At 45.7% G+C, this 247,714-nt stretch overlaps 1 protein-coding gene across 1 annotated transcript; it reads left to right on the forward strand.

The window, feature by feature from the left end:
- The first annotated feature begins 7,072 nt into the window (after positions 1 to 7,072).
- On the forward strand, positions 7,073 to 125,678 carry PELI2 (pellino E3 ubiquitin protein ligase family member 2). Its single transcript, XM_075926281.2, has 6 exons — positions 7,073 to 7,280; positions 37,474 to 37,603; positions 105,431 to 105,532; positions 111,355 to 111,552; positions 112,348 to 112,536; positions 119,403 to 125,678. The coding sequence occupies exons 1-6, from the start codon at positions 7,204 to 7,206 to the stop codon at positions 119,967 to 119,969; spliced, it is 1,263 nt and encodes a 420-aa protein (XP_075782396.1). The 5' UTR covers positions 7,073 to 7,203; the 3' UTR covers positions 119,970 to 125,678.
- The last annotated feature ends 122,036 nt before the right edge of the window (positions 125,679 to 247,714 follow it).

A 247,714-nucleotide genomic window follows, 5' to 3' on the forward strand; every position in this document is an offset into this window, starting at 1 on the left:
AGCACGTGGGTGATACCGGCTCTTGGACGTGCGGCACAAGAGCAGCGCCGGCTCCGGGAGTGCAGCGCATGGGTGGCACCGGCACTGGGCACGCAGCGTATGGGTGGCCCCGTCCCCGGGTGCCTGGCAGCCCCAAAAGGTTGGGGACCACTGATGTAGGGGATCACAAGGTTGTAGGGACGGTTGTGGCATGGCTACTCTTACGTCTGTGCTGCTGCAGGTGGCGATGCTGCCTTCCGAGCTGGGCACTTGGAGAGCAGTGGCTACTTGCAGAGGGCCACCTCCAGCAGCAGCGCAGAAGCAAGGATGGCTTAGTACAGCATTGCCTCCCTTATTTCTGCACTGCTGCCGGCAAAGCTGGGCACTCAGTTGGCAGCCACCACTCTCCACCCACCCAGGTCTAAAGGTAGGGCAGAAATAGGGGGGCAATACTGTGACCCCCTTAAAATAACCTTGTGATCCCCCCCGGCAGCTTCTTTAGGTTTAGCCCCACCTCACCCTTCCGCTCACGTTTGAGAAATTGTGGTTTTCTCCATGAGATCAGTACAGCACAGGGTCTATTTGAAACCATGGGAATGTGGGCGGGCGAAGCCCAGTATAGGGTAAAAGTACACAAAAGGTCAGGTGTCACAGTGGGACACCAGATTTCACAGTCTGTGATGCATTTTTCATAGCCATGAACTTGGTAGGGATTCTCATCGGGGATTCTTGCTCAAATCAGCCAGAATTCCTCTTTGGGTCTCTGGATGCTGCCCGACCCCCCTGCACTCTTACAGTAGGTTGGAACAGTTTTGACCAGATCTGCTGTTTTGTGGGAGCCAAAGCATGTTCTGGAGATGTACCGGGGGGTGCCACCAAGTTGTTATCAGGAAGAATTTTTTGGATCCTGGAGCTCTCTGGTCACTTCTGACGAGCTGGAGACATGAATCAAAAGCCTTGGGTTTTCTCTTTGAACTTGGCCATTTCAACACAATTACGTTTTGCAATAACATTTGAATGTTTGTTGCAATGCAGGATGAAAACACCTTGAAAGTTACCATGAAACGCAACTGTTGTTCTCTGGACCCCTAACTCCCATTGTGCCTGCATGCTTATCATAAAATGAAGCTGAGAGAGGCCACGCCCATATTTGACCCAAGCAAATATCAAGAGGCTTCCTTCTTTCTATTAGCCATCTCTCTAGGGAAGTAATATCTTAAGGGAAGTATATTTCTCCTTGTTCTTCTACCCATCCTCTCATTCCTAGACAGCACTCCAGTATGATTACATGTTCTAATAGAGGCTGTAGAAGAAAAAATAAAATGCTCCCACGCATTTGGTTGACAAAAGAACTTTTAGTTCGAAAGACTATCCTGCTCCCACTGAAATGCAGGGGAGTTTTGCTTTGTCTTAGCGGCAGTGGGAGTGCACTGAATTCTTTTGGAGACGTTCTTGAGAGTTAAACTAATTTTGTTTAGATTATATACAAGCGGAGGAGTTAATACAAACTCCTGTTCACACTGAAGGTAAAGAGGGGAAATGTAGGAATGCCGGACGAGGAAGCAATTAGTGTTGGAATTTTTCACATTTGTTTTTGATTTGTATTTGTTTTTTCTGACAGTGACTTACTGCCCAGCTTTCCTTGCTGTTTGTGTCAAGCAATAAAGAAGATAAATATATCTGTAATAATTCAGCTCCCTGTCTTTAATTCTGTTTCCTCAAAGCCTCTAAGAAAACTCCAATTCTGTCGCATTTCAGAATTGGCTGGGTTTCATTTTACCTTATCGCCAGAAGCGACAGAAGAATATAATTGCCAGGGAAATTAATAGCCAAGTACAACTTCAGTGCAGGAAAACCAGATCTTTCAATAGGAGAACCAGAACTTAACTAACAGTTATTTCAATGGAATGTAAGCCATTCTGAGATTCGAGGCTGGAGGGAGCTATTTACGGGCTCATGTGAAACTCATTGTGGAATCAAGACCACACCAACCAGAACTATGGATGGTGACAGCGAGTTTCCTTCATATTCTTCGGATGTTCACAGTAGGGATGTAAGATGTCGGGTAACCGAGTAACTGCTGAAAATCTCAGCAGTTCCACGGTTACACACACGGCAGGCTCTGAAGTATAAAGCTTAAAATAAGCTTTTTACTGCAGGGCCTGCAGCAAAGCCTGCCCAAGAACAGAGCTGCCAGCCCCAGGGAAGATTCTTACCTGGGCCTCCTCTGTGAGTCCTGCTCCCAGGGAGCCAGCGTGTAATCTGTAGTGGGCCGGGGCTACCATGGACAGGTGGAACTGGAGCAGTCCCCGCCTGCGGTGGGCTCTATGGGGCTGGAGCAGCACTCTGTTCCCGCTCCTGGGGATAACTGGAATGGGTTCACGTTCCTGTTTAGGGTGATGATTACTGGTTAACCAGTTAACCTTTCACATCCTTAGTTCACAGCGGTGTAGCAGCCAAATATTGTGTACGTGAGACTTTCCAACTCAATAGCATTGATTTCTATTTAGCCTAGGTTGATTTTGTGCTTTTGTTAGGTAACAAAGGAAAAGAAAAGAGAAAAAAGCTGAAATCTAATTGGATTCGTCAGGCAAACTCCACGCTGTAATAGACACGGTCTGATACACACTGTCCAGCATACATATGCAGCTGGAAATACAAGTCTTTAGAAGTAACTGTAAAAATTATTGACTCATTTTTCTGTCTTGGTTTCCTTTTCTGGGAGTGCAGCTAATTGCCTATGAAATTAGCTGTGAGCTCGTTTTGTGTGCACACAGCCTGTGTTTGTTCATGTACATCAGATAGCTAGCTGTTCACCCACAACTTTAGTTGCATGGTCTTTGTGGGTGCAAAAGGAGTGAGTTAAAATCAAACGGAGCTCATCTGGAGGCTGTCTGAAAAATCTGACTCATTGGGCTTGAGAAAGGGACCAACTTTTTTGTTTCCCTAATCCTGCAGCTCACTGGGGCTATGTGTAGACTGCAGGCTTCTTTCGGAAGAAGCTTTTCCAGAAGAGATCTTCCAAAAAACTTCTTCCAAAAGAGTGCATCCACATTGCCAAAATGCATCAAAAAAGTGATCTGCTTTTTCGAAAGATGGACGCACTGAATGGATGCTCTCTCGCATGTAAGCTGTGATTGCTATGGATGGAATGGCCACCAGGGCATCTGTGCTTTTTCCTCTTTCCTCTTCTTCTGAAAGAACTCCCTCTTCCCCGTCCATCTACGCCTTTTTTCAAAAGAGCTCTTTCGCAAAAAGGCTTCTTCCTCGTAGAAAGAGGTTTGCCAATGTCGGAAAACCCTTCTGTTCTTTCGATTTTTCCCCTCGAAAGAATGTGATTGCAGTGTGGGTGTAAGTGAAGTTTTTTAGAAAATGCCGTTTTTCCGAAAAAACTCTGTCGTGTAGAAGTAGCCTGGGCCACTGAGCTCTAGCCAGAGAAGCTTCAGAGTTGGTCTAACTTCCACTGGTTGGTGGTGGCTCTTTAGGGGTTGATTACAGCAGCCGTAAGGGCATTGCAGGATTGCTGCAGTGCTTTAGCTAAGCCCTCTTCTGCCTTTAGTCCCTCCACTGTGGGAACCTCTGTGGACTGGTTAGAACAGTGTGGTGTTCCTTTTGTACCTCTGGAAATATGCAAAAGAATCATAGCAGGAGCCATGCTCCGGTTTCATTTATTTATAGATTTGGCTACCCTTTAACAATGATTTCCAAAGTTCCCCACCATCCAACCCTATTTAAATCTCCTCCCCACGATTTCATGATTGTCTTTGGAAAGGCCTCCCACAGACTACAGAATAGTTGCAATGCTTCTTTCCTGGAAAGGCAGCAGAAATGGACAGCATCCATCCCTATTGCCTGCAGTGGGACTCGTTAATAATCTGATCACCAGCTTTTATGCACAATATTATTTTTTTAAAAGAAAGTTCTTAAAGGTATTTAAAAAAACCCAAACCCAACTCCCTAAAGAGAAAAAAACTCAGATGCTCAGGATCATTGTAAAGCCTGCACACATAAAATGGAGCGTAAATGTCTGCCAAGTGGAAACATGGCCTTTTAAGCAAGTTTTTCTTTAAAGTCTCCTTTAATTTTTTTTTAAAGCCTAAAACAAGAGCTGCTTGAAGAACAAAAGCACAGGATGCTTTTTAAGCCTTTAGAAGATGAAACCAAGCTTCAGTGGCTGGAAATGTGGGCTTTAAAGTTGCTGATAAATAAAATCTTGAATGGTGTTTCCTTTACCCCCCACCAAACACAATTAAAAGACTCTTTGGGAAAATCTCATAGGTGCCAGTGCTAAAATTTAAAAAATGAAAGGCAATCCACGTTAGTTTATTTATTAATTTATCCACCCAGTAAGTGTCTAGCCAATTGTGTGATATCGAGTAAAGTGCAGTGAATATTGTCAAGTATGACCACGTCTCCCTGCCATACATAATATCATTATTGCTGTCCTTTATTTGCACACTTCTTGGGACAGAGGGAGAAGGGGCTGGTAAAGAGGGAAGTTTTAAAAGGAAGTTATTACTATTCATAAAACCAGATGGAAATGTTGATGGTTCTGGATGTTCCCCTCATAGAATGGGTTTGTCCTCGACAAGTAGTCGTTGGACGATTCCATTGCTGATCTTGAATGCTGCCACAAACATTTGCTTTTGGGATCTCCTCTAGGCAGTGTGTTTCCTGCTTGGCACTTTAATATGATGTGTCTCAAAGGTGGCTCATTTTAGGATTATCTGTCCCTCCACTTCTATCTTTGCTTACAATCAACATCTTGCTAGGGCACATAGAACATATTTTATTTATTTGCACAGGAGCAGAAAAAATATATTAGAGATGGGTTTGCATGTAATCAAGAGCTTCCACCTTTCAACAGTCCCAGGCCTTGCTTGCAGGGGTGGGAAGGACTGACATTCAGAATCTGAATGGATCAGATGGTTCACGCACCTCTCTGTTAGAAAACAGGAATAAATAGAAAATGGACAGAACTAGTTACACCCCTTAATACTAATGCTGGCTGTCTAGTTTCATTAAATGAGCATTCTCCTAGTCTCCAATACTTGGCTATAGCTTGAAGCTAGTGAGTGAGCTGGATGGCAGTGATGGTCACATGAATTTCCTGCTCGGGGCTGTGATGATGATAAACTGGAATCCCTTCTTTGAAAGAATAATCTAAAACTGCTTCTGGTTTGGTTGGCTATGCCAGTTGTCTTCCCACTCCAGATCACACTTGAGCCTGAAAAAGAGTTCCCTGTTCTATGTAGTTGTGCTTGCAATATAGATCTCTTGCACTGGATATGTGCACCATCTATCTACAACATGTAACGTGGAGGGGAATCACAAGGAATTCTGCCCAGACTGGTAAGTGTCAGTGATCTCTATATAATCCATTGCTAGTTGTGATGTGGTTACTGGGAACCTAGAACCCAAGTTCCAGTGTGAGATGAAGGAGACACTGATCTTGAATTCCTGCTGTGATGTGTGTGTATATATGTAAGAGAATGCTGGAGAGGGCACTGGTCTAAAACACCTGCTGTGGTGCGCAGTGAACAGAATGCTGAGCTTGACAGGTGGGAGGGATGCCAGTCAAACACCTTTGCTTTCGCACGGGTAGAGATTATAATGGTGCGGAGTGAAGGACCTGCCATGGTGTGTTGGTCTAGAACACAACTCCAGTTGTGTTCTAGACAGACTGCTGACTTAGAACCTACTGCCTAGACACAGCAGTGCCCTGATCTGTAGGTCTAGAATACGGATGTAAGCAACTAGTCGACTACCTGATAAGCATATGCTTATCGAGTAGTCAAGTAGTGACTCGACTAGTTGCTCCCCTGAACCTTGCTGCCTCTATCAGAGAGAGGCAGCAAAGGTGGGGAGCAGAAGCAGGTGGTGGTGGGGAGCCGGCTTCAAAGCTGGCTCCCTCCAGCACTGTCTTGTGGGGCCAAAAGAGGCAAAGGCATAGTGGAGGACCAGCGCAAGCTGGGAATCAGCTGATTTGCAGCTCACACCTGGTCTCAGGCACTGTGTCCTTGCTTTTCAAATGTATTAAGAACTGCCAGGAATCAGCTGTCCTGGCTCGCTTCTGGTCCCCTGCACTGCACATCTGCTTTTTAAATGTATTACAAGCCTGACAGCTCTTAATACATTTAAAAGTCACAGCCTCACACCGGCCCAGGAGCTAACTCTGCTGTGGCTCTGCAGATACCCCCTGGGCAACTAATTGAGTAGTCGATGGAAATTCCATCAACTGCTCGATTAGCTGATTATCCGCAATATAACAACTCTAGTTTAGAACACAGCGCCAGTGTAATCAGGCAGATGGCTGACCTAGAACCCACTGCCTAGACACAGCAGTGCCCTGGCGTGTTGTTCTAGAACACAGCCCCTGTGTAAGGCAGACAGACTTCTTACCTAGAACCTGCTGCACAGACACAGCAGTGCCCTGGCATGTTGGTCTAGAACGCACCCCAGCGTCAGGCAGACAGACTCTTGACCTAGAACCTGCTGCCTAGACACAGCAGTGCCCTGACACGTTGGTCTAGAACGCACCCCAGTGTAAGGCAGACAGACTCTTGACCTAGAACCTGCTGCCTAGACACAGCAGTGCCCTGACACGTTGGTCTAGAACGCACCCCAGTGTAAGGTGACTGGCGGCTGACCTAGAACCCAGCAACTAGGCACAGCTCTAGATCCCCACGAACTAAACCCCGGCTGCCTCTATCTGATAGGTTCTAGGTTCTCGCTCTACAGCCCCGTGAACCTAGAACCTCTGGGAGCGGTGCCGTGGGAGGGCGCAGAAGCTGAGCGGAGCCGCAGCCCCCGCAGTGGGGGAGCGTTGGCCAAAGCCAGCGGCCCCTTTAAGAGCCGCCCCGTCTCCTTACTCTATGTTTACATAACACAGCGGGCTGTACCACTGCGGTCCCCGGAGGGGGTGAAGAAGCAGGGAGGGGCGGCTCAACGGCGACTCCCTCCCCCCGCCTGCGGGCACCGCGGGAGGGCGGGGCGACGGGGAGCTTGGCCAGCCCGCGGTTGTGGGCGGGGCTCGCCCTGACTCTGCGCCTCCCCCCACCTCCCGCTGCCAATTGGTCTCGTCCCTCTCCCCCCCCTCCCGCTCGGCTTTAGTGGCTGTTGTCGGGCGCTCGCGGGCTCAGTGCGGGGCGCAGCGCGGAGCCCGCTCCGGACCCCCCCTCCCCCATGGGATTGTAGCGGCGGCGGGCGAGCCGCGGCGGCCCCATGTTCTCCCCCAGCCAGGAGGAGCACTGCGCCCCCAACAAGGAGCCCGTCAAGTACGGGGAGCTCGTGGTGCTGGGGTGAGTGGGGGGCGGGGCGGGGCAGGGCTGGGATCCTGAGGGGGCAGCTCGGAGCGTGCCTGAGAGCGCGGGGGGGGGGGCGGCCTGGGGGGGCTGGGGGGGAGTTAGTGCCTGAGTAGGGGGGCAGCAGTGCCTGGGGGGAGCGTGCGGGAGGGGGGGCAGTGCCTGGGGGGAGCGTGCGGGAGGGGGGGCAGTGCCTGGGGGGAGCGTGCGGGTGGGGGGCAGTGCCTGGGGGCAGCAGTGCCTGAGGGGAGCGTGCGGGAGGGGGGGCAGCAGTGCCTGGGGGCAGCAGTGCCTGGGGGGAGCGTGCGGGAGGGGGGGCAGCAGTGCCTGGGGGCAGCAGTGCCTGGGGGGAGCGTGCGGGAGGGGGGGCAGCAGTGCCTGGGGGCAGCAGTGCCTGGGGGGAGCGTGCGGGAGGGGGGGCAGCAGTGCCTGGGGGCAGCAGTGCCTGGGGGGAGCGTGCGGGAGGGGGGCAGTGCCTGGGGGGAGCGTGCGGGAGGGGGGGCAGCAGTGCCTGGGGGGAGCGTGCGGGAGGGGGGGCAGCAGTGCCTGGGGGCAGCAGTGCCTGGGGGGAGCGTGCGGGAGGGGGGGCAGCAGTGCCTGGGGGCAGCAGTGCCTGGGGGGAGCGTGCGGGAGGGGGGGCAGCAGTGCCTGGGGGCAGCAGTGCCTGGGGGGAGCGTGCGGGAGGGGGGCAGTAGTGCCTGGGGGGAGCGTGCGGGAGGGGGGGCAGCGCCTGGGGGCAGCAGTGCCTGGGGGGAGCATGCGGGAGGGGGGGCAGCGCCTGGGGGCAGCAGTGCCTGGGGGGAGCGTGCGGGAGGGGGGGCAGCGCCTGGGGGCAGCAGTGCCTGGGGGGAGTGTGCGGGAGGGGGGCAGTGGGGGCAGCAGCGCCTGGGGGGAGCGCGCGGGAGGGGGGGCAGCAGCGCCTGGGGGGAGGGATCTCTGAGTGGGGGGCAATGAGGTGCCTGTGCGGACGCTGGGGGGTTGCGATCGTGAGGGGGAATAACTGAGGGTCCCTGAGTGCGGGTGACTGAGGGAGGACCGGTGGGGGAGGGGATGGCGGGACTCTCCCCCCGGGGATGGCGCAGGGATCTTTTGTCTTCTGTTTGCCTGTGAAGGTGAAATTCGGGGGGGGGGGGGCAGGAGCCCTGGAGCAGGGAACTCCCAGGGCCACTTAGCTCTGAGCTGCTCATGGAGGCTCTGGGGTGGGGAGCATCCCTCTTCCCCCCAGCAGTGGTGGAGTTGGATGGGTGAGCGAGGGGAACACGGGCCCTGCTGCCCCACTCTCCTGCAGGATGTTCTTGGTGGGGGGCAGGGCTGGTTCTTGTGTTGCTCTGGGGTTGCCGCTGGGCTGGTGCGTTGCCCTCTTCCTGTGCCTGGTCTAAGGCACAACTTCCATTGGAGAGTGTGCCTGTAGGTGATCCATGCCCCCTTTGTAACTATAGCCCGTGCAGTTCCCCAATAGCTGGCAGTCTCTCTGTCTCCCATTAGCCTAATGCAGATCTGTGGGATGGATTTAAACTCCTGGTTCAGGCAAGGGCTTGCTATGCATGGTTAGGGATAATATCTGGGCTGGTTCCATGGACCCTATTTCTCAGTGGAGCTGGCCTCAGTGTGCTGAGCTTTGGGGCCTGCACTGCTGGGCAGGTTGCAGTATGCTTGTGTCCCTGTGGCACTGAAGCTGCTGTAGATGGGACCTAGCAAGGCTAGCTTTTCCCTTAGCAAACATTCAAAGTTCTTAAGCATGCAGCATGACGAATGCAAAGATATATAGATATAGATATGTATACACACACACAAACACACAGAAGTTTCTAAACACTGATTATGGAGTGTATGAAGAGATCCTGCTTACGTTTCTCTGTGCATTATATAGTTTGTAGGTGGCAATTGCCTGTAATCATTACACTTCAGTAATTAAAATCTTCCCTTCAACTGCTTACGTTTTCTAGTGGCATCTTTGTTTGTAGGATAGATGTTGTCCCTTTTGTCTAGATTGCAGGGGGCATGATGAAATTAGGGGAGGAGGGAGGAGAAAGAGGCACTTACATTCAGATTTGTAGTGGAAATGTTTATTTTTTTAGAGCCTGATATGGATCTTAAAGTAATCCGCTTGGTATTAATGTTCCTAGCCCTGCTGTTAGAGCTTGAAGCTTTTCTGCTGAACATCATAGTAGCTGCTGATGAACATAAGGCATGTAAGCCGTATTCACTGAATGCCCTAGAGAATGCTGTAAGATGCATAAGTTTACAGTTATCAGAATTAAATGCATGTTCAGCAAATGGGGAACGTTTTTAGCAAATAAATACAGAAAGCTTTAAAATGGACCATGAAGCAGAGTTCCTGAACAATTAAAGAATTACTATGTTAATAACTTCTTTCCCCCACTACAAATCTGTTAAATGCTTCCTAGAATGAAGTAGAAAGCCATAATCATTTTTAGACTAGCAATCTCTTATGAAAGGATGTTCTCTTTTGCAAAGCAATTAATTGGATTTTAAAATCCAACAGAAAGGAAAAGCCCTTTTAATCTTGCTCTGGTAAGCAGTCTGTATGTTCTATGGGGTGTGTTTAAGTAACACTAAATATGTGTCTGGAGACAGGAATAATATGTCGACATAGTTCCTATGTAGTGGAGTTCAGCTATGGCTGTAAATGCAATGACTAATCTTTGAAAAGTGATTAAAAGCTGTATTTCAGCAGTTTCAGTTGGAAAAATCCCTGTCAAGCTGTTAAGAGTAGGAGAACGTGTCTTGGTAATTGTGATTTGGTGAGGATTTGGTGAGAATGGAGGCTAACTTCAGCTGTGAAACAGTTTCTCTCATAGAACCATAGTGCAATGTTAAATCTTTAATTTAATTAGATTGTATAAATTGATGCTGTGCTGCAGATGCTTTGTGTGCAGCTGGAAGCACATTTCCCTTTCTGTTTTGCTATATTTAGCAATATTTGAAAGTGCATAAGTCTAAAACATTTGGCTCTGATCTTAATTTGGTGGATTCTGCTATGCTTTTTTTAAACAATATGATGACCTTAATGATATAAGCAAATATCTTTTTAGTGCCATGCATTTCTATTTAATATGAAATTTACAATAATGAGATTTTCAGTAAATGTAACATTGGTTTGAATAGGTTAGGATACATCCTATTTTCTGCTTTTCCAAGTATACTGAGGTGTTTTTGTACAAACTGAACATTCTTTTGTCCTTTTTACAAAATGTTAAGATTCTAACCTAGGAAGGGCCTCTCCACAGAAAAGAGTTTACTCATGCAGGTAGCTTTTCTAATCTAGTAGTGCCTCAGCTGTGTATTGGCACATTTAGCTTTGCCTTTGTTGACTATAGCAAACCATGTTAACAGATTAATATTTACATAGTAGACTTATAGTGTGAGGATAGGACAAAGCCAGAAAACAAAATTGTGTACATATTCCATTTTGGCAGAATTAAGGTTTATGGCCCTAAATTATGAATATATAATCCACTGCATACCCTTCCTCTTACCACACTGCACTCGACCTCAAGCTGAGTACACTTGATTGCCATAAATAGCATACAATTCTGCTTTCTTTTTTCCAGTATCAGTGTTGAATTTCTATTTGGATGGGAACTAGGGATGTAAAACTCCATTTAATTAGTTAAATGTTAATTTTAACTGGTTAACTGATTAAATGGGGACAGGTTGGGGGGCTTCTGACCTTAGGTGGGACTGCCCAGGGGGCTGTTCCTTGGGTTCCGGTTAACCGTTACCCGATAAGCATCACCTGTTAACGAGTAACCGGTTCAAACCCTTAACATCCCTGTTGGGAACTCTCAGAATAGAGAATGCACATCTGTTCAGCATTCTTAAAAAAGTAGGCAGAATAACCTTTGAATTTTCCTATTACTTTTGTACAAAACTGAAGAATTCCAGATAAGTTTTTGAATGAATGATCTCATTTTTGAAGAATTAGATTTACATTAACATCTCTAAATTGACAAAAAAAGTAAAGTGCAGGTTGAATCTCTCTAGTCCAGAACTCTTTGATCCTGAAACATCTGTTGTCCAGCATTATTTTACTTAGCTGGATGTCCACTTTTCATGGATGTGGCCAAGTTTCCTACAGTCTCATAAAGTTTGTTTACGGCCACCAGTCCTAGCTCTCAGTGTTCTGTGCTGTTGTTTAGCTTTAATTTACTCCTAAATGTCCTCTAACAGCCCAGTAAGTGGTGGAAGTGTTGGTAATTCTTCTAGACCTCGTGTGGTTTGGAAAATTTCCTCGTTCAGAACTGGTCAGGTCTTAAGGGTGCTGGACTAGAGAGGTTCAACCTGTGTCAGAAGTGTAGCTCTCCTTGTGGCATTTTTTTAATGAAGAGTATAGTAATAAAATGACCTCTTTAACAGATAGAATCTTAAAAATTCATTGTGTAATTGTTACAATGTTATTTAAAAATTTTAAATAGGAAACATTGATGTTGTGTGTTGGACAAGAACAGAAGTATGATCATACTGGGGTCAGATCCAATGGGACATCTATCCCAATATGTTTCTGGCAAATGCTTCAGAGGGAATGAAAAACAAAAAAGGGCAATTTCATGTGATCTAACAGTTGTCGTCCTGTTGCAGCTTCTATTTAGGGACATCCAGAGAATGGGGTGTGTGTCCCCGAACATTTTGGCTTGTGAACTTATCTAATGCTTTTTTGAATTCAGTTATATTTTTGGCCTTCATGACATCACATGGCAATGAGTTCCACAGGCTAGTTAACTTTCTTCATTTAGGAGTGTTCTAAGACTAGTTTAAATTGGATGTCTGTAAACTGTTGATGTGTAGTGAAGCTAACTTGCTTTGCAAACTACTTCAAATCGTGCTTATGTTAAGAAAAACTAATTTTCCCCTTCCCCCATCTCTGCTGTCTTTACATTTAATGGTATTATAAACAATGTTGTGCTCTGTGTATGAGTTAAACCTTACAATCAAAGAAAAATACTTCACTGGGAAAACTATGCTTAATGCCGAAAGGTGAACATGTGATCTGAAAGACTGTACTTAGCAATAGCTCTGATTCCTTGTTGGCCTGTTAACATGTTCATTAAAGCACTGATCAAGATACTTTGATCAAGTCACCCCTTAACCTTCTCTTTGGTAAACTAAATAGATTGAACTCCTGGAGTCAGACAGTCCCTGTGCTGTTAAGGAGAAGGAAAGGCTCAGGGAAGGAGACCAATAAACTGGAGCAGAGGGAAACCATCCCATAGTTGGGACCCCCCCCCCCCCCTTCCAGAAGATGTTGTGTTATCCTCTCGCATTAGGATACCTCTCTGGGGGTGGGAACTCCGGTCATTAAGAAAAGGCAGATGGTAGTACTCGGGGAATTCGGTCATTAGAAATATAGATAGCTGGGTTTGTGATGACCAGGCAAACTGTATGGTGCAAAGGTTGCAGATTTCTCAGGACATCTAGATAGACTTGTGTAGTGCTGGGGAGGTGCCAGTGGTCATGGTACATGTAAGTACCAATGACATAAATTAGAGTAGGGAAGGAGGTTCTAGAGGCCAAATTTAGACTGCTAGGAAAGAGAGAGAAATCCAGGACATTTTTGGTAGATCTGAAAAGCTTCAAGTACCTCCCGCAGGGCCAGGTAGTCAGGTAGAGCTTCAGAGTCTCCAGTGAGTAGGGAAACGATGGCGTAGGGAGGAGGAGTTTAGATTCATTAGGAACTGGAGAAACTTTTGGGAAAGGGGGAGCCTATACAGGAAGGATGGGCTTCACCTAAACGAAAATGGAACCAGACTGCTGGCACTTAACATTAAAAAGGTCATAAAGCAGTTTTTAAACTAAACATAAATTAACTCTATGCAAATATTTAACTTGTTAGAGCTGTTGTTTCAGGCATTGGCTTAAATGTGTTTTGATAGTGCTTCTCATTAGTGGTTGTTAAAGCACTTTATAAAGAGGTGAATTATCATTATCCCCATTTTACAGTTGTGGAAACTGAGGCAAAGAGAAGACATGACTTGCTCAAGGTCATCCTGTGGGAGACTGGCGGAACCATGAATAGTCAGCAGGTTTAAAACAAAAGGAAGTACTTCACACAATGCATAATCAATGTGTGGAACTTATTTCCAGGGGATTTTGTGAAAGCTAAAACTATAGCAGGGTTCAAAAAAAAGACTAGTACATTCATGATGGGAGGGAAAAATCCATAAATGCCTATCAGGCATGATGGTGAAGTATTCTGTATGCTGGGTCAGTGGTTCTCAACCATGTACCCCAGAGGGTATGCAGAGGTCTTCAAGGGATTACTGCAGCCTCATCTTGTGTTGTGATGCTTTTTTGCTTTATAGCTTGACTCTGTATACACTTTTCACCTCTGTACAACCGAATATGTGGCATAGATTCCTTGACTCAGTATTCGAGCAGCTCAGATTCTGCTATCCAGTCTTATTTAATATATCTCTCTAAGTTGCACATAAGAACCATTTTCTGAGAAATGTCCTGGTGGCCAAGGGCTTCAGCATGTTTTAAGGTACTGCTTCCTCTATTGGTGAAGAGAAGTGTGTACATGGTTTTTTAAAAAAGTCACAGCTGGAAGGGGATCAGTTCTGCAGTTCTGATTGTCTTTTATTTGTTACTACCAGTAGCATCACTGAGCTCTTTGTAGGTGGGCACTTCCTGGAAATATTTTATGTGGTGTCATGTTCCATTAACTATACAGGTTAAGAAGGCCTGGTCCTTGTCCTCGCAAGAACTTTCAGTCAAATTACACTCAAATATTGCTGTGGTGGACATGGTTTTAGAATCTGAGTAGAAATCTAGACATGAGGCAACAAAGTATGCAGTGAAACAGTAGGGAGTGGTTAAAGGAAGGATGACAGTTGCAGTAATAAGATTACATGGTTACTCAGCAAAAGTAGCATACAGCGTAGTAGAGCAAAAGTTTATTTTTGACTTGATATAAACAAAATATAATTTTAAATTGGCCCTTGTAGGTGTCATATGAATAGGACAGAATTTTGCTATATACCTTTTTTTCTTTCCCCCCTCTTAGAACCTATGTTTATGCCTAACAGCTGACCTTATTCATTGCCTTGCCACATCAATGTAAAATCACAGCTAGTGACACAGTCACCACAGACTGATTTACTTGTTACAAGAATATATGTGAAAATGAAGTTGGGTGCACTGCAAAAGTAAACTGTAATTCTCTCTCATTCCCTCCCCTCCTTCTCTGCCCCAGCAAGTACAGCCAGCAAGCCTGTCACACTCAGAAGAAAACAAGTCCGACACACTTCTTTTCTGAGTTCCTTGCCTTCCTATTTACTGCACTTTAGGTATGCTGACCATACGTCCCAATTTTTCTGGGACAGTCCCGAATTTAAATACTCTGTTCCGGTGCCCCATCAAGTAGTGAAATGTCTGCTGGGGATTTCTGAGACATTTCACTACTTGATAGGGACACTGGCTTGTGGGAAGAAGCAAGAAATGGTACTGTGCCATTGCTCCTCACATGGCACAACAGCCCCCTCCCCGCCAGCAGGGTGCATAGGTCAGCATGCTCGCTTCTGGTGGCATGTGGTCCCTCCTTCTCTCCCTCCCCATGCAGGACCACCTGTGCTGTATGCGGTCCTGGTCTGGCAGCACCACCTCTTCTTCCGGGACACCTTGGAGCCCCGGCAGGAACTGCATGGAGCCCAGCTGGGGCGCTGTGGGGTGGGGTGTGCTTGGGCTCGGCAGGTGCCAGGACTGGAGTGGAGGCTGCCTGTGGCGCTATCTTTAGTAATGCTGTCCAGGTCCCCATGGGCGGCCTTGGCTCCAGCTAAAATAAAGCGGCCGCCGCATGAGGTACATTCCAGTTGCTGCAGCCTCACAGGAATGGGTCTCGTGCGGCTGCTGCTTGACTCCAGCTGGAGCTGGGCCACCCGTGGGGACTGGGACCATGGTACTAAATATAGCACTGCGGGTGGCCTCTGCTCCAGTCCTGGCACACAGTCCCGCCCCAGCAATAGCTGGGGCCAGACTGTGGTGCTGAAAATAGCGCTGCAGCCTGGCTCCAGCCCCGCAAACTGCTTTCCATGTTGAAGGTGGAAGGTGAGGGAAGGGGTAGGGGGAGAACTAAAGGAAAGGTGGGGTGAGGAGAGAAAGGGGCTTGTGCTGAGGGCAGAGGGGGGCTGGCTGGAAAAGAACGTGGAAGGCACCAGAGGCAGGGTGGAGGAGACACACATGCCAGGGGGCCAAGAGGAGACCATGAGGAAAAGGGCAGGAGTGGAGACGGGAAGAAAGGTGTCAGTGCGAGAAGGGAGGGAGCAGGGTGATGCTGGGAGAGAATGGGGAGGGACAATGAGGGCAAGAGGAAGGAAGAGGAGAGGAGTGGGTGCCAGGAGAAGAGGGGTTGAAAGGTGATGTGGGCATGAGGAAGGCAGGGATGGAGCAAGTCATGTATGAGGGAATAGAGGGGCATGAGGAGACCTGGGGTAACAGGGTGGTGAGGAGGTGGGCACTAGGGAGAAAGAGGGCAAGGAGGGCAGGGAGGGAAGGAGGAGGCACCAGGAAGGTGCAGGTGCCAGGAGATTATGGGGTTGAAGCAGAGGGGCAGACGCCTCTAGGAGAGGGACGAGCACCAGAGGAGAGAGGCAGGGCAGGTGGGTATAGGGAGGTGTTAGGAGAGGGGATGCGGATGGGGTAGATGATAAAAGTGGGGCTAGAGGAGGAGTGGACATGGGGAAGAGAAGGGCTGGTACAGGGGAGGAGGGCAGGTCCCAGGAGGGCTGAGAGGAGTGAGAATGGCAAGAGCCAGGACAATAGAGGAGGGTGAGGGGTGGAAGGCAGCAGGCACCAGGGAGCAGATGGGGCGAGAGGAGGGGAGGAGACATGGCAGCAGAGCGAAAAGGAGAGAGGTTTATAAGATATTTATTAATAACTTGGGTGCCACAGTGGAACATACCCGAACAAGCCACGTGAACTCAATACTGGTGCACAAGACAAAATTCACTCCGCTCATGGGAGAAAAATCTTAGAGGGAACACTCCCCCCCCCCCCCCCCCCCCCCCCCCCCGAGTTAAAGCAATGTAGATTGGGTTGCATGGAGGGATCATATGGGGGTCAAAACCCATCCCTATTGGTAGGAGGACAGTGGGCAGAGTTCTCAGAGGGGACATACAACACCCTTTACTGCTGGTCATGTGTCCATCTTGACCCTGAGGGTACTATCTCCAGGGGTGGGACTTCTTGTGGCAGGGGGTGTGGCTAACATGTCCCTAATTTTTGCTCAGAAAATATTGTTACCCTAACTTTAGATAAAATGCCAAAATGTGTATTTTTTTCATTAAAATCAGTGGTGCACAGCCTTCTGTGTTCAACTGGACTTCATAAATGTGTGGATATGGAAATAATCCACTAGGCTCCGCTGGAAAATAAGCACAGGAGGCATACTGACTGAGTCCCAGTGGCTATTAAGTCTTGAACAAAGCACAAAACTTGACATTCCAGTGATCCTTTGTTCCCAATTCCAGTGGGCATAGGGAGTGTGTGGAAGTGATACTCAGCTAAGATGCTGGGGATGGTGCATTTTGGTACCCCCATGGGCAGGCTTGTGCAGAGTTCATTATTCTGGAAAGGCCTGATTTCCCATTTCTTGTCTGGAGATTGCCATGTGGTAGGCCTAGTGGAGAGAGCCAGATGCTTCTCTTGGAGGTCTTGTCTTGTAGGACACCTTACTGGTCGGGAGAAGGGAGCCAAATGTGTTCTCTGCTGTTGTAGAAAAAGCTCAGGTTTGTTGATCTGGCCATCCCTAGTGTGGCCTGTTACCAGAGGGCTGCAGCAGGGACACATTTATGTGGGAATCAGAGTAGTCTTCCAGTATGTAGTTGAGCACTGGCCATGCTTTCTTCCTAGCTCTCTTCATCAACCCGTAAACAAAACTAGATCAAAAGCTTTGCTAATTCTTAATTAGTAGCAGACCTCCCCAAATAGAAGACTGGTACATGACTGATATTTGCCTTACAGGTGAGGCAAGCAAATCCAGTTTTCATCTGTGCTGGCCTCTTCAGAATAAACACCCCTCCCTCAAGAGCCTTATTGATAATTGAGGGCCAGTTTTTGGCTGTTGTGTCTAAGGTATTATAGAAAGACTTGTTTAAATGTCTGTGACATGTTGTCTCTAGCTATGTGTCAGCTAGGATTTTAGTATGTTTTAAGCTAATTTTTTTCCTAGTGTGAACAAGACAAGTTATGAATTTAAAATGTTAGCTAAAAAGCTTTACCTTTATCAGCTAATGTGTTAAACCTGTAGTTTACCTTGTGTACACAAAGATTTTAACATTTTGTTAGTTAACACATTAGCTAAGAGAAGAGCTGGTTCTGAAGCTCTCTTCACCCTCCTTCTGGTTTCAGAGCCCAACCTCTCAGAGCCTTAGCTGTAATTTCAAAGGACTGTCTACTCAGCTTTATTAGAGCATTAACGTAAGCCCAGCTAACCCAAGTGTGTTGAGTCAGGTTTTTAGGTTGTTTCTTGATTATCTGGGTGTGGGTGAATCTGAGGTTCTGCTATTTCTGTCATGAAAGCCCACTTGTAGCGTTTACTAAATAATCCACAATTGCTAGCCTATGATGGAAATATGTATCGTTCCACTAAAACAATTTTTAAAAAATTGCCCACTGCAGACTCAGTATCAACTTTGGAAATCCATTTCACAATCAAAATGGTTGTAAATGTGCCCAAACAACACTGAGGGATTTGTGATGTTAAAAAAAAAAAAGCAGTTTGAGGTAAGCTGGCTCTTGATTAGGTATGAACTAATCATGTCACACTTTTGTAAACATGACTGTTTCTTGGTAGCAATGGCTACTTTTTTTTCTAGGGGAAAGCAATGAGGAAATCATCCTTTTTATCTCTACTTACAGAAGTGGTTTTTTCAGGTGCTGACTTCCCTTTTCACAGTTGTGACTGTTGTGACACTTGGGCACATCACAAGTCTTGACTGACTCTAGATTACATTAATATATCAGAATCCTTCCCATGCTAAATGAGTAGATGACCAGTTCACTCTTCATAAAGCATATTATACTGGAGGTGGCAAATGCATGACTTGAGGGCAACATGCGCTTCTATGCGGTTCTTGGCATTGCAGTACGAATGGTCTTCTGTTATGTGAAGCTATGGCAGTCATCTCTCAGTATAATCTGATTCAGTCTCCTGATATTACTGAGACAAGTATGAAGCTGAAATATGGTGCACTGCTTCGCCAAAGATAATGCGGGAGAATCAAATGAGAAGTTAAGCAGTGACTGGCGTATGGTATGCGTCAGAGAAGAAAGCCAAGAAATTGTGCGGTCTAGTACCTGTGATGTAATTTTTTTTCAATGTTTAATCACTGTTGTATTAAATCACTTTTCTAAAATTCCAGTTACTAAATTCAGAAAACTTTTTGCTATCATAGCTGTCTTCCCCTTCCCCCGCAAACAAAGATTCAAGTAGATTATGCCCCTTAGTTGGTAAACTTTATGACAATTTTGCAAGACTGTCTCTCATATTAAAACTGCAGTTGTGTGTTTAGGAAGTTTGCAATTTAATTTCCTGTCCGTTAGATTTATATTCCAGTTTATTTCAAAATCTACTAAGTTGGTGCATTCTATCAAGTAGGGGTACTTTCAGTTCTGGCTAATGAGCAGGTAGATTTTTAACAGATGAATTGCATCCCTTTAGGGTATATAAATGTCACCACAGATGACAAAGTGGTACTGTGAAGGCCATTAGTTCCTGTAAGAAAATAAACAAACCAAAGCACATTAATAAAGGTTGAAATCTCTTGTTGCATGTTATAAATAAACTAGAGACCAAATGTGCAGATTCTTCTCCATGCGTTTTGTTTAGTTTGGGCATAGAAGTTAATGGTCTGAAACTTTCATTTAAGCACAGCTGTACTTTTTCACATAGAGCTGTGTGACTTTATTTTGACTCACTAAATGAAGCATTGACTCATACTGAAGTCATAAATCTGCACTAATCTTCTTTCTCAATAGGAATTCTCCTTTCATAGATGAGATTGTATTATTGAAAAAGATGTTAGCAACAGGATAACTCTTTGCATGGCTTCTACCATGAATCCATCACTTTGGTATAGATGGATATTTTTGTTTTAACCTGATGCACAGATTGACCAGTGAAGTGCTGCTTTGCCTCAAACCATGTTGTCTTCCTTTCCAGTTTGTTCTGCTTCCAATAGGAAATAGCTGCAATATTCAGTGTTTCAGGGTACTATAAAAAGGGACTCCCCTACTCTTCTTCTCGAGAAAGAATGTGAAGGAATCTTTCATACAGGCTTTGGGAACTCTTGTGGAAATTTTGTTGTCTTTTCCCTGATAGTTCCCATTTCTAAAACTTTCTGAATAGGAAGGTGGAATGGTTTCTCTGGGCACCAGAAAGTGAGAGCTGTAATTCTAGCTTCTCTCCTACTTTATTTTAATTTGTGTATTTGAAATATAAGCAATTAGTTTTTAGTTTCTGGGAATATTCCCAGGTTCGTCTCTGATTTTGTTTTTTCCCCCTCTTCTGCTTTTAAGAAACTAAGCTTTTATCCTTAATCCTTCCTGGGTTAATGAGAACAGCAAATCTGAAACTTGAAAGGGACCATTAAACATCTCTAGCAAGCCAGATTTTGGAACTATGACCTAGCATTTAGAAAACATTAAAAATTTAAGAGAGAGAATTAACAGGTTTTTGATCTTCAGCTTCCACAGATACTGGCTGTGGATGCAGTGTTCTCTTCTGGCAGGCAACTCTAGAGTGTGTTTTTATCTAGTCTTGTTGGACAACTTAAACATTCTATACCCTTGGCCTGATTGGCTTTAATAGGGGAACTGAGACCTAGAACTCCCATTGATGTCAGCCAGCTCCAGCTGTTGCTGAAATTCTGAAATCTTCCCTCACCTGGACTACAGAGACTCCTCTGAACTGTCATTCATGTTAAAATTCGACACTCTCCGAGAAGGAATGAACAAACACTCAAACAATCTTACCCATTACCAAGATAGCTTCCCCAATTATCACCTCTAATACCATTAGCTCACAGACATCCCACTCTCCCCACCTCTAATATCATCAATTCACAGACACTTACCTTCCTTCCTCCCCCCCCCCCGCATCCCCCTCCTGTTCTGAAATGTGATTTGTCCTTTTCATATGTGTTCATTTTTTTTAATTGTATCCTTTGGTATATATGGTTGTGACTATTTTCTTCCACTATTTGATCTGAGGAAGTGGGTCTGGCCCACGAAAGCTCATCATCTAATAAACCATCTTGTTAGTCTTTAAAGTGCTACATTGTCCTGCATTTTGCTTCAGCTGCCCCAGACTAACACGGCTACATTTCTATCACTGGACTACAGAGTAATTAATGCTCTATGATTTAAGGAGGACTAAACATGTCTCTCAGAAGCACTTGAAAGATGTGATGCACTCCTGTTCCTTATTCTCAGGAGCTGAACATGCTATCTTTGCCACATTTTATCCCTTATTGCTTGTGGGAAGAAAAGAGACTTAAGTTCTGATTCTGCTTCCTCTTTAATAAGCCTGCACAAAACGCTGCAGTTAGACTGCTGATCCAGCCTTGCCTTATCTCCCTCTACAGTTGCATAATCAATCCTCCAGCTGCTTAGGCACTCAAGCATGTGTCTGCTCTCCTACCAGTTTTGTGAACTGGCAGCACATAGAACCAAGTGTAATGTTGTAACTGTCTTTCCATGCAAGACTCTCAAGGCATATACCAGAAAATCAGAAAATTTCATACATCACTCCTTCCTAAGAAAACACACGTGCTGTAAACCGTTTTAGAGGTGTAATGCAATCTGGTTTTTTATTATAAAAAAACAGGAGGGCAAAGCTTCAGTGGCTTCTGTGCACGAGGAGTCTCCTCCACAGAATTAAAATTGTGTAATGGGTCTCTGCCGGAGAGTATTGTTGTTTAGAATATAAAACTTTTGGGGAAGGAGGTGGATTACACAAGACATTACTGTACTAGCAATTATTTAAAACCATCATGGGCATAAGTGACTGTAAAATAGCACCCTGTTAAAAGCAAACCAGTCTGGTCCCTGATTATATTCAGGGAGTCATATCTCTTTATGGCAAACACAATTTCACTAGTCTTGTTGGCATTGTGGAGAGAAGGTAGCTGAATTCTAGTGCTAGCTAGATTCCCTAGGCATAATCTTTATTCAGCCCCAGTCCAGAAGGAAGCTGGGCTGCGTTCTTAGTCTTAGGCTGTGTCTAGACTGCAAGCCTCTTTCGAAAGAGAGCGTCTAGACTGCACGTTGAACTTTCGAAAAAGCGGCTTGCTTTTTCGAAAGAAAGCATCCAGTGAGTCTGGATGCTCTCTTTCGAAGAAGCCCTATTTACATTGAAGAACGCCTTCTTTCGAAAGAGGAACTTTCGAAAGAAGGTGTTCTTCCTTGTGAAATGAGGTTTACCGCAATCGAAAGAAAAGCCGCGTTCTTTCGATTTAATTTCGAAAGAACGCGGCTTGAGTCTGGACGCAGGGGAAGTTTTTTCGGAAAAAGGCTACTTTTCCCGAAAAACCCCCTGAGTCTGGACACAGCCTTAGGTAGAGTTTGCAGGGTTGGCAGTTGTGCATGGGAGTGCACACAAACAAAACCTCTCATAAATTGAATATGCCTGTTAATGAAAGTAGTTGAGACAACGAACATAGTACCCAATGATGGAATAATAAATCTGTATATGCAGAACTGTATTTTATGAAACTCAATTTTTCATGCATGGATCAAGTTCATAGAAAAAAAGCATGTTGTTACTAACTAATAATCAGTTGACAGATATTTACATATTATCTCATGTTTACTCTTAGATCATTTGTTGGTGGAAATAACTATTCATCCACTGGAAAACCTGATCTCCTTCATAGGGTTACAAGGAGCTGCAGGAGTCATTTAATTTACCCCTTTGCCAATATGCTGGCTTGTTGTGTCTAAACTATCCAAGACAGATGGCTATTCAGCCTCCTTTTGAAAACCTCCAGTGAAGAAGGTTCCACAGTCTCCTGAGGCAGTCTGTTATGTTGTCCTACGGTTCTTATAGTTAGGAAGTCTTTTTCTGAGATTTAATCTAAATCTCCTATGCTGTATATTGATCCCATTGCTTCTTGACCTGTCCTTTTTGGCAAAAGAGAACATTTTTTTTCTTTATGGCAGCCCATCAAGGATCTGAAGACTGTTGTCATATCCCCCCTGAATCTCTTTTCCAAATGAAATGTACCCAAGTCATTCTTCCTTTGCTCACATGGCTTGCAGTCCATCCCTTTGATTATCCTTGTTGCTTTTCTCTGCATCCTTTCTATACATTGGTGATTAAAATTGGACACAGTACTTCAGCTGAGGCCTATCCAGCACCGAGTACATGGTACTATCACTCCCATGACTTACATGCTATTATGCCTCTGTTAATGCAACCTGAAATTGCATTTTCTTTTTTTTTTCAGCAGCAGCATCACTTTGCTGACTCATGTTGAGGTTCTGCTCCATCGCAACTGTCAGATCCTTCTCAGTAGTGCTGCTCCCAACCCAATATTTCCCCCATTCTATATTTGAGCATTTGGGTTTTTCTTTCCTAAGTGTAGCACCTTACATATATATCTTTGTTGATTTTGTTGTTGTCTGTAATCCAGTGCTCCAGTTCATCAAGATTCCTCCGAATTTTAGCTCTAGCCTCAAAAGTATTGGCAGCCCCTCCCCAGCTTTGTGGTGTTTGTGTACTTGATCAGTATGCTCTCTATATCTACCTCTTGGTTATTAATAAAGATGTTAAAACAACACCTGACCTGAACGGGTTCCACAGGAATCCGTGCTTGAAACCTCTCTCCAATTTGACATCATTCCATTAATAGTTACTTTGTTTGCAGTTGATTAACCAATTATATAAGCAGCTTACTTATCAGAATGTCATGTGGGACTGTGTCAAAAGCCTTGCTGAGGGCCAAGTATATTACATCCACTGCATTTCCCCCATCCACCAAATTAATTTCCTTCTTTGACAGGATAATTAATCTGTTTGGCATCATTTGTGCTTGGTAAATCCATTCTCTCTGCTAGTGATTACCCCTTCATCTTCCAGGTATTCATAAACTGAATGTTTCATACATTGCTTTAATACAGTGATCTCCAACCTTTTTAACCACAAGATCACTTTCAATTTAAGTGCAATGAAGGATCTACCTCAAACGCAAACACCCTTGTCCCATTTCCTTCCTGCCCCTTCTTTGAGGCCCTGCTACTGCTCTACCCCTTCTCCAAGGCCTCACCCTGCCCACTCCATTCCCTTTTCTCCTCCATCCTCACTTACTTTCACCAGGCTGGGGTAGGGGTTGGGGTGCAGGCTCTGGTATTGGGCCAAAGGGTTCAGAGTGTGGGAGGGGCTTCAGGCTTAGCCCAGGGTGAGGGATTGAGGTCTAGGAGGCGTTTCAGGGTGCAAGAGCTGGGAAGGAGTTTGGGTGCAGGGGGACTCACGTCTGAGATAGGAGGTTGGATATAGGAGGAGGTTTCAGGGCTGAGATGGGTTGAGGAAGCAGGCTCTGGCTGGGCACCGTTTAACTGAGATGGCTTCCGCATGGTGGAGTAGTGGAGTTAAGGCAGGCTAACTCCTGCCATGATCCTGTACCACTCCTGAAAGCAGCTGGCATGTACAGTGATGGCTGCATGGCACTATGTGCCTCATCTACAGCCACTGAGCCCACAGCTTCTACTGACCACTGTTCCCCTTAGTGATCAATGGGAACTGCAGGCAAGCACAGCATGTGGAGCCCCCTGCTCTGCCTTTCTCAGGGGCTGCAGGAACATGGCAGCCACTTCCAGGAGCAGCAGTTACCATAGGGATAATTACTCCAGCTGCGACAGGTTAGGCATTTTAAAACTCACTACTCAAATAATTAAATTTAAGTGTAAGAGAGAAATGAAAATTATGAAATGCACAGACTAGTCAAAAACTAAAAATAACCCACTTTGCAAGCAGAAATGTAGTAACAACAGTCCCCTCTCCATGTTGTGTTGAGTCAGGAGATGAGGGAAGGACAGTGTGTGTTTGTGAGAATGTCAGAGAGACATACCGTGTGTGAGTGGCAGATTTGCATTGTCCAGCTCCCTCCCACCCTCTCTTTGTGTGGAGCTAGGGTACAGAAGTCGTGGTAGGAGGGATGCCGTGACATCAGTGCCCCTCCCCACTTTTTCCTCCCACAATCTGAACAACAAGCAGGAGGCTCCCAGGGGAGCAGCTCCAAGGCAGAGGGCAGGAGTAGTATGACAACTGGTAGAGGGGCGATTGAAGTGCTAGTGCTTAATAGCTTCCCGGCCAAACCAGTCAGGATCACCTGTCAGAGGCTCCAAGATCTACCGGTAGATCCTGATCTACTGGTTGGTGACCACTGCTTTAGTAGCTTTTCAGGAATCGAAGCCAGGCTGACTCGTCTGAAGCTTCACAGTTCCTTCCTCCCCCCTCCCGCTTTTTAACGATCCCATTATGTTAGCCCTTCTCCTGTCTGCTGGGACTCTCTTGTTGTTATGAATTTGTAAATATTCTTTCCAATGGCATTAAGACTTTTTTCCAGCTAATTGTTTCAGTACCCATAGGTGAATACAGCATATGGCCATGCTGATTTGAATTTACTGAAAAGGGTCAGAAAATCTCTAACCTGTTCATTACTTATCCCGATCTGTATATGTTCCCATAAGCAACATAGCTAGTTGTTGAGTCACATGTTTTGTGTGAGAAGACTGTAGTAAAGTGGGCACTGAGCAGCTCTGACTTCCTATGATCTTCCATTACTAGCTCACCTCCAGGGATCAGCGGACCCACGCTGTCTTGGATCTTTCTTGTTTGATGTACAGTATTTAAAGACCCTCTTCCTGTTGTCTTTAACATTTCCTGTCAGCTGTAACTCATTCTTTGCCTTGGCTTTCTTGATTGATTTTTGTTGTTGTTGTTGTTGTTGTCCCTACACATTTCTGCTGTTCCCATGTGTATTCCTTGGTGACATGCCCCTCCTTCCATTTCCTTTATGGTTCCTTTGGTTTTGAGAGAGCTAAAAAGCTCATTGTACAGCTACACTGGCTTACTGTGGCTCTTCTTATCTTTCCTCTGCATCACAATCAGGGTGGATAAAAATCGATGATTTAAAAAAACAGATTTTTTTATTTAGATTGGATTTTTATTTTTATTAAATTCTCGACTAAATTTCTCATTTAAAAATAACAATTAAATTTAATTACAAAAATGCTACACATATACAGTCTCAAATTAGGGATGTTAATTTTCAACTAATCGGCTAATCGAGTAGTCGATGGATTTTTCCATTAACTACTTGATTAATTGATAAGGGGGGGGAATGCTCACTATCCTGGAGGTGCCTCTGCCTTTTAAATGTAGGAAGAGCCCTGTGGGACTCTTCCTACATTTAAAAGGCTGAGGTGCAGCAGTCAGACCCAGCTCAAGCAGGGACTGCTTGAGTCCCTGCTCTGCCATTTCCCCCACTGTGCCTCTGCTTTTGCTGCCTTCCTGCGGGGATGGTGCTCAGGGGAACCAGCTTTTAAGATGGCTACCCCCAGCAGTGGCTGCTCCACCCCTTCTGCCTCTGATACATTGGCAGCAAGTGGGGGGGGTGGGGCGGGGAGGGGAAGTGACTTGTTGTGTAGTGTGGAGCACCCTTTTTGGTATTGGAGGATATTGCTTTTTTTTTTTTAAGTCAGTCATTAGCTCCTTAACTAAAGAGAAGGTGAATGTGGTGGCTTCTCTTTAATTGGACCAGCTTCTGTTGGTGACAGAGACCAAAAAACTGTGTGTGTCAAAAGCTGGTGTCTCTCACCAATAGAAGTTGATTCAATATCCTAGGTCCAACTGGGCTACAACTACTTTACATACAGTCACTAATTAAAACTATACAGGTTCAAAATCAGTTGCCCTGGGCAGACCCCATTTCTTCTCTTGGCTTTCCATTTTTAGAGGGATTTTGCTTTATCTTCAGTGTTTTGAATGATCAGTGATAGCAAAAGCTACATATTCTCATTTCCTCACCCTCCCCCCCCCCCCGAGTCCTTAGTTGTCTAAAATGTGGGTTAATTCATTTTTAGTTGAGAAAGACCCGCCAGATTCTCTTTTTTCTCTGTATCAGAGAAAAACAGAAAATACCGGTATTTCCTGTTTTTTTTTTTTTTTTTTTTTTTTTTTTAAAACTATACAGAAGTTGCAATTGCCAGACTGTCCAGGTGAAAACCACACACCTGGCAACCCTAACACCATGCAGGGAAGGGGAGAGGGATTTCCCCCCCCCCCTCCCCGGCCTTTCCCTCAGGCCTGCATGTCTCCTTAACTGTTAAGGAGGCATTGCAGCCAGTGTAGAGATAGGGAAGGCTACAAGACAATGCTCCTTGCTGCAGCCAGCCTATTGCAGGGAAGGAGTTCTGGGGCTTGCCCAGATGTGGCCCCATGTAGGGAAGGGGCTGGGGGTGATTTCTCTTCCTTCTCACTCCTGCAAGGTATTCTCTCCCTTCCCCCCCCTTCCCTCCAGAAGCCTGCATGCCTCCTTAACTGTTAAGGCTCCAGACTGCTAGAGGTCAGCAAGCCTATTCAAGGAAGGTGGGGGAAGGGGAGAAGCTGGCCCTGATGTGGCTTCCCCTTCCTTCCAAAACGTGCCCCATGCAGGGAAGGGGCTCAGGGGCTTCCCTCCCACTCTGGGAACGGATCCCCTCCCTTTCCTTTCCTCACATCCCACACATCTGTTCATGGCAAAAGGAGTTTTGCTGGAAGCCTCTGCAGCAGCCTGAGCCTGGAAAGGAGCTGTAGCCTCTTTCACTGCCACCTGGCTGAAATACCACAGGGCTCCAGCACCTGGAGCTTCTCCCTCCTGCCAGATCTCCTGTGCGTGTCTCTCCCATGTGTAGGAGAAGAACCGGAAGTATCTGGCTGGCCTTTAGGGAAAGCTGGGGGAAGTTTTTAAAGTGGCCCCAGGGACATCCACCCCCCCTCCTCCACCAGATGCAGCAGAGAAAAAATGTCCCCGCCAGCCTTCCATCCTAGAAAAATAGAAAATACTGGACTTTTTTGTATGTCCAGTGTTTTCCGTTTTTTTAACCGGACAGAAGACTGTCAGGGAGACAACTGGATACCTGGCAACCCTATGTCTAATTCTCAGATGAACAGCTGTTCTCCTGTAGCAAGAAGGGAGTGTATGAGAGAGAGATGGACAGAAAAAGGGGAGGGAGAAAGTTTCCAGACACATCACTCCAGCACAGAGACTGACTAGCTAGCTGTCGCAAGTAGAACAAGCTGGCTGCCGAAACAGGGTGCACGTTGTGGTGAATGTTTTAGTTTGTTGGTTGACAGGTTGGACTAAAGACACTGAATAAAACTAGCTTCGTATCACCCTTACAATTTTTCTTTTTGTGACAATCACCTTCTCTTCCCTACCAATGAAGCATTCTGTTCAAGCAATGTGTATAGTCTCTAATCCCACATTGTGAAATTGAAAAGAGATGAAGTACAAGAAATGACAAAGGTTTGACGGCTCTGGATGGTCTCAAAGAATGCATATGGTAGAGCTAGCTGCCGCGTTCTTATCTCCTCTAGCTACAGTGATATGCGGGCTTGATAACCTTGCATTGAATGCTTTCATATATGTGGTTTGGCACAGTCAGGTCACATGACTATGAATCCACTGAAGACGCTCCTGGTGTAGCACTCTGCATAAAGCAGCATCCTTTTTGCATTCTTTTGACTCTTGTTCTACAGTATTAAGAAAATTGCTTTCTCAAAGAATTGCAGTTTTTTTTGTATAAAATATGTCCACAAGAATCCTATGCAAGAGTATCTCTTCATTGCTGCCTCTTGAAGTAAATATTTTAATAGTCCCCTTTGTATGGCATTTGTGCGTCTTCATTGCTCTTGTAATATTATAGTGCAGAACCACATGAAATGGTTCCAGAATTGGTATTTTATCTTCTGCAAAAGATTCAGCAAAGTTTGCTTCTCTTCTTGGATTCACAAGAGCAAAAGTGACAAATCAGCATCCGCATAATTGAAGTCTTGATCCAGTAAGTCATGACAGTGCAATTGTTAACCAAAACAAAGAATGAAAGATGAATAGTGTGCCTTCAAAATATGGGGCTGAACTTCAGAATTTCTCTCCAGTCAACAGTGTTCTTCTAATTATTCAGAATAATTTTTGTGTGCCAATGCATGTGTGAATGTGCACCATCAGTACAAACAACCTAGTTCTGTGTGCTCTGCTATTCAGCTGGGTGGCATTTGAATTTCTCTTGAGTGAACACACAAATGCACAGCTTACAGGGAACACTGCCTGTCAGTACTTTTCATTTTGTAATGTTAAATGTAATGTCTATTATTATAACTAAGAATTTTTCAGTTTGCTTTTGTGCAGTTGATAAAACTTTGAATATTCAGTGTTACTTTTTTGATTGTGGTTTCCCTGCCTATATAGATTTTTTTTCACCTGTGTGTGTGTTGGGGGGAGAAACACCCACAAAACTAATGATGAGGTGAAGAGAAGCAATAAACAGTGGTAGAGTGACTTGGAGGTAGGGATGTAAAGGACTAGTTGACTATCTGATAAGCAAAAGACTTAAAAGGCTGGTCCGTAGCAGGGGGAACCCAGCATGAGCCAGGGCACCTGATTCCTGGCTCACACAGGCTTCCCCCCCACTGTGCACCAACCTTTTAAATTGATTAACCTCCTTGTTGCTCCCCACTTACTAATTCGAGGGAAAATCCATTGACTAGTCGATTAGTTGATTAAACTAAATTTGACATCCCTTCTTGGAATGATTTTAAACTGATTCTTTAATCTTTTAGTTTACAAGTTGACTGCCTCCTTTAATTTTCGAACTTGGTCTTCATAAATGTGGATTTAAGAGAACACATAATTATTGATGTGAATGGCAACTGGTTAACTGGTAAGCATCGCCCTTAATGGGTGATGCTTACCAGGTAATGGTTAACCATTACTTGGGAGCAGCTCACTGCCTACTGCAGGTAGAGGGCTGCCAACTTCCAGCTGGAGGGTTAGCGTAGAGGGCTGGCTACTAACTCCTAGCCTGCAAGCTGGTCGTTCTCTGCCCTGCGAAAGACTGCTCAGCATGTGGTTGGAAGCAGCCCCTGACTGCGGCAAGGGGTGGTGGTGCTGCGGTGATCCTGCACTTGCCCCTGTTTAATCAGTTAACTACTTAAACTTAATATTTAACTGGTTAACTGATTACATCGGATTTTACATCCCTACTCATAATTCATTTGTGTTTATGGAAGAATGTAGTCTTGCAGTAGGAATTGTTAGCTGTATTATCCCTAATTTTTTGGCACAGTTCTATTAAGAAAATACACGTTCAGTGTTTTGTGTGATAAACAGCGTAAATAACTACATATAGTTGGGAGAATACACTTGGAGTCTGACTTAGTCATTCTTCCTGTGCTGGTTTTTTGTTTTCTCTGGTGTTTTTCCCCCCTTGTCTGGCTTTCAGCTCAGTTCTGCTGATAATAAAGTTGATGAACATGTGGAGAGACAATGGGAAAGAAAAGAGATTACATATGGTTGAAGCTGGTCTAGTATGCAGTGAGCAGTACCAACTTCCAGAATTATAGTTGTAGACATGGCTGGATGGATATGTATTTATTAGATACACAGCAGAATTCTTAATTGTCTAACTCTGTTTGTCCTATCTTGGGTAACCATGCTAGTCTGTATCTACAGAAAGAAGTTCTGTGACACCTTAAAGACTAATAGATTTTTTTTACCCATGAAAGCTTATGACCAAACCCACTTCATAAGATTCATCTATTTGTTCTGCATCTCAGAAACTTTAAACAATAAGATATGTTGCATACCTGATCTTCCATTGTTCTGAGAGGGGAGATGCTATTGAAGAGTCCATACAGATTTTATTAGTAATATTTTAATAAATGTAGCCTAGAAACTGAGAATTAGTGAAGAGTGATCAACATTTTATCATAAAATCTCTCCCAGTTTTTAAATGCAATTCTTAAAGTGAGGACCTTGGATCTGCTGAAATAGCAGTGGAGCAAAGAATAGTGATTACTAGTTCTATAGAGAACATGGGGACTCCCATAATGACACACAGATATACAGTAAAACTCCGATGGTCTGGCATCTGATGGTCCGGCACTCCTGGTGGTCTGGCACCATCAGGAACCCAGAAGTGCTCCGGGCAGCTGGACCATTGGAAAACTGACCAGCGGCTGAATTGGGGAAGCCGGGGGCAGAGCAGCTGGAGTGCTGCCGGGTAGGTCCCGTAGTGCTGCCCCTCGGGGCTGCGGGACCAACCCGGCAGCACCCCAGCTGTCCCAGATTCAGCTGCTGGTCAGTTTCAGCAGCAGCTGACTTGGGTACACCTCGGGCAAAGCAGCTGGGCAACGCCCCAGCTGCTCTGTCCCAAGCATCCTGATTCAGCCGCTGCTGGTCAGTTTCAGCAGCGGCTGAATCAGGGATGCCTGGGGCAGAGCCAGACTATTGGAAGGGGGGGCTATGAGGGGTCTGGGGTGGGGTGGGGGGGATGCCACCCCAGACTCCTCATAGCCCCCTCTTCCAATAGTCTGGCATATCTGATAATCCGGCACCCCCTGGGTCCTAAAGGTGCCGGATTATCGGAAGTTTACTGTACTTTAAGAAACGGATCGTAAAATGTGCTAGAATGAATCCTTTCTCAGTGTGTTCATTTCCTTGAACTATTATTCTTTGCAGGTGGGTGGTGATGGGGATCTCATCTACCTTTCTCTTCTCTTGCCAGCATGAGTCATCTAACAGGATAGGTTCACCTTCGCTGATGAGCCTTGGTTTTTGGTTTCCAATAGTTTCTCTTCTCTTCTCTCTTGAAATCAAGGAGTGAGATGAGAGACCCAGCCCACCTCTCTCTCATCCCAGAGACATGAAGAGGTTGAATGGAAAGGAAAAGTCCTTCTCACCCACAATTCAAGAGCAGGCTGGGGTGTTAACAGAGAAGGAATATCTCATTTATAGACATAGGATCTCAAATTCTGGATCTCTGAAGAGGACAGAATGAAATGAGCTCAAAAGGACAGAGAAGTCTGAGTTTTCTTTTTCTAGGCATCACTAATTTGTTATTTCATTAAGTAATTTAGGTCCAGATTACTACTTGAGTTTCTCTAGTCTTGTACTACTATAACAGTTTGAATTGGGTACAGTCACAGTTGGATTAATTCAATCCTTGAGGAGGCCATTTAGAGATTTGGGGCAAAAATTCATCAGGGATGATATTTGGTTCTGCTGAGAAGGCAGGGCCCTGGATTCAATAATCTTTCAAGGTCCCTTTCAATTCTAGGAGATAGGCAATCTCCATTTATTTTAACAGTGTGATGCTGTTGCAAAAAAAGCAAATATGATTCTAGGTTGTATCAACAGGTGTGTTGTAAGCAAAACTCGTGAAGTCATTCTGCCGCTCTACTCTGCACTAGTTAGGCCTCAGCTGGAGTACTGTGTCCAGTTCTGGGCGCCACATTTCAAGAAAGATGTGGAGAAATTGGAAAGGGTACAGAGAAGAGCGACAAGAATGATTAAAGGTCTAGAGAACATGACCTATGAAGCCAGGCTTCATGAACTGGGCTTGTTTAGTTTGGAAAAAAGAAGATTAAGGGGGGACATGATAGCGGTTTTCAAATATCTAAAAGGGTGTCACAAGGAGGAAGGCGAAAATTTGTTCCTCTTGGTTTCTGAGGACAGGACAAGGAGTAATGGGCTTAAAGTGCAGCAGGGGAGGTTTAGATTGGACATTAGGAAAAAATTCCTAACTGTCAGGGTGGTCAAATATTGGAATAAATTGCCAAGGGAGGTGGTGGAATCTCCCTCTCTGGAGATATTTAAGAACAGGTTAGATAGACATCTGTCAGGGATGGTGTAGACGGAGCTTGATCCTGCCTTGAGGGCGGGGGGCTGGACTCGATGACCTCTCGAGGTCCCTTCCAGTCCTATTATTCTATGATTCTATGATTCTACATTCAATCATCAGCATTATGATTAAAAGTAGATTTATATGGGAATGAACAGATATGTTACTCTTAATATCAAAGAAACTCCTCCAATTATATTGTACTCTAGTAACTCATTTGGAATTTCTGTATAAATTCTACTTTTAAAAGATAAAGCCAAAATAAATCAATATACTAATTCTGAGTTATGTTGAGCTATTTGCACATCAATAGTGATAGAAATGTAGCCGTGTTAGTCTGGGGTAGCTGAAGCAAAATGCAGGACAATGTAGCACTTTAAAGACTAACAAGATGGTTTATTAGATGATGAGCTTTCGTGGGCCAGACCCACTTCCTCAGATCAAATAGTGGAAGAAAATAGTCACAACCATATATACCAAAGGATACAATTAAAAAAAATGAACACATATGAAAAGGACAAATCACATTTCAGAACAGGAGGGGGATGCGGGGGGGGAGGGGAGGAAGGAAGGTAAGTGTCTGTGAATTGATGATATTAGAGGTGGGGAGAGTGGGATGTTTGTGAGCCAATGGTATTAGAGGTGATAATTGGGGAAGCTATCTTGGTAATGGGTAAGATAGTTTGAGTGTTTGTTCATTCCTTCTCGGAGAGTGTCGAATTTTAACATGAATGACAGTTCAGAGGATTCCCTTTCAAGCGCAGATGTAAAAAGGTGGCTTTAAATCTCCAAGGTGATTTAACTACAGGAGGAGGAAGGAAAAGATTAGGGAAGACAGATTCATAAAGTGTTTGAAATCACTTTTCTAGAAAGAGTTGTAAATTTTCAAGCAAGGTGACTTCTTTGTGCTAACACTACATAATCTCCAGTTACTAAGGCTGGCTGCACAGTAAGGTTTAGCCTCAACAGCTTGCACAGTAGTAGATGAAGAGCAGACTTTTCAGGATTTAAAGTACCGGGGTTTTAACATTTTGTAAAGGCTCTTTGCTTAAAGGATCAATAATTAACTTTTAGTTTAGGCAAAACAACGTGTAATATAGAAAGGTGTAATTTTTATTCCATGCTTATCTTATTCCTAGGTTTGCTTTTGTGCTTAAGATGGGGGAAAATGGAGAGGGGGGGGAAGGAGCAATATCAAGATTGACTCTTATTTTACAGTGTAAAAATTACCATGTCTTCTGTAACTGGGTGTTTCTTTTATGCTAAAGCAATGAAATGGGCAATGTCTTAGTCCTGTGTGACCGTGGACAATTGACTTGATCTCTGTCTCTAGCTATTCCCATGTATAAAATAGGAATTCTTCTCTGAACCCTGTCCAATTTATAAAGTTTCTTATTCATATACTGCTGAGTATCCACCATGAAATGAACTGCAGGTCTGCCTGGGCATGTCTACACAGCAGGGCTTAAGCCAAAATAAGCTATGCAACTTGAGTTACGTCATTTGCGTACCTTAAGTCAAAATAGCTTATTTTGGCAATCTAAACAGCAGGAAGTCCAAGAGAGCACTCTTCCTCCAACTTCCCTTACTCCTCATAAAATGAGGATTACAGGAGTCAGAGTAAGAAATCCTTCAGCTCGACATTATTTTGACATTATATTGAAATAACTGCTTGTAGTCTAGACATGGACTATGTTATTTTGAAAATATCAGTTATTTCAAAATAACACTGCTGTATAGATGTGCATCCTGTGTCTAATCTTCATTTTATACTGTTGCTCATTACCATACTATCTATTCTAGACCATCTTGTGGATTCATGGGGTTTCTGGCCTTTTTTAAAGTTAGGCTTTTTAGAGTTTTGTTTTTTGGTTGCTAGTGGTTTATTAGGTAGACGGGAGATGCCAATGAATTAATTTCCTTTGTGTTAACTAAATTGTTACTTTGAATTAATTTACCACCTTGGAATCCCAGTCATGGTCCAGGACCCTGTTGTACAAGTGCAGTACAAACAAACAAAGATTGAATCTGCCCCCAAAGAATTCAATCAAGGTAACACAGGTCTGTCTCTTCTCTAAGAAGGATGTTACAGTGTGTATATGTAGTGGACTCCTGTTTCCCACATATGACAGTTGGTTGCCCTTGAATGGTTCAGAGTACATCTTAAACTTCTGAATGATTGGAAAATGCCTGCTTTGCTTCCCTGTAGCATCATAACTACTTGGAAAAGTGGAACAAAGATTTCATTCTCTGTTCTCAAGTATCCTACAAGTTGCTGTGAAAGATTCTGTGTCTCAGAAATCCTAATGGGATTTTATTTTAAGTTCAGGGGCTACTCTGCGCATCTTGGGAACTTGGCAATTTTAGGTGTCAAATTTTCTTTTAAAAATAGATTTAAACTGTAATTTTACTTTTAACTATAGTATTTCTGCTGTAATATCTCTTAAATGGATTCTTTCATTAGTGACTAATGTTGTACATTGCAAAGAGCATGTCCAACATCATGGGATAAACTTTCTCTTTAGGGTGAAAGGGAGCCGTGTGCTCTGTTTAGACTTGTAGGGCACATGTTTGAAGTGCTAGGAGAATTAACCTTTTAAAAACAAACCAACCCCTTCTCCCCAGTAAAAACAATATGCTAGTGGCTTTTGTTGCAGCCCTCTGTAGTTTACCCTAAAGTTTTGAATGGTATTCCACCAGGTCCAGCTCTTAAAAGTTGGAGGAACATTCAAATAGCTGGTGAACAGCATTTCATGATATTTGTCACCATATAATATGGATGTTATGAGATTTTTGTCACTGAAAGGCAGTTTTTGCCTACACAATACTCCAGTGTAGACAAGGCCTTAGTTCCAAAGGCTAGGTTTGCTGTATATCACTTCTGCTGCAGGCTTTTGGTGGAGTTGAGAAGCTTTAGACTTTGTAGGTTGGCTTTTCATGGAGGTTAATTATATGTTTATTTGCATCTTGTGCATGTAAGTGTTAATGTGCCTAAAGATATTTTATATAATATACACACCCTCACACTGTATATATAAACTGTTATTTACATGGTGTGAGGAAGATTCTCTGACATTAAGCACTGATATAAATTTTAGGGATGTTAAAAAGCAGGTAATTGGGTAACTGTGTAATTGCTGAAAAATTTTAGCGGTTACATGCACCCGCAGCATAAGTCCCAGGCTTATCAGTTAACTGTTTAAATGGCTTACTTTTATATTCCTAATAACATTCATGTACACTTAGTAACTGTGTTTGATATTCTAGATTGCCAGTGCTGGAGGCAAATGAAAGCGGCTGCACTAAAATTTAGAGCATCATAATATCGTATCTATTCCTGGTGAAACTCTCCACCCTTGGGTGTTAAATAGCAACTTTTCTTTCCAGCCCATGGGCTTCACTATAATGCCAAAGATTAAATAATGGATTTTTGTGAATCTTTGTGTATTTGTAAGACTCTACTGCATGTACCTTGTAAACTGCCATTAGGAAGCAATAGTTATAAAGTGTTGTCTTATGACCGTGAATTTGCTTTCCTTACATCTCTATATCTTGCCACTAATTTAATTTTTGTATATTAAAAAAGAAGACATGATTTGGATATTCATAAGAGCATGCTAGCTATACCTGGGAGAATCCAAATGAGAGAGACCAGAAGAAGTCCCTGCAGCTTCATGAATGGAAAATGCTAGCTAAAAATATCTATTAAAACCTCTCAATCATTCAGAGGTAGAAGTTATTTAACTAATGCAGAAAAATCAGGCAAAATAGGAAGCTCAGACAAAACAGTCTTTTCCAGCATAACCCTTTAGTATACTTAAAATACTGAGACAGTTTTTACATGGAAACTGCAGTGTTCCATAGCTTTCTCAGTTATCAAGTAGCCCTAGTAGGATCTGGAATTAAATATTCAGTTGTTTACATAGTAAAACTTTAATTAAAAATGCAAGAGAACATAAAATGAAGCTAATTATTCTTTGTGTGATCTCTTAAGGAATTGTTACATCTACAAATATAGCTATTTTCTGTTTGAAAGCTTGAATAGAGTGTTGTCTGGAGGCAAGCTAAGACCTACCTATTTTTTCACAAGTATTATTGTCTTGTGTAGATGACCTCTTATGAATCTAAATAAATGTGAAAGGACTATTCAGACTGCAGAAGTAAGCACTCAGGTTAGGAATTAAGTTTGCCAATGCAGTCTTTCATTTGGCTACCTTGTACATATGTATTATGACACATAATTGTGTGATCTTACTGTATTTTTCTACAGGCCCCCTTTATCAGTTAATGCACAGGATAGACAGGAACTGATTTATGGAAAGGCATCTCTGTTAATTGCACTAAGGAGAAAGCTAGGGGACATATATAAAGCTGATCCTATTCTGATCAGGGAGCTCACAAATACATTGCACTGTGCACAAGGGTTGCAATAAGAATATTCCTCACCAAAAGATGTGGGAAGGTTAGGAATCTCAAGGCTTGTGCACTCCTAAGAATCTGTTCCTTGGAGGATGCTATATTCTCACTGAGGTTGGATAACCTTCCTCTGAGTAACAAGTATTTTGGGACTGGTCTCTTTGGAGAGAGAGGAAGGATTTAGGGAATATCAATACATACCATATTCCTAAGGAAGCCTCATTAATGACTTTGTTTAAGGGTTTCATTTCACTGAAGAGCATGTGAGATTTTTAAATTTCCAAAAGAAATCAAACCTCATTAGATCTTTGGGTTTTAAGAAGTTCCTATGTGATTTAGGAACCTAAATTCTATCCTTTCAATAGGATGTACCTGTAAGGACTTAAGAACTTCTGAAAACCTTTTTCCCTTCCCTGAGTGATTTTTGGAGAAGAGGAAAAACAAATTTCTAAAACTTTTAATACTTTACAATGTGTAGAAAAGTTAGAATTGCACTCAAAGTACAGAAATATGGGTACAGTCATAAGGCCAGACTAGTGTTTCCAATATAGAGGTGCAAAAATGTTTCCATAGCTTGTAAAACTAGCCTTCTCAAAGTTGCTGCATTCAACTCTCAGGCTTTCTTAGGATGTAACAGAATCTGTTAAATGAAAATGTTAAGTTCTGAAGTGTTTGAACAGTTTGTTAAATCAGAACATGAAAGCTGTACTTATTGAGCTAGTAAGTAAACTTTCTTGCTCTCCAGGGTGTGCTGCCTCCTCCTTTGTAATCTTTATGGCACATGATCTGATAGCTTCATTTACAACTCTGCTTCTCTTCCCTTCTTCATGACAGAGAGTCTGGAATAAACATATCTTCTTGTTTGTTTTAGGTACAATGGTTCCCTCCCTAATGGAGACAGAGGACGTAGGAAAAGCAGGTTTGCTCTTTACAAGAGACCAAAGGCTAATGGAGTCAAACCCAGCACTGTTCATGTGATATCAACACCCCAAGCATCTAAGGTATGTGGCAGTTGGAGAATTCTGCTTCCTGATAATCTTGGCTGAAGATAAAACTTTCTTTTTTGGGTGGCGTGTTTGCTTTCCCCTCTTCTCTTTTGCTGCCATCTTTTCAGTTATGTTGTTGTTTAGACTTGAAACTAGCCTACCATCTCTGTCCAGTGGTACTCTTAAATGATAATTGAAACCTCAACCCTAATTTTGAGTTAAGTAGTTGTTTACACAACAGATCAATTCTTATCTGATTCTGTTGCTTCTATACAAATATTGTACTTTATCATCTGTGATAAATCTTTATTTTTGCTATATGCAGCACGAAGAAAGAGTGAGACTGTAACTATCTATGATGTATACAACAAATATATTCCTTGTCTTTGTAACCTGTAATATAATTAACATTAAAGCAGGGGTGTCCAAACTTTTTTCAAAGAGGGCCAGATTTGATGAAGTGAACATGCGTGAGGGCCGACCATTTTGCCTGACATGCTTTGAACCATTAAAATTAAATGCAAATTAACTATTTTATGCAAAGTTTATTGCAAACGGCATACTTTTCATTTCATCACATGGATGACAAATCTAAACAGGTGTTAAATCACTCTGCCTTTCATATCTGAAGGCCAGATGAAAAAAAAATCCAGGAAGCTGAAATATATGTCAGGAACATTGTAAAGTACATTACATATTATTGGTAATAAAGGTTGTCTGTCAACTTTTAAGTTCAAAAAACATGAACAGGAACATAACACCAAGTATACATGTTGTGTCCAAATATATTTATAACTGATTTAGACCAACTGACATTAACTGAGATTTTACAATGTATTCATCTCAATACATATGGATTCGTTGGGGGCCATAAAAGATAGATATTACCAAATTACCTGGGGGGCCATATTAAACCGGAACACGGGCCGCAATTGGCCCGCGGGCCGGACTTTGGACATGCCTGCATTAAAGTATAAAAAACAGTTTGACACCGTGTCACGGGGTGCGGCCCCAGTCCGCCGCCCCCACTGCTTTGCTTACAGCCAGGTAGTGCCCAATGCACCGCTTGCTCGCGTACCTCCTTGGCGGAGTGGGGGGTCCGGGCCCGCCCTCACTCCGGACCCCGACCCAGGGCCCTGACACCGAGAGCGTGCCTCTCGGTGGTAGCAGGGGGGTAGTACCCCAAACGCACCTGCTCCCGGGATACACGACCCGCCCTGGGTCCTCCTCCACTCCGCTAGGCCGCTCGGCCTATGTGGTCACCCTGACCGGCCCCTCCTCCTCCGGGGCTACTCCCTCCGTTGCCTCCCACTCGCCGTCCTCCCTTTGCTTTCCTGCTCCTTCCCCCTTGCCGGACGCACCCCGCGCCTTTTCTACTTCCCCGGCTCTTCCGGGTTCCCCCTCCCCCTCCGCCGTCGCGGCCGTGACGCCCTCGGCCGCGTTCCCGGGCGCGTCGTGATGACGCGTCCCGGCCTCCCCGGCCCCGCTCCCTCGATCGCCGGGCCCTGCCGCGGCCGCGTCTAGCTCCCCGGGGGTCCCCGTTATCGCCCGCGAGTGGCGGGGCGGTCCTGCCCCGTCACACACCTCTTCAGAAAGAGATTTGCCATTTTTTGATGTGAAAACTGTAATCCTCTCTAGTTCTCTAATATACATGGTGTATTCATTGCTCTGCATATGTATGCATGTGCATCCATTGAGTTGGTACTTTTTCCTTAAGTCTGTCCTATATTATTGGAGGGAGGCATGGGTAGCATGAACCTCCTGGTAAAACAGAATGAACTCTACTTGGTGGAAAGATTTTATATTAGTTAGGAGGGATATAACTTTTATAATGTCAGTAACATTTGCTTTTTAATAAGCCTCTTTTTTTGCACTAGTCCAAATGTGGTTAAGAAATCCGAAAACACTGGCAAGGTACATCTACACTGAACTGTGACTAGTTTTCATTTATTGAAGTAAAATAGAAATTATATACATTTTATTTAAAGTGGCAAATTTTGATGTTTAGACTAGAATCAAGGACAAAGCTGTGCTCCATTAATTTAGAACTTGGATTTAATTCAAATCATGTAAATATTATAGACATTCAGATGCTGCTTCTTATTTGTTCAGAGGTCAGCTATGACAATCATGTGATAGGTTTTGAAGGTGTAATTTTGGTTTAAGCACGTCGGAAGAAAATATGGAAGTTCCTCCATCTTTCTTAAACAAATTGAGGCTACAGGATAAAGTTAAAAAAATGAAAAAATAAGATCAAAGGTAAAGCAGTATATAAGAGCATATACAAAAAGACTCTAGCCTGAAATAAACGGGGTTGATGTATTGGTGTCCAGAAATAGGCTTCTTGTTCACACTTGGAATTCTATCTTTAAAACACAACAGAATTAAACGGAGAGCTGAAGACCGATCAGAGTTCTTGCTAATCAGTGGGCTGTTGTGTGGCTATACAAAATAAACTTTGTGCCAAAAGAGGAAAATGACAAGTTCAAATATAGTGGTGTGTTTTTGTTTGTTTGTTTGTTTTGCTAGTTGTAAGGGGATCATACCGCAAAATGCAGTTACTCTGTTTAAGGGATTCAATAAAATTCTTGACATCAGAATAATGAGGCATCAGAGGAGACTTCCAAGTTACATAGCCTGACTTAAACAATGGAGAGGCAGAACAGGAAGCAGTGTGTGATGAGGAACTGTGAAAAGAACATTGGTAGACCTAATTCCAGAGGACAGGACATCAGCCATTGTGCACAAACACACCTGAAGAGATGATTAATAGACATATGTGGAGGGAGAGCTTAATTGGGGACAAGTAAACAGCCTTACAGGGCTGAAGTGGACTTGCCTTAAGAAAAACAATCAACGTGGAAAAGATTTCTAGCATGTGGTTGAACATGTTGAAGATGAGCTATCCAATTATTTAAAATATATTCAGCATGTAAGCAGGCCTAACTATATTTGGTTCTTGTCAGTGATTTTTTTAGAGAGTTGCTATTAGTAGGAGAATCCAGTGACACCAAATAGTTTCTTGAAAACCTAATATTCTTTATCTATTGGAACATTGAAATTGGTGTCAAAGGTTAAAATAACAAAGCATGCTTTAAGTTTGGGGGGGGGGGTGGTAGTTTCCCAGCTTATCGCATGCACTCTTCCACTTCTGGGAACCTGGGTTCCATCTGCTTTTCTGCAGATCTTTTTTGGCTGTTTCTGTAACATTTATCTAAATTCTCTGTTTAAGGTGTTATGCCTGAAGGCTATGTCCTAACCTTCGAGGTGTTGGACAAATGAACCAACAGAACCTATGCTGTCAACTAAAGAAAGCGCTTATATATCTACAGGCCATTAAGACTGAGTTAACTCTTTGCAGCCCTGTTGCAGACAACATGATAGTAATCAAATAGAGATGTACATTAATTTTGTGAGCTTCAGAGGGGTAGCTGAGTTAGTTTGTACAGGATAAACTTAAAAAACAAGAAGAAGTCTGGTAGCACTTTAAAGACTAACAAAACATTTAGATGGTATCATGAGCTTTTGTGGACACAGCCCACTTCTTCAGATGACCGGAGAGTACTTTCTGTAGTTGATGGATTTCCAGTCTAATTTTATGTGTTAGAGTGGTAGCCATGTTAGTCTGTTTTTGCTAAAACAAGGAGTCCTGTGGCATTTTAAAGATTAACAAATGTAATTGGACATACAATTTGTCTTTAAGGTGCTACAGGAGTCCTCATTTAATTTTATGAATATTTATGCAGATCTCGCCCATATTCTTCCATCACGTATTCATGGACACTAGGAGCTGGGGATTTAAGAAAAATACCAAATCTTGGAAGATTTGCCATAAAAGTTGCAAACATTTGCAACACTTGAGATTGGGCTGAATTTAAGAAATAGCTGCAGTCATCTAGTCTGATGGCTCTCAACCTTCAGGGTGGCCTTCTGTTCAGCCAGGAAGCAAAATCTCCCTTACGATGGATGCAGCAGTTCCAGCTGCATGTGATCACTGCTGTCACCCAGCCAGCAACACAAGTGGTGGAAAAAAACAAAGGGTGTCCTTGTTTGAAGACTCATTCCTCTTCCTGCTCTATTTGCTGATTGGTCTTCATGAGACTAGAGAGAAGAGGGTGTGTAGAAATTGACAGTGCATCAGAGGATCCAATAGGGACAACTCTTACTGTCTCATGAAACTGAGATGAGCTCTTTTATTTTATTTTATTTTATTTAAGATCCAGATTGTCTTCTCAATATGCTTTAAAATTCACAAGCCAACTTATGTGGATTCTCATGGCTTGTAGTAATGCTAATGGTGCAAATTTAGGGACAGTGTTCTTATGAGAATTTAGAATTAAAAGTCCTGTCAGTAAACTTTCCCATTCTTGCAACGTTTTTGCATGCACCTATGGCTCTCACTGTTGCACTAGTACTACTATCACCTCTAAAAAGTGATAATCAAAATGGGTTTGATCTTGGCTTTTGTTTGGCACTCACTGAGGATATGTCTACACAGCAGGGCTTAACTCAAAATAAGCTACACAAATTGAGCTATGTCAATTGCATAGCTTATTTTGAAATAGAGCACTCTTCCTTCAACTTCCTTTATTCCTCGTGAAATGAAGGTTACAGGAGTCGGAGAAGTCCTCCAGCTTGACAGTATTTCAACATTATTTCAAAATAATGTTGCTGTGTAGACATATCCTGACACACTGGGAAAATCCTGTTTAAAATTACTAGGGGTTCTCTCTGGTTCTATAAGCTTCTGAAACTGTAGTGCCACATCAGAGTGAATGTGACTTGGGCATGTGCGACATGATTGGTTCTGTATTGCAAGCAAAGAGTGTATAGGGTCATGCTTGACATTAGCGACTGGGCAGATCACTGCAACATACCATTGTTGAACCTGATCATCACCCAAGGAGTGAGTTTCATTTTTGTCCTAAGTGCACAGTGCTTTGAATAGCTGGCCCTTTGGAAAGTTTTGTAAATTTGTAGTCCTTTGGTCAGAGGAGTTCCAAGATACAATCCCCACAAAGTGTGCTCCTTTGTTTTCAGATTCTTATAACTGCTGGCACAAAGGTAGAATGATGTTAAAGCTGCAGTCTTAATAAAACTTTTATAATGGAACTATCACTGGGCTAGAGATGTAAAATCCCATTTTACTGGTTAAGTTTAACCTATTAACCGGGATGCTGTGGGTGAGGGTCCTGGCCAGGCTGTAGCAGCCCCCCACCTGTGGCGTGGCATGGAGGACCCAGCTGGGCCAGCGTGGCCCCCTCTACAATGAGGTGGGGTGGGAGGACTGCTTGGCTGGGCCCACCATGCTGCAGGGCTGCTCCAGCCTGGCCAGCCACCAGATAACTGATTACTGGGTGATTAATCAGTTAACCTTTTACATTCCTGCTCTGAACTCAACAGTTCAGCTTTACCAAAGATCACTTCAGAAATATTTCAGATTATTGTATTATAAAATCTTTAGTACCTTTTTGTTTAGACTGTTCACGTCAGTGCAACCTGTTTCCTCAGGAAGTCCCTTGACACATACTGAAGAACGTATTTGTGTTGGCTTTATGGGAACAAGTTCTGTCCTAATGCCATCTGCAGTAGTTAAGATTTCACCTTCATGCTAGGCTTCAAGTAGCTTGCAGTCCAGTTACATCCTCAGTGTAACAGGCGGATGTGAAAACATAGTACCTGTATGGAAATCTCTATTGAGTGCATTAATAATGAAATTTTTGGAACCTGATGTCTTCCTGCTATTGATGTCGGATAGCAGGGTTTTCTAAATTTGAGAGCTGCAAATTTTAGAATTTGTATATCTGCAAGATATATTTATATTTATTTGTATTTATTTTGTTTAGCTTTTGTTTTAACAGATTCATGTGTTAATATGTATTTATAGCAATTTACTTGCTTCCATAATAGTTAAATGTTTCAGAAATTAGTAAGTGGCTTGTACAGTATGTTTGACATACTAACTATCCAAGCATACACCATCACATATCATCCTGCTGTATTTGGATTAATTAATTTTTCTTTTTTAGTGGCTATATAGCACAGAATTTAAGAGGAGTATTGCACAGGGGGCCATCATAATAGGATACTAGGGGATTGTTCCCCCTTCTTGCTAAGCTTGCCAACCCCCCCTCTCTCTGAGAGTAGGCAGCCTTGGCTCTCTCTTCCATCTGGCCACCGGGGAGGCCTAGGCCCAGGGGAGTGCGGGCTTGGTTCCTGTGGATACAGATGTGATGACATCATTCTGTCATCCTGCAGGAAAATGTTTTGTTTTATTTATTTGTGTGTGTGTGTGTGTGTGTGTGTGTGTGTGTGTGTGTGTGTGTGTGTGTATGAGAGAGTGATTTTAAGTTAACAAGTATTTTATTGTGTGTAAACATTTAAACTGTTTTCTTCTTTAGCAAAATTGTTTTGAGTTCAGACTGGCTAGTGAAGTAACTCATCAAAAGTCTACGACCATTGTGTCTGTTTGTACACACTGGTAAATTCTGGTCCACACTACTTAAATGGTCAGCAAAAACATGTCTGTGTGTGTCTCTAGTAGGGATGTTCAGTATCAGTTAATTGAATAGTCAATTAACCTCATGAATTCCTATCAGTTAGTCAACTATTCTGTAGTCCTGGGGGGGTGAGGCCGGCAGATATTGCACTCTGGTCTTACTCCCAAGGAATCCCCTGCCCTATATCAGAGGCAGCAGTGCAGGGTGCCAGGTGGGAACGGGTCCGCGAGGGGAGTTGGTTTAAAAAGCAGCTCCCCTTGTGGACCGGCTGCCTGTCACCCTGTGCTGCTGCCTCTGATATAGGGGGTGGTCTGAGCTCCTGGACCTGGTGCGAACTGGAACAGAGCTGGGTTGCCTGCCTGCTCGGCTCCTAATACACTTTAAATGCAGAGCTGCAGTCTGGGTAGGTCCTGGAACCCCTCGCAAGCCAGGACTGAGCCAATGTGCTGGCCAGCCTGCTAAAAAGTTTACTGGTGGGGTGGGAGTAGGGAAATGCTTGTTGTCTATAGCATTAACCTATAAGCTTTTGCTTATCAGTTAATTGGTTAATTGACTGCACTATTACATCCCTAGTCTCTAGCATCACACAAAGTTTTCATCATAATATTAAAGCCCAGACGTCAAATACAGTAACATCTGGGTATCACAGTAGTTAACCACCTGCCAAGCTCCCTATTCTGTATGCCTGAGGCATCTAGTCAGCTAATAGAATAGCTCTCATTCATATTACGTTTTACATGCACTACAAAAGGCATACGATATACCAGTTACTGTTTTTTACAAAGATAATAAAAGGCAAGTATGAGGTGAGAGGTTAAAACCTTTTACTGTTCTGAGTACATAGATTGAATTAGATACATTGAGTTGGACTATTCCTTTGCACTTTCTTTAAACCCTTATAAAAGAGCTTTTGTGTATTTATATCACTGTGTAAGGCAAGGCCTATGGGTGTGTGCCAGAGACCAGTGATGCAATGGATTGCAGCTGGTGATCCTTCTGATATGAAAAGGACCCAAAGTTGTTTTTTTTAAATCCTTTTGATGATGGGCTTTTTTGGCATCTAAGAACCTGAGACTAAATCAGGTATGCTAGCAATAGCTTCTGTGTGTCCCATTGTGAGTAGTTCCAAAAATTTAAGAGTAAATAATAAGCAGAGAAATCTTTTTTTGTTCCTGATAACTTATAAGTTGACACTAAAATTTTTGGTCTGCTCTAGCCTTTCACATAGCTCTTTGCATTTTTCATTTGTGAGCTGCTAATGGAAATTTTCACTGCACAGAATGCTAATGAGCCAGCCTTCTTCCTCCTCTTCATTTCCTGGATATGAATTTGTATTCCTGCTTTGTTTACCAACCAATATGGATATTTGAACTGCTGTTCTCCTTCCATTTGAGGGAAATACACAATTTATTCTTCCTCTTTTCTGCTGGTAACTTAAACCTCTTTTTGCTGAAAAAATCATTTTTGATCACTATGTTCATTTCACTAATGCCAGAGCTAAAGGCAACAGGTCTAATGGTTCCAAGTGCATGGGCTCTTTTAACATCAGATGATCTCTATGTAGACCGACTCATGGTGTCTCGTAAGCCCTAGTTTGGCTGTGCTAGCTGGATTTCTCTCCTCCTCTAGAATCATAGAACCATAGATCTGGAAGAGACCTCAGAAGGTCATCAAGTCCAGCCCCCTACTCTAGGCAGGACCAATCCCAACTAAATCAACCCGGCCAGGGCTTTGTCAAGCCAACTCCACAGGGGCACCAGATCTGCCTGCTCTCCTCTCTCCTGCGCTGCTGCCTCTGATAGAGAGGCAGCACTGCAGAGGGTGAGGGGGACAAGCTGGAGAATATGTGGGGAGCTGGCTTTCAAGCCAGCCCCACGCGTGTATTGGCTCCCACAGACCTGCCTGCGCTCTCCTTGCTGCCTCCTACAATGGCAGCAGGGGCGGGAGCAAGCAGGAGCTGGTGCTGGGGAGTGCTACTACATCTGACCGAGCAGCCTTGTCTGCAGCGAGCCTGGGCCAGCCGCAGACAGAGGCTGCTTCATTGCAGCAGCCCCTGTCTGAGGGGGGTCCAAACTCCCCACAAAGCAGCCTCTGTTTGTGGGGAGCTCAGCCCCCTGGCAGACAGGGGCTGCTGCCACCCCATGCTGTTGCCTCTGGATCAGAGCCAGCAGAACGGGGAGGCAGGTGGCCAGTATGCATGGAGAGCTGGTTTTTAAACTGGTTCTCCTTGTCCACTGGTGCCTGCCTGCCACCCTGCGCTGCTGCCTCTAATACAGAGAGCATGGAGTGTCAGGGGGCTCCTCTGGGGAGGAGCTGGGAGTGAACTGGCTGTCAGCCCCACCCTCAGGGACTATCGAATAGTCGTGCAAGCGCTAAGTTTTCTTGTGGTTACACGACTCTTCAAGTATACTATCATCCCTACTCCTTGAAGGTACGTAATCTGTTTTTCTGGGCATCTGTTTCATTTTTATTTATTTGTGGTAGGTAGGCAAGGCAACATTCTACTTCTCCTACAGACTGCAAAGGATCTTTGTTTCCTTGTTAATTACCTGCAGAGTCAGCCTCACTGCCTCTTGCCATAACAACAGCAGCATGTACCGTTACTGACTAAGTTGCTGCAGTCCTAATCAAGTTTTGTGCTGTTACTAGAAAAGCACAAAGTGCAAATGCATAAATATAATTGCTTTTGTGAGACTTTTTCAGTTCAGTAACTAGCAAAACTGCAGAAATATAGGATTCCCCATGTTGACTTACTCAGTGTGAACCTCTGTATCTGTGTAGATCAAGAAGAGATATTGTTAGCAGCCACTTTCCTCTACACATGTGAGAACAAAATGGAAAATATTGTTTATAGTGGTAGAAAAGCAAAGCTGATGTGCTTTTAAAAAGATTGCTATTCCAAATATTTATTTAGATCCAGGCTGTTTGGCTAGAGCTGTCTTCTGAAGTTACCCAGGCAGGCTTTAATTAGGCAGGAGTTCATGGTTGGCATCCCCCACAGTCACATGCATACTCATTGGGAATTGGATGTAAAGGTTTTGCAACAATTGATCTTTCAAATAGGGAGCCAGGTTGCGATCTCTTACATTTATCATTATACCTATTATTAGTGCTGGTCATCTGTTTGCTTGTCACTTTATGTAGCTGAATCTGTAAAAGATGGATTGTTATAAATGAATGTTTATCTACTACAGCTGAATTTTTAGGCTCTTCCTATAGAATCGTAGAACTATAGAGCTGGAAGAGACCTTAGAAGGCCATCAAGTCCAACCCCCTGCCCAAGGCAGGACCAATCCCAATTAAATCAACCCAGCCAGGGCTTTGTCAAGCCGAGACTTAAACACCTCTAGGGATGGAGACTCCACTACTTCCCTAGGTAACGCATTCCAGTGCTTCACCACTCTCCAAGTGAAATAGTTTTTCCTAATATCCAACCTGGACCTCTTCCTCCACAGCTTGAGACTAGTGCTCCTTGTTCTGCCATCCGTCACCACTGGGAACAGCCTTTCTCCATCCTCTTTGGAAGCTCCCTGCAGGAAGTTGAAGGCTGCTATCAAATCCCCCCTCACTCTTTGCTTCTGCAGACTAAACAGACCCAACTCCCTCGGCCTCTCCTCATAAGTCATATGTTCCAGCCCCCTAATCATTTTGGTTGCCCTCTGCTGGACCCTCTCCAATGCATCCACATCCTTTTTGTAGTGGGAGGCCCAGAACTGGACGCAGTACTCCAGATGTGGCCTCACCAGAGCCGAATAAAGGGGAATAATGACATCTCTGGATCTGCTGGCAATGCTCCTCTTAATGCATCCTAATATGCCATTAGCCTTCTTGGCTACAAGGCCACACTGTTGACTTGTATCCAGCTTCTCATCCACTGTAACCCCCAAGTCCTTTTCTGCAGAACTACTACTTAAGTGGTTGGTCCCCAGCCTATAACAGTGCTTGGGATTCTTCCATCCCAAGTGCAGGACTCTGCACTTGTCCTTGTTGAACCTCATCAGATTTCTTGTGGCCCAGTCCTCCAATTTGTCTAAGTCACTCTGGACCCTATCTCTGCCCTCAACCGTATTTACCTCTCCCCCTAGCTTAGTGTCATCCGCAAACTTGCTGAGGGTGCAATCCATCCCCTCATCCAGGTCATTAATAAAGATATTGAACAAAACCGGTACTAGAACTGAACCTTGGGGCACTCTGCTAGAAACCGACTGCCATCCTGACATTGAGCCGTTGATCACTACCTGCTGGGCCCGGCCTTCTAGCCAGCTTTCTATCCATCTTACCGTCCATTTATCCAATCCACATTCCCTTAACTTGCTGGCAAGAATATTGTGTGAGACCGTATCAAAAGCCTTGCTAAAGTCAAGGTATATATCATCCACTGCCTTTCCCATATCCAGAGAGTCAGTTACCTTGTCATAGAAGCTAATCGGATTGGTGAGGCACGACTTGCCCTTTGTGAATCCATGCTGACTATTCCTAATCACTTTCCTTTCTTCCAAGTGCCTCAAAATGGATTCCTTAAGGATCCCTTCCATGATTTTTTCCAGTAACCAAGGTAAGATGACCGGCCTATAGTTCCCTGGATCGTCCTCCTTCCCTTTTTTGAAGATGGGCACTCCCACCTGCTGCTCCCACTGGCTGTGATTCTGGCCAATGGGAGTAGTGGGAAGAGCCTCCAGGTGAGCGGCTTCCTGTGCTGCCATTCCCCCGGCCAGGGGGAGGAAGGGGCAGCAGCACATGGAGCCGCTTCCCTTCCCCACAAGCTGGATGCAGCCCATGAGGCTCATGTCCCCTCCCACCATTAATTTCATGGTGAATGTGTCCCTCGTATTATAAAGTCTCTGCTACAGTCTGCTTGTTTGAGTCCAAGGTATGTACTCAGTGCTGTGGAAATTCTGCACCTCCCTGCTCTGTTCCTCAGGCTATCGAATTGTTTGGTTTTGTTTAAAAAGACATTTTGAAGCTCTTTCTCCTTTGTGTGCCTAGAGATCTTCCAGCCCTGGAGGTCAGAGTAATAAGGAAGTATCTTGGTGGTCCAGATGGGAAGCGAGAAGGCCCAAAGTAGACCCAACCTCACACATGGGCAATTTCCCCTGTATTGTTCTAAATGAAGAATTTTGGTCTCAGAAGGCTAGATCTGTAAACATTCAGCATTTTACAAACACTTGCAAGTATTCTCTGTTTTGCTCTCGGGAGCTTTGTCATAATAACCAACTGTAAAGTTCCTTTGGTAGTTATAAATGAGACAGCAAGTTTTTTAAAACATCTAACAATTCTGTGCTCTGGTGTTATCAGCAGGAGAAATTTGATTTAAGATAAGCAATTCTAGCTACCAGAATAGCGTAGCTGCAGCCAACATAGCTTAAACTGAGTTTCTGTGGCAGCCCCCCTGCGGGAGGTCCACAGGAAAAACTCTCCTGTCAACTTCCCTTACTCCTCGCAACTCCATGGAGTACTGGGGTCGAGGGGGGCACCATCCATGTTTATCGAGTCGTTCCTTATTAAACTTCCCCCTCCATTGCATTTTCCCCCTGTAAATTCCACCCCCACCAACCACAGTATTTTGAACCAATAAAGGGCCTTTTCTCGTCAATCGAGTTTTATTATGCGCACAAACACACATAATAAAGAAAATAAGATAATGTGCACAAAATGGGTGATAATACTTTGGGGATGGGGAGAAACAAGGAAAGCTTGCTTAGTGATGTATTGCCATAATGGTCAAAGATCCTTCTGATCCTTATACCCTCCCCTGGTGCAAGAGATACTGAACTTCTCTACTCCCTGCTACCACATAGGAGATTTGGAAGAGGAGGATGTAGAACTTGAGGTTCTGCATAGGCTGCAGTGGTAGCAGGTCAGCATAGGTTTCAGTGGAACTCTAGCATCCAATTGCCTTTCTTGAACCTCAGCCAGATTTCTCAACATGTCTGCTCCTTCATAATCCTACGCATCCTTTCTTGTGTAGCGCACACTTGTTCCATGCATGCTCTCCTGTTCTTCCTGTCCATGCCCCTGTCCTTGGACAGTGTAATTTTCCATGTTTTGAGCTCTATCTTGTCATTCTCACCAGTGAGCATTAATTAATCTTTTGCACATTTTCATAAAAGTGGAATGTCTGTGGGGCAGAAACAGGATGGTTGTTCACCTGCTTTGTCTTCTGGTAATCTTGCCATAGCTCCTGTATGTCCATGTAGCCCTTCTTCCCTATGCTCTGTGTGATCTTGGCATAGACGTCAGTATTTTTTCTGCTGGGTCAGAGCTCTACTTCCACAGAGTCTTCTCACACAGAAAGGACCACCATCACCTCCTGTGTACTTCATGCTGAAGTACATTTGAGGCCTTGAGCCTCCATGATCAGTCGCATAAGTTTCCAGGACTGTAACGGGAGAAGTTGTTTCCTGTGTACCTGAGCGATGTGCAATGGAGTTGAAAGAGCTCTCCAGAACAGTCACAGTGGAGCACTATGGGACACCATCTAGAGGCCAGTTCATTCAAATTACACATTGCAGTGTCTACACTATCTCATGTTGACCGGTGGACACCCTCAGAGCTGAAGTATAGAAGTCATCTTGACCAACCACTCTAGGCTGGTGGAGCCCCACACATTATTAGGTTGACTTAACATGGCTTACGTTGACCTAAGCTTGTAGTGTAGATCAGGCCCCAGGTAGGCTGTGGCACAGCTGACAGTGGAATCCAGATGTCCCAAGCTATACTTGAGTGTTCTAACTATAAGGAGGGCCCTACCAAATTCAGGAACCATTTTGGTCAATTGCATGGTCACAGGATTTTAAAAAACGGTAAATTTAACAATTTTAGAAATGTAAATCTGGTATTTCACGGTGTTGTAATTGTAGGGGTCCTGACCCTAAGAGGAGTTGTGCGAGGGTCTCAAGATTATTGGGGGAGGGGTTGTAGCACTGCTAACCCTACTTGTATGCTGCTGTTGGTGGAGGTGCTGCCTTCAGAGCTGGATAGCTGGAGGGTAATGGCTTCTGAGTGGGAGTCCAGTTCTGAAAGCAGAGCTGATCACCAGTAGCAACTCAAAAGTAAGGATTGTATGGTATAATATTACCACCGTTATTTCTGCACAGCTGCCTGCAGAGCTGGGACCATAGGGTACGTCTAGACTACATGCCTCTGGCGACAGAGGCATGTAGATTAGGCTACCTGGCATAGGAAAATGAAGCAGCGATTTAAATAATCGCCGCTTCATTTAAATTTAAATGGCTGCCGTGCTGAGCTGATCAGCTGTTTGTTGGCTCAGCGTGGTAGTCTGGATGCTCCGTGGTCGACATCAAAGGCATTTGTCAACCTCCCAGGTATCCCTCCTGGGATGAGGTTTACCTGGGAGGTTGACAATGCCTTTGATGTCGACCGCGGAGCGTCCAGACTACGGCGCTGAGCCAACAAACAGCTGATCAGCTCAGCACGGCAGCCATTTAAATTTAAATGAAGCGGCGATTATTTAAATCACCGCTTCATTTTCCTATGCCGGGTAGCCTAATCTACATGCCTCTGTCGCCAGAGGCATGTAGTCTAGACGTACCCTTAGTGAGCAGTTGCCACTAGGGATGTAAAATCCCATTTAATTAGTTAACTGGTTAAAAGTTAAGTTTAATGGGTTAACTGATTAAATGAATGGTGGGACAGGGTCTGCTGCAGCCCAGTGACTTCTGACCCTGCTTGGTCTGGGAGCTGGCAGGTCTGTGCAGCAGTCTGGTGGTGCTGGAGCAACCCTCCGCCCATGGTGGGACATGGGCAGTGGGCTGCTCCTCGGGTACTGGTTACCTGGTAAGCATCACTGTGTTAACATTCCTTGTTGCCACTCTCTGGGTGCCCAACACTGAAAGCAGTGGGGCCGTACAGAAGAAAGAATGACTTTGGGATGGGATGGTTACCTTTACTTCTGCAGTGCTGCTGGCGAAGTGCTTCCTTCAGAGCAGGGCACCCAGCTAACGTTACAATCACCATTCACTGTTGTCCAGGTCTGAAAGCAGCACAGTAGTAAGGGTGACAGTACCTAAAATAACCATGTGACACCTCCTCCCCCCCCCACCCCCCCGACACCCTGCATCTCCCTTTTCGTTTCATGCTGGTCTTCCCCCATGAAATCTGTATAGTATAGGGTAGAAGCACACACAAGGCCGGATTTTACAGTCCATGATGCATTTTGCATTGCTGTGAATTTAGTAGGGCCCTAATCATAAGATCATCCTTCCAGATGCATACTGTGTCTCAGCAAGTGCTTGCTTGATTTGCATGTGAAGCGATAGAAATGAATGTCTTCAGATTACTTAACTTTTTTGTTAACATATCTCTTTGTAGTTATGTGGTAAATCTCTTGGGTTTGGGGCAAACTGAAATCTAAAAACACTTGTTGGTTTGTACGTTGAGAGAGGATTTGTAACTAAATACATGGATCAAAAGTTGCCATTGTAGAGCTTGACTACAGAGTTCTCTGTAGTTTAAATTAATGCAGTTGTAGCAGCTAGCTAGTCTGACCTGAGCCAAAATATACCAAAGAAAATGTTGCTGATGGAAACAAAAATGTTCCTGTTGCCACCTAGTAGTCCATTTCCTTTGATAGAAAACATTTTATAGCCGATTACCTTTGTTCCTGTTCACTGTAACTCTTAATTCACATTTCTTTGCAAATTTAGAGAAGCCTACCCTTTTAAATTTATTATATTAAAATAAGGAGGGAGAATCAGAACGCATTGTTAATTTATGCTACATTCCCTAGTTTATCTCTTTTTGAAGATCTTCCATTTATATCTATGGGTTTCCTGCTATTTTGCCTGTTATCAGTCTCATTAAAATTTTCCTCTCATTTTATGGCTCTGCACCCTAGACATTAACCTTTGATGTGGAATTTTTCATAAGCTTTGTAAAATCTAAGCTTGCATAATGGTGGCTGCTGTAACTGGCATTGATGTCATCTGAGGATTCCATCATTTTAAATAAGGATTTCCCCTTCCTGAGTTCACTTTTCCTATTCTGAATCAAAATGTGCTTAACAACCAATAACATTAGGCTCTCTGGTTTTCTGTTACTGCATGGCTTTTAATTTGAGAAGCTGTTGTGGAATTTGGTGTAAAATGCCCATAGACTCTATAGTAGTTTAGTACAAGTATAAATGCTAGGGATGTAAAGGGATAACCACCTACCCATAAGCATCCCCAATAAGGTTAACTGGTTAACCAGTGGTCCAACTGGGCTGAAGCAGCTTCCCACTCACGGTGCAGCACGGTAGCCCAAGCAGTCCTTGCCTGCAGTGTGGAGAGCCAGGTCTGGCCAGGCCAGAGCAAGCTCCATCCCATGGCCCAGTGGGCCCAGCTGGGTGCAAGCAGAGGGCTGCTCCAAGGTTAACTAGTTAAACCTAGTGATAATTAACAGTCCTAATAAATGCATATAGAGTGGCAGAAATTAATATCAAGTATTGTATCAGATCAGCATGAACGTGTCTATCATTTTAGATCAGTGATTTTCCACTTTTGTATCCAGGTGCACACGAATATATGTAACATTAGAAAGTAACAAATTGTGCACCTCCTGCTAAAAGCAAAAGTATACAGAACCTCTACCCCTGACAAAAAGTGCTCTGAGAGAAAACATGGTGTTCAGATGTAACACATGCACCTTTTTGCCTCCACAGAAATAGCTGCACCGTGTAGGGTTTTGACAGATCTCGTGACAATGTTCTGTCTCCAGAAGCAGGAGTCGTTTGGTGGGGAAGCGATAGCTCTCTTTGAACTAACACCTGATTAATAGACTAAATCTGGCAAGTAAGGTTGATGGCAAGGGAATTTGTTGCAGACCCCAAGATGAACATGACTATTTTCTGAAGCAGTCAGAAGTGGACTGACTACCTTTCAAAAAGTGCTGGTCTTCTCTAGGCTTCTGCCTTAAGCAGCATTTCAAAATGTCCTCCCTTGAGCATCCCTGTCTTAGAGCACAGATGCAGTAGTAGATGTGTTCCGGTTGGACTGGGGCAGCCTTTCATTCTGCCACTGCGTCTGGCCTGGGAAAGCTCAAGACCCTCCATCCTGGACCAGAAGATACTGTTACCCAGAAGGCAGAGGTAAACAATTGCTGTGGGCAATTAATCAAAGCCTAATGCGCCTTCCCCACAGAAGCCAGATTCGACCTGGTATCCGTATCTATCACCGGTGAACAAATTAGGTCTGACACGGAATTTTAGGGCCAAACCATATATTTTGAATGCGAACACGTATTAATGAACAGGAAAAACAGTAAACGTCCTGCCCTAACCCAGAAGAGAAAGGAGATAGGAAAGATCCCAGGTACAAAAGGATTATACTTTACAATTAAAACACAGAAGGCGGTGATGGACACCTGTGACCTTCTACCTCTTAGCTATTTGAAAGCCTCGAGGGAGGACGACAGGGAGATCCCTCGATGGTATGATGGTCCAGGTTCCAGAGCAGTCTGGATCCTCGCCCTTCATGTGAACTGACGCTTGAAGTTAGTAGACACCAGTCCTTGTCTGAATGTCCCTTATAAGCAGGACCCGTGATAATAATCCAAAATTCCAAAGTGTTGGATAAAAGGAGGAAGCTTCCCTCGCACCTCGAGGTAACCCCACTGGATCTGGATAGTCCCAGTCAGGTCACGCAGGAATGGATGAATGGGCTCCTCGGGGTAGACGCCACTGCACATAGACGGACGAAGGAGAACCAAGCAACCTGAGCTGTTCTCAGAGAAGGGTTTATAAAGAGGTGAAGGCGGGAAAATGGGTTAGCGAGAGGGGTGCAGAGTGAGTGGGCGGTGTGCATAGGAATAGAGGGTTGGGTGCATAACGGATGCGCACGCATGGTATTAGTGTGGGGTGCACAGGTCTGGTGCCGTGTGCAGAGGCCAAAGGGTGGAGTGCAAAGCCTTCCTCAGGATGGTTTTGGTGGGAAGAGACACTGCTGAGGTGAAAAGGGATCAGCAGACTCCATTTTAAATTACAAACTCCATTTTAAGAACACCAGCCTGGGCAACAATACCGAAGCTAGAGCTCCACATAGCACTGTCACAGGGCAGCCTCTCTGCCCCTCAGCTAAACCCTAGAGTGGATAGGGGGAAGTGATTTCTAACCTGTTCATGCCCTACTCTGTAGGGCAGGGCTTACACCCTCTTCACCTGCCCTCCCTGCTCTACTCCCAGGGAGCCTGGGGCTACTCTGTCCCTTAGGTATCTTCCCTTGCTGAGCTACCTCTCTGGCTGGGTTTGCTGAAGCCCCTGCAGTCAGGTTCTCTGGTCCCCGGTGCACCGTGCATCTTTAGCACTTAATTCCTTCCTGCCTGCTGTAGCCAGAGGACAGGAGACAGCAGGGTTATGTCAGTGGGAAGCAGCTGCCTGGAGAATTTAGCTGCCTTTCCACACTGCAGATAGGAAGGAACGCGCTGCTTCTAGCCATAGGTGAGTGGGGAGCAGGGGAAGGAGATGAGCTCTGCAAAGACAAGGCCCAGGTCACCCCTTGTAAGGATGTTAAATATTGGTTAATTGAATAGTTGATTAACCCCAGGAATTCTTATTGTTTAGTTGACTATTCTACACTCTCTGGGGCTGAGGCCGGCAGCCAGTGCACTCCGGCCCCGCTCCTGGGGAGCCTCCTGCCAATCCGCATTACTGCCTCTCTATCAGAGGCGGCTGTGCAGGGTGTCAGGTGAGAATTGGTCCCTAAGTGCCCAAAGTCTGCTGCTGGCAGTTCTAGTGTGAATCCTGGCAGAAGTGGGGGGAGAGGGGATATGTTACCCTGTGTGGTTGCCTCACATGTTGCCTTAAAGGCACAGTGCCACGCATCAGGAGAGGCAAGTCCATCCCGGGGAACCAAGCCATGGAGAGCGGTGGATTAGGAGGTTTGAGACAGTCGGTCGGTGTGTGTGTGTGTGTGTGTGTGTGTGTGTGTGTGTGTGTGTCCCTTTCGTATGTGAACCCTAGGGTCTTAAAGATGAATAAAAAGGGTCAAACTATGCAGTATTTCTTTTTAATGGGCTCAGTCAACTTGGTGTTTGTTTGAATGTTTGTACTCCATTTTTCTGATTGCCATTGAACTTGCTTGGATACGATTAATTTTACCAGGTGTCCTGTATTCAGCATAGGGAAATATGGTTTACTTATTCCTGCAGAATGAGGTTATGGGAGGATCAGCTTTTAAAGTTGTCCTGCACTAAAAGCATGTCTGAGTTTTACTTGGACTAGACCATTAATCTCCAGGTCTTATTTCTGACACCCCCTCACTATAGGCTGTGACACTTTCTTGATACCCCTTTGCTCCAGTGAGAGAATTTCCTGCTGCTAAATTGTGTTAGCTAGACCAGGAAATTTCTCGGAACTCGGTCATTCCCAAACCTCCCTTTCAGGGTAACCCTTGGTTCCCGAGCACTCTCCACACCATCTCCTTGCAGCATGCAGCCTGTGTCACTGGATGCCCACAGAAATACCAAGTCTGCTGTCTCTAATGAGTTGGAATACACACTGAACCTGTTGCCTCAGTGGAGACTGCACACATCACTTTAATGTAGCAGCACTGAGATAATTTATAATAAAACAAGAAGAATTTTATTAGTAAAGAACTGAGAATAAAGCGATGCCAGGCAGAGATAATAGAAACAGAAAATGTGGTTACATATATAACTATATTCATACTTTCTAGTGATTAAAATGAAAAATGTTGTGTACAGTAGTTTTCTTGCCTGCTGCCACTTCTTAGTGTCACCAGCCCTATATGGCTGGGGAGTTACTGTTAATGGAATGCAAAAAGCACAGACCTCTTTCGTCCCTTAGTATGGGTAACAAGATGCTCTTTTGTGTCTCCTTATATTTCCCAAGATTTATTGTCTTTGTCTCAAGTCAGGTTGACCTCCTCGTATGTCCTATAGTATCCTGACAATATGCTGTCTCCTCATCCTCTTGATAACTAGTGGTTACCTCAAATGCAAATGAGCTGCCCTGATATTGCCACACTCAAGTTGGTGAATAGATATGACTTTATCATCACATATGTATGTGTTCTGGAAATAAGTCTTTATATTCATGGTGTCCAACACACTAGCCGCATGTGGCTCTTTGGCTGATTGAGCGTGGCTAGTTTGTAGCCACTATACATGATAATGACTAGTGTCACAGGCTTTCGTTTGATGCTTTACATCACACGCTTTACAGATAGATACAGTGACAGCAATGTGGAGGCGGTTGTGAATGTCAGACCTGTTAAGAGGTACTGTATTGTGGACTTCTACCACTTAGCATTGAAGGGCTCTTAAGTCACATTAGCATGTGGCAGTTCTCCAAAAAAGTCATTTTTTGAATTTTGTGTGCCTACCCTACATAATATATATAATTTGAAAGCTTGTTTTATGTATGAATAGGTATAATATGGTGCTGTAAGCCTCTAGGTGAGGTGAAACAATGGTACCTTATTTTTGCACAATAAGAACAATATAAGACATGAGCCATACTGGATCATACCAAAGGTCCTCTAGCTCATATCCAGTCTTCCAACAATGGCCAACACTAGCTGCTTCAGAAGGAAAGAACAGATCAGGTAATTGTCACGTTCCATCCCCTGTCTGGCACTTCCAGCTTCTGGCAAACAGAAACCAGGGAGAGGTAGATATGTTGGACGTCAGGGATAGGGTTCAGAGTGACCTGGACAGATTAGAGGATTGGGCCAAAAGAAATATGATGAGGTTCAACAAGGACAAGTGCAGAGTCCTGCACTTGGGACGGAAGAATCCCAAGCAGTGTTACAGGCTGGGGACCGATTGGCTAAATAGCAGTTTGGCAGAAGAGGACCTGGGGATTACAGTGGATGAGAAGCTGGATGAGAGTCAACAGTGTGTCCTTGTAGCCAGGAAAGCTAATGGCATATTGAGGTGCATTAGGGCTACGTCTAGACTGCAAGCCTCTTTCGAAAGAGGCTTTTTCGAAAGATACTTTTGAAAAACCCTCTTTCGAAAAAGTGTGTCTAGACTGCAAGCAGTACTTTCGAAAAAGCAAGCCGCTTTTCGAAAGAGAGCATCCGGGCAGTCTGGATGCTCTCTTTCTAAAAAGCCCTGTTTGCATTCAAGAATGCCTTTTTTCGAAAGAGCACTTTCGAAAAAAGGTGTTCTTCCTCATGAAATGAGGTTTTCTGCCGTCGAAAGAAAAGCCGCGTTCTTTCGATTTAATTCCAAAAGAACGCGGCTGTAGTCTAGACGCAGGTGAAGTTTTTTCGATAGAGGCTACTTTTTTCAAAAAAGCCCTCGAGTCTGGACACAGCCTAGGAGGAGCATTTCCAGCAGATCTAGAGAAGTGATTATTCCCCTTTATTCGACGTTGGTGAGACCACATCTGGAGTATTGCGTCCAGTTCTGGGCCCCCCCACAATAGAAATGATGTGGATGCATTGAAGAGGGTCCAGCGGAGGGCAACCAAAATGATTTCGGGAGCTGGAACACATGACCTATGAGAGAGGCTGAGGGATTTGGGCTTATTGAGTCTGCAGAATAGAAGAGTGAGAGGATTTGATAGCAGCCTTCAACTTCCTGAAGGGGGGTTCCAAAGAGGATGAAGAGAGGCTGTTCTCAGCAGTGAGGGATAGCAGAACAAGGAGCAATGGTCTCAAGTTACAGTGGGGGAGGTCTAGGTTGGATATTAGGAAAAACTATTTCACTAGGAGGGTGGTGAAGTACTGGAATGGGTTCTGTAGGGAGGTGGTGGAATCTCTATCCCTAGAGTTTTTAAATCTCGGCTTGACAAAGCCCTGGCTGGGATGGTCTAGTTGGGATTAGTCCTGCTGTGGGCAGGGGGCTGGACATGATGACCTCCTGAGGTCTCTTCCAGCCCTATGATTCTGTGACCTATCTTCCATTAATTTATCTACTCCTTTTTTGCATGCTGTTATAGTCTTGGCTTCCACAACATCCTCTGGCAAAGAGTTCCAAAGGTTGATTGTACAGTATATTGTTTGAAAAAAATACTTCCTTTTGTTTGTTTTTAAATATACTATTTCACTTAGTGACCCCTAGTTCTTGTGTGTTATGAAGATTAACTCTTCTTTGTTTACTTTTTCCACATTAATTCTGATTTTATAGACCTTTTATAGTTATAGAACATTTTTATGCTTTTTTTTCTTAAGGCTTTTAAATACTCAAACAGCAAATTTATTTGCTTGAAATTTGGTCAAATTGAATGGTGTATTACTAACTACTACACTATTAACTTATTATGTTTCTGAATGATTGGCTTTATTAATAGAGTAAGCTAAACATGAATCTAATGCCAGCATCACAAATGGATTTTCTTGGTCTTCAGCCCTTGGCTTCAAAATGTTAGTATAATTTACACTTGGATTCAATTATTCATAGATTGTTTTTCTGCAGTAGCCTTTCTTTGTAATATAGATGATGAGAAAACAGATTGTTGTTGGACATTCTTGCAATATTGAGAGAGATCTGACTTGTTTCATGTTGTATGTCTTTAGGAAAAGGCTGCTTGGAAGAAATGTAGCTGTGTGTGTAAAATATAAAGACTTAACTGTAACATACTCATAAAAACAGAAATTGGAACTTTACATGAGTGCAGTTGTACAATAAACCAAATTCAGCAATTGATACTTTAAAAAGGAGTCTTAAAGCAGTGCCTCCAGACATCAACCAGATTTGGACCTCAATCAGGCACTGAACAAATATATAGTAAGAGAGAGTTTTGCCACCAAAGAATTGACAATTTAAATAGACAAAGGTGAGAGGGGAAAGAACCATCACGGGGTGAACTGAATCTGTCACAGAGTAGGTCAGTGGCAGGGTTGGAATAGAATGCAGAACTTCTGAATCAGTCCGGTCCCCTATTTTTACCTTACCCATTACAAAGATAGCTTCCCCAATTATCAACCCTAATATCATTATCTCATAGACACTAACCCCCCCCCCAACCCCCCGTCTCCACCCCTCGGTTCTAAAATCTGATTTGTTAATTTTATATGTGTTCACTTTTTTTATTGTATCCCTTTGGTATATATGGTTGTGCCAATTTTCTTCCACAATTTGATCTGAGGAAGTGGGTCTGGCCCTTGAAAGCTCATCACCTAATAAACCATCTTGTTAGTCTTTAAAGTGCTGCATAGTCCTGTCTTTTGTTTTTGTAAAATTATAGGTGAACTAGCAGTGCCATCTATATTTAAAGCAAAATCCTGCATTTTGCTTCAGCTACCCCAGACTAACACGGCTACATTTCTATCACTAACCTATATTTAAGCTACCAGATGTTTTTGTTGTTGTTTCAGTGTTTGTACTTAGGCCTGGGATATACTATAAAATTGATGTAAGCTGCCTTGTCAGCTTAGTTGAGTTTGTGCTTATACCTAAATTTGTCTGCCACTAATATATATACGTCCTTTTAACACCATCTTCTTAAGCGGCATTGAGCCGGGTTGATATACTGAGGTTGACGCAGTGTGAGTGTATACATTGTATTATCTTTGACCCTTACAAATCCTTCAGCATCTTCCCACAAAGCCTGATATGGATAGTTGTGGTCCCAGTTGTGAACTCCACTCCCCAGGGGCTTATAGAGCCCAGAATTCCTCCATACATTTTAAAACCCCACACCATTTTTTTTAATGCCTTTTCCTGATCATCTAGCTTAATGGACATATCTAGGAGCTTGCAATTGTGTTCAACTACCCAGCTGACTATGCTGATTACTCCCTCCAAACACTCTAGTCTGGAGTTGACAGGAGATACTGGATCTCCTGGGCCTGTGGAGAGAAGAGGTTTTGTGGGCACAACTATGAACTGGCCGTAGAAATGTGGACATATATGAGCGAATGTAACTTTGTATATTTTATCTGTAACTGCCGCCATTGTGGGCTTAAGGGCTCCCCCTTCATACACTTGAGCCAGATAAGCATGATCCTCGTGTTCAGCAAGATTCTCAAGCCTATGCTGTGTCACACCATGAGCAGAGGGCCTGGAAGATGAATATTACAAACTGTATGGAGAAGTTCGAACTGTATGAAAGCAGACAGGCTCAGGAGAAGGACCCAGAGGTTCAACAGTCACACACTCACCTCCCTTTGCAATCCATGTAAAATGCCATTATAGCAGTGGTTCCCAACCTTTTTAATACCGCCGACTGGCAAACCCATTTACAAACTTTTGGCAGATGGTAATATTTTATTTGTACATTTGCATATTCATTATGCAAATAATAAACATGTATATAAAATGGTCCCGGCTGCGGCAGCTGCCCGCCACACTGTGGCTGCCAGAACTGAAGCCAGCTGCTGTGCAGTGGTTTAGGGGTTCAGAGCTGCCACAAACAGTTGGCTTCAGCTGCAGCAGTCGCCCGCCTAGGCTTATGGGCTAGTCAGCTACTCACTTACATCCCTAATCTGAATGGAAAGAAAAGTTATCTGCGTTTTGTTTACATATGCAGTGTTGTCATAGCTGTGTTGGTCCCAGGATATTAGACCGTTAACCCATCAATCCTCATCCTCAAAGGAAACCTCCATAACACTTTCAAAAGACAAGTTTGGGATCTTAAGTTCATAACTTTGCTAAATTCTAAAAATCACAGACTGAATGTACATTGGATTTATGGCTTATTGCAAGAACTTATAAACACTAACATCGGGCCCCAACTTCTTTCCCTCCCCCTTTCTTTTATCCCTATGATTGGGGGAGAGAGTGTTAGTGAGCCACATCACCTTGACTGGCCTCTTGAAAGAAACGTTAACTATTTATGCTAAACTATCTGTTACAGCTTGTATTTTGCTGTGACGCTATCAAGTTTCCCAGACCTGAAGAAGAGCTCTGTGTAAACTCAAAAGCTCATCTCTCACAAAGTTAGTCCAGTAAAAGTATTATTTCACCCACCTTGCATTTCTGTTTGCACACGCAACTAACCAGTTTACATCAGCACATTGCATTGGTACATGCAAAACATTTGCTCATTCAGTGGAGATAACTGACATTTTTGTACCAATGTAGAGCTTAGTTCTTTACTATGACCAAATTCCTGATTCTTAAAGGGTTTTTTTTGTGTTCCAGCAAAAAGTATTAGACACAAAATATGAAACTGAAGTCAGTAGCTACTGTAGCAAGACCCAACAGCAAGGCAACATGTCATTGAACAAAAACAGACAAGTTTGGCACAATCTTGACATTTGCACTCAACAAGCTGGTGACAACCATGTGTCAGTTTATTTCCCCCACTAAGATATTCAACAAAGCACATTGACAGGCTGGTATGAGGCTATACCTTTTATGGGTCCCAACCAGCAAGAGGTTGAGACACAAGGCTGGTCATTCATCCAGTTTGGCCAATATACATTGCAGAAGGGCATGGCCAATGTGCCAAAGTATTAATGGACAGAAATCAGACATCAAGAAAGACAGTGTACAAAAACCAGCAGGAGAACACTAACTTTCTTGGACACTCAGTAATGGATTTAAAAGTATCCTTCTACAAAAAACCCAAAACAAACACCCTCCCCCCAAAAAAACCCCCACACCACTTCAAAACCAGATTACAAAGAGAAACATCAGAACAACAATTCATTTCCAAATTTAATACAAACAAATTAGAACTCAAGAAGGATTTAGATTGGTTATCTCACTACAAAGGTAACTTCCCTTCTTTGTATTCACACCTCCGCATCAGCTGCTGTGAGCAAACTATATATACTCTGATTGAATTGGCCTCCTTAACTCTAGTCCTACACTTCATAAGTAACTGCCTCCTTTTATTATATAGGTTGAATCTCTCTGGTGCGGCAACATCCATGACTCATCATGATTTTAGTTATCTATATGTCCACTTGTCATAGGTGTGGCCACGTTTCCCACGGTCCCATAAAGTTTGTTTACAGCCATGAGTCCTGGCTCTGTGTTCTGTTTACCCCTAAATGTCTTCCACTGCTTACTGGGCTCTCAGACGTGTTGGTAATGCTTCTAGACAATATTGACCTCCCATGGTTCGACACCAGACAGATCCCAAAGGTGCCAGACTAAAGAGATTCAACTTGTATGTGTGTGTATACATGCACACAGGTTGAAATTCTCTAAGCTTATGCTCTAATAAACCTGTTAGTTTCTAAGGTGCCACAGGACTCCTCATATTTAAAAAAGATGAGCCCTAAATCACTATTTAAGTTAACGTTCAGGAGAAAAGCTGTTACTGTGCTCTGTTTGCTTTCTTAAGTCATTTATAGTTAGCCTACAGAATGGAAACACTCAAGAGAAAACAAAACTTAAATAGTAAAGAGTCATTGATCGTTTCACAAGTAAAGATTCAGAAATAACTCTCTCCTTCCAATTATACACAGCTAGATGAAAAATCCCCAGACTGAGGTGGTCCTAAAAATGATTAGAATAAACAAGATCAAGAACTTTAGCATGGATGGGGTTCGAGGACATTTTACTAGAATTCCAGGATCTCAGGGCATATGTGGGTGAGAGTGGTATCAGAAGTCAGGGAGTGTCTGAATATCAAGAGGAGGCTCTTAAAGAGATTATTTATGCAAACAAAATCATGCCTGGGTCATTTAACACTGTGCTGGCTGATCGAACATCGCTTGCCAATGAAACCCTGTAAAGCCAGTAACTATCTTCTCAGTTGCTGTTTGCCTAAGGAAACTATTATATTTTCCACTGCACCTGGCCATCAGAAAAATCCAAACACTAATAGAATGAATCTGGATAGCATTCCAGCACTGGAAACATCATTGTACATCATTTACTGCAAAATTCTTATTGCCGCCACCTTTTGAACTTGTAACAACCTTAGGCAAGTCTAATTATGTGCATCCTAAACATTCAGAAAGCATGAAGCATAAGAAAAATACAACTCACTCAACTGTATAGTCATTTTGGCACTGTCATGAAACGCGAGTGTAGGCATAGCCCTAGTGTGTGTCTTTCACACGGAACCCGAGAAACTTTCTGTGGACCTAAAATATGACGATATGAAAATAGTAATCTTTTTAAGTCGAAGATAGTATTCCAGTCCTCTGGATCCAGGGAGACCAGGTGAAACTTCAGTTTCTTGAAATGACTGTTGAGGAAACTCAAGTCTACAGTGAGTCTGAGACCTTCTTTGGTTGCTTGAGAAGGGTCCCTGAAGAGTATGAAAGTGGGATGGGAGGGAAAGATAGATGGAAATAAATTGGAGAAAGTAACCTTCTTCCACTGTAGTCAATATCTAGTGGTCCTAGCTGATGGATCATGGTGGGCTGAAGCGAGAGAGATGGTCTGAAAACAAAAGGGTGGCATGATCCAGTAAAGGAACTGATATAATGCCTGGGGACCCCTAGACACAGGACTAGAGCTAAGAGCATCTGCACCATGACCACTGCAGTCCAAGATTGGAAGCCACCCTTTTCAACGGCTCCTGATGACCTGCGAAGTCATTATGATTGAAGGATGTGTGTGCCACAGACACTGCCTCACCAGCAAGAAGTCCACTTGTTCTCCACCAACCTCATCCTGCAGAGCTAAGTCCTGAGGCTCAGTATCAGGGATAAAGGATGTTTCAGGGTCAGACTCAACAGAGCCAGCATACAAGGCATAACTGAAGGTGCTGCACTCAAAGTGGAGGCACAGGAATGGCTAGAATCAGGTCACAATCCACTGTGCTTCCCATGCTTAGCTGTCTACAAAGTCAGAGACTGTCCCCTCTCAGCCAGCCAATTCTAATGTTTTTTTCTTCAGTACCAGGAAAAGAGAATGGTTCTGAGAGACTCTCGCAGCAGGAGGAGGACTCCACTGAGTCCTATCCTATATAATGCTGAGGTACTGGGTGCCAAGAGGGACTGGCTTGGTTCCAATGAGGGATCGTGTACCGCTTCCAACAGGAGGGACTTCTACCTGACCACGTGGTCTTTCATATAGGGCTTCAAGACCCAGCTGATCTCGTAGCCTCCCGTTATAAGAGTCTCTTATACGTACTTCTTACAACTGGTGTGCAGGTCACTCACAGACATGAACATGCTACAGGAGGCAAAGGGCTTGAAACCTGAGGATGGAGAATGCTCCCAAATTGGGAGTGCACACAATTCTGGAAATAGAACAAGAAGTGCCAACTAACTATATACAGCTAATATACAACAGTCCATGCTGAGAAAAATAACGTATTGGCTACGTCTACACTGGCCCCTTCTTTGGAAGAGGCATGCTAATTTCTAACTTTGGAATAGGGAAATCTGCGGGGGATTTAAATATTCCCCGCGGGATTTAAATAAACATGGCTGCCGCTTTTTTTCTGGCTTGGGGAAAAGCCGGAAAAGAGCGTCTAGACTGGCACAATCCTCTGGAATAAAGCCCTTTTCTGGAGGATCTCTTATTCCTACTTTCAAGAGAATAAGAGATCCTCTGGAAAAGGGCTTTATTCCGGAGGATCGCGCCAGTCTGGATGCTCTTTTCTGGCTTTTTCCCAAGCCGGAAAAAAGCGGCGGCCATGTTTATTTAAATCCCGCGGGGGATATTTAAATCCCCTGTGGATTTCCCTATTCCAAAGTTAGAAATTAGCATGCCTCTTCCGAAGAAGGGGCCAGTCTAGACGTAGCCATTGGGTATAGAGAAACAAGAGAAAAGAACGAAGACCACTGCATATGAATTTGCTGAAGCAAGATGAGTTGTTCCAGCAATAGTCACAGGCAGTAGTAGAAGGAACAGAGAGGATGTGCAGCTGGCCATGGTCCTTATAGCAACACTTGAATGCACATGAGCAGACTGAAGGGATGCTAGCACTGTTTAGTCACAAAATTGAATTTCAGTGAAAAAAAATTCCCAGTGGTTATAGCCACCTGATGTATCCTATATAATATCCGTCAAGCAAATGGGGAAGAGTTGACACCAGAGTGAATGTAGAAGAAGAGTATTTTCTAAATTTGAACAGCCAGACACAAGGGCTATTAGAGGAGCTCAGCATGGAGCTGTATGGCTGAGAGCCTTTGAAACAGCAATTTAATACTGAGTCACAGTAAATGCATTGAATACTGTACTTTACCTGACCCTGCTGTCTTGGGACCTATTCGGAATTGTGTGGTGCTTGTTGTACATCTATGAATATTGCACCATCCTTAAGTTTTGTGGTGCTTGTTCTCCCCACTGATCCTGTTAGTTGTGTGTCAATGCACAACAAGGAGTGAGTACTTTCAGTAATGCTAGGCATTCTGCAACAAATGTTTGGAATTAATAAATATGGATTATTTTCCAAAACAATAGAAATAAATTAAGTAACAAAAACAATTGCAGAGAAGAATCCATGCAAGTTAAAAGCAAATACATTAAAAGCTTAATACATTTATTGAAGAGAGTTTATGAAGGGAAAAAAACATGTACGGCAACTGTGACTCTCATATCAGTTGACTACTCACATTCTTCCCTCCCCGCCCCCCCTTGCTGCCTCTGTAAATCTGACAGATCTTAAACTTTATAATTAAAAAAATTAAACATATGAAATCAAACTGCATTTGCTGTCATGAAAAATGTGGCTATGGGCAATAAGTACTGCTGGAGCATGCTGCGCAAACACTATAAATGTAATAGTCTGAGCTTATCAAATAATTTCTCATTTGTTTGAACATGGAATTATTTTGTAACTGACATGTTGCTGACAAGATTTCAGAGAATTTTCTTGAGAATGGGGATAAATTGTTCTTTTTATCCTCTGAGGACAGGACAAAAAATGATGGGTTTAAGTTTGAGCAAGGGAAAGTTAGGTTAGATATTAGGAAAGATTTGCTAATTGCAAGGGTAGACAAGCATTGGAACAAATTACCTAGGGAATCTGTGGAATCTCCATTTTTGGAGGTGTTTTAGAATGTTAGATAAACACATGTTAGGGATGGTCTTGAACGGTGTGAAGAACCTTTTTCTGGTTGGGGGGGATTCCACACACCAGTGAGAAGCAAAGGGGGCAAAAACCCACCTGCACACCTCACTGATGTGGCTCCCAACAAAGGCAAAACCCCACAAAACAAAAAACCTCAAATAAAGAAACGATAATGAAACCACACACCTCACTGACCTGGCTCGGGGCTGCCGGTGCTCTCACTCCAGCACCTACGGCGGAGGGTGCTGAAGCTTGCTGTGAGCTTGATCCATGAAATCGGGGGGCTGTAAGGTTCCCTATCCCTGCTCTAGAGAATACTTAGTCCTACCTCAGTGCAAAACACTGGACTAGTGTCCGATCTTCCATTTCCATTATTCTATTCTTGTATAGTTTGTGAGAATTTTAACACGTGATGGTTGTAATTCACAAATTTGAAAGGTCTTCCAGTGCCTATCTGTGAACAACTAAAATGAAGAAAATTGGCAGTCTACACATACTTTGGAGATACATGTGCATTACTAACAAACTACAGGTTACATATAGGTGATTTCTGACCCTTACATTTCTGAATTGTTCTCCAGGTTGTGGGCCTTTGCCTTTTCTTCTGTTGAGAAGTGTAAAATGCATGCTGTGCCTTTATAGTGCATCTCTATCTTTATAGTTACTATTTCTCAAAGCTATTATTGTGTTTGTCATGGTTCTCGTAATACTAGCTTGCAGCCAGATACTCTGCCATTTGACACACAGATGACTGACTATCCCACTGCTGAGCCACACTGTCACCAATAAAATTAATCTGTTTATAGAGCTGGACAGAATTTAAACTATTATTCATGTTGGCTGCATGTTTCATTTGTACTGGAACGATGAAATGTCATTACTCCAGCCTAGCTAATCCTTTAGGGCAGGGCTGGGCAAGATGTGGCCTGGGGGCCGGATCTGGCCCCCCTAACACTTTGATCCAGCCTGCGGATGGCATCTGGCCACTTTCTATTTATATCCTGCTGCCCATGCCACTGAATTTCCAGGCAGTGGCTCAGGCAGCAGAATCCTATTTAAATGACTCCTGGCTCCCATCATGGTGCTACCCTGGCAGTGGCTGGAGCAGCGAGCCTTTTAAATAGCCGCAGCAACCCCAGGCAGCTGCCAGGCAACATGGTAGTGGCAGAGCTGGGTGCCCTTTGCTGTGGTTTTTAATTCAAAGCCCCCAGCCCCAGACAACTCTGGGAGGAGGCTAGTCCCCAGCCCCACCTCTTCTACCCCAGACCCCACCCCTTCCAGGGGAGAGGAGCTGGCTCATGACTAAATAGAAAAATTCATTGTGGCCCATCCCTCTTTAGGATATGCCTATGTGAAGGTTAAACACCAATGGTTGGCCTCTGTCAGCTGACTTGGGCTTAGGCTCGGGCAGTTTAATTGCAGTGTGGATGAGTGGGCTTGGACTGGAGGCTGGCCTCTCGAACCTTCCCTCAATTCCAGAACCTGAGCTTCAGTTTTAACATTTACACTGAAGTTACACAGCTCTGGAGCCTGAGTCCTATGATGCCAATCAGCTGACAAGGGCCAGCCATCTGTGTTTAATTGCAGTGTAGACATATCCTTAGAGCAGTGGTCTCCAACCTTTTTAAACACAAGATCACTTTAAGTCAGTCAGGGATCTACCTCAAACCCAAATACCCTTGCCTGCCTCCTTCTCTGCCCCTTTTCCATGGTCCTGGTGCACCATTTCTCTGAGGCCCTACCTCTGCTCACTCTGTGGAGATGGGGTACAGGGTTGAGAGGAGAGGGACACCCTGACATCAGCGCCCCTTCCTCTGCACCCTCCACCCTGCGCAGCAAGCAGGAGGCCCCTGGGATCAGTTCCAAGGCAGACAGCCGGAGCAGTCAGGCAGTGGGGGAAGAGGCAACTGATGTGCTGGCACTTCATAACCTCCTGGTCAAGCCAGTCAGGATCACAGTCCTCCAGGATCTACAGGTTGATCCCTACCTTAAGAGGGTAGTCTTTTTTCCTCCTGTGTTTAAAGAATAAAAGTAAGAAGTCACTCTATGAACATTCATAATGCAGCGTATACAAATGGAAATTCTCTTGCATTGAAATTGCAAAGCTGTACTTTTCTTCAACACAAATTACATCTGGCCCTAGTCCTGTGGTGCATTGCGTGTGAACCCACCACTGTGCCCACATAGCCCCACTGAAGTCAGTGTTGCTCCTCCCAAATATCTGTTTCCCTGCACAATAAAGTATGAACTCCTATAGTCTTTGATTAATTTGTTGTCATAAGATACTATATAGGACAAATAGAAAATAGTACAAATAACATGCTTTAGTAATGTCTATACTGTTCTTCATAGCTTCGTGCTATCTTTAGTACAACCATTAATAGTTAGTGTGGTAACATTTCCCCACAGGTGCTGCCCTACTAGTGGTAGTATCAATAGTAATCTGTCACAGGGTGGCTGGCCCCTTTTAAATGAGGCTGGTTCATCTTCCTAGTATTCAGAATCTGGCCCATTAGGAGGACAGCACCTCTGACTATAAAAGATCAGGGAGAAGCAAATGGAAGGAGGGGGAAGAAATTTTGTTGGGGAGGTTGAATGCAAGAGACCAACAGAGGACTTAACGTGCTCCTGTGCTGGAGATTTGGAGGCTGGGGGTAGGGAATAGTGGCAGAGCCTGCCTGCTGCCTTGTAGGAGATGGGAGATTAACATAGTTAGGGAACTGATAGATGATCCCCTGGTGAAGATAAGTCCCTGTCTGAGAAGTCAGGGGTGGTGGCACTGCTGGGAAGAGCAAGATTACACTGTGGCTAGAAGGACTGAAGGGTGGCTGTCTTGGTAACAGAACAGGAGAGGACTGAAGAGCTTTAAGAACGGCCAGATTGGGTTTAGGGATGTGAAGGACTAGTCGACAAATGCTTATCTGATAGTCGACAAGCAAATGCTTATCAGATGGTTGACAAGCTTGTCGACTAGTCACTCCCCCCACTTAGCTGCCTCTATCAAAGAGGCAATAAGGGAGGAGAAGGGGGGTACTTCAAAGCGGCAGCGCCGTGTGGAGCCTGGGTCCAGACCTTGGGCTCCACATGATGCTGCCACCTTGAAAAGCTGCCGTGGGAGCCCGGCTCCTCGTGGCACTTCAATGTGGCAGCGCCGTGTGGAGCCCGGGATCACTCCTCAGCTGATCCCAGACTCCATGTGACGCTGCCACTGTGAAATGCCCTGGGGAGCCTGACCCTGGGCTCCCACGGTGGCGGTGGCGGCAGCGCCGCTCGAAGCCTGGGGTCAGCTGGGGAGTCCCCAGCTAATCCCGGGCTCCACACGGCACTTTCGCCTTTAAAATGTAGCAACAGACCTAAGGCTGATTCTACAGTTCAAAGGTGGAGGCGCCCTGTTGAATAGTTGATGCAAAGTGGCGCACACCCAGCCAGCCCCTTTTATCTGGCTGCCAGCTGCTTAGCACCACAGCCTGCAGGATGCCACAGCAGCTGGGTTTGAGAGTGTGTCGTGCCTCATGCTGCAGCTGAGTGCCCCAGCCTGCTAACTTCTTGCTGGGGCACCACACCGGGACGCAGTGGCTCATTTGTACCTCTGGAGTACACTGAATAGGATTGGTCCTAGTACAGAGTCCTGTGTGTCCCGGTGTACGTTTCTCCATTCTGAAAATTGACCGTTTATTCCTGCCCTTTCTTTCCTATATTTTAATCTTTGGTGTGGTGCAGGAGTGTGATATTTACAATGTCAGTGGACTAAATGTGGAATTTTAAGGACTATATACTCTGGATGTGATAAATGGAGTATGTTTTAGAACTTTTGTTACAGATTATTTGCACTATGTTTTTGTAATAAACTGGCTTCAAGGAGGAGGGGAAGAGGTATTGAGGTAAGAGACCCTGTCATACAATTGTGAGGAGCCTGAGGCATGGGCCACGTGGGGAGTTTAGGTCAAACTTAGCCTCATTCGGTCAGATTTCTAAAAAGAGAGTCCTCACCACCAAGCCCGTTCTGTCCATTTTAATGGACCTCGAAGTCTGTTTCTGTATAGGGATAGTGGGATGGTAAACTTGGCATTAAAGCTTCCAGTCTCAAGGGGGTGCTTAGGGAGTGGGTGGGCCAGGGCTGGGGGGAGGGGAATAGTGAAAAGGAGCATTAATGTGAACTGTCTGCTGGCATGGTAACTGCAGTGTAATCTAACACTGCTCTTAACAAGTTTGGATGGCAAGGTAATTAAAATGCCAGTTGCACTAGTGCTTCACTATTCCAACCATTGATATCAGCTAGAAATTTTTTTTAAAAGATTAGGCTTGCAATTGGGAGACAATGCTCAACTGAGTAGAGATTTGTCAAGGAATTGCAGTACTGCCGTTACTCTAGTGGGTAGGAGAGTGAAGATCAAATGCTCCCAACTCACCATCTTGGGACTTTTAAAACATGTGATTTAGTATAGTGCACTCTTTTTATAAGAGTCACATCCGTTCCAGATGATTTGATTCTTGTAAGTGGTTGAATCTTACGAATGGAATTGCAAAGAATGGATGAAATCGACCATTATGTTTTAAACAGCTGGCTTTTTTATTCAATTGACAAACGTCTCATTTACTGTAACTAAATGTTGTAGTCTTTAAAGATATTCAACATGGAACAAAACCATGCTAGCATTCTAACTGAGCAACACTGTTACTGTTACCTAATCATTTAGCTGGCGCTTTTATTGAAGGCAATTAGTAATACTGCACTGCAGTGGTAACCAACCAGTGGATTGGGATCTACTGGTAGATCTTGGAGTCTCTGACAGGTGATCCTGACTGGTTTGGCTGAGAAGCTATCAAACCCTGGTACTTTAGTTGCCCCTTCCCCCACTGTCGTGCTACTTCTGCCGTCTTCCTTGGAGCTGCCCCCTGGGAGCCTCCTGCTTGTTGTGCAGGGTGTGGGAGGGAGAAGAGGAAGGGTGCTGATGTTAGGGTGTCCTTTCTCCCCCCATTCCTGTATCTTGTCTCCACACAGAGAGAAGGGGATGGAGGGAGCTTGGCAATACAAATCTGTCACTCTCACACACAGTGTGTGTGTGTGTGTGTGTGTGTGTGTGTGTGTGTGTGTGTGTGTGTGTGTCATTCCCACAAACACACACTGTCCTGCACTCTCATCTCCTGACCCAACACATATGGGCTACGTCCAGACTGGCCACAAATTCCGGAAAAGGGATGCAAATCAGGTAAGTCAGCATAGGGAAAGTAGGAATAAGAGATCCTCCGGAAAAGGGCTTTATTCCGGAGGATCGTGCCAGTCTAGACGCTTTTTTTCCGGCTTTTCCCCAAGCCGGGAAAAAAAGCAGTGGACATGTTTATTTAAATCCGCAGGGGATATTTAAATCCCCCGCGGATTTCCCTATGCTGACTTACCTGATTTGCATCCCTTTTCCGGAATTTGTGGCCAGTCTAGACGTAGCCATGTAGTGGTTGTTTTTACTACTTCTGCTGCGTGCGAAGTGGGTTATTTTTGGGTTTTGCCTGGTGAGTTCTAAAATGCCTAACCTGTCATGGTTGGAGTAATTATCCCCATGGTAATTGCTGCTCCTGGAAGTGGCTGGCATGTCGCTGCATCCCCTGAGGAAGGCAGAGCAGGGGGGCTTCACATGCTGTCCTTGCCTGCAGACACCACTCCTGCAGCTTCCGTTGATCAGTAACAGGGAACTGTGGCTAGTATAAGCTGAGGGCTAACTGCCTGTAGACGAGGGGCAGCACATGGCCCATTGCTGTCCATGCCAGCTGCTTTCAGGAATGGTACAGGGCCAGGGCAGGAGTGAGCCTGCCTTAACTCCACTGCTGCACCACCCGGAGGCCATCTCAGTTAAACGATGCCCAGCCAGGGAAGCCAGGGCTTCCTGACCTCCTGTCCCAGTCCTGAACCTCCTTCTGCAACCAACCTCCTGTCCCAGATGTGAGTACTCCTGCACCCAAACTGCTTCCCAGAGCTTGCACCCTGAACCCCCTCCTTGACCCCAGGCCCCCACCCTGGGCTAAGTCTGGAGTCCCTCCCATACTCCATACCCCTTGGCCCAAGACCAGAGGCTGCACCCCAACTCCTGCTCCAGCCTGCTGAAAGTGAGTGAAGATGGGAGAGTAAGGGGGATGGAGTGAGCAGGGGAAGGCTTCAGAAGGGGTGGGGCAGGGGCAGGGCCTCAAAGAAGTGGCAGGAAGGAAGTGGGGCAAGGGCATTTGGCTTTGAGGTAGATCTTACATTGCACTTAAACTGAAAAAGTGATCTTGTGGCTAAAAAGGTTGGAGACCACTGCTGTACAGCATGTTGCACCCTTACACAAAGTGTAAGTTACCAGAGCTATGTACTTCTTAAGGTAAAGATCTCTCAAATAAACTGCAAAAAATAACACATGAAAGTGCATTTTATTGACTTTTATAGCATAATTAATAGGCAGCAGGTTTAAAACAAACAAAAGGAAGTTTTTCTTCACTCAGTACACAGTCAACCTGTGGAACTCCTTGCCAGAGGATGTGGTGAAGGCTAGAACTTTAACAGGGTTCCAAAAAGAGCTAAATAGATTCATGGAGGTTAGGTCGATCAATGGCTATTAGCCAGGATGGGTAGGAATGGTGTCCCTAGCCTCTCTTTCTCTTGAGGTGGGTTAAAAGGGAAGGATCATGTGAGGATTACATAAGAATGGCCATACTGGGTCTGACTAAAGGTCCATCCAGCCCAGTACCCTGTCTGCTGACAGTGGCCAATGCCAGGTGCGCCAGAGGGAGTGAACCGAACAGGTAATAATCAAGCAATCTCTGTTATCTGTTGTGATTCCTCCCTCTGAGGCATCTGGTATTGGTCACTGTCGGTAGACAGGATACTGGGCTAGGTGGACCTTTGGTCTGACCCAGTACGGCCATTCTTCTGTTCTAATTATCTCTATATATAGAAAAGGTTTTCCTACCCAGCGATAGAATGACGTCATCACGCTCTCTGGCTGTGAAAGCCATTGGGGGGGGGGGAAGAAAGGGGTTGTTGAGCATTGTTTTTGGATCTCTTAGTTACTTCAGTCACAATATCCTCATCAAAGACAGGTTGACTGACAAAAGTATTGTCATCAATGTCAATTCATGTGCATTGTATTCTCATGGTGGCTCAACAGTTGCTTCTTGCAGGCTATGACCAGAGCTTTTTTCAGTGGTTCTAGATTGCTGAAGCGTCCATGTCAGACCAGGCACTTGCAAGCATTAGAATGGCATCTAAAAAACGGATCTTCCTGGCAGTTTCCATAGCTTTGTTGTTTTCACAATAATTGTGGTGCAACACTGTACAATCCCCATTTTCTTGTGAAAGTTCTGTAATTCCCTGATCACATGTCGAAAGGGTGAAGTTGTGTTCTTTGAGAGGAATTCAGTTCAGATGTTCCTCAGAGTAACGTCTGTCCTTACATGGGCTGCCCATAGGTAGCAAAATCTTTCTCCTTTCCTGACCCAATTTTCCATCCCAGTCCTCAAACCATTCATTGAATAGATACTCTGTCATCCAGGTGAATGCAGGCAGTGGCAGTGTAGCAGATTGGAAAATGTCTCATTTTAAAAACACTTCGGATTTTGACTTTTCCTGCTGATGGAAAGCTCCTTTTTCTTATCAGTCATGGATCAAATGAACGGAGTAGTAATTCTGTCTGTAGACAATTTTCCTCCTTTTTTTATTGTCTGATTTAAAGGTCAGAGTGCCATCAGGCAACGCTTGAAAGTAAATTACACTGCAGTCCAAATGTCTTTTTCAGCAAAGTCATATCTTATTTCAGTCCACTTGTTTTCTAACCATTCTTCATGTGACCTAATATGTGTGTCTTTAGCTTTTCCATGCATTTTTGTAAAAACAATCCCCTCTTGTTTTTTAAAGCACTCAAACAAGCCAGTGCCGGCCTTTAAGTGAGTAATAGGGATGTAAATACGAAGGAAAAAAAGTTAACCAGTTAAACGATTTAATTGCAAGTGCCATGGCTGGGGTCTGACCAACACGCTGGGAGGGAACTGCCCCAGTTGACCTGTCATGCGTCGCCATGGCAGGGGACTGCGCTGGCCAGATGGGGGCCTGTTGTGCTCCATCACAGGCAGGGGCCTGGACAGGTCGTTCGGGGACCAGCTGTGCCATGGCAGGTGGGTTGCTGCTCCACTCGCTCTGCTGCTTAACTGGTGGGTAATGCTCAGGGCCACTGCTTCCTGCATCACCAGTTGTCCACTTAGGGGGGCATTTTCTTTGTCACTTCTGATCCACCTTAAGTATCTTGCCTAATCACCTTCTTTTTCTCTTTTGTTTTGTATGATGCTCTCCCTGTCTTTGAGAATGTTAGACAATGTAGGTTGTGGAATTTCCAACCAAATGCAAAGTTGTTATACATGTAGTAACTTAAAGAGCGGCTGTGCCTACAGAATAGGGTAGTGTATCCTGGAAAGCATTGACTGAAAAGGGGTGGAGAGGAAGTCGATAGAGGATGGGGCAGGAGAAATAGATTGCCTCCCTTCTGTTTATATACAGTTCATATAAAAGGCTTTTTTATATAAAGTTAGGGTGTGAATCTCAGCTTTGAAGTGGGAGTACTTAAGAGTTTACTACCTGACTTTCAGTGTATGGTGGGAGGATCCATATGGCCAGCTAGTGCACAGCAGTCCTAGTGCTCTATAGATTTGCCCCATGACTTGCTGCATGCTAACTCTTTCTGTAGACAAGCTCTAAGTAACTTGCCCATTGTGTGTTAGTGAATCAGAAGCAGAGATACCAACAGTGCACCCATTGGATATTTTAGTGCAAGTGGAGCAAGTGCTCATTACATTTTAGGCTGAGTGTAGGGTGACCAAGCAGCAAATGGGAAAAATCAGGATGTAGTGGCCACCTCTATAAGACAATGCTCCAAATACTGGCACTGTCCTATACAATCTGGAGATTTGGTCATCTTAGCTGCATGACGTGCTGAAAACATGTGCTCAGTATACATTAGTCCTTATACTTCTGATCATGCCTCTAATGGAAATCTGGTACAAATATTTGCACTTTGATCAGAAGAAGTGGAATTATCCATTTTGAATCTGTAAAACTGAATTAAGCAGGTGGGGATATCAGGATGGCTAATCCTTTTTATTTCTATTCCTCCCATTCTCATTCTATAGTTGTCAGTTACTAAAGTGAACGTTTAGTTCTGTTGTTTGTATTGTATTGGAAGGAAGGGGCCCCAGTCATGGACCAGGACTAACTATGCTAGCCCCAGTGTGAATGCAGGACAAAAGACAGTTTCTGCTCCCAAATTTTATAATCTATTTTTTTAATTTTTAGTAAAACTTGAGCTTTCACAGACTTTTTTTCTACTGGAAGGAAGTTTGTTGCTTAAAATATTTTCCGGTGCTGAAAGAGAAATTCTGGGTTTCATTACATCCTTATTTGTGAGCCAGCACAAACTCCAGTGCAAAACTGGTAAGCAAATAGCTCATGCTCCAGTTGCATACAACATCACCATTTAATATATGCTTAACTTGTACAAGTCAAGAATGGTGAAATGCTTTGATCAGACAATACTTCACTGTCACTGTTTGATATTGATGGGTCTTTGGTGCTCTTGAATTCTCTCCATAAGTGCCTAAATATGGATTGAAGACCCTTTCTGTAGGCAGCTATTTTTTACATTTTTAGCCTATGCATGAAAATGTTCACAATACTTCTGAAGTTTACACTTTCAGTACAGTAGCTAGCGTTAACAGAGAAGCAATTTTTGTTCTGCAAAGATTTTGTTAAAATAAGTTAATCAAAAACTTTGTTACCAGTGTGTCAGACTTAGCCACAAACTTAACGTTAAGCATATGAGTATTTGACTTTAGTGGGGCTATTTGTGTGACTAAGTACCTGTTAGAGTATTTGCAGGACCAGGGCCTTGATATTCAATACTTTGTATGGGAAGGAGGGAAGGGTTAGCTAAAGCAATTTTGTAAAAATCTAAAGATCCGCAAGAGGCATTTTTAGAAAAGCGGTTTAAAATTAATAGCAAGGTGTAAAGTTGCAATAGCACAGATTTTTTTAAATTAGTTTTTACAAAGCCTCAACCTTATTTAGATTCTCTAGATTTAGTGTTTAAAAATATTGGGAGACTTAAATCATGATTTAATTTAGTGATTTAAATAATTTCAACCTGGGGAACATGGCCAAACTCTGAAAATTGTACTGGCCAAAGTCTGCCTAAAGGATTTGTACACAGAAGGAGCACTTCCGAATAAACATATTCTGTTTGAACTACATTTTGCCAGATCCCTTGTATCGTTCTTCCTCCTACGAAGATCAAGATTGCCTTTACTTCATAATTGTAGATAATAGATACCCTGTGCTTGTGAACAATCTTATTTAGAATAGTTTCTTTGTGTTCTGCAGAAGTACACTCTGTGCTTGGCGTGTTAGAATTCTTCTTTGTTAACTGCTGATGTTTGGTACATTAAAGGCAAAATCTAATGAATTTAAGAGAAACCAGAAGCTATCCAAAAATAGTCCCTAAAACATTTTGCATTCTGATTATTTTTGTGTGCGCTGTAAGATTTTTTGTAACTGGGTATCCAAGTTAAGGAGTTTATTTTATTGATCTAGAATACTGAAGAACTTGAGCTCTTTGCTAAAAGGAGATTTTGAAGAAAATATCAAAATATTTTCCCACAGCGGGTGTCCCTTTGTGCTTTCTGCTGACCAAAGAAAGGGCTAATCTGACTAGTTTAGTTTGTTACTATTTGTATTTAGTTTCATATATTCATGTCAAATGTATAATAATGATAGTATCTTGTTAATATCAGTTTTACTTAAAATAGAAGGCCTTGAAAAACTGGATTTTGAAGCAAGTGAGATTTTTTGTTCTAGATGCTAACATACCACTTTCAAATAAGACTGTTCACTTGAATTTTGGTATTTTATGCATGTTAAGTTCATAGCCTTAATGTTGTTGAGTTTTGTAGTCATATACAGGCAGTCCCCGGGTTACATGGATCCGACTTACGTCGAATCCCTACTTATAAACGGGGTGAGGCAACCCTGCACTAGCTGCGTCTCCCCCCCCCCCCCCCCCGCAGACCGCCGAAACGCACCGCGGCAGTCCCGCCGCCCGCGTCCTCCGTGGCGAGAAAAGCCGCTCCGCGTCTCCCTGGTCTGCTGGGATCCCCCCCCTCCATAGGTGCTTGTCAGGTGGACTGCTTAAAGGTTCGGGGGCAGCCCACCATGCAGAATGTCCCAGAGGCATGGTTCAATGCTTTTTATGGAGAGTTTTGAAATTGTGGAGTTTTGTTCTGAATCGAAACAAAATGTTTGAGAGCCCCTGTTGTTTAACCTCACTAAATAAATAAATACAATTAAAATCAAATAATCAAAAGGTTGGCTAATAAATCTGAAACCTCCTCCAGTAAAATTGCTTTTTAGCAGAAAGCTGGTTCATCTACATTTTCAAGTAATTTCTGTACGAGAGAGCACATACTTAGAAAAAATATAAATGAATAAAATAACCGCGTTTTCCTTGTGCTTTTACCTCAGTACCTAATATGCTGTCAAAATCACAGAATCCATCCATAAGTATCTCTGTATGAAAACACACAAGAGAAATGGGCTTTCATTTTTGCATTAAAGTCATGTACATAGTTAATATGATCCTATATAAATTACTTTGCATCATCTCTTTATATTTGATGGATCCCTTTAAAAAAAACAGGAAAGAAAGGAAAAGAAAACTACTGGCAATTTGACACCTCTTTATACTTGGAGTTTGAAGGCAACAGTGGGTGAGGCGCACCCCGCACTAGCTGCTTCCCCCCAGCAGACCAGGGAGACGCGAAGCTAGCGCCCCTCCGCCCCCCCCCCCAGCAGACCAGGGAGACACGAAGCTAGCGCCCCTCCGCCCCCCCCCCCCCCCCCCCCCAGCAGACCAGGGAGACGCGGAGCGGCTTTTCTCAGCAGACACCTCAGCTTGAGAATAAAGGACTGAGGGAAGTGAGGTGTGGGAGAATAAAACTGAGCTCTGGAGAAATGTTTGGCTAGAGTTTCCCCTACAATATGTACCAGTTCCGACTTACATACAAATTCAACTTAAGAACAAACCTACAGTCCCTATCTTGTACGTAACCCGGGGACTGCCTGTAGTACACTTGAGCTTCTGTAATCCAGTAACCTGGGAAATAGGATATGCCAGATTAAAGATTTTGGTAGGCCAGGAATGGCGCTTCGGGGTCTAAGTGTGAGGGATTAGGCCCATGAACCACACTTTGAGACTCACTGTCCTGAAGTATAACTAATGGCCCTCATTAGACCTTTTGAATTAAAAACAGATTCACACTTCATATTCCCAATTTTACATACAAGATTGATACATGCATAAAAATAGGCAATACAGATTCAGCGGAGTACAACATTCAAACTGACATGTTACCCTGTTTTGCATAAAGCATCTTCAAGCGATGCATATTCAAATTCAGAATCCAATTTTCATAAAGTGTGACATCTACATTTACAGACTTTTACAAATAAGAATTAATTCTTGCATGTCTGAGTGTGAATTAAGAAATATTACTAAATTTGGCAGTTGTTTAATGACAGTACTGATTTCAATAGGATGTAAGTTTTATTGAATGAATGTGGTGAAGCTGGCTTTTTTCTTCAGTAGCAGGAGCAGCATACAATACCTTTAATCCTAAAATAAGAGTCTTAAAAGTCTAGTTGAGTTGCTGGTAGTCCTTAAGGAAAAGTTCCTGCTTCCTTGTTATAGAACAGTTCTGTTTTATTACATTTTCTATAACAATATTTTTGACAAAGGTGGGTTAATATCTATTTTTATTTCTCATGAGAGATTTTTGAGCAACAGCTTAACAGGTCTCGCTGTTAAGGTAACTATCTAGAGACTCTTTGGCTGTCTTCATATACAATCACTCTGTCAGATTCAATTTATAGTGTCTGAAAACTGCAGTATGATCTGAAACTTCTCATCTCATTAGTACACTAAGACTGCCTGCCAGTAGTGGTGGGTTGATCAGTGCTCATAGATGCTGCTGATTCACTGGAACACATTGCTCATGCAGTTTGTACTAAACCTCCAATGTACTTTTGTCAGTAGAAGTCATCTGAGGAACTTCTATTGTCACTTCATTTTTCTTCCCTTTTTTGAAGATAAATTGTGATTTCATGAGAGTGCATGCCAGGTACACACTGAGGGGAGGCCATCCATGTTAAGGACAGTCATGCCCTCATGAAGCATTCACTGCTTTGTTCTTGATTAAGGCTGTTTTAGTCACAGATATTTTTAGTAAGTCATGGACAGGTCACGGGCAGTAAACCTGTCCATAACTTGTATTCTGTATCTCTGGCTAAATTGGGAAGAGGGAGGAGAAGTGCGGCCCGATACCCTCACTGGTTCTGTGTGGGGAAGGTGGGAGTAAGTGGTGAAACCGGTAGGCTCCCTGCCTCCCCAGAAGCAGTGACATCCCCATCCTTTAGCTCCTAGACAGACGCGTGGCCAGACCGCTCAATGCCCTGCCTCCACTTGGAATGCACATCTGCATGGCCCATGCCTCCACCTAGGAACCGAGGGAGGGAGATATCACTGCTTCTGGGGAGGTTCCCGAGGTAAGTGCTGCAGACCTCTCATCCCCTCCTGCGCCCCAGTCCTGAACCCCCTCCCATGCACAAACTCCTGCTGCTGCTGAGGGAGGAGAGCCAGGTGGCCTGAAAGTGCCTTACCTATAGCAGGCCCAGGAACTGCCTAACAGTGTTAGGGAATCACTCTGTAAAAGATGACTCCAAAATAATTTAAAAAATAAATTTCTTTACTGAAAACTACTTTGTGGCCTCTTAAATCTTGTGGCTATCAGTGTCCTCCTTGCTTGCTTGGAGAAAAGAAATGTTCATTAAGGAGATTCTCTTTAGGATAGTGAATTACTCTGTTCAGAGGCACCTCTATTGGTCCTAGTAGGCCAGGGGTGTCCAAACTTTTTTCAAAGAGGGCCAGATTTGAAGAAGTGAACATGCGTGAGGGCCGTCCCCGCACTCTCAGCCCCAAGGCGGAGGGCCCGCAGGGTCGGAGGCGGGCGGAGAGCGCAGGACACGCCGGCCTCACGGCGGCCCGGGGGCAGGGCGAACCCGCAGCCGAGCGGGGGAGTGGGGCTGTGGACGTGCCCTACAGGGCAGGCTCTAGGACCGCGGAGGCCATGGGCGGCGGTGGCACGGCCGGAAGCGGCGCGCTGGGTGCGCCAGTTCAAAAGAGCGCCGGGGAGCCAGGAGAGGGGGAGGAAGCGGGGGCCGTATTAAATCGGAACACGGGCCGCAATTGGCCCGCGGGCCGGACTTTGGACATGCTTGTAGTAGGCCAAAGGCTCTGGCCCATAGGGCATGGATATACCTAGGTACAATAAATATTTGCATCACATCTCAAAGAGCCACAGTTACAGTAAGTAACCATTTCTCACTGTACCTGGCTCATTATAACGAACTGCTCCTTTTTTGCATGCATAAGAGAGTTTGCTCTTTGTACAAGCTTGGTGAATAATCCATGCTACAGCTGACTGCTGTACCAAGCCCAGATATGGTAACACTGCGAACAAAGTGATGCAAAGTAGCCACAGTCAAATTGCCTGTTTTTGTGCTAAAGTCCCACAGTTCTATTACAGTGGCTACTTGAGCTTGCTTTCAACTTTGGAGACATGCCTAGAGTAGCAGGAACTGCCCTGCTGCTAGTAGATTCCTGTAGGTTGTTGTGTGTTGTTGTTTGAGTCCTCAATCAGCAAGCAGCTCCTCCACTATTCCCTGGTGCAGAGCTTCACTGAGAGAAAACTCCAAACTTATGGACTAACAATTCAGTTGAATAATATGACTAAGTCCTGCCTGTGTCCCAGGCTGCCTTTAATGTTGGGGGCGCTTATGCTCTTAGCTCTACTTCCCCTTCTGAAGCGTTCATGCCCCTGCAGTTTTCAGGGAGTGAGAGACTGAGAAGTCGTCAGAGGCCAAAGGAAGGTAGAGAAGATAAACAAATCATTAAGTGAATAAATAAATGTATTTAAATTAGATTTTTAAAATTTTAATCTAGAGGGTTTACTTTTAAAAAAATAAACATACTTCACAGAAAAAATATTTAGTACATCTTTGCTGCAAAGTTTTAAAGAAACTTATACAATTAAATGAGTGGAAGTCACTGGTTAAGTGCTAGGAGTCAGTTTGTGGAAATGCCAAGCTAGCTTTTGATAGAAGTAGTCTCTTCTGCAGGTGCAGAAAGAATACAGCTGGTCCCAGAGTTACGAATGAGTTACGGACTAAACACTTGGCTGTAACTTGAAGTGTTCGTAAGTCGGACCCCATTTATTTACATGCGACTGTGCTGTTCATAAGAACGGGTCGCATTCATAACTCGAGGATCGCCTTTACAACCACTTAATGGGAGGTTTGGTTGTAAGTGCGAACTGTCATAAATTGACCATTTGTAACTCGGGGACTGGCTGTAGTCCCTTCATTTCATTTTTTCATCTAGTTGAATACAAAAACTTGTTCATTCAAGCTTAAGGCACTAAATGGGAGTTGAAAAAGCAGGAAGGTTTTTCTTTTTTCTTTACTGGTCTACGAAGTAAAACTACATGTGAGACAGGGTGAGATCTACTTAGTATAAAATCCCAAAGGACATGGTGACCAGGATCAATTAGTTCAACTCACTAACTATAGATTTTTCCTTTAATGAATCTATTTTAAATGTGAGTGTTTTGAAAAACTGTAACACCTCAAATGTGCTAGTTACACACAAACATTTATTACAAATCTGCTTTGTGTATTTTTATTTAATTTAAATTTACATGCTAATAGAACTAAACATAAATCACAAGTACAACTATTAAACATCTAGTACAGGGGTCAGCAACCATACCGAAGTGGTGTGCCAAGATTTAACCCTCCTGCCCTGGGCTGTGCCACTCTCCTAGGAGAGGTCAGGGGCTCTCTCCACTGTGGATTCTGTGGACCCACCTGGGTCAAAGCAAACCTTTCTGTGGACTACCAATTACTAATGGAAATTCACTGTTGATTATGCCCAAGCCATTTTGCTAGTGCTACAGTTGGGGAGAATGGTTTAATTTAAATTATTAACAGATTAAGCGTTTTAACTTTCTCATGTTAGTTTATCAAAAATCATTTTAAATAAAGTAAAATATTATGTCCAACACAAAAAGTTTCAATGTTTTAGTTATTTACAGCGGGGGGGGGCAGAGGTCACTGACCCACAGAAAAATCAGCTGGGGGCCACACAAGTGAGAAGCAAAAAAAATCCACCTCCTCCTAAAACCCTCCAACCCTAACTGATGTGACACTCAACTGAGACACTTCATTCTTCTGGCACTCCAGTCCCGCTGGAGTGAAGGGAAAGGGCAAGGAGGACTGGGGTCCAGGGCTTCCCCTAGGCCAGATTTACTGTTCTGGTGTTCCAGAGTTAGTGGATTTGATGAACCCTCTTAGGCCCTGGGGTGGGAACAAAAATGAGGGGTTCAGTGTGCAGGCTGCCATGGGATAGGGATGCAGAATCTGGGCAAGAGGTGGGGTGCAGTGCAGAACAGGGTGAGGAGGGCAGGGTCTGGAAGGGAGTTTGGCAGCAAGAGAGGATGTGGGGTGGAGGTGTGAGAGGGAGTTTAGGAGTTTGCCCCCACATCCCTGTGCCCTCAGTGCACTCACCGGCAGGGCAGCAGTGCTGGGGGGGGGGGGACGGGGAGGAGGAGCAGAGTTTCTTCCCTGTCTGGAACAGTCCTTTACCTGCAGGCTGCGGCTCCAGGGTTGGGGTAGGAAAAGCCCAAGGGTGTCCAGGGGTGGCTCCAGCCTGGCCTGGCGCAGAAGGGCTATGGGAAAGGGGCTCCCCAACCCTGCACACAGCCTGCGGGGAGCAGCCCGGCGCGCCATGTGTGCCGGCCACCCAATCCCAGCTTTGTGGAACAGCCCCAGCCCCACTGCTTCCCAAAGCAAGAAGCCTGTAGCCAGGAAGGGGGGGATTAACCCCTTGTCCCCCAGGAGCTTCACACCCAGTCTGGGCAGGGGCAGCACCAGGGATGTGCTCAGGCCTCTCCCGTGCCCTCCTCCGGCTCCAAGCAGGAAGCTGGATTAGTGCTCCAGCCTGTAGCTGCACTGCTGAGGATGGAGCCGCAGCATGAGCTCCCAGCTACGCACAGGGTAGGGGGTAAGGGTGGGACTGAGCTTCCGCCCTGTCTGCCATGGGAAATCGGCTCTTGTGCCACTTATGGCACACGTGCCAGCGGTTGCCAACCCCTGATCTAGTAAGTAGTGAATGCATCCTTCACCGTTTTGTAACAAAATAAAATATATAAACACTAATGGTACATCTACACTTGCTCTCTAGTCCGAACTAGGGATGCAAATGTAGCTGGCCAAAATTGCTAATGAAGCGGGGATTTAAATATCCCACGCTTCATTAGCATAATATTGCCCTGCGCTGTTCCGCTCGCCAGCTGATTCGAACATGGACGTGCGCTCCGGGACGCGTTAGTTTGAATCAAACCCCTTGGTTCGAACTAACGGTACTCCTCAAAAAATGTAGACGTACCGTAAGAGACTTACCTGTCATCAGTGTTTTCCCCCAAGCTGCTCGGCAGCACTGCTTCACAGCTGATTAATCAGCCGCACCCAGTCAGAGGCTCAGGGCTCCATGCTCAGGGCCTGCCTGCCCACTGGCTTCTCTCCAGAGCCAGCCTGGGAAGGGCGAGGAGCACACAGATTGGTTGCCCCCTGAGGCCAGCCCAGGGCATGGAGAATTGCAGTGGCTGCCCGCTGGCTGCTCCTCAGGGTGGCAGGGGCCGTTCTGCTGGTCATCAGCTGTTCCCTGAGGCTGGGGTGCTTGCTGCCCCTCTGTCCTGGCTATCACACCCCTCCCTTTGTTTGCATGGAATGCGATTTTCACACATTCCGTTGCCCTGGCACAAGCAAACCCTGATATTGCTTTAAGTTATGATAAGAGGAAGCTGCAGATCACATTTGGTAGTCCTAGTTCTTACGGTTGAGGAGGAGTTCTTGAACAAATGAACTCAGACTGATGGATGGACACACAGATGGACACACTCTCTCTTTCCATAGTAGATTAAGAATCTGAATAAATGTAATACTCTCTATGTAATTGGTTATATACATGAGTACAGATATAGTGCATCCTCCTGGTTAGCAAAAAGCAGCACCAATTTAGTGCAAAGACTATAATTTGCTACAGATTAATGTGGTGTAAGAGTTATCAGCCAATGAATATTAACTTTTTTCCAGAGAATAACTAAAAAGTACAAATGCAAAACATAATTAAAATTAAATACTTACATCAAGATTCTCTGCCTGTTGCATTCTGATGTGACTGCCTGGATAAAGAGTCCTGCAATAAGGAGAGAAATGAAAAGGGGGTTGTGGAAGAGAAGATAATCCAAATATTGGGTGGACGAGACAGGAGATTCCTATCTGTTTGCGGTGGCTCCAGGAGTGGGAGTACTAAGTTCTGGGTAGACTGTGAATGAAGTAGTAGGGCACAAACCGAAGAGTGATGGATTGGTTGTAAGTTGTATACTTAGACATCACCAGCCAAATATCAAGTGTGAGCTCCTCAAGCACTCTAACAGCCTTAACATGTAGTCACAGACTGTCCTCTAGCCCAGTGTTTCTCAACCAGTGGTACGAGTATCCTTAGGGGTACTCGAGAGAAGTCTAGGGGGTACGTCAACACAACTGAAATTTGGAGAGAGTTGAATTTTTACAGCGTTTTATTATTTTTGTAATTTTTACACCTAAAAATGTCATTGTCCGCCCGGCTACGATTAAGTTGTTTAAACAAATGTGTTGCAATGTTAGGGAAAAAAAATTGTCTGAAAACAGTAGGTACTGGGGGTACTTATAATTTTTTTTAAAAGGGGGTACTTTATTTAAAAAAAAAAAAAAGGTTGAGAAATACTGCTCTTGGGTACTCTGATCTATCTTGCCAGTTAGGAAAGCTTGCTTTTGTAAAAGATGGTCCGTGGCACCAGATTTCGCAGCAGTGCTTTGGTTACTCCAAGTCCCACAGAAGCTGTCACTTACCTCAAGTCAGATGCACACTAGGTCTCTCACCAAAGGCAATGCTGGCAGTCAATCCTATCATAAGCTGTTGACTTACTGAGAAAAAGGAATTGATTGTTTAAAAGATTAAAAGCTGGTAAACACATACAAATGAGATAATCTTAGGTTCCAAATGATAATAGAAATTGCTGTGATGTACAAGATCTATATATCATATCCTTTAGGGCTAAATAGCTGGAGATCTCTTACTTATGTCTAGGAATCTCCACTCTTCTAAGTTCAAGCAACAAAGCGGCAATTTCTTCTTGAAAAAAATGTTTATTCCCTCTCCATAGAGTCCAAACTCCTAGGATGAGGGCTTGTGCGTATATTGTCTTCGAGTGTGGAGTGAATTATCAATAAAGTCTTTTGTCCTCTGATGTTACATATAATGGCTTTTCTGGTGTCTCTGAGCCTCCTTTAGTTGGAGAGGAAATGACACTTCTTGTGGTCAACTAGTATGTCATACTTTGTAATGCGTCTCTCCTGACAGGGTTTATAGTTTCAGAGCAAATAGTTACTGAGCAAACACTTAAATAATACCTTGTAACTTGGGATACAGATATCAGATGTAAGATTAATACATACAAGCACTTACAAGCATTTCATAAAGCTTGTTGTGAACTGCCATTTTGTCTGTCAGCATCATGGAAAGACAAGATCATTTGGCACGAGATGGAAGGAGAGGAAAAAATGGCATGGTAGTGGGAAATGGTGAAAAACATGAATACTCCTAAAACTTGCTTTCTCTATTTGAATATTTGGAAGGAGACATGAGGGACAGATGTCCAGACAGAGTTAAACCTAGCTAGTTTATGCTGATGGTCATTCATTTTTATTAAATTATTTTTGTAATTTTTTTTGTGTCTCTTCCCTCTTGGGGCATTACAGCTAGTTCCACTGGATCATATGCTCCTCTTTGGTGTGATATCTCGTAGTTCACTTTGCTGTTGATGTCACTCCAATTGCTGAAAAGAACTGTCTGTGTTCTCTGGTGATGGCTGATTTTTCCCTCTCCCTCCCCCAAGATTTAAAATCACATCCAGTCCCAAATTCTACAAAATGAGCAAGATGACTTTATTAACCTTTTTGGCAGATTGTAGTGGTACGTGACTTCACCAGCCGTCTACAAGCTGCACTGTTGCACCAAGCAGCAGATAGATGTGTGTGAGCAAAAGACAAGAAAAATGGTAAACATGGACAGATGTTTGTACCCTAGAATAGCCAAAAGAGCAGGGAAGTGGAAAGAAGTAAGTGAAGAAACTGTGGGAAAGGTATTCTAGCTTGGGTTGCCAACTTTCTAATTGCACTGCGCTGAATAGTAGTACAGGCAGTCCCCGGGTTACGTAAAAGATAGGGACTGTAGATTTGTTCTTAAGTTGAATCTGTATGTAAGTCGGAACTGGCATCCAGATTCAGCTGCTGCTGAAACTGATCAGTTTCAACAGCGGCTGAATCTGCACTCCAGTTCTGACTTACGTACAGATTCAACTTAAGAACCCCAGGCGTCCCCAAGTCAGCTGCTGCTGAAACTGATCAGCAGCTGACTCCAGGAAGCCCGGGGCAGAGCAACTCTGCCTCGGGCTTCCTGTAGTCAGCCGCTGGTCAGTTTCAGCAGCAGCTGACTTGGGGACGCCTGGAGCAGAGCAGCTCGGGTGCTGCTGGGTTGGTCCAGTAGCGCGGCCGCTCCACGGCGCTACTGGACCAGCCCAGCAGCACCCCAGCTGCTCTGCCCCAGGCGTCCTGATTTCAGCCGCTGCTGAAACTGATCACCAGCAGCTGAATCAGCACTCCTGGGGCAGAGCAGCTGGGGTGCTGCCGGGTTGGTCCAGTAGTGCCAAGGAGCGGTGCTGCGGGACCAACCGGCAGCGCCCCACCTGCTCTACCACAGGCCCCGGGCTTTGTTCCACGTCTCCAGGTCTGCTGGGGGGGGGGCACTAGCTGCATCCCCCCCCAGCAGACCAGGGAGATGCTGAGCAAAGCCGCGGAGGACCCGGGCCGGACCCGCGGTGCTTCCAGATCAGCTGGAAGCGCCGCGGGTCCAGCCCGGGTCCTCCGCCGCTTTGCTCCCCGTCTCTCTGGACTGCTGGCTCCCCCAGCAGACCAGGGAGACGGGGAGCAGCTTTTCTCACCCTGGAGGAGGCGGGCGGCGGGACCAGGCGTCCCGCCGCTCTAGTCCTCCAGGGCGAGAAAATCCCCGTTCGTAACTGCGGATCCGACATAAGTCGGATCCGCGTAACTCGGGGACTGCCTGTATCTGAAAAATCAGTACGAATATTGTTCTTTAAGGAAATACAACATTGTAGAATTACATTAATGCAAAACTGGCTCAAAGTCCCTGTTAGCTACATTTATTTCTGTGAAAATAGCTCCCCGTGCCCAGTTTGTATCATATGGACAGTGTGTCAAATTTAGCCCTGGTGCAGCTTACACCAAGACTGTATAACTGTCCCAGAAACTGCAAAAATATCTTCCTTTTATTCTTTCAACTTATGGATTTATTTCATGGTTTTAATTATCAACGTTAATTATCATTTGGTTTTTAAAAATGACTATGAACTATACTGAAATCTCTTTAATAAATAGCAGAGTTGTTGACTCGAGTCCCATGACTTGGACTTGAGTCCGACTTGAATCTCCTAGGTGACTCAACTTGAGACTCAACTCGGGTTCATTGTTTGTGACTTGAGACTCAACTTGAGACTTGCTAATTTTGTTAAATCGACTTGGTGAAAAAATTGTCCGAAAATGCCGATATTGATGGCTTATACAAAAGTGACTTGACATTTTTAAAATTAAGAGTTGAGACTCAACTTGAGACTTGACTCGAAAGTAACTTTAGGGACTTGAGACTCGACTTGAGAATTGAACTGTAGTGACTTGAGACTTGACTTGGACTTGACAATGAGGACTTGAAGACACAAAAGACAGGACTATGCAGCACTTTAAAGACTAACAAGATGGTTTATTAGGTGATGAGCTTTCGTGGGCCAGACCCACTTCCTCAGATCAAATTGTGGAAGAAAATTGGAATGACCATATATACCAAAGGGGTACAATCAAAAAAAGTGAATACATATAAAATTGACAAATCAGATTTTAGAACAGAGGGGAAGTGAGGGGGGGAGGTTAGTGTCTGAGATAATGATATTAGGGTGATAATTGGGGAAGCTATCTTTGTAATGGGTAAGGTAGTTAGCATCTTTAAGGCCCATTCGTAAAGTGTCAAATTTAAGCATGAATGACAGTTGAGAGGTTTCCCTTTTGTTGTCTGGTGTTAGTCTCCCCCCCTCCCTCACCTCCCCTCTGTTCTAAAATCTGATTTATCGATTTCATATGTGTTCACTTTTTTTTATTGTATCCCTTTGGTATATATGGTTGTGCCAATTTTCTTCCACAATTTGATCCGAGTAAGTGGGTCTGGCCCACGAAAGCTCATCACCTAATAAACCATCTTGTTAGTCTTTAAAGTGCTGCATAGTCCTGTCTTTTGTTTCAGCAAGACCAGACTAACACGGCTACATCTCTATTACTATTTGACTTGAAGACAACACTAGTAAATAGTTAACAAGTTTGTGCACAGGGTTTCTCCCCCCCCCCCCCCCAATTTAATTTGAACAGAAATTTGCCTAGTTCTGCAAATGTGTTCCATGAAAATGTTCAATAAATGCAACATTTAAAAAATGGTCTTTGTTTACTTTTGCCTTACACTGTGTAGATTGGCAATTGAACCACAACATTTCCATTGCTCCTAGGTGCTTAACTTTTGCCTCCCGCCCCCAAGACAAAAGTTTTGCAGCATGTTGTGTGCAGGTGGAAGTATTTTGTCAGCAGAAGTGCAGACAAGAGTGTTTATACTGCCTGACTTCTCGTGACCTGGCCATGTCCCCAGCCATGTCACTAAAAAGCTGTATAGTGTTGTAGACAAAGCCATAGTGGCATCTCCTTTCCTTTCCTTTTTCTGTCTCGATTTGCTAACCCTTTGACTCAGGGCAATCTCATGAGTGTTCCATGTTGTTCATTTAGCTGTTGGTAGGAAAATGTTGACAGCTGAGAGGTTAAAGGGTGAGGACTGTTAGTGGGGATACCCAGATAACATATGCACAGTAGGCTGAAATTCCTTACGCTTAAAGACCTTTGTTGTAATGCTAATGTAAACGCTGGCTTGTTCTGTTTATAAGGAAAGCAATAAGATGAAAAGAAGAGCTGGTATGTGACTGAATAGGAAGCAGATGGAAACTTTTTTTTAAACAGCTGTGACTCAGATCCTGGTTGATGTGGACACTCTTCTCCTCTCTACTGCTCTCTTTATGCATACAAAGCCCATGAAGTTTTCATGACTACGTTCTTCCCAAGCTTTACAAATATTAGATGGTATTTTTTGCAGCAGCTGTCTTAAGTCAGTATACATTTCCAACTTTATTGAAGTCTAATACTACAGAAGCAATAAAATATGGAATAAAAAAAAACTGCACCCAGTTAGTCTTTAGGTACAAATAGTATGACTATATGAATTTGAAAGGAATTTTATTTGAAAACTTCTCATAGTTGATAACTAGTTTTAAATCTTTTCTGATTTGGACAAAACTTTATTTGCCTTGATTTGCTTTTCCAGTATCAAAATCTCTCCTAGCTCTGACTTTTGGATTCATGGCCATTGGGAATATATTATCTTAAATTTTGCATAGTCACCCATTCACTAGCTAAAATCTCTTTTCGCCAATTTCCTGTAATGGTGTGCAAACAAAGGTTTCGCACTTACTAATTTGAAGTATGAAATGGAGGAAGTTCCTAGAAAAAGGGGGATCTGAAGTAGAGATGTAAGCAACTAGTCGACTACCCGATAAGCATATGCTTATCAGGTAATCAAGTAGTGACTCAACTAGTCACCTGCCCCCTCCTTCCTGTCTGTCAGAGAAGCAGCAAGTGAAGCAGGAGCCAGTGTTGGAGGGAACCCCCCCCCATTACCGTCTCGGATGGGGGGCCGAAAGAGACAAAGGCGTAGCGGGGCACTGGTGCAAGCTGGGAATCAGCCGATCTCAGAAATTCCGCCTCTGCTTTTTAAATGTATTAAGGTTCTTAATATATGTTAGAAGCACAGGTGTAGCGGAGAGGACCAGGCATGAGTGGGGAATCAGCTGTTCTGGCTTGTTCCAGGTCCCCCCGCTACGCGTCTGCTTTTTAAAAATATATTAAGAGTTTGGCAACTCTTAATACATTTAAAAGGCAGAGCCACAGTGGGGTTAGCTCCCGGGCTGAGATCTAACCACACTGTGGCTCTGTAGTTTCCCCCCTTATCTACTAATCGAGTCGTCAATGGAAATTCCATCAACTACTCAATTAGCTGATTAGCGGCAATTTAACATCCCTGATCTGAAGGAAACAACATTTCAGTCATGTAGCTCTTACGAGTCATATCAAACTTCAGTTAATATTTTTCTTTCATGCATTGATACAGAAAGTAATATGCATTTGAAAATAAATTCTCTTACCCAAACCAGATTTTTTTGTTTATCTGTGTTCAAAATGTAAATAAGTTCTGCAACCATAGCAGTGGTGTACTACCAACATTAGGAGCAAGGGTAGGGTCAGTGGGGTCATTTGGTCGTGGGGTACTCAGTTAAGGCACTCTTAATAAAGTATTCTAAAATCCCCATGTACACATAGTGAGATTCTCTGAATGTTAAAAGTGTCACAGGAGAGATGGGGAAAGCGAATACGAATTGAGCATAATTTGGGGGTTATTTAGTCAAAGAATTCTCAAGATCCCCTTCCAACAAAGAGCTTATAGTCAAATTGCTTTAAAAATGTGCATAACAAGATTGCCTTGCAACTGGCTATTCTACAACAGGGGCTAAGATTCTAGGGCAGTGGTCCCCAACCTTTTTGTGTGGCGGGTTCCTCACCGGTGGGTGCTGTCATCCTGCTGTGTCACCCGGCTGGCCCCATGCCAAGTGTGCCTGCGCCGGCGCCAGACCCCCTCACCGCAGCCATTTCACCGCTCCAGACCGGCCGCCCTGCTCCCGCGGCTTCCCCGCCACGCTCCCTGGCAGGTTCTTCTGCTGCCAGCGCTTCCCCACGCCCCGTCATGGCGCGAGTTCAGCCCCAGAGCACATGTGGCCCGTCCTCCCCCGGTCATCCCACATCGTGACCCAGACGAGGCGGGCGCACACAAATGCCCCGGCGGGCGCCATGGCAGGGACCGCTGCTCTAGGGGAATCTTTAGGATGACTGGATTGGTTCACATTTCTTCAGGTCTGACATGCTGCAGGGGGCTTTGCAGAGCCCCTTCCTTCTCAGGCTATGTGTACACTATTCAGCTTTTACTGACAAGGCTGTTGTAAATGCCATTTGCCTGTGTAAATGCCATTTGTCAACACTTCTAGTCCCCACAAGCAGCTTTCACTTTGTTGGCAGGAGAGCACTCCTGCTGACAGAGGCATTTGCACTTGCCATGGAAAACTTTTGTTGTGGGGAGGGGGGAGGGTAAGCACTTGTGAATGACAAAAGTTTTATTGTGATAGAAATGTAGCCGTGTTAGTCTGGTGTAGCTGAAACAAATTACAGGACTGTGTAGCACTTTAAAGACTAACAAGATGGTTTATTAGATGATGAGCTTTGTTGTTTCAATTGCAAGTGTAGATTAACCCAAATCCTCAGTGTGGAATGCAGTATCTGGGGCTCCACTCCACTTTCCCTTGTACTGTAATTGGTCGATGTGCTTGCTCCTCAGAGCATATAGGTTTACACCTTTTCTCCCCATGCTCCTCCTGGAACACTACAGGAATCGGGGGGGGGGGGGGGGACGACAAAAAGAAGTCAGAGTTGGTAGCTGAGTCGCAGTGATGAGGAGGGGTGAAAATAACTTAGGGCATGTCTACACTGACAAGTTTTGTCACCAAAACCCCCTTTTTGGTGACAAAACTCAGCGTTCACAATGTAGTGCAAGAAAAGTTGTGAAAAATGCCCAGTTTCGACGACAAAAAAAGCTTCCCTCTCCATGAGGGGCCCCCCTTTCTGGCAACAGTCATGCAGTGTGTACCGCCGAAGGCTGTTTTTTTTACCTTTATTGAACTCTGTGATGTTTTCAGCAGTGCCTAAGTAGCCACTTTGGGCAGCGCTTTGAACTCCTGCCCTGCCGCTGCCGGGCAACCAGCAATCTATCCCTCCACCTCGAGCTATGACTCACACTGTGGGATCTGAGATATGGCTCCCTTGCTCAGTCACTTACACCCGTGCAAACGGGTACCAGTTTGAAATTGGACAGCACAAGGTGTAGGAGGTGGCAAATCAGTACTGTCTGCATCCCTGGCATAGTGGATCCACAAGCTGTGCAGAGCTGCAATGGATTTTGGGTGGAAGGATAGCTCTGTGGTTTGAGCATTGACCTGTTAAACCCAGGGTTGTGAGTTCAATCTTTGAGGAGTCCATTTAAGGATTTGTGTTAGAAATCTGTCAGGGATGGTACTTGGTCCTGCTATGAGGGCAGGGGACTAGATTCAATGACCTTTCAAGGTCTCTTCCAGTTCTGGGAGATAGGTAATTTCATCACCTAGCAAGTCCCTGGAAATTTAATTCCCTTTTGTGCCGGATGGCCATGAGAGCACTCCACGCTAAGCATCTTTCCAGCTAGTCATGGCTGACTTGCATCAGACTCTTTCCTGCTTGGACCACTGTGGAGCTTTGGGATATTACCAGCATGTGGGAAGAGGATTCAGTGAGGAACCCACAGGCACTGGTATGCGTACAGGCACAGTTCTCGATCCTTATGTGGAAGTGGTGTGAGCAGAACATGCTGCAGTGCAGAGCAAAGATAAAGGAGCTGAGGCATTAGGTGAGGGAGGCAAACCCTTGTTCCGGTGCTGCACTCAATACATCCTGTATTTAGAAGGAGTTGGACACAATCGGGGGGGAGGGGGAGAGGGAGCCTTCCTCCACCACCACTAAGAATTCTCCTGTGGATTCTTCAGAAGGCACCGAGTCACTAGAAAGAGGACTTAAATCTGAAGGATGAAATTCTAGATGAAGAGGTAGAGCTGGATGAGGAGGTGAGACTCACAGCAGGGTCACCTGGTGTGGCAGGCAGACAGGAACTGTTCTCAAGTCCCAAGGTGAATGGCCAGTCTCCGCAGCAGCTTGATGGGGAGAAGGAAGCAGAGGATGAGACGCAGGGTAAGTGCTCTGGTTTGGGGAATGCAGCGGTGGGGGAAGGGCACAGAAAGGTGGGAGGGTGGCTGGTTTTTTGTGGGGTAGCATAGCCCTGCATGACTAGATATTATGTCCCAGCATGGTGTGGATGCACACTGAGATGTTAATTGAATCCTGCAGAGAGATGCTCTGGAAACTTTGCCTAAGGTATTTGTTGATTTTTTTTTTCTCCCTGGCAGTGCAATAGTGTTCTCTCTCCCCCTCCCACTCCATGGTATGATAGTCTCTCATAACATTCTTCAGTCAGTGTTGCAGGAACCAAAGCAGCATATAATAGGGCTGCATAAAGAGCAGGAGACCCCCATTAGTATCCAGAAATAGAGCCCACATTTCCCGACTTACCCTCATGAGTGAGATATCCGCAAGAGAAATACCAGGCTTTGGAGAAGTGGGGCATCATTGGAATTTTTTCCATGCAAACCTGCTGCACAAGCCAGGACTTTGTTTTCTGATGCCCCATGCACACTCCTCATCCCCCTTTTCTCCTTCACCCAAACTCCCCATGCTTACAGTGCCTGCAAAGATGTGTGTGTTTTCCAAGGGCCATGGGAAAGTGGCTGCATCTGTTGAAAAAGATACTTTTGAGTGAAATGTTTCATCTTTGAGCAGGAATTTAACAATCCCGCTTTTGTTACATTCCATGTTGCAGATGAGATCTTGAGAACACAGAAAACTCCGGCTGACAGACAGCATCAACTAAGGAGGAGGCCCAAGCAAAATAGGGAGGAACTTGTGCGGGAGATTCTAAACCATTTCTCAATGGAGCACAAAAAAGGGAGGAGTGATGGCTGAGTGAAAGACAAGATAGGAAAGATGCTGCTGAGCACATGATCAAGGTTATGGAGGAGCAAACAGAGATGATCAAGTGTTTATTTAATCAAGATACAGAGTGAGCAGAACTGGCCGCAACCTCCTCTGCAACAGATACAGAATGCTCCTTTTCCATGTCTGGGAATGCTCACTTTCTGCTGCATTCCACCTCCTGTCACAACTGTGACTGTCAGCTAGACCTATCCATATTTGTGAGGCTGTACCCTAATGCGAATCCTCCCTTATCAAAAAACATTGATCCTTAGTTGTGTGACTGTGATTTGCAGTGATCAATAAAGGCAAAATTTGTAATGGTACAATGACTTTATTTTCTGTTCCACAACCCATAGCAATCACTGAAGCCCCAGATACAGTCTGTTAAATCCCTTTCTTTCACAGGGAGGTATTACTTGGGATGAGGAATAGGATGCAGCAGGAAAGCAACCCCAGAAGAGACATTAGGAATCATGAAAAGAGGGATATAGAATAAGACAGAGAATATCTTATTGCCTCTATATAAGTCAATGGTACGCCTACATCTTGAATACTGTGTACAGATGTGTTCACCGCATCAAAAAAGGATATCTTGGCATTGGAAAAGGTTCAGAAAAGGGCAACAAAAATGATTAGGGGTGTGGAACAGATGCTATATGAAGAAAGATTAAAAAGGCTGGACTTTTCAGCTTAGAAAAGAGTAGACTAAAGGTAGGGGGATATGATGGAGGTTTATAAAATCATGACCGGTGTGGAGAAAGTAAATAAGGAAAAGTTATTTACTTGTTCCCATAACATAAGAACTGGGGGTCACCAAACGAAATTAATAGGTGGCAGGTTTAAAACAAACAAATGGAAGTATATCTTCATGCAGAGCAGTGTCAACCTGTGGAACTCCTTGTCAGAGGAGGCTGTGAAGGCCAGGACTTTAACAGGGTTCAAAAGAGAACTAGATAAATTCATAGAGGTTAGCCTAAATGGGTAGGAACGGTGTCTCTAGCCTATTTGTCAGATGCTGGAAATGGATGACAGGGGAGGGATCACTTGATTATTACCTGTTTCTGTTCACTCCCTCTAGGGCAGTGGTCCCCAAACTTTCGGGGCTGCTGTGCGTCCGGGGGCGGGGCCGCCCATGCGCCGTGCGCCCGGGGCAGAGGCCACCAACGTGCTTGGGGCAGGGGCCAGGCATGCGCTGGGAGCGGGGCCAGCCCAGATCATTCGGCGGGTGCACATAAATGCCCCGGTGGGCACCACGTTGGGGACCACTGCTCTAGGGCACCTGACATTGGCCACTGTTGGAGGACACGATACAGGGCCAGATGGACGCTGTTCTTACGTTTCTGCATCCCCTCGTTGTCAGAATGGTTTCTCAAAGCCTCTCTGACATTAATGGCAGCCCTGTGGGCTCCTCTCAGTCCCAGTGTCTGGCTGCTCAGACTGTGCGCCCATGAATGGTTCCTCAGTGCTCTACCGAGGTGCGAACATTTCACCCTTATTTTCACACAAGTGATGCAAACAATAGCATGCAGCTATAGCCATGGGAATATGATCCTCTGTAAGATCTAGCTTGCCATAGAGACACCTCCATTTCCCTTTTAATCAACCAAAGGCACATTTCATTACCATGCGGCATCAGTTCATCCTGTTGTTGAACTGCTCCTTATTGCTGTCCAGGTGCGCCATGTAAGATTTCATGAGCCAGGGCTGTCAGGGGTAAGCCAGATCTCCCAGACCCAATATGGGCATTTCCACATCCCTCAATGTACTCTTGTGGTCTGGAAAGACAATTCCCACCTGCAGCTTTCTGTATAAGTCAGTGTTCCTGAAGATACATGCATCATGCACCTTTCTGGACCACTCCACATGTTTGTCTGTAAAACGCTCATGGTGATGCACAAGTGCCTGATGCACCATCGAGAACCATCCCTTCCTGTTGATATATTTTGTGGCAGGGTGAGCTGATGCTATAATTGGAATGTGTGCCACCAATTGTTCCCTCCCCCCACAGAATTAGGCAAGCCCATCTCTGCAAAACCAGCCACTATGTCATCCATGTTTCCCGGAGTCTCAGTCCTGCAAATGTGCAGGGCAATATATTGCATTCTGCTGCAGAAAAGTGCAGCCTCAAGGGTAGACTTCTAACTCCAAACTGATCTGTAACAGACTGGTAGCAAGCAGGAGGAGCAATTGCCACATGATTCTCTAATGAGAGGACAGCTCTCATTGGGGTGTCCTTGGGCCACAGTTTGGGGGCCAGCTCAGCCCAGAGCTCTAGGAAGGTTGCTTTGCACATTTTAAAGCAGTGTTTCTCAACCAGTGGTACGAGTACCCTCGGGGTACTCAAGAGAAGTCTGGGGGCTACGTCAACACAATTGAAATTTGGAGAAAACTGAATTTTTGTGTTAAGTTTTACAGCATTTTATTATTTTTGTACGTTTTTACACTCAAAAATTTCATCGCCCACCCAGCTATGATTAAATTGCTTAAACAAATGTGTTGTAATGGTAGAAAAAAATTGGTACTTTATAAAAAAAAAAGTTGAGAAACACTGTTGTGAAGTTTTGTAGCCACTGATCTTCATCCCACACCTGAACAACATTGCTATCCCACTGCTCAATGCTGGTTTTCCTAGCCCAAAAGCAATAGTCTACCCTGTGCAGGTGATCTATGCCAGCCATATGCAGTGCCAGGTTGCTGCAGGTCCATGTCACTTACAGCATTGTGCCATATGCTGTTGTTTCTGTGCTGTGTCCAAATAGTGTTGCAAGACACCAGCAGGACAGGAGCCCAGCTGGGAGCGTATGCCTCCACCTACAGTGCCCCAGCTGGCCTGGGCCTGTGCATACCATAGAAGGGAAGGACAGACTTGGGAGCCTCTCGGGAAGTGTGCACCTCCTCCTGCAGTGAAGCGCCCCCAGCGCCAGTCTTTCTTACCAGTGCGGTGAACCAGGGCACACCGCCTAATTCTTTCACCTTTGTTGTGTCCCTATGCTCAGATGCACGTGCCAGTAGTACCTCCCACACTACCACCATTTCATCGAAAAGAGGAAATTCTCTACCTCAGAACTCGGCATTAAAGTTACCGTTCACTGGCACGGCCTCCAGAAATGAAACCTCAGTCCCGCCCTATAGTCTTAACTCTTTCCTCTGAATGAGGTCCCATCCTGCCCGGACAGAGAACACAGTACTTTTTCCTTCTGCGTAATGTGGATGCACTGCAGAGATGCAGCACATAGTATAGAAGGAGAAACCAGTCAAACAGAGGTTGTTTTTAAGGCAGGCTCAGTGAACGCTGCATGGTTTGTTTACACTGTAGCTGAGAGCAAGTCTTACAGCCAGTATTGATAAACTTGTGCTTGAACTCAGACTCTCAAGCCCACTCAACCCCATAAGCTTCCGAGGTCAAGCTCAGTGTCTACTCAGCTATTTTTAGTTTACTAGTGTGTCGACGCAGGGCTTGGGAGCTTGCTGAGTAGACATACTCCAATGGCTATCCCGGACTCAGCCATTTCACCCACTTTTCACAAACCCGATGTGTGTAGGGTACTAACTGCTGCAAATCTCCGTGGCAAACAGGTTTTTGGGCTCTTCCTCTTGCACAACCAAGGTGTCATTCCACAGAAATGAGCAGTCCATGGGCAGACAAACGAGAAAATACAATTGTGGGACACACCACAGCACATAAAATGGCATGTTTCTTAATTATTCCAGATGGCTGCTTATTGCAGGGCAGCGCTAGCAGAAACAAACTTGCATTGCAGGGCTCATGTGCACCTTTAAACCACTCTGATTACTGCTTTTTAAAGGTTAAAAGATATTGTTTATGTTCTAGAAGGTTTTGAAGTGTTGCACGAATGAAGTTTTTTGGCTAGTGAATTAAATCAGTTACCAATTTTTCTCGATTTATCACAGATCTTGTGATATTTAGCATGTTTTCTAAAAACACCAGCTCCTGGAGCAATATAATTGTGTGCCAATATCAACTGTATTTTTTTTAAATGAAATAAACTTCTAACTTTCATGGTTGTGGTGGAAAGCCATTCTCTGTGGGAATTTTTAGAAGGGTTTGGGATTGGCATTACTGTGACATGATTGTAGGAGTAATTTGGGATTGTATAGCCTTTTTTTAATTGTGATGTTAAAACTTTTTAATTTTCTGGCAGTGGCAGATTACCACCTGATTGATTGTTCCATTGCTTCTCTTTTCCCACTCTGTTGTGTTTCTGTCTCTTTTTTTCTGTGTCTTTGTCTACACTACAGCTTTTAGTGAACAGCCCTGGGGCTAAACTTTGGGCAGTGTAAATACTGCTGTTCATAGAACCATACAGCTGGAAGAGACCTCAGAAGGTCATCAAGTCCAGCCCCTTGCCCAAGGCAGGACAAATCCCAACTAAATCAACCCAGCCAGGGCTTTGTCAAGCCGAGACTTAAAAACCTCTAGGGATGGAGATTCCACCAACTCCCTAGGTAACCCATTCCAGTGCTTCACCATCCTCCTAGTGAAATAGTTTTTCCTAATATCCAACCTAAACCCCTCCGACCGTAACTTGAGACCATTGCTCCTTGTTCTGCCATCTGTCACTACTGAGAACAGCTTCTCTCTATCCTCTTTGGAACCCCCTTCAGGAAGTTGAAGGCTGCTATTAACTGTTCTGTACTTTTGCTGACAAAAAACTTCCACCTCCTTCTGTATGAGCAGCATTTCCTTTCTGGGCAGGGGACCATTCCTACCAACAAAGCACTGTTGTGTGTTTAAGCACCTCTGAAGGACAATTGCCAGTGCAGATAAAGCTTTAATGCAAGTTGTTAGAAAAGTAGGGTCTGTAGCTTTCTGTGCTTGTACAGTGCCTGATGCACTCGGTGCTACTAGAAACAAATAACACTTTATTTCTTTGACTTTGCAGTTGTACTTTAATGGCCAGTTTGTTTCTAAGGCACGTAATAAAAATGCATATGAAATTTCTTTAAACTGAGCCAACTGCCTGTGTTGTATTCTCTATGGAAAGTATGTCCTCTTCTGTACTTTGAAATTTTGTTTTAGCATTTTGAAAAGCAATTATACACTAACAGGAAATGCATTGCTAAATTAATATATTTAAACCCAGTTTTTCAATGGAAGGGGGAGAAAAACCCTGCCACTATAACAGATTAGAAAAGGTACATTCATTGATAGGCACATTGCTTCAAATATGGCTTCCATTTCTCATATCTTAGGAAAATGACACCCTTGAGCAATATTAATGAATTTTTCTAAGACATAGGTTATGAGTTAGTCTAAAAGTCATTTCAGGTAAACCCCCTTCTAAAGTAGTTAGTATATGGATCTAAAATAAGGCTTCTACAACTTAGGTCACCTAGTAAATTGCTGATGGGAACCAAATGAGAGGAAAGCCATAATACATTAATGAGTATGTGTTGGGATAAATTGGAATATGGTGACATTTATGAAGGGCCTAATATTATAGCTCATACATCAAAAAGATTTCTTTCAGGTTGCATTAGACTGCTTAGTGACTAGTGTGGGCTGCACTCTAATCTAATGGCTAGAGGAATGGAGATAAAAATAACGTATTGGCATGTCCTGGCCGAGGCTGGGTTTTTTCCACCCCCCTTCAGTGAAAGTATTGGTCAGTCAATCTAATAATGATCAGATATGCTAATGGAGCCAAATTCTGATTAGATTTATGCAATCTGTGCCACATAATTAGTACCTGTAAAGATCCATAGTATATTATGGAAGTAAAAAAACATTTGTTACATTGACAGCAGTAGACTGGTATGCCTCAAAGAAACCCCTAAAACAAAACACACCCTCTTCCCTCCCCTCTCACCCCCCAAAGAAAACCACACCTAGTTTAACTGTGTAGGCAAGGAGTCTGCAACCTTTTCAAACCAAAGAGCCAAACTATCGCAAAACTCAGAACGAGTGGTCGACAAAGAGCCCGTATAAAAATAGCCATGTGCATGACTGAAAATATACAACTTAATATTATTGATAATTGATGTGATGATGAATAAGAGCATCAATGAAACATTGTACTCACAGACTTATTGAATGGGATTGTTGCTGCTGCTGGAGGTGTAGTTTGTGGATGTGGGGGTGTAGGAGTCAGGGTTGGAGTGAGTGAGGGGCTCAGGGCAGGGAACTGAGGTGTTTGGGAGGTACAGGCGACAGGGTGCAGGGCACTGGGAAGTAGAACATGGGGGCAGCCTGGGACTGAATTATCTTACTTGGCCAGGGCTGGGCTGCTGCACCCGAGCAGCAGTAGCTGGATGAGAGGCTGGGTCAGGATCACCACAGCCGGATCGTGGCCTCCCCTCCTACCTGTGCTGGGGCGGGGAGCTGCCTGCCGCTGCCAGCCCTTCCTGCGGCCAGAATGAGCACAAGACCACAGGGCCTGTTCCAGGATCGGGGCTGGGGACAATACGCTGTGGCCAGATGGGGGCTGGGCACTTTTACTTTCTCATGTTAGTTTACAAAAGTTTATTTTAAATAATGTAAAATACGATGTCCAACACAAAAGGTTTCACCATTGTCTTTATTTATGGCAGGGCTGGGGAACCTTTTTTAGGCTGGGGGCCATGGACCCACAGAAAAATCTGTCAGGGACCACAAAGTGAGAAGCAAAAAAATAGCTCCTCCAAAAAATCCCAATCCTCAGTGATGTGGCCCCCTACTGAGACACCTCCCTCCCCTGGTGCTGCAGCTCCATAGTGGGGAGGGGCAGGGAGGACTGAGGTTCAAGGCCTCAGGCAAGATTAACTCTTCTGGGGTTCCAGGGTTAGTGGATTTTGTGGGACCCCCTAGGCTCTGGGGTGGGGTCAGAAATGAAGGGTCCAGTGTGCAGGACAGATGCCAGTGAGTGGGATGGGGTGAGGGGGTGCAAGATCTGGGTGGGAGGTGGGGTGCAGGAGCAGGCTGGGAGTACGGTGTATGGCCAGGGGAAATGGGGCAGGAACAGGCCAGGCTGGGGATAGGGTCTCTGGCCGGAGGGAGGGTGCAGGAGCAGGCTGGGGGTATGGTCTCTGGCCGGGGGGAGGGTGGGGAGGGTGCAGGAGCAGGCTGGGGATAGGGTCTCTGGCCGGGGGGAGGGTGCAGGAGCAGGCTGGGGATAGGGTCTCTGGCCGGGGGGAGGGTGCAGGAGCAGGCTGGGGGTATGGTCTCTGGCCGGAGGGAGGGTACAGGAGTAGAGTGCAGATGGGTGTCTGGCCCGAGAAGGCTGGGAGTAGGGTGTCTGACTGGGGGTAGGGGACAGAAGCAGGCTGTGGGAGTAGGTTGGCTGGGGAGGAGGGTGTCTGGCTATGAGGGAGAGGCAGGAACAAGCTGGGGGTGCAGGGTCTCAGTGTGAGGGGGGCTGGGGGAGCAATGAGGGGCTGGGGTTTAGACAAGGCACTTACTTGCTTTTGCACCCCACGCTGCTCTCAGGCTCCTCGTCCCAGGCATGGTTTCCTGCTGCTCCAGTTGGCCAGATTCTAGCCAGTGGGAACAAAGTCTCCAGGCAGCGCATCCCTGTGCAGCAGCGCAGAGCCGTTTGTGGTTCCTCTTCTTCCTCCATCACACGACAAGGCTCAGGGCTTTCTCCAGACGCCCCCCTCCCACCTCATAGGAAGCCTGCACTGGCTCCAGTCTTGCAGGGGACCCGACGCTGTAGCACCAGTGTGGGCTCCCCATTGCTGGGGGGAATGAAGGCAGGGCCGAACTCGAGCTGAGAGCCATATTTGACCGACCTCTGGTCTAAGCTTAAAGCTCACTTGATTTGCCCTTTCGGTTATAGACAGCGCTATATAAAGTGCCCAATCGCTCTGAGAAAAATAGGACTTGTGCTTCCAGAATTGGTTCCGGAGCCGATAATTAATCTTTCCAACCCCTATCAATTGTTTTCATGTATGTATTTACTAAATTTGTCTTAATATTTGTGAACATGGTTATGCATATTAAACTTTGTTGCTCTATGGTTAAAATTGTATACATGTTACATATGCTGTTTTCACTATTTTATGTATACTGCAGTAGTGTACCTACAGAGCATAGCCAGGGCTATGGTGCTAAGTGTTGTATGTACAAAACATAAAGATTGTCCCTGCTCTAAACAGTTTACAATCTAAGGTGTAGTCCTGTAGTTTTTGACATACTGGCAGACTGCTGACCTATATATAGCCCTGTTGACATCAGTGGCAGGATGGGACCTAAAGTGATAACGGGACTACAAATGGTGAGACATTTATGATCAACGTACAATTATGAATGCATGGAACATCTGTAATTTATTTATACATTCTAGCAATGTCGGATAGATGGCATAAATCTGTAGAGAAATGAGCCTATCAGTGATCTCTGTGCACGTGTAAATTCATAATTAAAAATGGTCCATTTTTGTCCCTTCATAAAACAAAACGTTATGGTCTGAAATGCTATAACCTCTTTAGTGTTGTAAATTATATTAAGTATCAGAGGGGTAGCCGTGTTAGTCTGAATCTGCAAAAGCGGCGAGGAGTCCTGTGGCACCTTATAGACTAACTGAAGTGTAGGAGCATAAGCTTTCGTGGGCAAAGACCCACTTCGTCACATGCATCTGATGAAGTGGGTCTTTGCCCACGAAAGCTTATGCTCCTACACTTCAGTTAGTCTATAAGGTGCTACAGGACTCCTCGCCGCTTTTGCAAATTATATTGTGTCTATATTACTAATGCGGCAGTGACAGTGGCTGGAGCCCCAGGCCCTTTTAATAACTGCCAGAGCATTGGGCACGGTGCACACTGGGCAGCTCTGAGGGCTGCCTCCGGAAGCCTTGCCCGAAATTCGTTCTTTCTGCCTGAGGCCCGTCCCTTCCAAGGACACAGCCAGCCACCTCCCTTGCCAGGAGCCCTGCAAGTCTGTTACATGTACTCTGTGCTGAAGAAATTCTATTTATATAGGCGCATCTGTGCTGAATAACTGTTAATTCTGCAGACTCTGCTAATCTCAATAACTTGAGCTGAACTGTTCTGTCTTTAAAAACTAAAAAACTAGAATTTGTCTGGCATGACTTAGTGTTATCTGTTTTCTTTGGGGGGGGGGGGTGAGCAGGGGTTGGACCTTAATGGGGTTTTGTGGTGGTGATGGAAGTTGGTATTTCACTTACTTTAGTACAGGTTGAAACTCTCTTAACCGGGATCCATGAGTGTTGCAGGACCAGAGAGTCCCAGTGGAGGGCCAGCAGTAAGGATCCCTGTGGGACCAGCAAGGCAGTGGGCTGCCCGCAGGGAGCTGATGATGGGACCGTGGAGCGCATGGCAGCGGGGCTGCCCAGCAGGGTTGGGAGACCCGGCGTGTTGGCTGCCCAGTGGAGCTGGGAGCCCTGGTGCACTGTGTGCACATGGCTGCCCAGGGAGCCCTGGTGTATCAGTGTGGTGCGTATAGCTGCTTAGGAAGCTCCAGCGTGGGGCTGCCCAGGAAGCCCCTGCACACAGCATGTGCGTGCGGCTGCCTAGAGCCCCGGAGCCGGGCTTCCCAGCAGAGCTATGGCTGCCCAGTGGGTGGCAGGGCAGCAGGGAGCCAGCTGAGAGGCCAGCAGCTGAGCCGGGGGGCTGGAGGCAGGGTCCAAAAATTATGTCCCCTGGTCTGTCAAAATCCCTCATCTGGTACCAGTCAGGTCTTGAGGTCGCTGGACCTGGTAGGTCCAACCTGTACCACCTTCTGAAAATTAGAGAAATCAAATAAGCTACTCAGTACACTGCTTTGATAATGAGGCTGCAAAGTGTGATGAAAAAGTCCAGCATTATTTGCATTGGATGTTCTTTAGAAATTATTGTGAAAGTTATGTGCAATGATTGTCTCTTCCAGTTATCTTCCAGACTTGAGGGGGTTTTATAATGTTTATGTTGCATATTCAATGTTGTGCTATTCTGGTAAATTCTGATAAGTCATTTTGTTTCAAATGAGTTACTACTTTAAACTTTGTATAAAATGTGAATTACTGGTGCTATTTAAGCTTTAGATAATTCTTGTTAAAATGAATCCATTTTTAATACAAAATCTTGTGTAAGCGTGGGGGTCTACTTTTCTTTTTGTTTTTGTGCAAAGGAAAATGGAGAAGGATATATGGATGCCTTGTTTCTGAGGTGTAGTAATTTTAGGCCCAGGATGAGATTTCAGAATAGAATCTGATACAGTGGGGATCTAAATTTCTGAAACATTGGATATGCCTGAAGTCATAAAATACTTAAGGAGCAAACAGATACAGGTCTTGAGTCAGAAAAGCAATTTTAAGAACTCAGAGATTTTGTGTATTGATTTACTCAACCTTGTAATAGAATATTGTCATCCACTGTTTATTATCAGGTATATTATATAGTGAAATGAATTTGATTATTTGCCGCTAAGCTTTTTTTAATGGATATTTTTTTTGTTCTCTTATTTAACAGGCCATCAGCTGTAAAGGTCAGCATAGTATCTCTTATACATTATCCAGAAACCAGACGGTTGTTGTGGAGTATTCACATGATAAAGATACAGATATGTTTCAGGTAAGATTCTGCTTATTAAAATAGTACACGTGTTTGTTATGTAGCCTTTTCAATCAACCCCGCTTTTATTCTTCAGGTTTTACCTTTATGCTGTAGAATTCTCATGACCAAATTTAGTTGCTCTTCCCATTGAATGGGGACTCTTAAATTGTCTACAGTCTATCTGCCAGTATCTGTTAAATACCCTTACCTTTCCACCACTATTCATTTCCAATAAGCATACCATAGCATCTGTAAAATGGCACGTGCAGTGTATTTAAACACTAAGCACTAAGGCCCAGAATACAGCTGGTGTTATAGAATTTGGAGTAGAAAGGGAATAGTTAGGAAGAGGAGATGGGAAAGAGAAGGAAGAGGCAGGAACAAAGAGGGGGCCGAAAATGGTGGGGCAAGGAGTGGGAGCTAGGGATAGAAGCTATGACTTGAAGGAGACAGGGTTGCTAAGGAAAAAACACTACGTGATCTTGTAATTAAAGACTGCATCTGTCAATCTATCTGCATCTGTGTGTCTGCTTGTTCAAGAACTCCAAACAGTAAGAGCTAGGACCACCATATTTCATATGGAGCTTCCTCTTATCCTAACTTCAAGCAAGGTTAGGGTTTGGTTGTGCCAGGAAGACAGGAAGTTATGGGAATGGGACTATTTTTCACCACATGGAAAGGGAGGGGCTGATTGAAGGACAGCAACACTCCAGAGTGACCACTGGAGGCAGGGAAAGCAAGGGTCAGTTATACTGCAGGGTGACCACAGGAAGTAGCTGCAAAAGGAGGGACACGATACTGAGAGTGGCCACTGGGGGCAGCAAGTCCACAGGGGAGAGCCATTCTGCAGAGGGATCACTGGAGCCCACTGCACACCAAGAGAGTAGCCAGTGGGGCAGGCGGTCTGCCATCTTGCCTGCCACCAGACCAGATAAGTGGGCCTCCCACAGGAGGCCCACCTCCCGTGAGATCCTAGATCCCTGCCTTCTATAGCCTGCAGCCCCCACGGACTAAGGGTGTTGAGGCGGGTAATTGGTTAATCGTGTAGTCAATACAATTGGTATCAACTAAATGATTAGTCGATAAGGGAAGGAGCTCTGAACTGGCTCGTGCCCAGCAGGAGGCCTAGCTCCTACTATCTTTAAACTGCAGAGCTGAAGTGGGAGTAGGTCCCCAACCAGCATGAGTGGGGACAGAGCCAGGACCACTGCAGCTCTGCATTTTAAAGAGTCAGGACTGGGCCATTTCTACTACATTTGAAATGCAGAACCGCAGCGGTCCCGGCAAGCTGGGACTGAGCCGGGTTTGCTTGGTCTCAGCTCATGCCGGGTCCAGCAGCCCCTGCCCATGGCTAGCCTGGGCCACCGTGAACATGATTCCGGTAGCAAGACCCTGTTCGCAGTGACCTGGACTGGCCACAGGCAGAAGCTGCTTTGTAGCAGCCTCCCTCCCTCCCCGCTGCCTCTAATGGAGGAAGAGCGGCACTGCGGAGATCGTGCTGGGAAAAACCGGCTTTTAAGCCAGCTCCCCACAACACCGGCTCCAGCCCTCCCCCCTTGCTGCCTCTGGTACAGAGGCAGTGGGGGTGGGGAAAGCGAGTAGTCTGCTTGACTGTCTAATAAGCTCAGGCTTGTCGTGTAGTCAACAGTTGGATTACTCGCTTACATCCCTACCACGAGCAGTCTGCAGGCCACGGGGAGGGTGGCAGGCTGCTGCAAACCAGGGGAGCCCCTGGACCTTGCCCCCTCACCCAACAGACTTCAGGCTGTCTGCAGGAGGCAGGTATCAGCACTTGGTTTTCTTTCTGTTAACAGAAAGGGAGAGGAAATGGCCTAACTATCCACATGTAATAAATACCCTCTGCTCCAATCATTTTCTGGTTTTTGCTCCACGTAAAGCTCTCCCACATAAATCTAGTGATGCCTAAATTTGTATTGCTTCCAGTTAGTGATTAATGAGAAGTGTAGTGTTTGCTATAGTCTTCTTTTCTAAATGTACTTTCATGAAATAGCAAATAAACATTGCCTGTTATGAAAAAAATTGAAATAGAAATCGGCTTTTCTAAGAAAACTAATACAAGAGGAAAATGTTACTGAAATATATTGTTCTGGGTTTTTGTCCACAGACCCAGCTGTAGGTCATTGTACAGTACAGTTTTTCCATTTTCTCTCTCACAATTGGGTGAAATTGTTTTTACAGACAAAATTAGGCCTTTCGTGATTACTGGAGTGGGTATTATCCCACTATCAATAATAATGCAGAGAAGGCAGAAATAGTCAATACTTCTGTTCTATATTTGGGAAGAAACAGATTTAGGGCTTGTCTGCACTTCCTGGGAGTTCAGCACTGTGGGGATTGATCTCCTGGGATTCAATTTAGCGGGTCACATGCTAAATCGACTGCTGATTGCATTCCTATCAACTCTAGTACTCCACTGGAGCGAGAAGAGAAAGGGGAGTCAATGGGAGAATTTCTTCTGTCAATTCCCCACAGTGGAGATGCCGTGGGAACTCAAACTAAGGAACTCCAGCAGCACTATTCATGTATCTGGTGTTGTGTAACTTAGTTTGACATTGCCTCCTACAGTACATCTGGCCATGTTAAATCCTATATCACTCTTTTCATTGTACAGGTTGACCCTCTCTAGTCTGGCACACTCTGCTTTGGCAATGTCTATGGTTTGGCATCATTTTAGTTAGCTGAATATCCACTTATTATGGGTGTGGCCAAGTTTCCCTTGTCCCATAAAGTTTGTTTCCAGCCACCAATCCAGGCTGTCAGTGTTCTGTGCTGTTATTTAGCTCTGACTTGCCCCAAATGTCTTTTAAGTGTCCAGTAAGAAGAAGTGTTGGTGATGCTGCTAGACAATATTGACCTCCTGTGGTTTGGCAAATTCTCTGGTTCGGCACCACTCAGGTGCCCAGGGTGTCTGACTGGAGAGGTTCAATCTGTGCAAGGATATCAGAGGGATATTAAACAGCAGCTACTAAAGTTAGACCTTTTAAAATCAGCAGGTCTGTATAACTTCCAAGAGTTTTAAAAGATCTAGTTGAGGTGCTAATTGACTGTTAATGTTTCAGTAAAGGGTACATCTGCACCCAAGACAGCATGTAGAGTGCAGACAATGCACACTCATTTAGTATGGGTATAAATAGCAGTGTGGAGGCACAACTTAGGCAAATAGAGTAGAATGCCCTACACGCCTAAATACTTGAGCATATTCCCTACACAGCTCTCTAAGCACCCAAGCAGTGCCTCCCACATCCATCCTTGTGTTGTTAGCAGCATAGTGTTTCCCTCTAGAAGCCTTTCCCCATTGACTTCCCGCTTTTGGAACCTTTCATTGACACAATGGGGAGCTACTGGAGCCTGTCGCTGCTGTATATGGTTATACGCTGCAGAGAAGTGCTGACACAGGAAGTGTTTCACTGCAATGTGTAGCTGCACATACCCCACACACCACTGTAAATGTAGACTTGCCCAAAGTCTTGCAACACCGGGGAAGTTGCAAAACCAGAAAACTGCAAGAAAGCTAATGTAGTGCCACTATTTGGAAAGGGTAAACAAGATTATCCAGGTAATTACAGGCCTGTCAGCCTGATATTAACCCAGGGCAAGATAGCAGAGCTTCTTCTACAGGACTTGATTAATAAAGAATTAAAGACGATTAAGCTATAGCCATGTTGGTCCCAGGATATGAGAGAGAAAAATTAGGTGAAGTAACATCTCCTATTGAACCAACTTTTGTTGGTGTGAGAGATAAGCTATTGAGCTTGCACAGAGCTCTTGAACAGGTTTTTCATACTCATGAGCAAAAGTTGGTCCAATAAAATATATGCCTTACCTACCTTGTCTCTGTAAAGTCTAATGCAGTTAATATGGATTTATGGAAAAAAGATCCTCTAAAATGAATATGATATCTTTTTTGATGAAATTACAGGTTTGGTTGATAAATTTAATAGTACTGACATAATATACTGAGACTTCTGTAGGGTGTTTGACTTGGGGAATCATTGTATGGGTATGTTTCTAGTGATGTTCCCTCAGGGATGGGTTGTCAGTCCTATCCCATTTAACATTTTTAATGGCATGGAAGACCATACAAAATGATCACCAATAAATTCAGACTGGAAAGAAGGCCCAGTGTATAAGACGTGCTTTGATATCAATAGGAAAACCATATCAATCTGCCACAGAATCAAATAACCACCCCAGTAAACAGTGCTGTGTGTGACATTTTCTAAAGTCAGGCAGGAATTTGATCACTGACAGGAGCAGAAGAGCTGTGCAACAATGACTCCTCCTCACAGGAATCCCATAGGGAGGTAGAGATCCACTGGACATCAGATGACATAGGAGGTACAGTTAATGGAACGTGCTGTAATCTTTTTAGTTTGACTTTATTTAAGCTGCACAAAGTGTGACACACTCAACTTTGTATATCTAATGTTTATTTCATCTTTTTGTGCATTCTAGTGACAATCTTTACATTCTCTGAGAAGGAAGTGAATAGTTTTGGTTAGACTGATTAATACTTTCATGATTTCTATGTGGTTTTGCTTTAGCAAATTTACTAAATTCTAAAACTAATCTGGAAGTGGTGGGGGAAAATTTTGCTTGCTTTTATATTTATATTTCAAAATGTCAAGTTCAGCATTTGCTGCATAGTTTGATGTTCTAGAGAGTAAGTAGGGTTTTAAAAGTGGATTGCTTTTTGTATCATTTCTACGGGTTCATTTGAGAGGGTTAATATTAACAGTGTTATACATCTGCTAAATTCTTGGAGAGCTTTTCTTCTCTATTTGCATAGAAAGAGTGGATTTCTAGGGGCATGGTTGAGAGATTGGCTTGGTTTACCCACAGAGATGTTAATGCCCATGGTGGGCTCCATATGTGTGTGTTCCCATTGCTAGCCTTTGAAGTGCCAGTAAGTTACATAAAGTGTAACCTTCTCCTTAAACTTTTTAAAGACGTTCATTGCGAAATTATTAGCTTACATATAAACTGAATGGCATACAAAATATTTATAATTTTATTTTGGTTAGCAGTAGGTCATAAGGCATTTTATTTAGAAGTACTGGTATCAGTTCATTGTTGTGTTTGCACCATTGTTAGGTAGTCCTATCCCTTTGTTCATTTTATAATTTGTGATTTGAAATAAAAAAGGAACTGTGTTAGAATTAAGTTATAGATGTGGAGGGAAATATTTCAATTATTAGGATTTTTTATGAGAGATTCATTCCTTTTCTCGGCTGCTTTATTTTTCTCAAAGAATAAGTGCTTCATGCAAAAAGTTACAGTTAATGTGTCTTGTTTAAATGGATGTATGGCTCTAGTTCATCTGGCCAAATGAGTATCCTGTCCTGAAAATCTTATGTGTAATATTACAAAATGTTATGATGTCTAAAATATGAAATAGATTCTAATTTTTTAAACTTCTGGATTGGTCTAAAACATGTTTTAATTTCATGGCAATTTTAAAATACAGTAGAAAGTTCTTTTTAACTTTTAATTCTCTCAATGTAGGAGTATAGTATTTAATTTCAAAGAAGGGGATATGATATATAGCCATAGCCAACATTTTCACACTGCTGGTGCAAAAATACTCCCTCCTTTTAAAAAAATTAATTTGCTTCAGATTTGCACTTACATATTCAGCTACAGCAGTTTTATCAAACGCAAAGCTATTTTGTTATGAAAATGGTGAATTTTTGCCTATGAATTTCTCCTTTCAGACAGTTTGCAAACAGTAGCACATGTTCAAAATTAACTTTCAAGATGGGAACATAGATGTTTCTGGGAGGTATATTTAGAGAACTGTATATTTTGAATTTTTGCAGGTTGGGAGATCAACGGAAAGCCCTATAGACTTTGTAGTAACAGATACAATTTCTGGCAGTCAAAACAATGATGAAACTCAGATCACACAAAGCACTATATCCAGATTTGCATGCAGGATTGTCTGCGATAGGAATGCACCATATACAGCGAGGATTTTTGCAGCAGGATTTGACTCTTCTAAAAACATATTTCTTGGAGTAAGTACTATGGGTAGCTTTGTTATCTACAAGCAAAAATAGCCTGTATGTGATAGGACTGACATTTTTTTAAAAGTATGAGAATATGCTTGCTTATTACAAATCGTGTGTATATAGCTATTGACTTTGGTGCCTAGAGTTAAAGCTTCAGTAATTCTGTTATTTGAAAAAACGTGTGGGAACTTCAAATTTATTAGCCAGATTTTGCCACTCTGTGAACTCTTCAGGGTAGCTTCTACCTATCTTAAATATTAGAGTCTCAATTCAGTGGTCTCTTTTTTGTTTTTGTGTGGAAACAACTGGCAACAGTTCTTCACAGCGCGACATGAGTACTAACTAAGCATTCACCATTAATTAAACTTTCAATGGGATTGTTTTGGCTGTATGAATGCTAGCTATGAATGAAAGAGATAACACCCATCCAGTACAAACCACAGTTAACACTGTAGTTTATATAAACTGTGGTGTTTAACTGCATCTTTATGATGTAAGTGTTAGCTGATGTGTTATCTGTAAAGTCAACATAGTGATTGCAGGTGCATCTCATGTGAGACGTGTGGTTTATTGAGTCAGAAGTAACAATTTTCTACAAAAGTTTACATACTGGTTAAAAATGTGCAGCTGAATCTCTTGCTGCTTTGAAAACATCACCCGCTGGCCTTAGAATTCACCAGCAATGTGTTCTTTACTCATATACATAACTGTTCTGATGAGATATTCTCGAGTGCAATTCCTGGTTGAGGCTTTGAAAGTGAAAGGCTGCCTTCTGTCTCATTGTTTTGGTGTTTTATCTAGGAAAAAGCAGCAAAATGGAAAAATTCTGATGGGCACATGGATGGATTAACAACCAATGGCGTTCTGGTCATGCATCCGAAAGGAGGGTTTACCGAAGAGTCTAAACCTGGAGTGTGGCGGGAAATCTCAGTCTGTGGTGATGTATATACTCTACGAGAAACCAGATCTGCTCAACAAAGGGGAAAGCTAGTAAGTTGAAAGTGCAGTTATTCAAAACCAAAGTGCTACTAACATAGGAAAACTTCTCTTTTCTGTCACTGAGAACTGTGATATTGGAGGTGTGAGGTACATGAAGTACAGTATGGTGTGTGGGCATTGTCACACCTAGCACTAGGGCAGGGGATCATGGAGAAAACATGCATGCATGCATATAGCTGAGTCTGAGCAGGTTACTGAATCAGTCCTGAGAAGTTAGCTCCTCTGCTCTTCCTACAACTGCCTAGACCCCCAGGATCCCTGGCTGACTATTGATCTGCCACCAGCAGGGAGAGAAAGAAAGCAGAGTGCCTAGTTCTCACCAGTGTTTCCTGTAAGCTATGAATTTGTGTGGCTGCTCAGGAGAGATTCAGATGCCACCTCTCTGATTAGCAAAGTGTCCACAGCTAGGTTTTGTTTCTACTGGTGGTGCACATTCGCACATGCGTTGGTGCATATAAAAATTATTCTGTGCATGGGTGGAAAAAATCCACACACAGATGGAAAAGATTAGAGGGAACATTGGTCCCCATACTACCACCAAGCCCTATGGAAGGAGGGCTGTCTTTGCACATCTCATTTCCTATTCTGCTTGTTTGCTATAGTGCTCTCCTTCCTAGTTCTTCATCAGTCCGCTTTCTTCCTTTTGTCTAAGGAGAGGTGAGATGTAACTATTCAAGCTGTTCGACTCTGAGGACTAGAGGAAGTGTAGGTAATAATTTCCCAGCACCCCCATTTTCAGCCTCATAGTTTTTTTTTTCTTACTGGGCAGCCCATTCGGCCCTTCTTCCCCACTGTGTAGGCACACTCCTAACACACCAACTTTCAGGCTTGGGAGATTATTTTTTCATTACCTTTTCCTTACCTTCCCTCTATCCCTGGCTATTATGGATATCTGGGGAAGAGGACTGTTTTTTCTTCATTGGGTTGCTTAGGAGTGCCACTTTTAGCAACAGGATCCTTTCCCTTCCCAGTAGGCACTTTCTGTTCCCCCAGGTATTTCCACCTCTTATCATAGAATCATAGAATAATAGGACTGGAAGGGACCTCAAGAAGTCATCGAGTCCAGCCCCCTGCCCTCAAGGCAGGACCAAGCTCCGTCTACACCATCCCTGACAGATGTCTATCTAACCTGTTCTTAAATATCTCCAGAGAGGGAGATTCCACCACCTCCCTTGGCAATTTATTCCAATATTTGACCACCCTGACAGTTAGGAATTTTTTCCTAATGTCCAATCTAAACCTCCCCTGCTGCACTTTAAGCTCATTACTCCTTGTCCTGTCCTCGGAAACCAAGAGGAACAAATTTTCTCCTTCCTCCTTGTGACACCCTTTTAGATATTTGAAAACCGCTATCATGTCCCCCCTTAATCTTCTTTTTTCCAAACTAAACAAGCCCAGTTCATGAAGCCTGGCTTCATAGGTCATGTTCTCTAGGCCTTTAATCATTCTTGTCGCTCTTCTCTGTACCCTTTCCAATTTCTCCACATCTTTCTTGAAATGTGGCGCCCAGAACTGGACACAGTACTCCAGCTGAGGCCTAACTAGTGCAGAGTAGAGCGGCAGAATGACTTCACGAATTTTGCTTACAACACACCTGTTGATACAACCTAGAATCATATTTGCTTTTTTTGCAACAGCATCACACTGTTGACTAATATTCAACTTGTGGTCCACTATGACCCCTAGATCCCTTTCCGCCATGCTCCTTCCTAGACAGTCGCTTCCCATCTTGTATGTATGGAACTGATTGTTCCTTCCTAAGTGGATCACTTTGCATTTCTCTTTATTAAACCTCATCCTGTTTTCCTCTGACCATTTCTCTAACTTGCTAAGGTCATTTTGAATTATGTCCCTATCCTCCAAAGAAGTTGCAACCCCACCCAGTTTGGTATCATCTGCAAACTTAATAAGCGTACTCTCTATCCCAATATCTACATCATTGATGAAGATATTGAACAGTACGGGTCCCAAAACAGACCCTTGAGGAACTCCACTTGTTATCCCTTTCCAGCAGGATTTAGAACCGTTAACAACAACTCTCTGACTACGGTTATCCAACCAATTATGCACCCACCTTATCGTGGCCTTATCTAAGTTATATTTGCCTAGTTTATCAATAAGAATATCATGCGAGACCGTATCAAATGCCTTACTAAAGTCTAGGTATATGACCTCCACCGCTTCTCCCTTATCCACAAGGCTCGTTATCAAAGAAAGCTATCAGATTAGTTTGGCATGACTTGTTCTTCACAAACCCATGCTGGCTATTCCCTATCACTTTATTACCTTCCAAGTGTTTGCATATGATTTCCTTAATTACCTGCGCCATTATCTTCCCTGGGACAGACGTTAAACTGACCGGTCTGTAGTTTCCTGGGTTGTTCTTATTCCCCTTTTTATAGATGGGCACAATATTTGCCCTTTTCCAGTCTTCTGGAATCTCCCCTGTCTGCCATGATTTTTCAAAAATCATAGCTAAAGACTCAGATACCTCCTCTATCAGCTCCTTGAGTATCCTGGGATGCATTTCATCAGGACCTGGTGACTTGCTGACATCTAACTTTCCTAAGTGATTTTTAACTTGTTCTTTGTGTATCCTGTCTTCTAAACTTACCCTCTCTCTGCTTGTATTCACTATGTTAGGCACACCTCCAGACTTCTCGGTAAAGACCAAAACGAAGAAGTCATTGAGCATCTCTACCATTTCCAAGTTTCCTGTTACTGCTTCTCCCTCCTCACTAAGCAGTGGGCCTACCCTGTCCTTGGTCTTCCTCTTGCTTTTAATGTGTTACCAAATTTGCCCAATACTCTGGGGTATGCTCATTTATCAGGGTTATCCTTATGGGACTGGGGGAAGGTTAACAGTTCTATCAGTGTGCTGTTGGTGCTTACTTGGGCTCTCATATGGAGCTGAATTCTCCCTGCTGCCAATTCCCCCTCCCACTGGAGCTCTCCTGCAGGAACTAGGTTCCTCAGGATGGGGTTCTTCCCATCTTAGCAACACACACAGACACTCACACCCACTAACAGAGCACGTCTGAGAGGACTGGGTACTCAGCACTCACAAGCTGACCCCCTCATATGTCCCTGGACTCAGCTGGCTGGGTTTCACAGCAATGCCACACTGCACCCTCATGTGCCTTTGGACTCCGTGGGCTGGATTAAACAGCACTTTAAGCTGCCATCCTCATAAGCCCCCAGGTTCAGCACCCCCTATCCCCACTTTCACACCACAGTCATTCACTGGTAAACCACACGATGAGCAAACCCCACAGGATTTTGGGCACTACAGGGATCTTTTGCTTGGGTACAAGAAGCGTTGTTGCAGAGCGAATGGGGAAGCCAAAACCACACCCCTTAAGGAAGAGTGAGCAAAAGAGAAAGAAAGAGAGAGAAGCAACCAGCTTAACAATGAAAGTGATTTATTTCTGAGTAGTGAATAGATATCAAACAGTTACAATATTAAATCTAACAATTACAATATTAAATCTAAATTGAAGCTGCTTACAAATGTTAGGTAACCATATAACAGTTTACACAGGGCAGGGTCAGGAGGCTATGCTCAGAGAGATAGTTGAGAGAGAGAGAGAGAAAGAGAGAGAGAGAGAGAGACCTCACCACTCCACGGAGCTTGCACTGATCGGGGTTCCCAGATGATGATGGTAGCCGGGGGTCCAGAGGGCAGGAGAAAAGCAGGACAGAGCCCCCAGCACGATCAGACAGGAGATGAAGAAGTCTCAATGGAACTGATGCAGTTTAAGTCCAGGTATCAGAACAGTTTTCTTGGGGCAAGGATAGGAGTTTTATAGGGATAGTTCAAAGAGAAAGAGGAGAGACAATAGAGACTGATCACACCTGGTTATGGGTGATGTTCCTTGAACGAGCTCACAATGCAACTAGGCAGTTTCAGTATTTTGGATGTCAATAGGATCGTTACTAGAATTGGTCTGATAATGACTAATTTGGGTGTGAGCAGGCCTAGGTTCATTAGCATCTGGAGCAGGGATTTCCCATCAGGCAGTGCTTCTCTGCTTTCGGTGTCCCATAGTTCAGTGTGGTTCCTGCCTTGGAAGAGCTGCTCTCCATTCTGTATGCTAATGAGATGTCCCTCTGTTCCATCTTTAATGTAAATGAGGCTGGGGTGTTTCCTTAATTGTATCACCCTTGTCTGAAGCAGTTTAGGTGTGTCTTCCCTGGCCTTTTCTTTGCTTTGTCTTTGATTCTAGCAGAGGCCTGAGGGAGGGGGATGATTTTCCATGAATGTCACTCCCTGACTCCCCAAGAGCACAAGGCTGACAGGCGACCATGTTCTGGTTCCCCAAGAATCACAGAGTTGGTGGGTAACAAATGTATTTATAAAAGGTCTTCTTGTTTCCCTTTATGCCTGTAGCTAGTTTGATCTCATTTTGTGCCTTTGCCTTTCTAATCTTGCCCCTGCATTCCCGTGTTGCTTGCCTATATTCATCCTTTGTTATTTGTCCTAGTTTCCATTTTTTATACGACTCCTTTTTTATTTTGAGATCATGCAAGATCTCCTTGTTAAGCCAAGCTGGTCTTTTGCCATATTTTCTATCTTTCCTACACAGCGGAATTGTTTGCTTTTGGGCCCTAAACAACGTCCCTTTGAAATACTTCCAACTCTCCTCAGTTGTTTTTCCCTTCAGTCTTGCTTCCCATGGGACCTTACCTACAAGTTCTCTGAGCTTATCAAAATCTGCCTTCCTGAAATCCATTACCTCAATTGTGCTGGTCTCCCTTCTACCTTTCCTTAAGAGCATGAACTCTATTATTTCGTGATCACTGTCCCCTATACTGTCTTCCACTTTCAAGTTCTCAACTAGTTCCTCCCTATTTGTTAAAACCAAATCCAGAACAGCTTCTCCTCTGGTAGCTTTTTCAACCTTCTGAAACAGAAAGTTGTCTCCAATGCAGTCCAGAAACTTATTGGATAGCCTGTGCCCCGCTGTGTTAGTTTCCCAACATATGTCTGGATAGTTGAAGTCGCCCATCACCACCAAATCTTGGGCTTTGGATAGTTTTGTTAATTGTTTAAAAAAGGCCTCATTCACCTCTTCCACCTGACTAGGTGGCCTGTAGTAGACTCCTAGCATGACATCACCCTCGTTTTTTACCCCTTTTAGCTTAACCCAGAGACTCTCTACACAGCTATCTCCTACGTTCATCTCCACTTCAGTCCAAGTGTGTACATTTTTAATATACAAGGCAACCCCTCCTCCCTTTTTTCCCTGTCTGTCCTTCCTGAGCAAGCCGTACCCTTCCATACCAACATTCCAATCATGCGTCCCATCCCACCAGGTTTCTGTAATACCAATGATATCATACCATATCATATCAATGATATCTTGTAATGACCGATTGACTTATTTAATTCTAGTTTATAACTGGTATAAAGAGGGAAAATACCAAATCCTGGGCTGTAGGTGCCTGTATTATATTAAAAAATACAATGACGCTAGAGTTGTATGCTCTTAGCAAAGCACCTTTCATGGTGCTGCAGATAAGTGGCTCTAGAATAAGTAAGTCTCCTCTCCCCCAGCTAAAACAACTTGCATTCTTATTTTAAATAAAATTACAGGGCACACTGGTTAGTACTGCTGTGAACAGAATTATGTGGCTGCCTTCATAAAATTGAATCCGCAACGATTACATGGTACCAAAACCCCTTTCCTTTTCTGTTCATAAAGAATTCTCTGATAGAGGTACTCCTCCTTTGATAAACTTTTCTTCTGTTCCCTGAAGTTTGTACCTGTAGCCCTTAGTATAAATTGCCTTTTATTAATTGATTAGCCTATCATTATCTAGATTTTGATAGGGTTGATTAACTGTTCTTAATCCACAAATTTGGGCTAAGTTCATATATCAGATGTGGTCACTCCTCCTGCCAGCCACACTTACTGAAGTTCTCTGTTTAATATCCAGGAGATTTATTTGGTGTGACAGTACTGGATGTTCCATCTTGTGCAAACGTGTAAAGTTGGTGCTGGTTAATTATGCACTTCTCTCTCCTGAGTAGCATGTCTGTTCTCAGTTCATGTCACACACACACATTTTAATGTGCATTCATCATTTAAATTGTAGTATCAATAGCACAAGTTGCCTATATGTTTGTGACATTAAAACAAATTAAAGAAAGCTACAGTGAAGCTGCAAATCACCTGCTTTCATTCAGAAGAGAAAATGAGAATTTGTAGACAATAAATCTTATGATGTAGTTTATCTGCAATGCCCGTGTATACACCAAGAGACTGATTTTTTCCAGAAGAGCTAAGTCCCTACAGCATCCATAGACTTCAGTATGAATAATAGGTACTCATCACTTATGAAAATCAGGGACTAAGATTTAGCTGTCAGTTGATTTTATACTCCAGCATTAAACTTACGAAAGTATTTGTGAATCTGGCTAACTTTGGTATCTGCAATGTAATGTGTAACTTGCCCACTAGAACAAAGGGAGCAAAATGCACCATAAAGCTCTAAAGGAGTGATACAGCTGACCACTCGGTACACATATCAGAATGAAAGAGTGAGAACTCTCCAGATCCTGTCAGAACTGTCTGTTAGTAGAACAGAGACAACCACAGAGAAAATCCATGCCAGGAAGGTGAGAAAATGAGAAAGAAAGAAAGAGATATGGTAGGTAGGAGAGAGATCTATCAGAGGGCTGGGGGTAGGGGGATATAATTGCCAGATAGGTTTTTTTGTAACCAGTTTAAGAATTTTACCAGAGAATTTTGGGAGTCAGGGAGTATGTGTTGAGAAAGAGGAATCATTCACACAATTCGCTAAGTTGTCTGTAAAAGATGCATCTCAGGCTTTTGTCTGTATTCTACTTCTAGGTGGAAAATGAGACCAACATCTTACAAGATGGCTCTCTCATTGACCTGTGTGGAGCCACTCTTCTGTGGAGAACAGCGGATGGTCTGTTTCACACACCAACTCAGAAACATATTGAAGCTTTGCGACAGGAAATAAATGCTGCCAGGCCACAGTGTCCTGTCGGGCTGAATACTTTAGCGTTTCCCAGCATTAACCGTAAAGATGTGGTAGAAGAGAAACAGCCTTGGGCTTACCTTAGTTGTGGTCATGTTCATGGCTATCACAACTGGGGACATCGCAGTGACACAGAAGCCAATGAGCGCGAGTGTCCTATGTGCAGAACCGTTGGTCCCTATGTGCCTCTTTGGCTTGGTTGCGAGGCAGGGTTTTACGTGGATGCTGGTCCTCCAACTTATGCTTTCACTCCTTGTGGACATGTGTGCTCTGAGAAATCTGCAAAATACTGGTCTCAAATCCCACTGCCTCATGGTACTCATGCATTTCATGCTGCCTGCCCTTTTTGTGCAACACAGCTGTCTGGGGAAAATAACTGCGTCAAACTAATTTTTCAGGGTCCAATCGACTGATGCCATTTTACAAATGACCACCATAACATTTTCTTTAACAAATTACTGTGAAGATTTTGCCACTAATTCTAGATTTTACCTTTTTTATAATACTGTTATTATTGGGGAAGGGGTGGGGAGGGGCCTGATGGGGAATGAAATGGGGATACATTGATACCTGGAACTTGACAGATATCAGTGGTGTTGCATGCTCATCAGCGGCATATTCATGGAGTCTTCTTGGTCAAGTTGTAGTATGTTTGTAATAATATTTTTATTAGTACCCTTGATCAGAAAAAAAAAAGTCTTAATGATTTTTTTTAATCTTGAATTTTTAATGGACATTTTTTTTCTTTTAAACTTTGACAAGCCTTTAAAAACCTACTCTTTTCAAATCTAGAAGGAACATACAGAATGTAATTTGTCTTTAATTTGCAATATAACTAACTTGAATAGTTTTTCAAAGAGCTAATATGGAATGTGTGGGCCAACATAGAATGTGAATGTTAACTAGACACAACTATCAATTTGGATCATTCGAGAAAGGTTAGCTGCATAAATTGTAGCATACATATGCTATTAAATTGCCAGTTATGGTATAATGCAGTCGGCCAAAAAGACATCAAGGATGACTTGAAACGGGAATTCCTGTTTGCTTTGATTTTCCTTCAGTGTAGTGGATATCCAGTGTTCATTATATATACTATGATCGATCTTTTTTTTAACCTACATTTTGTGAAATTGAATTACTTTTCCACATGTAAAGTTGTTTATACCTTTTTAAAGAGAGAATTTCTGTATATTTGTAGTCCTGCCTTTGCTTTCTTCCTGCTTAATGTAGCTTGCTCTTGCTGCTCACCTTGCATGCTGGGAACTACTGGGTTAATTTAAGATGTAGCAACCCATTAAGAAATACATTAATGAAGAGGTAGCACTGCAGCAATAGAAAATAGGTTTAGGTGCTGTTTTACAGAATTTATGTACATAAGCCTAAATCCAGCAAGGCCATCGTAAGCACATGCTTAACTTTAAGCACACCATTAGCCCTTTTGACTTCATTAGGGCTTTAGGGTTGGCTGGATTAAGGCCATGCTGTCGTCTTCTGAAATCAAAATTGATTTAAAATAAGCTACTAGGAATTTTTTTTGTAAAGATCTCTTACACGCTACTAGCCAGAATGCTGTGAGGGAGCGCATCCTTCTATATTTAACTGTAGTTTTTGTTTGACTTACTGCCATCTTTTCTTGCAGCTTTGAGAAGTGCTGGAATCTATTTTTTTAAATGTTTGCAAATCAAACAGAATTCATATGTAATAATTAAAATACATTCAACAAAGCATATTGTTCATCTACAGTAGATAATCTGAAATTCCTGATTTTTAAGAGAACAGATAGGCGTTTATTAGGGAAATAATAATAATTAAATCAGAATTTCATGAGAGATCTACCATCCCACTCAGTTGTTTGGTTGAGAATAATAATAATCTTGCTCTCTATATTTTAGGTGTCTGAGATATCAATCTATCCAGGTTGAAAGACTTTGGGAGAAAATCCTCAAAAGGTGAAACTGATTATCCAAAACTTTGTTCTGTTAAAGTGATTACTATATCACTTGACATTTGCTATACTTGTGCCCTTTGTATACATACATAATTTATATGATTTAATATATTGTGTATATACTTGAATTGGCCTGTTCATATTTTGATTGTCAAATTGTTTTATAATTAACCTTATAAACATTTAAAATGTCCCTTGCCTATGGTCGTGGGGCATATATTATTTTGTCTGCTGCTGTTTAATATAATTTTGCTGGGTTAAAAAAAGTTTTTCATTTTAATAATTTGAAACTAGCTTTACTGCTCTTTTAAACTTTATTTTTATTTTGCTGTAAAAAGTAGTGTTTGTTCTGCAGCTTTCCCTTTACAAATCTCAAATTGTACAGTTTGTTTGTCCCATTTACTGATTGGAATTGGGACAGATCTTGTTAGTCTAAACTATACACTTCTTCCTAGTGCCTTTTCAATGAGATTCTTGTGTGATTCTGTGTTCTAAGTCCTTATTTTCACAAGGCAAGCTTGTGGTTAATGGTACACAAAGGACAACTCAACTAGGCAGAAAAAAAATGCCTTTCAGTTTCATTTCTTTGCCATGGTTTCTGACATAAACATAAGGATGTAAATACAGTATATCGTCCCTGGCTGTCTTCAGTATAAATTCCTCAGGTTCCATGTTCTGCAGCATTCGTTATACTTAGCATATACCTCATCTGTGAGAGGCAGATTCTGCCCTATTTTGTTGAACTGTGTCTGTTCGCTAGAGATCTTTTGTCATGAGAGGATATGAAATCAGACTTTCAGGAAATGTACATTGTTGTCTCAAGGTCACAAGATTTAACACTGGGCAGTAGGGATTAACAGTGGTAGTTGGTATGCCCTTGATTTTGAAACTTTTTTGCATTCACAGGACTACAATATGTGTCACACACTTGAGATAGTTACTATTGTGGCAAGCTTGATGTTTAGTCTCCCTGTGAGAGTTAATGGATTGTAGTCATAAAAGTTTCAAAGTGCTTCCATATCAAGCCTTTTTACATTCCTCCTTTTCCATTATAATCTAGATGTGGGAGCAGATGTCCCCCCCTCCCCCGCCCACACACATCCCTTGCCCAGCCACGTACGCCTGTACAAAGTGGGTGTAAAATGCTGCTGTTTTGCACACTCATCTTGCCATGACTACACAAGACTAAAGTTTCAGGCCTGTGATTTTCAGTTGCAGAGGTATCCCTTGAAAGACTTGTGTCCGAACTCTTTTATTGGCATCAGAATTGCATAAGAAATGCTGCAAGAAGGAAAATAATCTCTTACCAGTGAAACCAACTTCTAGAAGTCCATTTGTATGCATCAATTTCCCATTGACCAATAGTTGCAGCCAGAGGGAATCTCTTTCCTTCCTCCATCCATTTTCATAACCCTGGAATTAAACTGGAGAAAATTCAGTTTCTTTCTAAATGAATGAAATTTGTTCTGAATCTCTGATACATACATACAAAAGAATTCACTGAAAGTTCGTCTTTAGACACAAAAAAGTTTTCATTATTTAAATGACCATCCCATTAGACTCGTCAGTGCTTTGCGTGTCCCTAAACAAAAGTCAGCAATAATGTATTCCATAAGTAATATTAATACCAGTTACTCCATCCATTTCATTTGAATGAGTCAAAGGTGTTTGAATCACAACTCTACTCAAGTATTTTTCTCGTCTTTTTTTTTTTTTTTTGTCTTTATCAGTTTTTGTACTCTTTGTCTCTCTCATTCTCCTTTTTTCAGGAAGCTTTTTGCAAAGAGGGCTAACATCTACACCAGTGTTTCTTAAATGTTTTAAGACAGAGAAATACCAAACAATTTTTTTTACGAGGACCACCAAGGACTTTTTGTTGAGGAAAAAAAGAGGCCGCAGAAAAGTTATTGAGCCAAAAAAGAAAAATAGGGTTGAGGGAAAGTTATTGAGCAAAAAGAAAAATAGGGCCGGGGGAAAGTTATTGGGGGGAGGGGGGGAGGAAGTCACCTGTCCCTTTAAGGGAGGCCATTTTGAATTCTGTTGTTCTCCAGAGTGTGCCATGGAACACAGTTTAAAAAACACTGGTCTACACTGAAGATTCAGTATTATGTTGCCTGATTTTGAATTGTGGTCCAAACAAAGCAAAATCCTTTTAACACGGTAATTCATATTAATTATGACTCAGTATTTAATGATAAAGAATGGTACCTTTGTGCCTCAGAGTAGCCTGGCATAGATCGTTAGAGAAGAAATTCTTTGAGATGTGGGTGGAGAAAAGGAGAAAGCCATTAACAAAACACTGGCTCCGTAGTAGTAACAGACAGATTCTGACACAAAACAGCACATGAACATGATTGTACCATTTTGATTTTCATGCATCTCTTGGTTGATTTTTCTAAAATTGTTTAACTTATTGCATAGTCAAAAATGGAAGAGAATCCTTTTTATAGGCAAGTCCAACACATCTTCACTTCATTAAGAAAAATCCTTGACATTCTTGTTGCTGCTTTATTGGGGAGCAGGATTCTTGTGTTCTTTATGCCTGATTCTGATTTGAGAATCCTGTTTTAGAACGTGGCCAGAAAGCAGAGGGGATGTGGGTAGAATGCTGCTTAATCTTCGTACTTAAATAACTCACTATTTTTGAGAGACTACATAGTGTCTTTATATAATTATTTTATATATGTGCACATGCGAGCACCCTAAAATAGCCAAAACGTAATGACTTGGTTTGAGCTTTGATAGCTCTGTTTGGGGCTGATGCAGCAGCTAAGTTAATTCCTTTCCCACAGTATTTTAAAGGCTTAAATGTACTACGGGAAATGGAACTTCTTCAAAATAGAGCTCTAAAAGAGAAATCCACTTTTATCTCCAGAGTTGATAAGCCTTGACATTAAATTCTAGTGAAGAAGAGCAGCCAAAAAGAATTAATCATCGTCGTTGCTAATGGAAGGCCCTGAAATGCATTTCAGCTTGGTAAAAAAGCTCTGTCTGATACAGAACCGCTCTGCTACAGCTCCTATGTATGTTAAAGGTGAGAGCTGCAAATGGCATTTTAAAACAAGATTTGTGCCTTCTTTTGATTCTCTCTGATTTACTCCATGTGAGCATTGTCAAGTCTTGTCTTCCCTGGTTTGGTGGATGACTTGTCTCAGGTGCCATGTGGGGGGGATTCACAGAGATGTTGAATCTGACACACTTAAGGGAAAGGAAGTTGTGAGGCACTTGAGATAGAGACGTTTAAAAAAGTCAAATAGTTTAAAATATTCTAGCTAAAAATATCTTCCTCTCTCTGATACCCAATTTACAGCTTCGTGTGGTATTTTAAAGATTGCTTCATCACAAAGAAGCAAAGAAGGGCACAGATTTCTCTCTCTTGGTGATTCTTTAATTCTAATATATAATGGTTTGCATTATAAATAGTCCCCAAAGCTGGTGTTAGGAAAAGTGAGGGTAACCCTATTTGTTCAGGATCAATTTCTGACTTCCTTATGCAAAATAAACTCCTATCCAGATTCTCTGGTCCTTTATTCAAGCAAATTTGCATTGACTTCAGCATTAGTTTTGTTCTTGAAAAGACCACAGTATCTGGCCTTCTGTTCCTAACTAATTGATGGGGGCATAGGGTGTATAATTTTACTTTCACTGCTACTTAGAGGAAGACATGCCTTCTTTGGTTTTGCTAGCAGCAGAGAAACAGTATAAATTGCTGGGATACCAAACAGAAGTTGCTTTAAAGAAAGCAGTAGCTCTCAAATCACTTTACTTTTATGGGACATATTTATACTTTCCAGATGGGCTGTTAACCATCACCAAGTACCTTGCATTCTTTGTATTTGCATCACCAGTAACTGATGGCTAAAAACATGCATTGTGTTCTACTTTCAACAAGCATGTTACTAAATCAGTTTCCTTACATGGGCTCTTGTCTTGTAATACAGCTGCAGGAAAAATCTCTCATTTGAACAGCAAGCCCAGTATCAAGGGGAAGTGGCTATGTTTACTTTATACAGTGTTACCAGTTGTTAAATTTTCAAGATATATTTGTAAAACCAATCTTTTATATGCCATGTGAAATGGATTCAAAAATTATTTCTTCACTGTTGTACCTGTGGAAGTACAAGCCATTTTACAGGAAAAACGTCAAAAAAATTAAAATGTTATCTGACTATTGGCTTTGTCTTCTTTATTTTTTTCTTCCAGGTTGTCAGTGGAATGTAATTTTCAGTTGCAAAAAAGTTACTAAAGTCAAGATAAGAAACCCTCATGGGTTTCTGTGCAGACAAATTAATGGGGTGTTTTCAGTGTGAATGCTCTGAAATTTCAGTTAATCTACTTTTTCCCCCTCGTTAAATTTCAGTTAATCTACTTTTTCCTCTTGTTTATATTGAACTTTCTTGTGCTTTCGATATCAGCTGCCTTCTTGTCGTGCTAACATCATTGCTAAATAAAAGCAATTTCCAGGAATAACATGCTCTGTGACTTTAAAATTAATTCCCTTAATGGCAATTTTAATGTTTTGTTTGCATCACTGTGTGTGTCCCTTTTTTTTGTATGTACACATTGAATACACAAGCTTTTTTTTTTAAAAAAAAATGACACCTAAGATGGTTGGTGTTGTGTGTGTGTGTGTGTGTGGGTGTGTGTGTGTGTGTGTGTGTTTTGTCGGAGGAGCAGTGAGGGTGTAAGAGACAATATTGGAGCAAGCATGGCAAGCAGACCTAAGAAAACCTGCAACTTTTTCTCAGCAGGGCAGCATGAGGTTTTTTACCAGGCTTTTTTTTTTTTTTAAGGAGAATGATTTTAAATAATTTTAAGGGAGTCTGATCCTCTAGAAAAACCAGTCGTTTGGATTATTTATATAACACCACTACACATTTTTTTTCCCACAGCCACCCTTGATGCCCTGTGACTTCTCTCTTTTACTTTATCCCTGAGCTTGCAGGTATTTAGGCATGTGAGTAACCTTACGGACATGCCTAGTCACATACTTGTGTGATTAAAGTTAGTTATAACTTATATGTATAAAAAGGAAGGACTGCAGTCTTCAAAAAGTTAGGGACATTCTTAGGCCAGGATTCAGGAAAACACTTAGGCATGTGCTAATGTCTAGTCGTTTTCAGGCTAACGCATAAGTCAGTGTTTAAAATTACACACCTATGTTAGTCTCATTGACTTGAGTGGAATTTGAGCGCAGGCCTAAAGTTCACTGTGTGCTTAACTATTGCTTCAAATAATGATACTTTCCTGAATTGGGACCTTCTGTCTATAAAATGTCTTGAAACATATAATTGTGCAACATATTTTAAAAATTAGCAACCCACCAATAGCAGCACTATTGCCTTAAAACTTCAGGAGGAAGGAATCCAATAGAGGTGGAAAATAGCTATGCTGGGTCTGATTGATTAAGGAGTAGTGGAGTTGTGAGTCTGTTTACAGTTTTGGTACTGGGTGAGGCGGACTTTTTGTTGTTGTTCTGTGCTGTGGAGGAGAGGGCAGGGAGAGGTGATACCAGCAGCCAGGACTGAGGTGGGGAAGGAGAAAAAGAAAACTCTAGGTCAAAATAACTAACAGAAAACATCTGTTAATGCAGGCCTCTGAAGAGTTACATGTGTCTTGCAGATCATGCTGTGATTTTTAGGACCACACGGACAGCCTCTGATGAAAACATACTTCACTATGTGTGTAACTTTGGTGGGAGGGTGCAAATTCTGTGGATCTTAATTCAAATTCTGAGGCATGGGAGGGGTTCGTGGTTTTTTTTTTTTTTTTTTTTTAAAGAATTGAGGTTCTGGTTCAGAGGTGAAATGCTTTATGCTCAAGATTAATTTGGCATGAAACAAAGCACCACAGCTGTTGACAGCAGGATAGAGGAGACTGAGGTGTTTAGGAGCAGGGAACTCCTCTTCCAGTGAAGACTTGAAAGTTTTGAGAGTGGCTTTACAAAATGTCACATTTCTTAACTTTTTCCAAAATTGAATATTAAAAAAAACAACCACTACCCTCCAATCTCTCTCACACACAAAGTTCTTTTCTGGCTAGAGATCGCACACAAGAAATTTCAAGATGAAAAGGAGCTTTATTGTGTATGCGGTGTGAATTAATTCTTTTCCACTCAAAGGGGCAGATCCGCTTCCTTTCACTCCCAGGAGAATCTGATCTTGCTTCCAGGAAAGCCAGTGACAAAACTTTAGTCTAAAATGTGGTGTTCATGATTAACTCTAGGGGAGAAATAACCGTTATCTGCTCAACAGCTCACCTGGGCACTTCTCCATCAGTTGTGAAGATAGAGCAGTGCATCATGAAGCACTGACCGAAGTAAAACATAAACAACAGCGAATGGTCTTAAAGACTAACAAAACGCATAGATGGTATCATGAGCTTTCATGGGTACAACCCACTTCTTCAGATGCCATTTTTCTTGCACTTCAGGATTTAGGAAGGTAGCTAACAGTGTGTCTAGACAGCGATGCTATTTTGGGATACTTCCAGTATCCCGGAATAGCGTTTTCCATGTCTTGACAGCGTGCTCATTATTTTGAAATAGCTTTCGAAATAATGGGTGCACTAGTCTAACGTTCCTGTAAACCTCATTCCACAAGGATTAAGGGACATTTTGGAATAGCTCTCCATTTTGAAATTAACTCGAAATAAGCTACGCAATTTGTGTAGCTCAAATTCCATAGCTTGTTTTGAGCTAAGGGTGCAGTGCAGTGTCTATGCTGCAGAGTTTTTCCAGAACAGCCGTTTTTCCAGACAAACTATACTTACGTCCACACTGCAATTGCGTTCTTTTGACAAAGTCGAAAATGCAGGGCTTTTTCTGACAGCGGTAAACCTCTTTCTACGAGGAAGAAGCCTTTTTCTGAAAGAGCTTTTTTGGAAAAAGGCGTGTATGGATGTGGAAGAGGGAGTTTTTTCGAAAGAAGAGGCCTTCAGGAAAAAGCACAAGCGCCTTGGTGGCCACTCCGTCCACAGTCATCACAACTGAAATGCAAGATAGTGTCCAATCAATGGTGATGCTATCTTTCAAAAAAGCAGATCGCTTTTTCAATGCGCTTTTGCAGTGTGGACGCTCTTCAAAAGAAGTTTTTCTGGAAGATCTCTTCTGGAAAAGCTTCTTCCGAAAGAAGCCTGCAGTCTAGACATAGCCTTAGAAACAAAATGTCCAGTGAAGGGTTCTCTTTAACAGATCCCCACTGGTGATGACTCTGTCCCCCCTGAAGACCTTTGTTCGCTGAAGGTCTCTAGTGTGTCTGTCTCCAGCTTCCAAGAAACAGCATCTTGATGTTTCGGGAGTTGGAGCCATAGAAATATCAGGGACGCCTGGTTTTCTTTCTACCTGGGTTCTTTAATTGTGCCCCTCACCATGGTATCTTGAGTGAGAGGCACTGCTTTTGTCTTGCGTTCACTTCCCTAAACCGTATTTATTCTACTTGTCTCTCCTCCATGGACTGAATATGGCAGCCCATATGGACAATCAAGAGACAGCTGCACTTTCCCTCAGTTCTGAACTTCAATATGCTCTGTTTTTGCCATGGGCCAGATTTATAAAGGTATTCAGGCACCTAAGTCTTTGTGCCCAAATCCCATTGGTTTCCCAATGCAGCCCTGCTGACTTCAATGGAATTTGACCGCGTGCTTCAGTGCTTTGATGCATAGAGCTCTAAGATTGTCATAACTCATTAGTCCTCCATTGCATTCGAATGTACCCTATTTATTTTGGTGTCTTGCTGCTAGCTTTATAGATGCATGAACTGGCAAAAAGATAAAATCTTAAGGAAGGCACTTGCCATTAGGGATGTTAAAATGTGTTTACCGGTATAACCGTTGAAAATTTTAGTGGTTACACGATTATGCATAGGGTGGCAGTTGGCTCCCCGGGAGCCGGTGTGCACAGAGAGCCAGCTTTTAAGATGGCTCCCCGTGTGTATTGGGAGCCTGCGTGTAACCATGAATGTTAACTGTGTATACAATTATGCTTTCACACCCCTATTTTTCATTTGGAGAAAGCTGTTGAGCTTGGGCAAGTCGGGGAGGAGGTATCTGCTTATATACTTCTACAATGTAGAGCTGGTTGAAATTTTCATGTTTTTTGTGGGGAAGTGTCCAATTTGGGTATTTTCCTCTGGGAAAATTCAAAACATTTTTCTTTTGAATCAACATTTCAACTTGGTGACATTTTTGTTTTGACATTTCCAAATCCAAATTATTTGGAACTTTTCATTCGATAAACACTTTTAATATATCTATATTTTTTCCCCGAGCTGACAGAAAAATAAGAAAAATCTCAGAATGTCCATTTTCCAACTAATTGTAGAATTGCTAGAAGTTCATATAACTTGTCATAGTGTTGTCTGTTTCAAAGAGCTTGAAATGACCTATGGAGAGTCTGCTGGTAGAGTTGTCACCAGCAAATCATACTGGGAGTTTCTATTAAGGGCTCATTGTTATTGACAAATGCTTAATGGTGGCAAATGGAAACCAGCTAAAAACTCAGTATAGATGAGCTTTTTGAATGCCTTTGTAAACACAAACTGTATAACATTCCAAATATTAAATGAGGAACCCACATCCTTGAATAGTTCCAGGGACAGAATTTCAGCTGGTGCACAGTAGTACAGCATGATTGAATTCAATGTGTTCCCACCGACTCTGTTTCTCCTAAAATTCTGACAAAACTGCTGGGAAACACAGTAATATTTAGCAGTGTGAGAATGACAATTTATGATGTTTATTGTTTGTACTGCAGTAGCATCTCCAAGAATGTCAGTCGTGGACCAGAACTTTGTTGTGCTAGGCGCTGTACGTACACACCACCAGAAATGGCCCTTTCCCTTCTATATTTCAGACTGTGTACCCGCTCCATGACTAATGTGTGTATCTCTAAAACAGAAATTCTCAAACAGGCCCTCACAGGAGTGAAGAATGTATTGGAAGCTTTAATGGGACAAAAACTAGACTCTGCACATTCTACCCATAGCAATGAATAAAAAAGCTGATTTTTCCAGATGTATCAGCCCCTATCATGCTGCTGTGCGCTTGACTCTAGATGGAGCTGTGCATTTTTGGCAAATTTCTGTTAAGCTTGTGTAACACCGACAGGTGGAACCAATCCTGGAACCTCTGGAGCTTAATGCATGAGCCTCTATGATGTGAGCTAAAAATAGCAGGTTCTCGCCTAAGCATGGGTGATTGGTGAAAGTAGGGCACGGGGAGGTAATCCCCCTCCCCTAGCCCTGCCCCTTCTCCCGAGGCTCCACCCAGCCACCACATGGAGGAGGGTAGGTGAGCATGTCCCAGTCTCCCTGCCCTGCAGCATGGGGAGCGTGGGTGGCATGCGTCCCCAGCCCCAGAGCACGGGGAGAACGGGTGCTGGGGGCAGCAACACTCTGCCCCCAAGATGCCTACAGCTGGCGTTCTGGGGGTGGCTGGCGATTTGGGAAGGCTGTGCCTTCCCCCACCTAGCCTACCAGCCGCCTATGCAGCTGAGGCGCTAGAGGAAACTCATTTTTCTCTCTGTAAGTGGTCTCAGTGCTCCACCCCCAGTAGGTGTGGGGATTACACTCACAGAGCACTGGACAAAGACGTAGCCATCTGAATATTAATCTGTTTGCTACCCCGCGGTTAGCACGTTTCATTGTAAGTACGGACCACGACTGCACGTTTTGCTTTTGCTCTTATGACACTTGGTTCATTCATTGGTGAAAAGCAAAGAAGCCAAAACTGATTTAAGTGAAGCACCACTGCTGAATGTCTTGTACGTGAACTTGTGTGGCGGAAGGGGCGGGAGCATAAACTACTACAGCCACAAAGAAGGGTGTGTGTGTGTGATTTAATGCCGCTGCTCTAAAGCAAACAAATTGAGCTGAAAAGCAAGAGAGAGGATTGACGTAGTGCTGGGAGAAGAGAAGCAATACTGGTCAATATGTCAACAGGTTGGACCTCCCTGGTCCGCCACCCTTGGGACCTGACTGGTCCTGGATGAGGGATTTTCCCAGACTAGGGGAGACCATTTCTGGACCCCCTGCTGCTGGCCCCCACAGCTGGCCTGCTGACGTCCTATTCGGCGGCTCACCACCTGCTGCTCCCACTGCCCTGCCAACCCCATTGGGCAGCCTCTCTGGGGCTCCCGGACCCCCCCAGGCAGCTGCGCACCCCGGATCCCTGCCCCACCAAACGACCGCAGCTCCCAGCCTGCCGAGCACCCACGCACACGTCTCCCAACCACAAACATCCAAGGGCCTGAGGACGGTGGACAGCGCTTGGGCAGCGTACCTGCCATGGTACAATTCAGAGTACTCTGACCTCAGAGTGGTTGCTTTATGTAGCTGCTATTTTTGAGAATCCACATTCATGCTTAATAATGTGTATTATGTATCATTAGTATCATGGCAGCACCTGGATGCCCTAGCTTGGGACCCTGGTGTGCGAGGGACTGTACAGAGACGCAACGAAAGGAGAGGCCCTGCTGCAAAGATCTGTTTAGATTTTAACATTATGGGTGCCTGCTTATTAGTCTGAGAATGTCAAGAGACCATGCAGACCGTCTCAGACTTGGCATGCCCCCATTTACGAGTGGCAAGGCCAAAGTGCGGAAAGGTTACAGTGCTTGGCTGCGTTCATACAGCAGTCATTGGCAGAACCGGACATAGCGCCCAAGGCTAGTGACGTGCATTCTCCTCTGTTAAGGTCCAGTCTACAAAGACTTACGCATGTGAGTAACTTTACTCAACTACAAAGAGTCCCATCTAAGTCAATGGAACTACTCACATGAGTAAAGTTCCTCACTAATGTGTTCGTGTGATTGGGGATTTAATCATTAGCACACACTCTTTTCCTGATGATAATTCCTTAAATATATATCTATATTAGTTATTACAGTGATGGTACCTCATAAGTATCTACCTGACTCACAATCTTTCACCTTCATGTCTCCCCTGGAAGGAAGGGCATGGATCTTGTACCCATTGTACCGCTGGGAAACTGAGGCCCAGAGGGGCTAGGTGATTTGCCCAAGGTTACTTGGAATGTCTTTAGCATAGCAGGGACTCCAATCCAGTTCTGTGTCTCAAGTGCTTGGCTTCTGCTGTAACTATTGGATCTATGTTCAGAAAGCAGTTTTATTTTAACTGAAGAGTTGCTTCAGTGAATCAGATTTTCTCTGAACTTGGGCCAATCTGCTCCCTCCCTACGATACACCCCTGACTTTAGCAGGTAGAGCTGCTGGTGTAAGACTAAATAGTCTAATCAAAGGCATGGAGGCTTTTGTTTTTCCTGGTGCTTAATTTGTGTGCTAATACTGGCCCTAGATTCCTGATGCTAGTGACCTCCCAGTGTTTCAAGTTCCATATCAATTTTATTAATCGGATTACGCAAAGCATATAATACACTACAAAGAGATCAAACAGAAACCAGTCAGAGATATTATAATTATGTTCATAGCCATTTTAATTGCAGGAGTCCCGTGAAAAAGCGCTTGGGGCAGCAGCAGTTGAAATCATCCAGTCTTTTTCAAGACGGTCCAAAATGAATTTAAAAAACAAATGATGTTAAAATTGCTCAACAAAACCAAATTGGGGGGGAGGGAGCTTTTTTAGACCTTCTACAAAAAAAAGGTTGGTTCAGGTTTAATACGTCCTTGACAGTCAGGGAATATGTTCTGGATGTGCAGACGGTGTGGCAGGTTGGATCACAGAAATGCCCTTGGGTTTATCCCCTCTGTGCTGATCAAGCTGGTCTCCCCCGTCAAGGCACAGAGTTGGGGTTACCGCACCCCTATAGAGCAACACAGGCACAGAACAAATTCAACTCTGGAAGGACTCAGCTTATAAGGCCTTTGACAACATACCAGGAATCCAGCCCCCAAATATCACCAAAACCCCAAATAAATCCATCTTACCCTGTGTAGAAGTTTTACACAGAGAACACTCATAAAGATGTCCCTTTTATCAATGAGAAATTTCACTTCCCAAAAGAAGGAAATAAAAGGAAAATTCTCTGCACTCAGTATCTTGCTTCTGCAAGCTGTTATGCCAATGCACTTACTAAAAATGGTTCAAAGGACTGAAAAAACATGTCTTCAATTTTGTCATCTCATGAAACAAGTCCTGAACATTTGGAAAATTCGCAAAATTGGAAGGAACTTAAGCTACGATTGGAGGGAAAAAAACCCAAAACTACCAACGAAGAAAATGTACATGTAATCAAGCAAGAAGAGGAATATTGGAGCCAAATATTGGAGGGTCTAGTTGCTTTAAGTGAGAGTTCTTGGTGGGCAAAATCTGGCATTCCACAGGACGAGTGAAAAATTATATACTGCATTCTTACAATTTATTGAATGCCCAGCTTTGTTTGATCCGGTCATGAAAGGCACTTCTGCGTAAAATAAGTGACCACAAAACTCCTGTTCAGCACCTTGGGAAAACTGCGGAATGAGCTGATTCAGCTCCTAGCAAATGCTGTTAAAGAGAAAATCTTAGAAGCTGCCCATTCTGCAAAATCCTTTCAATCATTCTGGACTGAACACCAGATGCGAGTCCTATCGAGCAGATGACAACAATCATTTGCTTTTAGATGTGTCAGAATGTGCAGGGGAGGATTACATTGTTCGTTTCGAATACCAAGTAAATAACGGTAACATTTCGGTCTAGACTTCTCATTTTTCTCTCCCTTGAATGGGGGTTGGCACCAAAGTCATAGCTCACCTAAGGGGCCCAAATCCTTCGTGCCAGTCTTGGCCCCTGTAATGCAATGCTCCACCAGGGTCCTCAAGAACAGGGATAGAACATGGGACCTCCACAGCTACATCCTTGAAATTCTGCTGCCAGAGCTAAAATACCCTCCTGTGATAGCTCAAAGGCAGGAACAGACTTGTGACTCTTTGCGACCCAGTTGCTACAGGGGTGGAGCACACCCTGTGAGTTGTTACAGATGGTGATGGAAGGTGAAGTCTGAAGGGGCCAGGAGTTAGCTTCGTCTCACGAGAACCTTGCTTCGAAACATTATGCTACTCCATTCCTGGGATGGAGACTGCGATGGATAGGGGGAGCACTGGCCAGCACCCGGTGACTAAGGGGTTAAACTCAGGTAGCTAGCAAGGGTGTTGGCAGGCAGCCAGAAGAACCAATGGGATACAGTGCTGAAATCTGAATTGGATATAGATACCTGGTCTGCTCTTCCTTTGTTGGATTCTAAGTTAAGGGCTGGAGGGAACAGATGCAGTAATCAGAATTACCATGCTTGTAAGAAATATTGGACATGGAAGTTTACCGGCCTTGAAGTACGGATCGGCACAGATCGTGAGTAGAAGAAAAAAGTATATTTAGACACGATCAGGGTATTTTTCTTCGGTTTGGTTGTTTGCTTAAACTTCTGAGTGAACCTGTGTTTTCCCTCCCCCATTCATTATCTAAGTGTATGTCTAGACTACGTTTTTTTTCTGAAAGGAGATATGCAAATTTGGTGCTAATTTGCATATCTTCTTCCTATCGCTTTTTCGAAAGCGAAAGTCTGGGCACAGTTTTTTTTAAAAAAAAAACACCCCTTTTTTGAAAAAAAGAAAAAAAACCCCACTCTTCCTAAAAAAGAGGAGGTTTACAGGTTCTTTAGAAAAAAGTTAAAAAAAAAAAAAAAGTCCAGACTACTTTCGCTTTCGAAAAACCCGCTTTTGAAAAAGCGATTGGAAGAAAATATGCACGTTAGTGTCGAATTTGCATATCTCGTTTTGGAAAACAAAAGTCATCTAGACGTACCCTACAAGGTGTTCTCTGTGTTTCAATTTGTTTCACTCAGTTGCTCTGTAACACTTAGCAACCAAGCATGCTTTATCAAGTTTATCTTTTTGTTTTGGTAATAAAATCACCCTTTTTTAAGCGATGATTTGAGTCTTGTGTCCTGGAAAGAAACAGGAGATCTGTCTGTGTGTGTTATGCATGCCTTCAACTGAGAGGTTAGCTACCAGAGACTTCCTTTGTTTTCAAGCTCTCTTGTGGTAAAGTAGCTCAGGGGTTACCCCTCCGGAAGAAGTCCAAGTGCTTTCTTCCTGGGTTCAAGAAGAAAGGGGTTTCTTTTGTTTCACTTGGTGGTGGCAGCTACTCCCCAAAGTCCATGAATCTATGACTCTGGGGAGTTTTGGTAAGCAGAGCCTATAAAGGCAAGGTATTTAGGGTCTCTTGCAGCTCCCATCTTCTGCACTCAGACTACCAGAGTGGGGAACATCCCTGACGGAGACAATGCCCCGTAAGCTGTGGGTACAGCTTAGACCAACCAGCTGAAGCTTTTGCGTCATGCATCTGCCGCTGTGAGCCGAGACCCCGAATGCTTATGGCGTGATTGTGTTAGTCTTTAGGGGGCTACAGGGCTCCTTGTTGTTTCTGCTGGAACAGACCCACATGGCTCCCCCTCTGAAACTTGGCTGAAAAGTGTTACTCACCTCTCTTCAGTTCTGCGAAACTGGATTTCTAGTAAAGGCCCCCAAACTGCAAGTCATTGCCCAGTGGAAATGCCTGGCTCCCAGTTCTATACACACCCCCTTAGCCACACCACTAGCACTCTGGATTAAGGGCGGCTTTCCCCAACGTGCGACACTGACCTCACTCCTAAGGCCAGGGCTTAGCACAGATTTTGTACCAATAGCAGCAGGTCAGTTAAGGGCGTCAAGGATGGGATTTTTAATTGAAATAGCAATAACTGAAATAAGCCCCCCTCTTCCCCCCCCGGTGTCAATACACGTACCCTCAGCTGGAAGTACCTGGTACCAATGCTTCTCCACCAGGGTAGGCCTACCCATGGGTATACGCGAAGGTCTTGCAGAGGCTGCATCAGCTTATCAAGATATTTGGCTAGTTTTACAAGAGGCTACATAAAACGCCCTAGCAAAATCAGCATCAACAACACATTTATACAGACAAAATGGCAAAGTCAGCAGTTTCCCAGTAACAATGTGTTGAGACATTTTTGTATTTTTATGTCTTGAGTTTTTGAGAGGTGAAACTTGGAGGCGTGCAAGATAAATCCGATTCCGGAAAGGGGTACAGTCTGGCAAGGTTGAGAACCACCGGTCTGTTCCTCTCTCCTGTAATTGAATATACTCTACCACCATAAGCAGACTTATTCCAGTACAATGGTATTCATGGCGAGGCGGTGGAGGGCAAGACATGGGGGTGTTGTACTGCTTTAACGAAACAGATTGTATGTGTAGATAAGGCCAGAATAGAACATTGTTCTTCATATAGTCCAAGAATCAGGCTGCGGCTGCACGTTCCTGGAACGCTTCCAGTAATTATTATCAAATAGATCATTTTGACAAATTAATTACATTCAGCATGTCTCCCTATCGAACCCACCACTATGGAAGACTCCAGTCCTGCTCATGCTGACAGTAAATAAAATTCAGTGTCATTTGTGGTTTTGGTGGGGTTATTGGTCTCTCTGTTAACTGATGCAATGCATCACCCCAATAATCCCCATTAGAACTGGCATTGGAGGATACCCAGGCTCAGTCACCCTGAGCACCCAGGCACTAGACTGGATAGGCTTGGAGCATGTCTAAACGACACCCCTGTGTCGGAAGAGGGATGTAAATTAGACGTTTCAAAAGTGCAAATAAAGTGGGGATTTAAATATCCTGTGCTTCATTTGCATAATCGTGTCATGGCGCTGTTTCGAACAAGCGCCATTTTGAAACTGAAACCACAGCTTAGATGCTTTTTTTTCCCACAAGGGGGCGATTTTTCGAAAGATCCTGTACTCCTCATTTTCGGGAGATGTTTTTCTGGAAGATGTCGTCCGGAAAAGCTTCTTCCAAAAGAAACCTGCAGTCGAGACATAGCCCAGAGGTGATTCTCCCAGGAAGTGATGGACATAGTGGGCGGAGCACCATGGGGAAGCTTGCACAGCTGAGAGCAGCCCCTGAAGTTTGTCTGTATTGCAATCAAAACCCTGCAGCCCTGAGTCTGAGGCCGATTCAGCTGGCTTGGCTCATAGGGCTAAAACTGGCAGTTCAGATGTTGTGCTTTGAGATCCTCGCTGGGTTTCAGAACCTGGACTCCAGCATGAATGGGAACATCTGCATTGCAGTTGTTAGCTGGACAGCCCACACCCTGTGAGCCTGAGTAAGCTGACCCAGGCCAGCCATGGTTGTGCTGTGGATCTTTTATCTCAATGTAGATGCCCACGAAGGCAGTCCCCCAGGCTGGTGTCTTGCACAAGTCTTGAAGTCACCTAAAAGGTTGGAAGGCAAAAAGCAAAACCATCAACAATCCTAATAAAACCAGCTTGGATCATGGCATGAATAAACGTCACCTCTGCCAGTTGAGACGTGTTGGGTCTGAGTCAGGCATTTTCATTGCATGTGTCCTGCTTTGCGTCTGTAAGCAAACCCACGTTGCTCTCCCAAAGATCATCTGTTTGTTTGCAAAGCCATTGGCAAGAGGCAATAGGAAAGATGGAATCAACGCCAGAATTGCTGAGCTTTCCACAGCTACTTTGCTGGCACTAAGTTTGTTCATTGGGAAAGCAGCGGCTGTCTGCTACAAATTGATACCATAAAAACAGTCCAGAGAAAAGGGTTTTTCCCTGTGATTGTGGAGGAATAGGGTTGTTTCATGACAAAAGAGCACAGAACAGCTTGCAGAGCTATAGACCGCTTGCTTATTTTGATTGAGTTGCCATGGGTTTGTGAGAGGGTTATGTCTGTCTGGAATTCTCAAGGAAGTATTTGGTATAATAAAGAGATTACACTTTTTTGGACATATTTGGGACTCAAAGACAAAGCGGAAATTTGTAGCTGAAATTCCTGTCTGTGAGAGACTGTTTCTGTCAGTTTTCCTGCTTAACTAATGCAGGATGATTTTAAACACCAGGTCTGATTTGTTTGTGAAGATTCTAAGGGGGGGGGGGGGGTTGAATAGAAAAATGGGACAAAGGAATTTAAAAACTAGATGAACTTGATAATCTGTTTTGTGAAATCTTGAGTGTTTCACACAGAGACCCAATAGCTGGTTCAATACAACCGAAATATGGACATATTTATTATGGGCCTTGGTTAGTTTGTGTGTCGAGCTGTTGATGTCTCATAGTCCCTGTTTTCATTTCTTAAATATTTGTGTTTATGGTGTCTGGAATATCTGGAAGACTAATTGGTTGTGTGCAGTGTTCCCTATAAGCTGAGTGCTTGGGCAGCCATGCAGGAAAGATGCAGGTGCTGCCCAGGTGATTAGCAGAGTGCCCGCACAGCTGGCAACATGTGTTTCTATTGGTGGTGCACATCTGCATGTACCTTGGGGCAAAAAACAAAATTTATTCTGCACACAGGTGGAATAAATTAGAAGGAACACTGGTTCTGTGGTTTCTTTTTTTTTCCCCCTCATGGGTATAGACAGTTTCTTAAGTTTTCTGTGCAGCAGAAACGGATTTTAAACTGAGACATGTTCTCTTTGGTGGGAGGGAGGTGTCAGTTTTTCCATGAAAAACTAAATATTTTCAATGACACTTCGTCTGTGGCTGAGAGTCTCACCCCGCTCCGCTTGTGTGCATGTCCCCACTGATGCACAGGACAGCCTGACGTTTTACAGCCCGTTGGTTGGAACTTACCAACACAGACTCTGCTTAGGGTGGCCAGGGGTCTGGTTTTTGACTGGAACGCCTGGTTGAAAAGGGACCCTGATGGTTCTGGTCAGCCTGGCACCCAGGCCATTAGCGGTCCATTCAGTGGTGCTGCAGGGCTAAGGCAGGCTAGTCCCCACCTTTCCTGGCACGGAGCTGCGCCCCAGAAGAGGCCAGCAGGTCTAGTTCCTAGGCAGGGGGCATACGGAGCGCCGCATACTGCCCTTGCCCCAAGCACTGGCACCGCACTCCCATTGGTCGGTCCTTGAGTGGGGGGAGGTAATGCCTGTGGGTGAGAGCTGTGCTTAGACCCTCCTGACCGACCCATCCCTCACCTAGGTGCTGGACCGGCTAGACCACACGCCGCCAGTGTGGTGTGCTCTGAGCAGCACTCAGAGCTGGCTGCTCCAGGCCCCGCCCCTTCCACCCGACGCCCCGCCCCTTCCACCCGACGCTCCGCCCTTCCACCTGATGCCCCGCCCCTTCTGGGAGCACAGAGCTGAGCCCCACCCGCCTCCTGCCCAGGGACCCGCGAAGCCTCTGTCAGTGCCGCTGAGCTCAAGCATGTGGCCAGCTGACAGGATGGAGCTGGCATCCATCAGGGATTGTCCTTATCCAGTGTTGTCTCCATGCTGGTAAGGACATCCATGGCTACATTAGATGAGATGTATTTTTAAAGGGACATCAAACCCCCATGCTTCAGGCTGCAAGCTGACTGCTGAATGGCAGGCATAAGGAGAAAATTCCTCTCCGGTAGGCTATTCCTTTCTTAGTGTATTTATTTGTTTTATCATAGGCTGGGACCCTTCGGCGCAAGGCGCAGGAAGAGCGAGCAGTTCTGGTATGAGACGAGCTGGCTCCGGACAGGGGAGAACAAGGAAACAGTGAGCCACTCAAACTTAGCATGAGGGCAGTGGTGTCAGTGTACCAGATGCCTTGTGTGGGTGTTGCAGGACAGGAGAGTTTGGAGGAGGGATTTGATGGAGGCCAATGGTGCTTGGGAAGGATGATGGAGGGCGTCTCTGAAGCAGGAGAGAGACTAGCCCGAAAGGGCTGGATTGAAAATGTAACAAGTGGGCAATGGAGGCTGTTCAAAGGGAAGCGTCGTGCACTTGTCTCTGTGGCAATTGGTGCTGCTCGCTAGTAGAGACACGAGTCCAGACAACACAGGTCTCTGGTCCGGAGCAGTCCGGCCAGTCCTCTGTTCTACCCATGCTGCAGTGTATGATTAACGGCAAAGGTCTGCCTGGGCCGTGCCGCTTTCAGAGCAGGATTGAAGGGGGCTTCTGTCTGCATTTACCACCGCACCTGGGGATACATCACTGGGGAGCTGTTTGATGCAGGGCTCTGACAATACAGCCCTGCCGCACGGGAGAAAGGTGGAGGGGATGTGTAGTGCACGCCGGCACTCCTGCTGCTCTCCATGAATATGCAAGAGAGGCTCCGAGAGCTGAAGGATTAGGGGATTCATCACAAGGGGTGCGAAGGTGCCTCTGAAACGGCGGTGCTGGCAGGAAGCTTTTCCAGGCCAGGTTCTGATCCTCCAGGGGGCGTTGCAAGGTAGCGCCAGCAGGGTTGGGAGAACGTAGGGGCAAGAAGGGCAGCAGCAGGTGGGGTGGGGTGGGGACAGTGGAGAAGCAGGACTAGAGCATCACTTGAGTGCAAGGGATGAGTGCAGGAATGGGGGAAGACCTCTCCCAGCCCCCTCCAGGAATCTGCCCGGGACACACGTTGGGAGTGCCAACCTGAGGACAGGCCATTGACAGTGCTGTGGGGCAGACAGCACCCCGTAGGTCTTTTGAGTCCATTGGGCAGGAAGTGGACGGCTCATGCCCCCTTCCCCTGGTACCAGCCAGCTGGCAGCCTGTGTGGCAGCCTTTCAAAGGGCAGAATATTGGCTGCACCGCCAGACGCATGGTACTTGTTTCTCCACCAGGCCGGGTGCTTCACCCTGCCCCTGACAGGACCGGTGGCGTCCTAGCCGCTTGCTGGCTCTCTGGAGCTAAGAGGAACGAGTCCCATAGACTTTCCTAGTCCTGGCCCTGCTGCGTCTCTTCTCCCGCAGACTGAGTGCAATGCCCCACGAGGGGAACCCGTGTCGCCCCCCGTGTCGCGGCACCGCCAGAAAGAACCAATCCCCCAAATGGAGATGACCAAAGGCAACGTTCAGAGAACAAAAGGTTAAACCTGCGCAGTGCTCAAGGGGGGTCAGGCCAGGCTCCTGTCACCTGGCTATGCAGCGTCTCAACCGTGGGCTGCAAACTCGTCCCTTTGTGGGAACATCCTGCTCTTCACGCAGACGTAATAACGTGGCTTAGCGGAGCGGAGACGGGACCCGGGCTCAGGTTGGCTTTCCTCTTGCAATTAGTGTCTTGGCCTTTTTCTCTTAGACGGTGAGTGCCTCGCGGAGCTCTCTCTTCCCTGGGTCTGACCGTCGGCTTTTGGACACGTGAATTGTATTGGGAGAAAAGTCGATGTTTATCTCTAGGCTCTGTTTATTCAACTCTTGTTCTCCCCCCGCCTCCGCAGCAGATCGTTTTTTCCTGGATACTTGTCGATTCAAATCAGGTTCAGTCAGCTCACCAGATTGGACACAGGGAAATTGGATTTCTGAAAGTCCAATAAAGGTGTGCCCGTCTAGTGCAGTGTAGACAGAGAAAAGCACAGATCTGATCATATCAAGCCCAGAGTGGCAAGAAACACTCATGGGAAGCCAATGTACTGAGCCAGAAAATTGCAAAAAAAGATGAAATTTCCAATGAATAGATATTAGCTATTACTATTGATTCATATTATGAATCTTCTGCTGTCATGAATGATCAAGGATAATATATATTACTATCTTGTTATTGCACTGCCCATTAATCATCTTCAGATCCAGCTTCTCCTCATGCTGGGAATACACTCAGCTATTAGGTAGTCATTCTTGCTGCTCCCTGTTGTGCTTTTTGTCAGTGGCTTTTAATTTAGCTTTGGAAAATAGCCAAACAAGAAGGAACAAAAGTAAAGTCTCTGAAGAATGCAGCTTGTCTCCTCTGTCCTGGCCTGTGTTGTAATTAGTACAAAATGGCTGGCTGGCTTAGTAAATGAAAGAAGCTGATCCTAAATTGCCTAGTTTCAGTAGCATGCGGCTGATATGCATGACTCTATCCGTCACTACAGACGTCCTTGTGTTATGCCAGGCTTTTTTTGTTTTAAGGATGATATTACTTTGGTCTCATTTTGAGAAATAGGTGACTGACTAGTAAACACTAATTGCTTGATTGAAAGCTCATGTTAATCATTAGTGTCACTTGGTCATTGGTGTCAGTATGATTCATATCAGAATGCATGTTAAAGGAGCACAGTTAAGGTTAACCAGGAAACCTAAGTGCGGCCACTTCCTAACTTATGTTCTTCACTGTCCAGCTTTAGTGTTCTCTAGCTTTCTCCCACTTCTTTTTCTTTTTCTTTTTCTATGGGTTATACTACAAGTTGTACCTCTTGTGAGGCCACATCTGGAGTATTGTGCCCCGTTCTGGCCCCCCACTAGAAAAAGGATGTGGACGCATTGGAGAGGGTCCAGCGGAAGACAACCAAAATGATGAGGGGGCTGGAGCATATGACCTATGAGGAGAGGCTGAGGGATTTGGGTCTGTTTAGTCTGCAGAAGAGAAGAGTGAGGGGGGATTTGATAGCAGCCTTCAACTTCCTGAAGGGAGGTTCCAAAGAGGATGGAGAGAGGCTGTTCTCAGTAGTGGCAGATGGCAGAACAAGGAGCAATGGTCTCAAGTTGTGGGGGGAGAGGTCCAGGTTGGATATTAGGAAAAACTATTTCCCTAGGAGGGTGGTGAAGCACTGGAATGGGTTACCTAGGGAAGTAGTGGAGTCTCCATCCCTAGAGGTGTTTAAGTCTCGGCTTGACAAAGCCCTGGCCGGGTTGATTTAATTGGGATTGGTCCTGCCTAGAGCAGGGGGCTGGACTTGATGGCCTTCTGAGGTCTCTTGCAGCTCTATTGTTCTAGGATTCCCTGTATGAGGACACTTTGGTCCAGCAACATCTGTGGCTCAGCAGGACTGCAGATGTTCCAGGACCACAGAGCCCAGGAACAGGGAGGGCTGCCGACGGGGCAGAAACATGGTAGGAAGGGCCGGTGACTCAGCTAGAAGCCTTGTGTTGGAGGGGGCAGGGAGTTCTGGCTCCAGCAGCCTTGGAGACTCAGCCCGGCATCTGCTGTGGAGCTCCTGCCGCGGCTAGGGAGCTCCGGCCCTAGTGGCAGCCAGGGGGCTCTGGCCTGGCCCTGGCCACAGATCTCTGGCCCCAGTGGCAGCCAGAGAGCTCCAGTCCTAGCTGCAAAGCTCTGATCCCAGGGGCCAGAGAGCTCCAGCCCCAACAGAAGCCAGGAAGCTCCAATCCTGGCCACAGAGCTCCAGCTGTGGCACTCGGGTTCTGGTAGCAGCAGGGTCGGGCTGGAACTCTAGCCGAGGGACAGCAGGTCAGCATGGGCCATGAGGACAGGGACCTCCCCCAGTCTGGCCAATCCCCTCGTTTGGGAGCAGTCAGGGCCTGAGGGTGCTGGACCAGAGAGGACCAACCTGTATTTCAGGGGTGACCAGGGTTTCTTGTAGCCCAGCCTCCCAGGCTGATCCTGGCTAGGTGCTGCACAAACTATCAAGAAGGGCTCATTTTTGTATCACTCTTTTGTTGACAACACACACTGCTGCTGTTGATTTCAGCTAGCAGACGGCATTCGGCGTAGGAATTGCCTAAGTGCTCAGAGCTGGGCTAACCACGCTCCCGCTGAAGTCAACGGGAAAACTTCCAAAGGGGAGGGCAGTGCGGGCTAGTGGATAGAGCATGGCAGTGGGTCGTCAGAGAGCTGGTGTCTGTTCTTGGTTCTGCCTTGGCCTCGTGGGTGACCTTGAGCAAGTCACGCCATTGCTGTGTGCCTCAGTTTCCCCATATACAATTATTTGCACTACTGCCAGGCCCAGGCGCTCTAGTCTTGGACAAGGCCCCGGTAGTGCTTGGTGCTGCACAAACACTGAACCAGCAAGCAGCCCTTGCCCCAAAGTGCACACAACTGATGTATGAGACGAGAGACAGAAGAGAGGAAAAAAAAGATCTTTGAGATCTACAGATGGAAAGGCCAACATCTGGCTACCCCAGCCCTATAGCAGACTGGAGCTAGCATCCAGGCCCCCAGTGACAGTGGGTTCACAGGTGGGTTTTCTAAAAGCGCTACATGTTTTCAATCAGGGAAACCCTCTCGCCCTCCAACAGCGCGGTAGCAAGCAGGGCAGGCAGAAAGAGAGCGCGCCCTGCAAAGAGCCCCTCACCAGAGCCCTCTGCGAACCATTTGAAGCTTCCTGCCTTTTCCCCGTCACTCTTCTGATGTGTCACAGTCACGGCCCCTTTGTTGTTCCAGCACATTAAGCAGCGTATGTGCCTTGAAAAACCATGGGCAGGCTGATGCATCATAATGACAATGCAAATGTGGAGACAGAGATAATGCAGCCTTGGAAGAGGTTTCCTAAAATAACCTCCTTGGAGCGTAATAAATTGTATTCAACGCCTGCTCCCACAGCCTTGGGGTGTCCAGAAACTACTAAATCAGTGTGGGAGGTCTGTCAGGAACAGGCTTACCTCTCGTGTAGCCCCAAGGGCAAGCGGGCAGGGAATTTCTTACCATTCATGATACTCACTAGAAGGTGGTGACAGTGGGTCAGGAGGATCGTGATATTTATGTGGTGCTCTAACACAAGGTTCCCTCTAATCTTTTCCACCCACATGCGGAATAATTTTGTGTGCACCAAGGCAGGTGCAAATGTGCACCACAAGGAGAAACACAGCCTAGCTGCGCTAAGCAGCTGGGTTGCATTGGAATCTCTCCTGAGGGGCTGCACAAGTACCCAGCTTCCCGGGAACACTGTTATAAAGACCAGGTTGGGCTCTAAGAAGCGAAGAAGGCTGGTCCAATGGTTAGGGTGCTGTGCTAGGACTCGGGAGATCCAGTTTTCGATTCCTGCACTGCTGCTGTAACCTGGTGTGCGTGTCTCTGTGTTTTGCTTTCCTGTCTCTAAAGTAGCAGCAGCAGTATTTCCCCAGCCCGGGGGCATTGGGGGGAGGGACACGCATGTCAGACTGGGAGATACTCACTCTGGTATGAGAGGGACTGTACCAATACCGCAATAGATCCTGCAAACCCTTCTAGCCTAGCTAATCCTATGCCCTTAGAAAGCTTTCTGTTGCCCACTGCTACTGAAAAATGACTCGTGCAATGGGATCTGAGTTATGGCTTCCTTGCTCAGTCACTTACACCCATGCAAATGGGTACCAGATTGAAATTGGACAGCACAAGGTGCAGGAGGTGGCAAATCAGTACTGTCTGAATCCCTGGCATAGTGTATCCACAAGCTGTGCAGAGCTGCATTGGATTTTGGGTGCAGGAATAGCTCAGTGGTTTGAGCATTGGCCTACTACACCCAGGGTTGTGAGTTCAATCCTTGAGGGGGGGCCCTTTAGGAATCTGGGGCAAATCTGTCAGGGAGGATACTTGGTCCTTCTGTGAAGGCAGGAGTCTGGGTTCAATGACTGCTCAAGGTCCCTTCCAGTTCTATGAGATGGTATAGCTCCATATATATTTATCTGATGAAGGGAAGGTTTGTAATAGGAGAACAACGCTCACCCCCCAACAACAGGGCAATCCACTTGGAGGTGGGAAACCCAGGTTTGAGTTCCTACTTTCAATCTGGTGGAGAAGGGATTTGAATGGGGTTTCCCACTCTGGACTGCCTGGCTAGTCAGGGCTGTCTCCGCTGCCTGCTTTTCTAGTTGCCGTTCCACATGGGAACAAACACCAGGTTCGAAACCTTGCAAAATGGAATCGTTTTCCTGACCCTGTTGTTTTCTGCAAAAGGGGTCTTGGTTCTGAGATATAGGCACTTGCGAGGCACAAATCAGTAATACACGTGCCACAGAATCTAGTCTCAATTATAACTCCTAGTTCCATTTGTTGACTTATTTCTATCCTTGTCATCGTGCCTGGTTTGTTTCATGAGGCTAGTTCAGGGCCCCAGTGAAATATCATTCAACAATCTCTATAAGGCAAACAATTCTGCACAACCCTCGTGGCATTTATTAGTACCAAAGTGCTAAGTCCTGCCCAAGTGTACTGAACTCCAGGACTGGGCAAAGGCAAATGGGGCTATTTCAACTGAGAAGCTCAGGGCCCTACGGAGAAACAAATTGCCCCATTGACATGTTGCAAGATCAAATCAGAGCAATTTCTTGACCTCCCAAACAACTGTGTGAGCCGTTGGAGAAGAAAATAGATCTATTTAACAGGCCCGCTGTGCAGTGTTTCCGAGTCTGTTGCTGGAAATAAATCAACTCTGGGCTAGATGACATGTGACCTGAGAAGTGGAATTGGATTAAAGAAAAGGGGGGAGGAGATGGATGGCCAGTTTGGGCTGGTGAAAATGGAAAGGGAAAAGCGGACAAGGACGCTGAGTGACGTGACTGAGATGAAGTGTTCCAAGCTGTCACAACTTCGTCCGGAGGGGTGGGGGTTCAGAGCAGGACAAAAGGCTGAAGAATACGTCCATGTCGGTTGCCACGTAAACAGGTTGGAGGTTTCTAGGCCTGGTGGGAGGGTGCAGTGTGATGATGGGTTGATGGATTAAGAATGGCGCCCCCTAGTGTGTTTGTTTCATTGGTCTCTGACTGGATAAAACATCACAGGCCTCAGGTGTGCGCCCCATTCTGAGGGCTCAGAGAAGACAGGCATGCTCCATAGGGTGTGTGCTGATCCTTGGTATGCAAGTCAATCGCCCCCCACTGTGCTAATGCAGTTGTCAATATCACTTGATGATTGTGGGAACATCTCATGTAGCAGAAATCAGAGTAAAGCCGTTAATAGAAACCTCATTACTTAGAAAGTGGCTTGTCTTCACTGGCAAGGCAGAAGAGCTCAGAGGTTGGGGTACGGTGGAGCGTTGGAAGGGGATTGGTTGATCAGATGCCGCAGCAATGAGGTACATCCATAACCGGCTGATGAAGTGGGGTCTACATGCGCACCCAGAAAAATATAAGCAAAGTGGCTGAAAATACTGGCTTAGCGGGAGTGAGGGAGAAAAAACGGAGCGCTCCAAAAATCTAGTCGGTGAGTATGTCAATCAGCCAGACCTTGTGTGTGATCCTTCTAGGCCTTAAATACATTTTTGAACAATCCTCGGTCGCGTCACTATCCACAATTGACTCTGGCTTGGCAGGCTAGTGGGGCAGGGCAGTTGTATGGGAAGCAGATGTTCCTTCTGCTTGCTGGTTTGCTTGCGGGCAGCCATAATCTCCTGGAGGTACAGGACAATGGTGATATCCTGCCCCACCATGCACACGCAACCTCAACAGTCATGGAACACTAGAACTGGAAGAGACCTCAAGAGATCAAGTCCAGCCCCCTGCCCTCATGGCAGGACCGAGCACCCTCTAGATCATCCCTGACAGGTGTCTGTCCAGCCTGTTTTTAAATATCTACAGTGATGGAGATTCCACAACCTCCCTCGGCAATTTACTCCAATGTGTAACCACCCTGACAGGAACTTTTTCCTAATGTCCAACCCAAACCTCCCTTGTGGCAGTTTAAGCCCCTTGCTTCTTGTTCTTCTTGGCCTTTGATGATAGGACAATGTTTCTCCCTCGTCCTTGTGACACCCTTTTAGATACTTGAAAACTGCAATTAGGTCCCCTCTCAGTCTTCTCTTTTCTAAACTAAACAAGCCCAATTCTTTCAGTCTTCCCGCATAGCTCGTATGTTCTAGACCTTTACTCTTTTGTTGCTCTTCTCTGGACCTTCTCCAGCAATGTTGAAACTGGGAGACTGGGTGAATGTGTCTGTCACTGTGGCTCCCTGGGGTATTGCTGGGGTGATGCAGCTTAATCTAGCCTCCAGAGAGCACGTTTCGGCAGCAAGCTTGTTTGTCTGGTGAGTGTCTCTAATTGCAGAGACCTTCTGTGAGAGGCTGTGTGGCCTAGTGGACAGGGCACTGGGCTGGGGCGAAGGAGAGCTCTTTAGCTCTGCTACTGACCTCCTAGGTGCTATTATTGCATCCTCCCCTCTGCCCCTGTGGGCACTGTGCTGTTCCTTAAGGGGAACCAAGCCAGGAGTCCCTCCCCATTGCCTGGTGTACCCCTCAGATCCAACTGGCCTCCAGGCCTGCCCCTAGCTGGTGTGAGTCTGCCTGATGCACCCAGGAGGACTTCAGAGAGATCCAACCCTTGGAGCAAAAACTCCTCCCAGCACAAAGCCAAGCGCCTGATCCCTCTCCTGCCAAGGTCACGGGTTGGGCCAAGTCAGGGAAAACAGGCCTCTTTGGCTGTGCAGTTTTTGTGGCTCCCAGAAACCCAGCACACAAGAGCTTCCTCCTCCGTCCTCCTCTCCCAAAAACCAGGAACGCTGTCAGCCTGTTGGTCAGGAACCCGCTAGGCTGCTGGGCTGCATTGGTCACTCTGGGCTAGTCGCTGCCCTCCCGCCACGGGGGCTGGCTGGGCCTTTCCTTCCAGCAATGGGAAGGGATTTCAACCCGCTGTCTCCGGGCAGAACCCACCTGCTGTGGACCTGTCCAGTAACCAGTGATGGCCCCTTGGGGCTGGTTCAGTTGCCCAGGCGGGGGTGTTCTGGGGTGGAGGCTAATCTCTCTCTGCGCTGGGGAGGGATTCGCGACCCCATGGAGCCTGCTGCCAGGCCAGCGAAGCAGGTCAGGAATAAGGGTGAACCTGAGCGAGTAATGACTTTGCCAGGGGGCTGCAACAAAAGACCAGCGGATGTGCCATTTCCGCACGAGAGAGCAGCCAGCAGGGGGCTGGTTCCTCCGTTTTGGGTGCTGCTTTCCCCTCCCCGTCCCGAGTGGAAGCAGCACTCCTTGGAAGCACCCCACGGGCGTTCCTGACCACGGCAGCCGCTCACAAGAAACAGGCTTTCGCCGAACGTCCGTGGCGGGGGCCCCGACCCACGTGCAGCCCCAGGCACCAATCACGGAATGGCCTCTGGGCATCACTGGGGTTTTCAGACATGCTCCTGGGCTAGAACCTGGGGGAGGAGCCATTTCCTCGGCCAGGCAGGAGGCGTTGTCCTGATAGTTACACGGACACACACACATCCTAATAGAGCTGGTGCCGCAGCGGGCCTCCGATATCGATTTCCCCCACCGAGCCTGGCCCAATTGTGTAGCAAGGCAGACTCGCAGTCCGCGCCCGTGATGCTGTAAGTAATAAGGCAGCTGATCGGAGGCCATTGATTTTTCTTTTTCAAGCAGCGGCCCCGCTGGATTTAATGGGAACTTCTGCTTAAAAATGGGGAGGGAGGGAACGCTCCAGCTCATTGCCAATTGCTTTATAACACATCAGAGTAACTGCTACAAAACCAAAGCAACGTTGGCCCCGTGTTGCAACAATAAAACCCGCAGCGGGATTTCCTTATTGGCGTCTGGCGGGGGGAGGGGTGGATCAATCCACACTTTAACTAAGCCGTTGCAGCACGTAGAAAACACTGGGGTTTTGTCCTAGCAACCATAAAAACACAGCCATGCGGCACAGTGGTGAGCAGCACCTCTTGAAAAGTCTGTCTTATGTGAACAGGGCAGCTCATTGATCTGGATTTGAGAACCCAGCCACATTGGAGATCTCCCTTATTCTTAAACATTCCCGTCCGCATACAAATAATGGGCTGGAGCAAACAAACAAATCCTTAAATGTGTCGCTACAGAAGAACGGCCACAGTGGGTCAGACCAAAGATCCATCTAGCCCAGGATCCTGTCTTCCGACAGTGGCCGATGCCAGGTGCTCCAGAGGGAATGAACAGAACAGGCTCCTCTGTCACCCATTCCCAGCTTCTGACAAACAGAGGCTAGAAACACCATCTCTGCCCATCTTGGCTAATAGCCACTGATGGACCTATCCTCCATGAATTTATCTAGCTCTTTTTTGAACTTTTTTTATAGTCTTGGACTTCACAACATCCCTTGTCAAGGTGTTCCACAGGTTGACTAGTAATAGAGATGCAGCCGTGTTAGTCTGGTCTTGCTGAAACAAAAGACAGGACTATGTAGCACTTTAAAGACTAACAAGATGGTTTATTGGTTGATGAGCTGTCGTGGGCTGAGGAAGTGGGTCTGGCCCACGAAAGTTCATCAACCAATAAACCATCCTGTTAGTCTTTAAAGTGCTGCATAGTCCTGTCTTTTGTTTCCACAGGTTGACTGTGTGTTTTGTGAAGAAATACTTCCTTTTGTGTGTTTTAAACCTGCTATCTATTAATTTCATTTGGTGACTCCTAGTTCTTGTGTTAGGAAGACGTAAATTGCTCTTCTTTATTAACTTTGTGTACTAATAGCACCTTTCAGTACTGAATATTGAAAGATATTGAAAAGTTGAATTCAACCTACATTGTAAGTTCTGTAGGGCACAGCCTGTCACTGGACCACAGGGTTGTCCAGTGCTCAGTGGAATAGGTTTCTAATCTTTGATGGTGGTCTCCAAACGTTACTGTAGCCACCATAATTCACTTCACTATTGATGCTTTCCTTTTCTTCTTGCATTTCACGTGGTTCAGACAGTGAATAGTTTGATCACATTCACGCCCATGCAGGTTCAGCTTGCATTGCCATGGCTTGTTTCCAGCAGCACGTGGAAAATGGTTAGGTTAAAAATCGCTTTTCACTCACATCGCAGAAACAAAATTTCCCCTCCCTGTGCCTCCTGCTGTTTGAGTTTGTGATCTCTTCCCCAGATGCCTTTCGGGCAGATAAATACATGAACATTTGTTCTGTGTTTTGAGATCCAGGGATGAAAAGTGTTAGACAAGAGCTACGTATGAAGATGTCTGTGACAAAGCCCCAAAAATAATTCGTGCGGGAAACTCCAAAGCAGGTGGGCTTCATTCTTGTAGCTCCTTGTAACTTCCTGCAGCATTATACAGCGTGATTGGTGGTACAAAAAGTTGCAAGTCAGAGGAGGGATAGATTTCTGTGAGCTGTAGGGAACTTTGGGATTAGATAGGGGGCGTCCTTCAGAACACAGCACCGTGGAGAGATCTGACCCTAGCCCCCTTTTAAATTCAAAATATCCATAAGGAACTCTTTACTGGGGGACGTAAGTAAAAAGAAATTCAGCTGTGGAAGTGAAAAGTATTTAGAGCAGGGGTCACCAACCGGCAGATCGGGATCGACTGGGAGATCTCGGAGCCTCTGACAGGTGATCCTGACTGGTTTGGCCAAGAGGCTATCGAGGGCCAGCACTTCAGCTGCCCCTCCCCCCACTGCTGCACCTCTCCTATCCTTTGCCTCGGAGCTGCTCCTCCTGCTTTCTGTGCAGGGCAGGGAGGGAGAAGAGGGGCGCCGATGTCGAGGTTCCCCTTCCCACTCTGCATCCTTTCTCCACAAAGCAGAGAGGCAGGGAGCACAACAGGGCTTGGGAGGGAGTTTGCCGGCTGCTTTAGGGAGTGGGTCAGCGCCACGGCAGGGATGAGCCTGCCTTAGCCCCACTGCACCACCACCCAGGAGTCACCTGAGGTAGGTACTGCCCAGCTGGAGCCCACATCCTGAACTCCTGCACCCCAAACCCCTGCCCCAGCCCAGCGCACCCCTGCATCCAAATGTCATCCCAGAGTCTGCACCTAGAACCCCTCCTACATCCCAACGGCCTTCCCCAAGAGCAGCTCAGAGCCCCTCTCACACTCCAGATCTCTTCATCCAAGACCAGAGCCTGCACCCCAACCCTCTGCCCCAGCCTGGTGACACTGAGTGAGGATGGGCAAGAGAGGGAGAATGGAGTGAGCAGGGGCGGGGCCTCGGAGAAGGGGCAGGAGGGAGGCGGGGCCAAGAGGAGGTGGGGCCAGGAGGGAGGCGGGGCCAGGGTATTTATATTTCAGGTAGCTCCTGGATTGCACTTAAATTCAAAAAGTGATCTCGTGCTTAAAATGGTTGGAGACCCCTGATTTAGAAGTACAATTGCCTCTCCACAAAACAGGTTCCCTCTAGAATGACACTCTGGGCAATCTTTAAGCAGATTTAGGCCTGGATCTTGCAAAGACTTAAGCATGTGCTGAAGCCAGTGGGAGGTAAGCATGCAGGTAATACCTGAATTAAGTACATGAGTAAGACTTGTGAGCTCAATGCCTCAGCTGATGTGTACTTAGGAATCCTCCGGTTAGTATATAGCTAGACAAGCTGTGCTGTGCTTTTGCCTCCTTGAACGTTTCTAAATCTTTTCAACCACCTCTAATTTGATTCTTTGAAACCAGACATGGAAAGATATAGTCGATCGGCCACAAGAGACACATCAGACTAACAGAGGTCCACGTGTGGCAGTTGAATCAATGAAATCCTTGCATCCTATTGCAGGCCGTGTTCCCGTAATACAGATGAATAATCCTACAGCTTTTGAGATGGTGGAATAGCAGCCCTTTCCCCTAGGAATCAAGCTTAAGAAGATAATGTCTTTGGGATGGGAATGTCTTGATGACGTGGGACACAGCGGGGGAGAGCAGAGGTAGGTGGAGAGGGGCTAGTCTTTTCCCAAACTTTGCTCCTTTTAACAATAGCATCACCAAAACAGCTGGGAGGAACTTTATCTTCTGTTCTGTGGTTCTGTCTGGATAAGTCAGGGGGTTTAAACCTTGTCACTTCCCCAGCTTGTTCAAACACTTCATGCTTCCCCTGAACAAAGCACTGTGCAATTTCACTGCCGTCAGTAGGAATAACGTACTTGAACAAAGCAGGTAGCTCAGACACATCCTTTGAATCATCCCCCGAAACAGGCAACTGTGTGGTGATTCACCTCTTCCTTTTATTGGCCTATCTGCATAATCACTGAAACCCGAGGAGTCCATGGTAAAATGGACCGCCCTGAAGAAAAGGCGGTTGCAGGAGCATAGACAGTGGCGTCAGGCATGAATCTGAAAGGCAATGGATGCGAACTCGCAAATGGTGACGCTCCAGTCTCCTCGATCGGGTTAGCTGATAAATTATTGACTTTCTGGGCAAGGCTGAGGCAGCGTGCATCACAGTCATGTTGTACACCACGGTAAATGAGTAGATCAATAGTTAATGGTACGGCGAGGCAGGTTTAAGGCCGAATAACCATCTTAGCCTGATAGCGAGAGCTGCAAAATGCCTAATTAGTGAGCACCGAGGAATTGAAGTCTGTTTCTCCAGGGGATTTATTCCAGCATTTAGGTTCTAGCAAACATTGCTGAAAGCAGCACAAGCTCTTCCCACTAACAGCCCGGGAAGCAGAGGCCGGTCTCCCTGCTCTTAATTTCATTCTGGCCCTTTCGTTTCATTTTATCGCCTGAATTCATTCATTAGCGGCGGCTCATATTTCAAAAAAGCAATTGCCTTTAAGAACAGAGGGTCAGGGACAGATGCGAGTTCAGATGCGCAGGGTGCTCATAGGTCATCCAACCACAAATGCTGATTGATAGACGTTGCTGCTTGTCCCTCCTTCGTTGGTTTGGTTAGCCCAGGAGTGATCCCCAGACCTGGTTTAAAGTGACCCCTGCTGGGTGAAACTGGGGCCCAAAATGTTTCCCGGACTTGTGCTCTACTTGATAACTACTTCCTATTGCAGAGCTGAGTGGCAGCAGCTCAGTGGCCCTTGTGGACGCCAGAGCAGGAACCAGAAACCTTGAGTTTAAAAAGAAAACAAAGCTCATGAAACCTGAGTGAGGAGAAGCTTGCGAGCAAGGAGCAGGAAGCAGAAAGGCGTTCATAGTTCTGAGTAGCCCGACTCTACAATGCATGGGAAACCCACACATCGTGTGGGTGTGGTACTGTCCCCACTAGGGGCATCAAGACTATTTACAGAGAAGGAATAGTGAGTCGGCTCTACAGCCTTAGCTGCCAGCCTGTTTGCTTTTAGTAGAGGGTCATGCACTAAACCCAAAGGTCCCAGGTTCGATTCCGCCAGCAGACGACTGGGACTTGCCGGCGTTACATGTGCACCTACTTTGAACTACAGACCTGGGTGCTCAGTGTCCCTGCATTGCTGCATCAGCGCTCTCCTCCGTGTGTCTGGCCCCTTCGATGCCTCTTTAACATACTTTGCGCGCCTCCGGCGGGTTTCTCTTCCAAGGAGGGGGTGAGGCTAATCAGCAGCCTGGACTGACTGACAGCCCCGGGACCCACTGCTCCAAAAGTTGAGGCATTGAGTTCCCCAGTGATTGGTGGAGATTCTTTGCTGGGTGGTGTCCTCGCCATGTCAGAGCCTTTAACTCTCTCGGAGGTTGGGGTCAGGGCTAGGCTCCCAACTGGCAGCACCTTCTTGAGCGCTTTGGCTGCTTGAATGCTGCTGTTTCCATTGGCTCTGCCAGCTCACGACAGTTGCATGCATTTGAGCCAAGCCGACGGCTGCCAGGGATGATTTTTTTTTCTCTTCCATCTGTCGGTTTCCTTTGCCCCACCCCCACATTTCCTGTAAGGTCGTTGGAGGGGGGAGCGCATGGGGGGAATTGTGTCAGCGTCTGTGGTTGGATTCTATCCTGCATAGTCTGGAGGGGGCAAAGAGTGGAAAACATACTAGAGCCTCCAGACCAGGGGTGGGGACCCGTCTTTGGGCTGGGGGCCATTGACCCACAGAAAAATCAGTCGGGGGCCGCACACAAGTGAGAAGTGGGAAAGTAACCCTGGCTGTGTCCCCGGACTGAGAAGGAGAAAGACACTCCTCATGTACCCCTCGCACACCACAGCGGGGGGGGGGGGAGCTTAATAGATTTTGTGTGCTCCAGCCCCCGGGGTGGGGGAGGCCCTGAGCCTCAGGGGCTGGATCCAGGCAAGCTGAGGGCCGCATCCGGCCCCTGGGCCTGAAGTTCCCCACCCCAATCTAGACTTAATAAACAATGGCAGTGGGGAGGGGACCTGTTCCCCTTGCCTGCTCCCAACCCAAGTCCGAATACACAAGGCAGATGGAGGACGGGAGGGTGAACGGATGCAGAGAACAGAGACCCAAGGTCAGACAGGTCATTGGCAGAGCCCAGGGTTCCTGGTGTCCAGGCCAGTGCCCTCGTCCCTGGTGCGCACTGCAAGGCCGGGGGCTTCTGCAGTGATATCACGACACTGTGGCGACGTCGCTTCCTGACAAGTAATCGCCGCTTCAGATCTGCGTGTGTCTCATTCTGAGGGCCTTGCTCGTTTGCACCATATTCTGCCCTAGAAGCTATCGGGCTCGCGGGGACTGCAGGGCAGGGACAGCCCCAGGCGGAATGCGCGATCGGCGCCCCCGCCTCCACAGCCCTCAATGGCGTGACACCATCATTGGGCGCCCCATTGAACAGGACGCCCTAGGCGACGGCTGAGTCGGCCTATAGGCACGGGTTGCCCCTACTGCAGGGTCACTTGCTCTACCTCCTGGCAACAGGCGGTCTTTGTCGTGGCTACACCCGCCAAGCACTCCAGGGACGAGGCTTCCGCCATCGCCAGGGGCAGTCTGTCCTGCTGGCCTATTGTGCGGGCAGCTGGCGCGTTTCCCTCCGCCTGCCGTGCCTGGGCTCTGCCTCGTGGCCTGCCCTCTGTGCACACCAGAGCCACTTGGCGCCATCTTTGTCACGGCAGCTTTTCAAGCATCAGATGGCTGCTGGCGCACCCCCTTCTTGCGGCCTCAGGTTCTCCTTTAATCGGCTGGATGTAGAACCGAAGAGAACAGCAGCTTCATTCTTAGCATCTTCTTTTCCACACTAACTGGGTCCTTTCACACGGCTGGCTTTCCGGCACAGAAGGCGTCACATGCAAACCTCTCGCTCGGTAACCTCCGTTGCCCGGGGATGCACCCTCGCTAAGGCCGGGTGCTTCAAAGGGGGAGCCGAGTGAGTCTGTAACAAGAACACCTTAAAAAACAGCGAATAGTCTTGCAGGACCTTAGAGACTCACAAAACATGTCGGTGGTGTCATGAGTTTTCGTGGGCACAGCCCACTTCTTCAAGGGTGGTTTGTTTTCATACATGGGGTGCTCCTGAGGAGGGAGGGGAAAGTTTTTGCAAATCAAGCCACTTATTCATCTCTCTGTAATACTTCCCTGGCTCCCATTCCCATAATACCTGAACACCTTGCAAGCTTCAGTGTATTTACCCTCAGAACTCCCTTCAGAGATAGGGATCTTTTAATTGCCTCAGTTCTATTATGGGTGAAGTTTAAATGACTTGTTCAAGGTAGCCCATGGATTGTACTACAATTGGCAGGTATTTTTTCTCCCCCTTTCCCTCCTTTTTCTGTCATAAATTGGGAAGTTCCCCCTTTTTTCTCCATTCATCTGAGGAAGTGGGTTTTGCCCACAAAAGCTCATGATACTATATATATTTTTGTTAGTTTCTAAGGGTGCGGCTACACTGCACCATAACTCGAAATTAGACATACAATTTGAGCTATGCAAATTGTGTATCTTATTTTGATGCTATTTCGAAATAGCTTATTTTGTCATTTGGTGCTGTCTACATGGCTCCAGATTTCGAAATAGAGTGCTGTTCTGAAATGTCCCTTACTCCTCGTAGAATGAGGTTTACAGGGACGTCGGAATAGCGAGCCTGAAATAACGGGCTTGCTGTGACGACGCAGGATTGCTATTTTGGGATGCTCCAATATCCCAAAATAGTATTGCAGTGTAGATGCAGCTTAAGGTGCCACAGGACTACGGTACTCGTTTTTTTAAAGTTACAGACTAACACAACTACCCCTCTGAGACTCTAACCACTGGACTTTCCTTCCTTTGACCGTGTGAATATGGACATAGGAACCTAATTCTTGCCATCCTGCTTATTGTTCCAGTTCTCCTGTCCTGTCCACAGTGAAGTGTCTTTTCTGGACTTAGGGCTTGCCATTACGTATTAAAACAAGTTTCTCTCTTCTATTATTGCATCAAATACAATGGAACTGCAGCAACGTCACACCCTTGCTTTTGCAGCCTCGGGTACTCCTTTAGTCGGCTGGATGTAAAAACGAAGAGAACAGCAGGCTCTTCACTATTATTTAACTTTCTCACTGCAGCAGAACAAGCCTCTCTCTCTGTGCATTGGACCCTTGGATTTCGTGGCGCAATTGTCTCTGGGAAAGACACAGGGAAGTCAACCAAATAATTAGTTTTTGGTCCAGTGATTAATAGGACTCACAAACAGGTAATCTCTGCTGAAGGAGGCTTATTTGTCGCACGTCTGAGGAGTGAACGTGCCAGGTTGCTCATTCCTGTTTCATATTAATACGCAGGTCCACCGCTGCCTCGGGAATGAACGAGGCCCCCTGCATTGCAAGAGTGACACTCCGTTTGGGGAGCTGAAACCCTGTGGTTCTGCTGGGAGCTGCTGGATGTCACGTGATTTCAACCCCCCTCCCTCCTTGTCATTCCAATATGTTTACAAAGACGCAGCCCGACAACCGCCCGCTGCCTCCAACACATGCTGGCCTCTCTTGCGTTCATCCCCAGCGGATCAGTCCAGCTGGCTTTCAGCACTCGGCAATAAGCTTGAGGAATTTCATTGGCTTTCTATCCGCCAGGATAGTGGCTGGCAAACGAGAGAGACGTTTGTAGTGAAGTAATCAGATTGCATTGGAATATGAAGTCTTAATGGGTTTGTAATCTTGACATACAATAATCCTTGGCAGGCCTGGGAACTGCTGCTGTCCCTGTGTTACCCTCATTTCACATGATTCGTGTTGCAGAGAAAGTGATTTGCTTCCTTCGTTAAGAAGAGGGGATTATTGGTTTGTGCTGAGATAGTGCCTACAGGGTCAAAGTTGCGCAAGGTGCTGTACATAAGGACCCAAAGACAGGACCTACCCTGGACAGGTTACCATTTGAGGGCAAGATTGGACAAGTGAGGGATGAGCCACACAGTGCGGGAGGGAAACAGAAGGTCCGGACAAGACAATTCTGAGTTGTAATATTTTATATACTATTCCCCAAAAGGAAATGTGTTAAAAGAACCTTATTGTTGCAAAGTCAAGTGCTCAAAAGTTAGGCAATGCTACAGTTAAGGATGCCTGTGCAACCTTAATTCAGTCCCTGGTGCGTATATTTTGTGATGCTGCATTGAATTACATTAGCGCAGAATTTGCCCCCTCCCAGTTTATATTTTCCTTTATCTCGTTCTTGGAAAGAATGAAAGTTTTCCCCTGAAAAATTGAGCCTGGGCAGACACCAGGCATGGATAGCTTCAGCCCCCAGCAGGAAAGTTTGGCGAAGTAAATCAGGAACGGATAGTAAGGTTTTACAGTGAAAAGTGTGGGCAGCTTAAATTGTAGGTGGTGCTATTTGTGCTGCATAAAATGAAATATGTTATTTTCTTTTATAAGTTGGCTTTTAATGACATTGCCCCCTCCCCCGCCATTGCTCCTAAGTATTGTTGACTTTACTACAGACCCTAGTAGGGAAGGGTGCAGATTGCATGTAAGCAGGTCGGGTCTGGTCCTTTCTCTCAGAAGGGCCACTAGGAAGCAGGTTGGATAATCGCTGATGTTCTCCAACATTCGCATCCTACAAAGGTCTCTCTGGTCCTCTTTCTTGACCTATATATATGAGACCACTGGAGGACAGAGTTTGATGGGTTGGACTGTGTTACATCAGCATGTGAATGCAATACAATTCTGCCCACTTCATTAAACCTCAGTATTATAACTGATCTATTTGTATTTTCAGCTTAGAAAAGAGGAGGCTAAGGGGGAATATGATACAGTCTATAAAATCGTGACTGGCATGGAAAAAGTGAATAAGGAAAAGTTATTTACTTATTCTCACAGTATAAGAACTAGGGGTCACCAAAAGAAATTAATGGGCAGCAGGCTTAAAACAAATAAAAGGAAGTTTTTTTTTCACAGTCAACCTGTGGAACTCCTTGCCAGAGGATGTAGTGAAGACTAGGACTTTAACAGGCTTCAAAAAAGAGTTAGATAGATTCATGGAGGTTAGGTCCATCAATGGCTATTATCCAGGATAGATAGGAATGGTGTCCCTAGCTTCTGTTTGTCTGGAATTGGGTGACAGAAGAGGGATCATGTGATGATTACCTGTTGTGTTCCCTCCCTCTGGGGCATCTGGTATTGGCCACTGTCAGAAGACAGGATGCTGGGTTAGATGGACTTTTGGTCTGACCTAGTATGGCCGTTTTTATGTTCTTATTCTAGTAAGGTCTAAAGAACCCAATCAAAATCAGATCTTTTTATACCAGGTGCTGAACATACACACAAAACAGTCCCTGCCCCCAAAGGCCTTATAGTCTAAACCAGGGGTCTCCAAACTTTTCAGCCCGAGGGCCGCATTAACTATCAAACAGCAGTTCGGGGGCCGACTACACACTTGAGGTCCAAATAAAAAACAATCAAAACATGGATGTTGTTTTTAATTATTTATTTAATATTATTTTATTCAGTTATTATTTAATAACACATTCATACACTACACATGAACAGCTGTATTAGTGTGAATGGTGAAATTGTTTCCTGGATGCCAAAATAGCAGACATTTCTGGCTTTAGATTTGTTGTCCCTAACATCAACAGTGACCTGAGATTATCATCGGACAAGTTTGTTCTCAAATTGTTCTTCACGTATTTCATTCTTGAAAATGTTTGTTCACACAGGTATGTTGTTCCAAAGATTGAAAGGTACCTTGATGCAAAAGTTTTGACATTAGGAAAGTCTTCCTTGGGCAAAAACTGGTAAAAACCCACCAGTCCTATTTTGAACTTGTCCCTAAGGAGGTCATTTGCTTGCAACTCAATGACTTCCAGCTGCAGTTCATCTGGGCAACTGGCCACATCTGCTTCAAATGGGTTTTGAAACAATCTCACTTCTTCTGCCTTTGAATCCAAAAAGGTCTCCACGGGCCGGATGAGAGGGCCTTGCGGGCCGCATCCGGCCCCCGGGCCGTAGTTTGGAGACCCCTGGTCTAAACAAACAAGCTAGACCAATGGTCAGGAGAAAACAGATACATTTACAAGAAACCATCAGAGTAACTGAGACAGAATATATTCACACCCTATTCACTATTGGAATAATCTCTATACAAAGTATGCCCGGTAAGGTGGTATTTTAAAACTCATAATTTGCTGATCAGTATTGTCCTGATAAACTATGTGGCAACGTCGTATGTGATATTCTAAGATTCCCCTATTTCATGTTATTAACACATGTTCCATACCCCATACCTCTACCCAAACATAAGTTGGCAAACAAGTCTGACAAATAATGGGTGCTTAACTAGCATTTAAGCAGTAAACTGGGCTATCAAGCAGGAAGAGGAGACCAAGGAAATTCAAACAGGTGAGAAAAACTGCAGGAAACATTCAGCCATGTAGGCTCTTTGTCTTCTAGAGCCCAGCTGGAAATGTTTTTCAAGAGGTGCTGCTGAAACGATAAAAAGGAGGGATACATACCCCAGTGGACACCCCTGCCTGCCTATTGCAGTCACTGCATCTGGCGAGAAAAAGGAAGCAAGTGTGGGACTCTATGGGAGGGGAGATACCTGAGAGTTTGGTCCATAATCTGATGGAGCGTGTGGTGGGACACTGCTTGAATCTCATGTCGTTTGTTAAATTAGGCATTAGTCCATGTTTTGTCTTTTATAACCTTGTAACCATTTCTGACTCTCATGCCTCATTGCAGTCTCTCTCTCTTCATAGTTAAGAATCTTGTTTCACTGTTTTAGCTAATCCAGAGTGTTTAAACTGAATTGTCTGAGTGACTATTTGATGCCATCAGCTGGCATATCCTTTCCCCTTCCTCGACGACATCCTGCAGTATAAGCAATGCTGGCGAGAGCCAGTGTGTAACCCAGGTGTGGCTGGCAGGCTGCTGTTATACAGACACTTAGGCAGGGTGCGGTGTGCAGGCTGGAGGGCTGTTTGCAAGTGGGCCCAGGCGGGAGATACCATCGCAAGGCTTCTCCTGGGGTTGTAGGCAGGAGTGACACAACTACTCGTTACGCTGGATTGGCCCTGGTGTGTCACAGCAGTGAGGGGCAAACGTCATGGCAGCGCCACCCTTTTTAGATCTGTCACTGATTGGTTTGTTTGCTCAATTAGGGAGGAGTGATGATGTGGGGGAGTGGAGCATAGTCACTGCTGGAGAGGAGTAGGAGAGGAAAGAGGATATCAAGGGAAGGGATGGGGAAATAGTGTTGCATGGAGGACAGGACAGAGGGCAAGCAGCAGAAATAAATTAGCAACACTTAGGAAAGAGAAAGTACAGTCCAAGGGGCATGAGGCAATCTGAGTTCAAGTCTCTGACCTTTAATAAGTAGCAGGTTTAAAACAAACAAAAGGAAGAATTTCTTCATGCAGTGCACAGTCAACCTGTGGAACTCCTTGCCAGAGGATGTTGTGAAGGCTAGTCCTGCCTTTACTATATTCACTGCCTTGCCTTTCACAGCTTCCATTATATTTGGTTGTAATGCAAGAAACCTACAGTGTCCTGTAAGATATTAGTTGGAGCATGGATTAGCATAGGCGTGGTTAAGTAGGCTGTAAACTTTGGTATAGATCGGAGTGGGGAAACTTTTTTGGGTGAGGGGACCCAATAACTCACTGATGTGGCCACTGACTGAGAAGGAAAAAGACATTCCCCTCGCACTCCAGAGCCTGGGGGGAGAGGGGCAGGCCAATAGATTTTTGTGTGCTCCAGCCCCGTGGGAGAATGGCAGGGGGGCTGGAGCACAAGCACAGGCTCCCCAATGCTGAGGGGGAGCCCTGAGTCTTGGGGGCCAGATCCAGCCACCCGGCCTTAGGTTCCCCACCTCGGTACAGATCAATACTTACATTTAGATAGTAGAAGCTAAAGTGCACTTGCTTAATGGCGGGAGCTAGAATGTTCCACTGCACGGAACGTGGAAGTAATAACCGCAAAGCCGCTGAAGCAAGAGGTGAGGGGCAGGATCGTGAGCTGTGCACGGGGCCCCAGTGATGGCCCTGGTGATGAGGGGGAAGGTGAGGGGGATGGAGAAGATGACGGGTAACGTTTCAGGTCGTCCTGCACGGGCTGGTGTGAGTATATGGCCGTGCAGCTGTAGTGGTGGTAGCCGCTCGAGGGTTACTGAGCTGGGGGGGTTTGTGATTGTGCTAAATGTATTCATGAATTATGTGTAAATACAGAAGAGTCCCTACAATGGGCGTGTGGCTAGTCTGCACATTGGGGTTCACAATTGTACAGTAATTTCAACAATACTGGGCTTAATTGCAGGGCAACAACCCGCCAACCTCCAAAGCGATGACTGGGAATTCTTAGGTAACCGATATAATTGGTACTTCATCTATAGCTCTGGCTGCCATAGCTATTACTGCCTGATTATTATAGACACGCACATTCATGAAGGACTGAATGTGCGTAGTAGTTTGGCTTCAATGGGGTGCATGAGAAGCCTTGTGCCTCTCCCTTCAGGGCCAGTGTGCACGCAGCCCTCCATGTTGCTCTGTGCTCATGATGGTCAACATGGTGGAGTGTAGCCCAATTATGCAGCATGTTATGCAGAGCTGGGCTAACCTGGAAAAACCTGCTTAGCCCACAAGAAGCTCTTTGAGTCTGGTGAGTCTAGTTAACGGAGCGATGCTGAATGAGGCTTCTCACCTTTGGTGGGCCCCAGTCTTATTGCAGTAGCTCTAAGGCTCGAGGCTCTAACAAGCAGAGGGGACGGCTTTTCCAACTCACTCTGACGCAACAGCCCATCACTGAAGTCAACATAATTCAGCGAGGGACCTTGTTTTTTAATCTGAATCCTTTCAGCCCTGCTGAGTCTAACAAGTTTGTAGCCCGTGTTCTCTTGTATGATTAGTTTGCACTTCATGACAATAGCCTACTGCTGCTACCAGCTGATGGAGTTGCTCCAGTTGCTTACCAAGTCAAAATGAATAAATTGGTGGGGAGTTTTCCCCCTGGAATGCCTTTCTGAGGGAAAATACAATTTTGGAAAAATCCTTTTTTCTCCCCGTTGGTTTTGCCTAACAGGTAATGGAAATAAAGTGTTACCTTCACTGCAGTCAAACTGACCCAAAAAGAAATAGTTTGGTTTGTTGAACTAACTCAAAACACTTTGTTTCAAGTCAGTTCACCATGGAACTGCATTTCTCTATTGAGGAGCATTGCCTCATGGGAGATGTAGTTCAGGCCTCTGGTCTCTCCTATAGACTGGACTCCCTGCTAAAACAACCACCTTCATGCCCATTCTCTTTGCAACCTCTGCTGCCTCTGTGCAACAATCAGCCTTTCCCATCTGGGGCCTCGTGTAATCAGGCCCCGCCCAATTGCAGTCCCTGAGACCTTGAGTTGGACATACTTTCCCTATGCACCCTTCCCTGGCTCTCAGCTGCCTGAGATCATGCCAGGGAGGGGACTGGTCCATCCCAGAGCGGTTGAGCCCCTTTGTTTCTGTTCCTGTGGCGCTAGTTACAATGAGAAAAGGATTTAATTCAACGAAGAATCATTTCTTCGCCCTACAAGAACTCAGACTCTTGGCTATTTCTAAACACAGGGACCCGCAAGGCCTGTTTTCCCAAGTGGAAAACACCTGTGCAGAACAGTTGAGTAGCTAACTTGCCTGTACAATTACCACAAATGTGTGTGCAAATCAGATATTTACAAGGGCAAGCCGACGTATAATTATCTATATGCAAATGCCCAATTTACATGTGCAATCACGATGATTGCATACACAAATCAGGTGCACTTTTGTGCATACATATTTGATGACTTAATCATGCACATGCATTTACCAAAAATCAGGCTCTTCATATAAATATCTTTAGTAGGCTGAATTTTTATACATATATTGCACGTTTCTTTACTAACCACAGAAATGATCTTGTCAGTGCATGGTGTTTTATTGAGCTGGGTACATGGAGGGTGGGGAAGGGGCAGGCCATCGCTATCCCTCCTGAGCCTTTCCCAAGTAGTTAAAAATAGAAATAATAACGGCGTGTGTGTGTCTCTCTTTCTCTCCTCCTAGCCTGGAGGGAAAATAGTTGGATGAGTTTATGGATTTTATTTGTTTGAGTGACTGTGTTGTGTGGCAGGGCAGGAGGCTGTTGTATCTCTGCAGAAAGTACTGAGGGAAAGCCAAGTGGAAGCTATGCATTTAGCTCTGCAAAGCAAGCCTATGGCCCTCCTCCTTTCTTGTGGCAGGGAGTTCCACAGAGCCCCCTCACGTGAAAGTTCATTTCACACTCATATGCACCCCCTGCTGGCCTGCTGTTTCCCTGTCCTGGTAGAAGGTCGCTCTCAGGAAGGGAGAGGTGATGAGGGCCAGTCCAATGGAGGGCTTTGAGCATCAAGGCAGACCTCGACTTGGAGACACCGGGCCCAGTGGGAAGCCAGTGCTGGGCGCAAAATCCCCATGGGGAGGTGTTTGCAGTGACCTGGGGAGCTGAGGTTTGTCCTGACTGCGGCTTTAGCGGGGCGTGCGGCTCCAAGGCTTCATCTCGCGTGCCTCTCATGAAGCCCAAGGTCATCGATGCATGTGGTTCACCATGGTCTGGTGTGAGGCGGGATGGTGGCCCCTGTCCAGCCAGACTGGAGTTCAGCCGTGGGAACTGGAGCGTGCCGTGGTGTCCAAGACTCTAATCGTGCCTTGAGATTGCTCTCGGGAAGCAAGGGCTGTGGTAGAGTCCTTTGGCCACCTAACGGGCCGGGAGCAGCTGCCTGATGGGTGGGAAGTGTCAACAGGCCAGCCCCTAAGCCCAGCAGCCACTGCGATTCCTGGCATTAGCCCTGAGCTTGGTTCTGACATCAAGCCTTTGACTGGTTCTGACCCTCAGGCCTGACACTCTGGCACCGAGTCCTGCTTCGACCACTAGGCTTAACTCCCGCTACCATCATTGGGCATGACTGCCCACACCTCAGTCCCTGACCGCTGCAGACCAGCGTAGCCCTCGGAGGGCACGTGCTCTCCTGAGGGGATGTTGACAAGAGGGCAAGTCTGTTAGAAGCACTGCTGTCTCCCTAGTAGCACCTAACCTCTCTTCCACTGGAGCAGCGACAGCCAGGCAGTGAGAAAGCCGGGGGAAGGTGCTGTCTGCGAGTGACGTCAAGCAGCGGACGTGCGGTTGAGGTTCTGAAGGAGGGCCGCCGTGTGATCCCACTTCAGATCTTTGTTCACAGCCGCGCCTGCCACAAAAGCACCTGGCAGGAGTTTCCCACTAAAACATACGTGAACGGGTCTGATTTTAAGCCACAAACTGAAGGAAATTCAGAGGTAAGACTCAGGATCTGCCCTTTGATTCCCCCAAGTTTTGGTGATTCTCTCCCATACTTCAGTGGGTTCTGAGGTGAGTCCCCCGTGGTTCTTGCTGGGTCTGTAGCACGCTTCTGGGGTGCCACGTGCTTTCCAGACAGGCACGGAGAGAGAATCCCGACATTTGTGGTGTCTGGATGGACAGACAGAAGTTGTGGAAAGGCAGCAACCGACGAAAGAGGTTGAGTGCAGGTAGCTGGGCAGAAGAGGCCTTTAACGAGCCATTCCAAGGTGAGAGCGAGGGGCTTTGCAGATAGAGTTGCCAGGAGTCCAGTATTCACCCAGACAGTCCAGTATTTTTGCCTCCTGTCTGGTTAAAAAAAATTCAGAGAATACCGGACACCTGAGATGTCTGGTATTTTCTGAATGTTTCCCTGGCCAGGAGACGAAAATGCCGGGCACCTGGCAATCCTACAAACCCTCAGCACCCAGCCTCACCCCCTCCCCTGACCCCCAACACCCTGACCCCAGCCCCCATGCTTACCTGGTTCCTCAAGGCTGCCGCCACAAAATGGCTGCCAGCCAAAAGACCTAGGGGAAGCAACGCTCAACTGCTCCCCTGGTCCTATCCCTGCACTCACTCTTAAAGGGGACATGCTGTTTTATTTTAATTTTTTTTTTTTGGCTTAAGAAGCCCTTGGAGTCCTTTTTTCTTTGGTCTCCCCCACTTTTTTCCCCCCTTCAACAGAATTTTTCCCCGTTTTTTTTTCGGGGGGGGGGAGAGGTGTCCAGTATTTTTGTTTCAACCATCTGGCAACCCTATTCGCAGAGGCCCTGAGGGAGTTCAAACCCTGCGTGCAGGAAGGCCTGGAGATGACTGAGAAACTGAGGAAAGATTGGACGGAGCAGTGGGAGCAATACACGGTCCTGGGTCCCCCTGGGCCGGAGCAGGGAGATGTGAGACTGCTAAGCATGAGAATAGTTTGTTTTTTAAAAGCCTGAGTGGTGGCAGTAAAACGTCCGGGTCTGTGAATAATGGGAGCGCACACGCACAAAGAGCTGGCAGGGAAGTACAGTGTTGTGGTGGCGTTGGGGTTGTTGTGAGTTAATATTCTGACCATTTGAGGCAACCGGCCAGATTCAGCTCTGCATGTTTCTTGCAAACCCCCGGAAGCAGCCCAACCTGGGTCTAGGATTTCAGCCACATTGAGCTCAGGGCAGAACTCTCTCTGGCTGACTTCTTCCCGGCCGGGATTTCAGCCAGGGCAGCAAGAAGTTTGTGCTCTGCCCCTGGCTCTTCTGTGGGCCTTCTGCTCACGAAGTTGCTTCCCCTTTCGCTGCCTCTGTTTCCTGTCATGCCCTTTTTTGGGGTGTTTTCACTATAAGATCTTCATGGCCAGGGCTGTCTCTCACTATACAGATGTTCAGCACATTGTAGTCAGTCAAATAATGATAATGAATAATCCCGGAGCACCTTACAGATGAATAAAAAAATAGAGAGAGAATCATGAACCTTCGTGGGTAAAACCCACTTCATCAGATGAGATGTTAGTCTTCAGGGTACGTCTACACAGCAACATTATTTCGAAATAACTTAGGCCGCATCTACACAGCAGGCAGTTATTTCGAAATAATGTCGAAATACTGTCAAGCTGGAGGACTTCTCACTCCGACTCCTGTATCCCTCATTGTACGAGGAGTAAGGGAAGTCGGAGGAAGAGGGCTCTATTTCGAAATTAGTGCTATGTAGACGCATCCAATTTCAAAATAAGCTAGGCAATTCATGTAGCTCAATCTATGTAACTTATTTTGAATTAAGACCTGCAGTGTAGATGCACCCTATAGTACTACAGGACTACTTGTTTTTTTAAAGTTACAGAATATCACAGCCACCTCTCTGAGGTGAAACGAGGAGTAACGGTAGTTCGAACTAGGAAGCCTAGTCCGAACTACCTAGTCCGTGCCGCGTGTAGCCGCACGGCACGGAGTCCGCACTAGCGGACATTTAAAAATGGCGGCACCCGGCTTTATGCAAATGAAGCCCGGGAAATTCAAATCCCGGGCTTCATTTGCAACTCCGGTTGCCTACATTACCACCCTAGTTCGAACTAGGTTGGTAGTGTAGACATACCCTGAGACTTTTAAATAATGATAATATAAGTCCACAGTGTTTCCCATAAGCTGAGCGCTGGTGCAGCCACTCAGAAGAGATTCAAATACTACCCAGCTGATTAGCAGAGTACCCGGAGCTAGGTTTGTATTTCTCCTGGTGGTCCACATTCACACTTGCCTTGGTGCGCATAGAACAACTTATTCTGCACATGGATGGAAAAGATTAGAGGGAACATTGGACCCTAAGCAGGTAGGCTCATGCAGGAAAGCCTGGCAGACCATGATTTCTGGGGGTGGGAGGTGCTATAGTACACCTATCCTTCATTTTGGTTCTGGGATGCGAGTGGAGAACAGCATCAGTAGCTCCAGAAGACAAGCAGATGCTCCCTTGCCAAGGTCAGACGCTAGCTGTTGCAGAGTGCTTGTGGGTCCCAAAGGGGGCAAGCTGTTCAGAGGCTCCTCTTCCCCTTGCCTGGTGGGCAGCCAGAGCTTTGCCTCCAGCCAACGGCAACGCTCTTGCAGCCAAGCAAACAAGCAGGACACGGGGGAAACAAAGAATTTGTGAACTCTGCTGCTCTCTTCAATCAAAGCAAATGGGCAGCATCAGAGCGAATGCTCGAGCGAACTGAGAGAGGACTTGGCTGCTCTCCAGCCAGGGTGCTGGTGGTGCCGCTCAGGCAGATATTCATTGGCTTGGATTTAACATATTGATTAGGCACAGTTCAGTGCATGTAGCTGGAAGGAATCAACGTGCCGGGTGAAGCTCTGCGTTCGCTGGGTTTGTGTATTCCTCCTCTGAGCCAGACCTGGGGCTCTTTCCCCACGCCAGCTGCTGGCCAGGATGCAGAATAAAGCAAACCTGTCTCCTCATGCTTTGGCCAGGACCACATGCATTTTAAAATGTGATTGATGCTTTCATCGGCCGCGAAGCTTCATTATTCCCAGCATTAGTGTGTCTGATCCAGCGGCCTATTTGTTAATGCACCGAGCGCAGCAGCAGATGTGCTATTTTTCATCGGTGACCGGATCAGCTCGCGGATTCGCCTACTTCCATTTTCATTTTCCTGTCATTGATTTATTAATGATGTCTTACTTATCAGTGCCTCTCTGATAGGGTTTTCTATGGCATAGTCTCCAGAGAGTGGCCCTTCCCCCCACATCAAAACTCCCTTTTACCATATTCTTCCTTGCTGCTCTGAGATTAGACGCTTTAATCATTTAGTAACTGAAACAACCTCCATGGCTTGTAGAGTTTATGGACAATTTGTCTCCTATATAGAGAGGGCTGTTTTTTTCTAGTGTTCATTAACAACGGAGACGAGGGGCTAGATTCCTAGCCGGTGTAAATCAGCATAGCCCTGCGGATAATCCATCTGACACGCACAGTTTATAAAATAAGATGGTTTATGCCATGGTTAGCCCTGCTCATGCAGGACAAGAATCCAATGTAAACAACGGAGATATTGACATCTAGTATAGTTCAAGGAGCTGAGGCCTCTCGAGTGGAAAATGCCCCGTAGTTTAGGCTTGAGTTTTGCAAACGTGAAAGAACACAAGAACTCATGGTCCCAAATAAAATTAATAGGCAGCAGGTTTAAAAGAGACAAGTACAGGAGACCCTCACAATTTGCATGTTTTCGCAGGTGTCACCTGGCCGAAGGTTGGGGGTGGGGAATTGCGGGGGACGGGAACTCCGGGGAACTCACCCCAGATCCTGGCCCCATGGTGAATTCCCTGCGGCTCCCAACCCCTGCAGTGAGTTCTTCACAGCTCTCGCAGTGAGATTGGGAACTCACTGAAGGGGCAGGGAGCCATGGCCCCCCGTATTCATGAATTTCACCATTTGGGGTGGTGCCCAGTATGCATCCACTGCGAATGGCCAAGGTTTCCTTTACTTCTTCACACAATGCACTGGCAACCTGTGGAACTCCTTGCCAGAGGGTGTTGTGAAGGCCAGAACTATAACAAGGGTAAAAAAAGAACTAGATAAGTTGATGGAGGATAGGTCCATTCATTGAAGCCAGTCAGGATGGGCAGAGATGTGACATGCTCTGAAGTGTCCCTAGCCTCTTTTTGCTAGAAGCTGGGAATGTGAGATGGGGGTCAGATCACTTGATGATTCCCTGTTCTGTCCACTCCTTCTGGGGCACCTGGCACTGACCACTGTCAGAAGCCAGGGGGCTGGGCTTGATTGGTCTAACTCAGTATGGCCGTTCTTATGGAATATGGGACGTGAGGGAGAAAGTGTAGAATGAAATTCTGCTGAAAGATACACGCGGCAACTAAGTCAGAACTTTCTAGAATCTGTGATGTTGGGGCCATATGCAATCTTCAGGGTGGTGCTCAGTCACAGATGTGAGACTTGTCATGTCTCCTGCGTCCGAAAATGCAAAGCCTTCCCGTGAGCTGGCTGATTCATCACAAAGGCCACCTGCCTTTCTTACGTCCACAAGTCCTGTCAGGGTGGCCTCCCTTTTGGACCCGAGCCTCTGACGGTTTTACTTGGAGCCAAAGTAGGAACTGGGGAAAAGGTGGGGATTACTACCCATCCCCCCACCCTCCATTTCCTGGTGCCAATGGGGAGACGGGTTTACGAAGGGGATGGTTTGATGAGATAACATGATCTTGGTAACTAATTGACCATTCATTATCAGTGGGAAATAGGTCAATGGAGGGATGATAGGAGTTACTATAGAGAACTTTCTGGGTGTCTGACTGGTGAGTCTTGCCCACATGCTCAGGGTTTAGCTGATCACCATATTTGGGGTTGGGAAGGAATTTTCCTCCAGGGTAGATTGGCAGAGGCCCTGGAGGTTTTTCGCCTTCCTCTGTAGCATGGGGCACAGATCACAGCTGGAGGATTCTCTGCATCTTGGGGTTTTCAAACTATTTGAAGGCTTCAATATCTGAGATATAGGTGAGAGGGTTATTCCAGGAGTGGGTAGGTGAGATTCTGTGGCCTGCATTGTGCAGGGGGTCAGAGTAGATGATCATAATGGTCCCTTCTGACCTTAAAGTCTATAAGTCTATGAGTCTACGAAATACATGGACCTATGAGAACTTCGTCCTTTGCCCTTTTGGGGTTTTTATTCCCTCCAAATCCAATGTCTTCCTGCATCTGTACTTTGACTTGGGATAAGGAAGTGTGGATTTAGCTTCGTGGTCTGACTCTTCCCTCAAAGAGCAGAACAGGGAAGACATTCCATGGTCCTTATGAAGCTGGAACCAATCCAGCACCTTCTTGCGAATAACGTTTTTCCCCAGGTACTGAGAAAGGACTAGATAAGTTCACGGAGGATCGGTCCTGAGGACGGGGCCCTGCGACTGATAGCTTGCCAGTGAAAGACAGGTGCTAGATGAAGCTGACCTCCTTGGTGGATTCTACAGTCTTTGAAATCCCAGAGGGGAGCCTGCAAACTTGGGCACCCACACAACACGCTACTGAGAAAACAATGCTGGCCTAGCAACGAGGCCCATTCGAGAACAAGTGTAAGTGATTTGTCCTTAAGACCAGCAGGTAGGAAGAGGGGGTGTTTGGACTCTTTGGGTGTGTCTAGACTACAGGGTTTTGTCAACAAAAGTCCACTTTTGTCGACAAAACTATACCTGTGTCTACACTACCGTTGTGTTCTGTTGAGAGTATGTCGACAGAACGCGGCAGTTTTGTCAATGGCGGTAAACCTCGTTTTACAAGGAATAACGCCTTTTTTCAACAGAGTTCTTTCGAAAAAAGGCTCTATTGCATCCACACTGTGCTTTTTCAAAAGAGAGCGTCTACACTCTCTTTCGAAAAAGCGGCTTGCTTTTTCGACAGAACTGGTTATAATCTAGATGCTCTTTTTTGACAGAGGCTTTGTCTTTCGAGAAAGCCTCTGTCGAAAAAAGCCTGTAGGCTAGTCATACCGTTTGATTTTGTAGTAGAAAAGAACCGGAGATGGTTTCCGGGCTGATGTTCTTCAGAACACGTTCCATCCAACCGTGGCCCTACGAGAGAACATGCGTGTGCCTCCAGCCATTCGTTTTCTAAGGGGTTCTGATTTGCTTACCCTGCGTACCTACAACTAGGGATCACCTGATAATCGTTAGGGAATGCTGCATGACTGATGCAGAGAAATGCTAGAATCTTTGAATGGGTGTCCAAAACGTTGTGTTTTGTTCAGACCTGGATGAGCTCCCAAACTTGGCTCCACTATTCAGACATGTTCCTCTCTGGAGTTTCATTGGCCGGGGAAAGGCAGCCTGCCAAGGCAGGTCCCATGTCAGGATTTCAGCATCCCACCTTTGGAATGTGAGGTTTTGGTTGCAGCCTTTCTCCATGAACAGAACCAGTATACGATTGGGAGCGATCTATGCACACTCTGGAAAGGCACGTGCCAATAGGAATGTAACTCCATATTGTTGGGTGGGGATACAGAACGTCTCTGGCTGGAGGTCTGTGTTGCGCCATCGGGCATACAGATTATTCTGTGTGCTCAGTCTATCAGATGTTGATTTTTGGCTTGTTTGCCTCCTTCGCTCTTCTCTAAACTGAATGGTGCATGGTTGCTCACATCTTGAATCCTGGTCCCCAGCTCTCCATTAACAGCATGTAAAGCAAGGGACTGACATTAGGATTACTTGGGCTCTTCTGGGCCCTTCTTGCTTTTATAATCTGTCTTGGTTTTGTTGCTCCTCTGCCGGAAAACAAAATCTCAGATTTAGTCCCGCTCTTTGTGGGAAAAACTCTGCCCCTTCCTGCTGTCTGGCCTTTATTGGGCTGTCTTTCTTAACACCACTTCATTGGATCGTAGAGGAGGTGTAAGTGAAAAAGGAGAGCTAATTAATGGAGGACTAGGAAAGAAAATGAAATTCCTTACACAGCCTTTTAGTTTGGGAAAACCTAAATTGCCTTGTGTCGTACTAAAGGGAGCTAAGCGTTTGTGGTTTGAGCAGAGGGCTGTGAGGTGATACTGCAAAGCAGGCTGTAATCCTAACTCTTTGGGTGGCCTTGTGCATGTCACTTAATCCATCTGCCTCAGTTTCCCTACCTGTTCAATGGAATAATGCTTTCTGACTTTAAAGGGAGGCTGTGGGGATTACTTAATGTCTGAGGGCTAAGTGCTGATGTTGCATCTATCGTGAGCACAAGCTACTCGCTTGCTTTTAATACCTCAAGGGGTTTTCCTTATTAGTGGTTCATACACGAATCAATCTGTGGAAAGATTTTGTTCTGACCCAAGCCACATTTTTAATGTATTTCATTGGCCATAGTTTTATTCCTTTTATCTTCCCATCCCAGTTCTATTTGGCTGTCAGCTGTCAGGTTGCCTGTCTCTGGGCCAGCCCTGGCTGTTGCATATAGTAGCTACCCACGGCACACTAGCTGTCCCACAGCGGCATGAGGCCTGGCTGCGTCTAGCCTGGCTTCCACCCCTCCCACCTATCCTTGCCAACACAGCAGTAGCATCGCTCCTCCGGGCGAAAGTCTGGCACTCCGCCCGGCTCACAGACATCTGCCAATGTTTTTCTGAAGGCCCAACAGTGAGGGAAGGGGTGGGGAAAAGGGATAAGTAGACAATGCTACTAAAGGACAATATTGTCCCATGCTGCCCTGCTTAAGAATCCTTACATCACCACCCCGTGTCGTACTGTCCTTGGCTGGCATCTGTCTCTCTCCTCCATGACCTGCCCGCTTGGCATCCTGCTTTGTGGAGCTGGTCAGAGTTTTTCGGTTTTTTTAAATGGCCTTTTTCCCCCTAAATAAAACATTTGGCTTTTGCACTTGGAAAATCTGGCAGTTTTTTGGCTTTGAAACCTCCCAAATATTGATGGGCTTTTAAAAATGAAAGCCCCGAGCCATTAAAAAAAATGAAAAAATATTGTGGGAAATATTTGCCAGTTTCCACCTCCTCTCCAAGCTTTGATACCCCTTGAACTCTGTCACTCCTTCTGCTGCAGCATATTTGTTAGATGTTTTCCATAGTTGTGTTTGACTTAACACCAGGGCTACGTCTAGACTGGCATGATTTTCCGGAAATGCTTTTAACAGAAAAGTTTTCCGTTAAAAGCATTTTCGGAAAAGCGCGTCTAGATTGGCACGGACACTTTTCCGCAAAAGCACTTTTTGCGGAAAAGCATCCGTGCCAATCTAGATGCGCTTTTCCGCAAAAAAAAGTCCTGATCGGCATTTTCGGGATTGGGGCTTTTTTTGCGGAAAACAAATCTCAGCTGTCTACACTGGCCCTTTTGCGCAAAAGGACTTTTGCCCGAACGGGAGCAGCATAGTATTTCCGCAAGAACACTGACAATCTTACATGAGATCGTCAGTGCTTTTGCGGAAATTCAAGCGGCCAGTGTATACAGCTGGCAAGTTTTTCTGGAAAAGCGGCTGATTTTCTGGAAAAACTGGCCAGTCTAGACACAGCCCAGGTGAACAAGTAGGCTGTGCGCTGCGTTTCTTCTTTCAGTGGCACTTTCAGACGGAGCTGTTCCCACAGAAGATCGTTGTGACAGAAATATGCCAGAAATGGTGCTCCGCACGGCAGCAGTTGTTTTCCTCTTCAAATGCCTCTCCTAAGCATTTCTGAGTGCATGCGTCACATGCCTGCAAAGCCACAATATTGATCAAGCGGCTCGGAGTATGAAGAGGAACAAATTTTGTCTAAATTTGGAAGCCAGCCTGAATTTCCAGGAGAAGCGCAGCGAGGGGGTGGGGAGACTGGTATGGTCTGAAAGAGACTTACACAGGGGATAGGTCCTCAGCTGGTGCATGATGCCAGTTGCAACCACGTACCTTCTGCTTTTCAATACTTAAGACTGCTCTTGTTTATTAGTAAACGCAGTGTAAATAATTGTTACCTGGGGTGGACAAAAGCTGTGCATCAGTTTCTTCCATTGATAAAGAGGGCGAATGATTTGTGAGCACGTGGGCTACGTCTAGACTGGCATGATTTTCTGGAAATGCTTTTAATGGAAAAGTTTTCCATTAAAAGCATTTTTGGAAAAGCGCGTCTAGATTGGCACGGATGCTTTTCCGCAAAAGCACTTTTTGCAGAAAAGCGTCCGTGGCCAATCTAGACGTGCTTTTGTGCAAAAAATCCCCGATCGCCATTTTCGCGATTGGGGCTTTTTTGCACAAAACAAATCTCAACTGGCCCTTTTGCACAAAAGGGACTTTTGCCCGAACGGGAGCAGCACAGTATTTCCGCAAAAAGCACTGATTTCTTACAGTAGAAAGTCAATGCTTTTGCGGAAATTCAAGCGGCCAGTGTAGACAGCTGGCAAGTTTTTCCGGAAAAGCGGCTGATTTTCCGGAAAAACTGGCCAGTCTAGACACAGCCATGCTGTATAACCTTTATGCAGAGTCAGATGGATTTCTCTGGAGCCCTGATCCCATTGGGGTGTAGGTGCTGGGTCAAGTCCCTTGGACTGAGCCGTCCCAGAGCTGAGCTCTCGGGCTATGTCTAGACTGCAGGCTTCTTTCGAAAGAGGCTCTTTCGAAAGCATCTTTCGAAAGAGCCTCTTTCGAAAGATCGCGTCTAGACTGCAGGCGGATCTTTCAAAAGAGAAATCCGCTTTTTCGAAAGAGAGCACCTAGCGAGTCTGGATAATCTCTTTCGAAGACGGCCTCTTTGCATTGAAGAACGCCTTCTTTCGAAAGAGGAGCTTTCGAAAGAAGGCGTTCTTCCTCGTGAAATGAGGTTTACCGCCATCGAAAGAAAAGCCGCGTTCTTTCGAAATAATTTCGAAAGAACGCGGCTTGAGTCTGGACGCAGGGGAAGTTTTTTCGGGAAAAGGCTACTTTTCCTGAAAAAACCCCTGAGTCTGGACACGGCCTCAGTGTCTGTGTTGCTCTGCTGTGGGCTGTGACTCCCTCACCCCCGCTCTGTGTCATCACTGAGGGAGACCAGAGCTTCTGGATCAGCAGGGCAGGGTGCGGAGGCACCTCAGAGAGCGGGTAGGTGGGCTCAGTGGTATTTTCAACACACCAGGTGGGGGTTTTGGATGCAGCCATCTGGGTCGATCGAGACTGACCATGCATTTCACGTAGCCCTCCAACCAGGTCTTGACTAGCAGCAGTGTTTGGTCAGGGTTGAGCTAACTCCTAGCCACACTAGTTAATAGTCCTGTAACGCGCCCTGCGCCGTCCCATCCCATCCCAGAAGTGCACTTTGCTGTGTGGGCTTACGGTGCCATGCCCCTCCTTTGGGAAGTGCCAGAGCTATTACAGGGGTCTGTGTATACCACTGCAATGTCTGGACTTGCCGACATTACCAATACAACAACAGCTTTTCTAGTTCACAGCCTTATATACACTCCAGGATGGGAAAGGCAAGTTGGGATGTTTCCTGCTCACTTCATTGTTCCTACTCATCCTGACCCACCTGAGGTGAATTGTATGTAGAATGGAGGAGTATTATTGGTGTCCTCCATCCCTCTCCACCATAGCCACTTCTGACTGAGGCTGAGGGTTAGCAGGAAGGGTCATCAGTGGAGCCGGTAAAAGACTTTTTATCTTTTTTTGACAGAAAATGGTGTGTGTGTGTGTGGTGGTGGGGGGGGGGGGGGGGGGGGGGAGGGGAGGAGAGGAGAGGAGAGGAGAGGGAGAGTGTTGTTTTACAAAATGGAATTTTTGTGACAAATATCTGGGTTTGTTGGAAATGTAAAGGCAGGTACGCTATGGACATCTGGGGAGCTTACCAGAAAAATTCCCTGAATGTACATCAAACCAATAAGGTACGCTGTAACATCCGGGTGTTCTATATTATAGGGGCTCATGCCTGCAGAGCTGCTGGTGTGAAAGGCCTGTGGGTCAGTGTCTCCCGACCCAAAAGAGGTTCCCCCCCTTGCCACAAATAAACACAATGTTGAAACCTTTTGTGTTGGTCATAATATTTTACTTGGTTCAAAAATGAAGCCTGGCCAATAAGCCCGCAGTTGGGGCCCAACCCCCATCTGGTAGCAGCATCATAACACTCCTGTACCCCCCACACCACAGCCCTGAGCCCATCATACACTTGAACCCCCTGCTCTGAGTCCCTCATATCCCCACATCTCCAAACACCTGTACCCCCACATCCCCAGACTTCTGCATCCCTGCTTCCCCACATCCCAAGTCTCCTCTCATAACACTTCTGCACCCCCAAACACTCTAACCCTGTGTCCTGAGCTGTTCATACACCCAAATTCCCCACCCTGAGCCCCTCATCCACTCCAAGCCAGACTCATGCACCCCCACATCCCCATCCCCCTGCCATAAGATTGACAGAAGGCAGCCTGAATGTGTGCATGAAGCTGGATTTGACAGCTATGATGTAAACTTCAAAGAAATGTGCAAAAAGATGCAGCAGCAGAAGTTCCATTAAATAAAGGCTGTGAGTTCAATGTTTCATTGATGCTCTTATTCATCATCATGTCAATTATCAGTAATGTTAAGTTGTCTATTTTCAGTCATGCACATGGTCATTCGGTTCGTTGTTGACCACTTGTTCTGAATGTTGATGTTTGACTCTTTGGTTTGAAAAGGTTGCTGACCCCTGATCTAGCTGGTGCTTGGTCCTGCCGTGAGGGCAGGGGACTGGATTTGAGGACCTCTCGAGGTCCCTTCCAATGCTAGTGTTCTATGATTCTATGACTATTGAAAATGTGAAGTAGCCGCCAGTCAAAGAAAACTTCATGAAGATTTTTTATTCTGCATACTTATGCCTCTGCATAATTTCAGTCATGTGATCTTAAGTTTTTTGCAGGATTAGGGTTTTTCTGTATACTCTGCACATGCTCCAATATTTGCACAATAGATTAGACCTCTGTTGTTGTTTTTTACGTGTAAGTACCTTATAAATAATTCACCATTTAATAATTCACTGGGTATTAAATTGGCAAAATGTGCCTGGAGAAGTTTGTGATTTAATATTCCCATGTCCTCTTTTTCAATTAGTTAGATTAGTTTGTCTGCCTGGCATTCCAAGAGACACAAGGGGACAGATTCTGATTTTACAGAACCTCTCCGAAAACGACCAGGTAGAACTTACTCTGGATTTACAGCAGCGTAACGGAGATCAGAATCTGCTCCTTTATTTCTAGACTCTTTAAGAACAGGACGGCCAAGCAATGCCGTGAAAAAAATCACTGAGAAATACCTCGTGGACCAATGGCATCAAAGCGCCTGTTGCGTTCTATTGAGCCACAAGTGAGCCACAAGTGTTGGAGAGTGCACAAATATTCATTGTCATGAAAGGCAAAGCTCACTGGTCTGGTCTTTTATGTGAAGAATTCACCTTTAAAATACTGAACGACATGGGTGGTGGGATGCCCCCTGCCTGCTTCCCAAGGACAGCTAGGGCCTATTGGATAAAACCACTCACACTGGAAATACCCTAAACACGTATGTGCACAGTAGGTAATGTCTTGTGTTAGCCTCAGATGCTTTGATTGGCTGTGCTTATTAAAGCCTTCCTGGATGCACAGAGCTACCGATTTCTGCAGCACAAAGGCCTTGGGTCTATGTCGAGGTGTACAATGTATGTACAGCATGTGGGGTCACCCCATTTTGGTGCAGAATCTAACCCTCCAGGGCTCCCCAGTCGCCGATATTCTGCCTCAGGGCAAAAGTCTGGCGCGTTTCCTCATGTTGCCTGGTGCTTTATGTTGTGAGTTGACTCTTTCCAACCCACCAAACAATCTGTGGCTTTGTTGGTTTTGTCCCACTGTCCCACACGGTGGCCTTGGGAGTTCAAAGGAAGCTGGATCCTCTGAGAAAACAGCTGGACAAATGGGACCTGCTCTGCTGTTTGTGGGAGGGGAGAGCCTGGCGTCAAGGAGACACAGTGCTAGGCCTGTAGTGAGGCTCTGCTGGGCCTTGGCAATGGGGGAAGCTAAGCCGCTCTGCTACCCACAGACCTCTCTACTTCCCGTCTTCCCCACTCCAGGCGCCGAGCCCCTTATCCTCTGGTTCTCTGCATGGGAGACAGTGGGGACCGTCCCAGAGGCAGCCGCGGGCCTTGGCCGGCAGCAGTACCACAGTAACACGTGGAAGGTTTTTCCTCAGCGCACCCTCAGGAGCTTGCCCTGTCGGTTCATCTCCAGAGAGCGAGGCGAGGTGACTCCCGATCACGCCCACTCTCAGGCGAGACTGGAAACACCAGCGAGATCACCTCTCCCAGCCCTTCTGCTTCCAGGCCTCAGTGGGAGGAAGGATGAAACCGACCGACAGAGCACCCAAGAGCTGGGTGAGCGCGGGGCAGAGAAGAGCCCTGCAGAGCTCAGGTCAGACTTTATTATCGGAGCCAGTTTGCCCAGTGTACAACACAGCTGTAAAACTGGCCAATCCCCGAAACAGGGGCTGGGTGTGAGTGTTGCCCGGGCTGCAGCTCTGGGGCTGGGTGGTGGCAGGGGCGGCCGAGGGGAGAGGATAATGCAGGGGGGCCCATGGCGCCTGGGTTCCTGGCGGGAAGGCGAGGGTGCCATGGACCCCACCCCCATCAGGGCTGGATGCCCCAGGGTCACCCACCTGCCCACCCCCACCTCACCCATTTCCCGTAACTCCTCTCCCCGCCGCCAGCCACCCTGACCCCAGCCCGTGCTGGCGATCCAGCATCGCGTCTCCTGCAAGATTGGAGCCAGCATCAGTTCCTGAGGGGGGAGCCCAGAGCCTCTGTGCTGCATCCGGCTTGCAGGGAAGTACGTGCTGCTCCTCCCCCCGGGAAAAGCCAGAGCAGAGCCCAGGGCAGGAGACCAAGCAGGGTGCACGGTGGAGAGAGTCTGCTGTCCCCTCCCCTCCCCCGGGGAGAGTGGTGCAGCCCAGGGCAGGAGGTTTAAGTCTTGGCGCGCCACTTCGGACCCCTGAGCGAGCATGTACCAAGTGCAGGAGCGGAAGGGAAGGGAAGGGAAGAAAGCTACAAGAGGGGTGGGAGGGGAGAAAGGGACAAGACAAGGAAAGAGAATCTGCCTCCCTGAACAGCTTTGGTAGTCGCTAACCACCCCACTCTGCCCCACTGCTGGACCCCCTCATGGCTCTGTCGCTGGCCCCCCCACTAGGCCACCAACTCCCCACACCTTGCTCAGCCCTGGGTCCCAGCTGGCTGCCAGTCCCCTGTCTGGGGGTCCACTTCCAGGCCCCACATGCAGGATCCCGGCTGTTGGCCCCACCTCTATGGGGTGGTGTGAGTGGTGCAGCCAGGGTAAATGGGGGCGGGGGAGGGGGCGGGAGAGCAGTTCAGCACACCCACTCCAAAAACTCTTCCAGGGCCACTGCGCTCGTTCACCCGCCCTCCCTTAGGGGAAAGCTCCTAGAACGCCTCCCCCGGCAGTGTCTCTGAATGCCCTGTGGTTGTGATGATCTAGGGATCTCATATGTCTGTCTGCTTGTTCAGGAACTCCTCCTTAAACGGTAAGAGCTCGGGCCACCACATCTGGTCTGTAGCTTCCTCGTGTCCCCAGGTCAGGGTTTGATTGTGCCAGGACAACCAGAAGCCCCAGGAAAAGGTCTGTTTTCCAGAAGATGGAAAGGGAGGGGGCTGGGCTTTTTGAAGGGATGCGATATTGAGAGTGGCCACTGGGGGCAGCGAGCTTGCAGGGGGGAGCTATAGGTAGAATGGCTACGGGGGGAGCCGCATCGCCGAGAGGGTGACCAGCAGGGCCATCTTGCCTGCCACCAGACTGAGTAAGTAGCCTCTCGGCCCCAAACCCTTCCTCCCCGGGCCCTTGGATGCAGCACCAGAGGAGGGGGAGAAAAAAGGCCCCTGGCATCTGAGGGGGTTGCATGGGGGGAGGGAGGGGAGAGGAGTCCTGGTGGCCGGGTGCTGGGGTTAGGACTGGTGGGGGAGAGAAAAGGGCCGGGCGGGAGGGGATTTCCAACCCTGAACCCTTCCCCACCCACACTCTTGCACCCCTGCCCACATTCCGGAGGCTGTGCCCAGAATCCTGAGCCCCCCACACCAGCAGCTCCCTGCTCACACCCCAGGGTCCTCTCTTTCCCAGAGCACCCTGTTCTCCTTAGGCACTGCAGTCTGGGGGTTTGCTTGGCCAGAGCTCCCCCAGCACTGCTCTAGCTCCAGGGACCCTCCTGCTTCCCTAGCAGTCAGGCCTTCACTGCTCGCTGGCTCTCTAGAGCAGCTGTCACTTCCCTCTTGTATAGCTCCCAGCTGGGCCCTCATCAGCTACATCGGCCTCAGCTGGGACTTTGCTCCTAGCCCCTGCTCCCGGCTGGGGTTTTGCCGGTAAAGGGCCAGTGCAGGGCAAGCGCCCTGTCACACGCCCCCTCGCTGCTTTTCCTAAAGCCCAAACCTTGGCAAGCGAGCCCGCAGAGCCGCTGTCGTGCAGCGCAGGGCCCTCCTCCCCACCCTGTGAGCGGGGAAAAAGCCCCCCATTGGTGTGTTGCTTCAGTACAATCCCCCCTCCCCCAGCCTGGGTTTGCCCTCCACCCACTCGCTAGCGGGTTCTCCTCAGCCAGCGGGGCCGACAGCCATCCCGGACCCTGAGGTCAAGGTGTGGGGAGCCTGACTCGGCACCCCAGAAGGGGCAGGGCCTTGGGCGGACGGGGGGGACTGAGGACAGTCCGTCCTTAGCACTGCTGGAGCCTGGTGCTGTCCCCACCCCCAGCGGAGCAGCGCTCCCCCGGCTATTCAAAGGGGTCCAGGGCTTTGGCCACCATCACTGTTGCAGTAACAGCAGCGGCAGCCAGGAACTTTGGACCCCTTTGTAACGCCAGGCTCCTGTGCAATTGCCTGCCGGTCAGCGGGCCTGGCTCACCTCCTTAGAGACGACGTGGTTTGTTATGCAGGGTAGGGCCTTATGACTTTGCTAGAGGAGTTTGAGGTTCCATTTGGCTTTGTGGCACAGCCTGTATGGGCCGGGTGAAACGCAGCCTGTTACGAATTGGCACAACACGGCTGGCGTTCAAGTGACCCTCCAGCTGCAGCCAGACCGGCACTCGCTCTCCGTGAAGCACCAAAGCGCTGTGTGGGGGCTGGGCTGGGTAGAGGTGGGGCAGATGACCAGCATTTTGCTCCCATGGCTGCCATCCGGTGCTCCAGGAGCTAAACTTTCATTTCAAACCCAGCGGCCGTGCTGAATCTGTGCCAGGGCTGAGCCCCGGCCGTGCTGGGCTTGGCACGTGACCGACCCAGCGCCTCTCGGCTTACTGTGTCAGCTATGAATGCAAAACAAAAAAGGGTTAGGAAAGAAACCGCTCCCAGGGGAATCCCATAGAGTTTGACTCGCGAGCCTGACGTGACTGAGACGTGTTAATGGGGGCAAACTCTGACACTCAACCAGTAGCCTCCCCAGGAATTGAAATTAGGGGGGGGGTTCGAATTTACAGGGGGGTGTCAGGGCCAATGAGGGGTAAGACCGTGAGGGTGAAAGTGGGCTGTATGGCACCATAGTTCACAAAACTGGGGGGAACTTCAGGGGAAATTCAGGGGGGGGGGTATACACCCCCATTGGAGGCTGTAGGGAAATCCCTACTCAATGCCAAGTTTAAATAGCAAAAGCGCTGGCTTGCGCCTGCGGATCGAAATGCACCAGAAAGGGAGGCAGAACTGACCGCGAGCGGCATCGAATTACCGCATGAGTGAGCGGAGCGTGGCTTAGGGGCAGAGCTTGGCACAAGAGCGCTCTTTGTTTTTGCTAAGCTGGCTCCTGCCTAATTCTGCCAGCTTTGAAGGGGGATAAACAACTGAGCCACAGCGGAGCATGACTCTCTTTGATTTCCGCTCTCCGAATGGAGCCTCTCCTCCCCGTGTGAAGGCAAAATTACGTGTAGCACTCGGGTTTTAACCCTGGTGTAGCGCCATCGATTTCAGTCACTTCTGACCTTTGCCTGTCAATGAGTTCAGAATCCAGCCTTCGTTGCCTGTGTTCCTAAGGGTCTCTCTTGCTGATTGCTGAATTAAAGAGACTGTCAGTCATCACCAACGGGGGGGGGGGGGGAGGGGAGGAGACACACAGTTTGTGCAACTTGCTGGAGTTGTAAACATGATTAGGATGTGACTGACAAGGCATCTGTCCTGCACTGGACCTTTAAGGGCAAAACCCAGCCCTGAGCCAGGGTGAAGACCGAAGCCCCCGGCTGAGGCTGTGATTTCTAATTGGGGCCCAGCTGAGGGCTATATAAAGAAGGGCTCTGGGACGGAGGGGGAGGACTAGCTCTGGCTGGAGAGCAGGAGGGGCCTGGGAAGCAGGAGGCTGAGCAGTGCTGGGGAAGGGGTGCTCTGGCTTAACTTCACCCCCAGGCTGCAGGGCCGGAAGCAAGGCCGCAGGTCCACAGCCCCTTGCCCATGAGGGCTATATCTACACTCGCAGCATCTTGTGTGAGAAATATGCAAATGAGGCTGAGTGGAATATCGCCAAGCCTCATTTGCATACCTAATGAGCTGCTCTTTTTTCAGAAGAGGCTCTTGCGCCAGAAGGAGCTGTCTACACTGCCCCTTCTTGCGCAAGGAAAGCCCTCTTGCACAGTGCCCTTATTCCTGAAAACAATCAGCGTAGCGGCCTTGCGCAGAGGGGGCAGTGTAGACAGCTCCTTCCGGTGCAAGAGCCTCTTCTGCCAAAATGGCGGCTCATTAGGTATGCAAATGAGGCTTGGCGATATTCCACGTTTAGCCTCATTTGCATATTTCTCACGCAAGAAGCGGCGAGTGTAGACATAGCTGAGGAGTGGCCACTATAGACTGTAGTTTGCCTCCTGAGGCAGGGGCTGGATGAAGACTGGCAGTAAGTCACCGAGGCAAGGAGCATCGAGGAGAACTAGGTGTTCCCTGGGAGGGAAGGACCCCAGAGTACAAAGGCTGATAAACACTCCCTCCCTTCCGGAAGGGGGCTGAGAGAGACTGGAGTGGGCACTGGCGGGGGGCAGTGTCCTGAAGAGGACACCGCAGTCCAAGAATAACGGGTCCGGATGGGAGAGCCAAGTGAGGATACGGGGAAGCGCCAGCCAGACGGAGGCGGCAAGAGCTAATTCCAAGGGCTACCGGCAGGGGGCGCTGTGGCCATGAGTCTGCCTCCGTTACCTCCACATTATTTTGACTCCTCTAAAGCCAAGGCCTTTTATCATCCCAACCGAGCTGGCATTGTGTTCGTGATGCTTTCATGGGGCAGGTTGGCGGAGGAACCCGCTTGTCACAGCTGTCACCGAAACACGATGGAACGACAAGCAGGAATTCAGGCCTTTTACTATGTAATGGGTTTGTCTGAATGGAATTTGTGATCTTTTCTGGTTTCCGGTGTTTTCTCTTTCAGCCTCTCACTCTGGAAATCATACAGAAAAAAATCGAGCTTTTAATCTGCTTGTTTACCACGTCCCCTAAGGCTTAACACTTAGGATTGGGAAAATATTTTCCTTACGTAAGCATGTCTTACAGTGCCCTCTCTTGGAATCACTTTGGATTGCAGCGGTGTAAGTTACTATGCCACATGATCTAAAATAGCTTTGAGTTTAAACATGGCCTCTTCCCCAGTTCCCATCAGCTTCACCTTGGGAGACTTATTAGGCGCGCCGGTGTGCTACTGCTTAACCTCTTAATCCTTCCCCAAATTGTGGTCAAGTTCTTGTCTAGCTGTGGTAAGGTCATGGAACGCATTGTGACTTTCCAGCGCGGGCACATCTGTGTACTGGCTTTCTTAATGAGCACATTTTTGGCTTTCAAATATCCCAAATACAGCCCTTCTGGGAGCAATTAATGGTTTTCATGACATTTGTGCATGCGCCCGCCTGCTTGCCGGTTACTGTGGAAAGAGCTTATGTGATCAGTTACTGAATGAATAGGTGGCCTCTTTGCTTAGCCACAACACTGCTATTCTGGGACCTGTCGAATGCTTCCCTCTTTTAAATAATATTTGAAGACACTCCAGGACCACAAACTCTATTCTGCCTACCCCCAACTTCCTGAATTGTCAGTCCTCCACTTCCTAAGCTGCCTCGCCTGATTTTTGTGACAGCCAAACAGCAATATTCTAGAGGAGGGTGCTACCTAGATCGTTGGTGTGCGCGCGCGCACACACACACACACACACACACACACACACACACACACACACACACACACACACTCTCTCTCTCTCGCTCTCTCTCTCTCTCTCTCTCCCCCCCCCAACCCAAAATGGTCACCAATCCAAAATGATCAATTACTTTTTTTTATTTTGCAACAAGCGTTTGGTTTCACTCCCCATTGAGACCTTGGAGAACACCAAACGGGGACGTTATGGTCGCCCACCCAGCTGCTGGAGGTGGAATTCCTGGCTCGTGTAGGCTCATGCACAGGATCGTCCTTCTCAAGCTGGCATGTAAAACTAGCAGTGTGCCCACAAGCAGTGGGAGGGGTTAGCATGGAGGAGGAACCCATCGATATGGACATGAGCAGCTAGCCCAGACTGCTGCTGCTAGCTGGTGTTTTTAAGCACTAGCTCGACATTAGTGTGGCTATGGCCACCTGGGCTGGGAGGTGGCCCTCCTAGCTGCCGTGTAGACATGTACAGGAAAAAACAGCCCATAGCCTAGTGGTCATTGCCTTGCTAGGAACAGAGACTTAACCCTATGCCTCCCGTATCTTAGCAGAATGCCCTGAGAGTCAGGCTATTGGTGATTCTGGGTGGGTCATACTCACGCTTGCTCTGTCTCTCTGGGGGGTTTTACCTGAAATTCCAGCTGGGACTTGAGAGACATGGGACTTTTCAGCTTAGAAAAGAGGAGAGTAAGGAGGCTTATGTTAGAGGGCTATAAAATCATGAGTGGTGTGGAAAAAGTAAATAAGGAAAAATTGTTTACTTCTTTCCATAACACAAGATCGAGGGGTCACCACATGAAATTAATCTATAGCAGGATTAAAACCCGTAAAAGGAAGTATTTCCTCTCACAATACAAAGCCAACCTGTGGAACTCCTTGCCAGAGGATTTTGTGAAGAGCAGGACTTTAACAGGGTTCAAAAAAGAGATGAATACATGGAGGTTAGGTCCATCAATGGCTATTAGCCAGGATGGGTAGGAATGGTGTCCCTAGCCTCTCTTTGTCAGAAGCTGGGAATGGGCAACAGGGGATGGATCATTTGGTAATTCCCTGTTCTGTTCATATGCTTCATATGATTCCTGAGCTGTTCCACTGCTCCCCCTGCCTCTCTTCTGCCCATGTGCTTCCATCATTTCCTGGACCCTGATGTTGCATGTGCAATTGTATTTCATACCCTCAACCAAAAAAAGAAGTAAAGTTGCTGCTTGAGCAATGTTCGTGTGATTGCTGGAGTGAGCGCCGGGTGGCACTGTTAGATAGGAAAAGCTTCCCAAGTTGCAGTCTAAATACCAGCTCAAGAATAATGCAGTAAATACTCTCACTTGACATTTGAATGAAGCCCAGTAGAGTTAACCCTCGCGCATTCCCATAACACAGCAGATGCCACAGCTGTGACTCATGTAATGTGTGATATGCGGTGTCTCTGCCATGTGTTGATACTACCATATGCGTGAAGTTACAACTACAAATGTAGGTTTCATCACTGTCATTAAATGAGGTTGATGGAAAACCCTGAGACTGCTCTTTCCAGGTTTGCTTTCAAGCCAATAACTGGCAAAGAAATAGCTAAGCATAGCTGCCATCTAATGGCCAAACTAAACAATGCAACAGACTTTGAGGCCAGAATATGATATTATGCTAAAAGCAGGGGAAAGGGATTTTTTCCCCAGGTAAAAAGGATTATTTTCCAAACCACGTTAGTAAATGTCCCGGTGCCTGTAGTTGGCACTTCCCCTAGAGGCACAAATCAGGCATGGTGACAAACCAGGAATGAATTTGCTTAGCTGTGTCTGGTATGAAAGTTACTAGATGCCTAAATTAAACATTACAAATTAGCACCATATACAATTCATATTTACAGATTAACACTACAAACAAAGGCAGCGCATATCAAATGAGATTAAAACCTGGCTAACGGACTGATCTCAAAACGCACGTTGTAATGGGGGAATCATCTTTCAATTGGGGCATGTATGGTGGGGCCTTGATGGGGTCTGTTTTTGGCTCATTGCAATGCAATAGCTTTATGAGCAATGCCGTTGTTTTTTCCAGCTCATTGATAGAGTTTGAGGATGACGTCATTTCGTGCTGTAGTTCATAATGAAAAGAATCTGGGGTCTGTAGCAGATCACAAATTGCATATGAGGCAACAGTGCGAAGCCGTTGTGAAAAAGGCTTGTTCCACCCTTGTGTGTTGTATGTAAGACACAAGTGGTCACTGTCCCACTCCACTTGGCACTAGTGAAGCCTCAGCTGGGGCCCCATGACCGACTCTGGGGTGCCCTGTTTTAAGAAAGACATGGACAAACTAGAGAGAGTCCCGAGGGGACTAGAACATTTAGAGAAAAGTTTAAAAAAACTGGGCAGACAGAAGAAGACCGGGGGGAGGGGGCAGGATCCTGATAAGAGTTCCATTATGCTAATAAAAGCGACAAGGAGTCCTGTGGCACCTGCTACGGGACAAGCCCAAGAAAGAAACCAACAGAACACCACTGGCCATCACCTATAGTCCCCAGCTAAAACCTCTCCAACGCATCATTAGTGATCTTCAGCCCATCCTGGACAATGATCCCTCGCTCTCACAGGCCTTGGGAGGTAGGCCGGTCCTTGCCCACAGACAACCCGCCAACCTGAAGCATATTCTCACCAGCAACTACACACCGCACCATAATAACTCGAACTCAGGAACCAATCCTTGCAACAAACCTCGGTGCCAACTCTGCCCACATATATACACCAGCAACACCATCACAGGACCTAACCAGATCAGCCATACTGTCACTGGTACATTCTCCTGCACATCCACCAACGTAATATATGCCATCATGTGCCAACAATGCCCCACTGCTATATACATCGGCCAAACAGGACAGTCCCTACGTAAAAGAATCAATGGACACAAATCTGATATTAGGAATGGCAACATACAAAAACCTGTAGGGGAACACTTCAATCTTCCTGGACACACAATTGCAGATCTAAAAGTAGCCATCCTGCAGCAAAAAAACTTCAGGACCAGACTTCAAAGAGAAACTGCTGAGCTACAGTTCATCTTTAAGTTTGACACAATCAACTCTGGATTAAACAAAGACTGTGAATGGCTTGCTAACTACAAAAGCAGCTTCTATTCTCTTGGAATTCACACCTCCAGATCAGCTGCTAGAAGTGGGCCTCATCCTCCTTGATTGGATCCACCTCATCATCTCCAACCTGATCCTGGCCTGCATATTTATTCCTGCCTCTGGAAATTTCCACTACATGCATCTGACGAAGTGGGTCTTTGCCCACGAAAGCTTATGCTCCTACACTTCAGTTAGTCTATAAGGTGCCACAGGACTCCTCGTCGCTTTTGCAGATTCAGACTAACACGGCTACCCCTCTGATATTATGCTAATAACTGATACAAAGAGGCTGATAATCAATTGTGCTCCATGTTCATTGGAGACCGGACAAGAAGTAATGGGTTTAATCTGCAGCAAGGGAGACACAACTCTCAGGGTGGCTAAGTTCTGAATTAGGCTTTCAAGGGAGGCTGGAGGATCCCATCACTGGATGTTTCTAAGAGCAGGCTGGACAAACACCTGTCAGGGATGATCTAGCTTCATTTGGTCCCGCCTGAGTGTAGGGGCTGGAGTAGATGACCCCTCAGGGTCCCGTTGAGCCAGTATATCTATGATAAGTCCGATCTGCAGAGTAATCTGGATGGTACGGTAAGCAGAGCTCATTAAATAGTATGCATTTTAATACAGCTGAGTGCAAGCGGGTAGCTTGTTTGAGGCTGGGAACAGTGCTTAGAAAAGCAGTGACTCAGAAAAGAACTTTGAAGTCCTGGTGAAAACAAGTCGAATGTGAACATGCAGTATCTAAGAAAGTAAATACAACCCTGGGATGTCTCTGTAGAAGGACAGCAAGTGGTGACAGGGTGGTAGCATTACCACTGCAGTGAGCCCTTTGCTGGAACGGTGTCCAGTTCTGTTGTCCGCTCATCAAAGGATGTCGACAAATCAGAAAAGATTCAGCAACGAGCTACGAGAATGATTTGTCCAGCGTCAGCTTCCAGCCTTCTGCTGCAGAAACCTTCCCCCATGTAGGTAATTATGTAGCATGATGAAGACACTGCTTCATCTTCTCTCTGATGAACTAACTGACTTGTTCCTATTACGCAGGGGATCGATGCTGCAGCAATCGATCCACTGGTTGTCGATTTATCACGTCTGCTTAGATGTGATAAATCGATCTCTGAGCATGCCCCTCCCCCCATTGACTTCAGTACTTCAGGACAAAGAGACTTTAACACCAGATTACAGAGGGAAACTTCAGAACTTTCTTTCATCCTTAAATTTGACACTTTATGAATGGGCCTTAACAAAGATGCTAATTACCTTAAGCATTACAAAAATAGCTTCCCACTTATTACCCCTGATTAGCCATTCCTTGACTCAAATGGCTATTCTCTCCCTCCCTCCCCCTCTGTAGCCAGACAGGAACCCCCCTTGTAACATCCATTTTTGCTTGCCTGGATATGCAGGCTCAGTGACCGTGAATGGCTGTAAACAGAGATATGCCAATTGCCGACCAGGAGGCTGCCGAGGAGTGCCCTTGACTCAAACCCATATTGATATGAACACACAGCCGTCCGCGGGGGGAGGAATCTCTCGCCCAGTAAAAAAAAATGTCTAGTACTCACAATTTAGTTATCTCTCTTGCAAGTGTAAATTAGCTTGAAACTTGCTTGTAAGAACTGGCGCCACAAAACGGACCAACACAATTTGGTATCTTAAGATAAGAAAGAGGATACAGGCCCCCAGGGGTATAAAGATGGGTCCAGCAGCACATTTACTCTGAGTGTCAATCTACCATCTATCTGCTGGTCGGGTTAGGTGTTTGATCTCCCGAGGTTCAACGGGGATGCCCACCTCGTATTCGTCTTTCCTAGGAATTGAGGGACCGGCCCTGGCTTGACCCGCTGGAGTAGAGAGGCACAGAAAGGGGTAAAAATTGTACCTGGATGTGGTCCTTTGTCTTAAGTGTACACATAGACTTAGAGCTCTTTAAAGATTAAGCTGTCACTTGGTACCATTATTTCTATTTTCTATCTTTATTTTCTTTGTAACCATTTTTAAGATCTGTATTTGCTAACAGTTAAGAAAGAGAGCAATAGCCATTGTAACCATATGCTTTTATAAGATTTTTTTTAAATAAACCTGTAACTGTTTAAGTTTTAATCTGACTCCTTCAGTTGCTGTAACAGAACCAAGCACAATTTAAAAGAACTTCAGCTGGTCATAAGGGACAGGTATAGAAAGAGCTTGGGCGTTTGGATTGTGCCACTCCCAGGTGACAGATCCGTTGGGGCATCTCTCAGTCTTTCCCAGACTGCCCGCTGCGAAGGGATTCTGTGTCCTAGCAGCTAAAATCTGAGGTGTAATAATCTCTTCCTATAAACAGGGGCTTCTGTTGGCCTGCTGGCTGCCCTCTGCAACGGGACCCCGGTCCTAGCAGCCAAGACATGGACGTTAAACCTTTTCTCAGCATACACACACACACTGCCCTGACCATCGGCTGACACCCTCACCCCACCTTCTGTACTAAATCTGATTTGTCAGTTTAATAATGTGTTCGCTTTTTTATTGTATTCCTTTGGTCTATATGGTCATGACAATTCTCTTCCAGAATAGGATCTGAGGAAGTGGGTCTGGCCCATGAAAGCTCATCACCTATTAAACCATCTTGTTAGTTTTTAAAGTGCTACATAGTTTTTCCTTTTGTTTCAGGACAAGAAGAGTAGTCGGAGTTGATGGGAGAGCTAGACAAATTCAGTCTGAAAATAAGAAACTTTTTTTTACAGTCAAGGTAATCTAACCATTGAAGCAACTTATGTAGGAACACGGTGGCTCAATGGGCTTAAATTGCAGCAAGGGGGGGTGGGGTTAGATTGGACATTAGGAAAAACTTCTTAACTGTCAGAGTGGTTAAACACTGGAATAAATTACCTAGGGGGTTGTGGAATCTCCATACTTTGCCCATCGTGAAGAGTTGCGCAGCTATACCTGTACTGGTTTCTAGTTGCTGTAGTAGAAGTGATACAAAAACTGCTTCCATACAAGCCCTTCAATTACTCTGATGCAAGTTGGTCTGTGAGAGACAGCTGTCATCTTGGCCGACACCCGTCTCACCTCCAGGGACTGATCTGGCAACCTCCAGGGCTAAAAAGCACAAATTGCTACCCTGTGAACCAACAAGCCAGCCTACTCTAGCTGGGGCTGTAACAAACTCATATTCTTGGTGGATCAGGCATCAGGTGGGATCTGTCATGTATACCCACCAAAGGATCTGTTCATAGATGTGTTTGACAGATAGGGCAATTTCCTGACCAGCACTTAGGGAGTTAAGTTAAACCCTACTGAATTAAGTTGAAGAATCGAATGAGTTCCTTGTATTAAAAATGCAAATGTGTATATAACATAGAGGGCTTGCCTGGGGCGTGTGTGAAGGTGACCACAGGCATCTGAGAGCTAAGACCAGAGGGGATGATTAGGCTAATGCTCTCAGGTTATAACACCTCCCGGAAGGTACCATCACCTAGAGAGCCTTGCATGGACTAGTTCAAACTGGGTTCTCAAGAGATGAAGCAAGGCCTTTTGGATAAATCGCCTGGAGTTTAAACGGACTCACAGTTGTCCTCCTGGGTGTGGTGTTGACTTTGCGCAAGTAGTCAACACAGCAGACTACGAGCAGGTCCCCAACGGCCACAAAATCAGATAAGGACCGAAGGCACCTGGCCAGGTTTACTGTTAAGCGAAGTACAGTCATAGTTGTCAGCAGACTCTACCGAATCCCTATCCATGTGTACCCCCTGACAATGGACCAACTCAGTCAGTGGGAGGTCCCACTGCCCTGTAGGCCAGACAAAGACAGTGCCTTTGAGACACAGGTTATAAACAAGCTACACTCCACTCCTAGGCTGCGTCTAGACTGTCAAGTTATTCCACAAAAGTGGCCGCTTTTGTACAAAAACTTGCCAGCTGTCTACACTGGCCGCTTGATTTTGCACAAAAGCACTGATGTTCTACTGTCCGAAATCAGTGCTTCTTGCGCAAATGCTTTGACGTTCCTGTTCGGGCAAAAGCCCTTTTCTGGAAATGTTTTTGCGCAAGAGGACCAGTGTAGACAGCTAAAAACTGTTTTGCACAAAAAAGCCCCAATGGCGAAAATGGCGATCGGGGCTTTCTTGTGCAAAACCGCGTCTAGATTGGCACGGACACCTTTCCGCAAAAAGTGCTTTTGCAGAAAAGCATCCGTGCCAATCTAGATGTTCTTTTCTGCAAATGCTTTTAACGGAAAAACTTTTCCGTTAAAAGCATTTGTGGAAAATCATGCCAGTCTAGACGCAGCCCTGATGTATCAGGTTGCCACTCTCTGATGTTACCTAGATACCACCCATCGCCTTGCACCTGGTGGTTTGATTAAAACATCTCTAGGCTCTCATTTTAGACCCTTTCCTGAATCTGGGTCACTATGTCACTGTTATCCAAGGTGATGTTACCATCCTTCGGGAATGTGCTTTCAACCTATGCTCAGTGCCAATTAGTGTTTTACAGCCGGTACCTAGTACCAATAACTGTTCTACAGCTGGGCCTATTACCAATTAGTGTTTTGCACTCTCAGCCCTGCCGTGCCAAGTTCTGTGAGCAGGGGCCTGCCTCTTGCTCACAGGCTTAGCTTTGCTTTCTGTTAGCAAAGTCTTGACCATTGTTAGCTCGGCCTCAGGCCTCACACCAGGCCTGTGCTATATGGCCTTATACTCCAGGGCCTCATCTTACTACATTTCCCATTGCTACTGATTCCTCTTTGGCTATGTTGCTTTTCCGCAGAGATACACAAGGAGAGTCACCACATAAAGCGGCAATCAAACTGCTGACAGCAAATGTTGGCTAATCCCTTTCCTAGCACAGTCTATATGTAGCATGTATATAACACAGTTCTCTAATAGTATTAATAATTCCACCTTTTCTTTCACATTCAAACACTCTTGAAAGGATCATCCAATTTAAATCACAGCTTCATGCAACATCTCTATCCTGCATGTGTCACCACTAGGGGGCAATAAATCATCTAATTACAATGATGAAACCAGTGTCCTTTCACAAAACCACCCATGATGAACTTAAATGGATTTTAAACATTAATATAATAGGCATTTAGGTAGGAACTAGGTGAGGGGAGAGCTTTTTAAACAAGCCAGCAGGCTGCAATGGATGTATTTGGAATGCAGGCCTTTGATTGGCTATTAAATGTATTCCAATATCTCGAGCAACACCAGAATTAAAATTGATAAACTGACTTGCTGTCTTTTTGAGATGCAAATTTGGATAAAAGCTCATTTTGGTAAATGCAGAAGCACTGACCGTAATGATTTGCAGCGTTATTGCTAGGGCGTGTGGAGGCTGACTAATTTCAAACCATAGCAATCTCATGAAAGGCAACAGAAGACATTTCCTCATGTACGCTGCCTCAGAGGGTGTTTAGAATTGTCACCTCATGGCTAATACGGCGGTTTAGGAAAGGAGCATTGATGTCAAATTGTATCTTGAGAAACCGCGATCTAGCCCTTCAGCTGGCATTGCTCTGCTTTGCTGCATTGATCCCCAAGGATGTGTACTTAAAAAAAAAAAAAAAAAAAAGTAACTAAATAAAAGCTGGCAAATCCATTGGGTATATCCCCTACAGGAGAGAGGCCAGGCAATAGGCCAGCTATCACCAGCTGCTAATCTATTGTAGAACTAGCTATTTTCACCGTAAATGTATTTTTCACAAGCTTCTCACCCAACATAATACTTCAACCCCTGGAATTGTAAGACCTCATAGTTCATTATTTAAGAACATAAGGATGGTCATACAGGGTAAGACCAAAGATCCATCTAGCCCAGTATCCTGTCTGCCAACAGTGGCCTACACCAGATGCCCCAGAGGGTAACAGGTAATCCTCACGTGATCCCTTCCCTGTCACCCACCTCCAGAGAAACAGAGGCTAGGGACACCATTCCTACCCCCCCTGGCTAACAGTCATTGATGGACCTAACCTCCATGAATCTATCTAGCTCTCTTTTGAACCCTGTTAATGTTCTAGCCTTCACCGCATCCTCTGGCAAGGAGTTCCACAGGTTGACGGTGCGCTGAGTGAAGAAAAACTTCTTTTTGTTTGTTTGAAACCTGCTGCCTATTTGTTTGGTGCATGAGCGTTATCTAGTGTAGCCCCTCGCAGAAAGTGCCACAGGAAACAAAGCAGGCGGCTGTGGTGTTTTGTGTTCCGCCATCGCGTGCGACTGGAGCAGGCCCAGCGTGCCGTAATTCAACAGGGCTGTGGCTGACATGCTGCTGAACGTGGAGCAATGTGGGTTTCATGGGTCTACCCCTCCCCCTCCTTTCTATGAGCTCTGCAGTGACATCTCTCAAGAGCCCCTGGCTCAGGAGTTGGGACGGGGGGCTTCTTGTTCCCTGGGTGTATCCCAGCAGCTGCAAAACCTGGAATGTGGGCCCAAGGGAGGGTCACCCCGAGGGCTGGAGTAACTCCCAGAAACCCCAGGGCAGGGAAAGGGCAAGTAGCCTCTTCTGCACATCTGCTCCAGCTTAGGGAAGAATTTCTCTTATTTGGGTTGTGATCAGATTTTAGTGCTGTGGAAGGCTGCATGGCTGCAGATGTCATCCCTGGGGCCTTGATACTGTGCTCGTCATGGCGAAACGTCCTAGCCTCTGTTTAACACTCGCTTCTTACTGCCACATCCTGCGTGGGATTTCCGAAGGGCCGGCCTGATGAATAATGGAGAAGGAAGCTGATGTCAGATGACCCATCTGGAGTCAGACATGGATGCCAAACTGGGGGATCCCCAGAAGAGGTTAATTCCCATTGGAAGGGGTGTGGGGAGCCAAAATTCCTTTTTGGGATATTGCCAGAAGTGCCGGCAGGAGAGAGCACGTGGCCAGAGGAAAACTGCGGGACATGAGATTGGTGTTAATACTGCCCTCCAGGCTAATCTAGAACTGGTGCCTAACTTGATCAGCTGTTGGTCGGCTCAGCCATGTAAATTTAAATGAAGCGGCGATTATTTAAATCGGCGCTTCATTTTCCTATGCCTGGTAGCCTAATCTACATGCCTCTGGCGACAGAGGCATGTAGTCTAGACGTACCCCCTGAGCGGGAGTGTCAGAGTATTTGCGCAAGAACCCCTGATTTTGTACATTACAAAGTCAGTGTTCTTGCACAAATACTCACGGCCAGTGTAGACTGCTTTTGCGCAAAATCATGCCAGTCTAAACGCAGCCCTTAAGTTTCATGATAAAATTTCATTTTCATTTTTTTTTTAAAGTTCAGGTTTTCCCCCCAAAACACCACTCTCCCCCCAAAAACATACAAAAAGGAAAAAATATCTGTTATCAAGGAAGTTTAATCGGGGGGAAGGGAGGGAGAATTCAATTTCCTGGGCAGCTGTATTCTTGAAATTATAGGTAGGGAAATAATGACTTAATTTCCAGGGGCATAAAAGATTTTAGTTGTGATGTCTTTAATTCTTTGTTCAATTTTCATGGGAACCTCAGGATTTTCTCATGAACCCCTGAGTTCCTTTTCAGGGTTCAGATCCTTTTACATGTGCCCACGGACCACATTGCCACATTGTACTGTATCTTTTGGAGAATGAGACAAAGTGCCAGCCTTTATGAATAAATATAAGCAAGCATGGATAGTTTCATCTGCCAGCAATGCCTCGGATACAGTAGATCCTTAAACACTGCCTGCAAGAGCTCCAACCTGGGGACAGAGTTCTGCTACGAAATGTGGGTGTTGCTGGCAAACACAAGATTGCCAACAGATGGAAGGCAATGCCTTACCTGGTGGTGGAAAAACTTAGAGATTTACCGGTCTACAAGATTGAACCAGAAACTGGGCCAGGGCAAGTAAAGACAGGGCATCGGAACCTTCTGCTGCCTGTGGGAGACTTGGTAGGCGCCCCTTACGAAATGGACCATGACATGGGGCCTCAGCGAAAAAGGGGTGTCCAGCCAAGTCAGCCACCCCATCACGTGTGGTGGGCCCTGTGAAGCTAATCTGCCTCTACCCAGCACCTTTGAGAGTGAATCTGAAGAGGAAGATGATCCCATGGAGTATACCAAGAAGCAGACCAGATTCCGGACTCCATCAGTGAGACACGGAGAGAGCTCCACTTCTTTGGCTCTGAATCCTATGGCTGAGGCATTTAGGCCTGTGGAAGGAGATCCGGTGTACTCAACCAGACAAACCTCAGAGGATGAACTTGTCCCATCTACACCTTCAGATCTTCTGGGAGAGGAACGGGTATGTGACGACACACCTGTGTCAGTAGACAGAGAGTATGTTCCAGGGGAAGGTGTCCCCAGTGCCCTGGACATCCCAGCATCTCAACAAGAGGTGCAATGGCATGTGTCTGAAGAGAGGGTGCCAACACAACCCCTTGTCAGCCCTACCCCCAGAAGAGGTCCCCACAGTTCCTGCTGTGCCTGTGCTCAGTAGGCGTGATAGGGCTATAAAACCAGTGAACATGCTAACTTAACAATGGAGTGGTTAGTGAGGATGTGATATACCTGGCACATAGGCTTGTAGAGGCCATAGTGGGGTTCCTTAGACCCTTTGAAGAGAACTCATGTTGCTGGTATAATCAGGAACATATTTTGCCGGGACGGCAAATTTTTGACAGGGGGGGTGGGGGAGGATGCAAGCAGGGGCTGAACTGCTGCTTGCGAACAGCCAGCAAACAGGAAGGTTGGGTGTGCCCACTACAATCGTTTAGATCTGCAAGATAATTAACTGTTAACTGTCGATATGTAAATACAGCTCATGCCAGGATGGGGAGGGATACGAGGTGTGGCTATGTAAATCCCATTCAGCCAGGGCTGATGGAGGTCAGTGTTGGAATGGAATGTGGAGAATTGCAAATAATTTGGGGCTGTTGTGTGTGTGTGTGGGGGGGGGGGTCACTAATCATGCTACTCCTAAATGTGGGAACTGTAAAACATGCCACCAGTGCTTGTAGGAGAGACACCATCATTGTAAGAGGTCTCCGAGGAACAAGCCTCCCCCATTCCAGAGCTGAGTGGACTGTGCTGGGGGGAAGGGTTATAGGGCTTGAGTCAGCCTGTGTCACACCTGCCAGGTGTGAGCTGTAAGACTGGCCCAACCTGCCCCCTTTCCCCCTTTGTGTTCAGGACAGACCTAAAGCAGACTCCATGAGGAGTTTTTTTGCTAGTCCAGTGGAAGCTGGAATCCTTTGCCAGTCCAGGTGGTGGCTAAAGAGTTGAAATCACTAAGAGCTGAAATCACTGGTTTGGCTGGGAGCCAGATCCATTGCAGGCAGCAAAGCGGAGGTGGCCAGCAGAGTGGCTGGTGGGAATCACTGGCTGGTAAGAGTGGTGACAGGCAAGGAGCGGCAGCAGGTGACCAGCAGCGAGGAGCGGTGGCAGGCGAGGAGCAGCGACCAGCAGTGAGGAGCGGCAGCAGGCAAGGAGCAGCAACCAGTGGCGTGGCACAGTTGGTAGGAGCGGCAACCGGCGGCGAGGAGTGGCAGCAGGCGAGGAACAGTGACCAGCGGTGTGGCTCAGCTGGTAGGAGCGGCAGCAGGAGACCAGCAGAGCGTCTGGTGGTGTGGAACAAGACAGCTGGTGGAGCATGGCAGAGTGGCTCATAAGGTGCCCCTTATCTACGCCCTCACCCCCATTTCTACCCAGGTTGGGAGGTGAAACCCTGCGGGTGAACTTTGGGACTCTGGGTGGCCCTGACTAGGGACAGAGACTTTTGGGACTTCGGGTGATTCTTGACTGGGGTGGGGGGCTTAGCTCATGTTTGGGTTATGAGCTCTGTTTGTGGTATTTCCCCAAGTTAACGCCGTAACTGTTTCATTAAATGTTTCTTTCCTACACTCCGACTCTGTGCGTGCGAGTGGGGAAGCATTGCCTCTCAGAGGCACCCAGGGGTGTGTGAATTTCCCAGGTTACTGGGTGGGGGCTTGAGCCAGTTCTGTGTGAGAGGGACCCCAAGATATTGAACCCAGCCCTGGTTGCTGCCAGGTCTACCCGGCAGAAGAGTTGCACTTATTCTAATGCACGTGTCTGGGGCGGGGAGGCAAGGGTGTCACCTTCCAAGAGTGTCTGCCTCGTCTCACTCTGTGTGGGTGTACGACTGATCAATTCTTGGCTCTTTGAGGGGAATGACTGGTAACCAGGATAAAAAGGAAAGCTGTGTGAGCAGGCTTCATCCTGTGAACTGCGGCCTTTCCTGCTCATCTCTCCCTGACAACGATCTGGCCCGGGAAATGTTCAGCCACGTAGTGTTATCAGTTACGCTATGGGAGAGTGATGCTGCCTGCCAGGATCTAGTGCAGGGGTGGGCAAAAGCCACTCAGCCGGATCCGACCCACACGGCTGTTCCAGGCCCCGCCCACCGCACATTGCCCAGGAAACTTCTTAGGCAACGTCTCTGGCTAACATAGTGCCTGGGAGCTGCAGGGGAGGCGCGAGCCCGTTCAACGCCTGCGATTCAAAGGCCCCGCCTCTTCCACCCAACTCCCCGCCCCTTCCGCCTGAGGCATCCTGTGACCACTTCAAAAACTTTTGAAGTGGCCCCCCCTCAAAAATTATTGCCTGCCCCGATCTAGTGAGTGTCTTGTAGCATCTGTGCTCTTGAAATGGAATGACTGGCTGTGCCTATTGCCAGACAGACACGTGCTGTGGCTCTTGGCCACTGGCTTTGGGGAGAGCTCCGGGTGGGAGGCCGAATCAGCAAGAAATGCTGGTTCATCTTGCTGAAGGACACACCTGGGTGCTATCCACCTCCTCCCATCTCCCTCAGACTGTATCCTGGGCTGCTCTTACAATTGAGATTGGCATAGCAACATGGGCCAGGGGTGTGAAAAAAAACACTCACACCCCCGAGCGACATTGGCATGCCGGCCTAACCCCTAGTGGAGCCGCAGCTTTGTTGATGGAAGAATTCTTCCCTCGACCTCGCTACCTAGCTCAGGGAAGTGGCGTTTCTGTCCCGAAACTTTCTGTTGGTGTAGGCTGTGCCTCCACTGTGGGGTTGCGGCAGCAGAACTCTGGTGATGTAGCAATGCCGGTATCGCCCTCATAGTGCAGATATATTGTCGGAAAGGGGGTAAAGCGGGTGGGATAGCCTAGCTTGGCAACCCGCGTGTGTATCGGAGAGTGGCTTGAGGCCCGAAAACCTCCACGAAAGGTGAACTGGTGACAACGTTAATGTCCCTTCATTTTCCCCAAGGGATTTCCACAGACTCCTCCCTAGGTGTCTGACTCCCAACCCCACCCACACTGCGCAGTACGTGGGTCTGTGAGCAGCCCCATTGGCTTCCCATCCACACTCCTGCCCCCACGCTCCCGGCACCCCGCCCTAGCTCCTGCCCTCCAACCTGCTTCGATTTCGGTGACACTAGCCTCACAGGAGAGAGAACCGGGCCAGTGGGCTCTATCCCTCAATGGAGCCTCACGCAGATGTGGTGTGTCCAGGCCAGCGCAGACAGAGTTAAGTGTCTTCAGTCTCTTCACACTGAATAAAGGTCTGTGATAAATACAAGGTCAAAAACACTCCAACCTGTTTAAACTGGTTTCATCCTGGGGGCTCCTCCTGCCCATAACAGGAGAGTTTGTTAGTTCAAATAAACGAGGGTCTACAGTTGAGGCGGAGATTATGGCTGCTCTTCTCACGCCTATGAAGGAGGGAGGAGATTCCCTGGAGGCTAGTTGAACGTCAGGAGCAAGTGCTGTGTAATCTACCCAACAGGACTGATCCAGGTCAGGCATTAAAGGCTAAACTGGATTAAACAAAAGACATTCCCCTTGTAAGAAGACAGGAAAACTTCAAAGCTGGGATTTGTTCTTGTTACGACAAAGGAAGTGGATTTACAGCGTGCCTCGGGATACACCCCTCTGTGGTTTTCAATTTGTTTGACTTGCTGCGAAGAGGCAGACGTGTGGCGAGAAGGGGTTCCGGGCTCCTACAGTCCACCAGAAGGCAAGCACGTTCGGCTTAGGGGATTGAATGGACTCTGCTTTTTCCTGGTCAATTCCTTCTTTCCAAGAAGATGCACATGCTGCTTTGCCACCTCCCAGCCTTTCGTCGCCCACGTGTGGCCAAGCTGTGGTGGAGGGCGGCGCGGTTCTGTGCTGCTTTTGAGTGAAAGGGTTAACAGTCGGTGCTGAGCGTTCCTGAGAGGGCGAGTCCTGCACCTGAAAGGCAGTACTGGCCTGAAAAGTGGCAAAAGGGCCCTTGTTTGCTCGACGGTTCAGCTCCCCGTATGGCCTGGGATTCAGCTCTGCCGTCTTTAGTGAGCAAAACTCAACGTTCAGTGTGTAGAGCCAGCGTAACCCGCAGGTCAGTGTGACTGAATCCTACTGCTGTAGCCATTTGGACTGGCACATCGCTGGTTCAACCCCTGGTCTGGCAGCCAAGATGGCGGCCATTACACCGGCTCTGGAAGAGTAGGCCAGAGCCTGTTCCTGCTGCAACCCCAGTGGAGAGACCAAACAAGTTTCAATCCATTGCATCTGTGTAAAGCCACTGACAGGCTGCTTGGATGTATCTGAGGGCAGAGTGCAGCCAGAAGAATGTTTCTTCTTGATGGCGGTGCTCGAGAGTGCATGTACGTTGTCCAGGGCTGAGTGCCGGGAGCCAGAGTGAGCCTGAGGGGAGGGCTGGGGAGAAAGTGGGTAGGTGCTGGCGGTCTGAGGGGGACGCGGGCTGGGCCTGCTGGAGCCGGGTGAGGTGAGAGATGAGGGGAATGTGGGTGGAGGTGAGCTAGGGAGGGTGAGAGTTCTGTAGTGGGAGGAATGGGGGTGCTTGCTGGAGCTGAGAGGCGTGTGAGGAAGCCAAAGGAGCCAGCTGCCTGAGACACCCAGGACCAGCAGCGTAGGGTCTGTGAGGAGGCTAGATCCGGACCAGTCATGGAAGCTCCTCACTCTTAGGAGAGCAAAGAGTCTTTTCTTAAAACGCTACTGTTCTTCCTGAGCGAGCCAAGGCAGAGACATGCTGGGAGCCTGCTCACACCCAGTGTCCAGGCCCCACACCGCCAGGTACGGCAGCTCCTCAGACATACAAACACCTGTGCCATGGTTCTTGGGTAGAACAGAGCCCTCGCAGCCGGTCCACAGGGGTGGGGCATCTTTCAGGTGACAAGCAGTCAGAGGGTGTGTCTAAACTACATGGCTCCATCGATGGAGCCATGTAGATTAGGCTGATCGGCAAAGGGAAATGAAGCCGCAATTTAAATAATCGCAGCTTCATTTAAATTTAAATGGCTGCCACGCTGAGCCGACAAACAGCTGATCAGCTGTTTGTCGGCTCAGTGCGCTAGTCTGGATGCTCCCGCGCCGACCTGAAAGCCTTTTATCGACCTCCCCGTTATGGCTCGTAGGATGAAGTTTACTGGGGAGGTGGATAAAGGGCTTTCATGTCGACAGGGGAGCGTCCAGACTAGCGCACTGAGCCGACAAACAGCTGATCAGCTGTTTGTCGGCTCAGCGCAGCAGCCATATAAATTTAAACGAAGCCGCGATTATTTAAATCGCGGCTTCATTTCCCTTTTCCAAACAAACAAATCTACATGGCTCCATCGATGGAGCCATGTAGTCTAGACGTACCCTAAGTTAGGATAACCCCGGTCTCCAGAGGGTTCCTGGATCAAATAAATGGAATTCCAGATAAAAAATCAGAAGTGTATGCAAAAGAAAAAGACAATCCTTGCAAGGGATGGTAGGGGAATGGAACAAGACCCTCTCTCGGGGCATGTCTGTGCTTCCAGTGAGCCCCTCCCACCATGGTTATGTTATTTTAAGCATGCTAGCTCCTTGAGACGAGTGCTAGCGCTCAACACGCTAGTGTGTTATAATGTAACTGTGGCAGTGGGAGGGGCTACTGCTCAGCATGTGTATCCATCCCAGATCATGGGTGTGGCCTCAGGGTGGCTGGCCCCTCCCACCACAGTGGCCAGACTCTGTGGAGTGAGCCGGTTCAATCAAAGCTAGGTTTCTTCCAGCTGGGATTCACACCTCCGGCTCAAAACACAAACACACCTTCAGAACTCAGTTGAGCAGGATCGGGCCCTGGAATCCCCTCGATTAAACCCTGTTGTTAGGATTGGGGCTGGTACGTCATTGCTTTCTGAATGACCCGCCCTCGGTGAAATAAGACAACAAGACACCAGGCGGTGTTGCCTTTTGACAGGGCTGCAACTCAGTTTTTTCCAACAATATCTCCAGATGCTATTGGTCCTACTGTGCGGGGGGGAACAAGTAAACTCTACGATCCATATCACTGGGGGATCTGATTCAGCAGGATGCCTCAAAGGAGCGGTTCAGGCCTTACAGTTAGGCACATGTTGCTGAAGAAGTAGCTTGCTGAATTGAGGTCCGAGTCACGTAAAAGCAGATCAGACCAGCCCCCTGAGAACTTGCCCTATGGAATAATCCTACACTGCCAGGAAGATGGAGAGAGCCCTGGAGTCCCTGCCCAACTGTTAGAATGAGGCAAAAGAGACATATTAAATATTTTTTTTAAAATTGGATTTCCCGAAGCCATTACTTTGAGAGAAAAGGCATGAGAATTTAATATGGTGTCACTATGTAATTAGGTCTGTTTCTTTGAGAGCATTCCATACCAAAGGTAGGCTAATTCTATTAGAAAATGAAACCACAATATTGCACAGTGCTGAGGCTACTACATTACTATTTAATTACCCAGGTAATGTAATTATGCAATCAGCGCTAATCTGATATCAAGAAGAAAGGTTTCCAGTTCTGCATAGCAAAAGGGCTGTTGCAATTAAATGTGACACACTCAATTACTGAAATGTGAAAACGTCTTTGGGAAACTTTCCCATCCATGCACGTACAGTATATTAACCTCACTGATCTTAGCCAGGACTAATTTATTTGTGGGCAGAGAAGAATGGATTATCGCCTAATGACCAATGATGATGATTACTCTGGTTACAGTACACAAGGCTTAGTGCCACACTGCAAAAGCCTGGTTGTAAGTACGATTGATTTCCCTTTGATATGGACACAAGATTAGGAGTCAGGAAAGCATTAGATCTTTCATAGCTAAAATAAAATGCCTTTTTCATTGCATATGAGAAATGCAGTGCCTTGGGACCACCCGGGTAAATAGAAGATCCTGTTATAAAACACTTATTGGGTCATTTTCCACATAATTCTTGAAGATTTTGTATTGTAATAGCATCAGACTAAATAGTTCTTAATAGCCTGAGGCATCAATAATCGACATCATTTGTAATGGGCGGGGCTAGGACCCTGGTGTGGGAGCTGGGTTCTTTCCCCTGCTCTATTTGTGAACTGTTCTGAGATCTGGAGCAAGTCGCTGCCTGCGTCTGTTTCTTCTTCTGCCCTCTCTCTTTTGTATATTGAGACCATAAGCTCCTTGGGGCTGGATTATCTCATACTATGAGGCTGTCGTGGTCATGAAGGATGGCCAGCAGCCTGGGGACTAAGGGGTTAACCTAGCCAGGTAGCAGTCAGCCAATAGAAATGCAGATAGGGATTTTCAAACTGAGACAAAGGAATTTTTGTTTTTTTCCCTCCTTTGTCCCTGTGCAATTTCTCTACAGATATTGAGGGGGACAGACACAATATCTCTCTCCGAGAAAAGACTCTTTACTATCTGTAAGTAGGGCAAAGTTTAGATAAATCCATTAGGTTTTATTGTTTTACTGGTTGGGACTGTGAATCTGATGTCTGTGCATTTAGAAATGGGTTTTCCTCTGTCTTGTAACTAAGTTTTTGTTTCCCATGGGAAAGTCTCCCATGAGTATATTAATTGGTGACTTTGCCATCTAGTCATTATGCTTGTAACAGGAGTATTGTGGTGATAATACAGGTTCTTTCTCTCTCTTTTTTTTTTAATTAACCTGGTATTGGTTAATTTTTTTGTGTCCTGGTTTTACCTTTGGGCTGAGATTTCCCTCTCTTCCTTTGTTTTCTTACTATTACTTGGGTGGTGGCAGCAGATTGTTATCCCCAAAATCCAGGATTTTAGGATTTTGGGTGGAAGTTTTATACCAAAGCCTGGAAAGATAAGGTTTTGGGGTACCTTTGTGGCCGCCCACTGAGGCATTCATCATGCCAGAGTGGGGATTTAGCTTTGACAGAAACTGGCTGTTTTCAGGGCCCCAAGGTGCTACTAAATTCCCGCTAATAATACATAGTGGATGCTTTTTGGCCGATTGTGAAACTTCTGTTCTGCTCCGTGTACGTGAGCAAGGCTTCTACTTATTCACACACCTGTGAACCAGAATCATTTCGAACTGAAACCGAGCAGCTGCTATTGCACCGCTGTGTGAAACTACTTTTGTAGGCTAGGTAAATCAGGAGTCAGAGGGTGTGTCTAGACTACAGAGTTTTGTCGACAAAACTATACCTGCATCTACACTACCACTGAGTTCTGTCGACATAACGTCAACAGAACTCAGCAGTTTTGTTGACGCTGGTAAACCTCATTTTACGAGGCATAACGCCTTCTGTTGACAGAGTTTCTGTCGACAGAAGGTGTTATTGCATGTAAACTGTCCTTTGCGTCTACACTACCATGTCGACAAAGCAGCTTGCTTTGTCGACAGAACTCAATGTAGTCTAGACGTTCTTTGTCGACAGAAGTTTTGCCGACAGTATCTGTCGACAAAACTTCTGTCGACAGAAGCCTGTAGTCTAGACGTACCCATAATGTGCTAATAGCGTTGCTCATAAGCGTTGTGATGCTTCACAAAACGGAAAGCAGTGACAAAACATGGCAAAGAGCTTCTCCCTTTTGTAAAGCTGGACATGTTCCATGAAGGAGGGAGGCGGATGGCTCTGGTGTAAAGATCCCCAGAGCTTGGTGATTGAAAACAACGAGCTGTATGGAATGCATTCTTTAGAAGGAGACAACGGCAAAGGTTGGAAATTGGGTTTAAAGAGGAGAGGAATAAGTGGGGACGTGGTAAGGTAAACTCTTCTTTCCAGTAAAGGGAAAAGGGGCATCCAATGAAATCAAAAGGCATCAAACTTGAAACTAACCAGAACTAACTTCTTAATGCAATTCAAACGTCACCTGGGAAACTCAGAGCCGCAGGAGACACTGGATAGGAGAAGTGTAGCAGGATTCTCAACTCTGTGGGTCACACGTGAAATTGGAGACACCTGGATATTCTTGTGCAGGTGCTACTCAGAAACTTTTAAATGGAAGAAGCAGCAGTTCCTATTTGGTTGCGGTCTTATAACAAACACAGCACCACAAAGCAGCGAGTCAAAGCTCTTGCCAAGACAGCTTTGGCTAACTGCATTAATGTATCTGCCACTCTGCTACTTGATTCAGATTGATTGATTGGTGCTTGTACAGTGCTCTGAAGACAGAGGCTACGTCTATACTGGCATGATTTTCCGGAAATGCTTAAAACGGAACAGTTTTCCGTTATAAGTATTTCCGGAAAAAGAGCGTCTACATTGGCAGGATGCTTTTCCGGAAAAGCCTTTTTTCCGGAAAAGCGTCCGTGGCCAATGTAGACGTGCTTTTCCGGAAAAAAGCCCCATCGCCATTTTCGCGATCGGGGCTTTTTTGCGGAAAAGACTACTGTGCTGTCTACACTAGCCCTTTTCCGGAACAGTTTTCCGGAAAAAGGACTTTTGCCTGAGCGGGAGCAGCATAGTTTTTCCGGAAAAGCAGCTGATTTCTTACAGTAGATCGTCAGTGCTTTTCCAGAAATTCAAGGGGCCAGTGTAGACAGCTCGCAGCTTATTCCGGAAAAGCGGCTGATTTTCTGGAATAAGTGGCCCAGTGTAGACACAGCCAGAGTGCTAGATTTGCTGAGTACAGCCTGTCCCCGAGTTGCGAACGGTCGACTTACGACCGTTAGCAGTTATGACCAAACCTATCGTAAATGGCGGACCCCTAGTTATGAACGCAATCTGCGATTATGAACAGCGCAGTCGCGTATAACTCAATGGGATCCGACTTACGAACAAACCGAGTTACGACCAATTGCTAGGTCCATAACCGGTTCAGAAGTCAGGAAGAGGCTGTATGTGAATGCTATCAGTCTTAGCTATTGTATACTATGTATCACTGTAGTGTTTCTCTCCCACTCCTCCCATTCCTTCCAATAGGTCTCAATTCGGGAAAGCATGCCTATTGAGGAGAGCCCTTACATATGGCTTTATGTCCCAATGAAGCCAATGGATCTGAAGCATATGCTTAAAGTTCAGCATAGCTCTTGTATACTTTGCTAAATCGAGATAAGCATGAGCTAAGGTGTTCTCGAATTGGGGCCTGTGGCAGGACGTACCTGGCATTGGGGTTCTCTACAGGAGGCCCCATTGTCCTGCGATACCTCATTCCAAGAAAGGAGCAGTGAAGGTGGATCCTCCAGGCCTGCCTAGAGAGGCCTCATGGAAGCAGCCAATCGGAGCCCAGCAGGCTCAGATAAAAGGAGCTGCAGAGCAGCAGGTCAGTTCCTGGGCAAAGGCCAGAGGGGCAAGGTAGGATAGGGTGCTCTGGCCAAAGGCACTCGAGGGCTAGCCAGAGGCTGGTTCTGGCTGCACTTGCACACCCACGGGGCAAATTGAGTGGGTGCTCAGCACCCACCAGCAGCCAAACTCCCCCCTTGGTCCCCTCCCCTCCTGCTCCTCACACTTACCAGCAGCCCCACTGACCTAGTCCTCTGCCTCCCTCCCAGCGCCTCCTGGCGGCCACCACACAGCTATTTTACAGCGTTCAGGAGGCTCCAGGAGGGAGCGTAAGGAGCGGGGATGCAGTACACTTGGGGGAGGAGGTGGGAAACAAGCAATGCAAAGGCGGGAGTTTGGTGGAATCGGGCAGAGCAGGAAGAGGCAGGGCGGGAGGCCTTTGCTAGAGGGGAAGTCGGCACCTACGGCTGGAAGAGAGGGGACCTGAGAACTTTAACCATGAGCTAAGAGTGAAGATAAAGGGGCCAGGTGTGAGGAGGCTTGGGGAAGTAGCCGCAACACGTTGGAGTGAGCACGATGCGTCTGCTGTGGACGGAGTCCCTGGGTTGGAACTCAGAGTTGTGAGGGGACCTGGCCTCCCCCACCGGTGAGAAGTGACGTAAACCCCAAGCCGCTGACAAAGCATGTTGGGAAACCTGAGTGAAGGGCTGTTTGCAGGGCCCAACGCCGGGGCTGGAAAATGTGGTGAGGATAGAGCGACATTTTTGCTGGGCTCCTGTTCCCCTGCAAGAGGTGCATTTTGATGGCGGCCTGGACCTGTCAAGTGAGGCGGATAGTCTGCAGGGGATGCCAGGCGCTGAAGAAGGACTGCAGTACTGCACACAGCAGCAGGAGGTGCTCCAGAGGAGAGAACGCCATAACTTACACTCCAGTGTCCGTACTATCCCATGACAGCCTCTTATAAACACGGCACACACACACCTGAGAGAAATGTGGATGGGGCAGTCTGGGGACCTTTCTGCTTTGGCTACAAATACCTTGGTAAACAATGATGCTCGGCAAAGGAAATGCAGGGTAAGCCCAAGAGACTGGAATGGAGTCTTAGGTAGCGCCTAAAGTGGTCTTAGAAAAAGTGGGGGTCTGCCCCCCCACATCTGCCTTTCCCCCTGCCCAACAATTAATTCTGTGCCCCTAGTCCCCACATCAATGCTTCCCTCTCCCCCTCATCTCAGTTCTACCCCAACATTTGTTCTCCCTCCTCCTGCCCCCAGCTCTGCCGCTCCTGGGTTCTCTTGCTCCCTTCCTAGCCCCAGTGTTGCAGAGAGAGGTGAGGTGAGACGTTGTAAGGTCCCATCCCCTTGCTCACAGGAGGGAAGCAGAGAGGAATGGCTCTGAGCTCCCCTTCCCCTCCCATCCTGTGACAACTGTGTTGTCTCCTGGGGGGGGAGAGCTCTGTCTACTTCCCATCACAACCCTGATTGGCTGCTCTTCCCACGGGGGTGGGACATGAGAATGCCGTCCCTCAACGGGGAGGGCGGTAGTAAAAATGTGCATCTATCCACAACCAGGCGGGGTCTTTACGAATTGTGCTCCTGGGGTCTATAACTGTTGCAGCCTTCTGCACTTTAGGAAAATAGGGCAGTCCACATGTTGGCCCGAGAGCCCCTAAGGGTCTGAAAAACAGACACATGAGAAGGCTGGAGGAGGGAGCGATGGGGCAGTGTGAGAGGTTTTTGTACACCATAAGCAAGGCCCTTCACTGGCGTAAACTGCCATAGCTCCATTGACTTCAATAGAAATGTCTCTTTACACCAGCAGAGGGGCTGCCCTATTGTTCTTAAATGGCTCTCCTTGGTGGTGGTGGTGGTTTTGGGTAATAATTTGCAGGCCATGGGTTGGACGCTTTTTAATCAATACATTAGCCAGAGAGGTCCCCAGCTCCTTGACCTATCAATAAACTAGGCAAATACAACTTAGATGGGGCTACTATAAGGTGGGTGCATAACTGGCTGGATAACCATACTCAGAGAGTAGTTATTAACGGTTCACAGTCCTGCTGGAGGGGCATAAAAAGTGGGGTTCTGCAGGGGTCTGTTTTGGGACCAGTTCTGTTCAATATCTTCATCCACAATTGAGATGATGGCATAGAGAGTACACTTATTAAGTTTGCAGATGATACCAAGCTGGGTGGGGTTGCAACTGCTTGGGCGGACAGGGTCATAATTCAAAATGATCTGGACACACTGGAGAAATGATCTGATGTAAATAGGATGAAGTTTAATGAGGACAAATGCAAAGTATTCCACTTAGGAAGGAACAATCCATTTCGCACATACAGAATGAGAAGCAACTGTCTAGGAAGGAGTACTGCAGAAGGGGATCTAGGGACCACAAACAGTGTGACACTGTTGCAAAAAAAGCAAACATGATTCTGGGATGCATTAACAGGAGTGTTGTGAGCAAGACACGAGAAGTCATTCTTCTGCTCTACTCTGCGCTGGTTAGGCCTCAGTTGGAGTCTTGTGTCCAGTTCTGGGCACCATATTTCAAGAAAGATGTGGAGAAATTGGAGAAGGTCCAGAGAAGAGCAACAAAAATGATTAAAGGTCTAGAAAACTATGAAGAAAAACTGAAACAATTGGGCTTGTTTAGTGTGGAAAAGAGAAGACTAAGAGGGGACATAATAGCAGCCTTCAAATACCTGAAAGGGTGTCACAAGGAGGAGAGAGAAAAATTGTTCTCCTTGGCCTCTGAGGATAGGACAAGAAGAAATGGGCTTAAATAGGGTTGTCAGGTGTCCGGTTTTGAACCAGATAGTCCAGTATTTGAGCTTTCTGTTTGGGAAACAAATTGAGAAATATAAAGGAGAAAATATAAATGTCCGGTATTTTCTAAATAAGATGTAATATAGGTTGTGATGGAATGTCAAGTGTGTCCCGTATTTTTGTTGAAACCATCTGGCAACCCTAGGCTTAAATTGCAGCAAGGGAGGTTTAGGTTGGACATTAGGAAAAACTTCCTAACTGTCAGGCTAGTTAAGCACTGGAATAAATTGCCCAGGGAGGTTGTGGAATCTGCATCATTGGAGACATTTAAGAGTAGGTTAGACTGACATCTATCAGGGATGGTCTAGATCAGCTGTGTGCAACCCATGGGTCGCAGTGCTGTGATTCTTTTTTACTTTTCCCAGCTTGGCACCAGATGTACATGCAGCAGGGGTGAGGGGAGGGGCAGGTGAGCAAAGAGCACCATTTATTTAAAGGGGCCGTGGTTTTCTTTTTTTTTTGCTCAACCAAAATTTTGCTGGGGGTTGCACTGGGAAAAAGGTTGTGCACCACTGATTTAGATGGTGCCTGGTCCTGCTGTGAGGGCAGAGGACTGGACTCGATGACCTCTCAAAGTCCCTTCCAGTTCTATGATTCTAAGTCACTAGATTCTCATGGGCCTCAATCTTCTATGAATACAAAAGTGAAAATAATATTCACTTTCTCCCACCCTTTGCTTAGAACTGAAGCTCTCTAGGGTAGGGACTGACTCTTAATGTGTGTTTATGCATCACCTAGCACAACAGAGCCTTGAAACTCCATTGGCACCCCTAATTGCTAGTAAAATTCAAGCAGTTAACACCTCAGGTAACCATTTGGCAATTCCCAAAGGGTATGTCTACACTAGCCCCCTAGTTCGAAGTAGGGAGGCTAATGCAGGCATTCGAAATTGCAAATCAAGGATGGGATTTAAATAGCCCATGCTTGATTTGCATCTTCCCGGCTGGTTGCCATTTTTTGAAATGTACAAATCTGGGCTAACTGCCTGTGTCTACACGTGGCAGGGACCTGGTAGTTCGAAATAAAGCCCTAATTCGAACTACTTGTTATTCCTCCTGGAATGAGGTTTAACAGGTAGTTCGATTTAGGGCTTTATTTCGAACTATTGGGTCCCTGCCGCGTGTAGACGCGGGCAGTTGTCCGGACTTGTAAATTTAAAAAATGGCGACTGGCCGGAAAGATGCAAATCAAGCGCAGGATATTTAAATCCAGGCTTGATTTGCAATTTTGAATGCCTACATTAGCCTCCCTAGTTCGAACTAGGGGGCTAGTGTAGACATACCTAAACTGTATTTAACTCTCCTACACTTAAACTATGTGCTAGAGAAGTCCCTTTACTTTCTCCATCTCCGTATTTTGCAGTCAGTATCCAAGAGCAAGTGGCTAAATATGAGTTCAACGCTTATCCTTGAAAGGATGAATACTTAGATGAGTCACTCCCCCTAGCCCTGTATATCTTAAGGACATTGTGGTTGGCATGTAAGACCTGACATCCCTTGAATCAAACAGCACTTACATTTCCTGGATTTCCTAGACTGATTTAAAATCTTGTATATTTTTTTTGAAAAAAAAAAATCCTCTTGCCTTGCTTTATTTGTCCGTTCCCTCGCAATTTTCTGCTCCCTTAAAATAGGGTTATGCACCCGGTGAACTTGGCAAGCTTTTAAAGAGACAGCATGATCTTGCTGTCTCCGCAGGGGAGCTTTCTGGGGCTCTTTCAACAATGAACCCATTCAGGTAGGAAAAACACTTTTCTGATGATTGCATGCAGCATCTGAAGCCTTTTCTGCTTATATTTGCATCATTTTGTCTTCTGTTCAGTGGAATGAACTAGCTACTGTTTTAAAATCAGTCAAAGCAAATGAGCTTGTAAGTTCATACGGGGTAAAGGGTTTGGGAAAGTGCTGTAAGATCAGACTTGGCGCTAAAGGAACAGCGAGACATGGGTGTTCGCATCACACTTCATAAGACAGCTAATAATTCATGGTGACAGGGAGGTGCCAGTTTGGGCTGTTTTTATAGGATCCGAGGTGGTACAACTACATTTTCTAGAGAGTAATTTAAATATTGCTGGTCACGTCACATTGTGGTTGTTTGGAAATAATTATATCCATATCACAGACAGTAAATAATAGATGTGCTTTCACTAACATTTTATTCATGTTCTGTTTTAATATGGCAAACTTAGAAGTAATTTAATCTCCTAGTAAATTGAACTGGTGGGGGGTTCTTCATACAGAAGATTGCAAGTTATTAATTCCAGGCAGTCTTCATCTTGTACAATTAGTCACTGTTTGCAGCTGGAAATGTTTTATTAATTTTCCATAGCAGTTGATTTTCCGCAGTTTTCTCAGTTTAAATTAAGCAGTAAGGGCTGCTGTTTCTTCTTAAATAAATTTCCTTTCCACAAAAATACATGCCTCTGGCTATGTCAATTTCCCCATTTGATTAAAGTGCCAGCAGGCAATTAATAACTTAATGCATTTTAAAGTACTTTTGGAAAAGTAATTTGAATCGCCAAACTTGTACATTTGAATTGATTGTTGCAGAAGATTTAACACCCGTTCTTAAATCACAGCACCTTGTAAAGGACAAATGATTTGCAGAAGTAGACATGGTTCTGGAGGACAGCAGTAAAACTGGCTTCTTAATGGACAATGGTACCTTAGACTCTTTTGTGTTGGGAAGTCTTGAAGAGAGTCTCAGAGGTCTACAGTGTCCTGGAGTGGTCATGAGAAGAATCATAGAACCATAGAGCTGGAAGAGACCTTAGAAGGCCATCAAGTCTAGTCCCCTGCCCAAGGCGGGACCAATCCCAATTAAATCAACCCAGCCAGGGCTTTGTCATGCCGAGACTTAAACACCTCTAGGGATGGAGACTCCACTACTTCCCCAGGTAACCCATTCCAGTGCTTCACCACCCTCCTAGTGGGATAGTTTTTCCTAATATCCAACCTGGACCTCTCCCACCACAGTTTGAGACCATTGTTCCTTGTTCTGCTATCTGTCACTGAGAACAGCCTCTCTCCATCCTCTTTGGAACTTCCCTTCAGGAAGCTGAAGGCTGCTATCAAATCCCCCCTCACTCTTCGCTTCTGCAGACTAAACAGACCCAACTCCCTCAGTCTCGCCTCGTAAGTCTTATGCTCCAGCCCCCTAATCATTTTGGTTGACCTCCGCTGGACCCTCTCCAATGCGTCCATATCCTTCCTGTAATTGGGGGCCCAGAACTGGACACAATACTCCAGACGCAGCCTCACCAGAGCCGAGTAAAGAGGAATAATCACATCTCTGGATCGACTGGCAATGCTCCTCTTAATGCAACCTAATATGCCATTAGCCTTCTTGGCTACAAGGCCACACTGTTGACTCATATCCAGCTTCTCTTCCACTGTAATCCCCAGGTCCTGTTCTACAGAACTGCTACTTAGCCAGTTGGTTACCAGCCTGTAACAATGCTTGGAATTCTTCCGTCCCAAATGCAGGACTCTACACTTGTCCTTGTTGAACCTCATCAGATTTCTTGTGGCCCAATCCTCCAATTTGTCTAAGTCACTCTGGACCCTATCTCTGCCCTCAAGCATATCTACCTCTTCCCCTAGCTTCATGTCATCCGCAAACTTGATGAAGGTGCAATCCATCCCCTCATCCAGGTCATTAATAAAGATGTTGAACGAAACCGGTCCCAGAACCAAACCTTGGGGCACTCTGCTAGAAACTGACCACCATCCTGACATTGAGCCGTTGATCTCTACCCACTGGACCTGACCTTCCAGACAACTTCCTATCCATCTTACCGTCCATTTATCCAATCCACATTCCCTTAACTTTCTGGCAAGAATATTGTGGGAGACCGTATCAAAAGCCTTGCTAAAGTCAAGGTATATCACATCCACTGACTTTCCCACGTCCACAGAGCCAGTTACCTCATCATAGAAGCTAATCAGATTGAAGAAGACTCGTTGTATGCGCTTGACTCTGGGGAAAACAATGGAAGCTGTGGAAGGAAAACACTCCTCTAAACCCGGTGACTCCTCTGCAGAACTGCACAAGCAGGGACACTGGTAGTACCTGTCTGTAACTTGAAAAGAGTTCCCAGAAGTGCTTGGCCAGACCATTAGGGCAGCTGTTTTACGAGGCTTCCAAACAACCAGAAACGTCAATGTTAACTTACCACTGTTCATTTTCCTCCTTTTTCTGAGAAATTAATTAGATCTGAGGGTGGAAAGGAACACCATCGGTTTACTTCTTCCAGTCCTGCTTCTCTCACGTCTCCCTCTGCCAAACATGCCCCATGTGACAGCTACCTCCTTTGGCCAGGAGGAGCAGACAAGTGGCCCTTGGAGTTTTTAACCACCCTCTATAATTTAGGCCGGGTCTATACTAACATTTATGCTGGCAAAACGTATGTCACTCAGGAGGGTGTGTTTTGTCTGAGTGACAAAAGTTTTGCCGACGTAAGTGCTAAATTGTTGCTCATTGGGTTGGGTTTGTTATATTGATGGGAGGGCTCCCTCCCATAGGCATAATCAGCTACTGTGAGTGATCTTGCAGCAGCATAGCCGTAGCAGTCCAGCTGTGTCGCTCGCGGTAGGCTGAAGTGTAGACATGGTGTCAGTTGTACTTCTAACCAACAGAGGTGCAAGAGAATAGTGAGCGATATTATACTTCCCCGTTATACCTAAGGCCTGGGTCAGCAAAGCACTCAAGTCGTCCCATTGGTTTCAGTGGGATTACCCCTCTGCCTGAAGTCAAGCATGCACCTAAGTGCTTTGCTGGATCAAAGCTGAGATGCCTCTGTCTAGTGTGAGATGCTAATCTGAGAATAGTGTCCAATTCATTTCTATAGACAAAAGTATCAGCATTGGCAGTTATAGTGGAGTTCTGCTTTTGCAGAGGCCAAACTTCCTTCTCTGAACTGCCAGCTTGCAGGATGGGTAGAATGCTTATTTAAAAGCAAATGCACAGACCCAGACCCTCCTGACTTTCATCACCTGTGTCCATGACTTGGAATGGGATTATGTAGGCTGACTTTATTCTGTCACTCCCCAGTGTGAACCTGGAAGCAAGTGTGCCGGTTTAGGAGGAGAAAGGGAGGGACGATTTATGTTGTGATTATCCGTATTTTGCACATCTGTGTGTGGGGGATGCCCCTTCAGTTCACTTAGTGCAAGACGAAATGGCAGCTTTGTTTGATTAAGCCTATTATTTCATGGCTTTTTATCACTGTCGGCTATTGCTGTTTAACCGAAAGGTCATTTATCACTAAGCATAACAATCTCTGATGTTATTTTTCCCTATTTTGAGGCATGGATGATGAAAGCAAAAAATAGCAAAGATCAAGTGCTCACTACTTAACCAACATAGTTGGTGTTGAGAGTAGTTAGCTTGTATGCCTTGGGGCATTGCAGTACTCTGGAAGAGATAGGGCCAGACTCTCAGCTGGCCCCATTGAAGTTGATAGGCCAATATACATCAGGGAATGAATCCGGCCATCATCTAGCTAAATGGCATTTTATGTAGCAATAATGCAAGGATCCTACATCCTGCAAGGCATTGACTTGAGCAGTTAGCATAAGACATAGAGGCCTTAGCATGCGTGAGTTACTGGGGAACTGGGATATTAGGTTTCAGGGATTATGTAAAATATTACCACATAACCACAGGAATATTAACATAAGAATGGCCATATTGGGTCAGGACATTGGTCCATCTATCCCAGTATCCTCTCTTCCAATAGCAGCCAATGTTAGGGGCTTCAAATGGAACGAACAGAACAGAGCAATTATCAAGTGATTCATCCGGTCCCAGCATCTGGCAGTCAGGGACTTCCGGACTCCCTGAACGTCTTGGCCATCCATGAACCTAGCCTCCCTCAAGGTATCTAATTCTTTTTTGAACCTACTTATACTTTTGGCCTTCACAACATTCCCTAGCAACGAGTTCCACTGATGGATTGTGCATTGTGTGAAAAAGTACTTCCCTTCATTTGTTTGTTTTTAAACCTACTGCCTGTTTCTTGGGTGACACGTGGTTTTTGTCCTATAAGTTTGCTAGGCTCTAGAGGGCACGTCTATACTGTGTTTACTATTTCAGAGGCAATAACTCAAAAATGGCTTATTTCAAAATAGCCCATCTACACAACAAATGCCCATCAGAATAGCGCTGAGCTATTTTGAACTAGAGTATCTACACTCATCGGACGCTGAATCACATTTAGGCCACCTGGAAGCACTTCAGGAGCTGCTGCCTGAGGCTATGTGAGGCCCTGTACAGCAGTGTCTCAGGCGCTTCTCCTTTACCTACCTAACTGAGGGACAGCAAAGCCTTTTCTTTGCCTGCTGTGGTTGCCCTTGTGGACACCTTAGCACTCCAGCCATGGAGCTCGACCTGCCTCCCAACAGTCAACGGCTCTTGTATGTCTTGGTGCACCTCCTGCTGCAGTTTCTGCAAGCTGCCTTCCTGGCCCTGCAGGAACAGGACCCCCAGCTCCTCGTGGGGCAATTACTCACCTCTTTTTGGGCACTGCTCATGCAGCTCCACCCCACCCACCCTCTCCTGCACACTGTGTACTGCCGCTTCTGGCGACTGGAGACCAGCTCCAACTGGTGGGACCAGGACATCCTGGAGTGGTGGAATGACCAGCAGTGGCTCCAGAATTTCCATATGTGGAGGACACCTTCCTGAAGCTTTGTGAGTGGCTTGCCCCTGCCCTCCAGCAATAAGACACCCATATGAGACCTGCCATCCCCCTCGAGAAGCGGGTTGCCATCACTTTGTGGAAGCTCTCCACGCCAGAGAGCTACCGATCCGTCAGGAACCAGTTTGGTGTGGGGAGACTGACCATCGGGGCCGTGGTCACGCAGGTATGGCCCTCTCGGGCTATTGTCCCAGGAGGGTGGTGAACTAAACAGGCAGAGAGGGGTTCTCTAGGGAAGGGGATGGCGGTGGGAGTGGTGGAAGCCCTCTTCCCAGGAAGATTTTCAGTCCCACCTTCACAAAGCCCTGACAGAGGATGTGGCAAGTCGGGGTTGCTCCTGGTGTGTGTGTGGGGGGGAAGGGTGGGTTGGGCTCGGGGGCCTCCTGAGGCCCCTGGCAACACTGTGGCTCTCTGTTTGTCTCCCTCTAAAGCTGGTGAGGGCCATCAACACCATCCTGCTGCGCAGGGTCACCAACCTGAGCAATATGGACCCCAGCATCGCCAGCTCTGCCATGGGCTTCCCCAACTGTGTGTGTGTGTGGGGGGGCTATTGATGGCACCCATATCCCCATCTGGGCCCCCGATCACTGGGCATCTGAATACATTAACTGGAAGGGATACTTTTCAATGGTCCTTCAGGCCCTTGTTGACACAACTTCTTCCTCTGAAACTTCAATCTGGACAGTTCCTCAGATGTGTCACCTAAACAGAGTGGCTCCCTTGTAGGACTCTCCATCTAGCTTCTTCACAATGGGAAGATAGCAGGTTTTGGTTATTTTAGGATAGGAACATCCGCGGATCCATAACTTGCCTGGGCTACACGTTGACAACTGATAATAAATTGAGATCATTAATGTACTAATCTGTAGGATAAACTTAAAAAACAACTAATAGTCTAGAAGCACCGTAAAGACTAACAAAACATGTGGATGGTATCATGAGCTTACGTGGACACAACCCACTTCTTCAGGTGGTTTTTCACTTACAGACTAACTGGGGGGAGGGATAGCTTGGTGGTTTGAGCATTGGCCCGCCAAATTCAGGGTTGTGAGTTCAATTCTGGAAGCAGCCATTTAGGGATCTGTGGCAAATATGTCAGGCTATCCCTCTAAAGCTATAGGATAAAGACACCCCAACATTAGTAGGGGGCAAACATGCAGAAATTGGTAATAGCAGTAAACAAACAAAACCTGGCTGCATCTAGACTGGCATGATTTTGTGCAAATACTTTTAACAGAAAAGTTTTTCGTTAAAAGTATTTGCGCAAGAGAGCGTCTACACTGGCACAGATGCTTTTGCGCAAAAGCAAAAGACATCTTTTGTACAAAAGCATCCGTGCCAGTGTAGATGCTCTCTTGCGCAAGAAAGCTCCGATGGCCATTTTAGCCATCGGGCTTTCTTGCGCAAGAAATTAACTTGCCTGTCTACACTGGCCCTCTTGCGCAAGAACACTTGCGCAAGAGGGCTTATCCCTGAGCGGGAGCGTCAAAGTATTTGCACAAGAACCACTGATTTTGTACAGTACAAAGTCCGTGTTCTTGCGCAAATACTCGCGGCCAGTGTAGACAGGTGGCAAGATTTTGCGCAAAAGGGCTTGCTTTTGTGCAAAATCTTGCCAGTCTAGATGCACCCCATAAGTAAAACCCTCTCCCAGAAGAGGAACTGTAGCAGCTTCAAGGCAGAAATCCAGCCTCCCTGGAAGATACACAAGACTAGACAAGCATATTCTTCATTCAGGCTTGGTTTTTCTGAACCTGCAGGAGGAGCCCCAGTCTGGGCCTGTGACCTGCAATCCAGATCCCTTGCTCACATCCCCTTAGGCTGGGCAGAATTTGATTATTTTTTTAAAAATGTAAATCGTGTTGACAGCTATTGATGATTTGGTTTTTAAGCATTTTTATATCTTTGCACCTTTTCATAGTTGCAGGAAATTATGGAGGGGGTGAGACAAGGGAAGGGGCAGACAGTAATTATTCAATGATAGACACTAAGATTCAAAAAGTTTAGAGATTTCTAAGCCGGAAATTGTGAAGACCCCATGCCAGCAGATACAAAGGACATACCCTGAAATCAAACACTACGTTCTCAAGCAGCATTTTTCTTGTGACCCCTGTCATCTGTACCTGTTGATGATTATCAGTGGAAATATTTTGAATTGACTTGTTTGTGTATGGTAAAAGTGACATTTTCCAGTTAAAATCGAATCCCTCCACGCCTTCCTACAGGGATCTGACAGCCTCATTGGACCCCTGGGCAAGGTGTGTATGGGGGTCTGGCTTTGCACGCCCGGAAGGGGCGTGGCTTTAGGCAGAAGAGGCGGGGCCTCAGGCAGCCTGGCCTCAGCTCTGGAAAGATTGCGGTGTGCCCCGCAGCCCTCACGGGCCTTTTTAAACATCAGGCCCTGGGGCAATTATCCCCTTTGCCCTGCCCCATAAGTGAGCCAGCCTGCCTAATTTCCACCAGTGCCATGATTGGAGCAGAGAATAAAGGAAGCCTAACTCTCACCTGAATTCCCCTTCACTGCAGTAACTGAGTACAGCACAGAATCTGACCTGCTATCTACAATAGCAAATACCTTCCATCTCTGAATTTCAGCTAGCCTGGCCATGATCAATTACTCCAGCCACTCAGCACTTCTGTGAGTCAGGGAAGCAGAATTTTCTCCTTGCACCAGGTGTTTTATCGATATGTTCATTCTTCTTTCACTTAGCCAGAATGGATGGTAAACATATAGACCTCAGTACAACGGGCCAGATCTTCAGTGGAGCAGATCAGTAACTCTTCTGAGGTTGGCAAGCTTATACTCCAGGCTTCCTGGCCCATTATTTCACAAGATCCTTGAATGTAGCCAGCTGCTATCATGCCTAGTTTTCACCACTAGATGGTACCAGCAGATGCAATTTAGTTCTAGGCCAGGTAATATAAACTTCCACCTGGCAGAATGGAAAATATTGGTTCAGGGAGCATATCAGTCTGCCCTGATGTGTTTCCAAATCATGGTGTTGCCACATCGGTTACTTCAGTAAGTCTGCAGCCATTTTATAAATTGTCATACGAACAATCAACCACAAGCAGCCTTCCAAACCCAAAATGGAAGTTGGAACCTAGGGAGATGGGGAATTATTCCGTTGTTTTTGGTAACAGTTAGAAATTATTTGGTAAAAATGAAAGGTGGATGTTGCAAATGGAAAAACAATCACGTTACTGAGAGAGTCCAAACTAGACATTCTCCCGTAAGTTATGAAAAAGAAAATATCCCCCTTTTCATTGACTTTTGGACAACTTTTTTTTCATTTAAAATAATTTGACCTGCAAATACTCTGAAGAGGAAATGGTATTGGTTCTAACCTGATCACAGATAGGATTAGCTTCTTGGAGAGTAGCTTTGTTTGGTGGCCATACCAACTTGGATACCCAAAATTAAGACGCTGCTTAAATGGCACGGAGCTGGCTAATATTTAAAGTAACCTCCATCTATTTGCAGTGGCAAAAGCAGTTGGTGATGTCTCTTATTCCAGCTTTCCCAGATGAAATGTAGAACTGAAATATTTGCAGCCAGAGGATTCCCTCCTACTGTTCCTAGATCAAATATAAACACAAACAGTGGGAGGCTAGCCCGTCTCTAACCGAGAGAATCAATCTAAATGAAACAAACAAAATCCCCACATCTCAAAATAATGAAAACAAAGATATCAAAGTAATAAAATCTGCCAGAACCACAAAGCCAACATAACTCAGATCTCAGCTGGCTCAAAGAAAGTGTCCATTAACAAGGGATTAACACAAGGGAAGTACACAGCCAGTCAATAGGAAGTGAAAACATGCCACACAGTCAAGTAATATCACAGCCCATCATAGGGTTATGCATGAAGGGTGTGTTGGTACAGTTACAATAAGAGCTACTCCAAAATCTATCAAACAGGAAAGCAAGCACAGGAGGGCCTGAACTGCTAATACATTAGAAGGAAAGAAGACATTGAATTCCATGCCAATTTCAGTGCCACAGCTAATCCTACATAGTATTCTACACAGAGCTGTTAATGGACTGTACATCCCCTGTATTATTATGATTGTTATTCTTCCCTGTATTAGTTCACCATAGACTCTAACTGGAGCCAAAGCCTTTTTTTCTCATTTTAACTAAAAGCAGTCATTCTTCAAAGAGTTATGAGAGGCTCTGGACTCTTTCTTATAGGGCAGAAAAAGCTCTACAGATTAAATGTACACACTGCAGCATAAAAAGTCTCAGAGGAGTAGCCATGTTAGACTGTAACTTTAAAAACAAGTAGTCCCATGGCACCTTAAGGAGTGTCCACACTACCGAGCCCGTTATTTCGAAATAACGGGCCGTTTATTTTGAAATCTGTACTCCTGCTTTCCTCCTACCGCTATTTTGAAATAACTTTTTCGAATAACACTAATTTTGAAATAGTTATTTTGAAATAGCGGTAGTTTGGATGCTCTGGTGCCGCTATTTCGAAATTACTACTCCCCAGAGTAATTCACACTTATTACTCCCCAGTGCTTCCTGGGGTGCTAAGTGGAGGTAGCGTGTTCATATTAATGGAGTCTCCCTCAAACTAATTTCGAGGCTTCCCCGTAGTGAGGGCACAATACTTCAATTTTGTTATTTTGGGAGTTATTAAATCGATTTTCATTATTTCCAAATAGTTTCCTAGTGTAGACATGTCCTTTGAGACTAACAAAAATATATAGGACTATGAGCTTTCATGGGTAAAACGCATTTCATAAGATGAGTTGGCATGGAATTAACAGAATCCAGGGTATATATAACAGCAAAAATGTACCTGTCAATTGTAGGATCTGTGTTAATGAAGCTGATTAAGTGGGCTGGATGATTTCCAGTTATAGCTTTTGATGTGAAAATGTGATTGTTAATGGCAGGGGAAATTGGCTTTGTAGTGCGTTAACCAGTTAATATCTTTATTCAAGCCCAAGGTAACAGCATCAGATTTATAGATGACTTCCAGTTCTGCAGTCTCTCTCTGTAATTGGGTGATCCTATATATTTTTGTTAGTCTCTAAGGTGCTTCTAGACTACTCGGTTTTAATGTATGAGATATAGATTTCTAACAGTAAATGCATGTCTAAATGTATATACACATGCATGTGCACACACACAACTATACTTCTGGGATTAAAACAAAGCAGTTTACTAAGGCTCACCCATTCTTACAGCTCTCATTGACTTTAGCAGGGCCTGTGCATGCACACCATTTGGCCCAGAGATGGCATGTACTGCAAGAGGATGGAAGCATGTGCAGAAGTGGGTCTGTTGACTCTCATAGAATGGCTCAGTGTAATGGTTTGAATTTTTCCATGTGTTGAGTGGTCGGAGAACTCCCCCGATAGCTACTGGGAGATTGGTCAATAGGCTTACAAGTGAAACACAGTTGATTAAAATGGCTTAAGCATCATTCTATCACTGCTCCATTAGTAACACGGGATTTTGAAAACATCTGCTGGGTGACTGGTGTCCGTCACTTCTTTCTGAACCATGTCCATTAGTGCGGGAGCCGTGGCAAAATGTCATACTAGCGCTAATGCACATCCTGACCGTTTGTTAAGCTTCTGAAATAAATTTGAGTGGAGGAGCTAATAATCCATATTCTCCTTTGGCTCTATTTATAAACCTTCTGGCTACTGCTGTTGACAATATGTGGCTTTTTACTGGGAACCCATGTAATAGACCACAATCTGTTAAGTGCTGGTTTTACACAACGTTGATTCAGTGCTACTGTTCAGTTACTATGAGCAATTTTTCACCTTCAGTAATCCATGTGGGGTAACGCAGAAGGTAATAACGGAAGAAATTTATCCAAACAAAGAAATGATCCTGAATCCAAAAAGCAGCTTGAACCTGTATACGCAACTCACTGTATATTAATATAAGCCACATTTAGCAGTGAGTATTTTAAAACTGTTTACGTATGAGAATGGATAAAGGCAACTTATCTGGATGTGCCACAAGTGTGTCACTTGCTTAATTTTTTCCCCTTGCATGCGATCTCTCAACTGTGTCCAGTTCTGGTGTTGAAGAAGGATGTTGATAAAGGGTTCAGAGAAAAGCCATGGGATTGATTGGAAAAACATGCCTTGTACGGATAAACGAAATAGACTGAGCTCCTTCAGTCTAACAAAAAGAAGGTTGAAGTTTGTGGTGGGGGGATGTCACTTGATTTCTGCCTTTAAGTGCTTACATGGTGAACAAATATTTGGTAATAGGTTCTTCAAACTAGCAGGAAAAAGTATGAAAAGATGCAGTGACTGGAAGTTGAAGCTGGGCAAATTCAGAATGGAAATAGGGTGCACATATTTAACAGTGAGGGTAATTGGCTCATTGGAATGATTTGTCAAGGCTCATGGTAGATTCGCCATCACTGGCCACTTGTCAGTCCAAGATTGGATTTTGATTGTACCCCTTTGGTATATATGGTTGTGCCAATTTTCTTCTTTCCTGGCTTATCCCCCACACTTATCTGCTTTGATGATGAGTAGCGGGGTGAGGATGTCTTTTTCTTGGGAGTGTTCGGGGCGGGGCGGAGTTTACTCCACTCCAGAGACCTCGGGGATCTGGAAGATTCGGTGTTGGTAGGCTGTAGGGCCTTGTTGAAAAGCAGCATTTTCAGCCACATTTCGTGATCCCGCCTGGCCTGCACTGTTAGCTTGGAACAGTGTGGGCATTTCTGAGGGATGTGACCCTCGCCCAAGCACTTGATACAGCTCACGTGGCCATCTGATGCGAACATTTTTAAAACAGAGAGATCCCAGCATGAATAATCTAGTAGTCCTGAAGAGCCTATAATGTCAGGCCCTGGCTCTGCAAATGTTCATGCATGCACTTAAATTTATGCACATGAATGCTCTCCTTGACTTCAAGGGGATTTTTCATGGGAATAAGACAAAAGCACTTGAGTTAAATGTTTGCAGAATCAAGGCCTTGAGTGATCACAGCAGAGACAACTCCATACCTGTCAATAATGGGGGAGGAGGAGATAGTGTGAGGGCTGTGGCTTCAGGAGATATTACTGAGCATGTTCAGTTCATGCGAGCATGCTGAGGACAAACCAAACTGCGATGCTGGGAGGTTCCCTAATGCCACACGTCACCTTTGACTCACAAGGCAGGAGACTAAAACAGCAGCTAAGGGGCAAAGAGAGATGAAGGGAACAGGGTTGTTCAGCATAGAGCTGTATCTTAGACGAATGTATAGAGAATGACTTAGGGCATGTTTTCTGCATATTGGTATAACGGCCAACAGCCCACTTGAAGTCAGGCTCTGGCATGAAAAGGACAATACACTCTGAATGGGACATTCTGTGGCCTGTACTGTGCAAGAGATCAGAACAGACAACCCTAGTGGGCCTTTCTGGGCTTTAAATCCAGTGAGCTCTGAATGTGGAGAACTTGCTAACAGGACACAGGGCCTGACCAAAGCCCACTGAAGTCAGGAGGAAATCTCTCAGTTCACTTCCTCGGGTTTTGGATTGCACCTTCCTTTCTAGTTCACCAATTACAATCCATCCTGGGTTGGTAATGATGAAAGCTCTTGCCTAGGGGTGGCCAACCTGTTCCAGGTAAAGAGTCAAAATAGTGGTGGACATAGCGCAAAGAGCTGAGGGAAAAAAGTTTGGTCGAGGAAAAAAAAGAAAAAGGCCCAGCTGTGTTCAGTCGAGGCGCCCCTTCCCCAAAGGAAAAAGGATGCTTCCCCTTTAAATGAAAACTCCAGTTTGGATTTTTGGCCACATCAGGCTCCTGTTGGCTGGCGCCATCTTGCTTTGCCTCGCCAGATGGCTCCCCTACACCAAGTGAGCCCAGGTAACTGGGGGCCCTTTGTAGGGGTGCAGGGGCGGCTTTGCAGGCCACAGGATACACTTCACAATCTGCACTTTCTGCATTGAAGAGCTGCATGCAGCTCGCAAGCCACAGGTTGGTCACTCCTGCTCTTGCTGCTTGATGGCTATGTGTTGAGCTACGTGAAATGAGGTGGGAGGTGCTGCAACCAGTTCCCCACCGACATGTGGTCACAGCCACAGCCTCTGCTAGGCACTATTTGGCATCTTAATCTGGACAGTTTCAGCAGAAAGACATTCCTGCAATCGTTCCCTCTAATCGTTCCCATCCATGTGCAGAATAATTTTATATGCACGGAGGCATGTGCAAATGTGCACCACCACTAGAAACACAACCTAGCTGTGGGCACTCTGCTAATCAGCTGGGCGGCACTGGAATCTCCTGAGCGGCCGCACCAATGCACAATTTATGGGGAACACTGCCTGTAGTATTGGCAAGGATTTGGAATGCAGTGCTACACAGACATTTGAACAAATCCAATTACATGAGATCCAGATCTCAAAACACAATAAGCCATCCCCCATTATTAGTGAATTAACTTGATTTAAAACATATCTGAGGACTGAGACACCTGAAGGAGCGAGATTATACATATTTCCCCAAAGTGCATTCATCTTACTACTGAATTGATTTTTTCTTGTTTGTTCAGACCTGATTCCAGCTTGCCTAGAAGCAACTATTGATGGTTCCAGATCCTTCTCCAATTATACTTATATCAGACATTGGCTACACATCATTAAAATCTTCTAAGCAGCAGTTGAACACTGCTCGTAAAGGATGCAAACTGTTGTTCCACCGTTGTGTTCAGACAGACTGATCTCTAATTTCATACAAGAAAATAAACACTCAATCCTCAGATACCATCTTTTGGGAAGCTCTGAAACCTACTGTAAAGGGTGAATGTATAAAGTGTGCCTCCCAAAAGAAAAGACTCCAGTTACTAGACTCTCTGGCCAAAGAAATAGATTGATTATACAGCACGTTTTCATTATTTGGGTCAGCATTGCGTGTGTTCTCTGCAAGTCAAAGTCAAATCTCTATCTTTCTCTATCTCTATCTAATCTAGTGCTTATCCAGCCAAATCAAATTTACACTCACCAGTGTCAAACAAAGCTATTGTGAACGGTGAGATAAAAGCAGGCAAATTTCTTGTCAGGAGACTTACGATGGAACCAGACAACAACAAAATTTCTTCCATATTACAGGAAGACAGGAGTACCAGTGTTGAGCCAATGGATACAAATAATGTAAACAATTATATCAAGCTTTATATAGATCAGACAACCCATTTGACTCTAATAGATTTGATCATTTCATTGAGGGCCTACCTTTTAATATCCTAACTTCAGAACAAGTGGGTTTTTTTATGGATGAAGCTTTCTCAAGACAGATGAAACAGGTTATAAAAAAATGAATTCTAGCAAAGCCCCAGGATGGATAATTTTCTGGCAAATTCCTACAAAACATTTTGTAATCAGCCGTCTTCTTTTCTTTCAAACGTCTTCACGGAAACACCCCAAAAAAGAATGATGTCTCATGACATGAAAACTGCTTTAATTCCTTTAATATCAAAGAACAAAGATGGTCAGCACTGTGACTACTTCCAACCCATATGTCTGTTAAACCTAGATTGCAAAATAATTGCAAAAATTTTAGCAACATGACTAAACACCATCCTCCATCAATTATACATGCAGATCAGATTGGTTTCATTACTGGAAGATTGGCTGCTAATAATATGAGAAAAATCACTCACTTGATCCAGCAAACACAGATGTCAGATGTTCCCTCCTAGGTGCAGAGAAAGCCTTTGATAGGGTTGAATGGCCTTACTTAATGGCTGTCCTAAAATAAAAACAAAACAAAATTGGATTTGAACCAATATTCCTGAATTGCATTAGTGTATTGTACAACTCGCTCCTTCCTTCACTATCAACTAGTAGAATTATTTCTCCAGTCTTTAAACTAGAAAAAGAGACATAATGGGGCTATCGCTCTCAGCCCTACTTCTCTTGAACTGCTGGGAATGCATATTTGTCAGCACTCAGCCATTGAAGGTGTGACTATAAACAGGAAAGAGAACAAAAGCAATTTAATAGCATTTTGTGCTACTGAATCATAGAATAATAGGACTGGAAGGGACCGCGAGAGGTCATCGAGTCCAGCAATGAAGAACCCATCCTAATCAGTCCCATTATTATTGAATGTAGCTGATACTTTTGGAAAGGTTTCTGGGTTTTGCATTAACTGGAATTAATCACAAGCAATGGACACATCCAGAAAATCAGATATTTCTCACTTTTAGCATATTCCATGTTAAGTAGACAAGGAAAGAACTTAGGTGTGAAGATTTGCCCTAAACCTCTCAACATTGTTTCTATAAATAGAGACTACACATTGAAAGACATTTCCAAGCATGTAGAGAGGTGCTGGCTCCTTCCTCTAGCCTTTTTGGGGAGATTAGAAAAAGCCAAAATAAATACCTGCCCAAGACTGATTTTATATCATTAGCCTATTGCCTTTTAATGTCTCTCCCTTGCTTTTTTGCTCAAATAGGCTTATCATGCAATTTACATCAGATAAAAACCAGCCTCCCGTGTCACAAAAGACCCTTAAAAAACCCTGGGCAACTAGAGGTATGGGGGTGCCTGATTTGTGTGTCTATTATCTAGCGTCCCAAAAGCGGCCTGTTGTAAGGTGGTTTGACTCCTGGTGCTCTTTATACACACTGGCCTGGTTTGAAACCAAAAAAGCTTAGCTATGCCATTTGGTTCCCTTTCTTCTTTTATATCTCAGAAGCTACTTGTACCCTTAAGGAAATATCCAGGCTTTGCGTCTGCATGCAGCATCCTGCAACATGTTTACAGCATCTGATCGTACTAATGCTCTGCTTGTACTACTATGGGATAACCCATGCTTCAGGATCAAGGCCAACCCCATGCGTAAGAAAATTTGATAGAAAAAAGATGAATGGGAGTTAAAGATATAATTTAAGATGATAGACAGGCTACCTTTGATTACATGTGTAACAAATATCAGCTACTACTGTCTCTCTTCTTTCAGCAGCAATCAAGGGTGAAAGTAACTTAAATTTCTTACAGGTACTGTCCTATCACGACACACCTCCCTTGGGAGGGACCTTTGGGAGGGAGGGGGATTGGTGATAAAACAATACTTGTAAGAAATTAAAGTACGGGTGGAGTGGTGGGTGGGAACCAGGCAGAGGTTGGTGGGTTGTGGTGGTCCAGGAGTTAGGGCAGAGGGCTGGGGACAGGGTTGCTGGATCAAGTTTGGAGTTTTTGAGGGGCTCAGGACAGGACGGGGATGAGGAGGGGCTCAGGGCAGGGGACTGGGTGAGTGCAGGGGGGCCAAGAGTGCCATTTTGGAGGGGGGCACTGCAGCCACACTTCCCCATAGCTGTGTTTTTTCCTTTTTGCTGTGACTAGGGAGTGAGGGGAAAGTGCAGAGCCTGCTGCGTACCTTCTCTGCCCGTCCCCTGGGCAGCCAGGAGCGAGAGGAATGCAGCAGGTAGTGCACTTTCCTGTTGCTCCCTAGTCAAAGAAAACAGGAAAATAAAACACACAGTAATGGCGTGAGTGCAACTGCAGCCCCCCACTCCCAAATGGTGATAGGGGACGGGACTCGGGGATGACACAGTCCAGGCTGGGGGTGGGGGAGCAGCTTACTCCTCTAGCCTACCTGGCAGCCTGCTGCTGATCATGGCAGCCTGAAGGAAGCTGGAAGTGGGGGGGGCCCTATCCCTCCCACTGCAGCCAAGTGCACCAGCCATCTGGCTTCTTGCTGGAGTCAAGCACCGGGGCGCAAGGGGTTAATTTCACCTCTGGTGGCAACGCACAAGGATTCATGCAAAGCTAGGGGGTAACTGATCTGTTTCAATGTCCTCATCTCTAGCAGAACATGTTAAGAAATATGGAAACAAAAGTCACTTTGTAGGAATTACTCATAGGTGACTTAATACTTTGCATTGCCCTCTCAATTTCCATCTTAAAGAAAAATGGGGGAGGGAGGGACTTAGCTTTATTATCACATCAGAAGCCTAAAAGGATCGGTCTAGCCTCCATTAACCCCTGCCCTTTGATCTAATCAGCGTAGCTGAAGCTGACATACTTACTGTGGCATCTTGGGTGCGGCTGCTCACCCATTGGCGCTGGCGACTCTTCTCATCCTGATGGTGTCAATGGGAAAGTGTTTGGTGATCGATTTATCGCATCTAACCAGGCGAATAAAGGGGAATAATGACATCTCTGGGTCTGCTGGCAATGCTCCTCTTAATGCAACCTAATATGCCATTAGCCTTCTTAGCTACAAGGGCACACTGTTGACTCATATCTAGCTTCTCATCCACTGTAACCCCCAAGTCCTTTTCTGCAGAACTACTACTTAAGTGGTTGGTCCCCAGCCTGTAACAATGCTTGGGATTCTTCTGTCCCAAGTGCAGGACTCTGCACTTGTCCTTGTTGAACCTCATCAGATTTCTTGTGGCCCAATCCTCCAATTTGTCTAAGTCACTCTGGACCCTATCTCTGCCCTCAACCTTATCTACCTCTCCCCCTAGCTTAGTGTCATCCGCAAACTTGCTGAGGGTGCAATCCATCCCCTCATCCAGGTCATTAATAAAGATGTTGAACGAGCCCCTTTTCCGGAAAAGCATCCATGGCCAATGGAGACGCGCTTTTCCGGAAAAAAGCCCTGATCGTCATTTTCGCGATCGGGGCTTTTTTGCGGAAAAGACTACTGTGCTGCCTACACTGGCCCTTTTCTGGAACAGTTTTCCGGAAAAAGGACTTTTGCCCGAGTGGGAGCAGCATAGTTTTTCCGGAAAAGCAGCTGATTTCTTACAGTAGATCGTCAGTGCTTTTCCGGAAATTCAAGGGCCAGTGTAGACAGCTCGCAGCTTATTCCAGAAAAGCGGCTGATTTTCTGGAATAAGTGGCCCAGTGTAGACACAGCCAATGTGTGGTACCAAACCCAACGCCATACAGAAGTCTCTCTCTCTCTCTCTCTCTCTCTATATATATATATATATATATATATATCTCACCTTTACCAGCCAAACAAGTAATCTCATCAAGATACCTAGTTAATTAGACAGCATCTATTTTCCATAAAGCTGTATTGATGTGTATTAATTACAGTATCCTGTTAGAATTCTTTATTATAGAGTCCTGTGTCAGTGATTCCATTATCTTGCCCAGGATCGATATTAGACAGAGAGGCATATAATTACATGTGTCATCCTGAATATAGGAACAGTACTAGCTGTTTCCAGTCTTCAGGAGCTTCCCCAGTGCTTTATGACTTTACTGAAAATTAACATTGATGATAAGCCTTAGTCCCCTCTTTTAAAACTCTTGAATGCAAAGGATCTGAACCTACTGAGGTTAAAATGTCTAACTTTAGTAGCCTTCATTTATCATCTTCCTGCAAGGAATGGAAAGAGCATGATCTTATGATAAAATGATGTCTGGGTTTTTCCTCACATGCAGAACAAATACCGATTGAACACTTCTGCCTTTTCTGCATTATTACTGATAATATTAAAATGGTCCATCTAGTAATGGACCAGTGCCATGGTCAACATTCTTTTTGTTCCTAATACATTTTTAAAACTCCTTTTTATTTTCCTTTTTTTCTGCTGGCCATAGATTTCTTCTTGTGTCACTTTGCTTCTCATAACAATTGGCCACAATTCCTAAATTCTGAAATATATTCTTTACCATGAACTTCCCCTTTCTTCCATTTGTGTTATTATTTTTATAGCTGCTTTAATTTTCTCCTCTAAATGAGGGTTGGTTTCTTTTTAACCAGTACAATCTTCTTTCTTGATGGTGGGATTATACTTTTTGGGGCATGGTTGTGAGGCGGCTGCCCCACTGTGGCAGGGAAGGGGTTAACACAGGCTGGAGGGAACCTGTGCAGAGCCCAGGCCAATTAGAGAAGGATTAGAGGGAGCCAATGAGAGAGAAGCTTGCTGGAGCAGCCCTGTTTATAAGGAGCTGCTCAGCAGAGCAGAGGGCAGTTAGTGCCTGACCAGGGAGAATGCAGGACTAGTTCCTAGGGAGGCACTTTAGAGAAAGCAGTGGTGGGCAGGTTTTAGGGAGCTAGCTAGAGAGAGGGAGGCTCTAGTCTGACACCTACCAGGCTGCAGGCTTTAACGCAAGGGCCAGGTTGGTGCAGGAGAAATGGCTCATGGAACAGGAGGCAGTAGAAGGGTAGAAAAGAAGGGCAGGACATGGCTGCTGCCACAGGGTCCCTGGCCTGGGACCCAGAGTAGCAGGTGGGCCTGGGTCTTTCCCTTTCCCCTTGCACCTCACATAGCTATACTGATGAGTGGCCTTTATGGACTGTGGCTTGCCCTGAGGTGAGGGGCTAGACTGAGGCTGCCGTTGGCGTGAGTGTGACTGTTGACTCCCTTGGAACGGGGAGTGAGAGACCTGTGGGGTGGGCACTGCAGGGGGGCAGTGTCCTGAAGAGGGTTCCAAGATCCTGCGAGTGACATGGGTCCAAACCAAAGGGCGGTGGGAGCATAGAGATAGTGACAACAGGAAAGACACCAGCCAGAAGAGTGTCTTGCTGACTGTAAGAGCTAATTCCTGAGTGACCAGCAGGTGGCGCCAGGGCAGTGAGTCTTGACCCCATTACAGGCCTCTAGTAAGTTATTCTTAAGTTTCCCAATTATCATTCACATTTTTTTCTGTTAAATATTTCCTCTCAGACAGTTTGGTTCCTAATTGTTTTTGGCATTGTGACACAGGCCCTATGGGTATGTCTACACTTGCACCCTCTTTTGAGAGAGGGATGCAAATGAAGACATTCAAAATTGCAAATGAAGCCGAGATTTAAATATCCCGCACTTCATTTGCATATTCATGTCATGGCACTATTTTGAAATAACAGACACTGTTAAGACACAGTTATTTCGAGAGAAGGGGTTTCCTCATACAATGAGGTTTACCAGTTATTTCGAGAGAAGGGTTTTCTCTCGAAATAACCGCATCTTAACAGCATCTGTTATTTCGAAATAGCGCCATAACGTGATTATGCAAATGAAGCCTGGGATATTTAAATCCCGGCTTCATTTGCAATTTCAAATGTCTTCATTTGCATCACTCTCTTGAAGGAGGGTGCAAGTGTAGACATACCCATATATTAAAGTTGTGTTTATGTGCACACGCATGCACATAATTACTGAAAGGGATGTTTTTCCTGTTTTCACACTGTAAATGTAATCAAGTCATGACCACTTCACCTAAGCAACCCTTAATTTTTAATTCTGTGGTCTTGCCTTCTTTTGCAGTGAAAACAAGTTCTCATGAAGAATTCCCTCCTGTTAGCTAAAACTTATTTTGAGAAACTGTCCTCTGTAATGTTGAGCACTTCCCACAATGCTTCAGTAATGGCAGCATGGGAGCTCCAGCATTTGTTGCTCATATTGATGTTATCCATCTTGTTGTTTCAGTCTTAGGGCACTGAGTCATAAGCATTCAAATTCCAAGTTGTTAGTGCCTCGGAAAAAAGGTCCTCCTCTTTTTGATGAGTACCAGTCCCCTGCCCCTTTTGTCCACTCAGGTCTTCCTAAATACAAAATAGCCATTGCTTTTAACATTCCAATAGCGTGACTCATCCCACCAGAGTTCAGTAATACCAACTACATCAAATCTGTGCTCATAAATAAGCAATTCCTATTCTTCTTGTATGTTAACTAGGCTTCTGGTATTTGCGGATAGGTGGTTAAAGAATTTCTTCTCTTCGTGTCCTTATATTCCTTGTGCTGAGTTCTCATATCTTCCTTTTTTTTTACCCTCCCTTCTTGATATTGGTTTAACATTTAACCTCCCTGTCCCTGAACGGATTGGCCCCTCTTCTACTGAGATGGAGGCCGCCAAACTAAACAGCTCAATCTCACCATAGAAGGTGAACCAATGTTCTACAAAAGCCAAACCCTCCACTTTCCACCCCTAACCTAACCTGTCATTCTCTTCTGGTCTCTTCTGCCTACCTTTGCTCAGGGGACTGAAAGAATCTCTGAGAAGACAGGAGACTGCTGAAGAAGAAGTCCAAACTGAGTTCCCTGACGTCATCTATTATCTGCAAGGTGGAGATTGGTGAACCGTCACCAATGGATCCTTAGAAATTGACTTCAGAAGCCTATACCCTGTAGGGCAGTGGTCCCCAACACGGTGCCCGCGGGGCCATTTGTGTGCACCCGCCAAGTGCTCGGGGCTGGCCTGGCCCTGGACACGTGGTGCATTCATCGGGGCTGGAGCCGGCCCGGGCGCATGGTAAGCGCCGGCCCCGGGAGCGCCGCGAATTGGCCGCTCGCGCCCCAGGCACGCGGCGCTTGGGGGGGGGGCGGCGGCTCCAGGCGTGTGGCGCTTGCAGTGGGGTGCCGGTCCCGGGCGTGCGGCGCTTGGGGGGGGCGCCGGCCCCGGGCGGGCGCGCGGCATTTGAAGGGGACACTGGCCCCGGGCGCGCGGCACTTGGGAGGAGCACCGGCCCTGGGAGCGCAGCATTTGCGGGGGGGGGGGGGGGGGGGGGGAGCCTGGCCCCGGGTGCGCGGCGCTTGGGAGGATCGCTGGCCCCGGAGCAGGGTGCTTGCGGGGGCCCCCGCCCCCGAGCACGCAGCTATGGGGGGGCGTCCCTGGGCGTGCATGTGTCCCCGCCCTCTGGTGCCTGGCAGGCGAACGGCCACGCCCCCTGGCACCCGGCAGCCTCTAAAGGTTGGGGACCACTGATATAAGGTGAGGTCACGTCTATACAATCTAGAGTAACGTCACATGTCTTGGCTCCAGGAAGGCAACGCAGCATCCTGTTGTCCACCTGCCCCTCCCAGAATGCTCTTTCAAGTCTTCCAAGCACTTAATCTCCAGCAAGGATTGTGTGTCTTCCTTGGATGGTTGGAGAGCTCTTTGTGCTCAAAGCTTGATTTTTTTCTTACAAGCTGGAGGAGCCCGGGTGACAGCCATATGTGGATCCCATACCTCATGTAATGTCTCCTTTCGCTCCAGTGGGACCAGTCTGCATTTCTGGAGCAGAAGGATGAATTGGGGTTCTGAATTACAGGAGGAAGGACATTTCAGAGGAAGCATCACAAGTTGGGGGCATCGTAACTCAAACCTACATTTACGGTAGGCGCCATTGTAAATGTGGGCCGAGGATATAAGTTGGGGTTCCGACCCCTTCTGCACTTACAAAAATGGTTGTAATGTGGGGGGTCAGAACCTGGGCAGTTGCATCTCGGGGGCCTCCTGTATACAATGTACAGTGTAGTGATAACCAGAAAGCTATACATGGTTATTGATCTGCTATCAGGAAGGTCCGCTTAAGGTACGTAACTCCAGCTACAAAATTCATAGCTGGAGTTGGCTTACCATAAGCTGAGCTGTGGTGATGTCCCCACAGTGGGAGGTTGTCAGGAGCACATGGTCGCATCAGCTTGCCTTATTCCTCACAGAACGAGTAGTACCGGACGCCAGTGGGGGTTGCCTTCAGTGTTTGGTTTATGGGTCTATATTAGCTAGATCGAATGCTACAAGATTGACTTCTGGAAGCCCGATCTTCTCATGAGTAGAGACATACCCTAAGCATGGCTTATTTTAAATAAAACCACCAAATCCCTTAATAGGCTTCCCATTTGTGTTCTGTGGCATCTTTTTCTCTAGCACAGGTATATTTAGGAATCACAGAAAGTGAACTTCACTGGGTAAAACTACCTTGAGCAGTTCTTTAAGTTAATTATCCCTTCTTTGGGTAGTATGAGTGGGTGTTCAATGACTCTGTCAGCAAGTGGAAAGAAGCAAATTACTTTAATTATGGAGTAATTGCACTGAGTGATGGTAATTAAATCTTGATCAGTTTAAGTGAGTGAATTAATTGCTCCAACTTGGAATGCACACCACAGCAAGAAGAGTTGTTTTGTAGTTTAATTAACACCAGCTACTACATTCTTATCATATCTAAAATGCAGGCAATTAATGAGTTTGATTCTGTTCTCACCTTAATAGGAACTAGGCCAGGATGCATGCTGAGAAAGGTAGCCAAGCTGGAAAAATGATAGAAAACTTAATATTCTTGTCAGTTATGAAGCTATATTAGATGCACTCTCTGCTTTGCCTTCCAGTGAAATGTGCAAATAGACATATTTCCATATAATTAGCTTCTGGCCCCATTTCATTTCAGTATTCACTGATCTGCTAAACAGTATACATTCCCAAATTGGTTAATGTTTTAAACAGAACAGCTTGTGTTTTCATGTGATTTTTATCGTTTTTTTCCCCCTTGTGTTTTCTGTCCTTCCATTCCTGGTAGCTCTTATCTTTGGGCTTCATAAGCTAGGGATTGGCTCCACCTGCAAGCATTATGGAAATGAATTGGTATCCATTTGCTTTGCAATTGTGGTGCCTAGACCACACCCTCTCTAACCTATACCATGTGTCTATCCACACTGGGCTTGTCACCATGGCGTCCGAGGGCCTTACCTTAAAGCAGTGGTCACCAACCAGTCGGTCGGGATCGACTGGGAGATCTTGGAGCCTCTGACAGGTGATCCTGACTGGTTTGGCCAAGAGGCTATCAAGTGCCAGCACTTCAGCTGCTCCTCCCTCCACTGCTGCTCATCTCCTGCCCTTTGCCTTGAAGCTGCCCCCCACTCCCTGGAGACTCCTGCTTGCTGTGCAGGGAAGGGAGAGGAGGGTGCACTGATGTCAGGGTGTCCCCCTCCCACCCTGTATTCTATTTCCACAGAATGGGGGGGGGGGGTTGCTGGCTGCTTTTGGGAGTGGTGCATGGCCAGGGCAGAGGTGAGCCTGCCTTAGCCCCTCTGCACCACCACCCAGGAGCCACCTGAGGTCAGCAGTGTCCAACTGGAGCCAGCATCCCGAACCTCTGCCCCAATCAAGAACCCTCTCCTGTACCCCAAGACCCTGCTCTAGCCTTGAGCTCCCGAACCCAAACTCCCTTACAGAGCCTGTCCCCTGAAACCCTTCCGGCAGCCCAAGTCCCTACCCCTGGTTCAGCTCAGAGCCCCTCACACTCCAAAGCCCTCAGCCCAAGATCAGAGCCTGTGCTCCAACTCTCTGTCCCTGCTTGCTGAAAGGGAAGGAGAATCGGGGAGGGAGAGAGGACGGAATGACTGTGAAGAAGGGTCATCAATGGCCTGATGTCATCAGTGGGTGCCCCTGTGACATCATCATCAGGCAACATGGATAGCTTGGTGGTTTGAGCATTGGCCTGCTAAACCCAGGGTTGTGAGTTCAATCCTTGCGGAGGCCATTTAGGGATTTGGGGCAAAAATTTGTCAGGGATGGTACTTGGTCCTGCTGTGAAGGCAGGGGACTGGATTTGACAGCCTTTCAAGGTCCCTTCCGGAGATAAGCAATCTCCATCAATTTTATTTTTTAAATTTTATTTTATAGCCACGGGCCGCCCCGGGGCACAAGGGAGGTGGTCAGGGGTATTTGGATTTGAGGTAGATCGTGGATTGCACTTACATTAAAAAAAGTGATCTCCTGCTTAAAAAGGTTGGAGACCCCAGCCTTAAAAACACCTAAGCCAACATATACTTTGCTCACCACCCCTCTGGATGTGGTTCTCTCCTCTTGTCTTGCCTGCGTGGGGCAAAGAGGTAGGACTGCTCCAAAGGGAAAGCAAAGCCAAAGAGGGGTGAGCTGAAAGCACTGGGAGTTCCGATGCCTGTGCAAGGTGAGCTACGGAGAGAGCTCAGTGACCTGCCCCATTGATAGTCCATAACTCCCTCGATCCTGCAGAAGAAAGGAGGTGTGGGAGACTGGAAAGTCCTGGCTGGACAGGTGGTCCAGCCCCATCCGACCAGGCACTCTTCAGTGGGGCCAGAACTTTGCATCAGCCCTGGTGTTCAACAGATAGCCAATGCCGGGAGCACTGGGCAGATGTGCATCCTATGGCGTTAGCAGGTTGGCTGATGCGCAACCCACTGGCTGGTGCTTTTTGAGCACTAGTGTAACCCACACACCACCTGGGCATGGTGTTGGGTCCCATCTAGTGGCACTGAAACACCTTAGAGAGAGATTAATGAGTCTGTTCTACAGCCTTAGCTAATAAGGAGGGAGGGAGGTGACAATTGCTTTAGGGCCCGGGGCTCCTGGCCCTTTAAATCACCGCTGGAGGGCTGGACCGCATGCTCCAAGTTCAAACAGAGTGGGGCCGTGCCCAGGAGGAAGTGCCTGGTGACATGGAGATTCTGGGCTGCTTAACACCAGGGGCTCCTGTAACTATTCCAGGGACCATTTTAGATCCTGCAGCAGCCTAGAGCCATGCAGAGCAAACACAGAATAATGCCATCTCTCTCCTCACTGGCTCACCTGCTGCACCGTACAGGCTCCAGCTCTCAGGAGAAGTAGCCCAGAATCTAGGCCAGTGCATTTGAGTAGCCTAATCTGGGGTTCTATGAAGTCCCGCCCCTTCAGCCAGACTGGGCATGCTCCCGGTGCTGGGGCAGCATAAAAGGCAAGAGAGCCGCTCAGTCTGTGCTGGCCAGAGAATGGGAAAGGCCTCCAGCCACAGCTCCTGAGCTGCAACAGCCAGTGACCCAGACAGTGGGAAGGAGACGGCCACTACATGGCCCCAGCAGAGCCCCTGGGAGGAGCCACTGCTGGAGAACCGAGACCCCCAGCAGGATGTGGGATGACGCCCTAGCAGCACCGGAAGGAAGTGACCCAGGGAGGGTGCAGGAATGGCCTCTCCCTCTCAAGTATACTTGGCGTGTTTTGGCTGGATACCCTGGCGAGGGAGTGGTAGATTGATCTGCCACTCACATGGCCCTGGGTCAGTATTTGGTGGAGCAGGGTGAGTCTGGGTCCCCCTACTGAGGTGCTAATCCCCAATCCTGCTGACTCCGGCCCTTAGGCCATGCTGTCCTGAGACGAGAGCTGCTTATAGACTCTGGCTACTAGGCCACGCTGCCCTGAGACAAGGGCTGCTTACGGACTCTGGCTTGTTGGCCTACTAACCAACTCTCTGTGCAGCCCTTAGACAAGGGCTATTCGCTGACTCTGGCCATTGGGCCATACTGCCTGTGAGCAGGGCTGCTTATGGACTCTGTGTTACCCTGAGTCAAGGAGATATTTACATACTAAAGAGACAGTTGATGACCCTGTGGCCGAGCAGGCAGCGTCTTTGCCCCGGGATATTCTCACACCTATGATGGGGTGGGCATACGCCACCACAGGGTCATAAATGCATGACTTGCTGCACGAGATGAGCAACCTGCCCTGATGTGGGAATGACTGGAACTCACCCTCTCCCACTTCATAGTGCCAAATGCAACTACCTCATTACTTGGGTAGCAGTTGTGGTTGGCTTATCAATTGTCCATAGCTCTCTTTGACCCCTTTCCTGGGACCTTTCCATAGAAGATTATGGACCTTTCCATAACCTAACTGAGCATTTGTGCAGATGGATCCATCGGTACAATGGACGGACACCAAGCGATACAAAATGAGGCTGGAGTGTGGACTTGGCTCTCCCAAGAATCAGTCAGATGCTGAGTACAGCATGAGCATAGCATATGGACTAAGTAACAATAAAGTGCAGAATTCCGGATATGGACCGCCTCTCCCTCTGGGACACCTGGTATTGCCCACTGTTGGAAGACCGGATACTGAGGAAGATGGACCTTTGGTCTGACCCAGTATGGCCGTTCTTATGACCCACTGGGTCCAAGCTCCGATGGCTAGCCTGAGCTGCCCTCCATGTCGCTGCACCCACACTGCCATTTTCAGCACTTAGGAAGCCAGCATAAGTCTCTCTGGCCTGGCTGGGAGGCTTACTCCCACCTGCAGCGTAGACAAACCTAGGCTATGTCTACACTTGCGGCTTCTTGCGCAAGTAATATGCAAATGAGGCTAAACGTGGAATATCGCTGAGCCTCATTTGCATACCTAATGAGCCACCGTTTTTTTCAGAAGAGGCTCTTGCGCAAGGAGTGTCTACACTGCCCATTCTTGTGCAAGAAAAACCCTCTTGCACAACGCCATTACACCTATTACTTTTCTGGAAGAACAGCATTGCGCAAGAGGGTTTTTCTTGCTCAAGAAGGGGCAGTGTAGACGCTCCTTGCGCAAGAGCCTCTTCTGAAAAAAATGGTGGCTCATTAGGTATGCAAATGAGGCTCGGCAATATTCCACGCGTAGCCTCATTTGCATATTACTCGCGCAAGAAGCTGTGAGTGTAGACATTGCTCTCGGTGATGCATCGTCAAACTAGGGCAAAAGCTTCAGAGGAATCCTGTGGGGGACCAGGACTAGAACCTATCTCTTCACAGCCCCAGCCCAGTACTTAACCACAGGACCCCCTTTTTATTATAGAGGCCTACCTCTCTTTATGAAGCACCCTTTTAGCTTTAGCAGAAAATGACCCCTTGTTAAGTCTCCATCTAAGGAAGTCTACTTCTACAGTCCATGTGATGATAGTAGCAGAGGGCCTCACAAGCTTAACTTCACATAGGTATTGTGAGATTAATCTCCATTGTCCAGGTAGGAAACCGAAGAACAGAGAGGCCAAGTGATGGGACGGGGCCACGCAGGAAGTGTGTGGCAGAGCAAGGACTTGCATTCTGCTCTCCTAAGTCCTAAGCTATGTGTTGGATGATCCTGCCTTTCTGTTAGCATGAGCCTTAACATTGAAAAAGCCCATATGGAAAAGCTGATAATGAAATGATCTCTGATGCATCTAAGCTAAAAATGGCCTTTGTAATGAGCGATGTTACGGGGAGGAAATGGGAGTGGTTTAGTTGTTTCCCTTCTACCCTGCATGCAAGTAACGTGTCTTTCAATCTGAACTCAAATTGTCAGGAGCATATGTGCATTATGCTGATCCTGTGCAGCTGTAGAGACCCCTCCCCCCCCAAAAAAAATCTCTGAATGCACAAAATCTATTTGCTGTAAATCTTGTTTTGATTGCAGATGCCTGTTTACGAAGCTTAAAGCACTGGCAGGGGTTGGAAACCACAGGGCCAATTCCTGCAGGGCACCCACATGAACAGCTCCACCCGCCTTGGCTCGTTCTGGCCCCGCGTGCTCCCTTCTGCCAATGACCCCCAGCTACTGACTCGCACGTCAGGAAAACAGAATAGATCTGGGATGCTAGAGCCACTTCCTCGGTTGGGGGGAGCGAGCGTGAGAGCTTTGATTTCATGACCCAAAGCCTCAGCTTCAGAAACCTCTGCCAGACTCTCAAGCCCTTGTTAAGCAATTAAAATGAGCTGCAATTGGGTCAATCAGCTGGCCTGAGCCAACTTCGGAGAGCTGGGCATTTTGTCTGTTTTAAAATGAGGTTTCAGCCAACTTGTCGGGCCTACACAAAAGAAGCCCTCTCTGGGTTTACGAATAGCTCCGGCGACCTGCTCCAGTTTTCCAAGTCGCTCTCCCTTGACAAGCTGAAGGGAGCTAGTCTTTGGACCCGGCGCCGCTTGCTGCTCTAGGACTTAGGGCCGAGGGCATGTGCAGGTTGCCAGGCGCTAGGCAGGCAGAAGCCGAGCAGAATAGAGAGGTGACAGAGTCACTCACGCAAGGATGCCAATAGCTCTGCCCGAAGGCCGCCGCTGCCAAAGAGTCCAGGGGAACAGGGCTGTGCATGGGCAGAAACAGATGGGTGGCCTTGTCCCTCTGAAAAAGAAGAAAATCAGCCAAAATGAAAGAGGTGGGAGAGAATAAAAAGAAAAAATGAAATAAAAAGGCAAACAACTCCCGTTCAGGAGGGGGGAAAGCATCTGAGGTCAGAGCCCTTTTCGGGGCGTCCTTGCGAGATTGAGCTGACTTTATTTTAGTCTCTCCCAACACATTTACCTAAAGCTGCTTTGGGCTTGAGTGCTTCTTAGTGTTGGTCACTGTTCTATTTAAACATAAACGCTTTAAAGAGCCCGGATCGGTCTTTAAAAGCAACATTTTACATACATTACAGTTCTTCTTTACTTGGCTACGGCACAACAAATATTAGTCCATTTGACAGATTAACTTTCACTAAACTATTTATATAATAAAAACACCCTCACTTGAAGTACAGCTTCTATTAGTTCATGACCTTATGATTTAGAGGGAAGAACGTGGCTTTGCTCTCCATGAAATGTGTTAATACATGGATAGAAACCCTCTTAGCCTCTGCTTACATGAGGTCCAATCAGTAGAATGGATTATATTTTTAATAATCTGACATTAGTATTAAAAGTAATATTTAAAGCATTTAGTTTCCATAACGGGTACGGAGAGTGAGGGGGCTTTCTTTTTTCGATATGCACGTTAGAACATATGTTTATGAAACAATGCATTAGCAGAAACTTCCCAAATATATAGAGATAAACAGGGGCAGGAGATTATGGCTGACATCACTTTTTCAATTAGTGGCAAAGGAAAGATTTGATGGCCATTTTAAGACTGATTATAGAGGCAGGAGATTAAAGAGGCTGCTCGCAGCTCGTGACATGGGGTCTTATTCTCCTTTTGCCTCACTGAAAGCTTTTACACCTGTGTTACTTCAGTGGCATTGCTGCTACTGTGCAGTGGTTTATGAGGAGAACCAGGCCTTGTGCACTTTACAGAACTTTTTTCTTTGCTCAGATGCACACAGGGCTGTGCTTAGGATGTTTGGGGCCCTAGACAGTACTATTAAACCGGTTCCCCCCAAATGGCAGCTGGAGGTGGGGGGGAGGAGAGATGAATGCGTAGAGAAGTGATTTTATAATCTTCAGCAACTCACTAATGAAATATTTTTAAAACAAATTTTAAACTAAGATCTGGTCAACTAACACAGTAAATTCATAAGCTTCAGAGGGGTAGCCGAGTTGGTCTGTAAGGCTATGTCTACACTGCACAGTTATTTCAGAATAAGCTATTCCAGAATAATTATTCCAAAATAGCTTATTTTGAAATAGCACGTCTACACTGCAAGGAAGCCTCAAAATGAGTCCGAGGCAGGCTTGCCTATCGTAGACGTGATATCTCGATTTAGAACCCCAGGAGGAATAACTTAGAATGCCTCTGGTGAGGGGCTATTTCAAAATAGCAGAAGGGGAGCGTCTACACACGCCTTATTTTGAAATAGCTATTTCGGAACCGGCATTATTCTTCACAGAATGAGGTTTACAGAAGTCGGGATAAGCCATCTGTTGTTTTGAAATGTATTTCAAATAACGGAATTGCTGTGTAGACGCTCGCGTAGTTATTTCGGAGTAACAGCCTAGACACACTCAAACTGGAAAAACTTTAAAAACAAGGAATAGTCTTGCAGCACCTTAGAGACTAACAAAACATGTTGATGGCATCATGAGCTTTCCTCCCGAGGCTCAGGGTCCTCCCCACTGCAGAGCTGGAGCACACAAAATCTTCTAGCCTGGGCCTCCCTAGGCTCTCTAGTGTAAGGGGAGTATGGGAGTGTCTTTCTCTTTCTCAGTTAGGAGCCATATCAATGGTGGGGGTGGGCGGTAGGAGGGGGTGTTGTTTTTGGGGCTTTTTTTTTTCTTCTCACTTGTGTGCGGCCCCCCGACTGATTTTTCTGTGGGTCAGCGGCCTTCAACCCAAAAAAGGTTTCCCACCCCTGTTTTAAATGACTTCCTAGGAGAGTGAATGTGACCCATTCTCTGGGGTGCGATATGCTGTTTGTCCAGTTTTAGCTGTAGAGCAGGCCTGCAAGATGAGCTCTCTGCTCCCATTAAGCAAATGAAAGTCAGTAGATACTTGCTTGGAGTCCATGTGGCTGAATGGAACAAGACCTGGCTATGGGTGGCATGAGGAGCAATCACGAGGAGGCATAGTCACATGGCTAGTGCTCCCCATGTTCCTCCTCAGCAATCACCCCCACTCCTGAGCAACATACGTTACCCTTACACAAGTGCTTGTATAGTGCGATCTCGACAGGACAGCTTACTCCACTACAGACACATCAGCAAAACATAAGGCTAGTTCCTTGTGTTCATGCTTGACATGACTGCTCTAGGAAATAGCCCCATCTCCCACAAAGACCTTGGTTCCTAGCTTTATGTGAAAGATTCTTTTAATGCAGTGGTTCTCAACTCGTTTCAGTCCACGGACCACCAGGCCAATCAAAAAATTTTCGTGGACCACGTTCTTTTGGGGACATGATAAAAAAGCAACCGCTCAGCATGACGGCGGCAGCTATGCTGATGCTCACAGCCTCAGATGGAAGTTACTGGCAACACAACGCGGTTGCGTCCTAGGTGACGCTATGGATGACGCGCCACGTGCTTGTGAACACGGCGTAAAATAGCCTAACGGCGACGCCTGCTCACGCCGTGTGACTTTGGACAATGTTTCTGTGGACCACCAAAAAAGTCTCCATGGACCACCAGTGGTCTGTGGACCACCAGTTGAGAACCACAGTTTTAATGGCATATTTGTTAACACCTATTTGTTAGAGAGGAGCCATGGCATTATACTGCATAAAAAACATGTTAAAAGAATGTTAAGGTTGCAAAACTAAGTATTCAAAAGTTAGGAAATGCCAGGGTTGCCTGAAACCGTCTTTATCACACAATCACATACTATTTATTTTTCTCAGAATCCTGGCCTCATTCAGTGCCCAAGATGGATGGTTATCACAGACTGGGTAGCTAGTCAATATTTTGTTTTATCCTCATTGTTCTATGTGTGGCCCATGGCCTTATTTACTGCTCATTAGTCACACCCTGCTCTGAATATAGCATTAGTAATTTCCTTTTGGGCTTTCCTATGATGTTCTTACTGTAACATCTGCGTGTGTCACAGCCACGAATGAATTATCTTCCCAACAACCCTGTGGGGAAAGAGGGGGATAGATGAGGCACTGAAACAAATTTGAGATGTCCAATTTAAGATGTCCGGCAACTTCAGGTGCATCTGTGAATGCTCAGCACTTCTGCAAATCACACCCCAAGGTCACAAGTTGAGCATCCAAAGAATGAGGAACACACAATTAAGGGTCACTTGTTGAAAGTACGGTTTAAGTGTCTTGTTAGCATCACATAAGAATTCTGTGGCGGCTTCGTTAACGATGGAACACTAATTAATTCCCGGAGCATGGTCCATCCTGTGCACTGAATGAGGCAAGGGTCCTCTGCAAGGTCTTCACCAGCATAGGACAACCCTGCTTCTGCTTCATGCTGGGCAGGGGGCAGCTCCATCCCCCATCCCACCACGAGGGAGGCAATGGGGCTTCTTGGACTTGAGAGAGGCCCTAGAGCAAGTGCAGTGAGAGTTGTGGGAGGCGAGTGTGCTGCAGGGGAGTGGGAGAAGAGAGGAGGACCCCTCCTCCAGAGCTTGCTGCTGCCAGTGCAGAGAGGTCTGGGGAGTCCTCTCTGTCCCCAGACCTAAAGCAGCCCTGTCTGCACCCCAAACTCCTCATCCCTGGCCTTGCCCCATCCCAGAGCCCACACCCCCAGCCAAAGCCCTCACCCCCACACCCCAATCCTCTGCCCAGCCCTGAGCCCCTCCCATATCCCAAACTCCTCATCCCCAGCCCTACCTCAGAGCCCTCACATGTTTACATTATTTTAAATATATATATTGGCTTACAAGGCAGACATGGGGAGGTGGGCGGAGGTAGAATGTCCCCTCCCGTAAGCATGGCTGGGATTCTTTGTTTCTAGCTGTGCACATTTACGGGTAGCGGCATTACAATGCGTATTATTCACTTGTGCCCACTTTCCCAAGTGATCCAGATTGCTCTATATCAGTGACCTATACCATTCCCCCACTTTGTGTCATCTGAAAACTTTATCAGTCGTGGTTGTATGTTTTCTTCCAGGTCATTATAAAAATGTTGAATAGCATAGGGTCAAGAACCAATCCCAGAAGGACCCCAGTGGAGATATACCAGCTCAATAATGAGTCCCCATTTTGAGACCTATCCGTTAGCCAGTTTTTAATCTATGTAATGTATCCCAAGTTAATTTTGTCATTCTACTTTCCAAATCAAAACATCATATAGTATCAAATGCCTTACAGAAGTCTGTTACATCAACACTATTACCTTTATAACCCAAACTTGTAATCTCCTTTTAAAAAAAGTTTGACAGGATCTATTTTCCATACATCCATGATGATTTATATTAATTACATTACCCGCCTTTATTTCTTTATTAACTGAAGTCTTGTATCAGCGGCTATCTTGCATTGGATTGATGTTAGGCTCACAGGCTTATGATTACCTGGGTTATCCTGTTTATTCATTTTAAACATTGGAACAACAGGATGCTAACTTTTCCCCATTCTTCTGGAACTTCCTAGTGCCTCAAGATGTATTGAAATTCAATATTAATGGTCCAACAAGCTTTTCAGCCAGCTCTTTTAAAACTCTTGGATTCAAATGCTCTGGACCTGTTGGCTTAAAAATGTCTGACTTTGGTAGCTTCCATTTAACATACTTCTGAGATACTAGTGGAATAGAATGAGTGCTATCATCACCATATGGTGAGACTATACTATGTGCTTTTCCCAAATACAGAACAGAAATATTTATTGAACACTTCTGCCTTTTTTGCATTATTATGGACTATTCCACTATTTCCATCCAATAATGGACTAACACCACTATCGGGATTCTTTTTGTGCCTAATATATTTTTTAAAAACTCCTTCTTATACTGGCCATGGAGTTCTCCATATGTTCCTTTGCTTCCCTTATCAACTATCTATAATTTCTAACTTCTGATTTATATTCTTTTCTATCAACTTCCCTTTTCTTCCATTTGTTACATTTTAAAAATATTTTATAAGCTGTCTCCACTTCCCCTCCAAACCTGTTTTTTTTAAACCAGTGGGGCTTCTTCCTCAGTTGTTGGATTATGTTTTTTGGAGCACCAAGTAAAATGTTCTTACATGATTCCCAATTATCCAGTTACATTTTTGTCATTAAATTCTTCCTCCGAGAATTTAAATTCAAATTTGGACACAAATTTGGAGAATTCAAATTTGGACACATTCCCTGTAATCAGGCCATTACCTTAATATGACAGGATGGCTTGGGGCAGAAGGCAGAAGAAATAATCATTGGCTGTGCAGTGGAGGGGTGGGGGGAATCAAATATAATGGCTTTGACAGAAGACTCAGATAATAGAGGTCCAGCTTTCTTACTGTGGTTTTTTTAATGTATACCCCCAAATTAAAAAAACACAGTAAGAAAACCAAAAAAGTGCCATCGTGGCTTGACAACCTAGTAAAAGAAGCAGTGAGAGATAAAAAGACATTGTTTAAAAAGTGGAAGTCAAATCCTAGTGAGGAAAATAGAAAGGTGCATAAAATCTGTCAAATTAAGTGTAAAAATATAATAAAAAAAAGCCAAAAAGGAGTTTAAAGAACAGGTAGCCAAAAACTCAAGAAGTAAGAGCAAAATGTTTTTAAGTACATCAGAAGCAGGAAGCCGGCTAAACAACCAGGAGAGAGTCAAATGCCACCCAACTGTTTAGAAAAGAGCCCATAGCGGCAGCTTGTGTTTCTGCTGGTGGTGCACATACACATGCCTTAGTGCACATTACAAAATGTAGTATGCACATGCATGACAAAAATGAGAGAACATTGATGAGGCGTCCGATTGAGACCAATGAAGCTGCACACAATGTAGAGCCATGCAAAGACATCTTCTTGTGCGTGGGGTCAGAGCAAGGCTTTAAAACAGTCCTGTATGTGCATATCAGAATGCTAAATGTCTTGGTTAAATAAGGAATATTTATTTATATTGTTACAATTTTTCACTAGAAGATGCTTTTAGTATATAAAGGTGTGGTTAACAATTAAGAACAGCCTGCTTACTTAAATTCTTGTATCAGTCGGGTGATGACAATATTGAAGCCTTGTTGAATTTGTACATATGTAAGGTCATTAAATGGATGCTGACTATTACACAAGTACAGCAGTCGAGTGCTTTCTGTATTAACATTATCATCTGATGGGCAAAAGAAAAGGTTTAACTAAAGCTTTGGACTAATTGAATAGCATTTCAGTATTTTCTTATGTAAAACTGGTTCTGGTCCATTGTTTTTGTTTATTTCCAGTAATTGTGCTCATTCAGCTTTGTAATGACACTGCCATGGGTGAACAGAATTTGCTTTAAGTATTACTCTTCTCTTTCTATCTCCTGCCTCTTCTAAACTGTGTCTTTCAGAGTAAACCTGCAATAGACCCAGGTAAAAAGAACTAAGTACATAACCATTTTTTGAGATGCGTTCTCAAGCTGTTTTTAAATTATTTTTTTACAAATTCCTGTTTACTTTCTTTTTGTCTCAGGTATTTCCTAATGTGCTGAGAGAGAAGTATGAAAGTGCTTGATTGTAAAAGGAGAAATAAAAGGAATCCTCTCCTGTTAAAAACACAAAACACATTCCATTATCCAAATAGCATTCAAACTCTACATATTGGAAATATTTACTTTGCTTACCTACCACTAGAGTCTGCTCTAGTGCCACATCCAGAATTTTTTCCAACATGCACAGCACAAGGACATATCTGCAAAAGGGTTTCAGTTGTCTTTGTGCTTCTTTTTTTAAGTTTTCTTTTTAGCAGAAATGAGGTCCTGTTACCAACTTTGAATCTAAACATCCCTACAATACAGGGGGTTGGCTTGAGTTGTTCAGTGACACAGAGAGGAATTCCAGGGTATTCAGATGAAATATTTTGGTTCAAGCACATCATTCTGTGCACAAACCAAATGCATTGGTGAAAACGTGCATGGCTCATAGCACTGGACAAAATGAAAAGAGGGTTCAGTCTTGCATATCTTGCTCTGGGAAAACTATTAACTGCAGTACGAGTGATGTCTAAGTTGACACTAGCACTTTACTGGGCTTCAACTATCTGGCTCATGAGTATGAATCCCCGCCCCACCTTCTCTACACACCTCCGCCTAGGGTTTCCAGATGGTTTACCCCAAAATACTGAACCCTACCGAAAAAATGGGGAAAAAATTCTGTTGAGGAAAAAAAAGGGGAGACCAAAGTTTTTGAGGAAAAAAAGGACCCCGACAGTTATTAAGCAAATAAAATAAAATAAAATAAAACAATAAAAAAAAACCCCAGCATGGCCCTTTTAAGAAAGGCCTTTGAGGCTTTTTGCCAGCGGCCATCTTGTTTCCCTGCTCCAAGCCAGGTAAGTGGCGGACGAGGGAATGCAGGAGAGGAAGGTCTGGGGTGGAGTCTGGGGGCTGGGCCCGGTTGCTGAGTGTGTGCAGGGTTGCCAAGTCGCCAGTATTTTCGTCTTCTGGCAGGGAAAAAAAGATCAGAAAATAACGGACATTTTAGGTCTCCGGTATTTTCTGAATTTTTTACAAGACAAGAGGCGAAAATACCAGACTGTCCAGTCAATACCAGACACCTGGCACCCCTACCTCCATCCCGGCACAGTAAGTTACAGTGCTGGAAAGGGCCAATGTAAACTGGGCTACAGTCCTGAAAGACCCACTCCCGCGATAGTTAGCCACTCCCCTCGTAGAGCTGGAGTGCTCCCAGCACTCCTGCCATGGCCACATTGCTGTGTTAAAGCACTGCCATAGTTGTGCTTTAAACTTTCTAGTGTAGACAAAGAAGTGCAAGATCAGGCACAAAGTCATATTTCATTGATCACCACATTTCAGTTCTGAATCAAAACGTAAGCCCATTTTCCAAGCTGCATATGCCAATGGTGAAGATAAGTTTGTAATTGTGGCCTTGAAAATATAATATTTATTCAGTAAGATAAAGGCTTCACTGGAGCTTTTGCATGACAAAGATGTAATATAATTTACAGGACAATTAAAGAGTTGTTTGTCCTTACTGTATCCTACCAGTTGCTACTGCACATTTAGATGTTAATGATATGGTAGCGCTGTAATCACTCATGATTAACATTGTCTGCTGATGTCTTTTCCAAGTTAAATACAAAGAAACAAAAATGCTGCAATGAAAAAAAACACTTCAGTGAAAGAGCTTCATCCCATCCGTATACATAAATAAACTGTTCACTTTGCTGCTAACAGTATATTTTAGCAGTCACAATGTGTGCAAGAACCACGATCCCTCATTCCTGTAGTGATGACAATAGTTTGCTGGGACTGCAACTTATCTTCTCCTTTCCCCCAGTGAATCTTATTCAGTAATATCTGAAACAGGCCAAGGAGTTCAGTATGTTTGAAGCTCACCTGAGAGCCAAACAGTAATAACACTTGTGGAGGGAAGGCAGCTATTTGGTCCCATTACCTACATCAGCCAGTGTTTATATTCTGAAATATTGGCTCATTTAAATAATCTAACTTCTGTTGGAATACAATATAGCTGCAGCCTCTTTCACTGTCTTTGCACACCAGTTATGCTGCAAAGAAATATCTCCTAAGGTTCTTTAATACCTTTCTTCATTTCATTTCATGTTCTCTTTTTTTTTTGAGCTGGTGATGCTCTAAAATAGTCTTGAAGTGTCCATCTTCTGT

The sequence above is a fragment of the Pelodiscus sinensis genome, chromosome 5 (assembly GCF_052426305.1).
Source record: "Pelodiscus sinensis isolate ZL-2025 chromosome 5, ASM5242630v1, whole genome shotgun sequence".
Lineage (NCBI taxonomy): Eukaryota > Metazoa > Chordata > Testudines > Trionychidae > Pelodiscus > Pelodiscus sinensis.

Bases quoted from the DNA above. Each gene is read 5' to 3' on its own strand.
- PELI2 (XM_075926281.2), top strand. From the start codon at position 7,204: ATGTTCTCCCCCAGCCAGGAGGAGCACTGCGCCCCCAACAAGGAGCCC. The intron at 7,281-37,473 runs GTGAGTGGGGGG...TGTTTGTTTTAG, and splicing joins GGGGAGCTCGTGGTGCTGGG to GTACAATGGTTCCCTCCCTA. The intron at 112,537-119,402 runs GTAAGTTGAAAG...TTCTACTTCTAG, and splicing joins CTCAACAAAGGGGAAAGCTA to GTGGAAAATGAGACCAACAT.